At 49.0% G+C, this 243,793-nt stretch overlaps 1 protein-coding gene across 1 annotated transcript; it reads left to right on the top strand.

Annotated features, from left to right (window-relative positions):
- The first annotated feature begins 360 nt into the window (after positions 1-360).
- LOC138293768 (uncharacterized) lies at positions 361-112,838 on the top strand. Its single transcript, XM_069233109.1, has 4 exons — positions 361-395; positions 5,345-7,590; positions 9,682-9,762; positions 109,609-112,838. The coding sequence occupies exons 2-4, from the start codon at positions 5,376-5,378 to the stop codon at positions 111,078-111,080; spliced, it is 3,768 nt and encodes a 1,255-aa protein (XP_069089210.1). The 5' UTR covers positions 361-395; positions 5,345-5,375; the 3' UTR covers positions 111,081-112,838.
- Positions 112,839-243,793: the final 130,955 nt, after the last annotated feature.

Genomic DNA, 243,793 nt, shown 5'->3' with positions numbered 1-243,793 from the left:
TGACCCGGAAGTGATCCCACCGCCAGGCCTGAGGGGCGGGTCCGAGGCCTGTGAGGGTCTGAGGAGGAGGCGGGACTGGACAGGACCTGCTGCTGGTGCTGCCTCTGCCGCCGCTGACCCGGAAGTGATCCCACTGCCAGGCCTGAGGGGCGGGTCCGAGGCCTGTGAGGGTCTGAGGAGGAGGCGGGACTGGACAGGACCTGCTGCTGCCTCTGCCGCCGCTGACCCGGAAGTGATCCCACCGACAGGCCTGAGGGGCGGGTCCGAGGCCTGTGAGGGTCTGAAGAGGAGGAGGCGAGACTGGACCTGCTGCTGGTGCTGACTCTGCCGCCGCTGACCCGGAAGCTGAACCGTTTAACTCAATTTCCAGCAGAGCGGAGAGCAGGAGCCTCGCGGTAAGAGGGAGGGGGCAGGACCCGGTGCACTTTAAGGGGGGGTGAGTCTGAGGAGGGCAGAGGGAGGGGGCAGGACCCGGTGCACTTTGAGGGGGGAGTTGAGTCTGAGGAGGGCAGAGGGAGGGGGCAGGACCCGGTGCACTTTAAGGTGAGGGTGGTGAGTCTGAGGAGGGCAGAGGGAGGGGGCAGGACCCGGTGCACTTTAAGGGGGGGGTGAGTCTGAGGAGGGCAGAGGGAGGGGGCAGGACCCGGTGCACTTTAAGGGGAGGTGAGTCTGAGGAGGGGAGAGGGAGGGGGCAGGACCCGGTGCACTTTAAGGGGAGGTGTTTCACTAGGACAGCATCTCCTACCTGAATGGAGACTGCTCGGGCCCTCTGTCTCCGGGAAGCATAGGTGTTTGTTTGGGATCTTCGTTCCGCTGACTAGGTCTGGGGCGGCGGTTGGACTGCCCGTAATGGGGGATGGTGTCATTGTAGGAAGGTAGCCTCTTTCTAGCCTTGTTACCCCCACATTTGGCCTGTTTGTGAGTGTATGTCAGGGTGTTTTCACTGTCTCACTGGGATCCTGCTAGCCAGGGCCCAGTGCTCATAGTGAAAACCCTATGTTTTCAGTGGGTTTGTTATGTGTCACTGGGACCCTGCTAGCCAGGACCCCAGTGCTCGTAAGTTTGTGGCCTATATGTATGTGTTCCCTGTGTGATGCCTAACTGTCTCACTGAGGCTCTGCTATCCAGAACCTCAGTGTTTATGCTCTCTCTGCTTTAAAATTGTCACTACAGGCTAGTGACTAATTTTACCAATTCTCATTGGCACACTGGTACACCCTTATAATTCCCTTGTATATGGTACCTAGGTACCATATGGGTATTGGGGTTCCAGGAGATCCCTATGGGCTGCAGCATTTCTTTTGCCACCCATAGGGAACTCAGACAATTCTTACACAGGACTGCCACTGCAGCCTGAGTGAAATAACGTCCACGTTATTTTACAGCCATTTTTTCACTGCACATAAGTAACTTATAAGTCACCTATATGTCTAACCCTCACTTGGTGAAAGTTGGGTGCCAAGTTACTTAGTGTGTGGGCACCCTGGCACTAGCCAAGGTGCCCCCACATCGTTCAGGGCAAATTCGATGGACTTTGTGAGTGCAGAGACACCATTACACGCGTGTACTGCACATGAGTCACTACTTATGTGTAGCGTCACAATGGTAACTCCGAACATGGCCCTGTAACATGTCTAAGATCATGGAATTATCCCCCCAATACCATCCTGGTATTGGGGGGACAATTCCATGATCCCCTGGGTCTCTAGCACAGAACCCGGGTACTGCCAAACTGCCTTTCCGGGGTTTCCACTGCAGCTGCTGCCAACCCCTCAGTCAGGTTTCTGCCCCCCTGGGGTCTGGGCAGTCCAGTCCCAGGAAGGCAGAACAAAGGATTTCCTCTGAGACAGGGTGTTCCACCCTCTCCCTTTGGAAATAGGTGTGAAGGGCTGGGGAGGAGTAGCCTCCCCCAGCCTCTGGAAATTCTTTGATGGGCACAGATGGAGCCCATCTCTGCATAAGCCAGTCTACCCCAGTTCAGGGATCCCCCAGCCCTGCTCTGGCGCAAAACTGGACAAAGGAAAGGGGAGTGACCACTCCCCTGACCAGTACCTCCCAGGGGAGGTACCTAGAGCTCCCCCAGTGTGTCCCAGACCTCTGCCATCTTGGATTCAGAGTTGTTGGGGCACAATGGACTGCTCTTAGTGGCCAGTGCCAGCAGGTGACGTCAGAGACCCTTCCTGATAGGTGCTTACCTCTTTCAGTAGCCAAGCCTCCTTTCTTAGTAGCCAAACCTCCTTTTCTGGCTATTTAGGGACTCTCCTCTGGGCTATTCCACAGATAACGAATGCAAGAGCTCACCAGAGTTCCTCTGCACTTCCCTCTTTGACTTCTGCCAAGGATCGACCGCTGACTGCTCCAGGACGCCTGCAGAACCGCAACAAAGTAGCATGACGACTACCAGCAATATTGTAGCGCCTAATCCTGCCAGCTTTCTTGACTGTTTCCTGGTGGTGCATGCTCTGAGGGCTGTCTGCCTTCAACCTGCACTGGAAGCCAAGAAGAAATCTCCTTTGGGTCAACGGAATCTTCCCCCTGCTAACGCAGGCACCAAAAGACTGCATCTCCGGTCCTCTGGGTCCCCTCTCATCCTGATGTGCGTGGCCCCTAGAACACAGGAGCTGGATCCAAGTGTCTTCCACACTCCAGTGGCCCTTTGTCCAAATTTGGTGGAAGTAAGTCCTTGCCTCCCCACGCCAGACTGCAAACCTGTGTACTGTGTGATTTGCAGCTGCTCTGGCTTCTGTGCACTTCTCCAAGGATTCCTTTGTGCACAGCCTAGCCTGGGTCCCCAGCACTCCATCCTGCAGTGCTCAACCTGCTGAGTTGAACTCCGACATTGTGGGACCCTCCTTTTGTGACTCTGATTTCACAGATCTTCTAAGTGCCTGCTCCGGTGCTTCTGCGGGAGCTGCCTGCTTCTGCAGGGGCTCTCTGAGTTGCTGAGCGCCCCCCCTATCTTCTCCTCCAAGGGGCAACATCCTAGTCCTTCCTGGTCCCCAGCAGCACCCAAAAACCTCTACCGCGACCCTTGCAGCTAGCAAGGGTTGTTTGCGGTATTTCTGCGTGGAAACACTTCTGCAACATCCAGCACGCTGTGGGACATCTTCCATCCAAAGGGGAAGTTCCTAGCTCTTTTCGTTGTTTCAGAATCTTCGGCTTCTTCCACCCGGAGGCAGCCTTTTTTCACCTTCATCCGGGGTTTCCAGGGCTCCTGCCACCCCTGCATACTATTGCGACTCTAGGACTTGGCCCCCTTCCTTTTCAGGTCCTCAGGTCCAGGAATCCGTCTTCAGTGTTTTGCTGGTGCTTGTGGTTCTTGCAGAATTCCACTATCACAACTATTGTGTCTTTCTGGGGTAGTAGGGTAACTTTATTCCTACTCTCTAGGGTCTTGGGGTGGGGTATTTTGGACACCCTTACTGTTTTCTCTCACTCCCGGCGACCCTCTACAATCTCCCATAGGTCTGGGGTCCATTCGAGATTCGCATTCCATTTTTGGAGTATATGGTTTGTGTTGGCTCTAGACCTATGTTTACCTGTTGCTTACAATTATGATTCTACATTGTTTGCACTACTTTTCTTACTGTTACTTACCTGTTTTGTATTTGTGTACATATAACTTATGTATATTACTTACCTCCTAGTGAGGGTATTCTGAGATACTTTTGGTATATTGTCACTAAAATAAAGTACCTTTATTTTTAGTAAGTCTGAGTATTGTATTTTCTTACGATATTGTGCTATATGATATAAGTGGTATAGTAGGAGCTTTGCATGTCTCCTAGTTTAGCCTAAGCTGCTTTGCCATAGCTACCTTCCATGACAACCAATTGTTAGTGACAAATTTGGAAAGAAAGCAGAGAGAGCATAACCACTGAGGTTCTGGTTAGCAGAGCCTCAGTGAGACATTTAGGCATCACACAGGGAACACATACAGGGCACATACTTATGGATGTCCGCCCCCCACCCCAGATGGAGGAGTAGGGGCCTATTGTGCTCTGCTTGAATGTCCAAAGCCTCAAAATAGGTTTCGATGCGCTCTACCCACACCTTCCACCGTGCGGCCTGTGGGGGGTGGGGGCTCCTGTGACGGTGAACAGCTCCAGGAGGGTATGCCAGCCATGTTGGGGGAAGACTTGGGCTGTCTGTTCGATGTGGAGGGAAACGCTTCAATGTCTGTGCCCAGGGCAGTGACCTCCTCACCTCATGCAACGCAGGAGAGTCTTTCGCCATTTGCACACTTTACACACAGTGTTCTGCCAGGTAGGTGTGGTAACCTTAAGAGACTGGGACTGTCAGGTTCCTGAGGATGGGAAGTGGTAGGCTTCCATGTCATGGGCACCGTGGCAGAAGCGATGAACTCTGTCTTCCCAGTGTGGTTAGGTTGGGCCAACGACCAGAGGCTCAGCAGGGCGTGGCGCTGGGGTGCGGCGTTCCTGCCTCTCCACTTGCAGCAGTTTTGATGGGTCGTCCGGAGGCCCAGCAGGGTGTGGCACAAGGGTGGCAGGCGCTCTAATACCTGGAGCAGCCCCACCAAGGTCTGCCAGCAGTTTCAAGCCGGGCTGCACTGCACAGCGTGGAGTGCGGTGGGGAGAGTCAGCTGGGCGGGTTGGGCTGGAGAATGCTGGCCGAATGGCAGGATCTTCAGGCCTGCTGGAGGCGTGTCGTCGTGTGTGCGCTGAGGCAGGAAGCTGGGAGGAGCACGGCCTAGCTTCACTGAGGCACTGCGTTCAGGATCTCCGGTGGCGTAGAACAGGTGGGCCCTTCCGACCCTCGTCGCCAGTTGTCAGGTCGTATGCTGCGCAATGACAAATGACGCGGACACAGGTGGTGGCGGTACTGGGGTCTTTATTCACTCATGTCCTGCGTGCCAATACCCTTCCCGCTTCGCGCTCTCCTTCTTAAACCTTTTCCCACGTCACCGGGGCGCCCCCACTAATACTAGATCTAGTGGGGGTGGTCGGCATGACCCCTGTCGGATATCAGATAATGGGACGCCCCCCACCTGACGTCAAACACCACAGGTCCGTTGCACTTTGAGGGGGGGGGCGAGTCTGGGGAGGTGAGGGGGGCAGGACCCGGTGCACTTTAAGGGGGCAGTGAAGTCACAGAGCCCAGACTCCCCCCCCCCCCCTTTTGTTTATATTTTTTGATCTACAATGCCTTTCATAATATATTAACTATATACGAGTATTGTGCAATTTTAATGGTTCATATTTTTCTGGTTTATACAAATTAGGGGTTTTCTCTGATCACACCGGGCTTAGTGAGGCAGGAAGGAGTATTTTGACCTAATTGTCCTCTGATGACGTTCTCTTCTCTCTTTTTTTCCCCTCTGCAGACACTTGAGACTTAAACATCATTAAATCGGAATGGGGAGAACGCAGGCTCCAGGAAAGAAAGTGAAAGTGCAGCGGTCACCTCAATCCGTAAGAGCCACACTCCCATCTTCTCCTGTCCATGACGCCTCAGCTTCAAGATCCCGAAATAATGCTCAGATGGATCTTAAGCTGGAGTCCCCTTCGGAGAACCTGTCCCACATTATCCTCTTATCTATGCTGGAGCAGTTGGAAGACAAATTGGATAACTTGCAGAATACCCTAGAGGACGTACCGTCTAGAGTTGCTGGGCTTATGGAGCAAATCTTGACTGCAAAGAGTCAATATCCCCTTCCAAATGGTGGGAAGTCTTTGGAGATGGTTTGTCCAATAAGCATTAGAGATTGTGCTGTTAGCCAGTCTCCTGCGACACCTCAGCTGGACAGGCCATGTGAAGCAACCTTGTGTCTTCAGCCAGTGTTTGCTGATAGGCATGCACCAAAACAGGACTGTACGCTCTCCTCTCCAACCAATGTTAAAGTGCGCCCTGATGAGTCAAGTCTTTATCTACAGCCAGTGTTGCCAGATCGACGTGACCCACTGCAGGGCAGGAGCATGCAACCTGGGTTTCTAGATGTACAAGAGCCACAGGAGGACCAGTGCATGCAACCTGGGTTTCCAGATGTACACGAGTCACAGCAGGACCAGTGCATGCAACCTGGGTTTCCAGATGTACACGAGTCACAGCAGGACCAGTGCATGCAAGCTGGGTTTCTAGATGTACATGAGTTGCAGCAGGACCAGTGCATGCAACCTGGGTTTCCAGATGGAAATGAACTAAAACAGGATTGTACTGAATCCAGGTGCACTCAGATAGATCCTTCAGTGAGATCACTGGAGGGAAATCTGTGTCTTCAGCAGGAATTTGTTGATGAGCAGACACCACAGCAAGACCACAGCATACAACCAGCGATCCCAGAAGAGAAGGAACCAGATGAGCACCTGAAACAAGAGCCATCCCCTTTGTCTGCTAATAGTTGGAACCAGCAACAAAACGTCTGCCCAGGCCCACTATTTCCAGCTAGAGATGAACCACAGCAAGACCACTGTAAAGAACCTGTTTTACCAAATGCAAATAAACCAGATGAACAAGTGGGGGAAGAGTTGATGTGTTTTGATTGCCAAGATCCCCAGGGGAACCAGTGTGGAAAGGCACCATGTGAATACTTACAGTCTGAGTTATTCTCTCTTGATGGCTTCGGGTCACAACAAACCCAGTGCCTACCGTTAGCATTTCAAGATAACCAAAGTCAACAACAACACCTTTGCTTGAAACAGGAATTTCCTTATGCACAGGATCCAAATGTGGACTACGAGCTAGAGTCCCCGCATCGAGAGCTAGAATCAATGCGTCCTGAAGCACAGGAACCAAATCAGAACTACAAGGTGGAACCACTACACCCTGTGGAGCAGGATTCATATCAGAACGACAAGCTAGAACCACCCTGTACTGACGCACAAGGTTCATATCAGAAAGAGAAGCTAGAACCACCCTGTACTGATGCACAATGTTCATATCAGAATGACAAGCTAGAGCCACCCCGTACTGATGCACGAGGTTCATGTCAGAATGACAAGCTAGAGCCACCCCGTACTGATGCACAAGGTTCATATCAGAACGACAAGCTAGAACCACCCTGTACTGATGCACGAGGTTCATATCAGAAAGACAAGCTAGAACCACCCTGTACTGACGCACACGGTTCATATCAGAATGACAAGCTAGAATCACCCTGTACTGACGCACACGGTTCATATCAGAATGACAAGCTAGAACCACCCTGTACTGACGCACACGGTTCATATCAGAATGACAAGCTAGAACCACCCTGTGCTGATGCACGAGGTTCATATCAGAATGACAAGCTAGAACCACCCTCTACTGACGCACAATGTTCATATCAGAACGACAAGCTAGAACCACCCTGTACTGATGAACGAGGTTCATATCAGAACAACAAGCTACAGCCACCCTGTACTGATGCACGAGGTTTGGATTGGAACTCTGTACTCAAACCACTGCACCCTGAATCAAATGATCAGCATCAGAACTACAAGTTAGAAATGCTCTGTTCTGATGAGCGGGGTCCTTCTGTGCCCCCATCATGCCTAGAACTGGATACAAGTACTAGAGATCAGGGTACCCTCACAGACTCAATGGAGAGAGGAAATACAAAATCACATTTATTGCTATTCAAAGCCTTCACAGGTAAGTGTTTCTGTATAAATAGACACTCAGAATGCATACTAACTAGCTACTCAAAATGCATATTGGCAGATTTCAGTAAGTCTCAGAGTAGAGGAATATGGCTTTGTAGAACCCCCTGAGCGATACTGACCCCCCAGAGTACGAGTACACTGGGTTCAGATGTGTCCCTGCGTTCCCCCCCTTGTTTCTAAACAGCACTGCAGCCTTCCTGTGTAGAAACAGGCCTGGTAATGGGACTCTGCATGAGACAAGTAGGATAGTAGCTCTCATCCCTCCTTGTTGATCCCCTATCTAGGATGAAGAACTGGGGATATCGCTATTCATGGGAGGAATCACTGGCAGAAATCAAACTTCATTGTCAGATGCAAGTTATGTGATATTCATTGAGAATAGCCAACATGCACAATCTCGAGAGTGAATTGTGTTTCCTGTTGCACAGTTACTTTAGGTAAGACACAGCCCTGTCCAGTCCCTGATACAAAAATCAAAGTATGTACTCAGCCTCAACAGCAGAACAGTGATGTGCTTGCCTCTGCAGGGTTCTCCAAGAGTGCGCACCTCATTTTGAAACTCAGATACACTAAGTGATTTGTTATGTGTCACCTGTGAGTTCACCCATCCAGCTTCTAGCTCAGTCCTAACTGTGTTTTCAATTGCTTTATGGGCAGGACAAAAATAGCTGTGATCTTGCTTCATCTGCATCCTGCCTTTAGAGAACTCTTTTTACCAATGTAAATGTCATTGCATCATCACTTGTAACATGCCGAGTTAGGGTTTGCATGTCTGTAGTGTGAGTTACAGATTGTGGGTCTAACCATAGCTTGCAAATTTCAGTGGTTTGTCCAGTTTTAAGTCTTAACCATAAATAATTCCCCCCATTTTTTTAAGTGAATTTCTGAGGTTTATTTTAAAGACACATTAAGGTGTTATAACAAAACCAACTATAACTTCATGTTAACCTTTCTCAGTGAAAATATATTAGGGATAAAATACCCCCTGCTGTTCATTATAAGGATATTGCAAGTCAACAAGGAGTTCCATAACCATATAGAGGAAGGAGGCTGAATGCAGAGTTCCTTCATGAGGTTTTTGTCAGGCAGTCACCTGATATTCCTGCAAGAGTGAGCTGGAGTGCGAAGCTAGGTCCCCACTCTACCACCTGGCACAATCCACCCGACCTAGAAACAGTCAAGTCAACTCTAGCCCCATGGGGAAGAGGAGAATTAGAAAAGAAAATACTGTTTCTGATTTTAAGCTCTCTGGATTCTGTCCAGGAATTTTCGTTCTGCTGCTACATCCTGAGACAAGGTACTCTGGTTAGTCATATACGTACAGCTGTAGTCCCCCTCCCTAAACCCAGAGTGATGTATGGTACCTTTGTGATCTCTTTTCTCACTTGAACCTGCTTTCTCAGTAAGTGTTCTGTTGGGGAGTGCGTATATTGACAGAAACTCTGGAAGTGACAAACCTTGAGAAACATAGACAGGAGTTGTTATTTTACAGTGACACTGATATGCAAATATTTGTGCCACTTAATTGGGATAGGAACAGGATACATACCACAGTGCTATTGGACCATGCTGGAAACCTTGGAACCTAACATTCTAGATGGGGTAGACAGTTATCAGTTAAGGTATCGGAATAAGCAATCTTAATTCGTAAATCGTGTTTAAATTCAGGGTACACAAACCTTTTGTTTCGTCACAAAAGTTATAAAATATGTAGTGAGTTAACCCCCTCACATTTCTTTTCAGGCCTGACATATATATATCAACACTACATGCAAAATCATGATTGTATGCCAGGAAATATTAATAGATGTTCCCACATAGCATGCTTTCTCAATATTCAGGCTGATTTCTGTTTATAGAAACTGTTGAACGATTTTCACTGTTTCACAGGAATGCCCAATGAAAGTCATAGGCTTCCAGAAGATTCACAGAGGAAAATATTGGGCTTCAAAAAATAGCTCTATAACTAAATATGAACAAAAACAGGATTAGTAAAATAACAAAATTGCTACCATGCGCACATATTACCACCTCTAAATCTTCTTTTGTTGTGAAAATGTCTAACCTTTTTTTTCCACAGGAGGAGTGAGGCAGCGAGGAAGACGTGAAACCGATGAAAAGAAAACTCCTACCATGAGGATGCCAGAATGCCCGGAAACAGGTGAGTCGGAAACTGACACAGGATTACCTGCTAGAGGGCTGGGACGTCAAGCACCAGAAAGCGGGTAAACTTAAATAGCTGATCACTTTCACCTCACCTAACATGGCCCTCGCACGTCGCAAGACCGCTGCCTGCACATAACATTTCCCAGTCTTTGTTTCCTTCCCCGGAGGGCTGCAGAATTCACTGGATCGCAGGTACGGGGTATGGTCGGTACAAGCCCAACAGTACATCTCCCCCCCCAATAGTCCCGCCTGAAGGGTTTGGTTTGGAAGGGTATCTGTGATGAAAAAGTCATACAAGTCTAGCATCATGCACATGACCAGAGGGTTCCCATATATAATCCTCTGGTCTGTATCCTTTACAGTCAATCAGATAAGATAGTTTGTTACATGTCCTTTTGGAATATAGGGTGGCCGTAACTTCAAATTCTGGTTCTTTGTCAACAGGGCTAGTGGTTTCTGTGGGAGAACAGTTCCAGGGGCAACAGGCTTCAATAAATGAATGTGAAATACAGGATGAATGTGCATGGGCGTTTTCAGGTCCAATTTCATGGCCAAATTGTTTATCTTTTTTAAGCTCTTGCATGGTCCGATGTATCAAGACTGACATTTTCTTGGACCCGTCAAACAAATATTTTATGTGGAAAAGCAAATGTCTTGAACTGCCAGTAGTAGTAGACCTGGATCATGATGTTTATTTGCTGTCTCTTGGCAATAGACTGATTGTCTTGTGCCTTACAATGTATTCTTTTTAATTGGGCTATACACTCTACCACTATGGTTGTGGTTAAAGTTAGGTTCACATCAATTGCCAACATTTGAGGATGATAGCCGTAGTTGCAGTGAAAGGGAGTATGGCCAGTTGAATTGTTATTGACATTGTTGTACTCAAGCTGAGCCACCCAAAGTCAACCCATTCCACTTCACTTTGCATCAACTGACATCATAAATACTGTTCCAAATACTGGTTTAATCTCTCTGCCTGTCCATCAGTCTGGGGATGATGGCTGGAGGACAGCCAGACATCCATCTCCAAATAGACGACAAAAGGATATCCAGAACTTTGATAAGAACTGAAGGCCTCTATCTGAAATGAGTACAGATGGAAGTCTGTGTAACCGGATCATATCTTGAAGAAAGACTGAAGTTAGATCTTTGGATGTGGGTAGCATTTTTTAATTGAATGATATTCATAATTTTAGTAAGGTGGTCAATACCACCAATATAGTGGTATAGCCTTTCAAGGTTTTTGGTAATTCTTCTATGAAGTCTAAAGAGAACAGGCAAAGGAGTTAATAAGCCTACTAGGAATTTGAGCACAAATAGTGCAATTCTGGATGAAAATCCTTGTGTCTGTGGAGATGGTTGTCCACCTAAAGTTTAGTTTTGACAGTTCTAGAGTTCTCTTCTGACCCAGATGTCCTGCCATTTATTGTGTGTGGCACAATTGTAAATCATGTTTCTGTAACATGGCAGTATGAACATTTAATGCACCTTGTATCTAAATCATTGATAGACTGTCCTTTCTGTGTGTTACTAATGATCTTTAAAATCTTCCTTTCCTTGTTCTACTGATACTTGTTGTTGAACTTCTTTGCCTGTGATTCAGCTCCTTGAAACCATTCCCAGGTAACGATGTAAGGGCACTCGTAGAGCTAATCTATGTAATCATGGCCTAAACGTGGAAGAGCATCTGCCTTGCCATGACTGGAACCAGGCTGGAATGGTATTACAAAATCATAATTGTTAAAAAATTGAGTCCACTGTAACTGTTGTGTAGGCGAGGCACAAGTAGATTTGAGGAATTTTAGATTCCTGTGGTCTGTCAGAATAATAACAGTATGGAGGCTTCCTAATAGGTAATGCCTGTGCTCTTCTAAAGCCTTTTTTATTGCCAACAACTGTATCTCGTACTGAATAGTTTGCTTCTTCAGCTTTAGTTTGTGTGAAAATTAGGCAACTGGGTACAATTCCCCTGTAGCACTGTCTCTTTGTGAAAGCAGCCCTCCCACTTGTGAGCATCTGCCTGATGTAAGGTTGAGTAGGATCTGGATGTTGTAAGATGAGTGACTGTATGAAACATTTTTTTAAGACGTTGAAAAGCATTTTCGGCCTGCATGTCCCATTGAAACTTAACACCTTTTCTTAACAATTTAGTAATGGGGGAAACCAATGCTGAGAAATGATCAATGCATCTCTGATCAAAATTGGCAAAACCTTAAAAACTTTGAACTTCTTTCACACTTTCAGATGAACTCCACTGTACTATAGCTGTGACTTTTTGAGTGTCCATTTCAATCCATTGTGAGGAGATTACATATCCTAGAAAATTCATTTTGTGCACTTGAAACTCACATTTCTCCAATTCAAGGTATAAATTGTGTTCACACAATTTCTGGAGATCATTTTTTACATTCTGTACATGCTCAGTGTGTCACGGTCTGCATGTTGCTTCCCACCGTTGGCTGAAGAACTTGAAGGAGCACTTGAGCCCTCATTACAACGTTGGCGGTAAAAGCCGCTTACCGCCGTGCAGAAGACCGCCAACACACCGCTGCGGTCGCGGAATTCTGCCACAGCTATTATGACCCACATCTCGGAATCCGCCAAAATTCAGACACCCACACAAGTCCACAACACCAAAGGTCAGTGATAAACTGGCGATAACAAAACCTCCACCGTCACGCGAACAGAAATACACCCACACTATCACACACACAAATCCACACAGCGGTCTTTCAACCGCGGTATTTCATTGGCGGTACACACCGCCATGCTCAAAATACACACACTTCTACAAACATCCCCACATTGGATGATTCAAAATACACACACCTGAGACACATACACACACCACTCCCACTCACCCATTACAATATAAAACACACACCCACATCACCCACAAACCCCCACGAAAAAAAATACAGAAAGAAGGCCAGAGAGAGACACCACCAGCAAGTACAACAGCATCCACAGGCACATAACACCATCACCCACACAACTTCCACGCACCTCACACAACACACCACTACATATCACAACACTTATCACCACACACTCCACTTCACACATCACCTACACCACCCCATGGCACAGCAAAGACACCCAAGGTTCTCGGAGGAGGAGCTCAGGGTCATGGTGGAGGAAATCGTCCGGGTAGAGCCACAGCTATTCGGAGCACAGGTGCAGCACAACTCAATTGCAAGGAAGATGGAGCTATGGCGAAGAATAGTGGACAGGGTCAACGCAGTGGGACAACACCCAAGAAATCGGGAGGACATCAGAAAAAGATGGAACGACTTACGGGGGAAGGTGCGTTCCGTGGTCTCAAGACACCACCTGGCGGTTCAGCGGACTGGCGGCGGACCTCCACCTCCTCCCCCACAACTAACGACATGGGAGGAGCAGGTCTAGGCGATTCTGCAGCCTGAGTGCCTCGCAGGAGTAGCTGGAGGAATGGACTCTGGTAAGTCAAAGCTTTACTATTACATCCCCCACCCTACCTGCATGCTATCACATACCCCCACCCTCGCCCTCACCCCCATCACACCAACTCCTCACAAATGTACCAATATCACAAACCACCCATCCCAACACCAAGCCCTGCATGCAACAACAAAGCATGGACACCCATCACTAAAGCATGCACACTGCACATACCCATACACCCCCCTAAACCATCATCACACAAGCTCCCACACAGGAATGCCAGCACTGGGGTACACGGTCACCCACCCATTGCACACCATGGCACACACAGAGGCAATAATCATGCCTTTCCGCCCCTGCTGGACCACTACCCAATGTAACCAGACAGGAGGGTCCAGACATGTCCACTCCACCCACAGAAGAGGCCCACAGTGATGACAGCAGCTCTGTCCAACTGGATCTAGATAACCAGCCCGGACCATCGGGGACCTCTGGACAGTTCCCCTCACACAGGCACAGGCCACCACAGACCTTCCCCCCTCTGGAAACACCAGCACAGCACCCACCCAGCGGGCCCATACCCCTGTCCCCAGGACACGTCAATCAGCTGTGTGTCCACCACTACAGGGAATCCAGGATAACCCACCACCCCAACAACAACAGGGACCTGGGGGCAGTGGCAGTGGGCACACGGTCCAGGGGACGGAGGCCCAGGAACACAGGGGAACTGGGAGGGCTGCCGTGCGACAGGGGCGGACAGGCCAAGGGAACCCACGCTCCACGAGTCCCTCTCCTCCATCATGGGAGCATACCACCACTCCCAGGAGATGATGGCAACGGTACTGGCCAAGTTTCAGGAGACCCAGCGCATGCAGGAGGAACAGTATTTGGGCTTCAGGGAGGAACTCAGAACCATCAGCTCCACCCTGGGCACCATCGTAGGGGTGCTGAAGGAAGTACTCAACACCAGGAGGGACACTGTGGCACTACAAGGGGCCCCTGACACTAGCATGGACGATGAACTGCCCACCACCTCTGCCGCCGCTAGTGGACAGGACACCCCGCCACAGGACCACCACACCAACACCGCACCCCCTGCAGACGGAGAACCACCCCGAGATCCAGGAACAAGACAGAGAACGATGCCAAGACCCCCGCCAAGAAATAATACCACCCTGATTGTCATCCTACTGTCCCACTTTGTCACCCTGTCCATAATTAAACTGCCCCGGCTCCACTTCCTATGCCCATATGGGCAATGCACCTGTGTAGGAGGCTGGACTGGCTTGTAGTGAGTACTTACACCTTGCACCAGGCCCAGGTATCCCTTATTAGTGTATAGGGTGTCTAGCAGCTTAGGCTGATAGATAATGGTAGCTTAGCAGAGCAGCTTAGGCTGAACTAGGAGACGAGTGAAGCTCCTACAGTACCACTAGTGTCACTTGCACAATATCATAAGAAAACACAATACACAGATATACCAAAAATAAAGGTACTTTATTTTTATGACAATATGCCAAAGTATCTCCGTGAGTACCCTCAGTATGAGGATAGCAAATATACACAAGATATATGTACACAATACCAAAAATATGCAGTATAGTCTTAGAAAACAGTGCAAACAATGTATAGTTACAATAGGATGCAATGGGGACACATAGGGATAGGGGCAACACAAACCATATACTCCAAAAGTGGAATGCGAACCACGAATGGACCCCAAACCTAGGTGACCTTGTAGAGGGTCGCTGGGACTGTAAGAAAACAGTGAGGGTTAGAAAAATAGCCCACCCCAAGACCCTGAAAAGTGAGTGCAAAGTGCACTAAAGTTCCCCAAAGAGCACAGAAGTCGTGATAGGGGAATTCTGCAGGAAAGACACAAACCAGCAATGCAACAATGATGGATTTCCAAATGAGGGTACCTGTGGAACAAGGGGACCAAGTCCAAAAGTCACAACCAAGTCGAGAGTGGGCAGATGCCCAGGAAATGCCAGCTGTGGGTGCAAAGAAGCTGCTACTAGCCAGTAGAAGCTGAGGATTCTGCAGGAACGACAAGGGCTAGAAACTTCCCCTTTGGAGGATGGATGTCCCACGTTGTGAAGAGTCGTGCAGAAGTGTTTTCCCGCCGATAGACCGCAACAAGCCTTGCTAGCTGCAAATCGTGCGGTTAGGGTTTTTGGATGCTGCTGTGGCCCAGGAGGGACCAGGATGTCGCCAATTGCGTCAGGGGACAGAGGGGGCGCCCAGCAAAACAAGGAGCCCTCTCAGAAGCAGGCAGCACCCACAGAAGTGCCGGAACAGGCACTACGAAGAGGAGTGAAACAGTGCTCACCCGAAGTTGCACAAAGGAGTCCCACGCCGCCGGAGGACAACTTAGAAGGTCGTGCAATGCAGGTTAGAGTGCCGTGGACCCAGGCTTGGCTGTGCACAAAGGATTTCCGCCGGAAGTGCACAGAGGCCGGAGTAGCTGCAAAAGACGTGGTTCCCAGCAATGCAGTCTGGCGTGGGGAGGTATGGACTTACCACCACTAAACTTGGACTGAAGAGTCACTGGACTGTGGGAGTCACTTGGACAGAGTTGCTGGATTCAAGGGACCTCGCTCGTCGTGCTGAGAGGAGACCGAGGGGACCGGTGATGCAGTTCTTTGGTGCCTGCGGTAGCAGGGGGAAGATTCCGTCGACCCACGGGAGATTTCTTCGGAGCTTCTACTGCAGAGAGGAGGCAGACTACCCCCACAGCATGCACCACCAGGAAAACAGTCGAGAAGGCGTCAGGATCAGCGTTACAGAGTTGCAGTAGTCATCTTCGCTACTTTGTTGCAGTTTTGCAGGCTTCCAGCGCGGTCAGCAGTCGATTCCTTGGCAGAAGGTGAAGAGAGAGATGCAGAGGAACTCTGATGAGCTCTTGCATTCGTTATCTAAGGAATTCCCCAAAGCAGAGACCCTAAATAGCCAGAAAAGAGGGTTTGGCTACTTAGGAGAGAGGATAGGCTAGCAACACCTGAAGGAGCCTATCAGAAGGAGTCTCTGACGTCACCTGCTGGCCCTGGCCACTCAGAGCAGTCCAGTGTGACAGCAGCACCTCTGTTTCCAAGATGGCAGAGGTCTGGAGCACACTGGAGGAGCTCTGGACACCTCCCAGGGGAGGTGCAGGTCAGGGGAGTGGTCACTCCCCTTTCCTTTGTCCAGTTTCGCGCCAGAGCAGGGCTGAGGGGTCCCTGAACCGGTGTAGACTGGCTTATGTAGAAATGGGCACCATCTGTGCCCATGAAAGCTTTCCAGAGGCTGGGGGAGGTTACTCCTCCCTTGCCTTAACACCTTTTTCCAAAGGGAGAGGGTGTAACACCCTCTCTCTGAGGAAGTCCTTTGTTCTGCCATCCTGGGCCAAGCCTGGCTGGACCCCAGGAGGGCAGAAACCTGTCTGAGGGGTTGGCAGCAGCAGCAGCTGCAGTGAAACCCCTGAAAAGGCAGTTTGGCAGTACCAGGGTCTGTGCTACAGACCACTGGGATCATGGGATTGTGCCAACTATGCCAGGATGGCATAGAGGGGGCAATTCCATGATCATAGACATGTTACATGGCCATATTCAGAGTTACCATTGTGAAGCTACACATAGGTAGTGACCTATGTGTAGTGCACGCGTGTAATGGTGTCCCCGCACTCACAAAGTCCGGGGAATTTTCCCTGAACAATGTGGGGGCACCTTGGCTAGTGCCAGGGTGCCCACACACTAAGTAACTTTGCACCTAACCTTTACCAGGTAAAGGTTAGACATATAGGTGACTTATAAGTTACTTAAGTGCAGTGGTAAATGGCTGTGAAATAACGCGGACGTTATTTCACTCAGGCTGCAGTGGCAGGCCTGTGTAAGAATTGTCAGAGCTCCCTATGGGTGGCAAAAGAAATGCTGCAGCCCATAGGGATCTCCTGGAACCCCAATACCCTGGGTACCTTAGTACCATATACTAGGGAATTATGAGGGTGTTCCAGTATGCCAATGTGAATTGGTGAAATTGGTCACTAGCCTGTTAGTGACAATTTGGAAAGAAATGAGAGAGCATAACCACTGAGGTTCTGGATAGCAGAGCCTCAGTGAGACAGTTAGTCATAACACAGGTAACACATTCAGGCACACTTATGAGCACTGGGGCCCTGTCTGGCAGGGTCCCAGTGACACATACAACTAAAACAACATATATACAGTGAAAAATGGGGGTAACATGCCAGGCAAGATGGTACTTTCCTACAACCTGTGAGACTAATAGACCGGACTCTGCCATGGACACTCCTCCGCCATCACCCCTCACCATTTAACTTCCCCCTCCAATATTTTGCATTTAAATAAACACACCTAAAGCACAACATGATCTGGAGTCTGTCTGTGATTTAGTGTATTTGCAATAACAGTGACAAAATGTTTTTGAAATAGTAATGTCAACATACCTATGTCGCACAGCTCTAGTCCATGAGGAATTTAAGCAGATGACACACAGTGGGACCCACATCTGTGAAATCGTAAGGAAAAGTGACAACTCAGTGACCATACACTGGGTGAAAACGACAGACAGGATGGAGGTAGTAGTGTAAAAGTACATGTAGTAGGCAGGATTGTATTCTCACCTGTGTTTCACTGGAAATATTGCTGGATCACTGAGTCCCTGTTCTGCATGTCTTCTTCCTCTGCTTCATCCTCATCACTGTCCACAGGCTCCACAGCTGCCACAACACCGCCATCTGGACCATCCTCCTGCAGAAAAGGCACCTGTCGACGCAAAGCCAAGTTGTGAAGCATACAGCAGGCCACGATTATCTGGCACACCTTCTTTGGTGAGTAGAATAGGGATCCACCTTGTAGGAAAGTACCATCTTGCCTGGCATGTTACCCCCATTTTTCACTGTATATATGTTGTTTTAGTTGTATGTGTCACTGGGACCCTGGTAACCCAGGGCCCCAGTGCTCATAAGTGTGCCTGAATGTGTTACCTGTGTAGTGACTAACTGTCTCACTGAGGCTCTGCTAACCAGAACCTCAGTGGTTATACTCTCTCATTTCTTTCCAAATTATCACTGACAGGCTAGTGACCATTTTTACCAATTTACATTGGCTTACTGGAACACCCTTATAATTCCCTAGTATATGGTACTGAGGTACCCAGGGTATTGGGGTTCCAGGAGATCCCTATGGGCTGCAGCATTTCTTTTGCCACCCCTAGGGAGCTCTGACAATTCTTACACAGGCCTGCCACTGCAGCCTGAGTGAAATAACGTCCACGTTATTTCACAGCCATTTTACACTGCACTTAAGTAACTTATAAGTCACCTATATGTCTAACCTTTACCTGGTAAAGGTTAGGTGCAAAGTTACTTAGTGTGAGGGCACCCTGGCACTAGCCAAGGTGCCCCCACATTGTTCAGAGCCAATTCCCTGAACTTTGTGAGTGCGGGGACACCATTACACGTGTGCACTACATATAGGTCACTACCTATATGTAGCTTCACCATGGTAACTCCGAATATGGCCATGTAACATGTCTATGATCATGGAATTGCCCCCTCTATGCCATCCTGGCATTGTTGGTACAATTCCATGATCCCAGTGGTCTGTAGCACAGACCCTGGTACTGCCAAACTGCCCTTCCTGGGGTTTCACTGCAGCTGCTGCTGCTGCCAACCCCTCAGACAGGCATCTGCCCTCCTGGGGTCCAGCCAGGCCTGGCCCAGGATGGCAGAACAAAGAACTTCCTCTGAGAGAGGGTGTGACACCCTCTCCCTTTGGAAAATGGTGTGAAGGCAGGGGAGGAGTAGCCTCCCCCAGCCTCTGGAAATGCTTTCTTGGGCACAGATGTGCCCAATTCTGCATAAGCCAGTCTACACCGGTTCAGGGACCCCTTAGCCCCTGCTCTGGCGCGAAACTGGACAAAGGAAAGGGGAGTGACCACTCCCCTGACCTGCACCTCCCCTGGGAGGTGTCCAGAGCTCCTCCAGTGTGCTCCAGACCTCTGCCATCTTGGAAACAGAGGTGCTGCTGGCACACTGGACTGCTCTGAGTGGCCAGTGCCACCAGGTGACGTCAGAGACTCCTTGTGATAGGCTCCTTCAGGTGTTAGTAGCCTATCCTCTCTCCTAGGTAGCCAAACCCTCTTTTCTGGCTATTTAGGGTCTCTGTCTCTGGGGAAACTTCAGATAACGAATGCATGAGCTCAGACGAGTTCCTCTGCATCTCTCTCTTCACCTTCTGATAAGGAATCGACCGCTGACCGCGCTGGAAGCCTGCAAACCTGCAACATAGTAGCAAAGACGACTACTGCAACTCTGTAACGCTGATCCTGCCGCCTTCTCGACTGTTTTCCTGCTTGTGCATGCTGTGGGGGTAGCCTGCCTCCTCTCTGCACCAGAAGCTCCGAAGAAATCTCCCGTGGGTCGACGGAATCTTCCCCCTGCAACCGCAGGCACCAAAAAGCTGCATTACCGGTCCCTTGGGTCTCCTCTCAGCACGACGAGCGAGGTCCCTCGAATCCAGCGACTCTGTCCAAGTGACCCCCACAGTCCAGTGACTCTTCAGTCCAAGTTTGGTGGAGGTAAGTCCTTGCCTCACCTCGCTGGGCTGCATTGCTGGGAACCGCGACTTTGCAGCTACTCCGGCCCCTGTGCACTTCCGGCAGAAATCCTTTGTGCACAGCCAAGCCTGGGTCCACGGCACTCTAACCTGCATTGCACGACTTTCTAAGTTGGTCTCCGGCGACTCCTTTGTGCAACTTCGGCGAGCACCGTTTCACGCATCCTCGTAGTGCCTGTTTCTGGCACTTCTCCGGGTGCTACCTGCTTCAGTGAGGGCTCTTTGTCTTGCTCGACGTCCCCTCTCTCTTCAGGTCCAATTTGCGACCTCCTGGTCCCTCCTGGGCCCCAGCAGCGTCCAAAAACGCCAAACGCACGATTTGCACCTAGCAAGGCTTGTTGGCGTCCTTTCGGCGGGAAAACACTTCTGCACGACTCTCCACGGCGAGAGGGATCCGTCCACCAAAGGGGAAGTCTCTAGCCCTTTTCGTTCCTGCAGAAACCTCAGCTTCTTCTGTCCAGTAGAAGCTTCTTTGCACCCGCAGCTGGCATTTCCTGGGCATATGCCCATCTCCGACTTGCTTGTGACTTTTGGACTTGGTCCCCTTGTTCCACAGGTACCCTAGATTGGAAATCCACAGTTGTTGCATTGCTGGTTTGTGTCTTTCCTGCATTATTCCTCTAACACGACTACTTTGTCCTTAGGGGAACTTTAGTGCACTTTGCACTCACTTTTCAGGGTCTTGGGGAGGGTTATTTTTCTAACTCTCACTATTTTCTAATAGTCCCAGCGACCCTCTACAAGGTCACATAGGTTTGGGGTCCATTCGTGGTTCGCATTCCACTTTTGGAGTATATGGTTTGTGTTACCCCTATCCCTATGTTTCCCCATTGCATCCTATTGTAACTATACATTGTTTGCACTGTTTTCTAAGACTATACTGCATATTTTTGCTATTGTGTATATATATCTTGTGTATATTTCCTATCCTCTCACTGAGGGTACACTCTAAGATACTTTGGCATATTGTCATAAAAATAAAGTACCTTTATTTTTAGTATAACTGTGTATTGTGTTTTCTTATGATATTGTGCATATGACACTAAGTGGTACTGTAGTAGCTTCACACGTCTCCTAGTTCAGCCTAAGCTGCTCTGCTAAGCTACCATTATCTATCAGCCTAAGCTGCTAGACACCCTATACACTAATAAGTGATAACTGGGCCTGGTGCAAGGTGCAAGTACCCCTTGGTACTCACTACAAGCCAGTCCAGCCTCCTACATTGGTTGTGCAGTGGTGGGATAAGTGCTTGAGACTACTTACCACTCTTGTCATTGTACTTTTCATAAGAGAAAAATATACAAAACAAGGTCAGTGTATATACACATAGCCAAAAAGTTTTGCATTTCCTCTTTTCACTCTTTTCTAAGTGCTGAAAAGTACTCCTAAACTTTCAAAAAGTTCTTAAAAGTTTAAAAAGTTTTTTTTCTGTCTTTCCAAAAAGTTCTGAAAACTTTTTTCTCTTTTTCTATCACTTTAACTCTCTCTAAAAAAATGTCTGGCACAGGCCAAAGTGTTGATCTGTCCAAACTTGCATATGACAACCTTAGCTGGAAAAGAGCAAGGAGTCTCTGTATAGAGAGAGGTTTGAGTGTAGGGAAGAATCCTTCCTTGGAACTGTTACTTAACATGCTTAGAGAACAGGATAAGGCCATAGGTGCCCCATCTGTTGAAAAAGTACCTAATAGTTCTCAATCTGATTCAGGGACTCCCCCAGGAAAAGATTCAGGAAAGAAACTTCCCAGCCTGCCCATTACTAGACAGTCTAGCATAGATGGTAATGATGATGAGCCACACCATACAAATAGTGTTGTCTCACATCATAGCAAAAGCATATATTCTCACCATACTGGTAGTAATGTTTCTGTAAACCAAGCTGTTAGGGTGGCTCCTGTAAGGGACAGGTCTCCTTCTGTTCATTCCCATCATAGCTCTGTTTCTAGAAATGTCCCTCCCACCAACCCTGATGACAGAATGTTAGAGAGGGAACTCAATAAGTTGAGGGTGGAACAAACCAGACTGAAGCTTAAAAAGCAACAGCTGGATTTGGATAGACAGTCTTTTGAATTAGAGAAGGAAAGACAGAAGTTGGGTTTAGATACCCATGGTGGCAGCAGCAGTATTCCCCATAGTCATCCTGCAAAAGAGCATGATTCCAGGAATCTGCACAAGATAGTTCCCCCTTATAAGGAGGGGGATGACATTAACAAGTGGTTTGCTGCACTTGAGAGGGCCTGTGTTGTACAGGATGTCCCTCAAAGGCAGTGGGCTGCTATCCTATGACTATCATTTAGTGGAAAAGGTAGGGATAGGCTCCTTACTGTGAAAGAAAATGATGCTAATAATTTCCAAGTTCTTAAGAATGCACTCCTGGATGGTTATAGCTTAACCACTGAACAGTACAGGATAAAGTTCAGAGAGACCAAAAAGGAGTCTTCACAAGACTGGGTTGATTTCATTGACCATTCAGTGAAGGCCTTGGAGGGGTGGTTACATGGCAGTAAAGTTACTGATTATGACAGCCTGTATAACTTAATCCTGAGAGAGCATATTCTTAATAATTGTGTGTCTGATTTGTTGCACCAGTACTTGGTGGACTCTGATCTGACCTCTCCCCAAGAATTGGGAAAGAAGGCAGACAAATGGGTCAGAACAAGAGTGAACAGAAAAGTTCATACAGGGGGTGACAAAGATGGCAACAAAAAGAAGGATGGTAAGTCTTCAGACAAAGGTGGGGACAAATCTAAAAATGAGTCTTCATCAGGCCCACAAAAACACTCTGGTGGGGGGGGTGGGTCCAAATCCTCCTTTAATCAGAACAAGGAAAAGAAACCATGGTGCTATTTATGTAAAATAAAAGGCCATTGGACAACAGATCCCAGTTGTCCAAAGAAAGGCACCACAGCTCCTACCACTACAACCCCTACTGCTACACCTAGTGTCCCTACTAATAGCAGTGGTGGTGGGAGCAAACCTACTAATAGCCAATCCAAGGGAGTAGCTGGGCTCACTATTGGTAACTTAGTTGGGGTTGGTCTAATTAGGGAGACCACAGAGGCTACTTTAGTCTCTGAAGGGGCTATTGATTTAGCCACTTTGGTTGCTTGCCCCCATAACTTGGAGAAGTACAAGCAACTAACCCTAATAAATGGTGTTGAGGTCCAGGCCTACAGGGACACAGGTGCCAGTGTCACAATGGTGATTGAGAAACTGGTGCACCCTGAACAACACATACTTGGACACCAGTACCAAGTAACCGATGCTCACAACATAACACAAAGCCACCCCATGGCTGTTGTAAATCTCAACTGGGGGGGGTAACTGGTCCAAAGAAAGTTGTGGTAGCTTCAGAGTTACCTGTAGACTGTCTATTAGGGAATGATTTGGAGACATCAGCTTGGTCAGATGTGGAGTTGGAGGCCCATGCAGCAATGCTGGGCATCCCAGGGCATATTTTTGCTTTGACAAGGGCTCAGGCCAAAAAGCAAAAAGGACAGGGAAGCTTGGATCCTGGAACAATGGACCAAGTGCTCCCTAAAGCTAGGGCTAGTAGAAGCAAACCACTTCCTACTATCCCTCCCTCTACAGTGGATTCTACTTCTGAGGAAGAAGAATTCCCTCCCTGTGCAGAACCTACACCAGAGGAGCTGGAAGCAGACACTGCCGAGCTTTTGGGTGAAGGGGGGCCTGCCAGAGAGGAGCTGAGTGTGGCACAGCAAACCTGTCCCACATTAGAGGGTCTCAGACAGCAAGCTGTCAAACAGGCTAATGGGGATGTCAGTGACTCTCACAGAGTTTACTGGGAGGACAACCTCTTGTACACTGAGCATAGGGATCCTAAACCTGGAGCTGCCAGGAGATTAGTGATCCCTCAGGAGTACAGAAAGTTCCTCCTAACACTGGCACATGACATTCCCTTAGCTGGGCATCTAGGACAAATGAAAACTTGGGACAGGCTTGTTCCCCTGTTTCATTGGCCTAGGATGTCTGAGGACACAAAAGAATTTTGTAAGTCCTGTGAAACCTGTCAAGCCAGTGGCAAGACAGGTGGCACCCCAAAGGCACCCCTTATCCCACTGCCTGTGGTTGGGGTTCCCTTTGAAAGGGTAGGGGTTGACATAGTTGGCCCCCTTGACCCTCCTACTGCTTCAGGCAATAGATTTATCTTGGTGGTAGTGGACCATGCCACAAGATATCCTGAAGCTATCCCTTTAAGGACCACTACAGCTCCTGCAGTGGCAAAGGCCCTCCTGGGAATATTTTCCAGGGTGGGCTTCCCAAAGGAAGTAGTATCAGACAGAGGAAGCAATTTCATGTCTGCATACTTAAAGGCCATGTGGAAGGAGTGTGGTGTAACGTACAAGTTCACAACACCCTATCATCCACAAACAAATGGACTGGTGGAGAGATTTAATAAAACTCTCAAAGGCATGATTATGGGTCTCCCTGAAAAACTCCGCAGGAGATGGGATATCCTTCTACCATGCCTCCTTTTTGCCTACAGGGAGGTACCCCAGAAAGGAGTGGGCTTCAGCCCCTTTGAACTTCTTTTTGGACACCCTGTTAGGGGTCCACTCACACTTGTAAAGGAGGGTTGGGAACAACCTTTAAAAGCTCCTAAGCAGGATATTGTGGATTATGTACTTGGCCTCAGATCAAGGATGGCTGAGTACATGAAAAAGGCCAGTAAAAACCTTCAGGCCAGCCAAGAGCTCCAGAAGCAATGGCATGATCAGAAGGCTGTTTTGGTTCAGTACCAACCAGGGCAGAAAGTGTGGGTCTTGGAGCCTGTGGCCCCAAGAGCACTCCAAGATAAATGGAGTGGACCCCACACAGTTGTTGAAAAGAAGGGTGAAGTCACCTACTTGGTTGACTTAGGCACTGCCAGGAGTCCCCTTAGGGTGCTCCATGTCAACCGCCTGAAACCCTACTATGACAGGGCTGATCTCACCCTGCTCATGGCAACAGATGAGGGACAGGAAGAAGACAGTGATCCTCTACCTGATCTCTTCTCTTCCACAGAACAAGATGCTCTTGTGGAAGGTGTAGTTTTGGCTGATTGTCTTACTGCTGAGCAGAAAGACAATTGCATAAATCTCCTAGGACAATTTTCAGAACTCTTCTCTACTGTGCCAGGCACCACTTCTTGGTGTGAGCACACTATAGATACTGGAGACAGTTTACCTGTCAAAAGTAAGATCTATAGGCAGCCTGACCATGTCAGGGACTGCATAAAGCAAGAAGTTCAGAAAATGTTGGAACTAGGACTGGTTGAGCACTCTGACAGTCCATGGGCTTCTCCTGTGGTACTGGTACCAAAACCCAATTCTAAAGATGGAAAGAAGGAAATGCGGTTTTGTGTAGACTATAGAGGTCTCAACTTGGTAACCAAAACTGATGCTCACCCTATACCCAGGGCAGATGAGCTTATAGATACACTGGCATCTGCCAAGTATCTAAGCACTTTTGATTTGACTGCAGGGTATTGGCAGATCAAATTGTCAGAAGATGCTAAACCTAAGACTGCATTTTCTACCATTGGAGGACATTACCAGTTTACTGTAATGCCTTTTGGTTTGAAAAATGCACCTGCCACTTTTCAGAGGTTGGTGAACACAGTCCTGCAAGGGCTGGAAGCTTTCAGTGCAGCATATTTGGACGATATAGCTGTCTTTAGCTCCAGCTGGGATGATCACCTGGTCCACCTATGGAAAGTTTTGGAGGCCCTGCAAAAGGCAGGCCTCACTATCAAGGCTTCAAAGTGCCAGATAGGGCAGGGTAAGGTGGTTTATCTGGGACACCTTGTTGGTGGGGAACAGATTGCACCACTTCAGGGGAAAATCCAAACTATTATTGATTGGGTTCCCCCTACCACTCAGACTCAGGTGAGAGCCTTCCTAGGCCTCACCGGGTATTTCAGGAGGTTCATTAAGAACTATGGCTCCATTGCAGCCCCTCTTAATGACCTCACATCCAAGAAAATGCCTAAAAAGGTATTATGGACAGCAAACTGTCAGAAAGCTTTTGAGGAGCTGAAGCAGGCCATGTGCTCTGCACCTGTCCTGAAAAGCCCTTGTTACTCTAAAAAATTCTATGTCCAGACTGATGCATCTGAATTAGGAGTAGGGGCAGTCCTATCACAACTTAATTCTGAGGGCCAGGATCAACCTGTTGCTTTTATTAGTAGAAGGTTGACCCCTAGAGAAAAGCGTTGGTCTGCCATTGAGAGGGAGGCCTTTGCTGTGGTCTGGGCTCTGAAGAAGTTGAGGCCATACCTGTTTGGCACTCACTTCATTGTTCAGACAGACCACAAACCTCTACTTTGGCTAAAACAAATGAAAGGTGAAAATCCTAAATTGTTGAGGTGGTCCATATCCCTACAGGGAATGGACTATACAGTGGAACATAGACCTGGGAGTAGCCACTCCAATGCAGATGGACTCTCCAGATATTTCCACTTAGACAATGAAGACTCATCAGGTCATGGCTAGTCTTATTGTCCTTCGTTTGGGGGGGGGTTGTGTAGGAAAGTACCATTTTGCCTGGCATGTTACCCCCATTTTTCACTGTATATATGTTGTTTTAGTTGTATGTGTCACTGGGACCCTGGTAACCCAGGGCCCCAGTGCTCATAAGTGTGCCTGAATGTGTTACCTGTGTAGTGACTAACTGTCTCACTGAGGCTCTGCTAACCAGAACCTCAGTGGTTATGCTCTCTCATTTCTTTCCAAATTGTCACTGACAGGCTAGTGACCATTTTTACCAATTTACATTGGCTTACTGGAACACCCTTATAATTCCCTAGTATATGGTACTGAGGTACCCAGGGTATTGGGGTTCCAGGAGATCCCTATGGGCTGCAGCATTTCTTTTGCCACCCCTAGGGAGCTCTGACAATTCTTACACAGGCCTGCCACTGCAGCCTGAGTGAAATAACGTCCACGTTATTTCACAGCCATTTTACACTGCACTTAAGTAACTTATAAGTCACCTGTATGTCTAACCTTTACCTGGTAAAGGTTAGGTGCAAAGTTACTTAGTGTGAGGGCACCCTGGCACTAGCCAAGGTGCCCCCACATTGTTCAGAGCCAATTCCCTGAACTTTGTGAGTGCGGGGACACCATTACACGCGTGCACTACATATAGGTCACTACCTATATGTAGCTTCACCATGGTAACTCCGAATATGGCCATGTAACATGTCTATGATCATGGAATTGCCCCCTCTATGCCATCCTGGCATTGTTGGTACAATTCCATGATCCCAGTGGTCTGTAGCACAGACCCTGGTACTGCCAAACTGCCCTTCCTGGGGTTTCACTGCAGCTGCTGCTGCTGCCAACCCCTCAGACAGGCATCTGCCCTCCTGGGGTCCAGCCAGGCCTGGCCCAGGATGGCAGAACAAAGAACTTCCTCTGAGAGAGGGTGTGACACCCTCTCCCTTTGGAAAATGGTGTGAAGGCAGGGGAGGAGTAGCCTCCCCCAGCCTCTGGAAATGCTTTCTTGGGCACAGATGTGCCCAATTCTGCATAAGCCAGTCTACACCGGTTCAGGGACCCCTTAGCCCCTGCTCTGGCGCGAAACTGGACAAAGGAAAGGGGAGTGACCACTCCCCTGACCTGCACCTCCCCTGGGAGGTGTCCAGAGCTCCTCCAGTGTGCTCCAGACCTCTGCCATCTTGGAAACAGAGGTGCTGCTGGCACACTGGACTGCTCTGAGTGGCCAGTGCCACCAGGTGACGTCAGAGACTCCTTGTGATAGGCTCCTTCAGGTGTTAGTAGCCTATCCTCTCTCCTAGGTAGCCAAACCCTCTTTTCTGGCTATTTAGGGTCTCTGTCTCTGGGGAAACTTCAGATAACGAATGCATGAGCTCAGCCGAGTTCCTCTGCATCTCTCTCTTCACCTTCTGATAAGGAATCGACCGCTGACCGCGCTGGAAGCCTGCAAACCTGCAACATAGTAGCAAAGACGACTACTGCAACTCTGTAACGCTGATCCTGCCGCCTTCTCGACTGTTTTCCTGCTTGTGCATGCTGTGGGGGTAGCCTGCCTCCTCTCTGCACCAGAAGCTCCGAAGAAATCTCCCGTGGGTCGACGGAATCTTCCCCCTGCAACCGCAGGCACCAAAAAGCTGCATTACCGGTCCCTTGGGTCTCCTCTCAGCACGACGAGCGAGGTCCCTCGAATCCAGCGACTCTGTCCAAGTGACCCCCACAGTCCAGTGACTCTTCAGTCCAAGTTTGGTGGAGGTAAGTCCTTGCCTCACCTCGCTGGGCTGCATTGCTGGGAACCGCGACTTTGCAGCTACTCCGGCCCCTGTGCACTTCCGGCGGAAATCCTTTGTGCACAGCCAAGCCTGGGTCCACGGCACTCTAACCTGCATTGCACGACTTTCTAAGTTGGTCTCCGGCGACGTGGGACTCCTTTGTGCAACTTCGGCGAGCACCGTTTCACGCATCCTCGTAGTGCCTGTTTCTGGCACTTCTCCGGGTGCTACCTGCTTCAGTGAGGGCTCTTTGTCTTGCTGGACGTCCCCTCTCTCTTCAGGTCCAATTTGCGACCTCCTGGTCCCTCCTGGGCCCCAGCAGCGTCCAAAAACGCCAAACGCACGATTTGCGCCTAGCAAGGCTTGTTGGCGTCCTTTCGGCGGGAAAACACTTCTGCACGACTCTCCACGGCGAGAGGGATCCGTCCACCAAAGGGGAAGTCTCTAGCCCTTTTCGTTCCTGCAGAAACCTCAGCTTCTTCTGTCCAGTAGAAGCTTCTTTGCACCCGCAGCTGGCATTTCCTGGGCATCTGCCCATCTCCGACTTGCTTGTGACTTTTGGACTTGGTCCCCTTGTTCCACAGGTACCCTAGATTGGAAATCCACAGTTGTTGCATTGCTGGTTTGTGTCTTTCCTGCATTATTCCTCTAACACGACTACTTTGTCCTTAGGGGAACTTTAGTGCACTTTGCACTCACTTTTCAGGGTCTTGGGGAGGGTTATTTTTCTAACTCTCACTATTTTCTAATAGTCCCAGCGACCCTCTACAAGGTCACATAGGTTTGGGGTCCATTCGTGGTTCGCATTCCACTTTTGGAGTATATGGTTTGTGTTACCCCTATCCCTATGTTTCCCCATTGCATCCTATTGTAACTATACATTGTTTGCACTGTTTTCTAAGACTATACTGCATATTTTTGCTATTGTGTATATATATCTTGTGTATATTTCCTATCCTCTCACTGAGGGTACACTCTAAGATACTTTGGCATATTGTCATAAAAATAAAGTACCTTTATTTTTAGTATAACTGTGTATTGTGTTTTCTTATGATATTGTGCATATGACACTAAGTGGTACTGTAGTAGCTTCACACGTCTCCTAGTTCAGCCTAAGCTGCTCTGCTAAGCTACCATTATCTATCAGCCTAAGCTGCTAGACACCCTATACACTAATAAGGGATAACTGGGCCTGGTGCAAGGTGCAAGTACCCCTTGGTACTCACTACAAGCCAGTCCAGCCTCCTACACACCTGTCATATGGAGGCACCGGAACCTGGCCTTCAGGAGCCCGAAGGTCTGCTCAATCACCCTCCTCGTTCGCCCATGGGCCTCATTGTACCGTTCCTCTGCCCTTGTCCTGGGATTCCTCACTGGGGTCAGTAGCCATGACAGGTTGGGGTACCCAGAGTCACCTGCAAATGGCGAGGGACAACTGATAGACACACACTAACCTGTAGAGATGACCCCAGACAACCATTCCCACTGTCTTGCTTCCAGGGGCTCACCTAATAGCCACACATATTGCCTCTGGAGTTGACCCATCACATAAGGGATGCTGCTATTCCCCTGATGTAGGCGTCATGCACTGAGCCAGGGAACATGGCATTCACATGAGAGATGTACTGATCTGCCAAACATACCATCTGTACATTCATAGAATGATAACTCTTCCGGTTTCTGTACACCTGTTCACTCCTGTTGGGGGGGGCGGGGGGGGGCAAAGCCACATGGGTCCCATCAATGGCACCTATGATGTTGGGGATATGTCCCAGGGCATAGAAATCACCTTTCACTGTAGGCAAATCTTCCACCTGAGGGAAAAGGATGTAGCTCTGCATGTGTTTCAGAAGGGCAGACAACACTCTGGACAATACGTTGGAAAACATAGGCTGGGACATCCCTGATGGCATGGCCACAGTTGCAAGGAAATGGAGCACTGACAGCACCTGCACTTGAGGGGGGATTCCTGTGGGATGGCGGATTGCTGACTTCAGGTCTGGCTCCAACTTGGTACACAGTTCCTGGATTGTGGCACAGTCAAACCTCTAGGTGATTATCAAATGTCTTTCCTCCATTGTCGACAGGTCCACCAACGGTCGGTACACCGGAGGATGCCGCCATCTCCTCACATGTCCCAGCGGACGGTGCCTATGAAGGACAACAGCGAGCACAGAGTCAAACAACTCTGAGGGACGTACCCACAGTTTACACAGAACACCAATAATACACAAAAGGTGGCCTGTATGTGTGTTGAGACTAGGCCTAGGTAGGTGTGACGCAGTTAGAAATTAAGCCATGTGGGCCCCTGAAATGGCAGCTGCCTGACCTCTAAAGTGGGACAATGGGATGTGAGGTAACTGCACTGACGTTGTACAACGTCGCAGTAGGCGGCCGGAGACCACAGCGCAATGCTGCATTGGTTAACATTGGACCCCATGGGTCCCAGGAGCCAATGACGATGTACGCCGGCGGTGATACGCACCGCTGCAGACGTGACTGCCATTTTCTATCACTTCAATCACTCGATACCTGATCTTCGACAGGAGAGGACCTCAGTCTGGAAGAAACAATGGCTCGTGCGTCTGGGGAAAGGGCCCCTGGCTTCACATCAGAGGAGTTGGAGAAGCTTGTTGATGGGGTCCTCCCCCAGTACACGCTACTCTACGGTCCTCCAGACAAACAGGTAAGTACACAGGGAGCATGTGTGGAGAGGGCTGGATGTAAGAAGGAAGGGGGCAGAGTGCTGCATGCATGTAAGATGGTGAGTGCATGTGCCACATGGCAAGGGTAGGGATGGGGGCCACTCACTTTGACGGTGCAGTTGGTAATGACTTCTCTTCTTCCCCTGTACATTTCATGTGGTCAGCGCCCACTAGAAGAAAGATATTTGGCGTGCCATCGCCAAGGACCTCCAGACCCTGGGGGTCTACCACAGACGGAGCACCCACTGCCGGAAGAGATGGGAGTACATTCGCCACTGGAGCAAGAAGACGGCGGAGGCTCAGCTCGGGATGGCCTCCCAACGTGGGAGGGGTGCCTGTCGAACCATGACCCCTCCTGATGTTCAGCATCCTGGCGGTGGCTTACCCGGCGTTGGATGGGTGCTTGTGGGCATCACAGCAGACACAAGGGGGTGAGTACACTCTCATTCAGCTGACTTTGCGCGCAGTGGAGTTGTCTGGGTGGGGGAGGAGGGCTGTGGGTTTCCCTAGGCCAGGGCAAGTTCCATAGGCTAGGCCCCTCCATAAGGCATGGCCCTGTGGCCACCCACCCCACCTCTGTAGAGTGCCAAGTACAGCTATTCATGCCCCTGTGTTATCTATGTGTGCAGATGTCGTCCATAGCCTTGTAGGCCATTTCCCAGGAATTGCACTGTGGAGCCCAAGAACGCGGCGTAGTGCAGGGGGCCTCTGTGTTTGGCTTGTCCGCCAACGGCAGCGGTAATCCATGCACTCAACATGTCTTTCTTCTGTCTCCCCCCCCTTTATTTGGTCTTCCTGTTCTTGTGTGCATTAGCATCATCAGGCGGGAGACGGAGGGCGAGGGGAGCTCCACAGGAGCTGACACCAGCGACACAGACTCGTCCTCTGATGGGAGCTCCCTTGTGGTGGTGGCAACATCTGTGCCCCCGCATCTACAGGTACAGCCGCCACCCCCCCCCCTACCAGCATCGCCTTCCCAGAAGCCCCTCAGCCTTCGCCCCGTGCCCGCTCACCCAGGAGGGTGGGCATCACCTTCGCCCCAGGCACCTCAGGCCCTGCCCCAGTCACCCCTGCTGCCCTCAGTGAGCAGGCCATTCACCTCCTCAGGTCACTCACTGTTGGGCAGTCTACCATTTTGAATGCCATCAAGGGTGTAGAAAGGCAGTTGCAACAAACTAATGCATTCCTGGAGGGCATTCATTCTGGTCAGGCGGCCCTTCACCAAGCTTTTCAAACTCTGGCCTCAGCACTGATGGCAGCCATTGTCCCCGTCTTTAGCCTCCCCCCTCCAACTTCCTCCACCCAGACCCATTTCCCTGTACCTCTGCCTATCCCAAGCATCAGACCAGCCTGCACACACCTCACCACACAAGGGAAGCTCAGGCAAACATAAGCACCACACATCCCACTGGCACTCACGCAAGCAACACACACATGCAGACACACCAACATCCACCGCCTCCACTGTGTTCCCCCCCTCCTCGTCGTCTCCCTCCTCCCTCCCAGTCTCGTCTACACTCACACCTGCATGCACTACCTCTACAGCCACTATGTCCCTCACCAGCACACCCACCAGCACACCCCGCTCACCTGCAGTCATCACCCCCACTACCATTCACACGTCCCCTGTGTCCTCTCCCAGTGTGTCTGTGACGCCCCCTCAGAAGATACACAAACGCAGGCACACACCCACCCAACAGCCATCCACCTCACGACAGCCTCCAGCGCATGCACCTGCACCCAAAGTCACCAAACGTACACCTCCTACTACTACCACCTCTTCCTCCACTCTCGAACCCCCTCCAGCTACCCGTCCCAGTGTGTCCAAAAGAATTTTCCTGTCCAGCCTTGACCTTTTTCCCACACCTCCCCCACCCCGTCCATCTCATAGGTCCCGAAGTAGCACCTCAGCCACAACATCTACGGGACCAGTGGTGCCTGTTGTCATAGGTATGTAGAGTGCACCGGCCACCAGGACAGCCAGTGTGGCACGGAGCCACATCACAGCCAGTCTTCCCCCCCCCCCCCCCTTTGAAGCATCAGAAGTTGGCCAGTGCCCGGCGAGAGAGGGGGAAGACTCCAGCCACCAAAGCCGCTCCCAGGGGTCCCGGTGGGAGTGTGGAGTCAGCTGTTACACCTACCAAGGTGGGGAAGGGCCACAAGAAACCCGGCAAGTCTGGGAAGAGCTGCACGGCGGAGAAGACCGCCATCATCCCCGCTGCCCAGTAGGCCACCGCCAGCCCCAGCCCAGCTGCCCAGGAGGGCCCCGCCAGCCCCAGCCCAGCTGCCCAGGAGGGCCCCCCCAGCCCAGCTGCCCAGGAGGGCCCCCCCAGCCCAGCTGCCCAGGAGGCCACCGCCAGCCCCAGCCCAGCTTCCCAGGAGGCCAATGCCAGCCCCAGCCCAGCTGCCCAGGAGGCCACCGCCAGCACAAGTCCCGCTGGGCCATGAAGGACCATCAGCACAAGCCCCGCTGGGCCATGAAGGACCGCCAGCACAGGCACCGCTGGGCTGGGCACCGCCAAATCAAGCACCGCTGGGCCGGGCACCGCCAAATCAAGCACTGCTAGCCCATGAGCGGCAGGGGCACTGACGCAACTGGGTCCGTCACGGGGTGACTGATGCATTCTGGGCACCAGTTCCCCTCCAGAACCAGTGGAGAGATCCATCCACTACCTCTTTCCTTCACAGGATGAAGCACTCTGGGCACAGAGTCCCCTCCAGAACCAGTGGAGAGATCCATCCACTACATCTGTCCTTAGCAAGGTGAAGCACTCTGGGCACCATGCCCCCTCCAGAACCAGTGGAGACTGTCATCCACTACCTCTGTCCTTAGCAGGATGAAGCACTCTGGGCACCAGTCCCCCCCCAGAACCAGTGGAGACTGTTATCCACTTGAGAGACTGTGGCTTTGCACTCCCCAGGATTGAACAGTGGCCAATCCACCCACTGTAGAGACTTGAGAGACTGTGGCTTTGCACTCCCCAGGATAAAGCAGTGGGCAACCCACCCACTGTAGAGACTTGAGAGACTGTGGCTTTGCACTCCCCAGGATATGGCAGTGGGCAAACCACCCACTGTAGAGACTTGAGAGACTGTGGCTTTGCACTCCCCAGGATATGGCAGTGGGCAAACCACCCACTGTAGAGACCTGAGAGACTGTGGCTTTGCACTCCCCAGGATATGGCAGTGGGCAACCCACCCACTGTAGAGACTTGAGAGACTGTGGCTTTGCACTCCCCAGGGTATGGCAGTGGGCAAACCACCCACTGTAGAGACCTGAGAGACTGTGGCTTTGCACTCCCCAGGATATGGCAGTGGGCAAACCACCCACTGTAGAGTCTTGAGAGACTGTGGCTTTGCACTCCCCAGGATTGAACAGTGGGCATTGAGCCTCCTCGTGGATCTGTAGTCGTGCACCTATCCGGCTGAGGTGCCCCCCCTCCCTTCCCCCGAGGTGCCTGTTGTATTTCTATCTGATGCCCCTGCAGTGTCCTCTCTGTTTTGATCGGGTATCGAGTGTGGGCCTCACCCATGCATTTTGGGCCCAGTGGTCCACGGACTATAAATGGTTCAATACCTGGACTTGTATTATTGGTGTATATATTTGTTTATAGTGTATATATATTTTTGAGTACTGGATTTTAATAGATTACAATGGTTACACTCATTTCCTTTTGTCTTTGCATTCTTCCTGGGGGCTTTGGGGGTGTAACTGTAATGTATCAACATGTATTAGTCTGTGTGTTGTAGTGGGTGAGGGTGGGGGTGTTGCGTGTGTGTGTCCATGTTTTTTCCTTCCCCCCCGCCCCTGTGTCGTAGGTGCAGTACTCACCGTGGTCTTCGCCGCCGGCGTTCGTGCTCCTGGTAGAGGAGCAGGAAGACTATCACAGGTAAAATTTGGAGTTCCAGTTCCATGGTTTCCTCGTAGGGTATGTAGAGGTGAGCATTTTTCCTTCGGAATTCCTGTTTCCGCCGTGTTTTTATCCGTGGGGAATCCGCCCCGGAAAAGTTGGCGGATTGGCCTGTCATAATAGTGTGGGCGGTACATTGTCTCCCTCCTGTCTGTTGGCGGTCTTACCGCCGCTTTAACACCGTCCGCCAGGGTTGTAATGACCCCCTTCTGCTGGTTCTGGACTGACCAAGATAAGGGTGTCTCTTTCTAGTAGCCACAGTGCTGCTTGACTGGAAACGCCCAAAGATCCATACCCTCCAGAAGGAGTCCCAGAGGAAAAAAAAAATGTGGGAAAAACCTCTACACTGTAACTCCTGAAAAAGAGGGAAAAAGATAATTAAAAAAGGGAAAAAATTGAATAATCTCTACCAAGAGCAACAGGAACTAGAGAAAAACACGAAGAAATAGGAGCGAGGATCACTACCAAGCAGACGTGTTTGCAACGCAAGCAAGACCAGAACTGAAAGGCTTATATAACAGGAGACAGGAAGTGACAAACAGGAAGAAAGAGCAACACCATCTTGGATTGGGAAGGCCACATAGGAAAGAATAGGAAAAGCTTAGCAGTATAAAAGGAAAAAGAAAAAAGGCATGCTGGTAAGAAAGAACACCACGAAGAAGACAACATGGACAACAGAAAAAGGAAAGAAGTAAAGTGGAAAGGTAATAAGAAGAAAAAAGGAAGAAAGAAGAGGATTCCCCCCAGGTAAGGAAGGGAAAAATATCAAGAAGACAAGCTGGGAAAGCGGCGCGACCAGGAGCACGAAATATGCTTTCTGGGCCGCAAGAGAATACATGCAGAGACGTGGGCAGCGGCGATGGCGGAACTCTGATACTCGGAGCGGCAGCCCAACTGCGGCTCGAAGAAGGTAGGGCGCGGTTTCACACAGTGAGATTGTCAGAGGAGATAAAAATATCATCGTTGTAAGCCGCTGCACAGGAACCCAGAACTTTGTATTTCTGGGTTCCTGAAGGGCATGACCAAGTATTTATATAAACCAAACTTAGTATGGAAGGCAGTTTTCCACTTGTCCCCTCCTGACGCGCACCAGATGGTAAGCACCCTTTTAAGTCTAGCTTTGTAGATATTTTTTTTGTTTTAACCTGTCTTTAAGAGTAGTTATCAGTGGTTTATTGTTCAGTGTTAAAAAATGTATACATGATCTAACTTCATCCCCTTTCTTTGGGACAAAAATAATGGAGAAGAGGCAGGACACCGAGATGGTCTAATGAAACATACTTCTAGCATTTCATCAAAATATTGCCTTCGATGATAGTTTTCTTTTTCAGTCAAGGCATATATCCTACTACAAGGGATTTGTGCATTGGTTGAAGATCAATACAACAATTGTTGTTTCTTTTTCTCTACATCCACAAACTCCTGATAACAAGGAGGAAAGCTCCATAACTTATCTGCACTGGCCTCAATAGTACCTAACACCATGGTGTTTTCCACAACTGATGTATTACTGCTGGGAGGTGGGTCATTAGTTGTGTGGCCCGCACAAATAATAGGTCGGCACTCGACCACCGCTGGGAACCAAACGCCCCATTGCAGCGATTGACTCTCATAAGGTAGCGTTGAAGAGCAGTCCAGTGCTTACTTAAAGGGAGGTGGTGTGGGCTAATAATCAGCATTCACAAGCACACAAGAATAATACTCAATAAATGATTGTCCAATCTGTTCTTTTTCTTTTGATAAAGTAAAAGTACATTTATTACACACACTACTCAATACTATGCAACAATTTACAAAAATACACAGGTTAATGGAATTACTTTTGGTTGACATTGCGTCATTATTCTTGTCTCCCCCTCAAGGAAATATAATCCAAAGCCCACATGGCAAAACATTTACTTGTAACCCAGTGCAATATTTGACTGTAACTGTGCGGTGAGAGCACCTGATACATGCAATAAAGTACATCTACCTTGATCACTGGTGGCTCAGTCTCATTAATCAAATAAGAATGAACAAGAAACATGTATAGGCATGTCGAAATGATTTATGCTGTTAAGATTACTTCCAGATTGTAGGAGGCTGGACTGGCTTGTAGTGAGTACCAAGGGGTACTTACACCTTGCACCAGGCCCAGGTATCCCTTATTAGTGTATAGGGTGTCTAGCAGCTTAGGCTGATAGATAATGGTAGCTTAGCAGAGCAGCTTAGGCTGAACTAGGAGACGAGTGAAGCTCCTACAGTACCACTAGTGTCACTTGCACAATATCATAAGAAAACACAATACACAGATATACTAAAAATAAAGGTACTTTATTTTTATGACAATATGCCAAAGTATCTCAGTGAGTACCCTCAGTATGAGGATAGCAAATATACACAAGATATATGTACACAATACCAAAAATATGCAGTATAGTCTTAGAAAACAGTGCAAACAATGTATAGTTACAATAGGATGCAATGGGGACACATAGGGATAGGGGCATGTAGGAGGCTGGACTGGCTTGTAGTGAGTACCAAGGGGTACTTGCACCTTGCACCAGGCCCAGTTATCCCTTATTAGTGTATAGGGTGTCTAGCAGCTTAGGCTGATAGATAATGGTAGCTTAGCAGAGCAGCTTAGGCTGAACTAGGAGACGTGTGAAGCTACTACAGTACCACTTAGTGTCATATGCACAATATCATAAGAAAACACAATACACAGTTATACTAAAAATAAAGGTACTTTATTTTTATGACAATATGCCAAAGTATCTTAGAGTGTACCCTCAGTGAGAGGATAGGAAATATACACAAGATATATATACACAATAGCAAAAATATGCAGTATAGTCTTAGAAAACAGTGCAAACAATGTATAGTTACAATAGGATGCAATGGGGAAACATAGGGATAGGGGCAACACAAACCATATACTCCAAGAGTGGAATGCGAACCACGAATGGACCCCAAACCTATGTGACCTTGTAGAGGGTCGCTGGGACTATTAGACAATAGTGAGAGTTAGCAAAATAACCCTCCCCAAGACCCTGAAAAGTGAGTGCAAAGTGCACTAAAGTTCCCCTAAGGACAAAAGAGTCGTGTTAGAGGAATAATGCAGGAAAGACACAAACCAGCAATGCAACAACTGTGGATTTCCAATCTAGGGTACCTGTGGAACAAGGGGACCAAGTCCAAAAGTCACAAGCAAGTCGGAGATGGGCAGATGCCCAGGAAATGCCAGCTGCGGGTGCAAAGAAGCTTCGACTGGACAGAAGAAGCTGAGGTTTCTGCAGGAACGAAAAGGGCTAGAGACTTCCCCTTTGGTGGACGGATCCCTCTCGCCTTGGAGAGTCGTGCAGAAGTGTTTTCCCGCCGGAAGGACGCCAACAAGCCTTGCTAGACGCAAATCGTGCGTTTGGCGTTTTTGGACGCTGCTGGGGCCCAGGAGGGACCAGGAGGTCGCAAATTGGACCTGCAGAGAGAGGGGACGTCGAGCAAGACAAAGAGCCCTCACTGAAGCAGGTAGCACCCGGAGAAGTGCCAGAAACAGGCACTACGAGGATGCGTGAAACGGTGCTCGCCGAAGTTGCACAAAGGAGTCCCACGTCGCCGGAGACCAACTTAGAAAGTCGTGCAATGCAGGTTAGAGTGCCGTGGACCCAGGCTTGGCTGTGCACAAAGGATTTCCGCCGGAAGTGCACAGGGGCCGGAGTAGCTGCAAAGTCGCGGTTCCCAGCAATGCAGCCCAGCGAGGTGAGGCAAGGACTTACCTCCACCAAACTTGGGCTGAAGAGTCACTGGACTGTGGGGGTCACTTGGACAGCGTCGCTGGATTCGAGGGACCTCGCTCGTCGTGCTGAGAGGAGACCCAAGGGACCGGTAATGCAGCTTTTTGGTGCCTGCGGTTGCAGGGGGAAGATTCCGTCGACCCACGGGAGATTTCTTCGGAGCTTCTGGTGCAGAGAGGAGGCAGGCTACCCCCACAGCATGCACAAGCAGGAAAACAGTCGAGAAGGCGGCAGGATCAGCGTTACAGAGTTGCAGTAGTCGTCTTTGCTACTATGTTGCAGGTTTGCAGGCTTCCAGCGCGGTCAGCGGTCGTTTCCTTATCAGAAGGTGAAGAGAGAGATGCAGAGGAACTCGGCTGAGCTCATGCATTCGTTATCTAAAGTTTCCCCAGAGACAGAGACCCTAAATAGCCAGAAAAGAGGGTTTGGCTACCTAGGAGAGAGGAAAGGCTACTAACACCTGAAGGAGCCTATCAGCAGGAGTCTCTGACGTCACCTGGTGGCACTGGCCACTCAGAGCAGTCCAGTGTGCCAGCAGCACCTCTGTTTCCAAGATGGCAGAGGTCTGGAGCACACTGGAGGAGCTCTGGACACCTCCCAGGGGAGGTGCAGGTCAGGGGAGTGGTCACTCCCCTTTCCTTTGTCCAGTTTCGCGCCAGAGCAGGGGCTAAGGGGTCCCTGAACCGGTGTAGACTGGCTTATGCAGAATTGGGCACCTCTGTGCCCAACAAAGCATTTCCAGAGGCTGGGGGAGGCTACTCCTCCCCTGCCTTCACACCATTTTCCAAAGGGAGAGGGTGTCACACCCTCTCTCAGAGGAAGTTCTTTGTTCTGCCATCCTGGGCCAGGCCTGGCTGGACCCCAGGAGGGCAGATGCCTGTCTGAGGGGTTGGCAGCAGCAGCAGCTGCAGTGAAACCCCAGGAAGGGCAGTTTGGCAGTACCAGGGTCTGTGATACAGACCACTGGGATCATGGGATTGTGCCAACTATGCCAGGATGGCATAGAGGGGGCAATTCCATGATCATAGACATGTTACATGGCCATATTCGGAGTTACCATTGTGAAGCTACATATAGGTAGTGACCTATATGTAGTGCACGCGTGTAATGGTGTCCCCGCACTCACAAAGTTCAGGGAATTGTCTCTGAACAATGTGGGGGCACCTTGGCTAGTGCCAGGGTGCCCTCACACTAAGTAACTTTGCACCTAACCTTTACCAGGTAAAGGTTAGACATATAGGTGACTTATAAGTTACTTAAGTGCAGTGTAAAATGGCTGTGAAATAACGTGGACGTTATTTCACTCAGGCTGCAGTGGCAGGCATGTGTAAGAATTGTCAGAGCTCCCTATGGGTGGCAAAAGAAATGCTGCAGCCCATAGGGATCTCCTGGAACCCCAATACCCTGGGTACCTCAGTACCATATACTAGGGAATTATAAGGGTGTTCCAGTAAGCCAATGTAAATTGGTAAAAATGGTCACTAGCCTGTTAGTGACAATTTGAAAGTAATGAGAGAGCATAACCACTGAGGTTCTGGTTAGCAGAGCCTCAGTGAGACAGTTAGGCACCACACAGGGAACACATACATGCACACCTATGAGCACTGGGGTCCTGTGTGACAGGGTCCCAGTGACACATACATATAGGCCACAACCTTATGAGCACTGGGGTCCTGACTAGCAGGATCCCAGTGACACATAACAAACATACTGAAAACATAGTGTTTTCACTATGAGCACTGAGGCCTGGCTATCAGGATCCCAGTGAGACAGTGAAAACAGTGACAAACACCCTGACATACACTCACAAACAGGCCAAAAGTGGGGGTAACAAGGCTAGAAAGAGGCTACCTTCTCACACAACCCCCCCCCAAACGAAGGACAATAAGGCTAACCTTGGCCAGTTGAGACTTTATTGTCTAAGTGGTGATAAGTAGAGAGTAGCTCTGCAATAGACTGGTTACTCCCTTTATCATCCACTATATGGTTACTTCCCTGTGGGGATGTAAACCACCCTGTTTGAAGTTTTTTAGCTAAGCAACAATGTGAAGATGTATTTTCAGAGTTTCTATCAGTAAGTTTTAGTTTAGAGCAGTGGGAATTGTCCACTGAACCTATTTGTAGTGATGGAAATGCCAGACAGGGATGCTGTCTCAGAAAAGCCATAGCTGGGCAAAAACTTTGTCCATCTGGCTGGAAGAGGGAACAGGGATGCTGTTTCTCTTGAGTTGGAGCAGGGCAGGGATGCTGTCCTATGAGCTCCACACTAGGGCAGGGATGCTGTCCTAAGTGTTGTGAGGCAGTACAGGGTTTCTGCACTAAAGTTTCTCTGGGAGGGTTGGAGGGATGCTCCATGTTAACTAAAATGGTGCTCTTTTTGTCACCAATGTTAGTTATCCCACAGAGAGGTACTTCTACCTCAGGGAGTCCAGCTATGCCAGCTGATGATTCCCTTGGAACAGGTGCCACCCCAGGAGAGGTTTCTCCCACCACAGGAATGGTATCCTCAATGGTAGGGTGGTTAGGGGATACTGTGATACCCTTTTTACCTGTTGATGGAGAGGGATCCTGAGTTTTCAGGCCTTCTCTCCTTTGCTTTTTCATTTCAGTAGAAATGAGAGGGAACAATTCCTCAGGGATGCCCAGCATGGCTGCATGGGCATAAAACTCTACATCAGCCCAACCTGAGGCCTCTAGGTCATTACCTAAGAGACAGTCTACAGGTAAGCTAGGTGATACCACCACCTGCTTAGGGCCAGTAACTCCACCCCAACTAAACTGAATTATAGCTAAGGGAAGAAACTTAGTGGAGTTATGGACATCAATAATCTTATACTGTTGTCCAATGATGTGTTGTTCAGGAGGCACTAGGTTTTCAGTCACCAAAGTGAAACTGGCACCTGTGTCCCTGTAGGCCAAGGCCTCAACACCATTTATTGAAACTGTCTGCCTGTACTTATCCATTGTAAGGGGACAAGCAGCCAGTGTGGCAAGGCCAATGCCACTAGGTGTGACAGAAACTGTCTTGGGACTGATTACATCAGTTTCCACTATGGACCCATAAGTGAACCCAACTACACCCTTTGCTTGACTGTTGCCAGCAGTCCCACCACTAGTACCACTACTGCTAGGGGCACTAGAGCTTGATGTATTAGTGGTGGTAGGCTCAGGGGGTTTACCTGGACAGGACTTATCCCCTGGCCTATGGCCTCTGTTTTTACACACAAAGCACCAAGGCTTTTTAATGTGTGCAGGTTGGGAAGAAGAGGAAGAATTTGTTTTATCCCCACCCTCTGAAGAGTGTTTAAGATTTGAAGTGGGATCTTTGGTTTTACCCTTATCCCCATGCTTATCTTGAGATTTTTCACCATCTTTCTTCTTATTGCCATTTTTGTCACCCCCTGTATGAACTTTTCTGTTCACCCTTGTTCTGACCCATTTGTCTGCCTTCTTTCCCAATTCTTGGGGAGAGGTCAGATCAGAGTCTACCAGGTACTGGTGCAACAAATCAGACACACAATTATTAAGTATATGCTCTCTCAGGATTGTGTTATACAGGCTTTCATAATCAGTAACTTTACTGCCATGTAACCACCCCTCCAAGGCCTTCACTGAATGGTCAATGAAATCAACCCAGTCTTGTGAAGACTCCTTTTTGGTCTCTCTGAACTTTATCCTGTACTGTTCAGTGGTTAAGCCATAACCATCCAGGAGTGCATTCTTAAGAACTGTAAAATTATTGGCATCACTTTCTTTCACAGTAAGGAGTCTATCCCTACCCTTTCCACTAAATGATAGCCATAGGATAGCAGCCCACTGCTTTTGAGGGACATCCTGTACAGCACAGGCCCTCTCAAGTGCAGCAAACCACTTGTTAATGTCATCCCCCTCCTTATAAGGGGGAACTATCTTGTGCAGATTCCTGGAATCATGCTCTTTTGCAGGATGACTATGGGGAATACTGCTGCTGCCACCATGGGTATCTAAACCCAACTTCTGTCTTTCCTTCTCTTATTCTAAAGACTGTCTATCCAAATCCAGCTGTTGCTTCTTGAGCTTCAGTCTGGTTTGTTCCACTCTCAATCTATTGAGCTCCCTTTCTAACAATCTGTCATCAGGGTGGGTGGGAGGGACATTTCTAGATACAGAGGTATGATGGGAATGAACAGAAGGAGACCTGTCCCTTACAGAGGGCACCCTAACAGCTTGGCTACCAGTATAATGTGAGAGCACACCATCAGTATGGTGTGATTCAACCTCTGTACCAACTATGCTAGACTGTCTAGTAATGGGCAGGCTGAGAAGTTTCTTTCCTGAATCTTTTCCTGGGGGAGTCCCTGGATCAGATTGAGAACCATTAGCTACTTTTTCACCAGATTGGGCACTTATGGCCTTATCCTGTACTCTAAGCATGTTAATTAACAGTTCTAAGGAAGGATTCTTCCCTACACTCAAACCTCTCTCTATGCAGAGACTCCTTGCTCCTTTCCAGCTAAGGTGATCATATGCAAGTTTGGACAGTTCAACATTTTTTCCTGTGCCAGACATTTTTTAGAGAGAGTTAAAGTGATAGAAAAAGAGAAAAAAGTTTTCAGAACTTTTTGGAAAGACAGAAAAAACTTTTTAAACTTTTAAGAACTTTTTGAAAGTTTTAGAAGTACTTTTCAGCACTTAGAAAAGAGTGAAAAGAGGAAATGCAAAACTTTTTGGCTATGTGTATATACACTGACCTTGTTTTGTATATTTTTCTCTTATGAAAAGTACAATGACAAGAGTGGTAAGTAGTCTCAAGCACTTATCCCACCACTGCACAACCAATGTAGGAGGCTGGACTGGCTTGTAGTGAGTACCAAGGGGTACTTGCACCTTGCACCAGGCCCAGTTATCCCTTATTAGTGTATAGGGTGTCTAGCAGCTTAGGAGGATAGATAATGGTAGCTTAGCAGAGCAGCTTAGGCTGAACTAGGAGACGTGTGAAGCTACTACAGTACCACTTAGTGTCATATGCACAATATCATAAGAAAACACAATACACAGTTATACTAAAAATAAAGGTACTTTATTTTTATGACAATATGCCAAAGTATCTTAGAGTGTACCCTCAGTGAGAGGATAGGAAATATACACAAGATATATATACACAATAGCAAAAATATGCAGTATAGTCTTAGAAAACAGTGCAAACAATGTATAGTTACAATAGGATGCAATGGGGAAACATAGGGATAGGGGCAACACAAACCATATACTCCAAAAGTGGAATGCGAACCACGAATGGACCCCAAACCTATGTGACCTTGTAGAGGGTCGCTGGGACTATTAGACAATAGTGAGAGTTAGCAAAATAACCCTCCCCAAGACCCTGAAAAGTGAGTGCAAAGTGCACTAAAGTTCCCCTAAGGACAAAAGAGTCGTGTTAGAGGAATAATGCAGGAAAGACACAAACCAGCAATGCAACAACTGTGGATTTCCAATCTAGGGTACCTGTGGAACAAGGGGACCAAGTCCAAAAGTCACAAGCAAGTCGGAGATGGGCAGATGCCCAGGAAATGCCAGCTGCGGGTGCAAAGAAGCTTCGACTGGACAGAAGAAGCTGAGGTTTCTGCAGGAACGAAAAGGGCTAGAGACTTCCCCTTTGGTGGACGGATCCCTCTCGCCTTGGAGAGTCGTGCAGAAGTGTTTTCCCGCCGGAAGGACGCCAACAAGCCTTGCTAGACGCAAATCGTGCGTTTGGCTTTTTTGGACGCTGCTGGGGCCCAGGAGGGACCAGGAGGTCGCAAATTGGACCTGCAGAGAGAGGGGACGTCGAGCAAGACAAAGAGCTCTCACTGAAGCAGGTAGCACCCGGAGAAGTGCCAGAAACAGGCACTACAAGGATGCGTGAAACGGTGCTCGCCGAAGTTGCACAAAGGAGTCCCACGTCGCCGGAGACCAACTTAGAAAGTCGTGCAATGCAGGTTAGAGTGCCGTGGACCCAGGCTTGGCTGTGCACAAAGGATTTCCGCCGGAAGTGCACAGGGGCCGGAGTAGCTGCAAAGTCGCGGTTCCCAGCAATGCAGCCCAGCGAGGTGAGGCAAGGACTTACCTCCACCAAACTTGGGCTGAAGAGTCACTGGACTGTGGGGGTCACTTGGACAGCGTCGCTGGATTCGAGGGACCTCGCTCGTCGTGCTGAGAGGAGACCCAAGGGACCGGTAATGCAGCTTTTTGGTGCCTGCGGTTGCAGGGGGAAGATTCCGTCGACCCACGGGAGATTTCTTCGGAGCTTCTGGTGCAGAGAGGAGGCAGGCTACCCCCACAGCATGCACAAGCAGGAAAACAGTCGAGAAGGCGGCAGGATCAGCGTTACAGAGTTGCAGTAGTCGTCTTTGCTACTATGTTGCAGGTTTGCAGGCTTCCAGCGCGGTCAGCGGTCGTTTCCTTATCAGAAGGTGAAGAGAGAGATGCAGAGGAACTCGGCTGAGCTCATGCATTCGTTATCTAAAGTTTCCCCAGAGACAGAGACCCTAAATAGCCAGAAAAGAGGGTTTGGCTACCTAGGAGAGAGGAAAGGCTACTAACACCTGAAGGAGCCTATCAGCAGGAGTCTCTGACGTCACCTGGTGGCACTGGCCACTCAGAGCAGTCCAGTGTGCCAGCAGCACCTCTGTTTCCAAGATGGCAGAGGTCTGGAGCACACTGGAGGAGCTCTGGACACCTCCCAGGGGAGGTGCAGGTCAGGGGAGTGGTCACTCCCCTTTCCTTTGTCCAGTTTCACGCCAGAGCAGGGGCTAAGGGGTCCCTGAACCGGTGTAGACTGGCTTATGCAGAATTGGGCACCTCTGTGCCCAACAAAGCATTTCCAGAGGCTGGGGGAGGCTACTCCTCCCCTGCCTTCACACCATTTTCCAAAGGGAGAGGGTGTCACACCCTCTCTCAGAGGAAGTTCTTTGTTCTGCCATCCTGGGCCAGGCCTGGCTGGACCCCAGGAGGGCAGATGCCTGTCTGAGGGGTTGGCAGCAGCAGCAGCTGCAGTGAAACCCCAGGAAGGGCAGTTTGGCAGTACCAGGGTTTGTGATACAGACCACTGGGATCATGGGATTGTGCCAACTATGCCAGGATGGCATAGAGGGGGCAATTCCATGATCATAGACATGTTACATGGCCATATTCGGAGTTACCATTGTGAAGCTACATATAGGTAGTGACCTATATGTAGTGCACGCGTGTAATGGTGTCCCCGCACTCACAAAGTTCAGGGAATAGGCTCTGAACAATGTGGGGGCACCTTGGCTAGTGCCAGGGTGCCCTCACACTAAGTAACTTTGCACCTAACCTTTACCAGGTAAAGGTTAGACATATAGGTGACTTATAAGTTACTTAAGTGCAGTGTAAAATGGCTGTGAAATAACGTGGACGTTATTTCACTCAGGCTGCAGTGGCAGGCCTGTGTAAGAATTGTCAGAGCTCCCTATGGGTGGCAAAAGAAATGCTGCAGCCCATAGGGATCTCCTGGAACCCCAATACCCTGGGTACCTCAGTACCATATACTAGGGAATTATAAGGGTGTTCCAGTAAGCCAATGTAAATTGGTAAAAATTGTCACTAGCCTGTTAGTGACAATTTGAAAGTAATGAGAGAGCATAACCACTGAGGTTCTGGTTAGCAGAGCCTCAGTGAGACAGTTAGGCACCACACAGGGAACACATACATGCACACCTATGAGCACTGGGGTCCTGTGTGACAGGGTCCCAGTGACACATACATATAGGCCACAACCTTATGAGCACTGGGGTCCTGACTAGCAGGATCCCAGTGACACATAACAAACATACTGAAAACATAGTGTTTTCACTATGAGCACTGAGGCCTGGCTATCAGGATCCCAGTGAGACAGTGAAAACAGTGACAAACACCCTGACATACACTCACAAACAGGCCAAAAGTGGGGGTAACAAGGCTAGAAAGAGGCTACCTTCTCACAGGGCAACACAAACCATATACTCCAAAAGTGGAATGCGAACCACGAATGGACCCCAAACCTAGGTGACCTTGTAGATGGTCGCTGGGACTGTATGTGTAACTTATCCTCTTACTGAGGGTACTCACTGAGATACTTTTGGCATATTGTCATAAAAATAAAGTACCTTTATTTTTAGTAACTGTGTATTGTGTTTTCTTATGATATTGTGCATATGATATAAGTGGTATAGTAGGAGCTTTATATGTCTCCTAGTTCAGCCTAAGCTGCTTTGCCATAGCTACCTCCTATCAGTTTAAGCTGCTAGAAACACCTCTTCTACACTAATAAGGGATAACTTGACCTGGCACAAGGTGTAAGTACCTTTGGTACCCACTATAAGCCAGGCCAGCCTCCTACAGTACCTAGGTACCATATACTAGGGAATTATAAGGGTGTTCCAGTGTGCCAATGAGAATTGGTAAAATTAGTCACTAGCCTGCAGTGACAATTTTAAAAGCAGAGAGAGCATAAACACGGAGGTTCAGGTTAGCAAAGCCTCAGGGATACAGTTACGCACCACACAGGGAACACATATAGGGCATACTTTATGAGCACTGTGGTCCTGGCTAGCAGGATCCCAGTGACAGAGGCAAAAACAAACATACAGATGAGTAAAAATGGGGGTAACATGCCAGGCAAGATGGTACTTTCCTACACAACCCCCCCCCAAACGAACGACAATAAAGCTAACCTTGGCCAGATGAGTCTTCATTATATCTGGAGATTCCATCTGCATTGGAGAGGCTACTCCCAGGTCTTTGTTCCCCTCTAAAGTCCATTCCTTGTAGGGATATGAACCACCTCAACAATTCAGGGTTTTCACTTTTCATTTATTTTAGCCAAAGTAGAGGTTTGTGGTCTGTCTGAACAATGAAGTGAGTACCAAACAGTTATGGTCTCAACTTTTGCAGTGCCCAGACTGCAGCAAAGGCCTCCCTCTCTATGGGAGACCAACGCTTTTCTCTAGGGGTCAACCTTCTGCTGATAAAAGCAACTGGTTGATCGTGGCCCTCAGAATTCAGTTGTGATAGTACTGCCCCTACCCCTAATTCAGAAGCATCAGTTTGAACAATGAATTTCTTGGAGTAAGTTGAGCTTTTTAGGACAGGTGCAGAGCACATGGCCTGTTTGAGCTCCTCAAAAGCTTTCTGACAGGTAGCTGTCCATAACACCTTCTTAGGCATTTTCTTGCTTGTTAGATCATTAAGAGGGGCTGCTATGGAGCCATAATTCTTGATGAATCTCCTGTAGTACCCTGTGAGGCCTAAAAAGGCTCTCACCTGCGTCTGAGTTGTGGGGGGAACCAAATCCATGATTGTTTGGATTTTCCCCTGTAGTGGTGCAATCTGTTCTCCACCAACCAGGTGGCCCAGATAAACCACTTTCCCCTGCCCTATCTGGCACTTTAAGGCCTTGATAGTGAGCCCTGCCTTTTGCAGGGCCTCCAAAACTTTCCATAGTGGACCAGGTGATCATCCCAGGTTGACCTAAAAACAGCAATATCATCTAGATATGCTGCACTGAAAGACTCCAAACCTTGTAGGACTGTGTTCACCAACCTCTGAAAAGTGGCAGGTGCATTTTTCAAACCAAAGGGCATTACTGTGAATTGGTAGTGCCCTCCTATGGTAGAAAATGCAGTCTTTGATTTATCATCTTCTGCCAATCTAATCTGCCAGTACCCTGCAGTTAGATCAAAAGTGCTAAACTACTTGGCAGAAGCCAGTGTATCAATGAGCTCCTCTGCCCTGGGTATAGGGTGAGCATCAGTTTTGGTTACCTGATTGAGCCCTCTGTAATCTACACAAAACCTCATCTCCCTCTTTCCATCTTTGGTGTGAGGTTTTGGTACAAGCACCAATGGGCTTTCAGAAGGTTCACTCACCCCTAAATCCAACATTTTCTATTCCTCTTGTTTGATGCAGTCTCTGACATGGTCAGGCTGCCTATAAATCTTGCTTTTGACAGGCAGGCTGTCTCCAGTGTCAATTGTGTGTTCACACCAGGATGTTGTACCTAGTACAAGTGAAAAGAGGTCTGAAAATTGGCTTAGGAGATTGATGCAGTTGTCTTTCTGTTCTGCAGTCAGACAATCTGCTAAAACTACTCCCTCCACTAAGGCATCTGGTTCAGTGGTGGAAAAGAGATCAGGGAGAGGGTCACTCTCTGTAGGAGGCTGGCCTGGCTTGTAGTGGGTACCAAAGGTACTTAAACCTTGTGACAGGTCCAGTTATCCCTTAGTAGTAGAATAGAGATGTTTCTAGCAGCTTAGACTGATAGAAGGTAGCTATGGCAAAGCAGCTTAGGCTGAACTAGGAGACATGCAAAGCTCCTACTATACTGCTTATATCATATGCACAATATCATAAGAAAACACAATAGTCAGAGTTACTAAAAATAAAGGTACTTTATTTTTATGAAAATATGCCACAAGTATCTCAGTGAGTACCCTCAGTAAGAAGATAAGTAATATACACAAGTTATATGTACACAAACCAAAATCAGGTAAGTAAGAGTCAGAAAAGTAATGCAAACAGTGTATAATTACAATAGGTTGCAATAGGTGAACATAGGTCTAGGGGCAACACAAACCATATGCTCCAATAGTGGAATGCGAATCACGAATGGACCCTAGACCTATGGGAGCTTGTAGAGGGTCACTGAGACTGTAAGAAAACAGTCAGGGTGTCGAAGATACCCCACCCCAAGACCCTGAAAAGTAGGAGTAAAGTACACCTACTACCCCAAAAGAGCACAATAGTCATGATAGGGGGATTCCGCAAGAACAACAAACACCAGCAGTGCCCTGAAAACGGATTCCTGGACCTGAGGACCTGGAAAGCAAGGGGACCAAGCCCAATAGTCGCGACAGTGTCCAGGAGGGGCAGGAGCCCAGAAAACCCCAGATGAAGGTGTAAGGAAGCTGCCTCTGGATGGAAGAAGCTTGGAGTTCTGCAAGAAAGAAGAGGACTAGGAACTTCTCCTTTGGATGGAAGATGTCCCACGTCGCGATGAAGCTTGGAGAGGTGTTCCCATGCAGAAGTACCGCAAACAAGCCTTGCTAGCTGCAAGGGTCACGGTAGGTGTTTTTGGGTGCTGCTGAGGACCAGGAAGGACCAGGATCGCACTCCTTGGAGCAGGAGACATAGGGGGCGCTCAGCAACTCAGAGAGCCCTCACAGCAGGAGGCAGCACCCACAGAAGTACCTGAACAGGTACTTGGAAGATTTGTGAACCGGAGTCCACACAGAGTTACAAAAGAGGGTCCCACGACGTCGGAGGTCAACCCAGCGGGTTGAGCACTGCAGGACGGAGTGCTGGAGACCCAGGCTAGGCTGTGCACGAAGGAAATCCTCGAAGAGTGCACAGAAGTCAGAGCAGCTGCAAATCACGCAGTACACAGGTTTGCAGTTGAGCGTGAGGAGGCAAGGAATTACCTCCACCAAACTTGGACTGAGGGAGTCACTTGGATAGAGTTCCTGTGTTCCAGGGACCAAGCTCGTCAGGATGAGAGGGGACCCAGAGGACCAGTGATGCAGTCTTTTGGTGCCTGCATTAGCAGGGGGAAGATTTCGTCGACCCACAGGAGATTTCTTCTCTGCTTCTGGTGTAGGGTGAAGGCAGGTGACCCCCAGAGCATACACTGCCAGGAAACAGTTGAGAAACCTGGCAGGATTAGGTGCTACAATGTTGCTGGTAGTCGTCTTGCTACTTTGTTGCGGTTTTGCAGGCGTCCTGGAGCAGTCAGCGGTCGAGCCTTGGTAGAAGTCGAAGAGGGAGATGCAGAGGAACTCTGATGAGCTCTTGCATTCGTTATCTGAAGAATTCCCCAAAGCAGAGACCCTAAATAGCCAGAAAAGGAGGTTTGGCTACCAAGAAAGGTAAGAGCCTATCAGAGGGGTCTCTGACGTCACCTGCTGGCACTGGCCACTCAGAGCAGTCCAGTGTACCCCCAACACCTCTGTTTCCAAGATGGCAGAGGTCTGGGACTCACTGGAGGAGCTCTGGGCACCTCCCCTGGGAGGTACTGGTCAGGGGAGTGGTCACTCCCCTTTCCTTTGTCCAGTTTCGCGCCAGAGCAGGCTGGCGGATCCCTGAACCGGTGTAGACTGGCTTATGCAGAGATGGGCACCATCTGTGCCCATCAAAGCATTTCCAGAGGCTGGGGGAGGCTACTCCTCCCCAGCCCTTCACACCTAATTCCAAAGGGAGAGGGTGCAACACCCTCTCTCAGAGGAAATCCTTTGTTCTGCCTTCCTGGGCCAGGGCTGCCTGGACCCCAGGAGGGCAGAAACCTGTCTGAGGGGTTGGCAGCAGCAGCTGCAGTGGAAACCCCGGAAAGGCAGTTTGGCAGTACCTGGGTTCTGTGCTAGAGACCCGGGGGATCTTGGAATTGTCCCCCCAATTCCAGAATGGGACTGGGGTGACAACTCCATGTTCTTAGACATGTGACATTGCCATGTTCGGAGTTACCATTGTGACGCCATACATAGGTAGTGACCTATGTATAGTGCACGCGTGTAATGGTGTCCCCGCACTCACAAGGTCCGGGGAATTTGCCCTGAACGATGTGGGGGTACCTTGGCTAGTGCCAGGGTGCCCACACACTAAGGTGGTCATTCCAACCCTGGCGGTCCATGACCGCCGGGTTGGAGGACCGCGGGAGCACCGCCGACAGGCCGGCGGTGCTCCAATGGGCATTCCGACCGCGGCGGTAAAGCCGCGGTCGGACCGGCAACGCTGGCGGTCACCCGCCAGTGTACCGCCGCCCATTGGAATCCTCCAAGGCGGCGCAGCTAGCTGCGCCGCCGAGGGGATTCCGACCCCCCCTACCGCCATCCAGTTCCCGGCGGTCCGCCCGCCGGGAACCGGATGGCGGTAGGGGGGGTCGCGGGGCCCCTAGGGGCCCCTGCAGTGCCCATGCCACTGGCATGGGCACTGCAGGGGCCCCCGTAAGAGGGCCCCTAAATGTATTTCACTGTCTGCTGCGCAGACAGTGAAATACGCGACGGGTGCAACTGCACCCGTCGCACAGCTTTCACTCCGCCGGCTCGATTCCGAGCCGGCTTCATCGTGGAAGCCTCTTTCCCGCTGGGCTGGCGGGCGGCCTGAAGGCGGCCGCCCGCCAGCCCAGCGGGAATGTCAGAATTACCGCCGCGGTCTTTCGACCGCGGAACGGTAACCTGACGGCGGGACTTTGGCGGACGGCCTCCGCCGCCCGCCAAGGTCAGAATGAGGGCCTAAGTAACTTGTCACCCAACCTTCAATAAGTGAAGGTTAGACATACAGTTGACTTATAAGTTACTTATGTGCAGTGGTAAATGGCTTTGAAATAACGTGGACGTTATTTCACTCAGTGGCAGGCCTGTGTAAGAATTGTCAGAGCTCCCTATGGGTGGCAAAATAAATGCTGCAGCCCATAGGGATCTCCTGGAACCCCAATACCCTGGGTACCTCAGTACCATATACAAGGGAATTATATGGGTGTACCAGTGTGCCAATGAGAATTGGTAAATTTTAGTCACTAGCCTGCAGTGACAAATTTAGAGAGCAGAGAGAGCATAAACACTGAGGTTCTGGTTACAAGAGCCTCAGAGATACAGTTAGGCACCACACAGGGAACACATACAGGGCACATACTATGAGCGCTGGAGTCCTGCCTGGCACGTTCCCAGTGACACAGGGGCTAAAACAACATACATACAGTGAAATATGGGGGTAACATGCCAGGCAAGATGGTACTTTCCTACACAACCCCCCACCAAACGAAGGACAATAAGACTAGCCATGAACTGATGAGTCTTCATTGTCTAAGTGGAAATATCTGGAGAGTCCATCTGCATTGGGGTGGCTACTCCCAGGTCTATGTTCCACTGTATAGTCCATTCCCTGTAGAGATATGGACCACCTCAACAATTTAGGGGTTTCACCTTTCATTTGTTTTAGCCAAAGTAGAAGTTTCTGGTCTGTCTGAACAATAAAGTGAGTGCCAAACAGATATGGCCTCAACTTTTTCAGTGCCCAGACCACAGCAATGGCCTCCCTCTCTATGGCAGACCAATGCTTTTCTCTAGGGGTCAACCTTCTGCTTATAAAATCAACTGGTTGATCCTGGCCCTCAGAATTCAGTTGTGATAAGGCTGCCCCTACCCCTAATTAAGATGCATCAGTTTGAGTAATGAATTTCTTGGAGTAACATGGGCTTTTTAGGACAGGTGCAGAGCACATGGCCTGTTTGAGCTCCTCAAAAGCTTTCTGACAACTGGCTGTCCATAACACCTTCTTAGGCATTTTCTTGCTTGTGAGATCATTAAGAGGGGCTGCTATGGAACCATAATTTTTAATGAATCTCCTGTAGTACCCTGTGAGGCCTAAAAAGGCTCTCACTTGGGTCTGAGTTGTAGGGGGAACCCAATCCATGATTGTCTGGATTTTCCCCTGTAGTGGTGCAATCAGTTCTCCACCTACCAGGTGGCCCAGATAAACCACTTTCCCCTGCCCTATCTGGCACTTTGAGGCCTTGATAGTGAGGCCTGCTTTTTGCAGGGCCTCCAAAACGTTCCAAAGGTGGACCAGGTGCTCATCCCAGGTTGAGCTAAAGACAGCAATATCATCAAGATATGCTGCACTGAAATCTTCCAACCCTTGCAGGAGTGTGTTCACCAACCTCTGAAAAGTGGCAGGTGCATTTTTCAAATCAAAGGGCATTACTGTGAATTGGTAATGCCCTCCTATAGTAGAAAATGCAGTCTTTGGTTTAGCATTTTCTGCCAATCTGATCTGCCAATACCCTGCAGTCAGATCAAAAGTGCTAAGATGCTTGGCAGATGCCAGTGTATCAATGAGCTCATCTGCCTTGGGTATAGGGTGAGCATCAGTTTTTGTTACCTGATTGAGCCCTCTGTTGTGTACAGAAAACCTCATCTCCCTCTTTCCATCTTTGGTGTGAGGTTTTGGTACAAGCACCACAGGACTCGCCCATGGGCTTTTAGAAGGGTCAAACACTCCCAGATCCAACATTTTCTGCACCTCTTGTTTAATGCAGTCTCTGACATGGTCAGGTTGCCTATAAATTTTACTTTTGATAGTCAGGCTGTCTCCAGTGTCAATTGTGGGTTCACACCAGGATGTTGTACCTGGTACAATTGAAAAGAGGTCTGAAAATTGGCCTAGGAGATTGATGTAGTTGTCTTTCTGTTCTGCAGTTAGACAGTCTGCTAAAACTGCTCCCTCCACTAAGGCATCTGCTTCAGTGGTGGAGAAGAGATCAGGGAGAGGGTCACTCTCTTCTTCCTGTCCCTCATCTGTTGCCATGAGCAGGGTGAGATCAGCCCTGTCATAGTAGGGTTTCATGCGGTTGACATGAATCACCCGAAGGGGACCCCTGGCAGTGCCCAGGTCTACCAAATAGGTAACCTCACCCTTCTTCTCAACAATTAGATGGGGTCCACTCCATTTGTCTTGGAGTGCTTTTGGGGCCACAGGGTCCAAGACCCACACCTTCTGTCCTGGTTGGTACTGGATCAGAACAGCCTTCTGTTCATGCCATGGCTTTTGCAGCTCCTGGCTGGCCTGAAGGTTTTTACTGGCCTTTTTCATGTACTTAGCCATTCGGGATCTTAGGCCAAGTACATAATCCACTATGTCCTGTTTAGGAGCTTTTAAAGGGTGTTCCCAACCCTCCTTCACAAGAGTGAGTGGACCTCTTACAGAGTGTCCAAAGAGGAGTTCAAAGGGGCTGAAGCCCACTCCTTTCTGGTGTACCTCCCTGTAAGCAAAAAGGAGGCAAGGTAACAGGACATCCCATCTCCTCCTAAGTTTTTCAGGGAGTCCCATTATCATTCCTTTGAGAGTTTTATTAAACCTCTCAACCAGTCCATTTGTCTGTGGATGGAAAGGGGTGGTGAACTTGTAGGTAACACCACACTCCTTCCACATTGCTTTCAAGTATGCAGACATGAAGTTGCTACCTCTGTCTGATACTACCTCTTTAGGAAAACCCACCCTGGAAAAGATTCCCAGGAGGGCCTTTGCCACTGCAGGGGCTGTAGTGGTCATTAAAGGTATGGCTTCAGGATATCTTGTGGCATGGTCGACAACCACCAAGATAAATCTATTGCCTGAAGCAGTAGGAGGGTCTAGAGGGCCAACTATGTCAACCCCTACCCTTTCAAAGGTCATCCCAACCACTGGTAGTGGAATTAGAGGGGCCTTTGGAGTGCCACCAGTCCTTCCACTGGCTTGGCAGGTCACACAAGAGTTGCAAAAATCTTTGGTGTCCTTTGACATACGTGGCCAGTGAAACAAGGGGACACGCCTTTCCCAAGTTTGTATCTGGCCCAAATGCCCAGCCAAAGGAATGTCATGTGCTAGAGTGAGAAGAAACTATCTGTACTGCAGGAGAATGACCAATCTCCTGGCTGCTCCAGGTTTTGGGTCCCTTGCCTCGGTGTACAAGAGGTTATCTTCCCAGTATACTCTATGGCTGTCACTGACATCCCCATTTTGCTGTTTGACAGCTTGCTGGCTGAGACCTGCTAATGTGGGACAGGTTTGCTGTGCCACACTCAGCTCTTCCCTGGCAGGCCCCCTTCCACCCAAAAGCTCAGCAGTGTCTGCTGCCAGCTACTCTGGTGTAGGTTCTGCACAAGGAGGAAATTCCTCTTCCTCAGAAGGGGAATCATCTGTAGAGGGAGGAATAGAGGGTAGAGATTTACCCTTGCTACCCCTAGCTTTAGGGAGCACTTGGTCCACTGTTCCAGGATCCAAGTTACCCTGTCCTTCTTGCTTTTTGACCTGAGCCCTAGGTTAAAGCAAAAATATGCCCAGGAATTCCCAGCATTGCTGCATGAGCCTCCAACTCCACTTCTGCCCAAGCTTATGTCTCTAAATCATTCCCTGGTAGACAGTCTACAGGTAAATCTGAGGCAACCACAACTTTCTTTGGACCAGTAACCCCCCCCCCCTCCCCCAGTTGAGATTCACAACAGCCATGGGGTGGCTAAGAGTGTTGTTATGAGCGTCTGTTACTTGGTACTGCTGACCAAGTAGGTGTTGTTCAGGGTAGAACAGTTTTTTTATGACCATAGTTACACTGGCTCCTGTGTGCCTGTAGGCCTGAACCTCAACACCATATATTAGGGGAAGTTGCTTGTACTTATTCATATTAAGGGGACAAGCAACCAAGGTGGCCAAATCAATGGCACCTTCAGAGACTAAAACAGCCTCTGTGGTCTCCCTAAGAAGACCATCCCCAACTACATTGCCAGTAGTGAGCCCAGCTACACCCTTGGATTGGCTATTAGTAGTAGATTTCCCACCACCACTTTTATTACTAGGGGCACTAGAATATGCAGCATGGGTTGTGGTGGTGGGAGGTTTGGTGTTTTTCTTTGGACAACTGGAATGAGTTGCCCAATGGCCTTTGACTTTACACAAATAACACCAAGGCTTTTTAGGTTGATTATTGGAAGAGGATTTGGACCCACCACCCCCAGAGGATTTTTGTGGGCCTGATGAAGACTCAGTATGTTTACTTTTGTCCCCACCCTTGTCAGAATACTTACCATCCTTCTTCTTGCCATCCTTGTCACCCCCTTTATGAACCTTTCTGTTCACTCTTGTTCTGGCCCATTTGTCTGCCTTCTTTCCCAATTCTTGGGGAGAGGTCAGATGTGTTTTCCACTAGGTATTGATGCAACAAGTCAGACACACAGTTGTTCAGAATATGTTCTCTCAGAATAAGATTGTACAGGCTTTCATAGTCTGTTACCTTACTGCCATGTAACCACCCTTCCAAGGACTTCACTGAACAGTCCACAAAATCTGTCTAATCTTGAGAAGACTCTTTTCTGGTTTCTCTGAACATAATCCTATATTGTTCAGTGGTTAAGCCAAATCCATCCAAGAGTGCATCTTTCAATACTGTGTAGTTGTTAGCTTCACTTTCTCTAAAAGTAAGGAGCCTATCCCTACCCTTTTCCATTGAAAGATAGCCACAAAATAGCAGCCCACTTCCTTTGAGGGACCAACTGTACCATACAGGCCCTCTCAAGTGCAGCAAACCACTTGTTAATGTCATCCCCCTCCTTGTAAGGGGGAACTATCTTATGCAGGTTTTTGGAATCTTGTTCTCTATCAGGATTGCTATCAAAAATACTGCTGCTGCCACCATGGGGAACTAACCCCAACCTCTGCCTTTCCCTTTCCACATCTAGAGATTCCCTGTCTAAGTCCAGCTGCTGATGTTTAAGCTTCAGCCTGGCCTCTTCCAACCTCAGCTTTCTGAGTTCCCTTTCCATTAAGTTATCCTCAGGGTGGGAGGTTTGGGAATTGTGAGACAAAGAAGAAATGTGGGAATTGGCAGAGTTGGACCTGTCCCTAACTGACTGGACTCTAGTAACCTGGCCTTTAGGAGTGAAAGGTGCCCTACTAGTGTGTGACCCCCTCCCACTACCAGTGTCACTAGGTGGCCTGTTAGCTGGCAGGTCCTTGGAAGAACCCTCTCCAGCATCCTCAGGGGATTCCTCTGAGTCTTGATGGGTACCCCCCTCCTCTATCTCCTGATCCTGGGATGGGCCAGACTGGTTCTGGTCACTTTCTAAGAGAAGGCTAAGGAGAAGATCTTTGGTAGGGTTCTTACCAATGGCTAAACCTCTTTCAATGCAGAGACCCATCAAACATTTAAACTTTAAACTACCATATGTTGCCTGGACAACTGTGGTCGTAAGTTCTACTGCAGACATGATAGAAAGGGTTTAGAACAGAGAGAGAAGAAAAAAGTTTCAAAACATTTTAAAGATAAAACTTTTTCAAACTTTTTCAAACTTTTGAAACTTTTCAGAAACTTTTTAGAAAGCTGTAGAGAAGGAACGCTAAACTTGTTAGGTTAACTGTGTATATTCTGAACTATTTGGTATATGTTTTTCTTATGAAAAGCACCAATGAAAAAGGGGTAAAGCAGTTACAAGTACTTATCCCACTGCTGCACCACCAATATCGGAGGCTGGCCTGGCTTATAGTGGGTACCTGATGGTACTTACACCTTGTGCCAGGTCCAGTTATCCCTTATTAGTAGATTAGTAGTGCTCTGGCACCTTAGACTGATAGAGGTAGCTATAGCAGAGCAGCTTAGGCTGAAGTAAGAGACATGCAAAGCTCCTACTATACCACTTATATCATACAGCACAATATCATAAGAAAACACAATACTCAGAGTTACTAAAATAAAGGTACTTTATTTTAGTGACAATATGCCAAAAGTATCTCAAAGGATATACTCCCTTAGGAGGTAAGTAATATACACAAAGTATACACACAAACCAAAATCAGGTAAGTAAATAGTTAGGAAAATAGTGCAAACACTGTAGAACACAATAGGATGCAATAGGCCTGCAGTGAAAACCCCAGAGAGCTAGTTTGGCAGTACCCACGGGAATGTATGGGATTGGTACCCCAACACCAGATTTGGCATGGGAGGACAATTCCATGATCTTAGACATGTTACATGGCCATATTCGGAGTTACCATTGTGAAGCTACATATAGGTAGTGACCTATATGTAGTGCACGCGTGTAATGGTGTCCCCGCACTCACAAAGTCCGGGGAAATTGCCCTAAACAATGTGGGGGCACCTTGGCTAGTGCCAGGGTGCCCTCACACTTAGTAACTTTGCACCTAACCTTCACCAAGCGACGGTTAGACATATAGGTGACTTATAAATTACTTAAGTGCAGTGTGAAATGGCTGCGAAATAACGTGGACGTTATTTGATTCTGGCTGCAGTGGCAGGCCTGTGTAAGAATTGTCAGAGCTCCCTATGGGTGGCAAAAGAAATGCTGCAGCCCATAGAGATCTCCTGGAACCCCAATACCCTGGGTACCTAGTTGCCATATACTAGGGAATTATAAGGGTGTTCCAGTGTGCCAATTAGAATTAGTGAAAATGGTCACTAGCCTGCAGTGACAATTTTAAAAGCGGAGAGAGCATAAACACTGAGGTTCTGGTTAGCAGAGCCTCAGTGAGACAGTTAGGCACCACACAGGGAACACATATAGGCCACAAACTATGAGCACTGGGTCCTGGCTAGAAGGATCCCAGTGACACAGGCAAAAACAAACTGACACACAAGTAAAAATGGGGGTAACATGCCAGGCAAGATGGTAGTTTCCTACACTTACTGTGATTTACTCCAGCTTTCCTGGGCTCTGGAGTGGGTTCTATTACTTACCTTTGGTGTTTTCTTACACGCCAAGCGCGCCTCTACACACTACACTTGCCTATGTGGGAAACTGACTTCCGCATTCCACTATTTTAGTATATGGTTTGTGTTCCTCCTAGTCCCATTTCAATATAAAGTGATTTTCACTATTTGCACTGTTTTCTAATTGCTTTCACACCTACTCCTTCATTCTAGTGTATATACTGTGTATATTACTTACCTCGGAAGGGAGTACAGTTTCTAAGGAATTTTTGGCATTGTGTCACTAAAAATAAAGTACCTTTATTTCTGTAACACTGAGTATTTTCTTTCATGTGTGTGAGTACTGTGTGTAGGAAGGTAGCCTCTTTCTAGCCTTGTTACCCCAACTTTTGGCCTGTTTGTGAGTATACGTCAGGGTGTTTTTACTGTCTCACTAGGATCCTGCTAGCCAGGACCCAGTGCTCATAGTGAAAACCATATGTTGTCAGTGTGTGTGATATGTGACACTGGGATTCTGCTAGCCAGGACCCCAGTGCTCATAAGTTTGTGGCCTTTATGTGTTCCCTGTGTGATGCCTAACTGTATCATTGAGGCTCTGCTAACCAGAACCTCAGTGTTTATGCTCTCTCTGCTTTCTAAATTTGTCACTGCATGCTAGTGACTAAATTGACCAATTCTCATTGGCACACTGGTACACCCATATAATCCCCTTGTATATGGTACTTAGGTACCCAGGGTTGGGGTTCCAGGAGATCCCTATCAAATCAAATCATTAACATTTATAAAGCGCGCTACTCACCTGTGCGGGTCTCAAGGCGTGCTATGGGCTGCAGCATTTCTTTTGCCACCCATAGGGAGCTCTGACAATTCTTACACAGGCCTGCCACTGCAGCCTGAGTGAAATAACGTCCACGTTATTTCACAGCCATTTTACACTGCACTTAAGTAACTTATAAGTCACCTATATGTCTAACCTTTACCTGGTAAAGGTTAGGTGCAAAATTACCTAGTGTGAGGGCACCCTGGCACTAGCCAAGGTGCCCCCACATTGTTCAGAACCAATTCCCTGAACTTTGTGAGTGCGGGGACACCATTACACACGTGCACTACATATAGGTCACTACCTATATGTAGCTTCACAATGGTAACTCCGAATATGGCCATGTAACATGTCTATGATCATGGAATTGCCCCCTCTATGCCATCCTGGCATAGTTGGCACAATCCCATGATCCCAGTGGTCTGTAGCACAGACCCTGGTACTGCCAAACTGCCTTTCCTGGGGTTTCACTGCAGCTGCTGCTGCTGCTGCTGCTGCCAACCCCTCAGACAGGTTTCTGCCCTCCTGGGGTCAAGCCAGGCTTGTCCCAGGATGGCAGAACAAAGGACTTCCTCTGAGAGAGGGTGTTACACCCTCTCCCTTTGGAAAATGGTGTGAAGGCAGGGGAGGAGTAGCCTCCCCCAGCCTCTGGAAATGCTTTCTTGGGAACAGATGTGCCCAATTCTGCATAAGCCAGTCTACACCGGTTCAGGGGACCCCTTAGCCCTGCTCTGGCGCGAAACTGGACAAAGGAAAGGGGAGTGACCACTCCCCTGACCTGCACCTCCCCTGGGAGGTGTCCAGAGCTCCTCCAGTGTGCTCCAGACCTCTGCCATCTTGGAAACAGAGGTGCTGCTGGCACACTGGACTGCTCTGAGTGGCCAGTGCCACCAGGTGACGTCAGAGACTCCTTCTGATAGGCTCCTTCAGGTGTTACTAGCCTATCCTCTCTCCTAAGTAGCCAAACCCTCTTTTCTGGCTATTTAGGGTCTCTGTCTCTGGGGAAACTTTAGATAACGAATGCAAGAGCTCATCCGAGTTCCTCTGCATCTCTCTCTTCACCTTCTGCCAAGGAATCGACTGCTGACCGCGCTGGAAGCCTGCAAAACTGCAACATAGTAGCTAAGACGACTACTGCAACTCTGTAACGCTGATCCTGCCGCCTTCTCGACTGTTTTCCTGGTGGTGCATGCTGTGGGGGTAGTCTGCCTCCTCTCTGCACTAGAAGCTCTGAAGAAATCTCCTGTGGGTCGACGGAATCTTCCCCCTGCAACCGCAGGCACCAAAAAGCTGCATTACCGGTCCCTTGGGTCTCCTCTCAGCACGACGAGCGAGGTCCCTCGAATCCAGCAACTCTGTCCAAGTGACACAGTCCAGTGACTCTTCAGTCCAAGTTTGGTGGAGCTAAGTCCTTGCCTCACCTCGCTAGACTGCATTGCTGGGAACCGCGACTTTTGCAGCTACTCTGGCCCCTGTGCACTTCCGGCGGAAATCCTTTGTGCACAGCCAAGCCTGGGTCCACGGCACTCTAACCTGCATTACACGACTTTCTAAGTTGGTCTCCGGCGACGTGGGACTCCTTTGTGTAACTTCGGGTGAGCACCGTTTTACGCATCCTCGTAGTGCCTGTTTCTGGCACTTTTCCGGGTGCTACCTGCTGCTAAGAGGGCTCCTTGTCTTGCTCGACGTCCCCTCTACCTCCTGGTCCAATTTGCGACCTCCTGGTCCCTCCTGGGCCACAGCAGCATCCAAAAACGCTAACCGCACGATTTGCAGCTAGCAAAGCTTGTTGGCGTTCTTTCGGTGGGAAAACACTTCTGTCGCGCCGCGCGGTGCGGTGCGAGCCGAGAGCTCGACTTCGACCGGGCGTTCGGCTCGGGCCGCGCACCGCGTTATTAAGACGCGGCGCGCCCCAGCCTCTCCTGCGCGTTTCGAGGCCCCAGATTTGCTTGGGGCCTCGGTCTTCCTTCTGCCTTTCACTGTCCCAGGGGTCTCTGAACCCTCTTACCTGTTTTTCTTCGTTTCTTTGTCCTTTCTTCTGTTTGCAGTCTGTTGTGTGCCTTTCTTTATGTCTTCTCCTCCTTCCCAGATTCCTGTGCTTTCCCAGCATTCCTTGTTCCCTATTCTCTATGGTTCCTCTACTATTCTGTTCTATATATTGTTTCCCTATCTAAGATGGTGTCCTTTTTACTTCCTGTGGGTCACTTCCTGTTTGTTGGTATATAAGGGCTGTGTTTTTTCTCTTTCCTTGCGCTGCAACACTTTCTGCTCAGTTGGTGTCTTCGCTCCTGATTTCCTTGCCTTTTGGTTTTGGACTCAGCATTCTGTATTTTCTGATTTTTGCTCCTTTTGGATTCCTGTTTGTTGTTCTTGTTTTTCTCCAGGACTTTTTCCTGTTTGGAGGTTTTTCCCCTTGGAAGGGGTTTTTCCCTCTGGCGCTACTTTCTGAAGGGCACGGTCTGTTCTTGGTGTCTCCATTGCCTACAGCACCGTGGCTACCAGAAAGAGTCGCCCCTTTTTGGGCCAAAGCCGAACATTGAAGATTCACGCCACCAGATCTGCAAATTCCAGGCGCAAGCAGCACGTGAGTCGTGACAGATTGCAGCGCCTAACCATTCCGACGTCCTCAAACACCATGGATAATACAGTGGCGGCTGCTGCAGATCCGGAGCAATCTCTGTTAACCACGATTCAGCAACAAGCCCAGGAGTTGCAACAACTACGTAATGAAAATGCTGCGTTACGACAGGCTTTGGCCCTCCGCACCAGTGATGTTCCGACAATCTCCGCTTCTACCCCTTGTTTCTCTGGTGAACCAACCAAGCTTCGCGAGTTCTTGGATGCTTTAACGGTGTATTTCGCCTTCCGACCTACTCAATTCTCCCACGACAGGACCAAGGTGGGTTATCTTATCAGTGCCTTATCCGGCCCAGCCTTGGCCTGGGCAACCCCGATGGTGTCCTCCGACGACCCTGTATTGTCAGACTATTCCGCCTTTGTGAGTCGCTTCAAACAAATGTTTGGCCGTCCTGGATTGGAAGCCTCCGCTGAAGAAGCCTTGTGCGACATCCAACAAGGCTCCCAAGACGTCCTGCAATATATAACCCGTTTTCGTCAGCTGGCGGCAGAGACCACTTGGGTGGAACGTACTCTGGTAACATTATTTCGTAGAGGACTCAAAGAAGAAATAAAGGATGAACTAGTGCATTCTACCAGAGCGGAAGATCTTCGTGGCCTGATGGATCAAGCACTGTCCATCGAATATCGTCTTCAGGAACGGAGATCGGAAAAGAAAAGGAGTAGAGGGTTTACCCAACCAAGTAGCTCCCGTGCATACCTACAGCGTTCCGAGGAACCTCGCACTCCTGCTAGAGACATCGAAGGGGAACCCATGCAGGTGGATACTACCCGAGGTCCGCTCTCTGCTAGTGAACGAGAAGACAGACGCAAGAGAGGGTTGTGCCTGTATTGTGGTTCTGCTGGTCACATACTCCGTACCTGTCCAGTACGTCCGTCCAGACCTTCGGGAAACGCCACCTCCCGTCCCCTGTAAGAAGGGAGGGGACGGGATCTACAGCTATACCTTCCATCAGCTCCTTTAATGACAATACAACTGCCTTGTTCATCTTTCCTGTCCTGTTACAACTTCCTGACGGTCGTCAAGAAAAGACTATGGCATTACTAGACTGTGGTGCTAGTGGTATATACATGGACAAGACATGGGCTGCTGCTAACCTAGTTCCTACTCAAGCAAAAGAAGTACCCGAACAGGTACACACTGTGGATGGATCTTTGATATCCTCTGGTCCTGTAGACACCACTACCCTGATGTTAAGTCTACAGGTGGGAAACCATCAAGAACACATCTCCTTCGATCTTATTACGTCCCCTAACCATACCATCATTCTTGGAATTCCGTGGCTCATTAGACATAACCCATATATAAATTGGGTTACCCGGACAGTCTCTTTGTCTTCGCAATTTTGTCACGAGAACTGTTTTACTTCCGACAAGTATTGGTCTCCGAAAAGATCCTTAGCTACTGAAGGTGCCACTGGTATGTCCATTAATACGGTCCAAGGGGTCCCAGACCACTATTTGGAGTTTCAGGATATTTTCCAAAAACATTCAAAACCTGTGCTACCTCCACATCGAGAATATGATTGTGCAATTCCATTAGAACCCGGCACAATTGTTCCTTTTGGGAGGATGTACTCCCTCACGGAACCCGAAAGGGAAGTTCTAAAGGAGTATCTGGACGAAAATATACAGAGTGGTCTTATTGTTCCATCGTCGTCTCCGGCTGGGGCCCCTCTCTTTTTTGTGCCCAAGAAGACTAAGGATCTTCGTCCGTGCCTGGATTTTCGAGGTCTGAATAAAATCACCATTAAAGATCGTTATCCTTTGCCTCTCATCAGGGACATACTGGAAGCAATCAGAGGGGCCCAACGTTTTACTAAATTGGATTTACGAGGAGCCTACCACCTTTTACGCATAAGAGAAGGCGACGAATGGAAGACAGCATTCAGGACCCCATTTGGCCATTTTGAATATAGGGTTATGCCGTTTGGTCTTACTAACGCCCCGGCAATCTTCCAGAGATTTATGGACTCAGTGTTTTCAGACCTACTTAATCAGACAGTCGTGATCTACCTAGATGACATTCTTATTTATTCTAGAAATCCTGAACTCCATACTTCCCATGTGAAACAAGTTCTTCAAAGACTTCGTGATCACCAACTATTTTGCAAACCAGAGAAATGTGAGTTCGACATAACGGAAGTCAAATATCTGGGCTATCATTTAAGTCCCACCGGCATAGCTATGGACCAAGAAAAGGTACAAGCTATCCTAGAGTGGCCTTCTCCTTCTACCATAAAAGACACACAATGTTTCCTAGGTTTAGCAAACTTCTATCGACAATTCATTCTAGACTTTGCCAGTCAGACTAGCCACATAACTCACACCTTAAAGAAGGACAATTTAAAGAAGGGATTTGTCTGGACTGAGGCTGCTGAAGCAGCCTTTCAAAGCTTAAAGAGAGCCTTCACCCAAGCCCCCATCTTAAGACATCCAGATACCACCAAGCAATTTATAGTAGTAACTGATGCTTCTGAGAGAGCCATCGGAGCCGTCTTACTCCAACGACAAGAGGATGATGGCCTTGAACATCCTGTTTTCTATTTGTCTCATATCCTTTCCACAGCTGAACAACATTATTCTGTACTTGAAAGGGAATTATTGGCTCTGAAAACAGCCTGCCTTGAGTGGAGGCAGTTTCTGATGGGTTCCAAGGAACCATTTGAGGTGAGGACAGACCACCGTAATTTACAATGTTTAAGAAATTTTGTATGCCAGAATAGTCGTCAGGCCCGCTGGGCCTTTTTCTTCAGTCAGTACGATTTTTATATTACATATATTCCAGGATCCCAAAACATTCTGGCTGATGCTCTGTCTCGCCGATATCCAGAGTGTTCTCCTTCCTCATCCCAGTATCTTCTAGAACCCAGTAAGATCATTGGAGTGGCTCAGTCTTTCTTGGAAGAAGTACAACAAGAATACGCCAACCAATCGGACCATGACATAGAAGAACTAAGACCATTATTGTACAAGAAACAAGGATATTTTTATTACCAAGACCTGATATTCCTCCCTACAAACAAGGTGCAAAAGAAAGCATTACAAATGTGCCATGATTCCCCTGTAGCTGGTCACAGAGGCATCAAAGCCACACAAGAATTACTTTCACGATTTTTTTGGTGGCCTACCTGGAAACTGGATGTGGAAAGATACGTTCAGGCCTGTCCCATATGTGCCCAAGTCAAAATACCTCACACCAGACCGGCAGGATTACTACAACCTTTGCCTGTTCCATCGGCCCCATGGCATACTATCTCTACTGATTTTATGTGTTCGCTCCCACCATCAGCCGGAAACCGGGTTATCATGGTCACAGTGGATTCTTTCACAAAGATGGCTCATTTCACTGGCCTAAAAAAGCTGCCTACTTCCCAAGAACTAGGTCAAATATTCATAGATCATGTCTTCCGTCTCCATGGACTTCCACATACCATAATCTCTGATAGAGGACCTCAGTACATCTCCCGATTTTGGAAGCATTTTTGTAAAACACTGAATATGAATAGAGCCCTGTCTTCAGGGTTCCATCCTCAGACCAACGGACAGACTGAGCGTCTGAACCAAGGACTAGAGCAATATCTTCGATGCTTTTGCAATTCTACCCAAAGTAACTGGAGCACTTACCTCTCTTTAGCTGAATTTTCCTACAATAACTCAGTCCATAGTGCCTCCAAGGTCACTCCCTTTTTCTGTTCCTATGGTTTTCATCCTACCTCTTTCCCTACTTCTCCACAATCCAACTCTCCTCTACCTGCTATTAACTATTTCTCCAAACGCCTTCTCCAACTCCATAAACTAATTCGATCTAATTTGTTACATACCAAGAGGTATATGAAGAAGGCTGCAGACAAGAGACGTACAACCAATCCAAATTATCATCTGCAAGATAAAGTCTGGCTCTCCTCCAAATTCTTGCCCTCACGTCTCTCTCAAAACAAGTTCACACCTCGTTACTATGGGCCTTTCCGTATTCTCCAGTTGGTCAATCCTGTCACTGTCCGTCTTCACTTACCCCATACATGGAAGATCCATCCGGTTTTTCATGTTTCTCAGCTTAAACCTTATGTGCCTGATCCTTACTCACGTCAGTTTCCTTGTCCACCTCCTGTCCTTGTGAATGATGCTCCTGAATATGAAGTGCAGGAAATCTGTGACTCTCGTCTTTTTCATAAACGACTTCAGTATCTGATTCATTGGAAGGGTTATCCTCTCAGTGAATGTTCATGGGAAGATGCCTCTTCCGTTCACGCTCCTCTCCTGACTCAACGCTTTCACTGTTTATTCCCTCTTAAACCTGGGCCTTCGGGAGGGGGACCTACTGTCGCGCCGCGCGGTGCGGCGCGAGCCGAGAGCTCGACTTCGACCGGGCGTTCGGCTCGGGCCGCGCACCGCGTTATTAAGACGCGGCGCGCCCCCAGCCTCTCCTGCGCGTTTCGAGGCCCCAGATTTGCTTGGGGCCTCGGTCTTCCTTCTGCCTTTCACTGTCCCAGGGGTCTCTGAACCCTCTTACCTGTTTTTCTTCGTTTCTTTGTCCTTTCTTCTGTTTGCAGTCTGTTGTGTGCCTTTCTTTATGTCTTCTCCTCCTTCCCAGATTCCTGTGCTTTCCCAGCATTCCTTGTTCCCTATTCTCTATGGTTCCTCTACTATTCTGTTCTATATATTGTTTCCCTATCTAAGATGGTGTCCTTTTTACTTCCTGTGGGTCACTTCCTGTTTGTTGGTATATAAGGGCTGTATTTTTTCTCTTTCCTTGCGCTGCAACACTTTCTGCTCAGTTGGTGTCTTCGCTCCTGATTTCCTTGCCTTTTGGTTTTGGACTCAGCATTCTGTATTTTCTGATTTTTGCTCCTTTTGGATTCCTGTTTGTTGTTCTTGTTTTTCTCCAGGACTTTTTCCTGTTTGGAGGTTTTTCCCCTTGGAAGGGGTTTTTCCCTCTGGCGCTACTTTCTGAAGGGCACGGTCTGTTCTTGGTGTCTCCATTGCCTACAGCACTGTGGCTACCAGAAAGAGTCGCCCCTTTTTGGGCCAAAGCCGAACATTGAAGATTCACGCCACCAGATCTGCAAATTCCAGGCGCAAGCAGCACGTGAGTCGTGACAACTTCTGCACGACTCACCACGGCGAGAGGGATCCGTCCACCAAAGGGGAAGTCTCTAGCCCTTTTCGTTCCTGCAGAAACCTCAGCTTCTTCTGTCCAGTAGAAGCTTCTTTGCACCCACAGCTGGCATTTCCTGGGCATATGCCCATCTCCGACTTGCTTGTGACTTTTGGACTTGGTCCCCTTGTTCCACAGGTACCCTAGATTGGAAATCCATCGTTGTTGCATTGTTGGTTTGTGTCTTTCCTGCATTATTCCTCTAAAACGACTTCTTTATCCTTAGGGGAACTTTAGTGCACTTTGCACTCACTTTTCAGGGTCTTGGGGAGGGTTATTTTTACAACTCTCACTATTTTCTAATAGTCCCAGCGACCCTCTACAAGGCCACATAGGTTTGGGGTCCATTCGTGGTTCGCATTCCACTTTTGGAGTATATGGTTTGTGTTGCCCCTATCCCTATGTGTCCCCATTGCATCCTATTGTAACTATACATTGTTTGCACTGTTTTCTAAGAGTATACTGCATATTTTTGCTATTGTGTATATATATCTTGTGTATATTTCCTATCCTCTCACTGAGGGTACACTCTAAGATACTTTGGCATATTGTCATAAAAATAAAGTACCTTTATTTTTAGTATAACTGTGTATTGTGTTTTCTTATGATATTGTGCATATGACACTAAGTGGTACTGTAGTAGCTTCACACGTCTCCTAGTTCAGCCTAAGCTGCTCTGCTAAGCTACCATTATCTATCAGCCTAAGCTGCTAGACACCCTATACACTAATAAGGGATAACTGGGCCTGGTGCAAGGTGCAAGTACCCCTTGGTACTCACTACAAGCCAGTCCAGCCTCCTACATTGGTTGTGCAGCGGTGGGATAAGTGCTTTGAGACTACTTACCACTCTTGTCATTGTACTTTTCATAAGAGAAAAATATACAAAACAAGTTCAGTGTATATACACATAGCCAAAAAGTTTTGCATTTCCTCTTTTCACTCTTTTCTAAAGTGCTGAAAAGTACTTCTAAACTTTCAAAAAGTTCTTAAAAGTTTAAAAAGTTTTTTTCTCTGTCTTTCTAAAAGCTCTGACAAACTTTCTTCTCTTTTTCTATCACTTTAACTCCCTCTAAAAATGTCTGGCACTGGCCAAAATGTTAACCTGTCTAAGATTGCATATGGTCCATATCCCTACAGGGAATGGACTATACAGTGGAACATAGACCTGGGAGTAGCCACTCCAATGCAGATGGACTCTCCAGATATTTCCACTTAGACAATGAAGACTCATCAGGTCATGGCTAGTCTTATTGTCCTTCGTTTGGGGGGGGGTTTTTGTAGGAAAGTACCATCTTGCCTGGCATGTTACCCCCATTTTTCACTGTATATATGTTGTTTTAGTTATATGTGTCACTGGGACCCTGTTCACCAGGGCCCCAGTGCTCATAAGTGTGCCTGAATGCGTTACCTGTGTAGTGACTAACTGTCTCACTGAGGCTCTGCTAATCAGAACCTCAGTGGTTATGCTCTCTCATTTCTTTCTAAATTGTCACTAACAGGCTAGTGACCAATTTTACCAATTTACATTGGCTTACTGGAACACCCTTATCATTCCCTAGTATATGGTACTGAGGTACCCAGGGTATTGGGGTTCCAGGAGATCCCTATGGGCTTCAGCATTTCTTTTGCCACCCATAGGGAGCTCTGACAATTCTTACACAGGCCTGCCACTGCAGCCTGAGTGAAATAACGTCCACGTTATTTCACAGCCATTTTACACTGCACTTAAGTAACTTATAAGTCACCTATATGTCTAACCTTTACCTGGTAAAGGTTAGGTGCAAAGTTACTTAGTGTGAGGGCACCCTGGCACTAGCCAAGGTGCCCCCACATTGTTCAGAACCAATTCCCTGAACTTTGTAAGTGCGGGGACACCATTACACGCGTGCACTACATATAGGTCACTACCTATATGTAGCTTCACAATGGTAACTCTGAATATGGCCATGTAACATGTCTATGATCATGGAATTGCCCCCTCTATGCCATCCTGGCATAGTTGGCACAATCCCATGATCCCAGTGGTCTGTAGCACAGACCTTGGTACTGCCAAACTGCCTTTCCTGGGGTTTCACTGCAGCTGCTGCTGCTGCCAACCCCTCAGACAGGTTTCTGCCCTCCTGGGGTCAAGCCAGGCTTGTCCCAGGATGGCAGAACAAAGGACTTCCTCTGAGAGAGGGTGTTACACCCTCTCCCTTTGGAAAATTGTGTGAAGGCAGGGGAGGAGTAGCCTCCCCCAGCCTCTGGAAATGCTTTCTTGGGCACAGATGTGCCCAATTCTGCATAAGCCAGTCTACACCGGTTCAGGGGACCCCTTAGCCCTGCTCTGGCGCGAAACTGGACAAAGGAAAGGGGAGTGACCACTCCCCTGACCTGAACCTCCCCTGGGAGGTGTCCAGAGCTCCTCCAGTGTGCTCCAGACCTCTGCCATCTTGGAAACAGAGGTGCTGCTGGCACACTGGACTGCTCTGAGTGGCCAGTGCCACCAGGTGACGTCAGAGACTCCTTCTGATAGGCTCCTTCAGGTGTTGCTAGCCTATCCTCTCTCCTAAGTAGCCAAACCCTCTTTTCTGGCTATTTAGGGTCTCTGTCTCTGGGGAAACTTTAGATAACGAATGCAAGAGCTCATCCGAGTTCCTCTGCATCTCTCTCTTCACCTTCTGCCAAGAAATCGACTGCTGACCGCGCTGGAAGCCTGCAAAACTGCAACATAGTAGCTAAGACGACTACTGCAACTCTGTAACGCTGATCCTGCCGCCTTCTCGACTGTTTTCCTGGTGGTGCATGCTGTGGGGGTAGTCTGCCTCCTCTCTGCACTAGAAGCTCCGAAGAAATCTCCTGTGGGTCGACGGAATCTTCCCCCTGCAACCGCAGGCACCAAAAAGCTGCATTACCGGTCCCTTGGGTCTCCTCTCAGGACGACGAGCGAGGTCCCTCGAATCCAGCAACTCTGTCCAAGTGACCCCCACAGTCCAGTGACTCTTCAGTCCAAGTTTGGTGGAGGTAAGTCCTTGCCTCACCTCGCTTGACTGCATTGCTGGGAACCGCGACTTTTGCAGCTACTCCGGCCCCTGTGCACTTCCGGCGGAAATCCTTTGTGCACAGCCAAGCCTGGGTCCACGGCACTCTAACCTGCATTGCATGACTTTCTAAGTTGGTCTCCGGCGACGTGGGACTCCTTTGTGTAACTTCGGGTGAGCACCGTTTCACGCATCCTCGTAGTGCCTGTTTCTGGCACTTCTCCGGGTGCTACCTGCTGCTAAGAGGGCTCCTTGTCTTGCTCGACGTCCCCTCTACCTCCTGGTCCAATTTGCGACCTCCTGGTCCCTCCTGGGCCACAGCAGCATCCAAAAACGCTAACCGCATGATTTGCAGCTAGCAAAGCTTGTTGGCGTTCTTTCGGCGGGAAAACACTTCTGCACGACTCTCCATGGCGAGAGGGATCCGTCCACCAAAGGGGAAGTCTCTAGCCCTTTTCGTTCCTGCAGAAACCTCAGCTTCTTCTGTCCAGTAGAAGCTTCTTTGCACCCACAGCTGGCATTTCCTGGGCATATGCCCATCTCCGACTTGCTTGTGACTTTTGGACTTGGTCCCCTTGTTCCACAGGTACCCTAGATTGGAAATCCATCGTTGTTGCATTGTTGGTTTGTGTCTTTCCTGCATTATTCCTCTAACACGACTTCTTTATCCTTAGGGGAACTTTAGTGCACTTTGCACTCACTTTTCAGGGTCTTGGGGAGGGTTATTTTTACAACTCTCACTATTTTCTAATAGTCCCAGCAACCCTCTACAAGGTCACATAGGTTTGGGGTCCATTCGTGGTTCGCATTCCACTTTTGGAGTATTTGGTTTGTGTTGCCCCTATCCCTATGTGTCCCCATTGCATCCTATTGTAACTATACATTGTTTGCACTGTTTTCTAAGACTATACTGCATATTTTTGCTATTGTGTATATATACCTTGTGTATATTTCCTATCCTCTCACTGAGGGTACACTCTAAGATACTTTGGCATATTGTCATAAAAATAAAGTACCTTTATTTTTAGTATAACTGTGTATTGTGTTTTCTTATGATATTGTGCATATGACACTAAGTGGTACTGTAGTAGCTTCACACGTCTCCTAGTTCAGCCTAAGCTGCTCTGCTAAGCTACCATTATCTATCAGCCTAAGCTGCTAGACACCCTATACACTAATAAGGGATAACTGGGCCTGGTGCAAGGTGCAAGTACCCCTTGGTACTCACTACAAGCCAGTCCAGCCTCCTACATTGGTTGTGCAGCGGTGGGATAAGTGCTTTGAGACTACTTACCACTCTTGTCATTGTACTTTTCATAAGAGAAAAATATACAAAACAAGTTCAGTGTATATACACATAGCCAAAAAGTTTTGCATTTCCTCTTTTCACTCTTTTCTAAAGTGCTGAAAAGTACTTCTAAACTTTCAAAAAGTTCTTAAAAGTTTAAAAAGTTTTTTTCTCTGTCTTTCTAAAAGCTCTGACAAACTTTCTTCTCTTTTTCTATCACTTTAACTCTCTCTAAAAATGTCTGGCACAGGCCAAAATGTTGACCTGTCTAAGATTGCATATGGTCCATATCCCTACAGGGAATGGACTATACAGTGGAACATAGACCTGGGAGTAGCTACTCCAATGCAGATGGACTCTCCAGATATTTCCACTTAGACAATGAAGACTCATCAGGTCATGGCTAGTCTTATTGTCCTTCGTTTGGGGGGGGTTGTGTAGGAAAGTACCATCTTGCCTGGCATGTTACCCCCATTTTCACTGTATATATGTTGTTTTAGTTATATGTGTCACTGGGACCCTGTTCACCAGGGCCCCAGTGCTCATAAGTGTGCCTGAATGTGTTACCTGTGTAGTGACTAACTGTCTCACTGAGGCTCTGCTAATTAGAACCTCAGTGGTTATGCTCTCTCATTTCTTTCTAAATTGTCACTAACAGGCTAGTGACCAATTTTACCAATTTACATTGGCTTACTGGAACACCCTTATAATTCCCCAGTATATGGTACTGAGGTACCCAGGGTATTGGGGTTCCAGGAGATCCCTATGGGCTGCGGCATTTCTTTTGCCACCCATAGGGAGCTCTGACAATTCTTACACAGGCCTGCCACTGCAGCCTGAGTGAAATACCGTCCACATTATTTCACAGCCATTTTACACTGCACTTAAGTAACTTATAAGTCACCTATATGTCTAACCTTTACCTGGTAAAGGTTAGGTGCAAAGTTACTTAGTGTGAGGGCACCCTGGCACTAGCCAAGGTGCCCCCACATTGTTCAGAACCAATTCCCTGAACTTTGTGAGTGCGGGGACACCATTACACGCGTGCACTACATATAGGTCACTACCTATATGTAGCTTCACAATGGTAACTCCGAATATGGCCATGTAACATGTCTATGATCATGGAATTGCCCCCTCTATGCCATCCTGGCATAGTTGGCACAATCCCATGATCCCAGTGGTCTGTAGCACAGACCCTGGTACTGCCAAACTGCCTTTCCTGGGGTTTCACCGCAGCTGCTGCTGCTGCCAACCCCTCAGACAGGTTTCTGCCCTCCTGGGGTCAAGCCAGGCTTGTCCCAGGATGGCAGAACAAAGGACTTCCTCTGAGAGAGGGTGTTACACCCTCTCCCTTTGGAAAATGGTGTGAAGGCAGGGGAGGAGTAGCCTCCCCCAGCCTCTGGAAATGCTTTCTTGGGCACAGATGTGCCCAATTCTGCATAAGCCAGTCTACACCGGTTCAGGGGACCCCTTAGCCCTGCTCTGGCGCGAAACTGGACAAAGGAAAGGGGAGTGACCACTCCCCTGACCTGCACCTCCCCTGGGAGGTGTCCAGAGCTCCTCCAGTGTGCTCCAGACCTCTGCCGTCTTGGAAACAGAGGTGCTGCTGGCACACTGGACTGCTCTGAGTGCCCAGTGCCACCAGGTGACGTCAGAGACTCCTTCTGATAGGCTCCTTCAGGTGTTGCTAGCCTATCCTCTCTCCTAAGTAGCCAAACCCTCTTTTCTGGCTATTTAGGGTCTCTGTCTCTGGGGAAACTTTAGATGACGAATGCAAGAGCTCATCCGAGTTCCTCTGCATCTCTCTCTTCACCTTCTGCCAAGGAATCGACTGCTGACCGCGCTGGAAGCCTGCAAAACTGCAACATAGTAGCTAAGACGACTACTGCAACTCTGTAACGCTGATCCTGCCGCCTTCTCGACTGTTTTCCTGGTGGTGCATGCTGTGGGGGTAGTCTGCCTCCTCTCTGCACTAGAAGCTCTGAAGAAATCTCCCGTGGGTCGACGGAATCTTCCCCCTGCAACCGCAGGCACCAAAAGCTGCATTACCGGTCCCTTGGGTCTCCTCTCAGCACGACGAGCGAGGTCCCTCGAATCCAGCAACTCTGTCCAAGTCACCCCCACAGTCCAGTGACTCTTCAGTCCAAGTTTGGTGGAGGTAAGTCCTTGCCTCACCTCGCTAGACTGCATTGCTGGGAACCGCGACTTTTGCAGCTACTCCGGCCCCTGTGCACTTCCGGCGGAAATCCTTTGTGCACAGCCAAGCCTGGGTCCACGGCACTCTAACCTGCATTGCACGACTTTCTAAGTTGGTCTCTGGCGACGTGGGACTCCTTTGTGTAACTTCGGGTGAGCACCGTTTCACGCATCCTCGTAGTGCCTGTTTCTGGCACTTCTCCGGGTGCTACCTGCTGCTAAGAGGGCTCCTTGTCTTTGTCGACGTCCCCTCTACCTCCTGGTCCAATTTGCGACCTCCTGGTCCCTCCTGGGCCACAGCAGCATCCAAAAACGCTAACCGCACGATTTGCAGCTAGCAAAGCTTGTTGGCGATCTTTCGGCGGGAAAACACTTCTGCACGACTCTCCACGGCGAGAGGGATCCGTCCACCAAAGGGGAAGTCTCTAGCCCTTTTCGTTCCTGCAGAAACCTCAGCTTCTTCTGTCCAGTAGAAGCTTCTTTGCACCCACAGCTGGCATTTCCTGGGCATATGCCCATCTCCGACTTGCTTGTGACTTTTGGACTTGGTCCCCTTGTTCCACAGGTACCCTAGATTGGAAATCCATTGTTGTTGCATTGTTGGTTTGTGTCTTTCCTGCATTATTCCTCTAACACAACTTCTTTATCCTTAGGGGAACTTTAGTGCACTTTGCACTCACTTTTCAGGGTCTTGGGGAGGGTTATTTTTCTAACTCTCACTATTTTCTAATAGTCCAAGCGACCCTCTACAAGGTCACATAGGTTTGGGGTCCATTCGTGGTTCGCATTCCACTTTTGGAGTATATGGTTTGTGTTGCCCCTATCCCTATGTGTCCCCATTGCATCCTATTGTAACTATACATTGTTTGCACTGTTTTCTAAGACTATACTGCATATTTTTGCTATTGTGTATATATATCTTGTGTATCAAATCAAATCATTAACATTTATAAAGCGCGCTACTCACCCGTGCGGGTCTCAAGGCGCTAGAGGGGAAAGGGGGGGTTATCGCTGCTCGAACAGCCAAGTCTTTAGGAGTCTCCGGAAAGCGGAGTGGTCCTGGGTGGTCCTGAGGCTGGTGGGGAGGGAGTTCCAGGTCTTGGCCGCCAGGAAGGAGAAAGATCTCCCACCCGCCGTGGAGCGGCGGGTGCGAGGGACGGCAGCAAGTGCGAGGCCAGCGGAGCGGAGGGGGCGGGTGGGGACGTAGAAGCTGAGGCGTCTGTTGAGGTATTCCGGTCCCTTGTTGTGGAGGGCTTTGTGTGCGTGGGTGAGAAGACGGAAGGTGATCCTTTTGCTGACTGGGAGCCAATGCAGGTGTCTCAGGTGTGCGGAGATGTGGCTGTTGCGGGGTACGTCGAGGATGAGGCGGGCCGAGGCGTTTTGGATGCGTTGCAGGCGGTTTTGGAGTTTGGCGGTGGTCCCGGCGTAGAGGGTGTTGCCGTAGTCCAGGCGACTCGTGACAAGGGCGTGGGTCACGGTTTTTCTGGTGTCGGCGGGGATCCAGCGGAAGATCTTGCGGAGCATGCGGAGAGTGAGGAAGCAGGCGGAGGACACGGCGTTGACTTGCTTGGTCATGGTGAGAAGAGGGTCCAAGATGAAGCCGAGGTTGCGGGCGTGGTCTGCGGGGGTCGGTGCGGTGCCGAGGGCCGTGGGCCACCAGGAGTCGTTCCAGGCGGACGGGGTGTTGCCGAGGATGAGGACTTCCGTTTTTTCAGAGTTCAGCTTTAGGCGGCTGAGCCTCATCCAATCTGCGACGTCCTTCATACCCTCTTGTAGGTTGGTCTTGGCGCTGGCGGGGTCCTTGGTGAGGGAGAGTACAAGTTGGGTGTCGTCGGCGTAGGAGGTGATGATGATGTCGTGCTTGCGTACGATGTCGGCGAGGGGGCTCATGTAGACATTGAAGAGTGTCGGGCTGAGCGATGAGCCTTGAGGTACGCCGCAGATGATCTTGGTGGGTTCTGAGCGAAACGGAGGGAGGTAAACTCTTTGGGAGCGGTTAGCGAGGAAGGAGGCGATCCAGTCCAGGGCCTGGCCTTGGATCCCGGTGGAGCGTAGGCGGGTGATTAGGGTGCGGTGACAGACGGTGTCAAAGGCAGCCGAGAGGTCGAGGAGAATGAGGGCGACTGTTTCACCGTTGTCCATCAGGGTTCTGATGTCGTCTGTGACTGAGATGAGGGCGGTTTCCGTGCTGTGGTTGGTTCGGAATCCGGTTTGTGAAGGGTCGAGCAGGTTGTTGTCTTCCAGGAAGGTGGTCAGCTGTTTGTTGACGGTCTTTTCTATTACCTTGGCTGGGAAAGGTAGAAGAGAGATGGGGCGGAAGTTTTTCAGGTCGCTTGGGTCAGCCGTAGGTTTCTTTAGTAGGGCGTTGACTTCAGCGTGCTTCCAGCATTCGGGGAAGGTAGCAGAAGAAAAAGAAGAGTTGATGACGGTCTGGAGGTGCGGGGCGATGATGTCGTCGGCTTTGTTAAAGATGAAGTGCGGGCAGGGGTCCGAAGGGGCGCCGGAGTGGATAGAGTTCATGATGGATTTGGTTTCTTCCGTGTTGATGTGGGTCCAGTTGTTGAGGGTGATGTCCGGGGAAGCGGGTTCAGTGGTGTGTGGTTGGGTCTGGTGTCCGAAGCTGTCATGGAGGTCGCTGATCTTGCGATGGAAGAAAGTGGCGAGGGATTCGCACAAATCCTGTGAGGGCGTGACGGCGTTGGCGCTGGCGCTGGGGTTGGAGAACTCTTTGACGATGCTGAAGAGTTCTCTGCTGTTGTGGCTGTTTTTGTCTATTTTGTATATTTCCTATCCTCTCACTGAGGGTACACTCTAAGATACTTTGGCATATTGTCATAAAAATAAAGTACCTTTATTTTTAGTATAACTGTGTATTGTGTTTTCTTATGATATTGTGCATATGACACTAAGTGGTACTGTAGTAGCTTCACACGTCTCCTAGTTCAGCCTAAGCTGCTCTGCTAAGCTACCATTATCTATCAGCCTAAGCTGCTAGACACCCTATACACTAATAAGGGATAACTGGGCCTGGTGCAAGGTGCAAGTACCCCTTGGTACTCACTACAAGCCAGTCCAGCCTCCTACATTACCTGTGTTGCTAGCCTATCCTCCTTCCTAAGTAGCCAAACTTCCTTTTCTGGCTATTTAGGGTCTCTGCTTTGGGGAATTCTTGAGATAACGAATGCAAGAGCTCATCAGAGTTCCTCTGCATCTCTCTCTTCACCTTCTGCCAAGGAATCGACCGCTGACTGCTCTGGACGCCTGCCAAACCATAACAAAGTAGCAAAGACGACTACTGCAACCTTGCATCGCTGATCCTGTGGCCTTCTCGATTGTTTTCCTGGTGGTGCATGCTGTGGGGGTAGTCTGCCTCCTCTCTGCACTAGAAGCTCCAAAGAAATCTCCTGTGGGTCGACGGAATCGTACCCCTGCAACCGCAGGCACCAAAAGACTGCATCACCGGTCCTCTGGGTCCCCTCTCAGCATGACGAGCGTGGTCCCTGGAACTCAGCAACTCTGTCCAAGTGACTCCCACAGTCTAGTGACTCTTCAGTCCAAGTTTGGTGGAGGTAAGTCCTTGCCTCCCCACACTAGACTGCATTGCTGGGTACCGCGTGATTTGCAGCTGCTCCGGCTCCAGTGCACTCTTCCAGGATTTCCTTTGTGCACAGCCAAGCCTGGGTCCCCGACACTCTAACCTGCAGTGCACGACCTCCTGAGTTGTCCTCCGTCGTCGTGGGACCTTCTTTTGTGACTTCGGGTGAGCTCCGTTTCAGTCTTCTTCGTAGTGCCTGTTCCGGCACTTCTGCGGGTGCTGCTTGCTTCTGAGTGGGCTCCTTGTCTTGCTGGGCGCCCCCTCTGTCTCGTCACGCAATTGGCGTCATCCTGGTCCCTCCTGGGCCACAGCAGCATCCAAAAACCCTAACTGCGACCCTTGCAGCTAGCAAGGCTTGTTTGCGGTCTTTCTGTGTGGGAACACCTCTGCAAGCTTCTTCACGACATGCGACATCCATCCTCCAAAGGGGAAGTTCCTAGTCCTCTTCGTTCTTGCAGAATCCACAGCTTCTACCATCCGGTGGCATCTTCTTTTCACCCTCAGCTGGCATTTCCTGGGCATCTGCCCACTCCCGACTTGAGTGTGACTCTTGGACTTGGTCCCCTTGTTCCACAGGTACTCTCGTCCGGAAATCCATCGTTGTTGCATTGCTGGTGTTGGTCTTCCTTGCAGAATTCCCCTATCACGACTTCTGTGCTCGCTGGGGAACTTAGGTGCACTTTACACCTACTTTTCAGGGTCTTGGGGTGGGCTATTTTTCTAACCCTCACTGTTTTCTTACAGTTCCAGCGACCCTCTACAAGCTCACATAGGTTTGGGGTCCATTCGTGGTTCGCATTCCACTTCTAGAGTATATGGTTTGTGTTGCCCCTATCCCTATGTGCTCTCAGTGCAATCTATTGTGACTGTACATTGCTTGCATTGCTTTCTATTGCTATTACTGCATAGTTTTGGTATTGTGTACATATATCTTGTGTATATTTGCTATCCTCATACTGAGGGTACTCACTGAGATACTTTTGGCATATTGTCATAAAAATAAAGTACCTTTATTTTTAGTATATCTGTGTATTGTGTTTTCTTATGATATTGTGCATATGACACCAGTGGTATAGTAGGAGCTTTACACGTCTCCTAGTTCAGCCTAAGCTGCTCTGCTAAGCTACCTTTTCTATTAGCCTAAGCTGCTAGACACCTCTTCTACACTAATAAGGGATAACTGGACCTGGTGCAGAGTGTAAGTACCCCTTGGTACCATTACAAACCAGGCCACTTCCTACATTGGTTGTGCAGCGGTGGGATAAGTACTTGCAATTACTTACCACTTTGTCATTTTGTACTTTTCATAAGAGAAAAATATACAAAACAAGTTCAGTGTATGTACACGTAACCAAAAAGTTTTGCTTTTCTCCTCTTACTCTATTGCTAAGTGCTGAAAAGCACCTCTAAAACTTTCAAAAAGTTTCTTAAAAGTTTAAAACGTTTTTTTCTGTTCCTTAAAAAGGTCTGAAACTTTTTCTTTCTTTTTCTGTCCCTTAAACCTTTTTCTATCATGTCTGGTACAGGTCAAACTCTGGATCTGGCCAGCACAGCTTATGACCACCTTAACTGGAAAGGTGTACAGAGTCTCTGCATTGATAGAGGTTTAGGGGTAGGGAAGAATCCCTCTAGAGAACTGTTGGTTAATATGCTCATTGAGAATGATAAGGCCATAGCTGGCACATCAGGTGACAGATTAGCTGATGGTTCACACTCTGAGTCTGGGGCAGCCCCAGCAAAAGTGTTAGATGGGAACCTTCCCAACCTGCCCCTTAGCAGGCCACCTAGTATGGCTGGTACTGATGTGAGCTCTCATCACAGTAGGGATGTCACTCCTTTAGGCCAGGTAGTTAGAGTGCCAACTGTTAGGGACAGGTCTCCCTCTCTTCATTCACACCATTCTTCTGTGTCTAAGCATGCCCAACCCACCCACCCTGATGACAGAGTGTTAGTAAGGGAACTCAATAGACTGAGAGTGGAAGAGTCCAGGCTGAAGCTTAAAAAGCAACAGCTGGATCTAGACAGGGAAGCATTTGACTTAGAAAAAGAAAGGCAGAGGTTGGGGTTTGGACCCCATGGTGGCAGCAGCAGTATTACAGATAGTAATCCTGTAAAAGAGCATGATTCTAGGAATCTGCACAAGATAGGTCCCCCTTACAAGGAGGGGGATGACATTAACAAGTGGTTTGCTGCACTTGAGAGGGCCTGTGTTGTACAGGGGTCCCTCAAAGACAATGGGCTGCTATCCTATGGCTATCTTTCAGTGGAAAGGGTAGGGATAGGCTCCTTACTGTGAAGGAAAGTGATGCCAATAATTTTACAGTTTTAAAGAATGCACTCCTAGATGGTTATGTCTTAACCACTGTACAGTACAGGATCAAGTTCAGAGAAACCAAAAAGGAGTCCTCACAAGACTGGGTAGACTTTGTTGACCATTCAGTGAAGGCCTTGGAGGGGTGGTTACATGGCAGTAAAGTTTCTGACTATGAAAGCCTGTATAACTTAATCCTGAGAGAGCATATTCTTAATAACTGTGTGTCTGATTTGTTGCACCAATATCTAGTGGACTCAGATCTAACCTCTCCCCAAAAATTGGGAAAGAAGGCAGACAAATGGGTCAGAACAAGAGTGAACAGAAAAGTTCATACAGGGGTGACAAGGATGGCAAGAAGAAGGATGGTAAGTCTTCAGACAAGGGTGGGGACAAATCTAAAAATGAGTCTTCATCAGGCCCACAAAAACACTCTGGTGGGGGTGGTGGGTCCAAATCCTCTTCTAATCAAGTAAAGAAACCATGGTGCTATTTATGTAAAGTAAAAGGCCATTGGACAACTGATGCCAGTTGTCCAAAGAAAAGCACCAAGCCTCCCACTACCACAACCCCTACTGCAAATTCTAGTGCCCCTAGTAATAGCAGTGGTGGTGGGAGCAAACCTACTAATAGCCAATCAAAGGGAGTAGCTGGGCTCACTTTTGGTAATTTAGTTGGGGTTGGTCTTGTTAGGGATACCACAGAGGCTGTGTTAGTCTCTGAAGGTGCCATTGATTTGGCCACCTTGGTTGCTTGTCCCCTTAATATGGATAAGTACAAGCAACTTCCCCTAATAAATGGTGTTGAGGTTCAGGGACACAGGTGCCAGTGTTACCATGGTAATAGAGAAACTGGTCCACCTTGAACAACACCTACTTGGTCACCAGTACCAAGTGACTGATGCTCATAACAACACTCTTAGCCACCCCATGGCTGCTGTGAATCTCAACCGGGGGCTGGGGGGGTTTACTGGTCTAAAGAAAGTTGTGGTTGCCTCAGATTTACCTGTAGACTGTCTACTAAGGAACGATTTAGAGACATCAGCTTGGGCAGAAGTGGAGTTGGAGGCTCATGCAGCAATGCTGGGCATTCCTGGGCATATTTTTTCTTTGACAAGGGCTCAGGCCAAAAAGCAAAAAGAACAGGGTGACTTGGATCCTGGAACAATGGACCAAGTGCTCCCTAAAGCTAGGGTTAGTAAAGGTAAAACACTACCTACTATCCCTTGTAGGAGGCTGGACTGGCTTGTAGTGAGTACCAAGGGGTACTTGCACCTTGCACCAGGCCCAGTTATCCCTTATTAGTGTATAGGGTGTCTAGCAGCTTAGGCTGATAGATAATGGTAGCTTAGCAGAGCAGCTTAGGCTGAACTAGGAGACGTGTGAAGCTACTACAGTACCACTTAGTGCCATATGCACAATATCATAAGAAAACACAATACGCAGTTATACTAAAAATAAAGGTACTTTATTTTTATGACAATATGCCAAAGTATCTTAGAGTGTACCCTCAGTGAGAGGATAGGAAATATACACAAGATATATATACACAATAGCAAAAATATGCAGTATAGTCTTAGAAAACAGTGCAAACAATGTATAGTTACAATAGGATGCAATGGGGAAACATAGGGATAGGGGCAACACAAACCATATACTCCAAAAGTGGAATGCGAACCACGAATGGACCCCAAACCTATGTGACCTTGTAGAGGGTCGCTGGGACTATTAGAAAATAGTGAGAGTTAGGAAAATAACCCTCCCAAGACCCTGAAAAGTGAGTGCAAAGTGCACTAAAGTTCCCCTAAGGACAAAGAAGTCGTGTTAGAGGAATAATGCAGGAAAGACACAAACCAGCAATGCAACAACTGTGGATTTCCAATCTAGGGTACCTGTGGAACAAGGGGACCAAGTCCAAAAGTCACAAGCAAGTCGGAGATGGGCAAATGCCCAGGAAATGCCAGCTGCGGGTGCAAAGAAGCTTCTACTGGACAGAAGAAGCTGAGGTTTCTGCAGGAACGAAAAGGGCTAGAGACTTCCCCTTAGGTGGACGGATCCCTCTCGCCGTGGAGAGTCGTGCAGAAGTGTTTTCCTGCCGAAAGAACGCCAACAAGCCTTGCTAGCTGCAAATCGTGCGGTTAGCGTTTTTGGACGCTGCTGAGGCCCAGGAGGGGCCAGGAGGTTGCAAATTGGACCAGCAGAGAGAGGGGACGTCGAGCAAGACAAGGAGCCCTCTCTGAAGCCGGTAGCACCCAGAGAAGTGCCAGAAACAGGCACTACGAGGATGCGTGAAACGGTGCTCGCCGAAGTTGCACAAAGGAGTCCCACGTCGCCGGAGACCAACTTAGAAAGTCGTGCAATGCAGGTTAGAGTGCCGTGGACCCAGGCTTGGCTGTGCACAAAGGATTTCCGCCGGAAGTGCACAGGGGCCGGAGTAGCTGCAAAGTCGCGGTTCCCAGCAATGCAGCCCAGCGAGGTGAGGCAAGGACTTACCTCCACCAAACTTGGACTGAAGAGTCACTGGACTGTGGGGGTCACTTGGACAGAGTTGCTGGATTCGAGGGACCTCGCTCGTCGTGCTGAGAGGAGACCCAAGGGACCGGTAATGCAGCTTTTTGGTGCCTGCGGTTGCAGGGGGAAGATTCCGTCGACCCACGGGAGATTTCTTCGGAGCTTCTGGTGCAGAGAGGAGGCAGACTACCCCCACAGCATGCACAAGCAGGAAAACAGTCGAGAAGGCGGCAGGATCAGCGTTACAGAGTTGCAGTAGTCGTCTTTGCTACTATGTTGCAGGTTTGCAGGCTTCCAGCGCAGTCAGCAGTCGATTCCTTATCAGAAGGTGAAGAGAGAGATGCAGAGGAACTCGGCTGAGCTCATGCATTCGTTATCTGAAGTTTCCCCAGAGACAGAGACCCTAAATAGCCAGAAAAGAGGGTTTGGCTACCTAGGAGAGAGGATAGGCTACTAACACCTGAAGGAGCCTATCACAAGGAGTCTCTGACGTCACCAGCAGCACCTCTGTTTCCAAGATGGCAGAGGTCTGGAGCACACTGGAGGAGCTCTGGACACCTCCCAGGGGAGGTGCAGGTCAGGGGAGTGGTCACTCCCCTTTCCTTTGTCCAGTTTCGCGCCAGAGCAGGGGCTAAGGGGTCCCCTGAACCGGTGTAGACTGGCTTATGCAGAATTGGGCACCTCTGTGCCCAACAAAGCATTTCCAGAGGCTGGGGGAGGCTACTCCTCCCCTGCCTTCACACCATTTTCCAAAGGGAGAGGGTGTCACACCCTCTCTCAGAGGAAGTTCTTTGTTCTGCCATCCTGGGCCAGGCCTGGCTGGACCCCAGGAGGGCAGATGCCTGTCTGAGGGGTTGGCAGCAGCAGCAGCTGCAGTGAAACCCCAGGAAGGGCAGTTTGGCAGTACCAGGGTCTGTGCTACAGACCACTGGGATCATGGGATTGTGCCAACTATGCCAGGATGGCATAGAGGGGGCAATTCCATGATCATAGACATGTTACATGGCCATATTCGGAGTTACCATTGTGAAGCTACATATAGGTAGTGACCTATATGTAGTGCACGCGTGTAATGGTGTCCCCGCACTCACAAAGTTCAGGGAATTGGCTCTGAACAATGTGGGGGCACCTTGGCTAGTGCCAGGGTGCCCTCACACTAAGTAACTTTGCACCTAACCTTTACCAGGTAAAGGTTAGACATATAGGTGACTTATAAGTTACTTAAGTGCAGTGTAAAATGGCTGTGAAATAACGTGGACGTTATTTCACTCAGGCTGCAGTGGCAGGCCTGTGTAAGAATTGTCAGAGCTCCCTATGGGTGGCAAAAGAAATGCTGCAGCCCATAGGGATCTCCTGGAACCCCAATACCCTGGGTACCTCAGTACCATATACTAGGGAATTATAAGGGTGTTCCAGTAAGCCAATGTAAATTGGTAAAAATGGTCACTAGCCTGTTAGTGACAATTTGAAATAAATGAGAGAGCATAACCACTGAGGTTCTGGTTAGCAGAGCCTCAGTGAGACAGTTAGGCACCACACAGGGAACACATACACATAGGCCACAAACTTATGAGCACTGGGGTCCTGACTAGCAGGGTCCCAGTGACACATAACAAACATACTGAAAACATAGGGTTTTCACTATGAGCACTGGGCCCTGGCAAGCAGGATACCAGTGAGACAGTGAAAACACCCTGACATACACTCACAAACAGGCCCAAAGTGGGGGTAACAAGGCTAGAAAGAGGCTACTTTCTCACATCCCTCCCTCTACAGTGGATTCAACTTCTGAGGAAGAAGAATTTCCCCCCTGTGCAGAACCTTCACCAGAGGAGCTGGAAGCAGACACTGCTGAGCTTTTGGGTGGAGGGGGGCCTGCCAGGGAGGAGCTGAGTGTGGCACAGCAGACCTGTCCCACACTAGAGGGTCTAAGACAGCAAGCTGTCAAACAGCAAAATAGGGATGTCAGTGACTCTCACAGAGTTTACTGGGAGGACAACCTCTTGTATACAGAGGCAAGGGACCCAAAACCTGGGTCTGCTAGGAGATTGGTTATTCCCTTGCAATACATAGAGTTCCTCCTAACTCTAGCCCACGACATTCCATTGGCTGGACATTTGGGACAAATTAAAACATGGGACAGGCTTGTTCCCTTGTTTCATTGGCCTAGAATGTCAGAGGACACAAAGGAATTTTGTAAGTCCTGGGTCACCTGTCAAGCCAGTGTCAAAACAGGTGGCACCCCAAAGGCACCCCTTATTCCACTGCCTGTGGTTGGGGTTCCCTTTGAAAGGGTAGGGGTTGACATAGTTGGCCCCCTTGACCGTCCTACTGCTTCAGGCAATAGGTTTATTTTGTTGGTAGTGGACCATGCCACCAGATATCCTGAAGCAATTCCTCTAAGGACCACTACAGCTCCTGCAGTGGCAAAGGCCCTCCTGGGAATCTTTTCCAGGGTGGGCTTCCCAAAAGAGGTGGTATCAGACAGGGGTAGCAACTTTATGTCTGCTTACTTAAAGGCCATGTGGAAGGAATGTGGTGTAACATACAAATTCACCACACCCTATCATCCACAAACAAATGGACTGGTTGAGAGGTTTAACAGAACTCTCAAAGGAATGATAATGGGACTCCCTGAAAAACTCCGGATGAGATGGGATGTCCTGTTACCTTGCCTCCTTTTTGCTTACAGGGAGGTACCCCAAAAAGGAGTGGGCTTCAGCCCCTATGAACTCCTATTTGGACACCCTGTAAGAGGTCCTCTAACACTTGTAAAGGAGGGTTGGGAACAACCTTTAAAAGCTCCTAAACAAGATGTAGTAGACTATGTACTTGGCCTAAGATCCAGAATGGCTGAGTATATGAAAAAGGCCAGCAAAAACCTTCAGGCCAGCCAAGAGCTCCAAAAGCAATGGCATGACCAGAAGGCTGTTCAGATTCAGTACCAACCAGGGCAGAAAGTGTGGGTCTTGGAGTCTGTGGCCCCATGAGCACTCCAAGACAAATGGAGTGGACCCCACCTTATTGTTGAAAAGAAGGGAGAAGTCACCTACTTGGTTGACTTAGGCACTGCCAGGAGTCCCCTTAGGGTGCTTCATGTCAGTCGCCTGAAACCCTACTATGACAGGGCTGATCTCACCCTGCTCATGGCAACAGATGAAGGACAGGAAGAAGAGAGTGACCCTATCCCTGATCTCTTCTCTTCCACAGAAAAAGATGCTCTAGTGGAAGGTGTAGTTTTGGCAGATTGTCTTACTGCTGAGCAGAAAGACCACTGCATAAACCTCCTGGGTCAGTTTTCGGAACTCTTTTCTACTGTGCCAGGCACCACTTCTTGATGTGAGCAAACTATAGATACTGGAGACAGCTTGCCTGTCAAAAGTAAGATCTATAGGCAGCCTGACCATGTCAGGGACTGCATAAAGCAAGAAGTACAGAAAATGCTTGAACTGGGAGTGGTTGAGCACTCTGAAAGTCCATGGGCCTCTCCTGTGGTACTTGTACCAAAGCCTCATTCCAAAGATGGGAAAAGGGAAATTAGATTTTGTGTAGACTACAGAGGTCTCAACCAGGTAACTAAAACTGATGCGCACCCTATACCCAGGGCAGATGGGCTAATAGATACACTGGCATCTGCCAAGTATCTAAGCACCTTTGATTTGACTGCAGGGTATTGGCAGGTCAAGTTATCAGAGGATGCTAAAGCAAAAACTGCATTTATCTAGATGATATAGCTGTCTTTAGCTCCAGCTGGGATGATCACCTGGTCCACCTATGGAAAGTTTTAGAGGCCCTGCAAAAGGCAGGCCTCACTATCAAGGCTTCAAATTGCCAGATAGGGCAGGGGAAAGTGGTTTATCTGGGACACCTGGTAGGTGGAGAACAGATTGCACCACTTCAGGGGAAAATCCAAACTATCATAGATTGGGTTCCCCCTACAACTCAGACTCAGGTGAGAGCCTTCTTAGGCCACACTGGGTATTACTGGAGGTTCATAAAGAACTATGGCTCCATAGCAACCCCTCTTAATGAACTCACTTCAAAGAAAATGCCTAAAAAGGTATTGTGGACAGCTAACTGTCAAAAAGCTTTTGAGGAGCTGAAACAGGCCATGTGCTCTGCACCTGTCCTAAAAAGCCCCTGTTACTCCAAAAAAATCATTGTCCAAACTGATGCATCTGAATTAGGGGTAGGGGCAGTCTTATCACAACTTAATTCTGAGGGCCAGGATCAACCTGTTGCTTTTATCAGCAGGAGGTGGACCCCTAGAGAAAAGCGTTGGTCTGCCATAGAGAGGGAGGCCTTTGCTGTGGTCTGGGCACTGAAGAAGTTGAGGCCATACCTGTTTGGCACTCACTTCATTGTTCAGACAGACCACAAACCTCTACTTTGGCTAAAACAAATGAAAGGTGAAAACCCTAAATTGTTGAGGTGGTCCATACCTCTACAGGGAATGGACTATACAGTGGAACATAGACCTGGGAGTACCCACTCCAATGCAGATGGACTCTCCAGATATTTCCACTTAGACAATGAAGACTCATCAGGTCATGGCTAGTCTTATTGTCCTTCCTTTGGGGGGGGTTGTGTAGGAAAGTACCATCTTGCCTGGCATGTTACCCCCATATTTCACTGTATATATGTTGTTTTAGTTGTATGTGTCACTGGGACCCTGCCAGCCAGGGCCCCAGTGCTTATAAGTGTGCCCTGTATGTGTTCCCTGTGTGATGACTAACTGTCTCACTGAGGCTCTGCTAACCAGAACCTCAGTGGTTATGCTTTCTCTTTGCTTTCCAAATTGTCACTAACAGGCTAGTGACCAATTTCACCAATTCACATTGGCATACTGGAACACCCTTATAATTCCCTAGTATATGGTACTGAGGTACCCAAGGTATTGGGGTTCCAGGAGATCCCTATGGACTGCAGCATTTCTTTTGCCACCCATAGGGAGCTCTGACAATTCTTACACAGGCCTGCCAGTGCAGCCTGAGTGAAATAACATCCACGTTATTTCACAGCTATTTACCACTGCACTTAAGTAACTTATAAGTCACCTATATGTCTAACCTTTACCTGGTAAAGGTTGGGTGCTAAGTTACTTAGTGTGTGGGCACCCTGGCACTAGTCAAGGTGCACCCACATTGTTCAGGGCAAATTTCCTGGACTTTGTGAGTGCGGGGACACCATTACACACGTGCACTATACATAGGTCACTACCTATGTATAGCGTCACAATGGTAACTCCGAACATGGCCATGTAACATGTCTAAGATCATGGAATTGTGACCCCAATGCCATTCTGGCATTGGGGAGACAATTCCATGATCCCCGAGTCTCTAGCACAGACCCGGGTACTGCCAAACTACCATTCCCGGGGTTTCACTGCAGCTGCTGCTGCTGCCAACCCCTCAGACAGGTTTCTGCCCTCCTGGGGTCCAGCCAGGCTTGGCCCGGAAGGCAGAACAAAGGACTTCCTCAGAGAGAGGGTGTTCCTCCTTCCTAAGTAGCCAAACCTCCTTTGCTGGCTATTTAAGGTCTCTGCTTTGGGGAATTCTTGAGATAACGAATGCAAGAGCTCATCAGAGTTCCTCTGCATCTCTCTCTTCACCTTCTGCCAAAGGATCGACAGCTGACTGCTCAGGACGCCTGCAAAACCGCAACAAAGTAGCAAAGATGACTACTGCAACCTTGTATCGCTTCTCCTGCTGCCTTCTTGACTGTTTTCCTGGTGGTGCATGCTGTGGGGGTAGTCTGCCTCCTCTCTGCACTAGAAGCTCCGAAGAAATCTCCCGTGGGTCGACGGAATCGTCCCCCTGCAACCGCAGGCACCAAATGACTGTATCACCGGTCCTCTGGGTCCCCTCTCAGCACGACGAGCGTGGTCCCTGGAACTCAGCAACTCTGTCCAAGTGACTCCCACAGTCTAGTGACTCTTCAGTCCAAGTTTGGCGGAGGTAAGTCCTTGCCTCCCCACACTAGACTGCATTGCTGGGTACCGCATGATTTGCAGCTGCTCCGGCTCCTGTGCACTCTTCCAGGATTTCCTTTGTGCACAGCCAAGCCTGGGTCCCCGACACTCTAACCTGCAGTGCACAACCTCCTGAGTTGTCCTCCGGCGTCGTGGGACCTTCTTTTGTGACTTCGGGTGAGCTCCGGTTCACTCTTCTTCATAGTGCCTGTTCAACACTTCTGCGGGTGCTGCTTGCTTCTGAGTGGGCTCCTTGTCTTGCTGGCCGCCCCCTCTGTCTTCTCACGCAATTGGCGACATCCTGGTCCCTCCTGGGCCACAGCAGCATCCAAAAACCCTAACCGCGACCCTTGCAGCTAGCAAGGCTTGTTTGCGATCTTTCTGCGTGGGAACACCTCTGCAAGCTCCTTCACGACATTGGACATCCATCCTCCAAAGGGGAAGTTCCTAGTCCTCTTCGTTCTTGCAGAATCCACAGCTTCTACCATCCGGTGGCAGCTTCTTTGCACCCTCAGCTGGCATTTCCTGGGCATCTGCCCACTCCCGACTTGAGTGTGACTCTTGGACTTGGTACCCTTGTTCCACAAGTACTCTTGTCTGGAAATCCATTGTTGTTGCATTGCTGGTGTTGGTCTTCCTTGCAGAATTCCCCTATCACGACTTCTGTGCTCGCTGCGAAACTTAGGTGCACTTTACACCTACTTTTCAGGGTCTTGGGGTGGGCTATTTTTCTAACCCTCACTGTTTTCTTACAGTACCAGCGACCCTCTACAAGCTCACATAGGTTTGGGGTCCATTCGTGGTTCGCATTCCACTTTTGGAGTATATGGTTTGTGTTGCCCCTATACCTATGTGCTCCTATTGCAATCTACTGTAACTTTACATTGCTTGCATTACTTCCTTTTGCTATTACTGCATATTTTTGGTATTGTGTACATATATCTTGTGTATATTTGGCATCCTCATACTGACGGTACTCACTGAGATACTTTTGGCATATTGTCATAAAAATAAAGTACCTTTATTTTTAGTATATCTGTGTATTGTGTCTTCTTATGATACTGTGCATATGACACCAGTGATATAGTAGAAGCTTTCCATGTCTCCTAGTTCAGCCTAAGCTGCTCTGCTATAGCTACCTGCTATCAGCCTAAACTGCTAGAAACACCTCTTCTACACTAATAAGGGATAACTGGACCTGGTAAGTACCCCTTGGTACCCACTACAAGCCAGGCCAGCCTCCTACATTCAGTTTAAAATAAACAAAAATGTATTTATTATTGTAAATAAAATATTTTGTTTATTTTAACAAAAATAAATCAATATGGAAATTAATCCAGCTGGACTTGAACCCCCAAAGCTCATTGTGAAGGTCTGCCACCTTCACACTGAGCTATGGGATTGTGTTTTTTTTAAAGCCCTTTATAATCTTTCCTGACTGCAATGGGGCCCTCAAGAGCTCCCCTGCGGTCCCTATTTATTTATTTATTGTTCTATTTTTTTTTTTTTTAATATATCCTTTATTTGCTATAGTTACATTTGCCCCATTGCTTCAGCAAGCAGGGAGCTGCTTTGACAGCAGCTCCCTGCCTGCTGAAACATTTCATCTCTGTCCCCTGCACGGGTGCAGGAGACTAAGATGAAAGCTCTGCTGTTTGACAGCAGGACCTGCTTTAAAGGTCCCAGGGTCATCAGTGGCTCCAAGAGGGGGCCATGCGGCCCCCCTCCAATGAAGACATAGCTCAGGGAGTGGTGGTCCCCAGACCCCCTTTGAGTTGTTTTTTGTTTACCCTGGTTGGTGGTAGTCCCTGGGGCACGGTCGCCATGCCCCCCCCCCCCACATACCTATATAGAAGCCCCAGGAGCTGGTGGTCCCCGTGGATTGGGAGTCCCATTGGGACCTCCTTTTATTTAGGTTGAGCATAGCAGTGCATGCGCTGCTTTTCCAACGTGTTGGTATGTATTTGGCCTTTTAACCATGTCCACCTCACACCCTTCACTATCACTTGTTCATGGGCTCGCTCTTCAAAAATCTTTTGTTATCATTAATAAATGCTTTACTTTTGTCCCTCCTTGGGGCGGCTTGGCTGAGCTTTATTTCATTGTTACTTAGTAACAATAAATAAGTAATCTGTGTTTCCTGTGCCTTGGACTCTCTTTTCCTTCACTGGTGACGAGGATGGAAGCTCAGCCATACCACGGAGGAAAGAAGAGGAGCGCCGCCACCAACTACCACTCTCACTGCTCTCTTCTCTCGTTCCTCTGCATTACACAGCCACGTCAGGGTTGACATCACCCTGGAATACGGTTGTGTTACTAAAGCCTGATATTAAACCACGCGCCTATGGAGGTGAGCTTATACCATTACATGGTTATTTCATAGGCTTAATTGAATATAAGGATCTCCGGTGAGATTTATATGTCAAAGAAGGGCAATAGCATTATTAGTTGGTGGCACCAAAGGGATTTAGGAATTATGTTAGATCCCACTCTGGATAATCCCATTGTGTTGAAAGAATTAACCCCTGTCAACGCAGTTACACAGCAAACAGATTTGGACTTACAAAAAGCCCTACGTTCTGAATTCCCCAAGGTTTTCAAATGTGAACTGGGTTGCTTAAAGGGTTATAAACACAAAATTAAAATTTGCCCAGGTTCTGTGCCGGTTTGTAGCAAGGTAAGGAGTATTCCAGTGAACTTACGAGAGGAGGTTCAGAAGGAACTACACAAACTCAGAGATCAGGGTATCATTGAGGAAGTGGAAAGTACTGATTGGTTGGCCCCTGTGGTTACTGCTAGAAAACCCAATGGATCTCTTAGATTATGCATTGACCTTAGACAGCTCAATAAGTGCGTAGTGGTTGACAAGTACCCTTTACCCAATATTTCTCAACTGCTCATGATGTTGGGGAATGCCAAGGTATTCAGCACCATTGACTTGGCATCTGCCTATCATCAGATTCAACTTGATGAAGAGTCTATTGATAGCACTGCCTTCATCACCCCTTTTGGCACATTCAGATACACTCGCTTCTCTTTTGGCCTAAATTCAGCTGCCTCGGTTTTTCAAAGGGTCATGAAAAGAGTGTTGGCAACCCTAGAAGGGGTTTGTGTTTACCAAGATGACATTTTGGTACATGGCAGTAACAGGAATGAACACGATGCAAGAGTTCGGCAGGTTTTGAGGAGGTTATGTGACCACAATTTAACTGTTAAATTTGAGAAGTGCAAATTTGGCATGGAAACCATTGACTACCTTGGCCACACAATAACGGGTGAAGGGGTCATACCCAAAGCAGATTTGGTTGACACTATTCAAAACATGGTTTCCCCCACCTCCAAAGAAGAAATTATGCGTTTTCTGGGGATGGTGGAATACTATCATAAATTTGTTAAGAACTTTGCTGAGGTGACTTATAATATGAGGGGTTTATTGCAAAAGGGCACAAACTTTCTATGGAGTGAGGAGTGTGAGAAGGAATTTAAAGTAATCAAGAACAAGTTAGCCTTGGCTCCTAAACTTAAGAATTTTGATCCAAAGAAGAAATCCATAATTACTACGGATGCCAGCCTAAAGGGCCTGGGCGCGGTCTTACAGCAAGATGGGTGTGGTCAAGACAACACCATTATGTTTCTGTCTAGAAGTCTTAAAGGTGCTGAATCTAGATATTCAGTGATTGAAAGAGAAGCCCTTGCGGTACATTGGGCTGTTAAGAAACTCAAAACATTTCTATGGGGCACAAAATTCATAATTAAGACTGATCACAAACCTTTGTGTGAGGTTTTCAATAAGAGAGGCATTGATTCCATATCTTCTAGGATATCCAGATGGGTGATTGACTTGCAAGAGTATAACTTTGAAGTGAGATACATTCCTGGTGTGGAAAATGTGATTGCTGATACCTTGTCCAGGTTAGTGGATGAGAGCCAGAGCAATAACACTATTGAAAACCAGTTTGATATGTGTGAACTTGACCAGTTTGATGTGTGTGAACTGAACTGAAACTATTTCAAAGGATAGATGGCTCGTAGAGGTCCAAGGTGATGCCACTATACAAAAGGTCATTGATCTAATAAGTCACGGATGGTCGCACAAGGGTCAGGGAGGAGATCTGTGCAAGGATTATTGGATGGTTAAAGATCAACTGGCCTCCAGGGAGGGTCTTCTCCTTCGTGGTACGAGGCTGATTCCCCCGGTTAAGCTAAGATTAGACTTACTCAATATGGCACATGAGGGTAATTTGGGTATCTCTAAGACAAACGAGAGACTACAGGCTAGCTATTGGTGGCCAGGTATGGATGCCCAAATTGAACGCCTGGTAAGAGAATGTATGCAGTGTGCCATAAGTGAGAAGAGCCCAAAGTCCAACCAATGGTGATAAGAGATAGCCCAAACAAACCATGGCAAGATATTGCTTTGGACGCTTTAGGGCCCATACATACAGTAATGGCGAGCAAGAAATCTACGTCATTGTTGTAATTGACATGTTTTCACGTTGGCCAGAAATCTGTTTCTCTAGAGGAATTGAAACTGGACAAGTTGTAAAGTTTTTGAAAGATCTGTTCATGAGGGAGGGCATTCCTGAGACATTACTTACTGATAATGGGTGCAGCTAATCTCTAAAGATATGGAGTCGTTTCTTGCTGAGTGTGACATACGGCACAAGATGTGCACCCTATATTATCCAGAATCCAATGGAATGATTGAGAGGTTCAATAGAGTGCTGAAGGAGACAATTTCCTTGGCGAAGGGTAGTGGTAGGGGTTGGCAAGATGAGGTTATTAAAAGAGCAGGCGTATACAGATTCACCCCCCATACTACTACAGGTTTTTCACCGTTTGAGTTGTTTATGGGTGGACGCCCCAATACTTTACTTGAGCTATCGTGGGTTAACGTGTTCTTGGGAAATGAAAATTTAAGTGTTGATGATAATATCAGAAAGGCAAAAGAAAATGTCAAAGCGAATAATCGCAAGATTTATTTTGATCATAAACATTCTGTTAAAGTGACCAAGGTAAATGTGGGGGATTGGGTCATGATTAAGCATCCAGGTTTTCAGTCTGGTGGCAACAAGTTATCGAGACCAGTGAAAGTCATTAAATTCTTCAACAATGCCATTAGAACGGATGACCACTGCGTATGGAATCTTAACCGTGTGGTTCTATATAGAGGAAAGGAGATGCGTGATGCAGAAGATGCAGAAGAGAATGACAACTCAAGTTTGGGAAAAGACAATGGCTCCACTGATGACTTCTTAAGGAGATCTGATCGGAAAACGCAAAGACCTGCTTATCTAAAGGACTACATGTAACTTGTTTTTTTATTTACTTTGTACCCTCATTTGTCATCATCCTTATGTATATAATTTGTGTAGTATATAAGTCGGGGGGGGTGTTATTCTAATCCTCTGCATTCCAGGGTGATGTCAACCCTGACGTGGCTGTGGAATGCAGAGGACGGAGAGCAGAGAGCAGCGGGAGCGGTAGTTGGTGGCTGCGCTCCTCTACTTTCCTCTGTGGTATGGCTGAGCTTTATTTCATTGTTACTTAGTAACAATAAATAAGTAATCTGTGTTTCCCGTGCCTCAGACTCTCTTTTCCTTCAACATGGTTAAAAGCTCACAGAGAGATTACAACAAGCCAGAGCACTTGTGCATGTGATCCTAAAAAGGGCTCTTTCTGGACCAAAAGCTACCTTTCTGACAGATTGGGTGTAATTCCATCCAGTGGATTTTGCGCTATTGCTGTTCAATTCTTCCTATAAGAACATTGGAAAAGCTCTAAATTTCACCCTCCCTTTATCTCCATCCCCGCTTGACGGATCACCCTGAAATTTTCCAGACAGCAGCTCACGTGACCGTCAAATTTTGGGCAAACATTTTGTGAAGATTCGTCAAGCAGCTCCCACTTGCTGCGAGCGGAGGTTTCCTCTGTTTCCCTGCTCGCATGCATGCAAGCAAAAAGATCAGAAACTGTTGCTTGCTGAACAGGGAGCTGCATGTTCAGCAGCTCCCTGTGTGCAAAAGTAATGCTGGCTCCCGCAGGAGGCGGGGAGCTGCTGGGACCACGGGGGCATTTAGGCTCACCCTGTGGTCCCAAAAAAGACCAATCAGGGCAACAAAGGAGCAGAAAGGCAGAAACAGTAGGGAAAAACTAGCAGAAAGGCACAAATACAAGTCAAGAAAAAAGCATAAAGGCAAGAAAACCCAGAAGCAGATGGCAAAAGCATAAAACGAGCAGAAACGCACAAACAGAGGGAAACAAAACCACCAGAAAACAGACAGAGAGGCACAAGCAGAGGGAAGAAACAAGTAGAAAGGTACAAACAGAGGGCAACAAACGAGCAGAAAATGGAGAGAGAGGCACAAAGGCAAGGAATCAGAAAGGCACAAACAAGGCAAGAAACTAGCAGGAAACAGACAGAGTCGGAAACAGGGCAATAAACAGACAGAGAAACACAAACAAAGGGCAAGAAATAAGCAGAGAGGCACAAACAGAGGGCAGAAAAGGAGCAGTAACTGGTCACATAGGCACAAAAATGGCAAGAAATGAGCAGGAAGGCACAGAGGGTAAGAGACCAGCACAAAGGCACAAATGGGGCAAGGAACAAGCACGAAACGGGCAAGGAGGCAGAAACAAAAGGCAAGAAACAAGCTGAAAATGGGTAGAGGCACACACAGAGAGCAAGAAACGGGCAGAGAGGCACAAGAAGAAGGCAATAAATGGGTAGAAAGGCACAAACATAGAGACAAAACTGGAACGAGAGGCAGAAATAGAGGGCAAGAAACAAGCTGAAAATGGGCAGAGAGGCACAAACAGAGGGCAAGAAACAGGCTGAGAGGCATAAGCAGAGGGCAAGAAAGGGACAAACGGAGGAAATGAGCAAAAAACAGGCAGAGAGGCAGAAATAGAGGGCAAGAAACAAGCAGACAGAAAATGGGCAGTGAGGCACAAACAGAGAGCAAGATACGAGCAGAAAGGCAGAAACGGAGGCCAAGACACAAGCAAGAAATGAGCAGAAAGACACACACAAAGCGAAGAAACAAGCAGAAATGCAAAGACAGAGGACAAGAAGCTAGCATAAAAACGGCAGGGAGGTTGAAACAGAGGCCAAAAAAGGGCAGAGAGGCACAAAAGAAAGGCAAGAAACGATCAGAAGTTAGGCAGAGAGGCACAAGCAGAGGGCAAGAAACAAGCAGAAAACAGGCAGAGAGGCACAAACAGAGGGTAAGAAATGAGCAGAAAGGCACAGAGGGACAGAAACGAGTAGAAAACGGGCAGGCAGGCAGAAACAGGGCCCGAAATAGACAGCAAGGCACAAACAGGACAAGAAACTGTCGGAAAACGGGCAGAGAGACAAAAACAGAGGGAAGACATGAGCAGAGAGGCACAGAGGGACAGAAACGAGTAGAAAACGGGCAGGCAGGCAGAAACAGGGCACGAAACAGACAGCGAGGCACAAACAGGACAAGAAACTGTCGGAAAGCGGGCAGAGAGACTAAAACAGAGGGAAGAAATGAACAGAGAGGCACAGAGGAACAGAAAAGAGTAGAAAACGGGCAGGCAGGCAGAAACAGGGCATGAAACAGACAGCGAGGCACAAACAGGACAAGAAACTGTCGGAAAACGGGCAGAGAGGCAAAAACAGAGGGAAGAAATGAGCAGAGAGGCACAGAGGGCAAGAAACAAGCAGAAAATGGGCAAAGAGGCACAAACAGAGGGAAGAAACGACCAGAGAGGCACAAACAGAGAACAGGAAATGAGCAGAAAACGAGCAGAAAGGCACAGAGGGCAAGAAACGAGCAGAAGACGGGCAGAGAGGTAGAAACAGAGGCCAAGAAATGGGCAGAGAGGCACAAACATAGAGCAAGAAATGAGCAGAGAGGCACCAAAGGCAAGATATGAGCAGAACGGCAGAAACAGAGGGCAAGCAACAAGCATAAAATGAGCAGAAATGCACAAATAGAGGGAAGAAACAAACAGAAAGGCACAGAGGGCAAGAAACGAGCAGAAGACGGGCAGAGAGGCACAAACAGAGGGCAAGAAATCAGCAGAAAGGGACAGAGAGCAAGAAACAAGCAGAAAATGGGCAGAGAGGCAGAAACAGATGGCAAGAAATGGACAGAGAATCACAAACAGACGACAAGAAACAAGCGGAAAATGAGCAGCAAAGCACAGAGGGAAGAAATGAGCAGAGAGGCACAAACGTTGGGCAAGAATCAAGCAGAAAATGAGCATAGAGGCACAAAAAGAAAAAGAAAGTGCAGAGAGGTCGATACAGAGGACAAGAAATGGTCAGGCCCTGTGGCCAACCCCGCTGGCAAGGCCCTGTGGCCAAGCCCTGCCACACATGGCCAAAGGCCGAGCATGGTGCGGTCTTGGGTGGTTATAGAGGCTTGGCTGCAGGCCTTGCTGCCAACGCCGTGGCGCAGCAGTGGATGGATTAGGGTATAGTAATTAAAAGTACTTTTGTTAAAAAAAAGAAAAAAAAGATATTCATTGAAAAAACAAAAGTTACAGGGACGTTATAGTTAAGTTCTGAATTTACTCATTCTAAACCATAGAAATTCAGCAGCTATAGTTATTTCGCATCCTAAGGTAACTATAGCTTGTACCCTCGCCATGCACTGCCAATTACCCCGCAAATTTCAGCACTCATGGCAACTCCTATAACATCATTTGAAACATTGGCACTCAAATAATTGAAGGAAAAAACAGGGGTACGAGTTAGTTACCCTAGGGCGCATGTTATAGTTACTTGAAATAACTAACTATAACTCCTGAATTTCTGTGGTGTTGTACGAGTAAATTCAGAACCAAACTATAATGTCCCTGTAACCTATATTTTTTTGTGATATATACCCTAGTGGCCACCGCCATTAGGTAGTTATAGTTAGGACCATGTTTCAATGGAAAAATCATTTTTTGACTTGCCTACATCTTTGGTGCCGTTTGGCTACATTAAGGGGGTCGTTACGACCCTGGCGGCCGGCGGTATGTTGGCGGTAACACCGCCAACAGGCTGGCGGTGTTCCGCCAGCAATTATGACCGTGGCGGAATTGCCACGGCCATACCGCCGGCCCCTCCACTTTCCCGCCAGGATTCCGCCTGCCGGTCATAATTCCCAGGGCAGCGGTGCCAGCACCGCTGCCCTGGGGATTATGAGTCCCCGACCATGGCGGTGTGCCTGTTCGGGTACTTCTGCGGGTGCTGCCTGCTTCTCTGGGGGCTCTCTGAGTTGCTGAGCGCCCCCTCTGTCTCCTCCTCCAAGGGGCGACATCCTGGTCCTTCCTGGTCCCCAGCAGCACCCAAAAACCTCTACCGCGACTCTTATAGCTAGCAAGGCTTGTTTGCGGTATTTCTGCGTGGGAACACCTCTGCAATCTTCATCGCGACGTGGGGCATCTTCCATCCAAAGGAGAAGCTCCTAGTCCTCTTCGTTGTTGCAGAATTCCAAGCTTCTTCCATCCGGAGGCAGCTACCTTGCACATTCATATGGGGTTTTCTGGGCTCCTGCCCCACCTGGACACTATCGCGACTCTTGGACTTGGTCCCCTTGCCTTGTAGGTCCTCAGGTCCAGGAATCCGTCTTCAGTGCTTTGCTGGTGTTTGTGGTTCTTGCTGAATCCCCCTATCACGACTATTGTGTTCTTTTGGGGTAGTAGGTGTACTTTACTCCTACTTTTCAGGATCTTGGGGTGGGCTATCTTGGACACCCTAACTGTTTTCTTACAGTCCCAGCGACCCTCTACAAGCTCACATAGGTTTGGGGTCCATTCGTGGTTCGCATTCCACTTTTGGAGTATATTGTTTGTGTTGCCCCTAGACCTATGTTCACCTATTGCAACCTATTGTAATTCTACACTGTTTGCATTACTTTTCTGACTTACTTACCTGGTTGGGTTTGTGTACATATAACTTGTGTACATTACTTGTGTATATTACTTACCTTCTTACTGAGGGTACTCACTGAGATACTTGTGGCATATTCTCATAAAAATAAAGTACCTTTATTTTTAGTAACTCTGAGTATTGTGTTATCTTAGGATATTGTGCTATATGATATAAGTGGTATAGTAGGAGCTTTGCATGTCTCCTAGTTCAGCCTAAGCTGCTTTGCCATAGCTACCTTCTATCAGCCTAAGCTGCTAGAAACACTTCTATTCTACTAATAAGGGATAACTGGACCTGGCACAGGGTGTAAGTACCACAGGGTACCACTATAACCCAGGCCAGCCTCCTACAGGGGCGCTCAGGAACACGGAGAGCCCCCGCAGAAGCAGGCAGCACCCGCAGAAGAACCGGAACAGGCACTTAGAAGATCTGAGGACAGCGGTCAACTCAGAGTCACAAAGGAGGGTCCCATGACGTCGGAGTCCAACTCAGCGAGTTGGGCAATGCAGGACGGAGTGCTGGGGACCTGGGCTAGGCTGTGCACGAAGGAAGTCTTGCAAAAGTGCACAGAAGCCTGAGCAGCTGCAGTTAACGCAGTACACAGGATTACTGTCTGGCATGGGGAGGCAAGCACTTACCTCCACCAAATTTGGACAGAAGGGCCACTGGACTGTGGGAGACACTTGTACCCAGCTCCTGTGTTCCAGGGACCATGCTCGTCAGGATGAGAGGGGACCCAGAGGACCAGTGATGCAGAAGTTTGGTGCCTGCGTTAGCAGGGGGAAGATTCCGTCAGCCCAGGGGAGTTTTCTTCTTGGCTTCCAGTGCATGGTGAAGGCAGACAGCCCTCAGAGCATGCACCACCAGGAAACAGTCAAGAAAGCCGTCACGATGAGGCGCTACAATGTTGCTGGTATGCTTCTTGCTACTTTGTTGTGGTTATACAGGCGTCCTGGAGCAGTCAGCAGTCGATCCTTGGCAGAACCTGAAGAGGGAAGTGAAGAGGAACTCTGGTGAGCTCTTGCATTCGTTATCTTCGGAATAGCCCAGCGGAGAGACCCTAAAAAGCCCACAGAGGAGGATTGGCTACTGAGAAAGGTAAGCACCTATCAGGAGGGGTCTCTGAAGTCACCTGCTGGCACTGGCCACTCAGAGCTGTCCATTGTGCCCTCACACCTCTGCATCCAAGTGGTCACTCCCCTTTCCTTTGTCCAGTTTCTCGCCAGAGCAGGGCTAGAGGATCCCTGAACCGGTGTAGACTGGCTTATGCAGAGATGGGCACCATCTGTGCCCATCAAAGCATTTCCATAGGCTGGGGGAGGCTACACCTCCCCAGACCTTCACACCTATTTCCAAAGAGAGAGGGTGTAACACCCTCTCTCAGAGAAAATCCTTTGTTCTGCCTTCCTGGGCCAGGGCTGCCTGGACCCCAGGAGGGCAGAATCCTGTCTGAGGGGTTGGCAGCAGCAGCAGCTGCAGTGGAAACCCCAGAAAGGCAGTTTGGCAGCACCCGGGTACTGTGCTAGAGACCCGGGGATGCATGAAATTGTCTCCCCAATACCAGAATGGTATTGGGGTGACAATTCCATGATCCTAGACATGTTACATGACCATGTTCGGAGTTACCATTGTGACGCTACATATAGGTATTGACCTATTTGTAGTGCACAGGTGTAATGGTGTCCCCGCACTCACAAAGTCCGGGGAATTTGCCCTGAACGATGTGGGGGCACTTTAGCTAGTGCCAGGGTGCCCACACACTAAGTAACTTTGCACCCAACCTTCACCAGGTGAAGGTTAGACATATAGGTGACTTATAAGTTACTTAAGTGCAGTTTTAAATGGCTGTGAAATAACGTGCTCATTATTTCACTCAGGCTGCAGTGGCAGTCCTGTGTAAGAATTGTCAGAGCTCCCTATGGGTGGAAAAAGAAATGCTGCAGCCCATAGGGATCTCTTGGAACCCCAATACCCTGGGTACCTAGGTACCATATACAAGGGAATTATAAGTGTGTTCCAGTGTGCCAATGAGAATTGGTAAAATTAGTCACTAGCCTGTTAGTGACAAATTCGGAAAGCAGAGAGAGCATAACCACTGAGGTTCTGGTTAGCAGAGCCTCAGTGAGACAGTTCGTCATCACACAGGAACACATACAGGGCACATACTTATGAGCACTGGGGCCCAGTGACACATAGACTAAAACAACATATATACAGGGAAATATGGGGGTAACATGCTAGGCAAGATGGTACTTTGCTACACAACCGCCCCCCCCAAACGAAGGACAATAAGACTAGCCATGGCCTGATGATTCTTCATTGTCTAAGTGGAAATATCTGGAGAGTCCATCTGCATTAGGGTGGGTACTCCCAGGTCTATGTTCCACTGTATAGTCCATTCCATGTAGAGATATGGACCACTTCAACAATTTAGGATTTTCACCTTTCATTTGTTTTAGCCAAAGTAGAGGTTTGTGGTCTGTCTGAACAATAAAGTGAGTGCCAAACAGGTATGGCCTCAACTTTTTCAGTGCCCAGAGCACAGCAAAGGCCTCCCTCTCTATGGCAGACTAACGCTTTTCTCCAGGGGTCAACCTTCTGCTGATAAAAGCAACTGGTTGATCCTGGCCTCAGAATTCAGTTGTGATAAGACTACCCCTACCCCTAATTCAGTTGCATCAGTTTGAACAATTAATTTCTTGGAATAACATGGGCTTTTTAGGACAGGTGCGGAGCACATGACCTGTTTGAGCTCCTCAAAAGATTTCTGACAGCCAGCTGTGCATAACACCTTCTTAGGCATTTTCTTGCTTGTGAGATCATTAAGAGGGGCTGCTATGGAGCCATAATTCTTAATGAATCTCCTGTAATACCCTGTGAGGCCTAAAAAGGCTCTCACCTGGGTCTGCATTGTAGGGGGAACCCAATCCATGATAGTCTGGATTTTCCCCTGTAGTGGTGCAGTGTGTTCTCCCCCTACCAGGTGGCCCAGATAAACCACTTCCCCCTGCCCTATCTGGCACTTTGAGGCCTTGATAGTGATGCCTGCCTTTTGCAGGGCCTCCAAAACTTTACACAGGTGGACCAGGTGCTCATCCCAGGTTGAGCTAAAGACAGCATTATCATCAAGATATGCTGCACTGAAAGCTTCCAACCCTTGCAGGACTGTGTTCACCAACCTCTGAAAAGTGGCAGGTGCATTTTTCAAACCAAAGGGCATTACTGTGAATTGGTAGTGCCCTCCAATGGTAGAAAATGCAGTCTTTGGTTTAGCATCTTCTGCCAATCTGATCTGCCAATACCCTGCAGTCAGATCAAAAGTGCTACGATACTTGGCAGAAGCCAGCGTATCAATGAGCTCATCTGCCCTAGGTATAGAGTGAGCATCAGTTTTTGTTACCTGATTGAGCCCTCTGTAATCTACACAAAACCTCATCTCCCTCTTTTCATCTTTGGTGTGAGGTTTTGGTGCAAGCACCACTGGGCTAGCCCATGGGCTTTCAAAAGGTTCAATCAGCCCCAAATCCAACATTTTCTGCACCTCTTGTTTAATGCAGTCTCTGACATGGTCAGACTGCCTATAAATTTTATTTTTGACAAGCAGGCTGTCTCCAGTATCAATAGTGTGTTCACACCAGGATGTGGTACCTGGTACAAGTGAAAAGAGGTCTGAAAATTGGCTTAGGAAATTGATGCAGTTGTCTTTCTTTTCTGCAGTCAGACAGTCTGCTAAAATGACTCCCTCCACTAAGGCATCTGCTTCAGTGGTGGAGAAGAGATCAGGGAGAGGGTCACTCTCTTCTTCCTGTCCCTGATCTGTTGCTTAAGCAGGGTGAGATCAGCCCTGTCATAGTAGGGTTTTAGGCGGGTGACAAGAATCACCCTAAGGGGACTCCTGGCAGTGCCCCGGTCTACCAAATAGGTAACCTCACCCTTTTTCTCAACAATTAGATGGGGTCCACTCCGTTTGTTTTGGAGTGCTCTTGGGGCCGCAGGCTTCTGTCCTGGTTGGTACTGGATCAGAACAGCCTTCTGGTCATGCCATTGCTTTTGCAGCTCCTGGCTGGCCTGAAGGTTTTTACTAGCCTTTTTCATGTACTCAGCCATTCTGGATCTTAGGCCAAGTATATAATCCACTATGTCCTGTTTAGGAGCTTTTAAAGGTTGGTCCCAATCCTCCTTCACAAGAGTAAGTGGACCTCTTACAGGGTGCCCAAAGAGGAGTTCAAAGGGGCTGAAGCCCACTCCTTTTTGGGGTACCTCCCTCTAAGCAAAAAGGAGGCAAGGTAACAGGACATCCCATCACCTCCTGAGTTTTTCAGGGAGTCCTATCATCATTCCTTTGAGAGTTTTATTAAACCTCTCAACCAGACCATTTATTTGTGGATGGTAAGGGGTGGTGAACTTGTAGGTAACACCACACTCCTTCTACATTGCTTTTAGGTATGCAGACATGTAGTTGCTACCTCTGTCTGACACCACCTCTTTAGGAAAACCCACCCTGGAAAAGATTCCGAGGAGGGCCTTTGACACTGCAGGAGCTGTAGTGGTCCTTAAAGGTATGGCTTCAGGATATCTCGTGGCATGGTCCACTACCACCAAGATAAATCTATTGCCTGAAGCAGTAGGAGGGTCAAGGGGGCCAACTATGTCAACCCCTACCCTTTCGAAGGGCACCCCCACCACTGTAAGTGGAATTAGAGGGGCCTTTTGGAGTGCCGCCAGTCTTGCCACTGGCGTGGCAGGTCACACAATACTTGCAAAAATCATTGGTGTCCTCTGACAAATGGGGCCAGTGAAACAAGGGGACAAGTCTTTCCCAAGTTTTCGTCTTGCCCAAATGCCCAGCCAAAGGAATGTCATGTGCTAGAGTGAGAAGAAACTCTCTGTACTGCAGGGGAATGACCAATCTCCTGGCTGCTCCAGGTTTTGGGTCCCTTGCCTCGGTGTACAAGAGGTTGTCCTCCCAGTAAACTCTATGTGAGTCACTGACATCCCCATTTTGCTGCTTGACAGCTTGCTGTCTGAGACCCTCTAATGTGGGACAGGTTTGCTGTGCCACACTCATCTCTTTCCTGGCAGGCCCCCCTCCACCCAAAAGCTCAGCAGTTTCTGCGGCCAGCTCCTCTGGTGTAGTTTCTGCACAAGGAGCAAATTCCTCTTCCTCAGAAGGGGAATCATCTGTAGAGGGAGGAATAGTGGGTAGGGATTTACCCTTGCTACCCCTAGCTTTACGGAGCACTTGGTCCATTGTTCCAGGATCCAAGTTACTCTGTCCTTTTTTGCTTTTTGGCCTGTGCCCTGGTTGTAGGAGGCTGGCCTGACTTGTAGTGGGTACCAGAGGTACTTACACCGTGTGCCAGGTCCAGTTATCCCTTATTAGTGTAGAAGAGGTGTTTCTAGCAGCTTAGGCTGATAGAAGGTAGCTATGGCAAAGCAACTTAGGCTGAACTAGGAGACATATAAAGCTCCTACTATGCCACTGGTGTCATATGCACAATATCATAAGAAAACATAATACACAGAAGTACTAAAAATAAAGGTACTTTATTTTTATGACAATATGCCAAAAGTATCTCAGTGAGTACCCTCAGTATGAGGATAGGATATATACACAAGATATATGTACACAAACCAAAATTGTGCAGGTAATAGCAAAAAGGAAGTAATGCAAGCAATGCAAAATTACAGTAGATTGCAATAGGAGCACATAGGTATAGGGGCAACACAAACCATATATTCCAAAAGTGGAATGCGAACCACGAATGGACCCCAAACCTATGTGATCTTGTACAGGGTCGCTGGGACTGTAAGAAAACAGTGAGGGTTAGAAAAATAGCCCACCCCAAGACCCTGAAAGGTAGGTGTAAAGTGCACCTACTACCCCCAGAGAGCACAGAAGTCGTGATGGGGGATTCTGCAGGAAGAACAAATACCAGCAATGCAACAACAGTGGATTTCCGGACCTGAGTACCTGTAAGACAAGGGGACCAAGTCCAATAGTCGCGACAGTGTTGAGAGTGGGCAGGAGCCCAGGAAATGCAAGCTGAGGGTGCAAGGAAGCTGCCACCTGTTGGAAGAAGCTTGGAGTTCTGCAAGAAAGAAGAGGACTAGGAACTTCTCCTTCGGGGGATGGATGTCCCACGTCGTGAAGAACCTTGTAGAGGTGTTCCCACGCAGAAAGACTGCAAACAAGCCTTGCTAGCTGCAAGGGCCGCGGTTAGGGTTTTTGGGTGCTGGTGTGACCCAGGAGGGACCAGGATGTCGCCACTCAGGCGTGGAGACAGATGGGGCGCCCAGCAACTTAGGGAGCCCTCACAGAAGCAGGCAGCACCTGCAGAAGTACCTGAACAGGCACTTAGAAGAAAAGTGAACAGGAGTCCACCCGAAGTCACAAAAGGGAGTCTCATGACGCCGGAGGACAACTCAGAAGATTGTGCACTGCAGGTTAGAGTGTCGGGGACCCAGGCTTGGCTGTGCACGAAGGAAATCCTGGAAGAGTGCACAGGAGCTGGAGCAGCTGCAAATCACGCGGTACCCAGCAATGCAGTTTAGCGTGGGGAGGCAAGGACTTACCTCCACCAAACTGGTCTGTGGGAGTCACTTGGACAGAGTTGCTGTGTTCCGGGGACCACACTCGTGAGGATGAGAGGGGACCCAGAGGACCAGTGTTGCAGTCTTTTGGTGCCTGCGTAAGCAGGGGGAAGATTCCGTCGACCCACAGGAGATTTCTTCGGAGCTTCTGGTGCAGGGTGAAGGCAGGCTACCCCCAGAGCATGCACCACCTCGAAACAGTCAAGAAAGCCGGCAGGATGGAGCGATACAAGATTGCTAGTAGTCGCCTTTCTACTTTGTTGCAGTTTTGCAGACGTCCTGAGCAGTCAGCGGTCGATCCTTTGGTAGAAGGTGAAGAGGGAGATGCAGAGGAACTCTGGTGAGCTCTTGCATTCGTTATCTGAAGAATTCCCCAAAGCAGAGACCCTAAATAGCCAGAAAAGGAGGTTTGGCTACCAGGTTAGGAAGATTGGCTACCAAGAGAGGTAAGAGCCTATCAGAAGGAGCCTCTGGCGTCACCTGCTGGCACTGGCCACTCAGAGCAGTCCAGTGTGCCCCCAACACCTCTGTTTCGAAGATGGCAGAGGTCTGGGACACACTGGAGGAGCTCTGGGAGGTACTGGTCAGGGAAGTGGTCACTCCCCTTTCCTTTGTCCAGTTTTGCGCCAGATCAGGGCTGGGGGATCCCTGAACCGGTGTAGACTGGCTTATGCAGAGATGGGCACCATCTGTGCCCATCATAGCATTTCCAGAGGCTGGGGGAGGCTACGCCTCCCCATCCCTTCACACCTATTTCCATTGGGAGAGGGTGTAACACCCTCTCTTAGAGGAAATACTTTGTTCTGCCTTCCTGGGTTGGGGCTGCCCAGACCCCACAAGGGCAGAATCCTGTCTGAGGGGTTGGCAGCAGCAGAAGCTGCAGTGGAAACCCTGGAAAGGCAGTTGGGCAGTACCCGGGTTCTGTGCTAGAGACCCGGGGGATCATGGAATTGTCCCCCCAATACCAGAATTTTATTGGTGTGACAGTTCCATGATCTTAGACATGTTACATGGCCATGTTCGGAGTTACCATTGTGACGCTATACATAGGTAGTGACCTATGTGCAATGCACGGGTGTAATGGTGTCCCCACACGCACAAAGTTCGGGGAATTTGCCCTGAACAATGTGGGGGCACCTTGGCTAGTGCCAGGGTGCCCACACACTAAGTAACTTGGCACCTAACCTTCACCAAGTGAGGGTGAGACATATAGGTGACTTATAAGTTACTTATGTGCAGTGAAAAATGGCTGTGAAATAACGTGGACGTTATTTCACTCAGGCTGCAGTGGCAGGCCTGTGTAAGAATTGTCTGAGCTCCCTATGAGTGGCGAAAGAAATGCTGCAGGATCCCCTGGAACCCCAATACCCTGGGTACCTAAGTACCATATACAAGGGAATTATATGGATGTACCAGTGTACCAATGAAAATTGGTAAAATTAGTCATTAGCCTGCAGTGACAATTTTAAAGAGAGAGCATAAACACTGAGGTTCTGGTTAGCGGAGCCTCAGTGATACAGTTAGGCACCACACAGGGAACACATGAAGGCCACAAACCTATGAGCACTGGTGTCCTGGCTAGCAGGACCCCAGTGACACATATCAAACACACTGACAACATAGGGTTTTCACTATGAGTACTGGGCCCTGGCTAGCAGGATCCCAGTGAGACAGTAAAAACGCCCTGACATATACTCACAGACAGGTCAAAAGTGGGGGTAACAAGGCTAGAAAGAGGCTACCTTCCTACATCAGCTGAGGGTAAAAAGTGTGAATTTACCCTGAAGCCCGGAACACCTCTCCCCAGTGCAAAGATGTTTTAAAAGGGGAATCAAATATATATAAATATATAATTAAATATATAATTAGATATATAGATATAAAAATATTTGCCTGGGAGTGTGTCCCTAAGGGGCAGAAATGCCCAAATACCGACCCTGCAGGGCGTATAAAAAAGTAAAAATAGTACAGACCCCTGTGAATATGGGGCTTTCAAATAGCCCAAGTTACAGACCCTTTAGAAAGGGCGTCACCCTACAGGCTTATAGCTGAGAGCGACACACACAGCTGGAAGGGGGCACGCAACTTCGTTCCCGTTATCTGGCAGGAATCGAAGCCGCGTGTTCACCTCTGCACGTCTCCTCAACGCGAGTGTTCGAATGGGTGCCACCTGGTGGCCTTCAAACACTGCATGCATTGCACAACTCGAAAAACAATTGCGAAGGAGCGATAACATTCCCGCGATGTTAAACATTAACAAAATAAAAAGGTCAATGAAATTAGCATAGTGAACATGAAAAAAAAAATCTTGAAAACACTGAGCAATTAATCAAGCAACAAAACAGAGTAAAGGAAGTAAACTTATCTCGGCTGCGAGCAGCGAAGAAAGAGGAATGCTGGAAACAGACAATGGACTGTATTATGGACTGCCTGTTCCTGATTGGTTTTCCTTATATATTTTGATTGGTTCTTTATTGTACCCCCATCCCCATGCTTTCATGGGAATAGTAGTTCTTGTTTTAATGTTCTGCTGCTATTTAATAAAGTGGAGAAAGAAGGCATAATCCTCACCTCTGGTCCTGCCCCAGAATTTGCCAGAAATATGTTCTCCTTTTAGCTTCTGGGGCACCTTCGATAACCTCTGTGGGAAAATCATGAGAAAACTGTTTTCTCTCAAACATGATTCATGAAATCCCAGGAGGGTAAAATCATCTTAGAACACACCACAATTCCTAAAATTAGAATAGTAGCTTTAATAAATGACTTATATTGTAACTAAAATCTGTTATCACCTTTTATATGTTCTCCTTTTTGCGATCCTTAAGACCTGCCATTCAATACAATGTATTTCATCGGGGCTATCATGCATATTGGTCCCAAGATGGCTGTCATCACTTTCTGGTTGAAGTGCTGACAGCCAATCAGATCTCACAGTGAGATTTGTGCTTAGGCTCCGCCCAGATATATAATTCGGGATTCCCTTTAATATCTCAGACTACTGAACAGATTTACACCAAATAAGAACGGGCATTGGCAAAGCCAATAGGGCTCGCCTTTGTGAGAGGTAGTTGTTTTTTAGTGTAGCTATTTATTTGTGAGTCAGTTTTGTAATTTGTAATTGTTTTATTGCAAATACAAATGTTCACTGGAAAGTTATGTGTGACCAGTATTTTAATATTGCTTGCATTAACCTGATAATGAGTGTTCTCATAATATGCCATTCATAGGAAGTGTAAATAACCAGTGTTACTAATGCCAAATTTAGCAGCACTCTATTTATCGACTTCAGAAGGCTAAACCCTTGTGTTTACCTTGCTGACAGCACTATTGTCAATATGAGCCCTTAACTCACTGAGCCGAGATTGCTGTACGGCTACTGTTATATGGCGAGGGATTGCTAAACTGGAGATCTGCGCCTGATGGCCTTACAGTCTTATGACAAAGCCCACACATTCTTCACTCCAGAAATTTCCTGTTGGCAGAGTGCGAGGAGGGTGAAAGCTGGAGTGTACAAACAGCTAGCTGCTTCAATATCACTTGCGTTAAATGAACAGCCACGCAGGCACTGTTCTCCTCAATATATAGGTTCATTGGTGCTCTTGCTTCTGTTTGCGCTTTACGAGTGCTGATGCAGTTCAGTCGCCATTCCATTTTGGGCCTCGTGTCTCCAGCACACCGCTGGCTACTCATCGTCTGCACGTACGAGCTCACAAACTACAGGACAGGCACCTGATGTGCTGAGGAATGAAATGCCACATTGTGCAGTTTTTTAAACCTTGACTCGAATGAGAAGAGACTGCAACAAAGATCTGCTGTTGTTCGCAGGAATGCATTGGACACTTCACCAAACTGCGCAGGTGAACAGTATTAAAAAATAAGTAATAAAAAAACAGAGTAACGCTGGGCTGCTTGACCATTACTGTATGGCCCTGTGAAGTCTGCACTCTCCAAATGAGGACACTTTAAGGAACCGAGCAACAATGTGAATTTTAATCAAAGTCGAGGCGAGAGAGCAACGCTCTGTAGAGGAGCACACAAGGGACTCACCTGGAGAACACATGCACTTGCGGAGTGCTTTAAACAATGAACAGCTTAGCTGCGAGAGGGGCAGTAACATTCTTCATGAGTGAAATCCAAGGTTTGTCATCGGTAAGGCTGTTGATGTTCATGTGAAGCTTAAAAACCCAATGTTGTTGCAGCAGTAGACTGATGTATGGTGAGTCCATCCTGTAACTTCTATAAACAGAGCACTTCATGTCATTTGGAGTTTGCTGCTTAGAAGTGTTATGACTGGTAAGTTTTGTTGATTTTCTTTGCATCTAATTGTGCTGTGATGCTCATTAATTCTTATCTTTCCCGACCTTGTGGTCATGGCTGCATAGAACATTTGACATGGACAGTGAATTAAGTATACGCGGTTGTTCGTATTGTAATTTGTATGGCCCCGTATATCCCACGTACGGAGTAGGCCTAAGTCAAGCTCCTTGGTCGCTTCTGTCAGCCAGTAAATGTTGCAGTCGCCACAGCAATAATGTCCCCTTATCTTGGGAAAGCCCCTTAATAGCGCGCATCACTGAGTCGGGGTAGACTTCAGTCCCCATTTAGAATGATCCAGTTCTTATTAATGATCCTTTTATGTCATTGGGTCTTGGGGTGAAGTTTCCCTATAAGTACACAGACTAGAGCTAGCGTATCCCAGGTCCCTGCTGTGGTTCAATCTCTGCAGTGAGTGCTTATTGTGAAGCACTTGACTCACTACGTCACTGCACTTCCTGTGAGCGGCCTAGCCACCATTTGTGTCTCAAAGTGAACTGTGACTCTTCTTGTTGGAATGTACATATTTTCCTGAATTCTACCTGTCCACTTTTCCATATTATAACTGCAGCTTTTTCAGGAAATATTTCCCATGTGTAATTTTCCGTCTTCTTTTCATTCTGCAGCTCAACAATCACACTTAGAAAGTATGGATGGGGAAGAGAGCTATAAAAGTTCTGGAGGCAAGAAGAACTTTACTCAAAATATCTACCTAAGAAAATGCCGCAGAATGCACATGAGGGGGAGACACTTTGCTTGCAATGTGTGTGAAAAAAGATTTATCAGTAAAACACTTCTTGTGATCCACAAAAAAGTACACACCAACCTCAGGCCATATCCCTGCACCAAGTGTAAAAAGTGTTTTACTCAAAAGGCAACTTTTTTACAGCATCAAAGAACACACACAGGAGAAAAGCCTTATATCTGCACTGCATGTGAGAAGAGCTTCAATCATAAGTCTGATCTTCTACAGCACCAAAGAGTACACACAGGAGAGAAGCCTTATCGCTGCACTGTGTGTGAGAAGAGATTCAATCAAAAGGCACATCTTGTACGGCACCAAAGAATACACATAGGAGAGAGGGCTTATACCTGCACTGTGTGTGAGAAGAGCTTCAATCAAAAGTCATATCTTCTACAGCACCAAAGAATACACACAGGAGAGAGGCCTTATTGCTGCACTGTTTGTGAGAAGAGATTCAATCAAAAGGCACATCTTCTACAGCACCAAAGAATACACACAGGAGAGAAACCTTATCACTGCACTGTGTGTGCCAAGAGCTTCACTCAGAAGAAAATTCTTCATGATCACCAACTCATACACACAGGAGAAAAGCCTTATAGCTGCACTGTGTGTGAGAAGAGCTTTACTCATAAGAGAACCTTTGTACAGCATCAAAACGTACACACAGGAGAGAGAACTTATCACTGCACTGTGTGTGCCAAGAGCTTCACTCAGAAGAAAACTCTTCATGAGCACCAACTCATACACACAGGAGAAAAGCCTTATAGCTGCACTGTGTGTGAGAAAAGCTTTAAATGTAAGCAAAGTCTTTATCGGCATCAACGCATACACACAGGAGAAAAGCCATATGGCTGCACTGTATGTGAGAAGAGCTTTGCATGTAAGCAAAGCCTTTATCAGCATCAACGCATACACACAGGAGAAAAGCCTTATACCTGCACTGTGTGTGAGCAGCGCTTCAATCGAAAGTCAACTCTTCTACAGCACCAAAGAACACACACAGGAGAGAGGCCATATCACTGCACTGTGTGTGCCAAGAGCTTCACTCGAAAGAAAATTCTTCATGAGCACCAATTCATACACACAGGAGAAAAGCCTTATGGCTGCACTGTGTGTGAGAAGAGCTTCAGTCACAAGGCAAATCTTCTACAGCACCAAATTATACACACAGGAGAGAGACCCTATCACTGTGCTGTGTGTGCCAAGAGCTTCACTCGAAAGAACATTCTTCATCAACATAAATGCATGCACACAGGAGAACATGCTTATGGCTGCACTGTGTGTGAGAAGAGCTTCAATCGAAAGGCAAATCTTCTGCGGCACCAAAGAATACACACAGGAGAGAGGCCTTAACTCTGCACTGTGTGTGAGAAGAACTTTGCTCAGAAGGGAACCCTTGTACGGCACCAAAGAATACACACAGGAGAGAGGCCTTATCACTGCACTGTGTGTTCCAAGCACTTTGCTCAGAAGAGAAACCTTGTTCGGCATCAAAGCTTACACACGAGAGAGGCCTTACCACTGTGCCAAGTGTAAGAAGAGCTTTGCTCAAAAGGCACATCTTCAACTGCATCAATGTTAACACACCGGAGAGAGGATTTATAGCTGCACTGGGTGTGAGAAGAGCTTTACTTGAAAGGCACATCTTCTGCGGCACCGAACAATGCACACGGAGTACCTTAACACTGCACAGTGTATGCCAAGAGCTTTACTCTAAAGGACATTTTCTGCCACATCGAGTGGTACAAACAAGATAGATCCCTTTTTCGCTGTAACAAGTTTTTGTCAGGTTTACCCCATAAATCACTGCAGCTCTGTATTTTGTCCTTTTGACCTGATAATTCACTGTAACTACATTTTCACCTACTAGTCCTATAAACCAAAAGAACTCTAGATTGTATACTGTTGATCCTGTAATGCACAGTTTTACTGGTATGTTGTAACTTATCGGTACCTGTGGTGAAAGAGGCTTAATGAGTAGTTCAGTTGTTAGATGAGTATTTAATGAGTCACACATGTTTTTCTGTGTACCTTAGCAGATTAGCAGGTTCCACTTGTCCTCCACCTTTCTACAGCAGATAGCTGGGAGCTTCCATTTATTAAAGGCAATTTCTGGAATATCAATCAATCAATCAGTTTTTATAAAGTGCAACTACTCACCTGTGAGAGTCTCAGGGCGCTGCTCTCATAAAGGGTGTTTAAATCAGAATAATCTTGCACACTCTCAGAAGTTTCTTTTCCCGCAGAACCCTCCCTGCTGTATCTTTCCTAAACACCCTCTGCTGGCCCTGCTGATTCTCTACTGTGTGCAAAAATGCATGAGAAATGTGCTCAGTTAGAACAAGAAAGCAAGCAAATGGGGAGGCAGCTAGTTGAAGCCAAAAATAACGTAACCATGCTGTCTTGTTAGAATAAATTACTGCAGGATTAAGGGGATACTTATCAGGCTGTTGCAGAAAAGGCAGCTGTTTGCGTTTGTAGGAGGCTGTCCTGGTTTATAGTGGGTACCTAAGCTACTTACAACTTATACCAGATCCAGTTATCCCTTATTAGTGAAATGTAGGCAGTGTCTAGCAGCTTAGGCTGTCTAGGGGTAGCTGTAGCTGAGCAGCCAAGGCTGAACTAGGAGACATGCATAGCTCATGCAATACCACTGTAGTCACACAGCACTTACACACAAGAAAGACAATAATCAGTGTTACCAAAATTAAAGGTACTTTATTTTAGTGACACAATGCCAAAAAATATCTTAGATGCTATACTCCCTTAGGAGGTGTGAGAAAGTAGCCTCTTTCTAGTCTTGTTACCCCCACTTTTGGCCTGTTTGTGAGTATATGTCAGGGTGTTTTCACTGTCTCACTTGGATCCTGCTAGCCAGGGCCCAGTGCTCATAGTGAAAACCCTATGTTATCAGTATGTTTGTTATGTGTCACTGGGACCCTGCTAGCCAGGACCCCAGTGCTCATAGGTTTGTGACCTATATGTAAGTGTTCCCTCTATGATGCCTAACTGTCTCACTGAGGCTCCGCTAACCAGAACCTCAGTGGTTATGCTCTCTCTGCTTTCCATATTTGTCACTAACAGGCTAGTGACTAAATTTACCAATTCACATTGGCATACTGGTACACCCATATAATTCCCTAGTATATGGTACTGAGGTAACCAGGGTATTGGGGTTCCAGGAGATCCCTATGGGCTGCAGCATTTCTTTTGCCACCCATAGGGAGCTCTGACATATCTTACACAGGCCTGCCAGTGCAGCCTGAGTGAAATAACGTCCACGTTATTTCACAGCCATTTACCACTGCACTTAAGTAACTTATAAGTCACCTATATGTCTAACCTTCACCTGGTGATGGTTGGGTGCAAAGTTACTTAGTGTGTGGGCACCCTGGCACTAGCCAAGGTGCCCCGACATAGTTCAGGGCAAATTCCCCGGACTTTGTGAGTGCGGGGACACCATTACACGCGTGCACTATACATAGGTCACTACCTATGTACAGCGTCACAATTGTAACTCCGAACATGGCCATGTAACATGTCTAAGATCATGGAATTGTCACCCCAATGCCATTCTGACATTGGGGGGACAATTCCATGATCCCCCGGGTCTCTAGCATAGTACCCGGGTACTGCCAAACTGCCTTTCCGGGGTCTCCACTGCAGCTGCTGCCAACCCCTCAGACAGGTTTCTGCCCTCCTGGGGTCCAGGCAGCCCTGACCCAGGAAGGCAGAACAAAGGACTTCCTCTGAGAGAGGGTGTAACACCCTCTCCCTTTGGAAATAGGTGTGAGGGCTGGGGAGGAGTAGCCTCCCCCAGCCTCTGGAAATGCTTTGATGGGCACAGATGGTGCCCCTCTCTGAATAAACCAGTCTACACTGGTTCAGGGATCCCCCAGCCCTGCTCTGGCGTGAAACTGCACAAAGGAAAGAGGAGTGACCACTCCCCTGACCTACACCTCCCAGGGAGGTGCCCAGAGCTCCTCCAGTGTGTCCCAGACCTCTGCCATCTTGGAAACAGAGGCGTTGGGGGCACACTGGACTGCTCTCAGTGGCCCGTGCCAGCAGGTGACGTCAGATGCTCCTTCTGATAGGCTCTTACCTCTCTTGGTAGCCAATCCTCCTTCCTAGGTAGCCAAACCTCCTTTTCTGGCTATTTAGGGTCTCTGCTTTGGGGAATTCTTCAGATAACGAATACAAGAGCTCACCAGAGTTCCTCTGCATCTCCCTCTTCACCTTCTACCAAAGGATCGACCGCTGACTGCTCAGGACACCTGCAAAACCGCAACAAAGTAGCAAGACGACTACTAGCAACCTTGTATCGCCTCATCCTGCCGGCTTTCTCAACTGTTTCCAGGTGGTGCATGATCTGGGGGTAGCCTGCCTCCACCTTGCACCAGGAGCTCTGAAGAAATCTCCTGTAGGTCGACGTAATCTTTCCCCTGTTAATGCAGGCACCAAAAGACTGCATCACTCGTCCTCTGGCTCCCCTCTCAGCCTGACGAGCGTGGTCCCTGGAACTCAGCAACTCTGTCCAAGTGACTCCCACAGTCCAGTGACTCTTCAGTCCAAGTTTGGTGGAGGTAAGTCCTTGCCTCCTCACGCTATACTACATTGTTGGGTACTGCGTGATTTGCAGCTGCTCCGGCTCCTGTGCACTCTTCCAGGATTTCCTTTATGCACAGCCAAGCCTGGGTCCCCGACACTCTATCTTGCAGTGCATAACCTTCTGAGTTGTCCTCCGGCGTCGTGGGACTCCCTTTTGTGACTTCGCGTGGACTCCTGTTCACTTTCCTTCCAAGTGCCTGTTCAGGTACTTTTGCGGGTGCTGTCTGCTCCTGTGAGGGCTCCCTGAGTTGCTGGGCATCCCCTCTGTCTCCTCCTCCACGTGGCGACATCCTGGTCCCTCCTGGGCCACAGCAGCAGCCAAAAACCTCTACCGTGAACCTTGCAGCTAGCAAGGCTTGTTTGCGGCCTTTCTGCGTGGGAACACCTCTACAAGCTTCATCGCGACGTGGGACATCTGTCTTCCAAAGGAAAAGTCCCTAGCTCTCTTCTTTCTTGCAGAACTCCAAGCTTCTTCCAACGGGTGGCAGCTTCCTTGCACCCTCAGCTGGCATTTCCTGGGCTCCTGCCCACTCTCGACACTGTCGCAACTATTGGACTTGGTCCCCTTGTCTTACAGGTACTCAGGTCCAGAAATCCACTGTTGCATTGCTGGTGTTTGTTCTTCCTGCATAATCCCCCTATCACGACTTCTGTGCTCTCTGGGGGTAGTAGGTGCACTTTACACCTACCTTTCAGGGTCTTGGGGTGGGCTATTTTTCTAACCCTCACTGTTTTCTTACAGTCCCAGTGACCCTCTACAAGCTCACATAGGGTTGGGGTCCCTTCGTGGTTCGCATTCCACTTTTGGAGTATATGGTTTGTGTTGCCCCTATCCCTATGTGCCCCCATTGCATCCTATTGTGACTATACATTGCTTGCACTGTTTTCTATTGCTATTACTGCATATTTTGGTATTGTGTACATATATCTTGTGTATATTTGCTATCCTCATACTGAGGGTACTCACTGAGATACTTTTGGCATATTGGTACAAAAATAAAGTACCTTTATTTTTAGTAATTCTGTGTATTGTGTTTTCTTATGATATTGTGCATATGACACCAGTGGTATAGTAAGAGCTTTGCATGTCTCCTAGTTTAGCTTAAGCAGCTTTGCCATAGCTACCTTCTATCAGCCTAAGCTGCTAGAAACACCTCTTCTACACTAATAAGGGTTAACTGGGCCTGGCACAAGGTGTAAGTACCTCTGTGTTACGGGCTAGATGTGGATTGCCCACACATCGGACTGACTGGTGCTGGCGCTCCCTTTGTTGCTCCGGACCTCCCCGGCTTCCCTTCCCGTGATTGGCTGAAGGGACCGTCGGCGCGGGAAGCTGGAAGGTCAAATACCCCAGTATCAGCACAAGCAGGCGTCGCAGGAGACGGAAGGAAAGGCGGAGACAGAGACGGAACCGGTGTTGATGAAGAAGACGGTGAGGACAACGAGAAGGAGGACAAAGAGAGTTGTAGACGCGAGAGCATCCGGGAGACGGCAGAGCGGTGCTCATCCCTGCGATGCGACCGGATATCACAGACGGGACCCCAACAGCAGGAATCCGGGAAGACGGAACGCTGCACCCTGCCACGCTTCTGGAGAAGCATGGCATTTCCAGGTGTGTGAGGACCCTGCCCTGAGGGTGTGGGAAGGGGAGAAAAGTAGGGAATTGCCTGGTCAAGAGGATTCCGAAACCCAGGTCCTAATCGCATGTGTGCATGGCGATCATCGGTATTATCCACTGGCTACCATACGGTTGAAGTGGAGGGATAGGACCGAGACCCTACGGGTTGGGGTGCTTCCCCGATTGGACAAGGATATAATCCTCGGAACTGATTATGAGGACTTCCCCTCTCTGTTGGATAAAGCCGGGCAAGAACATCTCTTGAGAACCTGGTGGGAGGAGGCACCCAGTGGACTGGATAAGGAAGAACCCAAAGAAGCCCGGGTTACCTCAGTAGGAGACAGAAACAGGAGCAGCGTCATTATTATGCACAGAAATCCCTACCACGAGACGGACCCGAGGTTGCTAGAAAAGTTTGTACGGTCACAGGAGACTTTCGGCGGAATCAAAACGAGGACCCCTCTTTGAAACACGCATGGCAGCAAGCATTATCTCCAGAAGAACAAGGGGTAGGTCCCAGATTCCTGATTCATAATAACCTACTGTACAGGAGACCCACCACAAACGGGGGAAAAGAACTTCAGTTGGTTGTACCTAGGAGTCACCGTCAGCAGGTGTTACACTTAGCCCTTGGGGATAACGGGGAAGGTCATTTGTGAAGGGAAAAGACAGAGGAAGCAGTGCTCAGACGGTTCTATTGGCCTGGGGTTTTCAGGGAAATTCGTAAACATTGTGCAGAGTGTCCCAAATATCAACTGTATAACCCCTCTCCACATAAACCCGTTCCCCTCCAACCCCTTCCTGTTATAGACAACCTGTTTTCCCGAGTTGGGATGGATATTATTGGACCTCTCACACCCTCAGTTCGGGGCCAGCAATATGTCTTAGTATTGGTGGATTATGCCACCCGGTATCCGGAAGCAATTCCCATACCCAGTATGCACACAAAAGCCATTTCACAGGCAATGATAGAGTTCTTTTCGAGGGTGGGTTTCCCAAAAGAAATATTGACTGACCAAGGGACCCCCTTCATGTCCAGACTAATGACTGAGGTATGCCAATCTCTAGGGGTGAAACAAATCCGTACCTCTGTATATCACCCACAAACAGACGGGCTAGTAGAGAGGTACAATAGGACCATTACAACCCTTCTAAAAAGAAGCATATCAGAGGCTGGTAAAGACTGGGAGAAAAAACGACCTCTGGTATTATACGCAATCCGTACCCACGTACAGACCTCCCTAGGACATAGCCCCTTTGAAATGTTGTTTGGCCGACAGCCCCGTACCCTGCTTGATATGTTAGCCGAACAATGGGAAGACACTGAAGAGGAAATAAAGGACCTCTTAACCTATACACAAGATTTGAGAGAAAATCTTCATACAGTGTGGGAAGAAGCCCACACAACTTTACGTGAAGCTCAGACCAAGCAGAAGCAAGTGTATGATGCTAGAAGTGTAGTTCGTTGTTTAACTGTAGGAGACAAAGCATTGGTCCTACTCCCTAGCACTGAAAACAAATTGTTGGCCCGATGGCAGGGACCATTTGATGTTATTGCACTAATTAACCCCACCACATATAAACTGGCCATTCCCCAAGGCAGCGGAAGGGAATAGATATATCATATCACTCTCCGTTAAAAATGGTTAGAACCCACCCATGGGCAGCCCGTCCGTTACATCACCCATGATGTTACCGAAGATATCCTGTATCCCTCCCTCCTTACCCAAGATCTTTCTGACATAGCCAGACCCTGGATCAATCCCGCTCTCACAGGATCCTGTCATAGGCAACTTGTCCAGTTGATAGATGTAAATCAGGACGTCTTCTCTAAGTTCCCGGGAAGAACCACCCTAGTCCAACATCCCATTCGGCTCAAAATAGATAAAGTTTCCCGGCAGAGGCCATATCGCATCCAAGAGGCAAAACAAAGGATTATAGAACAGGAAGTCCAGTCCATGTTAGCAGCTGATATTATTGAGCCATCAACCAGTCCTTGGTGCTCTCCGGTTGTACTGGTTCCTAAGCCAGACGGAAGTACCAGGTTTTGTGTGGACTATAGAGGGGTCAACAACCTAACCCACTTTAATGCATATCCCATGCCACAAATTGACAAACTTATTGAGAGATTGGGCAAAGCCAGATACTTATCCACCCTGGATCATATGAAGGGATATTGGCAAACACCCTTGAGAATAGAGGACAAAGAAAAAACAGCCTTTGCCACCCCTTCCGGACTATATCATTTCACGGTCCTCCCCTTTGGGCTCAATGGGGCCCCTGCCACCTTCCAAAGACTCATGGATAAAATCTTACGGCCATATAGTCAATAAGCAGTGGCATATCTTGATGATATTATTATATATAGCAAAACGTGGGGTGATCACATGTCCCATTTAGATGACGTTCTGCAGGCCCTAAGGGAAGCCCAGCTAGCCGCAAATCCAGAGAAATATCGATTAGGCCAAACTAGTATCAAATACTTGGGTTACATAGTGGGGGGTGGCCAGATTAGCCCGCATGTGGAGAAAATAGAAGCCATCAAGAAAATGACTTTCCCAAAGAAAAAGAAAGATATTAGGGCTTTTCTGGGATTAATAGGCTATTATAGACGGTTTATTCCTCAATTCTCCACTATGGCGGAACCCCTTACTAACCTGTTACAGAAATCATGTCCTAATACCCTTTTCCCTCCTTCGTTGTCTGAGTTACATCGTTTTGACAGACTAAAGGCTGCACTCACTTCAGGACCAGTGTTATGTTGCCCAGACTTCCATAAGCCTTTTGTTTTACTGACCGATGCCTCCGATGTGGGACTTGGGGCTGTACTTTCTCAGATATTATCTGTCTGGCAGGACCTTTACCCTGGTTACCGATCACGTTCCTCTCACCTGGCTCGCTCATAATAAGGACACAAATTCCGGTATTCTGCTCTGGTTCCTTTCCTTACAGCCTTTTTCATTTCAGATTCAGCATCTCCCGGGAAAACGAATGGTGACTGCCAATTTCCTCTCCCGTTACCCTGTTTCCGAGCGTCCCGACCGGCCGCTCTCTAGTGGGAGTGTATGTGACGGGCTATATGTGGATCGCCCGCACATCGGACTGACTGGTGCTGGCGCTGCCTGTGTTGCTCCGGACCTCCCCGGCTTCCCTTCCCGTGATTGGCTGAAGGGACCGTCGGCGCGGGAAGCCGGAAGGTCAGATACCCCAGTATCAGCACAAGCAGGCGTCGGAGGAGATGGAAGGAAAGGCGGAGACAGAGACGGAACCGGTGTTGAAGAAGAAGACTGCGAGGACAACGAGGAGGAGGACAAAGAGAGTTGGAGACGCGAGAGGAGCCGGGAGACGGAAGAGCGGTGCTCATCCCAGCAACGCGACCGGATATCACAGACGGGACACCTAACAGCAGGAATCCGGGAAGACAGAACGCTGCACCTCGCCACGCTTCTGGAGAAGCGTGGCATTTCCAGGTGTGTGAGGGCCCTGCCCTGAGGGAGTGGGAAGTGGGGGAGGGGAGAGAGTAGGGAAGGGAAGAAACAAGGGGAAGGGAGGGGAAGAAGGAAAAGGGCAACAGAAGGGGAAAAGGGTGGGAGAGCGCTATCGCACGAAATCACTAAATATCAAGCACAAGCCTAGAGGCAACACCAAGGCACCGCGCACAGGGTATCACCAGCCAAGTAGGCTAATAGGAGACTAATAGATTGATACCATTCTTAAAAGAAAAGGAAGAAAAGGGAGAAGAATAGACCTAGGAAGAATCCCAGTTAAAGGAGATAGAACAGAGAACGAGTACAAGGAAGAAAAGATACCAAAGTGGAGAGGAAACAAAAGAAGGAAAAATAAGAAAGGAGACAGAAAAGATAATAACAAAATCCCAGAGTATCTTAAAATAAATCACTTACCTCTGTTCCTCTTTTTCTCTCCACATACGCTTCCCGGGGAACCTGTGAGATGAGGAGACAAAGGAGAAGTGTGAAGAACATACTCCGATATCTAAAACATCCATAACCAAGCCAGATGAAAGAAAACACCAACAGAAGAAAGACCTAAATCTACCATGGACTCTAACCCTCAAAATCTAATAATAAACACCTTGTACATAGAACAGCCAGTTCATGTGTGATTCCTACGCGCTGATACGGTTACACTCTGGTACCCACTACAAGCTAGGCCAGCCTCCTACAGGAGGTAAGTATTATACACAATATATACACTAGTAACCAAATCAGGTAAGTAAACAGTCATAAAATAGTGCCAACAGTGAAAAACACAATAGATTGCAACGGGCCAGGGGGAACACAAACCATATACTAAAATAGTGGAATGTGAATGTCTGTTTCCCACCTAGGTAAGTGTAGTGTGTGGAGGAGCGCTGGGAGTGTAATAAAACAACAAAGGTAAGTAAAATACCCCACCCCAGAGCCCAGGAAAGTAGAAGTGCGTACAGCAAGTTTCCTCAGAACACACTATAAGTTGTGATAAAGAATAATGCAAAACCCAAGCAAAACTGCAAGACACCAATGATGGATTCCTGGACCTGAAGACCTGTGGAGACAGGAGACCAAGCCCAAGAGTCGATTTAGAGTCCAGGAAGAATAAGAGCTCCTGCTAACGCGGATGAAGGTGCAAAAGTGAAACCTCCGGTTGGAAGAAAAAGTCAGAGATGCACCAAAGAAGACAGCTGCAGGTTCCTGCATGGTGCAGGAGAGGTCCCATGTCGAGTAGAAGAATGCAGGCTGGTTTTTGTCTTTGGATTCCACCAACAAACCTTGGCTCACGCAAGAAATGCGGTTGGCGGGAAAAGGCACTGCCCGGGCCCAGGACTGACCTAGGGGTCTCAACTCAGGATGAGGAGAAAGAGGGGGATGTCAGCACTTCAGAGAGCCCTCAGAAAGACCAGGCAGCACCCACAGGAGTCCCAGAACACGGGGACAAAGGAGTTGCAAATGGCGGTCATCGCAGCACTACACAAAGGGGTCCCACGCCGCTGGAGAACAACTCAGGGAGCTGAGCGTAGCAGGATAGAGTGCTGGGGACTTGGGCTACGCTGTGCACAAAGGATTTCTAGAAGAAGTGCACAGAAACCCTAGGAGCTGCAAAACACACAGTGCACAGGGGTACTGTCTGGCATGAGGAGGAAAGCTCTTACCTCCACCAAATTTGGACAGCTGGACCTTTGGACAGTCAGGGTCAATTTGATCCACCACGTGTGTTCCAGAGATCACACTCATCGAGATGAGAGGGGACCCAGAGTACTGGTTGTGGCTGCAGAAGGGTGCCTGCTGAAGCAGGGAAGTGACTCCGTCACTCCACAGTAGATTCCTTCAATTCTTCCAGTGCAGGCTGAAGACAGGGAGCCTTCTGAGGATGCACAACCTGGAAACTGTTGCAGTTGCTGGCAGTAGCTGAAGTTACAGAGTCGCAGTAGCCTTCTTGGATTCTTTGTTGCAGTTACAGTGTTCCTTGACCAGTTCTGCAGTTGATCTAATGGTAGAAGCTGAAGCAGAGGAGTCCTGTTTGAGTCTTGCAATCCAAATCTGAGGAAACACCAAGAAGAGAGACCCTAAATAGGCCAGAGAGGAGGATTGGCTACCTTATCAGAAGAGGACCTATCAGGAGGGGTCTCTGACGTCACCTGCTGGCACTGGCCACTCAGATGCTTCCCACAGTATCCCAAAACCAAGATGGCTAACACCAGGGACACTCTGGAGGAGCTCTGGGCACCACCCCTGAGGTGGTGGTGGACAGGGGAGTGGTCACTCCCCTTTCCTTTGTCCAGTTTCACGCCACAGCAGTTCCTGGGGGTCCCTGAACCAGTGTAGATTGGATTATGCAAAGAGGGCACCATCTGTGCCCTTCAAAGCACTTCCAGAGGCTCTAGGATGATACTCCTACCATGCCTGTAACACCTATTTCCAAAGGGAGAGGGAGAGGGAGTAACACCCCTCTCCTAAACAAAATGCATTGTTCTGCCTTGCTGGGACTGAGCTGCTCAATCCCCAGGAGGGAAGAAACCTGTCTGTGAGGTGGCAGCAGCTGGGGCTGCAGTGGAAACCTCAGAGAGCTGGTTTGGCAGCACTGGGGGTCCATGGTGGAGGCCCCAGGGTGCATGGAAGTGGCCCCCCAATACCAGATTTGGATTTGTCGTAGTTTGGACTCTTGCTCTGAGCAAGACTGCTGGTCTCAGGATGACAGTACTTTAGTTTGTAGGTGACTAAGGGGGTGATTCTAACATTGGCGGGCGGCGGAGGCCGCCCGCCAATGTTCCCCCGTCAAAATACCGCTCCGCGGTCACAAGACCGCTGAGGGTATTTTGAGATTTGCCCTGGGCTGGCGGGCGGCCGCCAAAAGGCCGCCCGCCAGCCCAGGGCAAATCTACCTTCCCACGAGGACGCCGGCTCCGAATGGAGCCGGCGTAGTGGGAAGGTGCAACGGGTGCAGTTGCACCCGTCGCGTATTTCAGTGTCTGCTTTGCAGACACTGAAATACTTTGTGGGGCCCTCTTACGGGGGCCCCTGCAGTGCCCATGCCACTGGCATGGGCACTGCAGGGGCCCCCAGGGGCCCCGCGGCACCCCCTACCGCCATCCTGTTCCTGGCGGGAGACCCGCCAGGAACAGGATGGCGGTAGGGGGTGTCAGAATCCCCATGACGGCGGAGCGCGCTCCGCCGCCATGGAGAATTCACAAGGGCAGTGGTAAACCGGCGGGAGACCGCCGGTTTACCCTTTCTGGCCGCGGCTGAACCGCCGCGGTCAGAATGCCCTTGGGAGCACCGCCAGCCTGTTGGTGGTGCTCCCGTGGTCGGTGACCCTGGCGGTCACCGGCCGCCAGGGTCAGAATGACCCCCTAAGTCTTTTCCTACAACTATTTGTAACTGTTGTCCAAACCTTACCGGCTCACTAGCAGTACCTCACCAGAAACACAATAGTAAAAGGTGATTTGTAGCAGTCGCTTACGCATGGACTCAAAGTAAGATTTCCCAGGGTTGTCGTGGTTAAACGGAAATTACCTTTTTCTCACAGATATATTATGTATCATACAAACAAAGGCAATAACACAGATGCAGTGAAGTTATAATAGTTTTTATTTAACATAACTGCAATTTGCAATAAGTTGCATGAACTGCAATGATTAGGATAATGAATATACCAAGAAACAGTATTGTGAAGAAGAGAGTCATTGTTATGAAGACCCCCACCATTTTGCGATATATGAATGAAATATATATGTATGTATAAAATGGAATATGCCCTAATACCCTAATGAGAATAGGTCTAACCTCCTACCTAAAGGAGAGCTGGGTTTGTTAACCCTAATCTGCCAAAGCCGTGTCCATGAGAGGAGCCCCCAACCCTCGTTACCTTGGAATGAGGTCTCTATCTCAGACTCCGCAGGGACACGGAGACTGGGTCAGCGTCAAGATGACTGCAGCATCGGTATCAGCGATGGTGGCGATGCCCTCTGGTCGGAATCCCTCTGATTATCTGTCTAAAGTGTGATGTATTTATACAGATCTACAAGGTCCCCTGACGTAGGTGTAATTCAAAACAATAGATAACAGGCATGCTTGGGACGGCAATTAATATCAACAATCCCTCGAAAGTATAGAGAGGGAAAATCCCTAAGTGTGAACATCTACTGTTGGTTTGTCTTTCGTGCTTGATCTTGACGCCTTGGCACAGTTACACTGATAATAAAACTCATAACAAGTGGCCTAACTATAAACAAGGCCACCATCTTAAAGGAAATAAATAAATAAATGAACTAAGACAGAGCAAGCTAAGTAGGTTAAAAGTCACTAGGTGACGGGGGCACGAGTTTACAAGCCTACGGCTAAACTAACTCCTGTTATCCCGTTAAAACAAACTAGGATTTACTACACCCTCCCCATTGCCGTAACAGGTATGATGAAGGTACAGGAACCCAAACGCTAAAAAAGATGTGTCTGAACTAAAAAAAAAAAAACAGAAACAAGCTAATAAATGACGCTTATAATAAAACAACTGCTGTGTGTAAAAAATATGTTAAAACAAATTTGTCTAAAATACATATAGAGATGTTAATATCAACTATGACAAGTACAGCAAACGTTTAGTATAATTGCATATTTTGGAACCGGGAAATGGTAGGCAAATTCATCAAATTATGTGTTATACGCAGGATCTTGAAGAATGTCATCGAAGCCACCAGTCAAGGAGCTCAAAAACGAGTCAACATCGTCTGAAGTGAAATCTATTGCTGGACGGACAAACGTATCCACAGAGCAGAAGTGAGCCACATTCATCGGTGCATCGATACTCGCTGCAGTGTCCTCATCCATGTTAGATCTTATAACGGAAGGCTCATAGGTGGCCTCGCGGAGCAACCTCAGTCTCAAGGGGCATGACCGTGAATGAACCCTCATCGGGGACATCAGCAGTTCGCGGTCCACAGGAGATGTCGGTGTAACAGCAAGACAGACCATAGGCAGATGTTCAAAGAGGCACCATATGCAGCGGAAGACCGGCTGTACACACCAGAGTAGAGGCCGGAATGACAACGACCAGTCAAACTCCAGTTCCACCAGCAAAGGTGTACCGAAGATCCGAACCATGCGTTCACGGCACAGTGGGGTTGACGGGAGCGGCTCCATTGCTCTGTGGTGCTGGAAAGAAACAACCACCGCGAATCAGAAGAAATAGCAGTAGTAGTCCACCAATTAAAGCCAAAATAATTGGAAAGCCACCAAACACACTGGAAAAGAGAGAATGGATGGCTGATGGGATGACTCCGAAGACAGTCTGGAAGATGGACATGAAACCAGACCCGACAGCCTTAAAGAAATGAACAATCCCAGTTGTGCTTGAAGCATTGAATATTCTGGATACCAGCTCTCCAAAGTGTTTGGGGAAATCGGTATTTAAAAGGGATTGTATCTCAGCTGATGATCTCGCAATCTGGAGACCATACGTCTCTTTTGCGGATGTCAAGGCGACCTGTTTCTGAAACAATTGCGCCTTTAGTCTACTCAACTTGTCATAGTTCACATTAATAGTATCTATGTGGGGCCACATTTCAGATACTTTTATCTCTCGTGCGGGGGGGAAACAAAACATGTCCACAACACGTAACGACCTTCGTGACTGAGATTGCGTAGGCAATTCCAGGTCGCAAGCCGCAACAGCTTTCATCATTCAGTAGAACATAACTTCCATTGGAAAGTACATGAAACACCGGACGAATCAAGGGGACGGGAGTACCCTTCAGAAAACAGGCCAAATTTGCGACCCCCACATTGCAAAGACCGTGAAGAGACACCTGTTTGCATATCATAGAATGACGAACAGCAGTCTCACATTCACTTCCGCTAAGAAAGACCTCCTGTTCACCGTTCAGACATTTATAGTCAAAGAGCAACTCCCACTCTTCCTTAATAAAGCTATCTCTTAGCTGCTCATATCGTCCCACCGCAAGATGTTTCAGGCAGCTCGAGAAACGAAAGGTCGAAATTGGTAAATTAATAATGCCGTGTAAGAGCCAGATAGTTGAAGGACTCTCTGCTACCATGAAGGGCAACTTATCTAACTTTTCCACTTGAAGCAGGGTGAAACAAGCCTCCCTTTTAGCCATTGTCTCTTGTTCCCTGGAAAAATTAAAAGCAGTGAATAGTTCACTCCCATTAATGTACTTCCATGGAATGTGGCCACTTTTTAGTGTCTGTAATGTCCAACCCAGCTGCATGATGGAACATAGCTGTGTTTGCCCATGATATAACCGGGACAAGTCAGTCTGAGTGATATCAATAGCAGACGACACTATATTCGATAGTGAATAAATCCTGTTAGACAGCGTGTTCATGCCATTGTCGACAACAGCTAAGGTTTTTTCCAAATTCTCCTTATCTAGTTGCCTTAAACGTGCAGCAGCTTCAATCTGGGAAAGTTTCCAAATTTCATTGTAAATAGCTTATAAAAACCGCTTTGAGCGTTGTTTCCTAGGACCTAATAGGAAATCCTGTAAGTCTACACTGTCAGAAAGAGTGTTCAGGTGTTGCTTAACCGCTGTTAAAGTGTTTGTCTGCACCCATTGCTGGCACAGCTTACCCACACTGTATGTTGTAATTATACCTGTATGTTGACCTGATAGAAAGCGAGGGTCAGGCCTGTGAATGGAAAAACCCCCTGAAGAGTTCAAAAAACGCTTTTGACACTCATCAGTGTCGGTGGGCCATACCAACCATCCGCCGGGACGGGAAAGTGAAGAATTATAGGCACCAGCCTTAACCATTGCATCTAGCCTGTCTTCTGAGACATTAAGAAAGTGTTGCCAATCTCTAAATTTTGCCGGAGTAGGGATACTGGGCGTGTTTAGATATTTAATTTTTGCTAACCCTAGACATGAATTCTGCTCAATAGTGTCGTTTAAGAAAATCATTTGCACAGGAATCAGGCATGCTCAAAACAAAGCCTCCCTACCCTGTATCTGCCAATCCTTTGTCCCCCATACACTTTTCAAATCAATAGTGTTTTTCCAATATTCGTAACCCTCAATCGAGAGCCAGGAAACGAAGGGATCTGAATAAATCAGTTTCGTATTTGTTAGCAAAAGTTTTCTAATTTGTGCCGGAGGTATTCTAAAATAATACGGTTCTGCTTTCTTTGTATCATGCCCAGAAAAGTATGTAAATTTTTTACTATAATACTTTGGACTCCCCACCTGTGGTGTTGAACAGTGTTCCCATTGTGTGTAGTTCAAAAGAGGCCTATGTCTAGTTGCACGGTGTAGGTAGTGATGTCCCCAATTGTTATAGCAGAACATTTCCCCATAATTCATTGTATAGTGATATTCATCATCACTTCCAAAAGTGGAGTAGTCCTTCATTTCAGTTAGCATGGAATCAACTGTTTGGACATCCCAATCATCAGAGACAACATTTGGTGTAATAACATCAGACATTGAAATTTTGAACACCTATGGTATCTGAATAATCTCAGTAGGCCCATATATATCGAATGCAACTTTGTCCCACACAATCCCATCAGAAATTAGTATAGCTGTAATATTTACATGGGACAAATCTCGTCGACCTTATGGGAAGAATGATGTGGTGTTAAAATTTCATCAACAGGCTCCACAGAGGAGCGATCAGCAATATAATGACCATTAATCAGCAAAAAGAAAACAGCCACAAAACCAATCCATAAAAATAATGCAATAAATGTCAAACAGAACCATAGATAGTTCCATGGGTAGATCAAATAGTTCTTTTTAAGCCATCAATACAGTTTGCTACTTCTCGAAAGTTTGTCAGTCTCAGTCGAGGACGAATCCGAAGACAAATCATCAATGTCTACGAAATAGCCAGAGGAAGTTTCTGCAAACACAGGACCTGCTGCATTCTGATCCACCGCTCGTGGAGGGTCTTGATAGACAACATCATTAGTCGTGGAAGTGTTTGTGTAAAATACAGCCAAATCTTGAAGCGGGGTGGTCACTGAAGTTATGACTGGAACTAACAAAAGTTCATGTTCCGCCCTCCCCATGGTCGAGGAAGTGTCTGGAACAGCAGAGGACATAGTTGCATAGTGAGTAGCAGAGATGTTCATCCTACTATGTAGAGGGATGTCCTGTTGGGTAGTGAGAGGGGATCGGGAACCACCCAAGGGACCTCCTGGTCTACTGTGAAGAATCGGCCCCATGGTGTAATTTGATGTCATCAATGGAGATGAATCTATTCGATTTAGAACCAGACAATCGTGGAAGGATGACAGTCCTGGTGCCTTTTATTCCCAAGACCGGTACAGGTGCTCTCTGTATGATGGACCGAACTCTTTTTTCACAGCGATCTTCTCACGAACCAGATCCCCAACGTTAGGAATCCAGCCAGTCGAAGTTTTCGCCAATCCCCTTATTCCTAAGGTGGCAGCACTTGCAGATGATTTATCATCACAAAATTGTTGAAGCTCCTGTAAAACAGTGAAACGTTCTTTTATGTCAAATGGTGTTTCTGCTGCCACCATACCAGGGGCATCAAGATCGGGGACATACATAGGTATCCCAAAGAGAACCTCATATGGAGACTTTCCCCCCAAGGACCGTCTTGGCAGATTATTCAGTGCTCTCTGGACCCCATATAGGTGATGTAACCAACTGCGGCCTGAACCTAATACTCGAGCTGTTAAGGACTGCTTTAGATCACGATTCCGCCTCTCCACGACCGAATTTCCCTCAGGATGGTATGGTGAGGAGTAATGGAGTTCAACACCCATCGTTCTCATGGTGTCCCTGAAAGCTTTAGAGGCAAATGCAGGGCCCTGGTCCGATTGGAATGCTGCAACCGCATACGTACCGATAAAGATCAGCAGATCTTTTATAACAGTCCGGGCGTCAGCCGACCGCTGTGGCCATACCCACAGGAATCTAGAACAGGAATCCACAGCCACTAAAATGTATTTGTATGCACCATCAGGCTGTAAGGGACCACAATGGTCCAGGTACACACATTGGAGTGGCTTGTCTGACGCTAAGAGGGATGTCTGCGGAGGGCGTTTGATATTCGAGCCCTTAATCTGCTGGCAAATGTCACAGCAAAGGACATACTGTTTAGTCCGTCTACATAGACCAGGCCACCAGTATTGTTGTTGTAGAATTGTTATAGTGGCCTGTATACCAGCATGTGCAGAAGCAACACCCTCGTGTGCGGCTGTAATCAGCTCTAATCTCTGGTCTTCATTGGGGATTACTCAATCACCTACCCCAGGAATTGTCGCATAAGCAACATTCTGTGCACTGATATGGTAAGTATAGTTCGTAGGGTATCCTTTCAGAAGGGTCTTGCCTGCAGCCGAAGCTTTAACGGCAACCAGTATTTCATTATCCAACCTCGTCCGAGAACGAGTCACTGCAGCCACAGAAGCCGTAGCTACTGATGCTTTGGCTGCTGCATCAGCCAATGTATTGCCGGCAACGTGTATTCCTACACGTTGGTGTCCTAATGTATGAACTACATGGACACTTGGTATCCTTAAGATCAGACACCCTTCCCCACAACATTTTGTGTTTAATGGTGTCCCCTTTAGAATCTCTAAACCCGTTCACTTTCCAATGATTGAGATAATCATTGTATGACTGGACTCAGTAATATGAATCACAGATGATCAAAGTCTGGGTTCCTGGCTCAGTATGTTCGAGCGCTAGAAGAAGAGCCTTAAGCTCGGCCAACTGGGCTGTGCAGTCCCCTAAGGTCTCGTGTAGGTATTGTGAGGATGGAAAACTCCGTCTTCCATTATCTCGCACACGGCTGCGCAAGCTGCCAAGTATTGATGTTTAGTACCTACAGCCGGTTGTGCTGACCCGTCAGTATAAATAATGGTATCATAACTGTCTATTGGCAAGATATGTAGAGGAGCGGGGTACTCCTGTTCATACTGGAGAAATTCTTGTGTCTGAAGTCTTGGGTCAAACACATAATCAACATCAGTGGCGGTCAGAGACGTTGCCCATTGAATCCAGCGTGGATGTAATGCCTTAGCGTTTGGAACGCTCGCTTTAGTGACAGCCTCTAGTGCCGGTACCGGTGAGACAACATTAATGCGTTTCCCCTGGGCAAGTGGTCTCTCCTTTATGACGGCCATCTGGACTGCTGTCAGAATCTTTTCCGTATGTGCAAAACGTTTTTCAGCATTTGAGTATAAGTGTGATTTATATGCTATCGGCACTGTGTCACCCTCATTAAAGGTGACATAAGTAAATCCAAGGGCACCAGCAATTATTCTGATGACTAGATTTCTTTTATTGTCACGCGTGTATAAGTGTCTAGCTTCTAACATGTCCCGTTGTATGTCCCTAAGGATGTGTGTGTGTTCAATCGTCCATCGTCTGCTAGAAAAATTGGGCTGAATTAAGTCATAAAGTGGTTTGATGCGTTCTGCATAATCTGGAATGTATGTTCTGCCAAAATTAAAGAAACCCAGTAATTACTGTAATTTCTTAAGTGTGTTCGGAGGCTGTAGTTGAGCACACTTTTCTAGGAAGTGCAGGCCAGGCTCTTCCCCTCATTTGATAGCTCATATCCCAGGAACAACACACTAATAAAGGCTATCTTGCTTTTCTTAAAATTACATTAATAACCGAGGTCTGCAAATCCCAAAATGATCCGATTGACCCTCGCAAGATGAATGTCGAGGGCGTCGTCAGTGAGATAGATATCATCCACATAGGAGAATGCATCGGAATCAAGCTTGTGCAAAATTGATTTCACACGGGCTGAAAACAGTCCCGGGCTATTTTTATAGCCTTGAGGTAAACGACAAAAGCGTTCTGAGAACCAAATGAAAATGCACTTAGGTCTCTACTTTCATGTGCTAAATTCTGGCAGAAAAACCCATTAGATATATCCAATGTAGTTTTATATTTTTTACGCACTATATTGTTTATCAGTGCTGTGCTGTGTGAATTTTGTATAGCATATGTGCGAGTATGACTATTTAAGTGTCAATAATCAACCACTATTCTACATGAATGATCTGGTTTTGCAACGGGAAATAATGGATTATTCATTGCCGATGTACAAGGCTCAATCACTCCCTGGTACTCAAGTTGTGACAGTATCTACATCACCGGAGCTTTTGCTTCATGCTTAACAGGGTATTGTGGTTGCGGGTGGGGTGTAGACCTAACGGGAATAACATGACAAGGAGAGTCCTTGTCCCAACCTACATGATTACGGTACAATGCAGGTGCCTGCGCTAAAGCCCATTCAACAGCATAGGCTTTTTTATCTGCCTCTGGAACAAGATCGGAGAAAGAAGGCAAAATGACATCTTCCCCATGCGGGAGCTTGCGGATGTGTTCAGGGGGCCAGTCTCTCTCAGCCAATTGGATATCACTAGTAAGTTCATCCCAAAATATTACACGAATAATTCGTTCCACGTCTCCCTCTATCTGAATTGTTAAATCATAAACCCTATCAGGTGGGAGGACGCAGCCATCCGCCGTCTCAACTGCGATGAAGTCGCTAGTTGCTGTTGTGAGAAGGTAGCCTCTTTCTAGCCTTGTTACCCCCACTTTTGGCCTGTTTGTGAGTGTATGTCAGGGTGTTTGTCACTGTTTTCACTGTCTCACTGGGATCCTGATAGCCAGGCCTCAGTGCTCACAGTGAAAACACTATGTTTTCAGTATGTTTGTTATGTGTCACTGGGATCCTGCTGGTCAGGACCCCAGTGCTCATAAGTTTGTGGCCTATATGTATGTGTCACTGGGACCCTGACACACAGGGCCCCAGTGCTCATAGGTGTGCATGTATATGTTCCCTGTGTGGTGCCTAACTGTCTCACTGAGGCTCTGCTAACCAGAACCTCAGTGGTTATGCTCTCTCATTACTTTCAAATTGTCACTAACAGGCTAGTGACCAATTTTACCAATTCACATTGGCTTACTGGAACACCCTTATAATTCCCTAGTATATGGTACTGAGGTACCCAGGGTATTGGGGTTCCAGGAGATCCCTATGGGCTGCAGCATTTCTTTTGCCACCCATAGGGAGCTCTGACAATTCTTACACAGGCCTGCCACTGCAGCCTGAGTGAAATAACGTCCACGTTATTTCACAGCCATTTTACACTGCACTTAAGTAACTTATAAGTCACCTATATGTCTAACCTTTACCTGGTAAAGGTTAGGTGCAAAGTTACTTAGTGTGAGGGCACCCTGGCACTAGCCAAGGTGCCCCCGCATTGTTCAGAGCCAATTCCCTGAACTTTGTGAGTGCGGGGACACCATTACACGCGTGCACTACATATAGGTCACTACCTATATGTAGCTTCACCATGGTAACTCCGAATATGGCCATGTAACATGTCTATGATCATGGAATTGCCCCCTCTATGCCATCCTGGCATTGTTGGTACAATTCCATGATCCCAGTGGTCTGTAGCACAGACCCTGGTACTGCCAGACTGCCCTTCCTGGGGTTTCACTGCAGCTGCTGCTGCTGCCAACCCCTCAGACAGGCATCTGCCCTCCTGGGGTCCAGCCAGGCCTGGCCCAGGATGGCAGAACAAAGAACTTCCTCTGAGAGAGGGTGTAACACCCTCTCCCTTTGGAAAATGGTGTGAAGGCAGGGGAGGAGTAGCCTCCCCCAGCCTCTGGAAATGCTTTGTTGGGCACAGATGTGCCCAATTCTGCATAAGCCAGTCTACACCGGTTCAGGGACCCCTTAGCCCCTGCTCTGGCGCGAAACTGGACAAAGGAAAGGGGAGTGACCACTCCCCTGACCTGCACCTCCCCTGGGAGGTGTCCAGAGCTCCTCCAGTGTGCTCCAGACCTCTGCCATCTTGGAAACAGAGGTGCTGCTGGCACACTGGACTGCTCTGAGTGGCCAGTGCCACCAGGTGACGTCAGAGACTCCTTGTGATAGGCTCCTTCAGGTGTTAGTAGCCTTTCCTCTCTCCTAGGTAGCCAAACCCTCTTTTCTGGCTATTTAGGGTCTCTGTCTCTGGGGAAACTTCAGATAACGAATGCATGAGCTCAGCCGAGTTCCTCTGCATCTCCCTCTTCACCTTCTGATAAGGAATCGACCGCTGACCGCGCTGGAAGCCTGCAAACCTGCAACATAGTAGCAAAGACGACTACTGCAACTCTGTAACGCTGATCCTGCCGCCTTCTCGACTGTTTTCCTGCTTGTGCATGCTGTGGGGGTAGTCTGCCTCCTCTCTGCACCAGAAGCTCCGAAGAAATCTCCCGTGGGTCGACGGAATCGTCCCCCTGCAACCGCAGGCACCAAAAAGCTGCATTACTGGTCCCTTGGGTCTCCTCTCAGCACGACGAGCGAGGTCCCTCGAATCCAGCGACACCGTCCAAGTGACCCCCACAGTCCAGTGACTCTTCAGCCCAAGTTTGGTGGAGGTAAGTCCTTGCCTCACCTCGCTGGGCTGCATTGCTGGGAACCGCGACTTTGCAAGCTACTCCGGCCCCTGTGCACTTCCGGCGGAAATCCTTCGTGCACAGCCAAGCCTGGGTCCACGGCACTCTAACCTGCATTGCACGACTTTCTAAGTTGGTCTCTGGCGACGTGGGACTCCTTTGTGCAACTTCGGCGAGCACCGTTTCACGCATCCTCGTAGTGCCTGTTTCTGGCACTTCTCCGGGTACTACCTGCTTCAGTGAGGGCTCTTTGTCTTGCTCGACGTCCCCTCTCTCTGCAGGTCCAATTTGCGACCTCCTGGTCCCTCCTGGGCCCCAGCAGCGTCCAAAAACGCCAAACGAACGATTTGCGTGTAGCAAGGCTTGTTGGCGTCCATCCGGCGGGAAAACACTTCTGCACGACTCTCCAAGGCGTGGGGAATCCATCCTCCAAAGGGGAAGTCTCTAGCCCTTGTCGTTCCTGCAGTATTCACAGTTCTTCAGCCTAGTAAGAGCTTCTTTGCACCAACCGCTGGCATTTCTTGGGCATCTGCCCATCTCCGAGCTGCTTGTGACTTTTGGACTTGGTCCCCTTGTTCCACAGGTACCCTCAGTCAGGAATCCATCGTTGTTGCATTGCTGATTTGTGTTTTCCTTGCATTTTTCCTCTAACACGACTATTTTGTCCTTAGGGGAACTTTAGTGCACTTTGCACTCACTTTTCAGGGTCTTGGGGAGGGTTATTTTGCTAACTCTCACTATTTTCTAATAGTCCCAGCGACCCTCTACAAGGTCACATAGGTTTGGGGTCCATTCGTGGTTCGCATTCCACTTCTGGAGTATATGGTTTGTGTTGCCCCTATCCCTATGTTTCCCCATTGCATCCTATTGTAACTATACATTGTTTGCACTGTTTTCTAAGACTATACTGCATATTTTTGCTATTGTGTATATATATCTTGTGTATATTTCCTATCCTCTCACTGAGGGTACACTCTAAGATACTTTGGCATATTGTCATAAAAATAAAGTACCTTTATTTTTAGTATAACTGTGTATTGTGTTTTCTTATGATATTGTGCATATGACACTAAGTGGTACTGTAGTAGCTTCACACGTCTCCTAGTTCAGCCTAAGCTGCTCTGCTAAGCTACCATTATCTATCAGCCTAAGCTGCTTGACACCCTATACACTAATAAGGGATAACTGGGCCTGGTGCAAGGTGCAAGTACCCCTTGGTACTCACTACAAGCCAGTCCAGCCTCCTACATTGGTTGTGCAGCGGTGGGATAAGTGCTTTGAGACTACTTACCACTCTTGTCATTGTACTTGTCATAAGAGAAAAATATACAAAACAAGGTCAGTGTATATACACATAGCCAAAAAGTTTTGCATTTCCTCTTTTCACTCTTTTCTAAGTGCTGAAAAGTACTTCTAAACTTTCAAAAAGTTCTTAAAAGTTTAAAAAGTTTTTTCTGTCTTTCCAAAAAGTTCTGAAAACTTTTTTCTCTTTGTCTATCACTTTAACTCTCTCTAAAAATGTCTGGCACAGGCCAAAAAATTGAACTGTCCAAACTTGCATATGATCACCTTAGCTGGAAAGGAGCAAGGAGTCTCTGCATAGAGAGAGGTTTGAGTGTAGGGAAGAATCCTTCCTTAGAACTGTTAATTAATATGCTTAGAGTACAGGATAAGGCCATAAGTGCCCAATCTGTAGAAAAAGTAGCTAATGGTTCTCAATCTGATCCAGGGACTCCCCCAGGAAAAGGTTCAGGAAAGAAACTTCTCAGCCTGCCCATTACTAGACAGTCTAGCATAGTTGGTACAGAGGTTGAATCACATCATACTGATGGTGTGCTCTCACATTATACTGTTAGCCAAGCTGTTAGGGTGCCCTCTGTAAGAGACAGGTCTCCTTCTGTTCATTCCCATCATACCTCTGTATCTATAAATGTCCCTCCCACACACCCTGATGACAGATTGTTAGAAAGGGAGCTCAATAGATTGAGAGTGGAACAAACCAGACTGAAGCTCAAGAAGCAACAGCTGGATTTGGATAGACAGTCTTTAGAAATAGAGAAGGAAAGACAGAAGTTGGGTTTAGATACCCATGGTGGCAGCAGCAGTATTCCCCATAGTCATCCTGCAAAAGAGCATGATTCCAGGAATCTGCACAAGATAGTTCCCCCTTATAAGGAGGGGGATGACATTAACAAGTGGTTTGCTGCACTTGAGAGGGCCTGTGTTGTACAGGATGTCCCTCAAAGGCAGTGGGCTGCTATCCTATGGCTATCATTTAGTGGAAAGGGTAGGGATAGACTCCTTACTGTGAAAGAAAGTGATGCCAATAATTTTACAGTTCTTAAGAATGCACTCCTGGATGGTTATGGCTTAACCACTGAACAGTACAGGATAAAGTTCAGAGAGACCAAAAAGGAGTCTTCACAAGACTGGGTTGATTTCATTGACCATTCAGTGAAGGCCTTGGAGGGGTGGTTACATGGCAGTAAAGTTACTGATTATGAAAGCCTGTATAACACAATCCTGAGAGAGCATATACTTAATAATTGTGTGTCTGATTTGTTGCACCAGTACCTGGTAGACTCTGATCTGACCTCTCCCCAAGAATTGGGAAAGAAGGCAGACAAATGGGTCAGAACAAGGGTGAACAGAAAAGTTCATACAGGGGGTGACAAAGATGGCAATAAGAAGAAAGATGGTGAAAAATCTCAAGATAAGCATGGGGATAAGGGTAAAACCAAAGATCCCACTTCAAATCTTAAACACTCTTCAGAGGGTGGGGATAAAACAAATTCTTCCTCTTCTTCCCAACCTGCACACATTAAAAAGCCTTGGTGCTTTGTGTGTAAAAACAGAGGCCATAGGCCAGGGGATAAGTCCTGTCCAGGTAAACCCCCTGAGCCTACCACCACTAATACATCAAGCTCTAGTGCCCCTAGCAGTAGTGGTACTAGTGGTGGGACTGCTGGCAACAGTCAAGCAAAGGGTGTAGTTGGGTTCACTTATGGGTCCATAGTGGAAACTGATGTAATCAGTCCCAAGACAGTTTCTGTCACACCTAGTGGCATTGGCCTTGCCACACTGGCTGCTTGTCCCCTTACAATGGATAAGTACAGGCAGACAGTTTCAATAAATGGTGTTGAGGCCTTGGCCTACAGGGACACAGGTGCCAGTTTCACTTTGGTGACTGAAAACCTAGTGCCTCCTGAACAACACATCATTGGACAACAGTATAAGATTATTGATGTCCATAACTCCACTAAGTTTCTTCCCTTAGCTATAATTCAGTTTAGTTGGGGTGGAGTTACTGGCCCTAAGCAGGTGGTGGTATCACCTAGCTTACCTGTAGACTGTCTCTTAGGTAATGACCTAGAGGCCTCAGGTTGGGCTGATGTAGAGTTTTATGCCCATGCAGAAATGCTGGGCATCCCTGAGGAATTGTTCCCTCTCATTTCAAGTGAAATGAAAAAGCAAAGGAGAGAAGGCCTGAAAACTCAGGATCCCTCTCCATCAACAGGTAAAAAGGGTATCACAGTATCCCCTAACCACCCTACCATTCAGGATACTATTCCTGTGGTGGGAGAAACCTCTCCTGGGGTGGCACCTGTTCCAAGGGAATCATCAGCTGGCAAAGCTGGACTCCCTGAGGTGGAAGTACCTCTCTGTGGGATAACTAACATTGGTGAGAAAAACAGCACCATTTTAGTTAACATGGAGCATCCCTCCAACCCTCCCAGAGAAACTTTAGTGCAGAAACTCTGCACTGCCTCACAACACTTAGGACAGCATCCCTGCCCTAGTGTGGAGCTGATAGGACAGCATCCCTGCCCTGCTCCAACCCAAGAGAAACAGCATCCCTGTTCTCTCTTCCAGCCATATGGACAAAGTTTTTGCCCAGCTATGGCTTTACTGAGACAGCATCCCTGTCTGGCATTTCCATCACTACAAATAGGTTCAGTGGACAATTCCCACTGCTCTAAACTAAAACTTACTGATAGAAACTCTGAAAATACATCTTCACATTGTTGCTTAGCTAAAAAACTTCAAACAGGATGGTTTACATCCCCACAGGGAAGTAACCATATAGTGGATGATAAAGGGAGTAACCAGTCTATTGCAGAGCTACTCTCTACTTATCACCACTTAGACAATAAAGTCTCAACTGGCCAAGGTTAGCCTTATTGTCCTTCGTTTGGGGGGGGGTTGTGTGAGAAGGTAGCCTCTTTCTAGCCTTGTTACCCCCACTTTTGGCCTGTTTGTGAGTGTATGTCAGGGTGTTTGTCACTGTTTTCACTGTCTCACTGGGATCCTGATAGCCAGGCCTCAGTGCTCACAGTGAAAACACTATGTTTTCAGTATGTTTGTTATGTGTCACTGGGATCCTGCTGGTCAGGACCCCAGTGCTCATAAGTTTGTGGCCTATATGTATGTGTCACTGGGACCCTGACACACAGGGCCCCAGTGCTCATAGGTGTGCATGTATATGTTCCCTGTGTGGTGCCTAACTGTCTCACTGAGGCTCTGCTAACCAGAACCTCAGTGGTTATGCTCTCTCATTACTTTCAAATTGTCACTAACAGGCTAGTGACCAATTTTACCAATTCACATTGGCTTACTGGAACACCCTTATAATTCCCTAGTATATGGTTCTGAGGTACCCAGGGTATTGGGGTTCCAGGAGATCCCTATGGGCTGCAGCATTTCTTTTGCGACCCATAGGGAGCTCTGACAATTCTTACACAGGCCTGCCACTGCAGCCTGAGTGAAATAACGTCCACGTTATTTCACAGCCATTTTACACTGCACTTAAGTAACTTATAAGTCACCTATATGTCTAACCTTTACCTGGTAAAGGTTAGGTGCAAAGTTACTTAGTGTGAGGGCACCCTGGCACTAGCCAAGGTGCCCCCGCATTGTTCAGAGCCAATTCCCTGAACTTTGTGAGTGCGGGGACACCATTACACGCGTGCACTACATATAGGTCATTACCTATATGTAGCTTCACCATGGTAACTCCGAATATGGCCATGTAACATGTCTATGATCATGGAATTGCCCCCTCTATGCCATCCTGGCATTGTTGGTACAATTCCATGATCCCAGTGGTCTGTAGCACAGACCCTGGTACTGCCAGACTGCCCTTCCTGGGGTTTCACTGCAGCTGCTGCTGCTGCCAACCCCTCAGACAGGCATCTGCCCTCCTGGGGTCCAGCCAGGCCTGGCCCAGGATGGCAGAACAAAGAACTTCCTCTGAGAGAGGGTGTAACACCCTCTCCCTTTGGAAAATGGTGTGAAGGCAGGGGAGGAGTAGCCTCCCCCAGCCTCTGGAAATGCTTTGTTGGGCACAGATGTGCCCAATTCTGCATAAGCCAGTCTACACCGGTTCAGGGACCCCTTAGCCCCTGCTCTGGCGCGAAACTGGACAAAGGAAAGGGGAGTGACCACTCCCCTGACCTGCACCTCCCCTGGGAGGTGTCCAGAGCTCCTCCAGTGTGCTCCAGACCTCTGCCATCTTGGAAACAGAGGTGCTGCTGGCACACTGGACTGCTCTGAGTGGCCAGTGCCACCAGGTGACGTCAGAGACTCCTTGTGATAGGCTCCTTCAGGTGTTAGTAGCCTTTCCTCTCTCCTAGGTAGCCAAACCCTCTTTTCTGGCTATTTAGGGTCTCTGTCTCTGGGGAAACTTCAGATAACGAATGCATGAGCTCAGCCGAGTTCCTCTGCATCTCCCTCTTCACCTTCTGATAAGGAATCGACCGCTGACCGCGCTGGAAGCCTGCAAACCTGCAACATAGTAGCAAAGACGACTACTGCAACTCTGTAACGCTGATCCTGCCGCCTTCTCGACTGTTTTCCTGCTTGTGCATGCTGTGGGGGTAGTCTGCCTCCTCTCTGCACCAGAAGCTCCGAAGAAATCTCCCGTGGGTCGACGGAATCGTCCCCCTGCAACCGCAGGCACCAAAAAGCTGCATTACCGGTCCCTTGGGTCTCCTCTCAGCACGACGAGCGAGGTCCCTCGAATCCAGTGACACCGTCCAAGTGACCCCCACAGTCCAGTGACTCTTCAGCCCAAGTTTGGTGGAGGTAAGTCCTTGCCTCACCTCGCTGGGCTGCATTGCTGGGAACCGCGACTTTGCCAGCTACTCCGGCCCCTGTGCACTTCCGGCGGAAATCCTTCGTGCACAGCCAAGCCTGGGTCCACGGCACTCTAACCTGCATTGCACGACTTTCTAAGTTGGTCTCCGGCGACGTGGGACTTCTTTGTGCAACTTCGGCGAGCACCGTTTCACGCATCCTCGTAGTGCCTGTTTCTGGCACTTCTCCGGGTGCTACCTGCTTCAGTGAGGGCTCTTTGTCTTGCTCGACGTCCCCTCTCTCTGCAGGTCCAATTTGCGACCTCCTGGTCCCTCCTGGGCCCCAGCAGCGTCCAAAAACGCCAAACGCACGATTTGCGTGTAGCAAGGCTTGTTGGCGTCCATCCGGCGGGAAAACACTTCTGCACGACTCTCCAAGGCGTGGGGAATCCATCCTCCAAAGGGGAAGTCTCTAGCCCTTGTCGTTCCTGCAGTATTCACAGTTCTTCAGCCTAGTAAGAGCTTCTTTGCACCAACCGCTGGCATTTCTTGGGCATCTGCCCATCTCCGAGCTGCTTGTGACTTTTGGACTTGGTCCCCTTGTTCCACAGGTACCCTCAGTCAGGAATCCATCGTTGTTGCATTGCTGATTTGTGTTTTCCTTGCATTTTTCCTCTAACACGACTATTTTGTCCTTAGGGGAACTTTAGTGCACTTTGCACTCACTTTTCAGGGTCTTGGGGAGGGTTATTTTGCTAACTCTCACTATTTTCTAATAGTCCCAGCGACCCTCTACAAGGTCACATAGGTTTGGGGTCCATTCGTGGTTCGCATTCCACTTCTGGAGTATATGGTTTGTGTTGCCCCTATCCCTATGTTTCCCCATTGCATCCTATTGTAACTATACATTGTTTGCACTGTTTTCTAAGACTATACTGCATATTTTTGCTATTGTGTATATATATCTTGTGTATATTTCCTATCCTCTCACTGAGGGTACACTCTAAGATACTTTGGCATATTGTCATAAAAATAAAGTACCTTTATTTTTAGTATAACTGTGTATTGTGTTTTCTTATGATATTGTGCATATGACACTAAGTGGTACTGTAGTAGCTTCACACGTCTCCTAGTTCAGCCTAAGCTGCTCTGCTAAGCTACCATTATCTATCAGCCTAAGCTGCTAGACACCCTATACACTAATAAGGGATAACTGGGCCTGGTGCAAGGTGCAAGTACCCCTTGGTACTCACTACAAGCCAGTCCAGCCTCCTACAGCTGTCGCATCCAGATGATCTTTCAGACTCTGGCGACATATCGTGACCTCTGCTGCGCTGTCCAACAGAGTCACGGCCCACTTCTTGTTCCTCAACAGTGTTCTCAATACTACTGGCATTTTTAACTGTCAGTGCTGCCACTTTCTTCTTTTTAAACTTTTGCTGAGGAGTCTTTTCTTCTTTTTTAATGGTAGACTGTGGCAAGTCTTTCTTTTCTTTCACGTATTCTGGACGTCGATCTTGACGGCCCCCTCTCTCGCTACGTTTATCCGGTGCGTCCTGAAAGGAACGAGAAGGACGTGAATCAGTGTATCTGTCTGGAGTTCTAATGTTTTCCCTATTTCTGAGATTATACCTCCTTTCGGAGTGCTCCAGATGTGGAGAATCAGCTCTTCTATTTCTCCTCTCTTTGAAATCTTTTTGTTTATCCCAGCGCTTTTTAGAGCCCTCTTGTGCCTGCTTTGTACCTTCCTTATAGGTGGTACTTGGAAATTCAATTTTTTTAGGTTTGGCTCCCAAACCATCCCGTCCTATACTAGTATAGGTATCGGAAATTATTTTCGGTAGCTGTCTCTCTTGTTCTACATTTGGAGTTTCCCGGAGATGCTGGCGTATTGCCAGTGCTACCGCTTCCCCTTTAATATTACTCAGTATTATCGAGGAGACGGCGTTAAAGTTACGCATCAATTTCATCCCCAGATCCAGGGCCGGTGCAGCCCCATGTTCATTTTGTATTTGTTTTAACACTTCCGGTAAATTGGCAAGTGTCGGGGTACCATGTGTGGTAGTATAAACGGCAGCGAAGACCGTACCCCATGGGGCACAGTCATCTACCGAGGGAACCATCCCAAACGGCAAGCACATAGTGAGCAGTCTATGTTTTTCCTGCAGCCCCGTATGGGGGAACACAGCTTCCAGCTGATTTGTTTTCTGGGCAATCCAGAACGGTATTTTTTCCCGTTCCGTGTGCACTTTACCCATAATAGTATGCACTGTTTGTGGATTAATCCCAGTAGCCAATTGATAAACACCAGCTACTGGCGGTGCTGGACGCGCTGGTGTAGTGTTCAATGTTCGCATTACGAACTGAACCAATCGTCTATATAATGCTACTAATTCATTATATAATACCCGTAAATCTGCGATCGGCATGGTCTGTCTGCCCGGGTGAGGTGTATATGTGGCAAACATAGGCCGTGTAGGTCACATTACTCAAAGGACCTAGCCTCACCCGTCTTAGTACATGTGGTAGGGCGCCTTCAAACCAGTTCTGATGCTCTTGATATGTGAGCGATATTTCATGATACTGGTATGCTTCGTATCTTATAGGTACGTTCACAATTTCATATGTGTGAAATGTACGTGTTCTTTGGTCAGCCTCAGGAAAGGTGACCTGTTAGAAATGGGGTTTTTGGTTGGCAGTCAGGTTACCCTCTGTCCAAGCAAAAGCCCTCACTCTAGTCAGGGTATGTCACACACTATCCAAGATTATCCTGTGCCCACCCTCTGGTAGCTTGGCACGAGCAGTCAGGCTTAACTTAGAAGGCAATGTGTAAAGTATTTGTGCAATAAATCATACAATACCACCATATAGCACCACAAAAATACACCACACAGTGTTAAGAAAAATATATAATATTTATCAGGATAATTGTAGGTCAAAAAGAATAAAGTTGCAATGGAAAATTGTAGAAATATCACAGGGAAGTGATATAAAGTGTCTTAAGTCTTTAGAAGATAAACAAAGTATCTTTCAAGCACAAGTACCTGGTTGGGAGTGGAAAAATCTCCTCAGAGGGCCACAAGAGAAGAGGTGCGTGGAAAAAGGGTGTGTGCGTCGATTTCTCCCCAGCACACACAGACTTGCGTCGTTATTTTCCACGCGGGGAAGTTGGCGTCGTTTTCCGGCGCTTGGACAGTCTCTTTCTGTGGATCGCGGGGATTACCAGATGTCCCGGGTCTGTGCGTGGAGTTTCCTGCTTGTTCTCCGGCTGCGCGTCGGTCTGCGGGGCGGTGCGTCGAAATTACGATCTCACGGCAGGCGTCGCGTCGATTTCTCCTCTGGATGTCGATCTGCGGGGCTGCGCGTCGAAATTACGATCTCACGGCAGGCGTCGCGTCGATTTCTCCTCTAGAGGTCAGGCGCCGTTGTCCTTGCGAGGCCGTGCGTCGGATTTTCGATCGTCCCAAGAGCGTTGGGTCGATCAGTGTCGGTGTGCGGCGTTTCTCTCGCCACGGAACAAGCTGTGCGTCGAAATTTTCGGCGTACGGAGCGTCCAAGTAAAAGAGAGAAGTCTTTTTGGTCCTGAGACTTCAGGGAACAGGAGGCAAGCTCTATCCAAGCCCTTGGAGAGCACTTTCACAGCCAGACAAGAGTTCAGCAAGGCAGCAGGGCAACAGCAAGGCAGCAGTCCTTTGTAGAAAGCAGACAGGGGAGTCCTTTGAGCAGCCAGGCAGTTCTTCTTGGCAGGATGTAGTTTCTGGTTCAGGTTTCTTCTCCAGCAAGTGTCTGATGAGGTAGGGCAGAGGCCCTGTTTTATACCCAAATGTGCCTTTGAAGTGGGGGAGACTTCAAAGAGTGGTTAAGAAGTGCACCAGGTCCCCTTTCAGTTCAATCCTGTCTGCCAGGGTCCCAGTAGGGGGTGTGGCAGTCCTTTGTGTGAGAGCAGGCCCTCCACCCTCCCAGCCCAGGAAGACCCATTCAAAATGCAGATGTATGCAAGTGAGGCTGAGTACCCTGTGTTTGGGGTGTGTCTGAGTGAATGCACAAGGAGCTGTCAACCAAGCCCAGCCAGACGTGGATTGTAAGGCACAGAAGGATTTAAGTGCAAAGAAATGCTCACTTTCTAAAAGTGGCATTTCTAGAATAGTAATATTAAATCCGACTTCACCAGTCAGCAGGATTTTGTATTACCATTCTGGCCATACTAAATATGACCTTCCTGCTCCTTTCAGATCAGTAGCTGTCACTTCAACAGTGTATGAGGGCAGCCCCAATGTTAGCCTATGAAGGGAGCAGGCTTCACAGCAGTGTAAAAACGAATTTACGAGTTTTACACTACCAGGACATATAACTACACAGGTACATGTCCTGCCTTTTACCTACACAGCACCCTGCTCTAGGGGTTACCTAGGGCACACATTAGAGGTGACTTATATGTAGAAAAAGGGGAGTTCTTGGCTTGGCAAGTACTTTTAAATGCCAAGTCGAAGTGGCAGTGAAACTGCACACACAGGCCTTGCAATGGCAAGCCTGAGACAAGGTTAAGGTAGCTACTTGAGTGGGTGGCACAACCAGTGCTGCAGGTCCACTAGTAGCATTTAATCTACAGGCCCTAGGCACAGGTAGTGCACATTATCAGGGACTTATAAGTAAATTAAATAGTCCAATCAGGTATGATTCCAGGTTACCATGTTTTAGGGGAGAGAGCATATGCACTTTAACCCTGGTTAGCAGGGGTAAAGTGCGCAGGGTCTATAAACCAGCAAAAACAGTGTCCAAAAAGTGGAGGGAGGCAGGCAAAAAGTTAGGGGTGACTACCCTAAGGCTGTCAGGTCTAACATGTGTCCCCCCCAGCTGAAAGTGGGGAGAGCTACCCGACCTCCTGGGAGCTCTCATCGCTAAGGCGGAAGTACCTGGAGAGACCATCAGCATTGGCGTGGTCAACCCCTGGGCGATGTTCCACCGTAAAGTCCATCCCCTGTAGGGAAATGGACCACCTCAAGAGTTTTGGATTCTCACCCCTCATCTGCATGAGCCATCTGAGGGGCCTGTGGTCTGTCTGAACCCGGAAGTGAGTCCCAAACAGGTAGGGTCTTAGCTTCTTCAGTGCCCAGACCACAGCAAAAGCTTCTCTCTCAATAGCACTCTACCTCTGTTCCCGTGGTAATAGCCTTCTGCTAATAAAGACTACCGGTTGATCTCTGCCCTCCTCATTCAGCTGTGCTAGGACTGCCCCTATGCCATGCTCTGAAGCGTCTGTCTGCACGATAAATTCCTGGGAGTAGTCAGGGGCCATGAGTACGGGGGCCGTGCACATGGCTTCCTTCAGGGCGTCAAAGGCTTTCTGACAAGCCTCTGTCCAATTCACCAACCTAGGTTGTTTCTTGGAAGTGAGTTCTGTCAAGGGTGTTACAATGGTACCATAGCCCTTGACAAACCTGCGGTAGTATCCTGTGAGGCCTAGAAAGGCTCTCACCTCAGTCTGTGTTCGTGGGGGTTGCCAGGCCTTGATAGTTTCAATCTTGGCCTGGAGTGGCTGCACCTTGCCACCACCCACTAGGTGTCCCAAGTACACCACGGAACCCTGCCCAATCTGGCACTTACTGGCCTTGATGGTCAGACCTGCCTGTTGCAGGGCCTGAAGCACCTCCTTGAGGTGAAGCAGGTGTTCCTCCCAGCTGGAACTGTAGACAGCTATGTCATCCAGGTAGGCTGCACAGAAGGCATCCTTGCCAGCTAGGACCCCGTTAACCAATCGTTGGAAGGTAGCGGGGGCATTTTTCAACCCAAACGGCATCACCCGGAACTGGTAATGGCCATCAGGGGTTGAGAATGCGGATCTTTCCTTGGCCCCCTCAGTCAGGGCGATCTGCCAGTACCCTGAAGTAAGATCAAACGTACTCAGGAACTTGGCAGCGCCTAGTCTGTCCACGAGCTCATCAGCTCGGGGGATGGGGTGAGCATCAGTCCGTGTGACTGAGTTGAGACCCCAGTAGTCCACACAGAACCGGAGTTCTGGCTTCGCACCTGGGGCAGTAGCCTTAGGGACCAACACCACTGGGCTGGCCCAGGGACTACTGGATTTCTCAATAACCCCTAGAGTCAACATCTTGGAGACCTCCTCCTTGATGCTGGCCTTCACCTTATCCGACAACCTGTAAATTTTGTTTTTCACAGGGAGACTGTCACCAGTGTCAATATCATGAACACAGAGGTGGGTCAGTCCAGGAGTAAGGGAGAACAGGGGGGAGAACTGCTCCAACAGCTCATAGCAGTCTCCTTTCTGATTTAGAGTCAGGGAGTCAGACAGAATGACCCCGCTTACTGACCCATCACCTTCTTGGGCAGAGAGGAGGTCGGGGAGAGGTTCACTCTCCTCTTCCGTTCCTTCATCTGTGACCAGAAGCATGTTGATCTCCGACCTCTCAAAATGAGCTTTTAGTCGGTTCACATGGAGCACCCTTAGGGGATTCCTAGGGGTTTGGAGGTCCACTAGGTAAGTGGCCTCCCCTTTCCGCTCCTTTACTTCAAATGGGCCAGACCAGCGGTCCTGGAGAGCTCTGGGCTCTACTGGCTCCATTACCCACACTTTGTCTCCAGGTTGAAACTCTACCAGGGTGGCCTTCTGGTCATACCATTGTTTCATCACCTCTTGACTGGCCTCAAGGTTATCTTGGGCTTCTTTCCAGAAGCAGGTCATCTGGTTGCGGAGGGCCAACATATAGCTGACCACATCCTGAGGGGGTGTCTTTGGAGCTTTCTCCAATCCCTCCTGGACAATGCTTAAGGGTCCCCTGACAGGGTACCCGTAGAGAAGTTCAAAGGGACTGAACCCTACCCCCCTCTGGGGGACCTCTCTGTAAGCAAAGAGAAGGCATGGTAAGAGGACGTCCCACTTATGCCTCATGGCCTCAGGGAGGCCACCAATCATGCCTTTCAGGGTCTTGTTGAATCTCTCCACAAGACCATTAGACTGGGGGTGATAGGGTGTGGTGAACTTGTAAGTTACACCACACGCATCCCACAGAGACTTCATGTATGCAGACATGAAGTTAGTGCCTCTGTCAGACACTATTTCCTTGGGGAATCCCACACGGGTAAATATCCCCATCAGGGTTCTGGCCACCACCTGTGCAGTTACGGTCCTCAGAGGGATTGCCTCTGGGTAACGGGTGGCATGGTCCACCAAAACCAGGATGAACCTGTTGCCTAAGGCAGTTTTGGGGTCCAAGGGACCAACAATGTCGATGCCCACCCTTTCAAAGGGGGTGCCAACGACAGGAAGTGGAATCAGGGGGGTTTTAACCCTTTTTCCTGCTTTACCACTGGCCTGGCAGGTAGGACAGGATCTGCAGAACTTATCTGAGTGTGCCCTCATTTTGGGCCAATAAAAGTGGGTGCCAAGACTGTTAAAGGTCTTGCCCTGCCCCAAATGTCCTGCCAGGGGAATGTCGTGAGCCAGACCCAGTAGGAAGGTTCGGTAACATTGGGGGACCACCAGCATACGTGCTGCCCCAAAGCCCGGAACCTTAGGCTCACTGTAGAGGAGATCATTCTCCCAATATAGGTGGTGATCGCCAGAGGCGTCGCCTGCTGCCTGGTTTGAGGCTTGCTTCCTCAGACCTTCCAGAGTGGGACATTCTTTCTGCGCCTTGCAGAATTCCTCCCTGGTGGGTCCATGTGAGAAAGTAGCCTCTTTCTAGCCTTGTTACCCCCACTTTTGGCCTGTTTGTGAGTGTATGTCAGGGTGTTTTCACTGTCTCACTGGGATCCTGCTAGCCAGGGCCCAGTGCTCATAGTGAAAACCCTATGTTTTCAGTATGTTTGTTATGTGTCACTGGGACCCTGCTAGTCAGGACCCCAGTGCGCATAAGGTTGTGGCCTATATGTATGTGTTCCCTGTGTGGTGCCTAACTGTCTCACTGAGGCTCTGCTAACCAGAACCTCAGTGGTTATGCTCTCTCATTTCTTTCCAAATTGTCACTAACAGGCTAGTGACCATTTTTACCAATTTACATTGGCTTACTGGAACACCCTTATAATTCCCTAGTATATGGTACTGAGGTACCCAGGGTATTGGGGTTCCAGGAGATCCCTATGGGCTGCAGCATTTCTTTTGCCACCCATAGGGAGCTCTGACAATTCTTACACAGGCCTGCCACTGCAGCCTGAGTGAAATAACGTCCACGTTATTTCACAGCCATTTTACACTGCACTTAAGTAACTTATAAGTCACCTATATGTCTAACCTTTACCTGGTAAAGGTTAGGTGCAAAGTTACTTAGTGTGAGGGCACCCTGGCACTAGCCAAGGTGCCCCCACATTGTTCAGAGCCAATTCACTGAACTTTGTGAGTGCGGGGACACCATTACACGCGTGCACTACATATAGGTCACTACCTATATGTAGCTTCACCATGGTAACTCCGAATATGGCCATGTAACATGTCTATGATTATGGAATTGCCCCCTCTATGCCATCCTGGCATAGTTGGCACAATCCCATGATCCCAGTGGTCTGTAGCACAGACCCTGGTACTGCCAAACTGCCCTTCCTGGGGTTTCACTGCAGCTGCTGCTGCTGCCAACCCCTCAGACAGGCATCTGCCCTCCTGGGGTCCAGCCAGGCCTGGCCCAGGATGGCAGAACAAAGAACTTCCTCTGAGAGAGGGTGTGACACCCTCTCCCTTTGGAAAATGGTGTGAAGGCAGGGGAGGAGTAGCCTCCCCCAGCCTCTGGAAATGCTTTGTTGGGCACAGGTGTGCCCAATTCTGCATAAGCCAGTCTACACCGGTTCAGGGACCCCTTAGCCCTGCTCTGGCGCGAAACTGGACAAAGGAAAGGGGAGTGACCACTCCCCTGACCTGCACCTCCCCTGGGAGGTGTCCAGAGCTCCTCCAGTGTGCTCCAGACCTCTGCCATCTTGGAAACAGAGGTGCTGCTGGCACACTGGACTGCTCTGAGTGGCCAGTGCCACCAGGTGACGTCAGAGACTCCTTGTGATAGGCTCCTTCAGGTGTTGCTAGCCTATCCTCTCTCCTAGGTAGCCAAACCCTCTTTTCTGGCTATTTAGGGTCTCTGTCTCTGGGGAAACTTTAGATAACGAATGCATGAGCTCAGCCGAGTTCCTCTGCATCTCCCTCTTCACCTTCTGATAAGGAATCGACCGCTGACCGCGCTGGAAGCCTGCAAACCTGCAACATAGTAGCAAAGACGACTACTGCAACTCTGTAACGCTGATCCTGCCGCCTTCTCGACTGTTTTCCTGCTTGTGCATGCTGTGGGGGTAGTCTGCCTCCTCTCTGCACCAGAAGCTCCGAAGAAATCTCCCGTGGGTCGACGGAATCTTCCCCCTGCAACCGCAGGCACCAAAAAGCTGCATTACCGGTCCCTTGGGTCTCCTCTCAGCACGACGAGCGAGGTCCCTCGAATCCAGCGACACCGTCCAAGTGACCCCCACAGTCCAGTGACTCTTCAGCCCAAGTTTGGTGGAGGTAAGTCCTTGCCTCACCTCGCTGGGCTGCATTGCTGGGAACCGCGACTTTGCAAGCTTCTCCGGCCCCTGTGCACTTCCGGCGGAAATCCTGTGTGCACAGCCAAGCCTGGGTCCACGGCACTCTAACCTGCATTGCACGACTTTCTAAGTTGGTCTCCGGCGACGTGGGACTCCTTTGTGCAACTTCGGCGAGCACCGTTTCACGCATCCTCATAGTGCCTGTTTCTGGCACTTCTCCGGGTGCTACCTGCTTCAGTGAGGGCTCTTTGTCTTGCTCGACGTCCCTTCTCTCTGCAGGTCCAATTTGCGACCTTCTGGTCCCTCCTGGGCCCCAGCAGCGTCCAAAAACGCCAAACGCACGATTTGCGTGTAGCAAGGCTTGTTGGCGTCCATCCGGCGGGAAAACACTTCTGCACGACTCTCCAAGGCGTGGGGGATCCATCCTCCAAAGGGGAAGTCTCTAGCCCTTGTCGTTCCTGCAGTATTCACAGTTCTTCAGCCTAGTAAGAGCTTCTTTGCACCAACCGCTGGCATTTCTTGGGCATCTGCCCATCTCCGAGCTGCTTGTGACTTTTGGACTTGGTCCCCTTGTTCCACAGGTACCCTCAGTCAGGAATCCATCGTTGTTGCATTGCTGATTTGTGTTTTCCTTGCATTTTTCCTCTAACACGACTATTTTGTCCTTAGGGGAACTTTAGTGCACTTTGCACTCACTTTTCAGGGTCTTGGGGAGGGTTATTTTTCTAACTCTCACTATTTTCTAATAGTCCCAGCGACCCTCTACAAGGTCACATAGGTTTGGGGTCCATTCGTGGTTCGCATTCCACTTCTGGAGTATATGGTTTGTGTTGCCCCTACCCCTATGTTTCCCCATTGCATCCTATTGTAACTATACATTGTTTGCACTGTTTTCTAAGACTATACTGCATATTTTTGCTATTGTGTATATATATCTTGTGTATATTTCGTATCCTCTCACTGAGGGTACACTCTAAGATACTTTGGCATATTGTCATAAAAATAAAGTACCTTTATTTTTAGTATAACTGTGTATTGTGTTTTCTTATGATATTGTGCATATGACACTAAGTGGTACTGTAGTAGCTTCACACGTCTCCTAGTTCAGCCTAAGCTGCTCTGCTAAGCTACCATTATCTATCAGCCTAAGCTGCTAGACACCCTATACACTAATAAGGGATAACTGGGCCTGGTGCAAGGTGCAAGTACCCCTTGGTACTCACTACAAGCCAGTCCAGCCTCCTACAGCTGTCGCATCCAGATGATCTTTCAGACTCTGGCGACATATCGTGACCTCTGCTGCGCTGTCCAACAGAGTCACGGCCCACTTCTTGTTCCTCAACAGTGTTCTCAATACTACTGGCATTTTTAACTGTCAGTGCTGCCACTTTCTTCTTTTTAAACTTTTGCTGAGGAGTCTTTTCTTCTTTTTTAATGGTAGACTGTGGCAAGTCTTTCTTTTCTTTCACGTATTCTGGACGTCGATCTTGACGGCCCCCTCTCTCGCTACGTTTATCCGGTGCGTCCTGAAAGGAACGAGAAGGACGTGAATCAGTGTATCTGTCTGGAGTTCTAATGTTTTCCCTATTTCTGAGATTATACCTCCTTTCGGAGTGCTCCAGATGTGGAGAATCAGCTCTTCTATTTCTCCTCTCTTTGAAATCTTTTTGTTTATCCCAGCGCTTTTTAGAGCCCTCTTGTGCCTGCTTTGTACCTTCCTTATAGGTGGTACTTGGAAATTCAATTTTTTTAGGTTTGGCTCCCAAACCATCCCGTCCTATACTAGTATAGGTATCGGAAATTATTTTCGGTAGCTGTCTCTCTTGTTCTACATTTGGAGTTTCCCGGAGATGCTGGCGTATTGCCAGTGCTACCGCTTCCCCTTTAATATTACTCAGTATTATCGAGGAGACGGCGTTAAAGTTACGCATCAATTTCATCCCCAGATCCAGGGCCGGTGCAGCCCCATGTTCATTTTGTATTTGTTTTAACACTTCCGGTAAATTGGCAAGTGTCGGGGTACCATGTGTGGTAGTATAAACGGCAGCGAAGACCGTACCCCATGGGGCACAGTCATCTACTGAGGGAACCATCCCAAACGGCAAGCACATAGTGAGCAGTCTATGTTTTTCCTGCAGCCCCGTATGGGGGAACACAGCTTCCAGCTGATTTGTTTTCTGGGCAATCCAGAACGGTATTTTTTCCCGTTCCGTGTGCACTTTACCCATAATAGTATGCACTGTTTGTGGATTAATCCCAGTAGCCAATTGATAAACACCAGCTACTGGCGGTGCTGGACGCGCTGGTGTAGTGTTCAATGTTCGCATTACGAACTGAACCAATCGTCTATATAATGCTACTAATTCATTATATAATACCCGTAAATCTGCGATCGGCATGGTCTGTCTGCCCGGGTGAGGTGTATATGTGGCAAACATAGGCCGTGTAGGTCACATTACTCAAAGGACCTAGCCTCACCCGTCTTAGTACATGTGGTAGGGCGCCTTCAAACCAGTTCTGATGCTCTTGATATGTGAGCGATATTTCATGATACTGGTATGCTTCGTATCTTATAGGTACGTTCACAATTTCATATGTGTGAAATGTACGTGTTCTTTGGTCAGCCTCAGGAAAGGTGACCTGTTAGAAATGGGGTTTTTGGTTGGCAGTCAGGTTACCCTCTGTCCAAGCAAAAGCCCTCACTCTAGTCAGGGTATGTCACACACTATCCAAGATTATCCTGTGCCCACCCTCTGGTAGCTTGGCACGAGCAGTCAGGCTTAACTTAGAAGGCAATGTGTAAAGTATTTGTGCAATAAATCATACAAAACCACCATATAGCACCACAAAAATACACCACACAGTGTTTAGAAAAATATATAATATTTATCAGGATAATTGTAGGTCAAAAAGAATAAAGTTGCAATGGAAAATTGTAGAAATATCACAGGGAAGTGATATAAAGTGTCTTAAGTCTTTAGAAGATAAACAAAGTATCTTTCAAGCACAAGTACCTGGTTGGGAGTGGAAAAATCTCCTCAGAGGGCCACAAGAGAAGAGGTGCGTGGAAAAAGGGTGTGTGCGTCGATTTCTCCCCAGCACACACAGACTTGCGTCGTTATTTTCCACGCGGGGAAGTCGGCGTCGTTTTCCGGCGCTTGGACAGTCTCTTTCTGTGGATCGCGGGGATTACCAGATGTCCCGGGTCTGTGCGTGGAGTTTCCTGCTTGTTCTCCGGCTGCGCGTCGGTCTGCGGGGCGGTGCGTCGAAATTACGATCTCACAGCAGGCGTCGCGTCGATTTCTCCTCTGGATGTCGATCTGCGGGGCTGCGCGTCGAAATTACGATCTCACGGCAGGCGTCGCGTCGATTTCTCCTCTAGAGGTCAGGCGCCGTTGTCCTTGCGAGGCCGTGCGTCGGATTTTCGATCGTCCCAAGAGCGTTGGGTCGATCAGTGTCGGTGTGCGGCGTTTCTCTCGCCACGGAACAAGCTGTGCGTCTAAATTTTCGGCGTACGGAGCGTCCAAGTAAAAGAGAGAAGTCTTTTTGGTCCTGAGACTTCAGGGAACAGGAGGCAAGCTCTATCCAAGCCCTTGGAGAGCACTTTCACAGCCAGACAAGAGTTCAGCAAGGCAGCAGGGCAACAGCAAGGCAGCAGTCCTTTGTAGAAAGCAGACAGGGGAGTCCTTTGAGCAGCCAGGCAGTTCTTCTTGGCAGGATGTAGTTTCTGGTTCAGGTTTCTTCTCCAGCAAGTGTCTGATGAGGTAGGGCAGAGGCCCTGTTTTATACCCAAATGTGCCTTTGAAGTGGGGGAGACTTCAAAGAGTGGTTAAGAAGTGCACCAGGTCCCCTTTCAGTTCAATCCTGTCTGCCAGGGTCCCAGTAGGGGGTGTGGCAGTCCTTTGTGTGAGAGCAGGCCCTCCACCCTCCCAGCCCAGGAAGACCCATTCAAAATGCAGATGTATGCAAGTGAGGCTGAGTACCCTGTGTTTGGGGTGTGTCTGAGTGAATGCACAAGGAGCTGTCAACCAAGCCCAGCCAGACGTGGATTGTAAGGCACAGAAGGATTTAAGTGCAAAGAAATGCTCACTTTCTAAAAGTGGCATTTCTAGAATAGTAATATTAAATCCGACTTCACCAGTCAGCAGGATTTTGTATTACCATTCTGGCCATACTAAATATGACCTTCCTGCTCCTTTCAGATCAGTAGCTGTCACTTCAACAGTGTATGAGGGCAGCCCCAATGTTAGCCTATGAAGGGAGCAGGCTTCACAGCAGTGTAAAAACGAATTTACGAGTTTTACACTACCAGGACATATAACTACACAGGTACATGTCCTGCCTTTTACCTACACAGCACCCTGCTCTAGGGGTTACCTAGGGCACACATTAGAGGTGACTTATATGTAGAAAAAGGGGAGTTCTTGGCTTGGCAAGTACTTTTAAATGCCAAGTCGAAGTGGCAGTGAAACTGCACACACAGGCCTTGCAATGGCAAGCCTGAGACAAGGTTAAGGTAGCTACTTGAGTGGGTGGCACAACCAGTGCTGCAGGTCCACTAGTAGCATTTAATCTACAGGCCCTAGGCACAGGTAGTGCACATTATCAGGGACTTATAAGTAAATTAAATAGTCCAATCAGGTATGATTCCAGGTTACCATGTTTTAGGGGAGAGAGCATATGCACTTTAACCCTGGTTAGCAGGGGTAAAGTGCGCAGGGTCTATAAACCAGCAAAAACAGTGTCCAAAAAGTGGAGGGAGGCAGGCAAAAAGTTAGGGGTGACTACCCTAAGGCTGTCAGGTCTAACATGTGTCCCCCCCAGCTGAAAGTGGGGAGAGCTACCCGACCTCCTGGGAGCTCTCATCGCTAAGGCGGAAGTACCTGGAGAGACCATCAGCATTGGCGTGGTCAACCCCTGGGCGATGTTCCTCCGTAAAGTCCATCCCCTGTAGGGAAATGGACCACCTCAAGAGTTTTGGATTCTCACCCCTCATCTGCATGAGCCATCTGAGGGGCCTGTGGTCTGTCTGAACCCGGAAGTGAGTCCCAAACAGGTAGGGTCTTAGCTTCTTCAGTGCCCAGACCACAGCAAAAGCTTCTCTCTCAATAGCACTCCACCTCTGTTCCCGTGGTAATAGCCTTCTGCTAATAAAGACTACCGGTTGATCTCTGCCCTCCTCATTCAGCTGTGCTAGGACTGCCCCTATGCCATGCTCTGAAGCGTCTGTCTGCACGATAAATTCCTGGGAGTAGTCAGGGGCCATGAGTACGGGGGCCGTGCACATGGCTTCCTTCAGGGCGTCAAAGGCTTTCTGACAAGCCTCTGTCCAATTCACCAACCTAGGTTGTTTCTTGGAAGTGAGTTCTGTCAAGGGTGTTACAATGGTACCATAGCCCTTGACAAACCTGCGGTAGTATCCTGTGAGGCCTAGAAAGGTTCTCACCTCAGTCTGTGTTCGTGGGGGTTGCCAGGCCTTGATAGTTTCAATCTTGGCCTGGAGTGGCTGCACCTTGCCACCACCCACTAGGTGTCCCAAGTACACCACGGAACCCTGCCCAATCTGGCACTTACTGGCCTTGATGGTCAGACCTGCCTGTTGCAGGGCCTGAAGCACCTCCTTGAGGTGAAGCAGGTGTTCCTCCCAGCTGGAACTGTAGACAGCTATGTCATCCAGGTAGGCTGCACAGAAGGCATCCTTGCCAGCTAGGACCCCGTTAACCAATCGTTGGAAGGTAGCGGGGGCATTTTTCAACCCAAACGGCATCACCCGGAACTGGTAATGGCCATCAGGGGTTGAGAATGCGGATCTTTCCTTGGCCCCCTCAGTCAGGGCGATCTGCCAGTACCCTGAAGTAAGATCAAACGTACTCAGGAACTTGGCAGCGCCTAGTCTGTCCACGAGCTCATCAGCTCGGGGGATGGGGTGAGCATCAGTCCGTGTGACTGAGTTGAGACCCCAGTAGTCCACACAGAACCGGAGTTCTGGCTTCGCACCTGGGGCAGTAGCCTTAGGGACCAACACCACTGGGCTGGCCCAGGGACTACTGGATTTCTCAATAACCCCTAGAGTCAACATCTTGGAGACCTCCTCCTTGATGCTGGCCTTCACCTTATCCGACAACCTGTAAATTTTGTTTTTCACAGGGAGACTGTCACCAGTGTCAATATCATGAACACAGAGGTGGGTCAGTCCAGGAGTAAGGGAGAACAGGGGGGAGAACTGCTCCAACAGCTCATAGCAGTCTCCTTTCTGATTTAGAGTCAGGGAGTCAGACAGAATGACCCCGCTTACTGACCCATCACCTTCTTGGGCAGAGAGGAGGTCGGGGAGAGGTTCACTCTCCTCTTCCGTTCCTTCATCTGTGACCAGAAGCATGTTGATCTCCGACCTCTCAAAATGAGCTTTTAGTCGGTTCACATGGAGCACCCTTAGGGGATTCCTAGGGGTTTGGAGGTCCACTAGGTAAGTGGCCTCCCCTTTCCGCTCCTTTACTTCAAATGGGCCAGACCAGCGGTCCTGGAGAGCTCTGGGCTCTACTGGCTCCATTACCCACACTTTGTCTCCAGGTTGAAACTCTACCAGGGTGGCCTTCTGGTCATACCATTGTTTCATCACCTCTTGACTGGCCTCAAGGTTATCTTGGGCTTCTTTCCAGAAGCAGGTCATCTGGTTGCGGAGGGCCAACATATAGCTGACCACATCCTGAGGGGGTGTCTTTGGAGCTTTCTCCAATCCCTCCTGGACAATGCTTAAGGGTCCCCTGACAGGGTACCCGTAGAGAAGTTCAAAGGGACTGAACCCTACCCCCCTCTGGGGGACCTCTCTGTAAGCAAAGAGAAGGCATGGTAAGAGGACGTCACTTACGCCTCATGGCCTCAGGGAGGCCACCAATCATGCCTTTCAGGGTCTTGTTGAATCTCTCCACAAGACCATTAGACTGGGGGTGATAGGGTGTGGTGAACTTGTAAGTTACACCACACGCATCCCACAGAGACTTCATGTATGCAGACATGAAGTTAGTGCCTCTGTCAGACACTATTTCCTTGGGGAATCCCACACGGGTAAATATCCCCATCAGGGTTCTGGCCACCACCTGTGCAGTTACGGTCCTCAGAGGGATTGCCTCTGGGTAACGGGTGGCATGGTCCACCAAAACCAGGATGAACCTGTTGCCTAAGGCAGTTTTGGGGTCCAAGGGACCAACAATGTCGATGCCCACCCTTTCAAAGGGGGTGCCAACGACAGGAAGTGGAATCAGGGGGGTTTTAACCCTTTTTCCTGCTTTACCACTGGCCTGGCAGGTAGGACAGGATCTGCAGAACTTATCTGAGTGTGCCCTCATTTTGGGCCAATAAAAGTGGGTGCCAAGACTGTTAAAGGTCTTGCCCTGCCCCAAATGTCCTGCCAGGGGAATGTCGTGAGCCAGACCCAGTAGGAAGGTTCGGTAACATTGGGGGACCACCAGCATACGTGCTGCCCCAAAGCCCGGAACCTTAGGCTCACTGTAGAGGAGATCATTCTCCCAATATAGGTGGTGATCGCCAGAGGCGTCGCCTGCTGCCTGGTTTGAGGCTTGCTTCCTCAGACCTTCCAGAGTGGGACATTCTTTCTGCGCCTTGCAGAATTCCTCCCTGGTGGGTCCATGTGAGAAAGTAGCCTCTTTCTAGCCTTGTTACCCCCACTTTTGGCCTGTTTGTGAGTGTATGTCAGGGTGTTTTCACTGTCTCACTGGGATCCTGCTAGCCAGGGCCCAGTGCTCATAGTGAAAACCCTATGTTTTCAGTATGTTTGTTATGTGTCACTGGGACCCTGCTAGTCAGGACCCCAGTGCGCATAAGGTTGTGGCCTATATGTATGTGTTCCCTGTGTGGTGCCTAACTGTCTCACTGAGGCTCTGCTAACCAGAACCTCAGTGGTTATGCTCTCTCATTTCTTTCCAAATTGTCACTAACAGGCTAGTGACCATTTTTACCAATTTACATTGGCTTACTGGAACACCCTTATAATTCCCTAGTATATGGTACTGAGGTACCCAGGGTATTGGGGTTCCAGGAGATCCCTATGGGCTGCAGCATTTCTTTTGCCACCCATAGGGAGCTCTGACAATTCTTACACAGGCCTGCCACTGCAGCCTGAGTGAAATAACGTCCACGTTATTTCACAGCCATTTTACACTGCACTTAAGTAACTTATAAGTCACCTATATGTCTAACCTTTACCTGGTAAAGGTTAGGTGCAAAGTTACTTAGTGTGAGGGCACCCTGGCACTAGCCAAGGTGCCCCCACATTGTTCAGAGCCAATTCACTGAACTTTGTGAGTGCGGGGACACCATTACACGCGTGCACTACATATAGGTCACTACCTATATGTAGCTTCACCATGGTAACTCCGAATATGGCCATGTAACATGTCTATGATCATGGAATTGCCCCCTCTATGCCATCCTGGCATAGTTGGCACAATCCCATGATCCCAGTGGTCTGTAGCACAGACCCTGGTACTGCCAAACTGCCCTTCCTGGGGTTTCACTGCAGCTGCTGCTGCTGCCAACCCCTCAGACAGGCATCTGCCCTCCTGGGGTCCAGCCAGGCCTGGCCCAGGATGGCAGAACAAAGAACTTCCTCTGAGAGAGGGTGTGACACCCTCTCCCTTTGGAAAATGGTGTGAAGGCAGGGGAGGAGTAGCCTCCCCCAGCCTCTGGAAATGCTTTGTTGGGCACAGGTGTGCCCAATTCTGCATAAGCCAGTCTACACCGGTTCAGGGACCCCTTAGCCCTGCTCTGGCGCGAAACTGGACAAAGGAAAGGGGAGTGACCACTCCCCTGACCTGCACCTCCCCTGGGAGGTGTCCAGAGCTCCTCCAGTGTGCTCCAGACCTCTGCCATCTTGGAAACAGAGGTGCTGCTGGCACACTGGACTGCTCTGAGTGGCCAGTGCCACCAGGTGACGTCAGAGACTCCTTGTGATAGGCTCCTTCAGGTGTTGCTAGCCTATCCTCTCTCCTAGGTAGCCAAACCCTCTTTTCTGGCTATTTAGGGTCTCTGTCTCTGGGGAAACTTTAGATAACGAATGCATGAGCTCAGCCGAGTTCCTCTGCATCTCCCTCTTCACCTTCTGATAAGGAATCGACCGCTGACCGCGCTGGAAGCCTGCAAACCTGCAACATAGTAGCAAAGACGACTACTGCAACTCTGTAACGCTGATCCTGCCGCCTTCTCGACTGTTTTCCTGCTTGTGCATGCTGTGGGGGTAGTCTGCCTCCTCTCTGCACCAGAAGCTCCGAAGAAATCTCCCGTGGGTCGACGGAATCGTCCCCCTGCAACCGCAGGCACCAAAAAGCTGCATTACTGGTCCCTTGGGTCTCCTCTCAGCACGACGAGCGAGGTCCCTCGAATCCAGCGACACCGTCCAAGTGACCCCCACAGTCCAGTGACTCTTCAGCCCAAGTTTGGTGGAGGTAAGTCCTTGCCTCACCTCGCTGGGCTGCATTGCTGGGAACCGCGACTTTGCAAGCTACTCCGGCCCCTGTGCACTTCCGGCGGAAATCCTTCGTGCACAGCCAAGCCTGGGTCCACGGCACTCTAACCTGCATTGCACGACTTTCTAAGTTGGTCTCTGGCGACGTGGGACTCCTTTGTGCAACTTCGGCGAGCACCGTTTCACGCATCCTCGTAGTGCCTGTTTCTGGCACTTCTCCGGGTACTACCTGCTTCAGTGAGGGCTCTTTGTCTTGCTCGACGTCCCCTCTCTCTGCAGGTCCAATTTGCGACCTCCTGGTCCCTCCTGGGCCCCAGCAGCGTCCAAAAACGCCAAACGAACGATTTGCGTGTAGCAAGGCTTGTTGGCGTCCATCCGGCGGGAAAACACTTCTGCACGACTCTCCAAGGCGTGGGGAATCCATCCTCCAAAGGGGAAGTCTCTAGCCCTTGTCGTTCCTGCAGTATTCACAGTTCTTCAGCCTAGTAAGAGCTTCTTTGCACCAACCGCTGGCATTTCTTGGGCATCTGCCCATCTCCGAGCTGCTTGTGACTTTTGGACTTGGTCCCCTTGTTCCACAGGTACCCTCAGTCAGGAATCCATCGTTGTTGCATTGCTGATTTGTGTTTTCCTTGCATTTTTCCTCTAACACGACTATTTTGTCCTTAGGGGAACTTTAGTGCACTTTGCACTCACTTTTCAGGGTCTTGGGGAGGGTTATTTTGCTAACTCTCACTATTTTCTAATAGTCCCAGCGACCCTCTACAAGGTCACATAGGTTTGGGGTCCATTCGTGGTTCGCATTCCACTTCTGGAGTATATGGTTTGTGTTGCCCCTATCCCTATGTTTCCCCATTGCATCCTATTGTAACTATACATTGTTTGCACTGTTTTCTAAGACTATACTGCATATTTTTGCTATTGTGTATATATATCTTGTGTATATTTCCTATCCTCTCACTGAGGGTACACTCTAAGATACTTTGGCATATTGTCATAAAAATAAAGTACCTTTATTTTTAGTATAACTGTGTATTGTGTTTTCTTATGATATTGTGCATATGACACTAAGTGGTACTGTAGTAGCTTCACACGTCTCCTAGTTCAGCCTAAGCTGCTCTGCTAAGCTACCATTATCTATCAGCCTAAGCTGCTTGACACCCTATACACTAATAAGGGATAACTGGGCCTGGTGCAAGGTGCAAGTACCCCTTGGTACTCACTACAAGCCAGTCCAGCCTCCTACATTGGTTGTGCAGCGGTGGGATAAGTGCTTTGAGACTACTTACCACTCTTGTCATTGTACTTGTCATAAGAGAAAAATATACAAAACAAGGTCAGTGTATATACACATAGCCAAAAAGTTTTGCATTTCCTCTTTTCACTCTTTTCTAAGTGCTGAAAAGTACTTCTAAACTTTCAAAAAGTTCTTAAAAGTTTAAAAAGTTTTTTCTGTCTTTCCAAAAAGTTCTGAAAACTTTTTTCTCTTTGTCTATCACTTTAACTCTCTCTAAAAATGTCTGGCACAGGCCAAAAAATTGAACTGTCCAAACTTGCATATGATCACCTTAGCTGGAAAGGAGCAAGGAGTCTCTGCATAGAGAGAGGTTTGAGTGTAGGGAAGAATCCTTCCTTAGAACTGTTAATTAATATGCTTAGAGTACAGGATAAGGCCATAAGTGCCCAATCTGTAGAAAAAGTAGCTAATGGTTCTCAATCTGATCCAGGGACTCCCCCAGGAAAAGGTTCAGGAAAGAAACTTCTCAGCCTGCCCATTACTAGACAGTCTAGCATAGTTGGTACAGAGGTTGAATCACATCATACTGATGGTGTGCTCTCACATTATACTGTTAGCCAAGCTGTTAGGGTGCCCTCTGTAAGAGACAGGTCTCCTTCTGTTCATTCCCATCATACCTCTGTATCTATAAATGTCCCTCCCACACACCCTGATGACAGATTGTTAGAAAGGGAGCTCAATAGATTGAGAGTGGAACAAACCAGACTGAAGCTCAAGAAGCAACAGCTGGATTTGGATAGACAGTCTTTAGAAATAGAGAAGGAAAGACAGAAGTTGGGTTTAGATACCCATGGTGGCAGCAGCAGTATTCCCCATAGTCATCCTGCAAAAGAGCATGATTCCAGGAATCTGCACAAGATAGTTCCCCCTTATAAGGAGGGGGATGACATTAACAAGTGGTTTGCTGCACTTGAGAGGGCCTGTGTTGTACAGGATGTCCCTCAAAGGCAGTGGGCTGCTATCCTATGGCTATCATTTAGTGGAAAGGGTAGGGATAGACTCCTTACTGTGAAAGAAAGTGATGCCAATAATTTTACAGTTCTTAAGAATGCACTCCTGGATGGTTATGGCTTAACCACTGAACAGTACAGGATAAAGTTCAGAGAGACCAAAAAGGAGTCTTCACAAGACTGGGTTGATTTCATTGACCATTCAGTGAAGGCCTTGGAGGGGTGGTTACATGGCAGTAAAGTTACTGATTATGAAAGCCTGTATAACACAATCCTGAGAGAGCATATACTTAATAATTGTGTGTCTGATTTGTTGCACCAGTACCTGGTAGACTCTGATCTGACCTCTCCCCAAGAATTGGGAAAGAAGGCAGACAAATGGGTCAGAACAAGGGTGAACAGAAAAGTTCATACAGGGGGTGACAAAGATGGCAATAAGAAGAAAGATGGTGAAAAATCTCAAGATAAGCATGGGGATAAGGGTAAAACCAAAGATCCCACTTCAAATCTTAAACACTCTTCAGAGGGTGGGGATAAAACAAATTCTTCCTCTTCTTCCCAACCTGCACACATTAAAAAGCCTTGGTGCTTTGTGTGTAAAAACAGAGGCCATAGGCCAGGGGATAAGTCCTGTCCAGGTAAACCCCCTGAGCCTACCACCACTAATACATCAAGCTCTAGTGCCCCTAGCAGTAGTGGTACTAGTGGTGGGACTGCTGGCAACAGTCAAGCAAAGGGTGTAGTTGGGTTCACTTATGGGTCCATAGTGGAAACTGATGTAATCAGTCCCAAGACAGTTTCTGTCACACCTAGTGGCATTGGCCTTGCCACACTGGCTGCTTGTCCCCTTACAATGGATAAGTACAGGCAGACAGTTTCAATAAATGGTGTTGAGGCCTTGGCCTACAGGGACACAGGTGCCAGTTTCACTTTGGTGACTGAAAACCTAGTGCCTCCTGAACAACACATCATTGGACAACAGTATAAGATTATTGATGTCCATAACTCCACTAAGTTTCTTCCCTTAGCTATAATTCAGTTTAGTTGGGGTGGAGTTACTGGCCCTAAGCAGGTGGTGGTATCACCTAGCTTACCTGTAGACTGTCTCTTAGGTAATGACCTAGAGGCCTCAGGTTGGGCTGATGTAGAGTTTTATGCCCATGCAGAAATGCTGGGCATCCCTGAGGAATTGTTCCCTCTCATTTCAAGTGAAATGAAAAAGCAAAGGAGAGAAGGCCTGAAAACTCAGGATCCCTCTCCATCAACAGGTAAAAAGGGTATCACAGTATCCCCTAACCACCCTACCATTCAGGATACTATTCCTGTGGTGGGAGAAACCTCTCCTGGGGTGGCACCTGTTCCAAGGGAATCATCAGCTGGCAAAGCTGGACTCCCTGAGGTGGAAGTACCTCTCTGTGGGATAACTAACATTGGTGAGAAAAACAGCACCATTTTAGTTAACATGGAGCATCCCTCCAACCCTCCCAGAGAAACTTTAGTGCAGAAACTCTGCACTGCCTCACAACACTTAGGACAGCATCCCTGCCCTAGTGTGGAGCTGATAGGACAGCATCCCTGCCCTGCTCCAACCCAAGAGAAACAGCATCCCTGTTCTCTCTTCCAGCCATATGGACAAAGTTTTTGCCCAGCTATGGCTTTACTGAGACAGCATCCCTGTCTGGCATTTCCATCACTACAAATAGGTTCAGTGGACAATTCCCACTGCTCTAAACTAAAACTTACTGATAGAAACTCTGAAAATACATCTTCACATTGTTGCTTAGCTAAAAAACTTCAAACAGGATGGTTTACATCCCCACAGGGAAGTAACCATATAGTGGATGATAAAGGGAGTAACCAGTCTATTGCAGAGCTACTCTCTACTTATCACCACTTAGACAATAAAGTCTCAACTGGCCAAGGTTAGCCTTATTGTCCTTCGTTTGGGGGGGGGTTGTGTGAGAAGGTAGCCTCTTTCTAGCCTTGTTACCCCCACTTTTGGCCTGTTTGTGAGTGTATGTCAGGGTGTTTGTCACTGTTTTCACTGTCTCACTGGGATCCTGATAGCCAGGCCTCAGTGCTCACAGTGAAAACACTATGTTTTCAGTATGTTTGTTATGTGTCACTGGGATCCTGCTGGTCAGGACCCCAGTGCTCATAAGTTTGTGGCCTATATGTATGTGTCACTGGGACCCTGACACACAGGGCCCCAGTGCTCATAGGTGTGCATGTATATGTTCCCTGTGTGGTGCCTAACTGTCTCACTGAGGCTCTGCTAACCAGAACCTCAGTGGTTATGCTCTCTCATTACTTTCAAATTGTCACTAACAGGCTAGTGACCAATTTTACCAATTCACATTGGCTTACTGGAACACCCTTATAATTCCCTAGTATATGGTTCTGAGGTACCCAGGGTATTGGGGTTCCAGGAGATCCCTATGGGCTGCAGCATTTCTTTTGCGACCCATAGGGAGCTCTGACAATTCTTACACAGGCCTGCCACTGCAGCCTGAGTGAAATAACGTCCACGTTATTTCACAGCCATTTTACACTGCACTTAAGTAACTTATAAGTCACCTATATGTCTAACCTTTACCTGGTAAAGGTTAGGTGCAAAGTTACTTAGTGTGAGGGCACCCTGGCACTAGCCAAGGTGCCCCCGCATTGTTCAGAGCCAATTCCCTGAACTTTGTGAGTGCGGGGACACCATTACACGCGTGCACTACATATAGGTCATTACCTATATGTAGCTTCACCATGGTAACTCCGAATATGGCCATGTAACATGTCTATGATCATGGAATTGCCCCCTCTATGCCATCCTGGCATTGTTGGTACAATTCCATGATCCCAGTGGTCTGTAGCACAGACCCTGGTACTGCCAGACTGCCCTTCCTGGGGTTTCACTGCAGCTGCTGCTGCTGCCAACCCCTCAGACAGGCATCTGCCCTCCTGGGGTCCAGCCAGGCCTGGCCCAGGATGGCAGAACAAAGAACTTCCTCTGAGAGAGGGTGTAACACCCTCTCCCTTTGGAAAATGGTGTGAAGGCAGGGGAGGAGTAGCCTCCCCCAGCCTCTGGAAATGCTTTGTTGGGCACAGATGTGCCCAATTCTGCATAAGCCAGTCTACACCGGTTCAGGGACCCCTTAGCCCCTGCTCTGGCGCGAAACTGGACAAAGGAAAGGGGAGTGACCACTCCCCTGACCTGCACCTCCCCTGGGAGGTGTCCAGAGCTCCTCCAGTGTGCTCCAGACCTCTGCCATCTTGGAAACAGAGGTGCTGCTGGCACACTGGACTGCTCTGAGTGGCCAGTGCCACCAGGTGACGTCAGAGACTCCTTGTGATAGGCTCCTTCAGGTGTTAGTAGCCTTTCCTCTCTCCTAGGTAGCCAAACCCTCTTTTCTGGCTATTTAGGGTCTCTGTCTCTGGGGAAACTTCAGATAACGAATGCATGAGCTCAGCCGAGTTCCTCTGCATCTCCCTCTTCACCTTCTGATAAGGAATCGACCGCTGACCGCGCTGGAAGCCTGCAAACCTGCAACATAGTAGCAAAGACGACTACTGCAACTCTGTAACGCTGATCCTGCCGCCTTCTCGACTGTTTTCCTGCTTGTGCATGCTGTGGGGGTAGTCTGCCTCCTCTCTGCACCAGAAGCTCCGAAGAAATCTCCCGTGGGTCGACGGAATCGTCCCCCTGCAACCGCAGGCACCAAAAAGCTGCATTACCGGTCCCTTGGGTCTCCTCTCAGCACGACGAGCGAGGTCCCTCGAATCCAGTGACACCGTCCAAGTGACCCCCACAGTCCAGTGACTCTTCAGCCCAAGTTTGGTGGAGGTAAGTCCTTGCCTCACCTCGCTGGGCTGCATTGCTGGGAACCGCGACTTTGCCAGCTACTCCGGCCCCTGTGCACTTCCGGCGGAAATCCTTCGTGCACAGCCAAGCCTGGGTCCACGGCACTCTAACCTGCATTGCACGACTTTCTAAGTTGGTCTCCGGCGACGTGGGACTTCTTTGTGCAACTTCGGCGAGCACCGTTTCACGCATCCTCGTAGTGCCTGTTTCTGGCACTTCTCCGGGTGCTACCTGCTTCAGTGAGGGCTCTTTGTCTTGCTCGACGTCCCCTCTCTCTGCAGGTCCAATTTGCGACCTCCTGGTCCCTCCTGGGCCCCAGCAGCGTCCAAAAACGCCAAACGCACGATTTGCGTGTAGCAAGGCTTGTTGGCGTCCATCCGGCGGGAAAACACTTCTGCACGACTCTCCAAGGCGTGGGGAATCCATCCTCCAAAGGGGAAGTCTCTAGCCCTTGTCGTTCCTGCAGTATTCACAGTTCTTCAGCCTAGTAAGAGCTTCTTTGCACCAACCGCTGGCATTTCTTGGGCATCTGCCCATCTCCGAGCTGCTTGTGACTTTTGGACTTGGTCCCCTTGTTCCACAGGTACCCTCAGTCAGGAATCCATCGTTGTTGCATTGCTGATTTGTGTTTTCCTTGCATTTTTCCTCTAACACGACTATTTTGTCCTTAGGGGAACTTTAGTGCACTTTGCACTCACTTTTCAGGGTCTTGGGGAGGGTTATTTTGCTAACTCTCACTATTTTCTAATAGTCCCAGCGACCCTCTACAAGGTCACATAGGTTTGGGGTCCATTCGTGGTTCGCATTCCACTTCTGGAGTATATGGTTTGTGTTGCCCCTATCCCTATGTTTCCCCATTGCATCCTATTGTAACTATACATTGTTTGCACTGTTTTCTAAGACTATACTGCATATTTTTGCTATTGTGTATATATATCTTGTGTATATTTCCTATCCTCTCACTGAGGGTACACTCTAAGATACTTTGGCATATTGTCATAAAAATAAAGTACCTTTATTTTTAGTATAACTGTGTATTGTGTTTTCTTATGATATTGTGCATATGACACTAAGTGGTACTGTAGTAGCTTCACACGTCTCCTAGTTCAGCCTAAGCTGCTCTGCTAAGCTACCATTATCTATCAGCCTAAGCTGCTAGACACCCTATACACTAATAAGGGATAACTGGGCCTGGTGCAAGGTGCAAGTACCCCTTGGTACTCACTACAAGCCAGTCCAGCCTCCTACAGCTGTCGCATCCAGATGATCTTTCAGACTCTGGCGACATATCGTGACCTCTGCTGCGCTGTCCAACAGAGTCACGGCCCACTTCTTGTTCCTCAACAGTGTTCTCAATACTACTGGCATTTTTAACTGTCAGTGCTGCCACTTTCTTCTTTTTAAACTTTTGCTGAGGAGTCTTTTCTTCTTTTTTAATGGTAGACTGTGGCAAGTCTTTCTTTTCTTTCACGTATTCTGGACGTCGATCTTGACGGCCCCCTCTCTCGCTACGTTTATCCGGTGCGTCCTGAAAGGAACGAGAAGGACGTGAATCAGTGTATCTGTCTGGAGTTCTAATGTTTTCCCCATTTCTGAGATTATACCTCCTTTCGGAGTGCTCCAGATGTGGAGAATCAGCTCTTCTATTTCTCCTCTCTTTGAAATCTTTTTGTTTATCCCAGCGCTTTTTAGAGCCCTCTTGTGCCTGCTTTGTACCTTCCTTATAGGTGGTACTTGGAAATTCAATTTTTTTAGGTTTGGCTCCCAAACCATCCCGTCCTATACTAGTATAGGTATCGGAAATTATTTTCGGTAGCTGTCTCTCTTGTTCTACATTTGGAGTTTCCCGGAGATGCTGGCGTATTGCCAGTGCTACCGCTTCCCCTTTAATATTACTCAGTATTATCGAGGAGACGGCGTTAAAGTTACGCATCAATTTCATCCCCAGATCCAGGGCCGGTGCAGCCCCATGTTCATTTTGTATTTGTTTTAACACTTCCGGTAAATTGGCAAGTGTCGGGGTACCATGTGTGGTAGTATAAACGGCAGCGAAGACCGTACCCCATGGGGCACAGTCATCTACCGAGGGAACCATCCCAAACGGCAAGCACATAGTGAGCAGTCTATGTTTTTCCTGCAGCCCCGTATGGGGGAACACAGCTTCCAGCTGATTTGTTTTCTGGGCAATCCAGAACGGTATTTTTTCCCGTTCCGTGTGCACTTTACCCATAATAGTATGCACTGTTTGTGGATTAATCCCAGTAGCCAATTGATAAACACCAGCTACTGGCGGTGCTGGACGCGCTGGTGTAGTGTTCAATGTTCGCATTACGAACTGAACCAATCGTCTATATAATGCTACTAATTCATTATATAATACCCGTAAATCTGCGATCGGCATGGTCTGTCTGCCCGGGTGAGGTGTATATGTGGCAAACATAGGCCGTGTAGGTCACATTACTCAAAGGACCTAGCCTCACCCGTCTTAGTACATGTGGTAGGGCGCCTTCAAACCAGTTCTGATGCTCTTGATATGTGAGCGATATTTCATGATACTGGTATGCTTCGTATCTTATAGGTACGTTCACAATTTCATATGTGTGAAATGTACGTGTTCTTTGGTCAGCCTCAGGAAAGGTGACCTGTTAGAAATGGGGTTTTTGGTTGGCAGTCAGGTTACCCTCTGTCCAAGCAAAAGCCCTCACTCTAGTCAGGGTATGTCACACACTATCCAAGATTATCCTGTGCCCACCCTCTGGTAGCTTGGCACGAGCAGTCAGGCTTAACTTAGAAGGCAATGTGTAAAGTATTTGTGCAATAAATCATACAATACCACCATATAGCACCACAAAAATACACCACACAGTGTTAAGAAAAATATATAATATTTATCAGGATAATTGTAGGTCAAAAAGAATAAAGTTGCAATGGAAAATTGTAGAAATATCACAGGGAAGTGATATAAAGTGTCTTAAGTCTTTAGAAGATAAACAAAGTATCTTTCAAGCACAAGTACCTGGTTGGGAGTGGAAAAATCTCCTCAGAGGGCCACAAGAGAAGAGGTGCGTGGAAAAAGGGTGTGTGCGTCGATTTCTCCCCAGCACACACAGACTTGCGTCGTTATTTTCCACGCGGGGAAGTTGGCGTCGTTTTCCGGCGCTTGGACAGTCTCTTTCTGTGGATCGCGGGGATTACCAGATGTCCCGGGTCTGTGCGTGGAGTTTCCTGCTTGTTCTCCGGCTGCGCGTCGGTCTGCGGGGCGGTGCGTCGAAATTACGATCTCACGGCAGGCGTCGCGTCGATTTCTCCTCTGGATGTCGATCTGCGGGGCTGCGCGTCGAAATTACGATCTCACGGCAGGCGTCGCGTCGATTTCTCCTCTAGAGGTCAGGCGCCGTTGTCCTTGCGAGGCCGTGCGTCGGATTTTCGATCGTCCCAAGAGCGTTGGGTCGATCAGTGTCGGTGTGCGGCGTTTCTCTCGCCACGGAACAAGCTGTGCGTCGAAATTTTCGGCGTACGGAGCGTCCAAGTAAAAGAGAGAAGTCTTTTTGGTCCTGAGACTTCAGGGAACAGGAGGCAAGCTCTATCCAAGCCCTTGGAGAGCACTTTCACAGCCAGACAAGAGTTCAGCAAGGCAGCAGGGCAACAGCAAGGCAGCAGTCCTTTGTAGAAAGCAGACAGGGGAGTCCTTTGAGCAGCCAGGCAGTTCTTCTTGGCAGGATGTAGTTTCTGGTTCAGGTTTCTTCTCCAGCAAGTGTCTGATGAGGTAGGGCAGAGGCCCTGTTTTATACCCAAATGTGCCTTTGAAGTGGGGGAGACTTCAAAGAGTGGTTAAGAAGTGCACCAGGTCCCCTTTCAGTTCAATCCTGTCTGCCAGGGTCCCAGTAGGGGGTGTGGCAGTCCTTTGTGTGAGAGCAGGCCCTCCACCCTCCCAGCCCAGGAAGACCCATTCAAAATGCAGATGTATGCAAGTGAGGCTGAGTACCCTGTGTTTGGGGTGTGTCTGAGTGAATGCACAAGGAGCTGTCAACCAAGCCCAGCCAGACGTGGATTGTAAGGCACAGAAGGATTTAAGTGCAAAGAAATGCTCACTTTCTAAAAGTGGCATTTCTAGAATAGTAATATTAAATCCGACTTCACCAGTCAGCAGGATTTTGTATTACCATTCTGGCCATACTAAATATGACCTTCCTGCTCCTTTCAGATCAGTAGCTGTCACTTCAACAGTGTATGAGGGCAGCCCCAATGTTAGCCTATGAAGGGAGCAGGCTTCACAGCAGTGTAAAAACGAATTTACGAGTTTTACACTACCAGGACATATAACTACACAGGTACATGTCCTGCCTTTTACCTACACAGCACCCTGCTCTAGGGGTTACCTAGGGCACACATTAGAGGTGACTTATATGTAGAAAAAGGGGAGTTCTTGGCTTGGCAAGTACTTTTAAATGCCAAGTCGAAGTGGCAGTGAAACTGCACACACAGGCCTTGCAATGGCAAGCCTGAGACAAGGTTAAGGTAGTTACTTGAGTGGGTGGCACAACCAGTGCTGCAGGTCCACTAGTAGCATTTAATCTACAGGCCCTAGGCACAGGTAGTGCACATTATCAGGGACTTATAAGTAAATTAAATAGTCCAATCAGGTATGATTCCAGGTTACCATGTTTTAGGGGAGAGAGCATATGCACTTTAACCCTGGTTAGCAGGGGTAAAGTGCGCAGGGTCTATAAACCAGCAAAAACAGTGTCCAAAAAGTGGAGGGAGGCAGGCAAAAAGTTAGGGGTGACTACCCTAAGGCTGTCAGGTCTAACATGTGTCCCCCCCAGCTGAAAGTGGGGAGAGCTACCCGACCTCCTGGGAGCTCTCATCGCTAAGGCGGAAGTACCTGGAGAGACCATCAGCATTGGCGTGGTCAACCCCTGGGCGATGTTCCACCGTAAAGTCCATCCCCTGTAGGGAAATGGACCACCTCAAGAGTTTTGGATTCTCACCCCTCATCTGCATGAGCCATCTGAGGGGCCTGTGGTCTGTCTGAACCCGGAAGTGAGTCCCAAACAGGTAGGGTCTTAGCTTCTTCAGTGCCCAGACCACAGCAAAAGCTTCTCTCTCAATAGCACTCTACCTCTGTTCCCGTGGTAATAGCCTTCTGCTAATAAAGACTACCGGTTGATCTCTGCCCTCCTCATTCAGCTGTGCTAGGACTGCCCCTATGCCATGCTCTGAAGCGTCTGTCTGCACGATAAATTCCTGGGAGTAGTCAGGGGCCATGAGTACGGGGGCCGTGCACATGGCTTCCTTCAGGGCGTCAAAGGCTTTCTGACAAGCCTCTGTCCAATTCACCAACCTAGGTTGTTTCTTGGAAGTGAGTTCTGTCAAGGGTGTTACAATGGTACCATAGCCCTTGACAAACCTGCGGTAGTATCCTGTGAGGCCTAGAAAGGCTCTCACCTCAGTCTGTGTTCGTGGGGGTTGCCAGGCCTTGATAGTTTCAATCTTGGCCTGGAGTGGCTGCACCTTGCCACCACCCACTAGGTGTCCCAAGTACACCACGGAACCCTGCCCAATCTGGCACTTACTGGCCTTGATGGTCAGACCTGCCTGTTGCAGGGCCTGAAGCACCTCCTTGAGGTGAAGCAGGTGTTCCTCCCAGCTGGAACTGTAGACAGCTATGTCATCCAGGTAGGCTGCACAGAAGGCATCCTTGCCAGCTAGGACCCCGTTAACCAATCGTTGGAAGGTAGCGGGGGCATTTTTCAACCCAAACGGCATCACCCGGAACTGGTAATGGCCATCAGGGGTTGAGAATGCGGATCTTTCCTTGGCCCCCTCAGTCAGGGCGATCTGCCAGTACCCTGAAGTAAGATCAAACGTACTCAGGAACTTGGCAGCGCCTAGTCTGTCCACGAGCTCATCAGCTCGGGGGATGGGGTGAGCATCAGTCCGTGTGACTGAGTTGAGACCCCAGTAGTCCACACAGAACCGGAGTTCTGGCTTCGCACCTGGGGCAGTAGCCTTAGGGACCAACACCACTGGGCTGGCCCAGGGACTACTGGATTTCTCAATAACCCCTAGAGTCAACATCTTGGAGACCTCCTCCTTGATGCTGGCCTTCACCTTATCCGACAACCTGTAAATTTTGTTTTTCACAGGGAGACTGTCACCAGTGTCAATATCATGAACACAGAGGTGGGTCAGTCCAGGAGTAAGGGAGAACAGGGGGGAGAACTGCTCCAACAGCTCATAGCAGTCTCCTTTCTGATTTAGAGTCAGGGAGTCAGACAGAATGACCCCGCTTACTGACCCATCACCTTCTTGGGCAGAGAGGAGGTCGGGGAGAGGTTCACTCTCCTCTTCCGTTCCTTCATCTGTGACCAGAAGCATGTTGATCTCCGACCTCTCAAAATGAGCTTTTAGTCGGTTCACATGGAGCACCCTTAGGGGATTCCTAGGGGTTTGGAGGTCCACTAGGTAAGTGGCCTCCCCTTTCCGCTCCTTTACTTCAAATGGGCCAGACCAGCGGTCCTGGAGAGCTCTGGGCTCTACTGGCTCCATTACCCACACTTTGTCTCCAGGTTGAAACTCTACCAGGGTGGCCTTCTGGTCATACCATTGTTTCATCACCTCTTGACTGGCCTCAAGGTTATCTTGGGCTTCTTTCCAGAAGCAGGTCATCTGGTTGCGGAGGGCCAACATATAGCTGACCACATCCTGAGGGGGTGTCTTTGGAGCTTTCTCCAATCCCTCCTGGACAATGCTTAAGGGTCCCCTGACAGGGTACCCGTAGAGAAGTTCAAAGGGACTGAACCCTACCCCCCTCTGGGGGACCTCTCTGTAAGCAAAGAGAAGGCATGGTAAGAGGACGTCCCACTTATGCCTCATGGCCTCAGGGAGGCCACCAATCATGCCTTTCAGGGTCTTGTTGAATCTCTCCACAAGACCATTAGACTGGGGGTGATAGGGTGTGGTGAACTTGTAAGTTACACCACACGCATCCCACAGAGACTTCATGTATGCAGACATGAAGTTAGTGCCTCTGTCAGACACTATTTCCTTGGGGAATCCCACACGGGTAAATATCCCCATCAGGGTTCTGGCCACCACCTGTGCAGTTACGGTCCTCAGAGGGATTGCCTCTGGGTAACGGGTGGCATGGTCCACCAAAACCAGGATGAACCTGTTGCCTAAGGCAGTTTTGGGGTCCAAGGGACCAACAATGTCGATGCCCACCCTTTCAAAGGGGGTGCCAACGACAGGAAGTGGAATCAGGGGGGTTTTAACCCTTTTTCCTGCTTTACCACTGGCCTGGCAGGTAGGACAGGATCTGCAGAACTTATCTGAGTGTGCCCTCATTTTGGGCCAATAAAAGTGGGTGCCAAGACTGTTAAAGGTCTTGCCCTGCCCCAAATGTCCTGCCAGGGGAATGTCGTGAGCCAGACCCAGTAGGAAGGTTCGGTAACATTGGGGGACCACCAGCATACGTGCTGCCCCAAAGCCCGGAACCTTAGGCTCACTGTAGAGGAGATCATTCTCCCAATATAGGTGGTGATCGCCAGAGGCGTCGCCTGCTGCCTGGTTTGAGGCTTGCTTCCTCAGACCTTCCAGAGTGGGACATTCTTTCTGCGCCTTGCAGAATTCCTCCCTGGTGGGTCCATGTGAGAAAGTAGCCTCTTTCTAGCCTTGTTACCCCCACTTTTGGCCTGTTTGTGAGTGTATGTCAGGGTGTTTTCACTGTCTCACTGGGATCCTGCTAGCCAGGGCCCAGTGCTCATAGTGAAAACCCTATGTTTTCAGTATGTTTGTTATGTGTCACTGGGACCCTGCTAGTCAGGACCCCAGTGCGCATAAGGTTGTGGCCTATATGTATGTGTTCCCTGTGTGGTGCCTAACTGTCTCACTGAGGCTCTGCTAACCAGAACCTCAGTGGTTATGCTCTCTCATTTCTTTCCAAATTGTCACTAACAGGCTAGTGACCATTTTTACCAATTTACATTGGCTTACTGGAACACCCTTATAATTCCCTAGTATATGGTACTGAGGTACCCAGGGTATTGGGGTTCCAGGAGATCCCTATGGGCTGCAGCATTTCTTTTGCCACCCATAGGGAGCTCTGACAATTCTTACACAGGCCTGCCACTGCAGCCTGAGTGAAATAACGTCCACGTTATTTCACAGCCATTTTACACTGCACTTAAGTAACTTATAAGTCACCTATATGTCTAACCTTTACCTGGTAAAGGTTAGGTGCAAAGTTACTTAGTGTGAGGGCACCCTGGCACTAGCCAAGGTGCCCCCACATTGTTCAGAGCCAATTCACTGAACTTTGTGAGTGCGGGGACACCATTACACGCGTGCACTACATATAGGTCACTACCTATATGTAGCTTCACCATGGTAACTCCGAATATGGCCATGTAACATGTCTATGATTATGGAATTGCCCCCTCTATGCCATCCTGGCATAGTTGGCACAATCCCATGATCCCAGTGGTCTGTAGCACAGACCCTGGTACTGCCAAACTGCCCTTCCTGGGGTTTCACTGCAGCTGCTGCTGCTGCCAACCCCTCAGACAGGCATCTGCCCTCCTGGGGTCCAGCCAGGCCTGGCCCAGGATGGCAGAACAAAGAACTTCCTCTGAGAGAGGGTGTGACACCCTCTCCCTTTGGAAAATGGTGTGAAGGCAGGGGAGGAGTAGCCTCCCCCAGCCTCTGGAAATGCTTTGTTGGGCACAGGTGTGCCCAATTCTGCATAAGCCAGTCTACACCGGTTCAGGGACCCCTTAGCCCTGCTCTGGCGCGAAACTGGACAAAGGAAAGGGGAGTGACCACTCCCCTGACCTGCACCTCCCCTGGGAGGTGTCCAGAGCTCCTCCAGTGTGCTCCAGACCTCTGCCATCTTGGAAACAGAGGTGCTGCTGGCACACTGGACTGCTCTGAGTGGCCAGTGCCACCAGGTGACGTCAGAGACTCCTTGTGATAGGCTCCTTCAGGTGTTGCTAGCCTATCCTCTCTCCTAGGTAGCCAAACCCTCTTTTCTGGCTATTTAGGGTCTCTGTCTCTGGGGAAACTTTAGATAACGAATGCATGAGCTCAGCCGAGTTCCTCTGCATCTCCCTCTTCACCTTCTGATAAGGAATCGACCGCTGACCGCGCTGGAAGCCTGCAAACCTGCAACATAGTAGCAAAGACGACTACTGCAACTCTGTAACGCTGATCCTGCCGCCTTCTCGACTGTTTTCCTGCTTGTGCATGCTGTGGGGGTAGTCTGCCTCCTCTCTGCACCAGAAGCTCCGAAGAAATCTCCCGTGGGTCGACGGAATCTTCCCCCTGCAACCGCAGGCACCAAAAAGCTGCATTACCGGTCCCTTGGGTCTCCTCTCAGCACGACGAGCGAGGTCCCTCGAATCCAGCGACACCGTCCAAGTGACCCCCACAGTCCAGTGACTCTTCAGCCCAAGTTTGGTGGAGGTAAGTCCTTGCCTCACCTCGCTGGGCTGCATTGCTGGGAACCGCGACTTTGCAAGCTTCTCCGGCCCCTGTGCACTTCCGGCGGAAATCCTGTGTGCACAGCCAAGCCTGGGTCCACGGCACTCTAACCTGCATTGCACGACTTTCTAAGTTGGTCTCCGGCGACGTGGGACTCCTTTGTGCAACTTCGGCGAGCACCGTTTCACGCATCCTCATAGTGCCTGTTTCTGGCACTTCTCCGGGTGCTACCTGCTTCAGTGAGGGCTCTTTGTCTTGCTCGACGTCCCCTCTCTCTGCAGGTCCAATTTGCGACCTTCTGGTCCCTCCTGGGCCCCAGCAGCGTCCAAAAACGCCAAACGCACGATTTGCGTGTAGCAAGGCTTGTTGGCGTCCATCCGGCGGGAAAACACTTCTGCACGACTCTCCAAGGCGTGGGGGATCCATCCTCCAAAGGGGAAGTCTCTAGCCCTTGTCGTTCCTGCAGTATTCACAGTTCTTCAGCCTAGTAAGAGCTTCTTTGCACCAACCGCTGGCATTTCTTGGGCATCTGCCCATCTCCGAGCTGCTTGTGACTTTTGGACTTGGTCCCCTTGTTCCACAGGTACCCTCAGTCAGGAATCCATCGTTGTTGCATTGCTGATTTGTGTTTTCCTTGCATTTTTCCTCTAACACGACTATTTTGTCCTTAGGGGAACTTTAGTGCACTTTGCACTCACTTTTCAGGGTCTTGGGGAGGGTTATTTTTCTAACTCTCACTATTTTCTAATAGTCCCAGCGACCCTCTACAAGGTCACATAGGTTTGGGGTCCATTCGTGGTTCGCATTCCACTTCTGGAGTATATGGTTTGTGTTGCCCCTACCCCTATGTTTCCCCATTGCATCCTATTGTAACTATACATTGTTTGCACTGTTTTCTAAGACTATACTGCATATTTTTGCTATTGTGTATATATATCTTGTGTATATTTCGTATCCTCTCACTGAGGGTACACTCTAAGATACTTTGGCATATTGTCATAAAAATAAAGTACCTTTATTTTTAGTATAACTGTGTATTGTGTTTTCTTATGATATTGTGCATATGACACTAAGTGGTACTGTAGTAGCTTCACACGTCTCCTAGTTCAGCCTAAGCTGCTCTGCTAAGCTACCATTATCTATCAGCCTAAGCTGCTAGACACCCTATACACTAATAAGGGATAACTGGGCCTGGTGCAAGGTGCAAGTACCCCTTGGTACTCACTACAAGCCAGTCCAGCCTCCTACAGCTGTCGCATCCAGATGATCTTTCAGACTCTGGCGACATATCGTGACCTCTGCTGCGCTGTCCAACAGAGTCACGGCCCACTTCTTGTTCCTCAACAGTGTTCTCAATACTACTGGCATTTTTAACTGTCAGTGCTGCCACTTTCTTCTTTTTAAACTTTTGCTGAGGAGTCTTTTCTTCTTTTTTAATGGTAGACTGTGGCAAGTCTTTCTTTTCTTTCACGTATTCTGGACGTCGATCTTGACGGCCCCCTCTCTCGCTACGTTTATCCGGTGCGTCCTGAAAGGAACGAGAAGGACGTGAATCAGTGTATCTGTCTGGAGTTCTAATGTTTTCCCTATTTCTGAGATTATACCTCCTTTCGGAGTGCTCCAGATGTGGAGAATCAGCTCTTCTATTTCTCCTCTCTTTGAAATCTTTTTGTTTATCCCAGCGCTTTTTAGAGCCCTCTTGTGCCTGCTTTGTACCTTCCTTATAGGTGGTACTTGGAAATTCAATTTTTTTAGGTTTGGCTCCCAAACCATCCCGTCCTATACTAGTATAGGTATCGGAAATTATTTTCGGTAGCTGTCTCTCTTGTTCTACATTTGGAGTTTCCCGGAGATGCTGGCGTATTGCCAGTGCTACCGCTTCCCCTTTAATATTACTCAGTATTATCGAGGAGACGGCGTTAAAGTTACGCATCAATTTCATCCCCAGATCCAGGGCCGGTGCAGCCCCATGTTCATTTTGTATTTGTTTTAACACTTCCGGTAAATTGGCAAGTGTCGGGGTACCATGTGTGGTAGTATAAACGGCAGCGAAGACCGTACCCCATGGGGCACAGTCATCTACTGAGGGAACCATCCCAAACGGCAAGCACATAGTGAGCAGTCTATGTTTTTCCTGCAGCCCCGTATGGGGGAACACAGCTTCCAGCTGATTTGTTTTCTGGGCAATCCAGAACGGTATTTTTTCCCGTTCCGTGTGCACTTTACCCATAATAGTATGCACTGTTTGTGGATTAATCCCAGTAGCCAATTGATAAACACCAGCTACTGGCGGTGCTGGACGCGCTGGTGTAGTGTTCAATGTTCGCATTACGAACTGAACCAATCGTCTATATAATGCTACTAATTCATTATATAATACCCGTAAATCTGCGATCGGCATGGTCTGTCTGCCCGGGTGAGGTGTATATGTGGCAAACATAGGCCGTGTAGGTCACATTACTCAAAGGACCTAGCCTCACCCGTCTTAGTACATGTGGTAGGGCGCCTTCAAACCAGTTCTGATGCTCTTGATATGTGAGCGATATTTCATGATACTGGTATGCTTCGTATCTTATAGGTACGTTCACAATTTCATATGTGTGAAATGTACGTGTTCTTTGGTCAGCCTCAGGAAAGGTGACCTGTTAGAAATGGGGTTTTTGGTTGGCAGTCAGGTTACCCTCTGTCCAAGCAAAAGCCCTCACTCTAGTCAGGGTATGTCACACACTATCCAAGATTATCCTGTGCCCACCCTCTGGTAGCTTGGCACGAGCAGTCAGGCTTAACTTAGAAGGCAATGTGTAAAGTATTTGTGCAATAAATCATACAAAACCACCATATAGCACCACAAAAATACACCACACAGTGTTTAGAAAAATATATAATATTTATCAGGATAATTGTAGGTCAAAAAGAATAAAGTTGCAATGGAAAATTGTAGAAATATCACAGGGAAGTGATATAAAGTGTCTTAAGTCTTTAGAAGATAAACAAAGTATCTTTCAAGCACAAGTACCTGGTTGGGAGTGGAAAAATCTCCTCAGAGGGCCACAAGAGAAGAGGTGCGTGGAAAAAGGGTGTGTGCGTCGATTTCTCCCCAGCACACACAGACTTGCGTCGTTATTTTCCACGCGGGGAAGTCGGCGTCGTTTTCCGGCGCTTGGACAGTCTCTTTCTGTGGATCGCGGGGATTACCAGATGTCCCGGGTCTGTGCGTGGAGTTTCCTGCTTGTTCTCCGGCTGCGCGTCGGTCTGCGGGGCGGTGCGTCGAAATTACGATCTCACAGCAGGCGTCGCGTCGATTTCTCCTCTGGATGTCGATCTGCGGGGCTGCGCGTCGAAATTACGATCTCACGGCAGGCGTCGCGTCGATTTCTCCTCTAGAGGTCAGGCGCCGTTGTCCTTGCGAGGCCGTGCGTCGGATTTTCGATCGTCCCAAGAGCGTTGGGTCGATCAGTGTCGGTGTGCGGCGTTTCTCTCGCCACGGAACAAGCTGTGCGTCTAAATTTTCGGCGTACGGAGCGTCCAAGTAAAAGAGAGAAGTCTTTTTGGTCCTGAGACTTCAGGGAACAGGAGGCAAGCTCTATCCAAGCCCTTGGAGAGCACTTTCACAGCCAGACAAGAGTTCAGCAAGGCAGCAGGGCAACAGCAAGGCAGCAGTCCTTTGTAGAAAGCAGACAGGGGAGTCCTTTGAGCAGCCAGGCAGTTCTTCTTGGCAGGATGTAGTTTCTGGTTCAGGTTTCTTCTCCAGCAAGTGTCTGATGAGGTAGGGCAGAGGCCCTGTTTTATACCCAAATGTGCCTTTGAAGTGGGGGAGACTTCAAAGAGTGGTTAAGAAGTGCACCAGGTCCCCTTTCAGTTCAATCCTGTCTGCCAGGGTCCCAGTAGGGGGTGTGGCAGTCCTTTGTGTGAGAGCAGGCCCTCCACCCTCCCAGCCCAGGAAGACCCATTCAAAATGCAGATGTATGCAAGTGAGGCTGAGTACCCTGTGTTTGGGGTGTGTCTGAGTGAATGCACAAGGAGCTGTCAACCAAGCCCAGCCAGACGTGGATTGTAAGGCACAGAAGGATTTAAGTGCAAAGAAATGCTCACTTTCTAAAAGTGGCATTTCTAGAATAGTAATATTAAATCCGACTTCACCAGTCAGCAGGATTTTGTATTACCATTCTGGCCATACTAAATATGACCTTCCTGCTCCTTTCAGATCAGTAGCTGTCACTTCAACAGTGTATGAGGGCAGCCCCAATGTTAGCCTATGAAGGGAGCAGGCTTCACAGCAGTGTAAAAACGAATTTACGAGTTTTACACTACCAGGACATATAACTACACAGGTACATGTCCTGCCTTTTACCTACACAGCACCCTGCTCTAGGGGTTACCTAGGGCACACATTAGAGGTGACTTATATGTAGAAAAAGGGGAGTTCTTGGCTTGGCAAGTACTTTTAAATGCCAAGTCGAAGTGGCAGTGAAACTGCACACACAGGCCTTGCAATGGCAAGCCTGAGACAAGGTTAAGGTAGCTACTTGAGTGGGTGGCACAACCAGTGCTGCAGGTCCACTAGTAGCATTTAATCTACAGGCCCTAGGCACAGGTAGTGCACATTATCAGGGACTTATAAGTAAATTAAATAGTCCAATCAGGTATGATTCCAGGTTACCATGTTTTAGGGGAGAGAGCATATGCACTTTAACCCTGGTTAGCAGGGGTAAAGTGCGCAGGGTCTATAAACCAGCAAAAACAGTGTCCAAAAAGTGGAGGGAGGCAGGCAAAAAGTTAGGGGTGACTACCCTAAGGCTGTCAGGTCTAACATGTGTCCCCCCCAGCTGAAAGTGGGGAGAGCTACCCGACCTCCTGGGAGCTCTCATCGCTAAGGCGGAAGTACCTGGAGAGACCATCAGCATTGGCGTGGTCAACCCCTGGGCGATGTTCCTCCGTAAAGTCCATCCCCTGTAGGGAAATGGACCACCTCAAGAGTTTTGGATTCTCACCCCTCATCTGCATGAGCCATCTGAGGGGCCTGTGGTCTGTCTGAACCCGGAAGTGAGTCCCAAACAGGTAGGGTCTTAGCTTCTTCAGTGCCCAGACCACAGCAAAAGCTTCTCTCTCAATAGCACTCCACCTCTGTTCCCGTGGTAATAGCCTTCTGCTAATAAAGACTACCGGTTGATCTCTGCCCTCCTCATTCAGCTGTGCTAGGACTGCCCCTATGCCATGCTCTGAAGCGTCTGTCTGCACGATAAATTCCTGGGAGTAGTCAGGGGCCATGAGTACGGGGGCCGTGCACATGGCTTCCTTCAGGGCGTCAAAGGCTTTCTGACAAGCCTCTGTCCAATTCACCAACCTAGGTTGTTTCTTGGAAGTGAGTTCTGTCAAGGGTGTTACAATGGTACCATAGCCCTTGACAAACCTGCGGTAGTATCCTGTGAGGCCTAGAAAGGTTCTCACCTCAGTCTGTGTTCGTGGGGGTTGCCAGGCCTTGATAGTTTCAATCTTGGCCTGGAGTGGCTGCACCTTGCCACCACCCACTAGGTGTCCCAAGTACACCACGGAACCCTGCCCAATCTGGCACTTACTGGCCTTGATGGTCAGACCTGCCTGTTGCAGGGCCTGAAGCACCTCCTTGAGGTGAAGCAGGTGTTCCTCCCAGCTGGAACTGTAGACAGCTATGTCATCCAGGTAGGCTGCACAGAAGGCATCCTTGCCAGCTAGGACCCCGTTAACCAATCGTTGGAAGGTAGCGGGGGCATTTTTCAACCCAAACGGCATCACCCGGAACTGGTAATGGCCATCAGGGGTTGAGAATGCGGATCTTTCCTTGGCCCCCTCAGTCAGGGCGATCTGCCAGTACCCTGAAGTAAGATCAAACGTACTCAGGAACTTGGCAGCGCCTAGTCTGTCCACGAGCTCATCAGCTCGGGGGATGGGGTGAGCATCAGTCCGTGTGACTGAGTTGAGACCCCAGTAGTCCACACAGAACCGGAGTTCTGGCTTCGCACCTGGGGCAGTAGCCTTAGGGACCAACACCACTGGGCTGGCCCAGGGACTACTGGATTTCTCAATAACCCCTAGAGTCAACATCTTGGAGACCTCCTCCTTGATGCTGGCCTTCACCTTATCCGACAACCTGTAAATTTTGTTTTTCACAGGGAGACTGTCACCAGTGTCAATATCATGAACACAGAGGTGGGTCAGTCCAGGAGTAAGGGAGAACAGGGGGGAGAACTGCTCCAACAGCTCATAGCAGTCTCCTTTCTGATTTAGAGTCAGGGAGTCAGACAGAATGACCCCGCTTACTGACCCATCACCTTCTTGGGCAGAGAGGAGGTCGGGGAGAGGTTCACTCTCCTCTTCCGTTCCTTCATCTGTGACCAGAAGCATGTTGATCTCCGACCTCTCAAAATGAGCTTTTAGTCGGTTCACATGGAGCACCCTTAGGGGATTCCTAGGGGTTTGGAGGTCCACTAGGTAAGTGGCCTCCCCTTTCCGCTCCTTTACTTCAAATGGGCCAGACCAGCGGTCCTGGAGAGCTCTGGGCTCTACTGGCTCCATTACCCACACTTTGTCTCCAGGTTGAAACTCTACCAGGGTGGCCTTCTGGTCATACCATTGTTTCATCACCTCTTGACTGGCCTCAAGGTTATCTTGGGCTTCTTTCCAGAAGCAGGTCATCTGGTTGCGGAGGGCCAACATATAGCTGACCACATCCTGAGGGGGTGTCTTTGGAGCTTTCTCCAATCCCTCCTGGACAATGCTTAAGGGTCCCCTGACAGGGTACCCGTAGAGAAGTTCAAAGGGACTGAACCCTACCCCCCTCTGGGGGACCTCTCTGTAAGCAAAGAGAAGGCATGGTAAGAGGACGTCACTTACGCCTCATGGCCTCAGGGAGGCCACCAATCATGCCTTTCAGGGTCTTGTTGAATCTCTCCACAAGACCATTAGACTGGGGGTGATAGGGTGTGGTGAACTTGTAAGTTACACCACACGCATCCCACAGAGACTTCATGTATGCAGACATGAAGTTAGTGCCTCTGTCAGACACTATTTCCTTGGGGAATCCCACACGGGTAAATATCCCCATCAGGGTTCTGGCCACCACCTGTGCAGTTACGGTCCTCAGAGGGATTGCCTCTGGGTAACGGGTGGCATGGTCCACCAAAACCAGGATGAACCTGTTGCCTAAGGCAGTTTTGGGGTCCAAGGGACCAACAATGTCGATGCCCACCCTTTCAAAGGGGGTGCCAACGACAGGAAGTGGAATCAGGGGGGTTTTAACCCTTTTTCCTGCTTTACCACTGGCCTGGCAGGTAGGACAGGATCTGCAGAACTTATCTGAGTGTGCCCTCATTTTGGGCCAATAAAAGTGGGTGCCAAGACTGTTAAAGGTCTTGCCCTGCCCCAAATGTCCTGCCAGGGGAATGTCGTGAGCCAGACCCAGTAGGAAGGTTCGGTAACATTGGGGGACCACCAGCATACGTGCTGCCCCAAAGCCCGGAACCTTAGGCTCACTGTAGAGGAGATCATTCTCCCAATATAGGTGGTGATCGCCAGAGGCGTCGCCTGCTGCCTGGTTTGAGGCTTGCTTCCTCAGACCTTCCAGAGTGGGACATTCTTTCTGCGCCTTGCAGAATTCCTCCCTGGTGGGTCCATGTGAGAAAGTAGCCTCTTTCTAGCCTTGTTACCCCCACTTTTGGCCTGTTTGTGAGTGTATGTCAGGGTGTTTTCACTGTCTCACTGGGATCCTGCTAGCCAGGGCCCAGTGCTCATAGTGAAAACCCTATGTTTTCAGTATGTTTGTTATGTGTCACTGGGACCCTGCTAGTCAGGACCCCAGTGCGCATAAGGTTGTGGCCTATATGTATGTGTTCCCTGTGTGGTGCCTAACTGTCTCACTGAGGCTCTGCTAACCAGAACCTCAGTGGTTATGCTCTCTCATTTCTTTCCAAATTGTCACTAACAGGCTAGTGACCATTTTTACCAATTTACATTGGCTTACTGGAACACCCTTATAATTCCCTAGTATATGGTACTGAGGTACCCAGGGTATTGGGGTTCCAGGAGATCCCTATGGGCTGCAGCATTTCTTTTGCCACCCATAGGGAGCTCTGACAATTCTTACACAGGCCTGCCACTGCAGCCTGAGTGAAATAACGTCCACGTTATTTCACAGCCATTTTACACTGCACTTAAGTAACTTATAAGTCACCTATATGTCTAACCTTTACCTGGTAAAGGTTAGGTGCAAAGTTACTTAGTGTGAGGGCACCCTGGCACTAGCCAAGGTGCCCCCACATTGTTCAGAGCCAATTCACTGAACTTTGTGAGTGCGGGGACACCATTACACGCGTGCACTACATATAGGTCACTACCTATATGTAGCTTCACCATGGTAACTCCGAATATGGCCATGTAACATGTCTATGATCATGGAATTGCCCCCTCTATGCCATCCTGGCATAGTTGGCACAATCCCATGATCCCAGTGGTCTGTAGCACAGACCCTGGTACTGCCAAACTGCCCTTCCTGGGGTTTCACTGCAGCTGCTGCTGCTGCCAACCCCTCAGACAGGCATCTGCCCTCCTGGGGTCCAGCCAGGCCTGGCCCAGGATGGCAGAACAAAGAACTTCCTCTGAGAGAGGGTGTGACACCCTCTCCCTTTGGAAAATGGTGTGAAGGCAGGGGAGGAGTAGCCTCCCCCAGCCTCTGGAAATGCTTTGTTGGGCACAGGTGTGCCCAATTCTGCATAAGCCAGTCTACACCGGTTCAGGGACCCCTTAGCCCTGCTCTGGCGCGAAACTGGACAAAGGAAAGGGGAGTGACCACTCCCCTGACCTGCACCTCCCCTGGGAGGTGTCCAGAGCTCCTCCAGTGTGCTCCAGACCTCTGCCATCTTGGAAACAGAGGTGCTGCTGGCACACTGGACTGCTCTGAGTGGCCAGTGCCACCAGGTGACGTCAGAGACTCCTTGTGATAGGCTCCTTCAGGTGTTGCTAGCCTATCCTCTCTCCTAGGTAGCCAAACCCTCTTTTCTGGCTATTTAGGGTCTCTGTCTCTGGGGAAACTTTAGATAACGAATGCATGAGCTCAGCCGAGTTCCTCTGCATCTCCCTCTTCACCTTCTGATAAGGAATCGACCGCTGACCGCGCTGGAAGCCTGCAAACCTGCAACATAGTAGCAAAGACGACTACTGCAACTCTGTAACGCTGATCCTGCCGCCTTCTCGACTGTTTTCCTGCTTGTGCATGCTGTGGGGGTAGTCTGCCTCCTCTCTGCACCAGAAGCTCCGAAGAAATCTCCCGTGGGTCGACGGAATCTTCCCCCTGCAACCGCAGGCACCAAAAAGCTGCATTACCGGTCCCTTGGGTCTCCTCTCAGCACGACGAGCGAGGTCCCTCGAATCCAGCGACACCGTCCAAGTGACCCCCACAGTCCAGTGACTCTTCAGCCCAAGTTTTGTGGAGGTAAGTCCTTGCCTCACCTCGCTGGGCTGCATTGCTGGGAACCGCGACTTTGCAAGCTTCTCCGGCCCCTGTGCACTTCCGGCGGAAATCCTGTGTGCACAGCCAAGCCTGGGTCCACGGCACTCTAACCTGCATTGCACGACTTTCTAAGTTGGTCTCCGGCGACGTGGGACTCCTTTGTGCAACTTCGGCGAGCACCGTTTCACGCATCCTCGTAGTGCCTGTTTCTGGCACTTCTCCGGATGCTACCTGCTTCAGTGAGGGCTCTTTGTCTTGCGCGACGTCCCCTCTCTCTGCAGGTCCAATTTGCGACCTTCTGGTCCCTCCTGGGCCCCAGCAGCGTCCAAAAACGCCAAACGCACGATTTGCGTGTAGCAAGGCTTGTTGGCGTCCATCCGGCGGGAAAACACTTCTGCACGACTCTCCAAGGCGTGGGGGATCCATCCTCCAAAGGGGAAGTCTCTAGCCCTTGTCGTTCCTGCAGTATTCACAGTTCTTCAGCCTAGTAAGAGCTTCTTTGCACCAACCGCTGGCATTTCTTGGGCATCTGCCCATCTCCGAGCTGCTTGTGACTTTTGGACTTGGTCCCCTTGTTCCACAGGTACCCTCAGTCAGGAATCCATCGTTGTTGCATTGCTGATTTGTGTTTTCCTTGCATTTTTCCTCTAACACGACTATTTTGTCCTTAGGGGAACTTTAGTGCACTTTGCACTCACTTTTCAGGGTCTTGGGGAGGGTTATTTTTCTAACTCTCACTATTTTCTAATAGTCCCAGCGACCCTCTACAAGGTCACATAGGTTTGGGGTCCATTCGTGGTTCGCATTCCACTTCTGGAGTATATGGTTTGTGTTGCCTCTATCCCTATGTTTCCCCATTGCATCCTATTGTAACTATACATTGTTTGCACTGTTTTCTAAGACTATACTGCATATTTTTGCTATTGTGTATATATATCTTGTGTATATTTCCTATCCTCTCACTGAGGGTACACTCTAAGATACTTTGGCATATTGTCATAAAAATAAAGTACCTTTATTTTTAGTATAACTGTGTATTGTGTTTTCTTATGATATTGTGCATATGACACTAAGTGGTACTGTAGTAGCTTCACACGTCTCCTAGTTCAGCCTAAGCTGCTCTGCTAAGCTACCATTATCTATCAGCCTAAGCTGCTAGACACCCTATACACTAATAAGGGATAACTGGGCCTGGTGCAAGGTGCAAGTACCCCTTGGTACTCACTACAAGCCAGTCCAGCCTCCTACATTGGTTGTGCAGCGGTGGGATAAGTGCTTTGAGACTACTTACCACTCTTGTCATTGTACTTTTCATAAGAGAAAAATATACAAAACAAGGTCAGTGTATATACACATAGCCAAAAAGTTTTGCATTTCCTCTTTTCACTCTTTTCTAAGTGCTGAAAAATACTTCTAAACTTTCAAAAAGTTCCTAAAAGTTAAAAAAGTTTTTTCTGTCTTTCCAAAAAGTTCTGAAAACTTTTTTCTCTTTTCCTATCACTTTAACTCTCTCTAAAAATGTCTGGCACAGGCCAAAAAGTTGAACTGTCCAAACTTGCATATGATCATCTTAGCTGGAAAGGAGCAAGGAGTCTCTGCATAGAGAGAGGTTTGAGTGTAGGGAAGAATCCTTCTTTAGAACTGTTAATTAATATGCTTAGAGTACAGGATAAGGCCATAAGTGCCCAATCTGTAGAAAAAGTAGCTAATGGTTCTCAATCTGATCCAGGGACTCCCCCAGGAAAAGGTTCAGGAAAGAAACTTCTCAGCCTGCCCATTACTAGACAGTCTAGCATAGTTGGTACAGAGGTTGAATCACACCATACTAATGGTGTGCTCTCACATTATACTGGTAGCCAAGCTGTTAGGGTGCCCTCTGTAAGGGACAGGTCTCCTTCTGTTCATTCCCATCATACCTCTGTATCTAGAAATGTCCCTCCCACCCACCCTGATGACAGATTGTTAGAAAGGGAGCTCAATAGATTGAGAGTGGAACAAACCAGACTGAAGCTCAAGAAGCAACAGCTGGATTTGGATAGACAGTCTTTAGAAGTAGAGAGGGAAAGACAGAAGTTGGGTTTAGATACCCATGGTGGCAGCAGCAGTATTCCCCATAGTCATCCTGCAAAAGAGCATGATTCCAGGAATCTGCACAAGATAGTTCCCCCTTATAAGGAGGGGGATGACATTAACAAGTGGTTTGCTGCACTTGAGAGGGCCTGTGTTGTACAGGATGTCCCTCAAAGGCAGTGGGCTGCTATCCTATGGCTATCATTTAGTGGAAAAGGTAGGGATAGGCTCCTTACTGTGAAAGAAAATGATGCCAATAATTTTACAGTTCTTAAGAATGCACTCCTGGATGGTTATGGCTTAACCACTGAACAGTACAGGATAAAGTTCAGAGAGACCAAAAAGGAGTCTTCACAAGACTGGGTTGATTTCATTGACCATTCAGTGAAGGCCTTGGAGGGGTGGTTACATGGCAGTAAAGTTACTGATTATGAAAGCCTGTATAACACAATCCTGAGAGAGCATATACTTAATAATTGTGTGTCTGATTTGTTGCACCAGTACCTGGTAGACTCTGATCTGACCTCTCCCCAAGAATTGGGAAAGAAGGCAGACAAATGGGTCAGAACAAGGGTGAACAGAAAAGTTCATACAGGGGGTGACAAAGATGGCAATAAGAAGAAAGATGGTGAAAAATCTCAAGATAAGCATGGGGATAAGGGTAAAACCAAAGATCCCACTTCAAATCTTAAACACTCTTCAGAGGGTGGGGATAAAACTAATTCTTCCTCTTCTTCCCAACCTGCACACATTAAAAAGCCTTGGTGCTTTGTGTGTAAAAACAGAGGCCATAGGCCAGGGGATAAGTCCTGTCCAGGTAAACCCCCTGAGCCTACCACCACTAATACATCAAGCTCTAGTGCCCCTAGCAGTAGTGGTACTAGTGGTGGGACTGCTGGCAACAGTCAAGCAAAGGGTGTAGTTGGGTTCACTTATGGGTCCATAGTGGAAACTGATGTAATCAGTCCCAAGACAGTTTCTGTCACACCTAGTGGCATTGGCCTTGCCACACTGGCTGCTTGTCCCCTTACAATGGATAAGTACAGGCAGACAGTTTCAATAAATGGTGTTGAGGCCTTGGCCTACAGGGACACAGGTGCCAGTTTCACTTTGGTGACTGAAAACCTAGTGCCTCCTGAACAACACATCATTGGACAACAGTATAAGATTATTGATGTCCATAACTCCACTAAGTTTCTTCCCTTAGCTATAATTCAGTTTAGTTGGGGTGGAGTTACTGGCCCTAAGCAGGGGGTGGTATCACCTAGCTTACCTGTAACCTGTCTCTTAGGTAATGACCTAGAGACCTCAGGTTGGGCTGATGTAGAGTTTTATGCCCATGCAGCCATGCTGGGCATCCCTGAGGAATTGTTCCCTCTCATTTCAAGTGAAATGAAAAAGCAAAGGAGAGAAGGCCTGAAAACTCAGGATCCCTCTCCATCAACAGGTAAAAAGGGTATCACAGTATCCCCTAACCACCCTACCATTCAGGATACTATTCCTGTGGTGGGAGAAACCTCTCCTGGGGTGGCACCTGTTCCAAGGGAATCATCAGCTGGCAAAGCTGGACTCCCTGAGGTGGAAGTTCCTCTCTGTGGGATAACTAACATTGGTGAGAAAAACAGCACCATTTTAGTTAACATGGAGTATCCCTCCAGCCCTCCCAGAGAAACTTTAGGGCAGAAACCCTGCACTACCTCACAACACTTAGGACAGCATCCCTGCCCTAGTGTGGAGCTCATAGGACAGCATCCCTGCCCTGCTCCAACTCAAGAGAAACAGCATCCCTGTTCTCTCTTCCAGCCAGATGGACAAAGTTTTTGCCCAGCTATGGCTTTTCTGAGACAGCATCCCTGTCTGGCATTTCCATCACTACAAATAGGTTCAGTGGACAATTCCCACTGCTCTAAACTAAAACTTACTGATAGAAACTCTGAAAATACATCTTCACATTGTTGCTTAGCTAAAAAACTTCAAACAGGGTGGTTTACATCCCCACAGGGAAGTAACCATATAGTGGATGATAAAGGGAGTAACCAGTCTATTGCAGAGCTACTCTCTACTTATCACCACTTAGACAATAAAGTCTCAACTGGCCAAGGTTAGCCTTATTGTCCTTCGTTTGGGGGGGGGGTTGTGTGAGAAGGTAGCCTCTTTCTAGCCTTGTTACCCCCACTTTTGGCATGTTTGTGAGTGTATGTCAGGGTGTTTGTCACTGTTTTCACTGTCTCACTGGGATCCTGATAGCCAGGCCTCAGTGCTCATAGTGAAAACACTATGTTTTCAGTATGTTTGTTATGTGTCACTGAGATCCTGCTGGTCAGGACCCCAGTGCTCATAGGTTTGTGGCCTATATGTATGTGTCACTGGGACCCTGTCACACAGGGCCCCAGTGCTCATAGGTGTGCATGTATATGTTCCCTGTGTGGTGCCTAACTGTCTCACTGAGGCTCTGCTAACCAGAACCTCAGTGGTTATGCTCTCTCGTTACTTTCAAATTGTCACTAACAGGCTAGTGACCAATTTTACCAATTTACATTGGCTTACTGGAACACCCTTATAATTCCCTAGTATATGGTACTGAGGTACCCAGGGTATTGGGGTTCCAGGAGATCCCTATGGGCTGCAGCAATTCTTTTGCCACCCATAGGGAGCTCTGACAATTCTTACACAGGCCTGCCACTGCAGCCTGAGTGAAATAACGTCCACGTTATTTCACAGCCATTTTACACTGCACTTAAGTAACTTATAAGTCACCTATATGTCTAACCTTTACCTGGTAAAGGTTAGGTGCAAAGTTACTTAGTGTGAGGGCACCCTGGCACTAGCCAAGGTGCCCCCACATTGTTCAGAGCCAATTCACTGAACTTTGTGAGTGCGGGGACACCATTACACGTGTGCACTACATATAGGTCACTACCTATATGTAGCTTCACCATGGTAACTCCGAATATGGCCATGTAACATGTCTATGATCATGGAATTGCCCCCTCTATGCCATCCTGGCATTGTTGGTACAATTCCATGATCCCAGTGGTCTGTAGCACAGACCCTGGTACTGCCAGACTGCCCTTCCTGGGGTTTCACTGCAGCTGCTGCTGCTGCCAACCCCTCAGACAGGCAGCTGCCCTCCTGGGGTCCAGCCAGGCCTGGCCCAGGATGGCAGAACAAAGAACTTCCTCTGAGAGAGGGTGTGACACCCTCTCCCTTTGGAAACTGGTGTGAAGGCAGGGGAGGAGTAGCCTCCCCCAGCCTCTGGAAATGCTTTGTTGGGCACAGATGTGCCCAATTCTGCATAAGCCAGTCTACACCGGTTCAGGGACCCCTTAGCCCCTGCTCTGGCGCGAAACTGGACAAAGGAAAGGGGAGTGACCACTCCCCTGACCTGCACCTCCCCTGGGAGGTGTCCAGAGCTCCTCCAGTGTGCTCCAGACCTCTGCCATCTTGGAAACAGAGGTGCTGCTGGCACACTGGACTGCTCTGAGTGGCCAGTGCCACCAGGTGACGTCAGAGACTCCTGCTGATAGGCTCCTTCAGGTGTTAGTAGCCTTTCCTCTCTCCTAGGTAGCCAAACCCTCTTTTCTGGCTATTTAGGGTCTCTGTCTCTGGGGAAACTTTAGATAACGAATGCATGAGCTCAGCCGAGTTCCTCTGCATCTCCCTCTTCACCTTCTGATAAGGAATCGACCGCTGACCGCGCTGGAAGCCTGCAAACCTGCAACATAGTAGCAAAGACGACTACTGCAACTCTGTAACGCTGATCCTGCCGCCTTCTCGACTGTTTTCCTGCTTGTGCATGCTGTGGGGGTAGTCTGCCTCCTCTCTGCACCAGAAGCTCCGAAGAAATCTCCCGTGGGTCGACGGAATCTTCCCCCTGCAACCGCAGGCACCAAAAAGCTGCATTACCGGTCCCTTGGGTCTCCTCTCAGCACGACGAGCGAGGTCCCTCGAATCCAGCGACACCGTCCAAGTGACCCCCACAGTCCAGTGACTCTTCAGCCCAAGTTTGGTGGAGGTAAGTCCTTGCCTCACCTCGCTGGGCTGCATTGCTGGGAACCGCGACTTTGCAAGCTTCTCCGGCCCCTGTGCACTTCCGGCGGAAATCCTGTGTGCACAGCCAAGCCTGGGTCCACGGCACTCTAACCTGCATTGCACGACTTTCTAAGTTGGTCTCCGGCGACGTGGGACTCCTTTGTGCAACTTCGGCGAGCACCGTTTCACGCATCCTCGTAGTGCCTGTTTCTGGCACTTCTCCGGGTGCTACCTGCTTCAGTGAGGGCTCTTTGTCTTGCTCGACGTCCCCTCTCTCTGCAGGTCCAATTTGCGACCTTCTGGTCCCTCTTGGGCCCCAGCAGCGTCCAAAAACGCCAAACGCACGATTTGCGTGTAGCAAGGCTTGTTGGCGTCCATCCGGCGGGAAAACACTTCTGCACGACTCTCCAAGGCGTGCGGGATCCATCCTCCAAAGGGGAAGTCTCTAGCCCTTGTCGTTCCTGCAGTATTCACAGTTCTTCAGCCTAGTAAGAGCTTCTTTGCACCAACCGCTGGCATTTCTTGGGCATCTGCCCATCTCCGAGCTGCTTGTAACTTTTGGACTTGGTCCCCTTGTTCCACAGGTACCCTCAGTCAGGAATCCATCGTTGTTGCATTGCTGATTTGTGTTTTCCTTGCATTTTTCCTCTAACACGACTCTTTTGTCCTTAGGGGAACTTTAGTGCACTTTGCACTCACTTTTCAGGGTCTTGGGGAGGGTTATTTTTCTAACTCTCACTATTTTCTAATAGTCCCAGCGACCCTCTACAAGGTCACATAGGTTTGGGGTCCATTCGTGGTTCGCATTCCACTTCTGGAGTATATGGTTTGTGTTGCCTCTATCCCTATGTTTCCCCATTGCATCCTATTGTAACTATACATTGTTTGCACTGTTTTCTAAGACTATACTGCATATTTTTGCTATTGTGTATATATATCTTGTGTATATTTCCTATCCTCTCACTGAGGGTACACTCTAAGATACTTTGGCATATTGTCATAAAAATAAAGTACCTTTATTTTTAGTATAACTGTGTATTGTGTTTTCTTATGATATTGTGCATATGACACTAAGTGGTACTGTAGTAGCTTCACACGTCTCCTAGTTCAGCCTAAGCTGCTCTGCTAAGCTACCATTATCTATCAGCCTAAGCTGCTAGACACCCTATACACTAATAAGGGATAACTGGGCCTGGTGCAAGGTGCAAGTACCCCTTGGTACTCACTACAAGCCAGTCCAGCCTCCTACACCTGGTGGCACTGGCCACTCAGAGCAGTCCAGTGTGCCAGCAGCACCTCTGTTTCCAAGATGGCAGAGGTCTGGAGCACACTGGAGGAGCTCTGGACACCTCCCAGGGGAGGTGCAGGTCAGGGGAGTGGTCACTCCCCTTTCCTTTGTCCAGTTTTGCGCCAGAGCAGGGGCTAAGGGGTCCCTGAACCGGTGTAGACTGGCTTATGCAGAATTGGGCACATCTGTGCCCAACAAAGCATTTCCAGAGGCTGGGGGAGGCTACTCCTCCCCTGCCTTCACACCATTTTCCAAAGGGAGAGGGTGTCACACCCTCTCTCAGAGGAAGTTCTTTGTTCTGCCATCCTGGGCCAGGCCTGGCTGGACCCCAGGAGGGCAGCTGCCTGTCTGAGGGGTTGGCAGCAGCAGCAGCTGCAGAGAAACCCCAGGAAGGGCAGTCTGGCAGTACCAGGGTCTGTGCTACAGGCCACTGGGATCATGGAATTGTACCAACAATGCCAGGATGGCATAGAGGGGGCAATTCCATGATCATAGACATGTTACATGGCCATATTCGGAGTTACCATGGTGAAGCTACATATAGGTAGTGACCTATATGTAGTGCACGCGTGTAATGGTGTCCCCGCACTCACAAAGTTCAGTGAATTGGCTCTGAACAATGTGGGGGCACCTTGGCTAGTGCCAGGGTGCCCTCACACTAAGTAACTTTGCACCTAACCTTTACCAGGTAAAGGTTAGACATATAGGTGACTTATAAGTTACTTAAGTGCAGTGTAAAATGGCTGTGAAATAACGTGGACGTTATTTCACTCAGGCTGCAGTGGCAGGCCTGTGTAAGAATTGTCAGAGCTCCCTATGGGTGGCAAAAGAAATGCTGCAGCCCATAGGGATCTCCTGGAACCCCAATACCCTGGGTACCTCAGTACCATATACTAGGGAATTATAAGGGTGTTCCAGTAAGCCAATGTAAATTGGTAAAAATGGTCACTAGCCTGTCAGTGACAATTTGAAAGTAATGAGAGAGCATAACCACTGAGGTTCTGGTTAGCAGAGCCTCAGTGAGACAGTTAGGCACCACACAGGGAACATATACATGCACACCTATGAGCACTGGGGCCCTGTGTGACAGGGTCCCAGTGACACATACATATAGGCCACAACCTTATGAGCACTGGGGCCCTGATTAGCAGGGTCCCAGTGACACATAACAAACATACTGAAAACATAGTTTTTTCACTATGAGCACTGGGGCCTAGCCATCAGGATCCCAGTGAGACAGTGAAAACAGTGACAAACATCCTGACATACACTCACAAACAGGCCAAAAGTGGGGGTAACAAGGCTTGAAAGAGGCTACCTTCTCACACAACCCCCCCCCCAAACGAAGGACAATAAGGCTAACCTTGGCCAGTTGAGACTTTATTGTCTAAGTGGTGATAAGTAGAGAGTAGCTCTGCAATAGACTGGTTACTCCCTTTATCATCCACTATATGGTTACTTCCCTGTGGGGATGTAAACCACCCTGTTTGAAGTTTTTTAGCTAAGCAACAATGTGAAGATGTATTTTCAGAGTTTCTATCAGTAAGTTTTAGTTTAGAGCAGTGGGAATTGTCCACTGAACCTATTTGTAGTGATGGAAATGCCAGACAGGGATGCTGTCTCAGAAAAGCCATAGCTGGGCAAAAACTTTGTCCATATGGCTGGAAGAGAGAACAGGGATGCTGTTTCTCTTGGGTTGGAGCAGGGCAGGGATGCTGTCCTATCATCTCCACACTAGGGCAGGGATGCTGTCCTAAGTGTTGTGAGGCAGTGCAGAGTTTCTGCACTAAAGTTTCTCTGGGAGGGTTGGAGGGATGCTCCATGTTAACTAAAATGGTGCTCTTTTTCTCACCAATGTTAGTTATCCCACAGAGAGGTACTTCCACCTCAGGGAGTTCAGTTTTGCCAACTGATGATTCCCTTGGAACAGGTGCCACCCCAGGAGAGGTTTCTCCCACCACAGGAATAGTATCCTGAATGGTAGGGTGGTTAGGGGATACTGTGATACCCTTTTTACCTGTTGATGGAGAGGGATCCTGAGTTTTCAGGCCTTCTCTCCTTTGCTTTTTCATTTCACTTGAAATGAGAGGGAACAATTCCTCAGGGATGCCCAGCATGGCTGCATGGGCATAAAACTCTACATCAGCCCAACCTGAGGCCTCTAGGTCATTACCTAAGAGACAGTCTACAGGTAAGCTAGGTGATACCACCACCTGCTTAGGGCCAGTAACTCCACCCCAACTAAGCTGAATTATAGCTAAGGGAAGAAACTTAGTGGAGTTATGGACATCAATAATCTTATACTGTTGTCCAATGATGTGTTGTTCAGGAGGCACTAGGTTTTCAGTCACCAAAGTGAAACTGGCACCTGTGTCCCTGTAGGCCAAGGCCTCAACACCATTTATTGAAACTGTCTGCCTGTACTTATCCATTGTAAGGGGACAAGCAGCCAGTGTGGCAAGGCCAATGCCACTAGGTGTGACAGAAACTGTCTTGGGACTGATTACATCAGTTTCCACTATGGACCCATAAGTGAACCCAACTACACCCTTTGCTTGACTGTTGCCAGCAGTCCCACCACTAGTACCACTACTGCTAGGGGCACTAGAGCTTGATGTATTAGTGGTGGTAGGCTCAGGGGGTTTACCTGGACAGGACTTATCCCCTGGCCTATGGCCTCTGTTTTTACACACAAAGCACCAAGGCTTTTTAATGTGTGCAGGTTGGGAAGAAGAGGAAGAATTAGTTTTATCCCCACCCTCTGAAGAGTGTTTAAGATTTGAAGTGGGATCTTTGGTTTTACCCTTATCCCCATGCTTATCTTGAGATTTTTCACCATCTTTCTTCTTATTGCCATCTTTGTCACCCCCTGTATGAACTTTTCTGTTCACCCTTGTTCTGACCCATTTGTCTGCCTTCTTTCCCAATTCTTGGGGAGAGGTCAGATCAGAGTCTACCAGGTACTGGTGCAACAAATCAGACACACAATTATTAAGTATATGCTCTCTCAGGATTGTGTTATACAGGCTTTCATAATCAGTAACTTTACTGCCATGTAACCACCCCTCCAAGGCCTTCACTGAATGGTCAATGAAATCAACCCAGTCTTGTGAAGACTCCTTTTTGGTCTCTCTGAACTTTATCCTGTACTGTTCAGTGGTTAAGCCATAACCATCCAGGAGTGCATTCTTAAGAACTGTAAAATTATTGGCATCACTTTCTTTCACAGTAAGGAGTCTATCCCTACCCTTTCCACTAAATGATAGCCATAGGATAGCAGCCCACTGCCTTTGAGGGACATCCTGTACAACACAGGCCCTCTCAAGTGCAGCAAACCACTTGTTAATGTCATCCCCCTCCTTATAAGGGGGAACTATCTTGTGCAGATTCCTTGAATCATGCTCTTTTGCAGGATGACTATGGGGAATACTGCTGCTGCCACCATGGGTATCTAAACCCAACTTCTGTCTTTCCTTCTCTAATTCTAAAGACTGTCTATCCAAATCCAGCTGTTGCTTCTTGAGCTTCAGTCTGGTTTGTTCCACTCTCAATCTATTGAGCTCCCTTTCTAACAATCTGTCATCAGGGTGGGTGGGAGGGACATTTCTAGATACAGAGGTATGATGGGAATGAACAGAAGGAGACCTGTCCCTTACAGAGGGCACCCTAACAGCTTGGCTACCAGCATAATGTGAGATCACATCATCAGTATGGTGTGATTCAACCTCTGTACCAACTATGCTAGACTGTCTAGTAATGGGCAGGCTGAGAAGTTTCTTTCCTGAACCTTTTCCTGGGGGAGTCCCTGGATCAGATTGAGAACCATTAGCTACTTTTTCTACAGATTGGGCACTTATGGCCTTATCCTGTACTCTAAGCATATTAATTAACAGTTCTAAGGATGGATTCTTCCCTACACTCAAACCTCTCTCTATGCAGAGACTCCTTGCTCCTTTCCAGCTAAGGTGATCATATGCAAGTTTGGACAGTTCAACATTTTTTCCTGTGCCAGACATTTTTTTTTAGAGAGAGTTAAAGTGATAGAAAAAGAGAAAAAAAGTTTTCAGAACTTTTTGGAAAGACAGAAAAAACTTTTTAAACTTTTAAGAACTTTTTGAAAGTTTTAGAAGTACTTTTCAGCACTTAGAAAAGAGTGAAAAGAGGAAATGCAAAACTTTTTGGCTATGTGTATATACACTGACCTTGTTTTGTATATTTTTCTCTTATGAAAAGTACAATGACAAGAGTGGTAAGTAGTCTCAAGCACTTATCCCACCACTGCACAACCAATGTAGGAGGCTGGACTGGCTTGTAGTGAGTACCAAGGGGTACTTGCACCTTGCACCAGGCCCAGTTATCCCTTATTAGTGTATAGGGTGTCTAGCAGCTTAGGCTGATAGATAATGGTAGCTTAGCAGAGCAGCTTAGGCTGAACTAGGAGACGTGTGAAGCTACTACAGTACCACTTAGTGTCATATGCACAATATCATAAGAAAACACAATACACAGTTATACTAAAAATAAAGGTACTTTATTTTTATGACAATATGCCAAAGTATCTTAGAGTGTACCCTCAGTGAGAGGATAGGAAATATACACAAGATATATATACACAATAGCAAAAATATGCAGTATAGTCTTAGAAAACAGTGCAAACAATGTATAGTTACAATAGGATGCAATGGGGAAACATAGGGATAGGGGCAACACAAACCATATACTCCAGAAGTGGAATGCGAACCACGAATGGACCCCAAACCTATGTGACCTTGTAGAGGGTCGCTGGGACTATTAGAAAATAGTGAGAGTTAGCAAAATAACCCTCCCCAAGACCCTGAAAAGTGAGTGCAAAGTGCACTAAAGTTCCCCTAAGGACAAAATAGTCGTGTTAGAGGGAAAATGCAAGGAAAACACAAATCAGCAATGCAACAACGATGGATTCCTGACTGAGGGTACCTGTGGAACAAGGGGACCAAGTCCAAAAGTCACAAGCAGCTCGGAGATGGGCAGATGCCCAAGAAATGCCAGCGGTTGGTGCAAAGAAGCTCTTACTAGGCTGAAGAACTGTGAATACTGCAGGAACGACAAGGGCTAGAGACTTCCCCTTTGGAGGATGGATCCCCCACGCCTTGGAGAGTCGTGCAGAAGTGTTTTCCCGCCGGATGGACGCCAACAAGCCTTGCTACACGCAAATCGTGCGTTGGGCGTTTTTGGACGCTGCTGGGGCCCAGGAGGGACCAGGAGGTCGCAAATTGGACCTGCAGAGAGAGGGGACGTCGAGCAAGACAAAGAGCCCTCACTGAAGCAGGTAGCACCCGGAGAAGTGCCAGAAACAGGCACTACGAGGATGCGTGAAACGGTGCTCGCCGAAGTTGCACAAAGGAGTCCTACGTCGCCGGAGACCAACTTAGAAAGTCGTGCAATGCAGGTTAGAGTGCCGTGGACCCAGGCTTGGCTGTGCACGAAGGATTTCCGCCGGAAGTGCACAGGGGCTGGAGTAGCTTGCAAAGTCGCGGTTCCCAGCAATGCAGCCCAGCGAGGTGAGGGAAGGACTTACCTCCACCAAACTTGGGCTGAAGAGTCACTGGACTGTGGGGGTCACTTGGACGGTGTCGCTGGATTCGAGGGACCTCGCTCGTCGTGCTGAGAGGAGACCCAAGGGACCGGTAATGCAGCTTTTTGGTGCCTGCGGTTGCAGGGGGAAGATTCCGTCGACCCACGGGAGATTTCTTCGGAGCTTCTGGTGCAGAGAGGAGGCAGACTACCCCCACAGCATGCACAAGCAGGAAAACAGTCGAGAAGGCGGCAGGATCAGCGTTACAGAGTTGCAGTAGTCGTCTTTGCTACTATGTTGCAGGTTTGCAGGCTTCCAGCGCGGTCAGCGGTCGATTCCTTATCAGAAGGTGAAGAGGGAGATGCAGAGGAACTCGGCTGAGCTCATGCATTCGTTATCTAAAGTTTCCCCAGAGACAGAGACCCTAAATAGCCAGAAAAGAGGGTTTGGCTACCTAGGAGAGAGGAAAGGCTACTAACACCTGAAGGAGCCTATCACAAGGAGTCTCTGACGTCACCTGGTGGCACTGGCCACTCAGAGCAGTCCAGTGTGCCAGCAGCACCTCTGTTTCCAAGATGGCAGAGGTCTGGAGCACACTGGAGGAGCTCTGGACACCTCCCAGGGGAGGTGCAGGTCAGGGGAGTGGTCACTCCCCTTTCCTTTGTCCAGTTTCGCGCCAGAGCAGGGGCTAAGGGGTCCCTGAACCGGTGTAGACTGGCTTATGCAGAATTTGGCACATCTGTGCCCAACAAAGCATTTCCAGAGGCTGGGGGAGGCTACTCCTCCCCTGCCTTCACACCATTTTCCAAAGGGAGAGGGTGTCACACCCTCTCTCAGAGGAAGTTCTTTGTTCTGCCATCCTGGGCCAGGCCTGGCTGGACCCCAGGAGGGCAGCTGCCTGTCTGAGGGGTTGGCAGCAGCAGCAGCTGCAGAGAAACCCCAGGAAGGGCAGTCTGGCAGTACCAGGGTCTGTGCTACAGGCCACTGGGATCATGGAATTGTACCAACAATGCCAGGATGGCATAGAGGGGGCAATTCCATGATCATAGACATGTTACATGGCCATATTCGGAGTTACCATGGTGAAGCTACATATAGGTAGTGACCTATATGTAGTGCACGCGTGTAATGGTGTCCCCGCACTCACAAAGTTCAGTGAATTGGCTCTGAACAATGTGGGGGCACCTTGGCTAGTGCCAGGGTGCCCTCACACTAAGTAACTTTGCACCTAACCTTTACCAGGTAAAGGTTAGACATATAGGTGACTTATAAGTTACTTAAGTGCAGTGTAAAATGGCTGTGAAATAACGTGGACGTTATTTCACTCAGGCTGCAGTGGCAGGCCTGTGTAAGAATTGTCAGAGCTCCCTATGGGTGGCAAAAGAAATGCTGCAGCCCATAGGGATCTCCTGGAACCCCAATACCCTGGGTACCTCAGTACCATATACTAGGGAATTATAAGGGTGTTCCAGTAAGCCAATGTAAATTGGTAAAAATGGTCACTAGCCTGTCAGTGATAATTTGAAAGTAATGAGAGAGCATAACCACTGAGGTTCTGGTTAGCAGAGCCTCAGTCAGACAGTTAGGCACCACACAGGGAACATATACATGCACACCTATGAGCACTGGGGCCCTGTGTGACAGGGTCCCAGTGACACATACATATAGGCCACAACCTTATGAGCACTGGGGCCCTGACTAGCAGGGTCCCAGTGACACATAACAAACATACTGAAAACATAGTGTTTTCACTATGAGCACTGGGGCCTAGCCATCAGGATCCCAGTGAGACAGTGAAAACAGTGACAAACATCCTGACATACACTCACAAACAGGCCAAAAGTGGGGGTAACAAGGCTAGAAAGAGGCTACCTTCTCACAGATAGCATACAAATATTGACCTGTAACTGTCTGTAGTGACCACTTCAGGACATTGTTGTCATATCACCAACATCTGGGAAATGAGAAGCCATAGTTGACAGTAAGTTGAGATGCATTATTTCTGCCCCATAAGTGAGGGTTGGCAGTCATTTTTTTCTCATTATGGCTGTCAGTGGGTTCAGAGTGTGGCCACAGATTGAATTTGAGAGCTTGCCAAAGGCATGAGCAAGTGCCAGCACCTTATTTTGTATTGCTTCTTTTTGTAGCGCATAGTTACATCTGGCATCGACCACGACTCCTAGGTATCTGTATGAGCTTACTTCCTCTAAGGTCTTGCCAGACAAGTACCATTTACACTGGCTAGTGGGTCTGCGATTTAGAGTAATCATTTTAGATGTGTTCTGGTTGATTTCTAATTTGTTTGTTCTTGCATACTCTTCTAATTTGTTTAGCAGCTTTTGCATGCCTATTCTGGTGTTGCTAATTAGTAATAGGTCATCTGCATATAACATATTAGATAGTTGTCGTCCGCCCAGAGAGGGAGAATGGGATGATTGATCGTTTAACTTGGCAGAAAGATCTGCTAAGTACAAGTTAAATAGTGTTGGGGCCAATACACAGCCTTGTTGAACACCGACTGTTGTTTTAACTGCCCTAGATAGGTGTGAGCCTCCCCTCAGTTTAACCTTCACCCATGTATCAGAGTAAATCATTTTGATGGCATTTAAAATAGTAGCTGGTAACACCCAAAGCTGTAGTTTGGCCCACAGTTTGCCACGTCGGACACTATCAAAGGCAGCTTTAAAGTCAACAAAGCACCAATAGGTGGGAGTCCCGGTTGCTTTTTCTCTGTTGGTGATCAGTCCCAGTGCCATAAGGTTTGTTAGCGTTTCTTGATGCTTGGTGAAGCCGCTTTGATTTAAAGGCAGTATGTTTTTATCTGCAATCCAAGTCTCTAAGGTGGTCATTCTTACTTTGGCGGGCGGCGGAGGCCGCCCGCCAAAGTAACCCCGTCAGAACACCGCACCGCGGTCGAAAGACCGCTGCGGTGATTCTGAGATTTGCCCTGGGCTGGCGGGCGGCCGCCAAAAGGCCGCCTGCCAGCCCAGGGCAAATCAACCTTCCCACGAGGACGCCGGCTCAGAATTGAGCCGGCGTAGTGGGAAGGTGCGACGGGTGCAGTGGCACCCGTCGCGTATTTCAGTGTCTGCATAGCAGACACTGAAATACTTTGCGGGGCCCTCTTACGGGGGCCCCTGCAGTGCCCATGCCATTGGCATGGGCACTGCAGTGGCCCCCAGGGGCCCCGCGGCACCTCCTACCGCCATCCTGTTCATGGCGGGTTTCCCGCCATGAACAGGATGGCGGTAGGGGGTGTCTGAATCCCCATGGCGGTGGAGCGCGCTCCGCCGCCATGGAGGATTCAGAAGGGCAGCGGTAAACCGGCGGGTGACCGCCGGTTTACCCTTTCTGACCGCGGCTGAACCGCCGCGGTCAGAATGCCCTTCGGAGCACCGCCGGTCTGTTGGCGGTGCTCCCGTGGCCGGTGACCCTGGCGGTCACCGGCCGCCAGGGTCAGAATCAGGCCCTAAGTGTTTTAGCACACAAGATGAGAAATACTTGAGGTCAACGTCTAAAAGAGCGATTCATCTGTAATTGCTTGGGGAAGCCGCATTTCCTCCCTTCTGTGGGGTGGATTATTGAGCCTCTCCAGGTTGCCGGAACAATTCATGTTGTGAGCACACACTTGAACATTGCAGCCAGGAAATTGGTCCATCTTTCTGTTTCCTGTTTAAACAGTGCCTGCGGTAAACCGTTTGGGCTAGGTGCACAGTCAGTTCGCGACTTCCCGATGATTTTAATTAATTCTGATGCCGTGATCTTCAAACTCTTCCGAAATATTGTGTTCCCGATTTTCAGTGAACCCCTGGCTTTGCGGTCCTTCTTTGGTGGGCAACTCTTTTAGATGAGACTTTAAGTGGCACATCCATGCTTGCTCTGTTATGTTTGCATTATTAGCTGCCTTTGGACCCTTATCCATTGTATTCATGATTTTCCAGAATCTTTTGGAGTCAGATATTTTAGACGCAAAGTATAGTTTGGCCCAAAGCGTGTCACTGTGTTTTACTGTGTCACTGGGATCCTGCTAACCAGGACCCCAGTGCTCATAGATAAAAACCCATATGTCAGTGTGTTTTGCCTGTCTCATTTAGCTCCTGCTAGCCAGGACCCCAGTGCTCATAGTTTGTGGCCTAATGTGTGTGTTGTCAATAGTGCTTAACTGTGTCACTGAACCTCAGTGCTTATGCTCTCTCTGCTTTTAAATTTGTCACTATAGGCCAGTGACTTCATTTATGAATTTCAATTGGCACACTGGACCCCCCTTATAAGTCCCTAGTATATGGTACCTCGGTACCCAGGGCATTGGGGTTCCAGGAGATCCTTTTGGGCTGTAACATTTCTTTTGCCACCCATAAGGAGCTCAGACAAACCCTTCCACAGGCCTGCCATTGCAGCCTATGCGAAATAGTGCACACACTATTTCACAGCCATTTTCACTGCTCTTAAGTAACTTATAAGTCACCACTATGTCTAACCTTTATTTACTGAAGGTTAGCTGCAAAGTTACTAAGTGTGAGGGCACCCTTGCACTAGCAAAGGCACCCCCACACAGTCCAGGGCCAATTTCCCAGACTTTGTGAGTGCGCGGATACCATTACACGCGTGCACTACATATAGGTCAATACCTATATGTAGCTTCAAAATGGTAACTCCGAATATGGCCAGAAAGTGTCTAAGATCATGGAATTCTCCCCCCATTCCAAATCTGGTATTGAGGTGCCAATTCCATGCATCCTGGGGGCTCCACCATGCGCCCCCAGTACTGCCAAACCAGCTCTCTGAGGCTTGCAATGCAGCTACAGCCGCTGCAACCTCACAGACAGGGTTCTGCCCTCCTGGGGTCTGAGCAGCTCAGTCCTAAGAAGGCAGAACAAAGCATTTCCTTGGGAGGAGGGTGTTACACCCTCTCCCTTTGGAAATGGGTATAACAGGCTGGGGAGGGGTAGCCTCCCCCAGCCTCTGGAAATGCTTTTGAGGGCACAAATGGTGCCCTCCTTGCATAAGTCTACACCGGTTCAGGGACCCTCAGTCCCTGCTCTGGCGCGAAACTGGACAAAGGAAAGGGGAGTGACCACTCCCCTGTCTATCATCACCCCAGGGGTGGTGCCCCGAGCTCCTCCAATGTGTACCAGACTTCAGCCATCTTCTTTTCCAAGGTGTGGGGACACTCTGGAGGGCTCTGAGTAGCCAGTGCCAGCAGGTGACGTCAGAGACCCCTCCTGATAGGTCCATACCTGATAAGGTAGCCAATCCCCCTCTCAGGGCTATTTAGGGTCTGTCCTGTGGGTTTCTCTTCAGATTCTGCTTGCAAGTTTCCATCAGGAATCCTCTGCAACTACTACTTCATCTTCTGACCTCGGCTCAACCGCAGACTACTCCAAGAACCTATGTAACAGCAACAAAGTATCCAGAAGGACTAGTTTTCCTCTGCAACTTCAGCTCAAGCCAGCAACTGCAGCAGTTTCCCCGGTGTGTACGCTGTGGGGACTCTCTGTCTTCACCCTGCACCAGAAGGCCTGAAGAAATCTCCTGTGGAGTGACAGAGTCACTTCCCTGCTCACGCAGGCACCTTCTAAATCGACGGCTTGTTCTCTTGGACTCCTCTTCTGGCGACGAGCTTGCTCCTTGGAACACAGGTGGTGGAACCCTTCGACACAGACTGTCCTGAGGTCCTGATGTCCCAATTTGGAGGAGGTAAGACTTTGCCTTCCCGAGCACGGCAGTACCCCTATGCACTGCATCTTCACCTCCTGAGGCCTCTGTTCACTATTTGCAAAATGCCTTTATGCACAGCCTGGTCCAGGTCCCCAGCCCTCTATCCCGCGACGCTCAACTCGCTGAGTTGACCTCCGGTGGCGTGGGACCTTCCTTTGTAGCGCTACACCAACCTCATTTTGCACCTCCTTTGTCCCGTGTCCTGGGACTCCTGTAAGTTCTGTCTGGTGTTCTGAGGGCTCTCTAAAGTGCCGAGAGCCCCCTCTTCCTCCTCATGCAGAGTTGAGGCCCCAAGGTCCCTCCTGGGTCCAGGAAGCGCCATTTTGATGCAAAATGCGACTTTGCCGGAACCAAGGCTTGTTGGAGGAATCCAGCACCAAAACTCGCCTGCATCCAACATCTCTTCGTGGGACATCCATTGCATCATGCAGGAACCCGCTGACATCTTCCTTGGGTGCATTTCTGCAGTCTTCGTCTGACAGTCTTCTCTTGAAGTCTCTTCTGGGTTGGCAGGGGCTCCCGTCCTTCCTGGAACTTGTTCCGACTTCTGGTCTTGGTCTCCTTCCTTTGCAGGCCTTCAGGTTCAGGAATCCACCTTTTGTTGTTTGCAGTCTTGCTTGGTTCTTGCAACAACTGTAATCAAGACTTGTAGTGTGTCCTAAGGAAACTTGCAGTACTTTACTCCTACTTTCCTGGGCTCTGGGGTGGGTAATTTACTTACCTTTACTGTATTCTTACTCTCCCAGCCATTCCTTACACACTACATTTGTCTAGGGGGGAATATGTGGTTCACATTCCACTTTCTTAGTGTAGGAGGCTGGCCTGGCTTATAGTGGGTACCTTGTGGTACTTACACCCTGTGCCAGGTCCACTTATCCCTTATTAGTAGAATAGAGGTATTTCTAGCAGCTTAGGCTGATAGAAGGTAGCTATGGCAAAGCAGCTTAGGCTGAACTAGGAGACATGCAAAGCTCCTACTATACCACTTATATCATATAGCACAATATCATAAGAAAACACAATACTCGGAGTTACTAAAAATAAAGGTACTTTTTTTTAGTGACAATATGCCAAAAGTATCTCAGAGGATACCCTCACTTAGGAGGTAAGTAATATACACAAATTATATGTACACAAACCCAAAACAGGTAAGTAACAGTAAGAAAAGTAGTGCAAACAATGTAGAATCACAATAGGATGCAATAGGCAAACATAGTTCTAGGGGCAACACAAACCATATACTCCAAAAGTGGAATGCGAATCACAAATGGACCCCAGACATATGGGAATTTGTAGAGGGTCGCTGGGACTGTAAGAAAACAGTAAGGGTGTCCAAAATACCCCACCCCAAGACCCTAGAAAGTAGGAGTAAAGTTACCCTACTACCCCAAAAGGACACAATAGTCGTGATAGGGGGATTCTGCAAGAACCACAAGCACCAGCAAAGCACTGAAGACGGATTCCTTGACCGGAGGACCTGCAAGGCAAGCGGACCAAGTCCAAGAGTCACAATAGTGTCCAGGGGGGCAGGAGCCAAGGAAACACGCGATGAAGGTGCAAAAGGGCTGCCTCCGGGTGGAAGAAGCTGAAGATTCTGCAACAACGAAAAGGGCTAGGAACTTTTCTTTTGGATGGCAGGTGTCGCACGGCATGCTGGAGGTTGCAGAAATGTTTCCACGCAGAAATACCGCAAACAAGCCTTGCTAGCTGCAAGGGTCGTGCTAGAGGTTTTTGGGTGCTGCTGGGGACCAGAAAGGACCAGGATGTCGCCCCTTGGAGGAGGAGACAGAGGGGGCGCTCAGCAACTCAGAGAGCCCCCACAGAAGCAGGCAGCACCCAGAGAAGTACCCTAACAGGCACTAAGAAGATTTGTGAAACCGGAGTCACAAAAGGACGACCGGTGATGCAGTCTTTTGGTGCCTGTGTTAGCAGGGGGAAGATTCCGTCGACCCACGGGAGATTTCTTCTTGGCTTCCAGTGCAGGGTGAATGCAGACAGCCCTCAGATCATTCACCACCAGGAAACAGTCGAGAAAGCCGCAGGATGAGGTGCTGCAATGTTGCTGGTAGTCTTCTTGCTACTTTGTTGCGGTTTTGCAGGCATCCTGGAGCAGTCAGCGGTCGATCCTTGGCAGAAGTCGAAGAGGGAAGTGCAGAGGAACTCTGGTGAGCTCTTGCATTCGTTATCTCAAGAATACCCCAGAGGAGAGACCCTAAATAGCCAGAAAAGGAGGTTTGGATACCAAAAGAGGTAAGAACCTATCATACGGGGTCTCTGACGTCACCTGCTGCCACTGGCCACTCATAGCAGTCCACTGTGCCCCCAACACCTCTGAATCCAAGATGGCAGAGGTCTGGGACACACTGGAGGAGCTCTGGGCACCTCCCCTGGGAGGTACTGGTCAGGGGAGTAGTCACTCCCCTTACCTTTGTCCAGTTCCATGCCAGAGAAGGGCTGGGGGATCCCTGAACTGGTGTAGACTGGTTTATGCAGAGATGGGCACCATCTGTGCCCTTCAAAGCATTTCCGGAGGGTGGTGGAGGCTACTCCTCTGCAGCCCTTCACACCTATTTCCAACGGGAGAGGGTGTAACACCCTCTCTCAGAGGAAATCCTTTGTTCTGCCTTCCTGGTCCGGGGCTGCCCAGACCCCAGGAGGGCAGAATCCTGTCTGAGGGGTTGGCAGCAGCTGCAGTGGAAACCCCGGAAAGGCAGTTTGGCAGTACCCGGGCTCTATGCAGGAGACCCGGGGAATCATGGAATTGTTCCCCCAATACCAGAATGGTATTGGGGTGACAATTCCATGATCTTAGACATGTTACATGGCCATGTTCGGAGTTACCATTGTGACGCTAGACATAGGTAGTGACATATATGCAGTGAACGCGTGTAATGGTGTCCCCGCACTCATAAAGTTCGGGGAATTTGCCCTGAATGCTGGTGGGGCACCTTGGCTAGTGCCAGGGTGCCTACACACTAAGGCCCAGATGTAGCAACCAGTTTGCGACTCGCAAACGGCAAAAATTGCCGTTTGCGAGTCGCAAACCGGAGTTTGCTATGCAGAAATGCATTTTGCGAGTCGGGACCGACTCGCAAAATGCATTTCTGACTCGCAAATAGGAAGGGGTGTTCCCTTCCTATTTGCGACTCGCAGTGGTATGCAATTCCGTACACGGTCGCAAATGGAGTCGCAGTTACCATCCGCTTGAAGTGGATGGTAACCCACTCGCAAATTGGAAGGGGTCCCCATGGGACCCCTTCCCCTTTGTGAATGGACCCCAAAATATTTTTTCAGGGCAGGTAGTGGTCCAAGGGACCACTACCTGCCCTGAAAAAATTCCGAAACAAAAGGTTTCGGATTTTTTTTAAAGTGCAGCTCGTTTTCCTTTAAGGAAAACGGGCTACACTTGAAAAAAAAAAACTGCTTTATTAACAAGCAGTCACGGACATGGAGGTCTGCTGACTACAGCAGGCCTCCATGTCAGTGAGTGCCCATAGTCGCTTTGGGGCCGCAATTTGTGACCCACCTCATTAATGTTAATGAGGTGGGTCTTTGCGACCCCATAGCGACTCGCAGACGGTGTCTGAGACACCGTTCTGCATTGCAAATTGCGAGTTGCAATTTGCGAGTCGCTCGGACTCGCAAATTGCAACTTGCAATTTGCAAAGTACCTACATCTGTCCCTAAGTAACTTGGCCAACCTTCACCAAGTGAGGGTTAGACATATAGGTGACTTATAAGTTACTTATGTGCAGTGAAAAATGGCTGTCAAATAACGTGGACATTATTTCACTCAGGCTGCAGTGGCAGTAATGTATAAGAATTGTCTGAGCTCTCTATGGGTGGCAAAAGAAATGCTGCAGCCCATAGGGATGTCCTGGAACCCCAATACCCTGGGTACCTAAGTACCATATACAAGGGAATTATATGGGTGTACCAATGTGCCAGTGAGAATTGGTAAAATTAGTCACTAGCCTGAAGTGACAGTTTTAGAAAGCAGAGAGAGCATAAACACTGAGGTTCTGGTTAGCAGAGCCTCAGTGATACAGTTAGGCACCACACAGGGAACACATACAGGGCATACATTATGAGCACTGGGGTTCTGCCTAGCAGGATCCCAGTGACACAAGGGCAAAAACAAACATACACGCAGTGAAAATGGGGGTAACATGCCAGGCAAGATGGTACTTTCCTACACTTAGTATATGGTTTGTTTACCCCAGACCTATTTTCTTCCATTGCATTCTACAGCATTTCCTATTGTTTGCACTATCCCATGCCTAATTACTTACCTTATTTTGGTGTCTTGGGTATATATTGTGTATAATACTTAACTCCAGAAGGAGTATTGTCTCTAAGGTATTTTTGGCCTTGTGTCACTCAAATAAACTACCTTTATTTTTGGTAACACTGAGTATTGTTTTTAGTTGTGTATATGTACTGTGTAACTCTAGGTGGTATTGCAGGAGCTTTGCATGTCTCCTAGTTCAGCCTAAGCTGCTCTGCTATAGCTACCTCTATCAGCCTAAGCTGCTAGAACACTACTAAATTTCACTAATAAGGGATAACTGAACCTGGTGTAAGGTGTAAGTACCCGAGGTACCCACTACAAACCAGGCCAGCCTCCTACACTCTGTAGTTGAGCCACCACATTTGGGTGCTGCTATTCCCCAGGACAAAGGTGTCATGCATCGACCCAGGATACTTGGAAGTGACGTGGGAGATGTACTGGTCCGCCAGGCTCACCATTTGCACATTCAATGAGTGGAAACTCTTACGATTCCTGAACACCTGTTCATTCTGGCAGGGTGAAGGGGGAGGAACAAATGCTAAATGTGTCCCGTCAGTCGCCCCAATAATATTGGGGATATGGCCCATTGCATAGAATCCTGCCTTCACAGTGGCCACTTGGGGGAAAGCTATGTAGCTGCAAATGTGTTTCGCCAGGGCAGACAAAACCCTTGCCAGCACGATTGAAAACATTGGCTGTGACATTCCTGCTGCCAAGCACACTGTCACATGGAAAGAACCAGTTGCCATGAAATGGAGCACTGATAGCACTTGCACAAGAGGGGGGATCCCAGTGGGATGACGGATAGCTGGTATCCGGTCAGGCTCCAATTGGGCACACAGCTCTGTGATTGTGGCCCTGTCCAGTCTATAAGTCAGTATAATCTGCCTTTCTGCCAGTGTAGCCAAGTCCACAAGGGGTCTGTACACGGGGGTTTGTCTTCGTCCATTCATCCGCAGTGGTAGGTATCTAAGAGACACAAGAGTGAGTAGGCTGTCACAATTTGAACAATGGAACCACCACCTCAGTGTACATAGTGCATTTATGTGATGGGACAGTTGGAATGGCAAGGTATGTGCAAATCTAGGCAGTGGCGCAGTTAAGGTTAATATGATCGTTGTCCACCACTGTTAAATGGCGACCGCTTGTCCTGTATGTAGGGACAGGTAGATGTGAGGTTACTCCATCGACGTTTGGTGTTTTGGCGTAAGGCAGTCTTGCACAGCCGTGCAGTTCCTCATTGGATAATATGGGGCTCTATGGAGTACAGTGGCCAATGGGGATCAGCGCCGGGGGTGACTGTGTACACCGCCGCGGACGTGACCGCCATTTTCTATCTGATTCCTCACTTGTTTCCTGACCTTCAACAGGAGAACACCTACACTGCTTATGCTGCTGTGACCTGTGTCTGGAAACTACCATGGCCCGTGTGACTGGGGAAAGGGCCCCTGTCTTCACTGCGGAGGAGTTGGAGCGATTGGTGGATGGGGTCCTACCCCAGTACGGACTGCTGTATGGCCTCCAGACCAAGAGGTGAGTACACCTTGGGCACAATGCATGTGGGAAGGATACATGGAGATGTGTGTGCAAGCATTGTGTCATCCGGGGGGGTATGTCTTGTGGTGGTGTACATGGTGTGTGCCAGGCGATGTGTGTGCCAAAGTTGATGGAAACGGGATTAGTGGGCCATATGTGTGACAGGCTGTATTGTATGTGTAATGGTGTCCTCCCTTCTGTATCGCCTCTGCAGGTCAGCACCCATGGAAAGAAGGGATTATGGCATGCCATCGCCAAGGACGTGCAGACCCTGGTGGTCTATGGCAGGCAGGACCTGAGACGCTAAAGGCCCAGCTGGGGATGGCATCCCAACGAGGAAGGGGTGCCCGTCGGAACCTGACTCCCATGATGGCCTGCATACTGGTGGTGGCCTACCCAGAGCTGGATGGGTGCTTGAGGGCATCACAGCAGCCACAAGGGGGTGAGTACAGTGGCAATTTCACAAATAATTTGTAGGTGGCATGGGATCTGGGTGATTGGTACCAGTTAGCAGGTGCATGTAGAAAAATATATAATATTTATCTGGTAAGATGCAGGTCAAAACGGTAAAGATGCAATAAGTATATGTTGAAATATCACTGTAGAAATGATATAAAGTGTCTTTTAGTCTCTTAAAAACAACATATCTCTTTTCCAGCACAAATTACCTGGTTTGTGTTCAAATTCTCCGCAAGGGACTGCAGAGGAGCAGATGCGTGGAAAATCGGGAGGTGTGCGTCAATTTTTCTGGCGCACACAGGAGATGCGTTGTTGAGTTTTCACTCAGGGTAGGCTTTGCATCGATTTCCGGTGCATCGACTGGGATCCTCTTCGGGTTGCGGGGTTTTCGGATGCTCTGGGGATTATGTGTTGAAATCTAGCGCTGACAGGACAAAGTCACAGGGGCTGCGTCGATCCAGTGGGCGTTGCGTGGAAATTTGTACCGCACTGCAGGCACTGCGTTGATTCCTCTCAGGAAGTCGAGCTGCGTCGTTCTGGCTCGGCTTTGCGTCGATCCAGTGGTCCGGGTCTCTATGCTGGTGCTGCGTCGATCTTCTCCTTGCGAAGTTGGGCTGTGTCATTCCGGTTCGGCGTGCAGTGATTTTCTCATTGCGATGCAGGCTGTGCATCATTTCTGGTGGGCTGTGCATCAATGTTTGCCTCACAGGGAGTTCTTCTTGCAGGAATGAAGTCTTTTCAGGCCTGAGACTTCAGGGAAAAGGCGGCAAGCTCTATCCAAGCCCTTGGAGACCACTTATCAGCACAGCCAGAGAGCAGCAAGGCAGCAGGGCAACAGCAAGGCAGCAGTCCTTCTTAGAAAGCAGTCAGCCGAGTCCTTTGGGCAGCCAGGCAGTTCTTCTTGGCAGGTTGCAGGTTCTTGTTCAGCGTTTCTTCTCCAGGAAGTGTCTGATGAAGTAGAAGTGTCTACCACAGAAGTGTCTAAGTTGGTAAGGGCAAAAGCCCTGTGTAAATACCCAAATGTGCCTTTTAGAGTGGGGGAGACTTCAAAGAGTGGCTTAGAAGTGCACAAGGTCCCCTTTCAGTTCTATCCTGTCTGCCAGGGTCCCAGTAGGGGGTGTGGCAGTCCTTTGTGTGAGGGCAGGCTACTGTCCTTTGACATGTGAGTGTCTGGCCCTCCACCCTCCCAGCCCAGGAAGACCCATTTAATATGCAGATGTATGCAAGTGTGGCTGAGCATCCTGTGTTTGGGGTTGTTTGAGTGAATGCACAAGGGAACTGTCCACTAAACCTAGCCAGACGTGGATTGTAAGGCACAGAAGGATTTAAGTGCAGAGAAACTTTCTAAAAGTGGCATTTCTAAAATAGTAATATTAAATCCAACTTCACCAGTCAGCAGGATTTTGTATTACCATTCTGGCCATACTAAATATGACCTTGTTACTCCTTTCAGATCAGGAGCTGATGAGGGTAGCCCTAATTTTAGCCTATGAAAGGAGCAGGCCTCACAGCAGTGTAAAATGAATTTAGGAGTTTTACACTACCAGGACATGTAAACCACACAGGTACATGTCCTGCCTTTTGTCTACACATCACCCTGTCCTATGGTTTACCTAGGGCCCACTTTAGGGGTGACTTATATGTAGAAAAGGGGGAGTTTTAGGCTTGGCAAGTACTTTTAATGCTAAGTCAAATAGGCAGTGAAACTGCACACACAGGCCTTGCAATGGCAGGCCTGAGACAGGGTTAAGGGGCTACTTAAGTGGATGGCACAATCAGTGCTGCAGGCCCACTACTAGCACTTAATCTACAGGTCCTGGCAATATATAAAGCACTTTACTAGGGACTTATTAGTAAATTAAATAAGCCAATTGGGTATGATCCAATGTCATGATGCTTTAAGGAAGAGAGCATATGCACTTTAGCTGTCAGACTCACCAGATCCTCGGGTCTGTGGACGTTCCCAACACTTCCACCACAAGATAGCTCCAATACTCTGATTAGAATGGTCACAGAGTCTAAGAGATTCCAGGTGGGGAAAAGGGGATTAGGAAGGTAACATCTGGGAAGGAGACCTGTAGGAAGCAAAAAGGTTAAAACACACAATATCAAGATTATATCATATTAATCATTACTAAGCTATGACTCTAAGCATTGTCATTCTGAAAACATGGACAACCTAAGCATAGACTTAAAATGACTAGGCTTCAAGATGACTGGAATACCTGTGAGGGAATCAAGAAAAGTTAAATGCAACTTTCAAATTCAAGTATTATCTTTTGCATGAGGATCAGGAAATAATCTGAATGATTTCTAAACCATAATATGAATCGTGTTTGAGAAACTTATTATGTACACACAAAATTACATCTAGAACTCTAGCTTTCTTGTTCTCTCAAAATTGCCAGAACATGAATTTGCACACATTGCAGATTTGTACAAAGGTTGTAAATACCATAGAATGATTGTGCACCATGAATAACCTGAATTAGACTTGAGAAATAAATCATGCGTCTTGCCAACTCGAAAGCCACCAAGTAAATACCTTAAAATGGTAGCGCATAATGAACACCGTGATTTTAAACACAGAAAAGGAATCGGGCATACTGCCGATTCGAATGTCAGCCAATAAATGCCATGAAATGGTAACACACAATGAAAATCATGAATTAGACACAAGAAAAGGAATCGCGTGACTTTGCCGATTCGAATGTCACCATATGAATGTCAGGAAATGGTAATGTACAATGAATAACATGAATTACACACGAGAGATGAATTGCGCGTCTTGCCGATTCGAATGCCACCATGTAACTGCCAAGAAATTGTAGCGTACAATGAATATCAAGGGTTAAAGCATGAGAAACGAATCGTGCATCTTGCTGATTAGAATGCCACTATGTAACTGCCAAGAAATGGTAGCGGACAATGAATATCAGGTTTAAAGCACGAGAAACGAATCGCACGTCTTGCTGATTCGAATGCCACCATGAAAATGCCAAGAAATGGTAGCGCACAATAAATATCAAGGGTTAAAGCACGAGGAACGAATTGCGCGTCTTGCCGATTCGAATGCCACCATGAAACTGGCAAGAAATGGTAGCGCACAATGAATATCAAAAGTTAAAGCACAAGAAACAAATCGCGCATCTTTCTGATTCAAATGTTAGCATGTAAATGCCAGAAAAAAACAGAGCACATTCACACACGCAAGGTAAAATCTCTCAACATGGAAATTAGGCCCAAGAACTCGGATGCCTAAGAAAACGGGATTGGGGGCCCATTCCGACCTCCGTCTTACCGCCCTGATCAAGGATCACTAATGTAAATGAAGGGCAGAGGCCTGGAAGATTAAAGTAGGCCACCGGAACAGGAGCTCAGGAAGTTGCTGCTGCTCTGCCCCGGGACCTCTGAATAGTGAGCACGTGGAGCTGGGCTGGCTCCCTTTTATAGAGTCTTAGCCCAGCCCACCAACCACACCCAGGCATGCTGCAGGGAAAGCTTCTAGAAGGCCCTGGAAGGGAATCACACACTGAAACAGTCTGAAAGCCTGCAGCAGTACATTACAAGTGAACAGTATTTAAATGTATGCTGAACCTAAGTCTTCAGGATTAAACTCTGCAATGCAAAAGGTTAAACAACATCATATCAGCACAATGCATGAATTATGTTACCTTGAAAGGTTTTTGCATTCTAGTCGCCCGTAGAGCGCGTACTGCCCTGATGTTGACAGTACTCCCCTCTCCCAGACGCGCTCTAGGGCCGGGTTTGTTTGGGTTGAGACGATGAAAACGCCTCACAAGTGCTGGAGCATGGATATCAGATGCGGAAACCCATGAGTTACTTTCAGGGCAATAACCTTTCCATGAGATTAGGTACCATAGGTTACGTCCTCTCAGTTTAGAATCCAACACTTTCTTGACTTCGTATTCTTCTTCCCCCTGTACTAGAACTGGAGCTGGATGAGGGCGGACCTTCTGGACTGCCTTTTTCAAGAGGGAGGTGTGGAACACAGGATGAATCCGTAATGATCTTGGCAATTGTAGTTTATAGGTCACATGATTCATTTGCTGAAGGACAGTGTAAGGACCTATGAATTTGGGGTTGAACATGTGTTTCTTCTTGAAGTCTATATTTTTTGTGGAAAGCCACACTTTGTCACCTGGTTGATACTGTGGTCCCTCACAATGTTTCATGTCATAGTACTTTTTATATTTTTGTTTGGCCTTTTCTTAATGCTGTTGAATCAATTTCTGGGTTTGATGCAAATGTTGAATGGTTTCTGACACAGCTGGAGTAAGAGAACTTTCTTGAGGGATTGTGATGGGCGAGGTGTCAGGGTGATAGCCAAATAAGCCAAAAAAAGGTGTAACGCCAGTAGAAGTGTGGAATGAGTTATTGTAGGTTAATTCAGCTAACCAGAGCATTGAGGTCTAAGAATGAAATGCTTTTTCAGCATAAGCACGCAGGTATTGCTTCAACGTCTGATTTAGTCTCTCTGTTTGACCATCTGTTTGAGGATGGTGACTAGTAGATAGTGTGGATGTCACTTGGAGTGTTTTACACCATGTTTTCCAGAAATTGGAAGCAAATTGCGACCCCCGATCGGAGAGGATCATCTTTGGCAGTCCATGATAACGAACCACTCTGTTCAGTAAAATAGTTGCTAGTTCACTAGAGGTGGGAAATGTCCATATTTCGTGAGACTATCTACTACCCCTAGAATTACTGAATGCTGTTGAACCACTGGTAGACCGGTAATAAAGTCTAAAGAAATGTGCTCCCATGGACGACTTGGAGTTGGAAGTGGATGCAACAACCCTTTTGGTTTTAAATGACTTGTTTTAGTAGGAGCACAGTTTTTTACCATTGCTTTTACATCTTTTGTTAGGGTAGGCCACCAAAAATAGCGTTGGATTAATTCAAGAGTTTTTGGTGTACCTGGATGACCTGCCGTAGGTATAACATGCAACCAATGAAACACAATCTTGCGAAGTTTGGTAGTGAGCACAATCAAACGAGCGTCATGAAAAGGTAAACCTTGCTTGATTGACCTTTTGGGATCTGCTTGGGCCCAAGTCTGCCATTTTTCAATAGTGAAAGAGTTGTCTTCAAAGAAATCTTCAGTTTTGATGATACATAGGACTTTGTTGGGAGCAATGATAGCTTTGGAGGTTTGAACTGCAGGCAACGTGGTAGACTATTGGCGGGACAAGGCGTCAGCTTTGCAATTGTCTTTACCAGGCCGGAACGTTACCACAAAATCAAATTCAGCAAAAAACAACATCCAGCGTAATTGCCGAGGAGTCACAAGTCTGGCAGAACTCATGAACTGAAGATTGCGATGATCAGTATATACCGTGACAGTGTATTTGGCACCTAACAAATGATGTCTCCATTCTTTAAAGGCATCACGAATCGCCAGAAGCTCCTTTTCAGCAATGACATAGTTCTTTTCGGCTTCATTCAACTTCCGAGACATGTAAGCTACAGGATGAAGCTGACCAGTATCCTTGTTTCGTTGTGACAAGACTGCTCCTATTGCCACATCTGAAGCATCAGCTTCCACTATGAAGGGTCGATCTGCGTCAGGATGAGTCAAGACTGGGGCAGTGGAGAAAGCTTCTTTCAAAGTTGAAAAGGCTTGGTCAGCTTCTGGGGACCATACAAATTTCTCCTTCTTTCTTAATAACTTCGTGATTGGAGCCACTGTCTGGGAGAAATGATTTATGAACCTCCGGTAAAATAATTAGCAAACCCCAAGAAACATTGTACATCATGAACAGTCTTTGGGTTGGGCCAATCGGATACAGCCTTCACTTTCTTTTCTGCCATCACCATACCTTGAGGGGTAAGGATAGCCCCCAAAAACTCAACTGTGGTAACATGAAACTCACACTTAGTTAGTTTGCAATATAAATGATGCTTTCGAAGGGCTGCAAGGATTTTCTTGACATGTTGGACATGTTCATCTTCATTGTCTGAGTAGATCAAAATGTCATCAATGTAGACTATGGCAAATATGTTGAGGTACTCTCTAAGAACGTAATTCAAGAAAAATTGAAATGCTGCTGGAGCATTACACAGACCAAACGGCATGACGGTGTATTCAAAAAGGCCATATCTTGTCTTGAACGCTGTTTTCCATTCGTCACCCTATCTCATTCTGACCAAATGATAAGCACCTCAGAGATCAAGCTTCGTGTAGATTTTTGCTTTCTTTACTTGCTCCAGTAAGACCGGAATCAGGGGCAAAGGATATTTATTCTTGATGGTGACTTTGGTCAGTCCTCTATAGTCGATACAGGTTCGAAGTTCTCCATTCGCCTTCGGAACAAAAAACAAAGGAGAAGCTGCAGGAAAGTTAGAGGGGCGAATGAAACCATTCTCCAAGAATTGATCTAGATATTTTCGTAAATGTTGATTTTTATGTTCTGACAGGGCATATACTCGACAATTGGGAAGTATCGCACCTGGGACTAGATCAATTTGACAGTCTTAAGATCTATGAGGAGGTAGGTTCTCTGCTTCTTTTTCATCAAATACATCCTCGTAAGATGAATACTGCTTGGAAGGTGAATTTCTTTCTCTGCAGCAGTGGCTATGTAAGAGTTGCAAACGTTTGATACTGGAATGTTTTGGAGGCATTGTTCTTTACATAGCACAGATGAGAATACGACCTTTCGTTCTGCCCAATTAATTTCTGGATTGTGATGAGTTAACCATGGTAAGCCAAGGATTATTCCATATTGGGGAACATGGATCACGTCAAGGATAAGTTTCTCTTTATGTTTCTTTCTTTGATTCTTATCCTCACAAATCACCACCAAGGGAATAGTCTGAAGAGTTACTGGTCCTCCAGTCAAGAGTTTTCCATCGACTGCCTGGATGATTTCTGGGGTCTTCTTTTCACTAGATGGGATCCCCCATGCACGAACCAATTGGGCATCAACAAAGTTCCCGGTAGCCCCAGAATCGACTAGAGCCTTCTTGAAGTAGTTCTTTTTCTTAACCTGAACTCTTATTCACAGTTTGAGATGTCTGGATTGTGAAGGGTCCACAGTGACACCCAAGAGCAACCCTTCTCTGCATCTTGGGTGCTTTAGTTTTTCCGACTCGACTTGTGCATTGGCTGCAACCTTCTGAACTAGACCTCGTTTGCTCTTTGGTTTTATTGGACAATCTTTGGTAAAATTACCCTTGCATCCACAATAGAGACATTGTCCATTCTTTCTGCGTAGGTCTTTTTCATCTTTGGTCAATGGTCTTCTGATGGTTCCAATTTCCATCGGTTCCAGCGTTCTTTCTTTTGGAGTTCTTGAATCTCTATTATCGTGAACACGCCAGAAATATTTTTCAGCCTTTTTTCGTGTTCCTTTTCGTTCTGATAAATGATGATCAAGTCTCAAGACAAGGTTTATCAATTATTGACAGTCCGTAGGTTGCAGGTCAATTTGAGCTACGATATCTTTCAGCTCCTCCTTGAGTCCCTTATAGAACAAGGCTGCTTGTTTTTCTTCAGCCCAGGATGTCTCAGCGACCAGCCGATTAAAGTTGGCTAGATATGACACTAAGGGGGTCATTATGATCCTGGCAGAAGGCGGAGAAGCGGCGGTAAGACCGCCAACAGGCTGGCGGTCTTTTTTTTTTGTATTATGACCATGGCAGTTACCGCCATGGTCATCCGCCGGTTCTCCGTTCCGCCCTCCAGGGCAGAGACGACTGCCGGGCTGGAGACCTGGGTAGCACACAATGAATATCAAAAGTTAAAGAAAGAGAAACGAATCGCGCGTCTTGCCGATTTGAATGTTAACATGGAAATGCCAGAAAAAACCAGAGCACATTCACACACGCAAGGTAAAATCTCTCAACATGGAAATTAGGCCCCAGAACTCGGATGTCTCCGAAAACGGGATCGGGGGCCCAGCCCGACCTCCATCCTACCGCCCTCATCAAGGATCACCAATTTAAATGAAGGGCAGAGGCCTGGAAGATCAAAGTAGGCCACCGGAACAGGAGCTCAGGAAGTTGCTACTGCTCTGCACCGGTACCTCTAAATAGTAAGCACGTGGAGCTGGGCTGGCTCCCTTTTTTAGAGTCTTAGCCCAGCCCACCAACCACACACAGGCATGCTGCATGGAAAGCTTCTAGAAGGCCCTGGAAGGGGACCACACCCTGACAGTCTGAAAGCCTGCAGCAATACATTACATGTGAACAGTATTTAAATGTATGCTGAACCTAAGTCTTCAGGATTAAACTCTGCAATGCAAAAGTGTTGGACCTGGCTTTTTGACAGGGTCATCCCCAAACTTTTTGCCTCCTTCCTCCTATTTTTTCTGACCTGTTGTTGTTGGCTTTTGACCTCTGGGCACTTTACCACTGCTAACCAGTGCTAAAGTGCATATGCTCTCTGTGTAAATTGTACTATTGATTGGTTTATCCATGATTGGCTATTTAATTTACTTATAAGTCCCTAGTAGAGTGCACTATATGTGCCCAGGGCCCGTAGATTAAATGCTACTAGTGGGCCTGCAGCACTGGTTGTGCCACCCACTTCAGTAGCCTCTTAACCTTGTCTCAGGCCTGCCACTGCAAGGCCTGTGTGTGCAGTTTCACTGCCACTTCGACTTGGCATTTAAAAGTACTTGCCAAGCCTAGAACTCCCCTTTTTCTACATATAAGTCACCCCTAATGTGTGCCCTAGGCAACCCCTAGAGCAGGGTGCTGTGCGGGTAAAAGGCAGGACATGTACCTGTGTAGTTATATGTCCTGGTAGTGTAATTCTCCTAAATTCGTTTTTACACTACTGCGAGGCCTGCTCCCTTCATAGGCTAACATTGGGGCTGCCCTCATACATTGTTGAAGTGGCAGCTGCTGATCTCAGAGGAGCAGGAAGGTCATATTTAGTATGGCCAGAATGGTAATACAAAATCCTGCTGACTGATGAAGTCGGATTTAATATTACTATTCTAGAAATGCCACTTTTAGAAAGTGAGCATTTCTTTGCACTTAAATCTTTCTGTGCCCTTCAATCCACGTCTGGCTAGGTTTAGTTGACAGCTCCTTGTGCATTCACTCAGACACACCCCAAACACAGGGTACTCAGCCTCACTTGCATACATCTGCATTTTGAATGGGTCTTCCTGGGCTGGGAGGGTGGAGGGCCTGCCCTCACACAATGGACTGCCACACCCCCTACTGGGACCCTGGCAGACAGGATTGAACTGAAAGGGGACCTGGTGCATTTCTTAGACACTCTTTGAAGTCACCCCCACTTCAAAGGCACAATTTAGTATAAAACAGAGCCTCTGCCCTACCTCATCAGACACTTGCTAGAGAAGAAACCTGAACCAGAAACTACATCCTGCCAAGAAGAACTGCCTGGCTGCTCAAAGGACTCACCTGTCTGCTTTCTCCAAAGGATTGCTGCCTTGCTGTTGGCCTGCTGCCTTGCAGAACTCTTGTCTGGCTGTAAAAGTGCTCTCCAAGGGCTTGGATAGAGCTTGCCTCCTGTTCCCTGAAGTCTCAGGACAAAAAAGACTTATCTTTTTCATTTGGACTCTTCGTGCGCCGAAAATACCGACGCACAGCTTGTTCCTGGGCGAGAAAAACGCCGCACACTGACGCTGATCGACCCAACGCCTTTGGGGTAACCGGAACTTCGACGCACGGCCTCGCAAGGACAATGCCGCCCGACTTCCGGAGGAGAAATCGATGCAACGCCTGCTGTGAGAGCGAAACTTTGACGCACAGCCCCGCGGAAAGACGCGCAGCCGGAAAACAAGCAGGAGAATCCACACACTGACCCCGGGACATCTGGTAATCCCCGCGACCACAGAAAGAGACTGTACGCATGCCGGAAAACGACACCCGACTTCCCCGCATGAAAAATAACGACGCAAGTCCGTGTGTGCAGGGGAGAAATCGACGCACACACTATTTTTCCACGTATCTCTTCTTCTGCGGCCCTTTGTGGAGCTTTTCCACCAGAAACCAGGTACTTTGTGCTTGAAAGAGACTTTGTCTGCTTTTTAAAGACTTAAGACACTTTGGCCCATATTTATACTTTTTGACGCAAAACTGCGCCAGTGCAGTTTTGCGTCAAAAATATTACCGCCGGCTAACGCCATTTTGGTGCGCCGTGCGGGCGTCATATTTATACTTTGGGAGTCATTATTTTTTACGCACACCGCGGCGTCAAGTCGTAAAGGAAAACGACGTTAACGCAGCGGAAATGACTGTGGGTCGATTTACAACACCGCAAACCGGATATGCGCCATTTTTTGGACGCAATAGCGTCAAAAAACACAGCGAACACAGCCATTTCACCAGAGGAGAGCCAAAATGGATCCCAGATCCCACTACAGACCCCAGGAAGATGACAGCAGAGCAGGAACCAGCCAGGAGGACCCACACAAGAACCAGGACACTTTTAAGAAGAAAAGAAAGTGTCGCTTCAGTGCAGAGGAGCAGGAAATTCTGGTTAAAGAGGTGACGGAACACCAGCACCAACTGTTTGTCACATCAAAGTTGCCAATCAGTAGGAGAGAGGCTATATGGCAACAAATTGTTGATTAATGGCAGGTTTGCTAACGCAAGTATGGTACATATGTAGACACAGGGATACTTTAGTGTGACGCACAGACATTTGCCAGTCAGGCTGACAGAATGCAAGATGATTCAGGAGCCAGCTACTAGACAAGTTACATAATCAGTGGTCTGACTGAGACTGTTTGGAGTACAAACTAGACAGTTGACATGTCAATCTGTGTACGTCCTGTGCTTTTGAAGGTGACAAATGAACCCAAGGGCTGTGTTACACGGCTTAATTACTATCAATGGTTGACAATGTATTTGACATAATGGCAACTCCTATGCTGTTCCAGGCATCATCTGGGGCAGTGCTTTTTGTAGTGGGTGGTGTGCATGGAGGTGATCACAGGTGTGGGCTGCATCTGTTTCTCAGCAGTCCTGTAGGTGAGACTTGCATTCTAAGGGCCAACAGACATTTTCACAAGGGGAAGCAATCTACATTTGCTAACAGGCCTTTGAAACTAGAAGACAGTGTATAAATTGACCTGACGTCCATGCAGTCAGATGTTCTTTGACAATGGTGTACCTTAGGAAAGGGTGTAGCACACTGGTTTGCTAATGTTGGTCTGTGTTTGTAGAGGAGGTATTATCAGGGTACACATCTTAGTATTCCAGGGACCTCTTCCGACAGGTGGGTTGTGACCAGGTGCATGGGTGTGTCAGGAGTTAGGAAATGGGCTGACATGTGCATGGAATGTCATGTGCGCAATGCATGTCATATGTGTGGCACTTGTGCTGTCTATGTTCTCCTTCTATGGAACTCTAGTCACAGATATTCCTTGCAAATATTGGATGCAGTTGGACTAACTGCTGTCAAGGGTCTTGTCAGACATTCCTGTTAGTGATGCCAAAGCACATTGACTGCCTCATGTATGAGGCTTGTTTTCCCCTTATTGAGTGATGGTATCATAGTTTTGTGCCATATGCTGCGTTGGACCTTGCTTTCAACATGTATGTGTGAAATAGTTGTGGTCCTCTGCTATAGGCCTTCAAAGGAGATATGTACATGATATATGTCATTAAGAGTGTGTGTGTATGTGACCATTGTATGTTAGGCATCACATAAGCTCTGGGATGTTCCGTGTCCTACTCAGTATCTCAGCAATGCTCCATGAGGCAACACTCTTATTCTGATAAGTAGAGATGAAGGTGTGTAAAAAGGAATAGCCAGACCATGATATGGTGATTATAATAGGTGTTTATTTAAATTAGTTAACTAAAGTGGTGAAGGTGATCATATTCAGAAGAAATTATTTACAATCTGTTGCCGCCTGCGTATACCAGCAGCTGTGTTCTGTAGTTCCCCCTCCTGTTGCAGGCCAGCATTCTCCTCTTCCTCCTCTTCAGGCATGTGTGGCTCTGGTTCCAGGAGGGGAATGTTTCTTCTGATTCAAATGTTGTGCAATATTGCACATGTGAGGATGATCCCACAGACCATCTCGGGGGAATATAGGAGGCTACCACCAGTGATGTCGAGGCAGCGGAACCTTGACTTGAGTATGCCGAAGGTCCGCTCGACAATGCTGCGTGTCCTATGGGCCTCGTTGTATGCACGCTCTGCAGCTGTACTCGGGTTGCCAAATGGTGTCATAATCCATGGCTGGATGCCACCATACCCCTGATCAGCTGCAAGAGAAAATGAATGGGATCATGTTAATGTAGATGGCACTATTGAAAAGACCTTTAATGGCAGTAGTTGTCTTGTGTTGTCTGTGACTCTTTTGTGTACTAATGTGGCATCCTATGCTTGTAGGCTATACCATCTGCATTGTGTTGTTTCCTTGGCTGAACAAGTGTTTGTCTGCTAACCGTTTGTCAGCAGTATGTTTTGGGATTTGCAGTACAGTGTGCCCTCCCTAGCATTGTGACTTGTGATACAGGTGTCCGTGTGTCTTCACTGGGGGTGAGATGATAGTTCCATGCACAGTTAAAATTGAAAGTGTTGTTAACACGTTCATATGAAAGTACCCTGGACATGCCATACCTTTAGACTTAGGCAATGTATTAATGTAAAGGTCATTGTGACACTTACAATTTGCAAGGTGACATTTAGGCAACCACACTCATTGACGTTTTCACATTAGGCTGTACAGTAAATTCCGATGTGTGACAGGTTCAATGGTGACTTAAGAAACATGGCTAGCGATGTCACGACCTCAGTGTGTTCCTGTCGACATGTTGCTGTTGTGGTGTATGTGATGTGTGTCCTAGAGGGTTGCTGTGAAGTGTGTAAATAAGTAGGTTTTTGTACTTACCAACAAGTAGTCCATTGCCATACCGTCCACCCTGGAAGTGTTCATTGATGGTGCAGTGACGGCAGATGAATGAGTCATGTACACTCCCAGGATATTTAGCCACGGAGTTGGTGATCAATCCCTGGTGATCGACAATGGCCTGCACGTTGATGGAATGTGTGTGTTTCCTGTTGCGGTAGAGGTGTTCAGTTGCAGCAGGTGGCACAAGGCGTACATGTGTGCAGTCGACTGCACCAAGGACGTGTGGGAAGCCACTGATTGCGTAGAACCCCTGTTTAGTTTCCTGCTGCTCTGCAGTGTGTTAGGGAAGCTGATGTGGCGGGGTGTCAGTCGAATGATGGCATCCAGTACTTTGGGCAAAAAGGCGGAGAATGATGGTTGTGATATTCCGCCAACCAGGGCACCAGTTGTTTGAAAAGAGCCACTTGCCAGCATATGAAGTATGGCAAGCAGCTTTGTTTCTGATGGGATGGTGTGGGGTGTCACCAAAGTGGGGGCCAACTGCTGTTCAATGTTTCGCAGCAGCTGCTGAATGGCCTGCCAGTTCAACCGGTATCTCTGTATGATGTTGTGTTCCCTGAGGCCCTGAAGGGTTGTTCTTGGGCGGAATATCCTCTCCTGCCTTCTGCGCTGCCTTTGGGGTCCCTGCTGGTGTTGTTGTAGCTGCTGTTCTTGCTGCTGGGCTCTGCGTCTGCGTGCATGCTGGATTAGAATCACCTCCATGGCTCCCTGTTGCTGCTCTGCTGCTCTGCTGCTCTGCTGTTTGTTCTGTGTGTTCTGATTAAATACAGGTGTGTTTGCCCCATTCTAACACCTGCCCTGACCCAGGCATTAATTTTTGACGCAAATTGGGCTGTGCGTCATTTTCTGGCTCTGCCTCCCGGCCGTGCATAATTTTTGCCCGAAAGCATAAATACGACGCATGGCCCTTTAAGCCATTTTTGGGACGGGAACGCCTACCTTGCATATAATTAACGCAAGGCGGGTTGCCGCATCCAAAAACTGACGCACACGGCGGAATTTTGTCGTCTGCGGGCGTCAAAGTTTAAATACGGGGCAACGTTTGCGCTGATTGTGTGTCAAAAATTGTGATGCACAATCGGCACAGAGGGAGTATAAATATGCCCCTTTATATCACTTTTCAGTGATATCTTTACAAATTCATATTGCATCTTTGATCGTTTTGACCTGCAAATACCCAGATAAATATTATATATTTTTCTAAACACTGTGTGATGTATTTTTGTGGTGCTATATTATGGTATTGTATGATTTATTGCACAAATGCTTTTGTCATGATCACACAAACTTGCCAAGTCAAATCAAAGAAGTGCATGAGAAAAGCAAAGAGATATCCTCAGTGGAGACAGCAAAGCCCAAACTGGAAGAAGGTTTGCAGAGTAATACTGCGCTTATTTCAAAGGAAGAATCAAGAAGAGAAGATCCAAGATGGGTGCTGTGAGTCCTGAAGGTTAGTTACAGTTCTAGTCTTGCAATCGGTTGGTTGCTAGGTTACGAGCTCTCCAGCTGGAAGCCTTGCACTTCAACTGAGGTCTGACAGGAATCAGCTGTGTGGAGAGAGAGCGCGCTTCAGAACAGAAACTCCCGTGAGGTAAAATTACATTTGAAGATTATATTACAGAAAACGGATAAATATTGTCAAGGTTTATTAGAAGAGTTTGATAGTAGACCGTTCCCGTGGAAGTCGGCAAGGCTACAGAGTTAATGTATGAATTAACCTTATGTTTACAAGGTTCTTGTTTAAGATATTAAAGTCAAAGAAAAAACGAACTTTAAAAGAGCAAGTATCTACAAATGTCAAGGTTATAAACGAAGGCCAAGTTTAAAGGAGAAACGAACTGTTAACAAATAAGCATTTACAAATTCGATGATAATAAACCAAAATAGAGTTTAAAAGAGAAACGAACTTAAATAAACAAGCATTTACAACTACAAGTTATCGACAGATGTCGAAGTAAGGAAGGAGAAACTAACTGTAATAAACAAGCATTTACAAATACAAGTTATCAACAAATGTCGAAGTAAGAAAGGAGAAACAAACTTTAATAAACAAGCATTTACAAATACAAGTATTGACAGAAGTCACAATAAAACAGGAGAAATTAAATAACATCAGCTGATTTGAAGAACGCATTATCACCAACTATATATATATATATATATAGCAACATAAAACCAATCTCTAACAAAGGTTGAAAAGTTCTTCCAGAATCAGTAATAAGCATTTGTTTAAGAAGAACTATCATTTATAGAGAGAAGCAAGGCTACAGAGAACTCAGGGTGAGTGAAGAAATAATAGAATTAAAGAGAATTAAGTGTTGAGAGTAGAAAGTGAGAAACTGATGTTGTATGTCCCTAGTAATTGCGACTGTGACTCTTGCAGGTGCTGTATCCAATCTTAGATGTGAAGAGGCAGACTGAGTACTGGCGTTCCTCATCTCTGTGGCAGTCTCTCTACAATCCCATTCCCCTTTCCCCCTCCGGGGTACTCAGCACGAAGGATTAATATTCATTGTGAGTAGCTCGGGTCGGGACTGAGGAGTTATCTTCTGCTTCTGAGGAAATCGAATTGAAGTATCCTGACAGCTTTACACATTGCCTTTTAAGTTAAGCCTGACTGCTCGTGCCAAGCTACCAGAGGGTGGGCACAGGCTAATTTTGGATTGTGTGTGACTTACCCTGACTAGAGTGAGGGTTGTTGTTTGGACAGAGGGTAACCTGACTGCCAACCAAAAACCCAATTTCTAATACTGGTGATCAGCGGTGAGGATAGGACTTGTGTTTGTGCAGTGACATACAGTAGCTAAGTATTTCACTACCTACCCACAGTTGAAGGTCAACTTGATTTTTCATCTTTTTGCTTTTGGTTCTCTGATGTCCTCCTGGATATACTATTGATATTTTGGACTTTGGATTTTGGTTTTTGCCTATGATACCTTATCAGATTGAGAATGGGTATCTACTGTGTGTCATTCTTTGTGCCTACTGACCACCTCACTAAGGCTGACCTAAGGAGGCTTTGCAGAAAATGGGGCCTTCCTGTATCAAGGAGATCTACTAAGATGGAACTGCTAGATACCTACATAACCTGGGGGGAAGAAAGATGGGCAGAGGAAGAGGCAGCAAAAACACAAATGACTAAGTACTCCTCAGGTGAGGAGGAGGACTGCTCAGATGAGGAGGAAGACTACTCAGATGAGGAAAGAGAACCAGTGAGAGATGAATGGCACCTAGCTCAAGAGCGGTGGATGAGGAGCTAGATGAATTTATTGAAAGGGCTGAGGCAGCAAGTCTCTTAGCCCTGGAAAAAGAAAGGATTGCAGCTCAGGAGCTGAGCTGTGAAGAGCTGAAACTGGAGGCCGGAAGGGCTGAGTCCAGTTCAGATGGTGGCAGCAAAAATCTTGCATCTAGTACTGCTGAAGAAGGGCACAAGCCCAAAGATGTGGTGCCCAACTTGAAGAAGGGAGTTGACACACCCCAGGCGGTTCAAGGGTATGAGGCAGTTCCCGTTATGCACAGGGTCCCTGAGAAGGATTGGGGAACTGGCAGAGGGAGTCATATTCCTACTGGGGGGAGGGACACTTTACTGGCTCTAGAAGAGAGTGACAGGGAAAAGGGTTCCCCCCTGGTGGACATCCTGGATATAGAGTGTAGAGACATCCCAGAAGAGTATGGGTTGAGTGTCAGGGACAATCAGATACTGTCTCACCAGTCTCAGGAGGGTGATGTAGAGTGCTTTTCCAAGGCTGAGTCACTGGATGGTTGGGTGAAGGGTACTGTGGTTAATACATACGAAGGGCAGAGTGATGTAATTGCTGGAGAGCATATGTCTGGTCCTTATTTTCCAGAGCTATGCCAACACCAGGTGGAGTGTGAGTTCTCTGACCCCAGGGAGCTTACAACGGAGGCAGACTTCTGGGTGAGTACCATAGAGTCTGAAGAGGAATTTGGGGGTGCTCCTGAAGGCAGTGGTCAAGGTCAGTGGTTCCCAAACTTTTGACTTCTGTGGACCCCCACTTTACTATTACTGGAGCCCGGGGACCCCCACTGAATCTTTATTGGAATCCGGGGACCCCCCACTGAGTGATTACTGAAAGCTGGGGACCTAATATGTTAATATTATTTATTTTTCTAAGCTGTCGCGGACACCCTGAAGAGGCTTTGCGGACCCCCAGGGGTCCCCGGACCACAGGTTGGGAACCACTAGCCTAGGTGTTTCCCAACCAAGTGTGGTGGGAGAGGATTGTAGTGTCCCAGGTAGGTCCCAGAGCCTAGCCTGTACCGTAGGCCACCTGTTGAGGGAAGCCCCGCAGTGTCAGAAGAACTTGGGGGGGTGACTGTAGCCAGCATCCCAACAGTTCTGGTGTCTGGCAGTACCACTCCTAGTGAAGGGGTGCAGAAGTCCAGACAGAGGGTTGAGAGGGGGTTGCGGACCCCAGTGGAGGACCTGGAGAGTCAGAGGTCAGCTCTGAGAGCAGAGCCCCCCAGGAATGACCCAGGTGAAACCGTTTCTGGTTTGGGGGAGATCCAGACTCTGCCGTATGGGCAGAGGTCAGGAGACATGCGCAAACCAGACTCTTGTGTGGCCCTTGGGGACAGTGTGTCGCTTGTGGGAGGTGAGTGTGCCCCCCAGGAAGTCCTGGCATGCCAGGCAATGGTTCAACCTCAGGGTGGTGACTCTGGGTTGGATAACCAGGCTCAGAGGTTAAACTCTGACCTGGTGGGGGGTAGGTGTGCCCCCCAGAAAGTCCTGGTGTGCCAGGCAATTGTTCAACCTCAGGGTGGTGACTCTGGGTTGGATGGCCAGGTTCAGAGGTTAAACTCTGACCTGGTGGGGGGTCAGTGTGCCCCCCAGGAAGTCCTGGCGTGCCAGGCAATTGTTCAACCTCAGGGTGGTGACTCTGAGTTGGATGGCCAGGTTCAGAGGTTAAACTCTGACCTGGTGGGGGGTAGGCGTGCCCCCCAGAAAGTCCTGGTTTGCCAGGCAGTGATCCAGTCTGAGGGTACAGACCCTGGGCTGGAAGACCAGGTACAGGGTGTCCCCCCAGACCTGGAGGGAGGGGCTACTGATAACAGTGTCCCTACCATGTTGTCTTCTGAGGAGGCCACTCCTAGTTGGAGGGTGCTGGACCCCAGAAGGGAGGGCAGGGGGAGGGAAGCCTCACCCAGTGCCCTAGTCCAACCTGAAGGTACAGACCCCAGGTTGGAGGGCCAGTTGCAGGTTAACAGCCCTGCACTGGTGGAGGAATGGTGCAGGGCGGCTTCTATAAGCACCCTGACCATGTTGGACTCTGGGGGTACCGCTCCAGGAGGGAGGGTACGGAGCCCCAGAGGGGAGGACCAGGTTCAGGCTGTCATCCCTGACCTGGTGGAAGGGAAAGTGGTTAAAGGGTGCCCAGCACCTGGGGCTGCCGCCCCCCACTCTCCACAGCCCCAGTGGTGGGAGAGCCGAGAGGCCTGGGGCCTGGCTCTCATCCCTGACAGCTGTCAGTAACCGCTGTGGCTTGCTGTCCAGGTGGACAGAGATATCCCTGGGGAGGGGACAAAAGTCACACCCCGGGGGTAGAGTGGGCAACACCACTGTGTTGGTCCTGGTGGTACTATCCTGCTCCTGGGATACCTCTGTGAGCAAAGTAAGGTTAGGTGCTGCACAGATGGGATCCACAGGTAAGGAGAAAGGTTCCCCATGGGTTGGCTTAGTGGGCCCTGAGAGTATGGACAGAGGGATCCAATTGGAGTCAGGAAGGTGAAGAACTGGAGCATGCCCCTGCTGTTTTGGGCCTGGGTCCTTGTTCTGTCGCCTCAAACAGGGAAGTACATCAGGATAGTGATTGTTCTCCCCTGGCTTTAGGCTGGTAGGGGGTCATGTTGGACCTGGCTTTTTGACAGGGTCATCCCCAAACTTTTTGCCTCCTTCCTCCTATTTTTTCTGACCTGTTGTTGTTGGCTTTTGACCTCTGGGCACTTTATCACTGATAACCAGTGCTAAAGTACATATGCTCTCTGTGTAAATTGTACTATTGATTGGTTTATCCATGATTGGCTATTTAATTTACTTATAAGTCCCTAGTAGAGTGCACTATATGTGCCTAGGACCTGTAGATTAAATGCTACTAGTGGGCCTGCAACACTGGTTGTGCCGCCCACTTCAATAGCCCCTTAACCTTGTCTCAGGCCTGCCATTGCAAGGTCCCAAACACAGGGCACTCAGCCTCACTTGCATACATCTGCATTTTGAATGGGTCTTCCTGGGCTGGGAGGGTGGAAGGCCTGCCCTCACACAAAGGACTGCCACACCCTCTACTGGGACCCTGGCAGACAGGATTGAACTGAAAGGGGACCTGGTGCATTTCTTAGACACTCTTTGAAGTCACCCCCACTTCAAAGGCACAATTTAGTATAAATGTGTACCCTACCTCATCAGACACTTGCTGGAGAAGAAACCTGACCCGGAAACTACATCCTGCCAAGAAGAACTGCCTGGAGAAAGGACTCACCTGTCTGCTTTCTCCAAAGGACCGCTGCCTTGCTGTTGGCCTGCTGCCTTGCTGAACTCTTGTCTGGCTGTAAAAGTGCTCTCCAAGGGCTTGGATAGAGCTTGCCTTCTGTTCCCTGAAGTCTCAGTACCAAAAAGACTTTTCTTTTTCATTTGGACTCTTCGTGCGCCAAAAATTTCGACGCACAGCTTGTTCCATGGCGAGAAAAACGCTGCACACCGATGCTGATCGACGCAACGCCTTCGGGGCAACCGGAACTTCGACGCACGGCCTCGCAAGGACAACGGCGCCCGACTTCCAGAGGAGAAATCTACACAATGCCTGCTGTGAGAGCGAAACTTCGACGCATAGCCCCGCGGAACGACACGCAGCCGGAAAACAAGAAGGAGAATCCACGCACAGACCCTGGGACATCTGGTAATCCCCGCGACCACAGAAAGAGACTGTCCGCGTGCCGGAAAACGACGCCCGACTTCCCCGCATGAAAAATAACGACGCAAGTCCGTGTGTGCAGGGGAGAAATCGACGCACACACCATTTTTCCGCGTATCTCTTCTTCTGCGGCCCTTTGCAGAGATTTTCCACCAGAAACCAGGTACTTTGTGCTTGAAAGAGACTTTGGGGGTCATTCCGACCCTGGCGGTAAAAACCGCCAGGGCCGTGAATGACGGAAGCACAGCCAACAGGCTGGCGGTGCTTCCCAGCCCATTCTGACCGCGGCGGTAAAGCCGCGGTCAGAAAACCGGGGCCGGCGGTTTCCCGCCGGTTTACCCCCGGCTGGGCGAATCCGCCAGGGCAGCGCTGCAAGCAGCGCTGCCTTGGGGATTCTGACCCCCTTCCCGCCAGCCTGTTTCTGGCGGTTTTCACTGCCAGGAAGAGGCTAGCGGGAACGGGTGTCCTGGGGCCCCCTAACAGGGCCCCGGCCGGCTTTTCACTGTCTGCCTGTCTGAAAAGCGCGACGGGTGCAACTGCACCCGTCGCACAGCCGCAACACCACCGGCTCCATTCAGAGCCGGCTTCTGTGTTGCAGCCCTCCTTCCCGCTGGGCCGGCGGGCGCTAACATGGTTAGCGCCCGCCGGCCCAGCGGGAAGGTTGGAATGGGGGAAGCGCTATTTTGGCCGCGTAGCAACCGCCACCCGCCAGTGTTAGAATGAGGGCCTTTGTCTGCTTTTTAAAGACTTAAGACACTTTATATCACTTTTCAGTGATATCTTTACAAATTCATATTGCATCTTTGCATCTTTGATCGTTTTGACCTGCAAATACCCAGATAAATATTATATATTTTTCTAAACACTGTGGGGGTCATTCTGAGCCGACAGGCCGGTGGTGCCCCGCAGGGCATTCTGACCGCGGCGGTAAAGCCGCGGTCAGACCGGCAACACTGGCGGTCTCCCGCCAGTGTACCGCCGCCCTTTTGAATCCTCCAAGGCGGCGCAGCTAGCTGCGCCGCCGAGGGGATTACGACCCCCCCTACCGCCATCCAGTTCCCGGCGGTCCGCCCGCCGGGAACCGGATGGCGGTAGGGGGGGTCGCGGGGCCCCTGGGGGCCCCTGCAGTGCCCATGCCACTGGCATGGGCACTGCAGGGGCCCCCGTAAGAGGGCCCCTACGAGTATTTCACTGTCTGCTTGGCAGACAGTGAAATACGCGACGGGTGCAACAGCACCCGTCGCACCTTCCCACTCCGCCGGCTCGATTACGAGCCGGCATCCTCGTGGGAAGGGAGTTTTTCCCTGGGCTGGCGGGCGGTCTTTTGGCGACCGCCGCCTGCCCAGGGAAAAACTTAGAATACCCTCCGCGGTCTTTCGACCGCGGAGCGGTATTTCGGAGGGGGGAACTCTGGCGGGCGGCCTCCGCCGTCCGTCAGGGTCAGAATGACCCCCTGTGTGGTGTATTTTTGTGGTGCTATATTATGGTATTGTATGATTTATTGCACAAATGCTTTACACATTGCCTTCTAAGTTAAGCCTGACTGGGGGGCGTGGCCAAGATGGCGGCCGGAGCGGACGCCTGATTCAGAAGCTCCGCTCTCGGCCCACCGTTTAATTAAATATCCTGACCCCTGATGTGCAACACCTCAGGGAGGCTTCCTCCTGTCTTCTAGGGGAAGCCCAGCACTCGCCGCACGCGAACGCGTCGGCTCGGCGGAAGCCTGGATGCGGGGAGTGGAGCGGGACGGGTGCGAAGCTCCCGGCACCGAGGAGTGGTCGCCCCAGAGGAGGTGAGAGGAGGAGAACGCCGGCCGTAGATCACGTCGCACCCATTGGTGCTGTTGTGGCTTCGGTGCCTGACGGATCCAGGGGGGGCGCGTGCCGCCTCCCAGCTCGCATTGATCGCGTCCTGTGCCCTCTGTCCCGGTCCCGGTCGGCTGGGGCGGCTTCGGCCCGGGGTGTGGGGGCGGACGGGCTGGCACCCAGACGAGGAGCCGCGGCCCGCCGGACTGACTGTTTTCGCGTGGGGGCGGCGCTCGAGTCCTTGGATTAGCCCGGAGCTGCGCTGAACCATCTGCTGGGGACCCGGGCCCCCGGGGACTCAACGGCACGCCCCATGCGGATCGGGGCGGCCTGAACTTTGTTTCTGGGCCCGCTGCGGCGCGGGGATTGAGTTGGGGCTAGGCCGGAGAGTGTGGCCTACTTGCAGTGACTGCCCCTCCCCCCACACCTAGGAAAACAAGAAGGCCTGTCCACGGCCTTGGATCGAAACAAGGAATGAGCAACAACGATCTGGCACCGAGGTGGAGATCGTGTGAGCACCAGGGCTAAACGCAAAAGCCACATTGGAGAAACCCAAAGAAAAGAAAGGCACAAAAGGATTAAAAAAAAAAAAAATTGAAAAATAAAATTCTTTGTGAAGAAAGTTAATTATTTCAACAAACACCATTGTCGCACGATAAAACCTTTACTCTCCAACATGCGGATGCTGTGGCTCTCGGGGCTGTGCCAATGAGGACACCGGGGATTGCGCAGGTGAGGCAAAAAAAAAAAAAACTAAACCCGCACCAATAACACAGTCTCACACAACCTCTGGCTCCACAACAATACTAAACTTCTCACTCCCACTCATTGAACCCCACCACAGTGGCGCCAAACACTGCATCTCCATATCATATATGAGTTGTCTCGCCTAACCTTCCTGGAACCCCCTCTGGATTCTACCTAACTCATCTTATCCCGGCTAAGAAGAGGGCGCTATGGTCAAGCCAAAACACCCCAAACCGGGAGCCCCCACAGATGGGGATCCCCTCCATGACACCGGACACTCTGATACGCAAGCTGCAACATTGCTCCAACTGAGCGAAACTCTACGAACACATTCCCTACAGTTCGACAAAATCATGCAAGCAATAATGGAGACCAAGACCTCGCTGGAAGGGAAAATTGATGCCGCGGCATTGGAAGTCTTGTTGCTCCGCGCTGATCACCGCAAAACACAGAATTATCATTAAAAACGGTCCAACCAGAGATAGCAGACATGAAGAACAAAATCCAACAAATGGAAACGGAACTTGCGCAATTGCACCGCAGGACCGAGGAAGCGGAAGGGCGCTCCAGACGCAATAACATCAGATTTATTGGCATCCCGGAGTGCCTGGAATTACCTATAGCCGAAGATTTCATTGAGAAATGGCTGAAAAACATAATGGACATACAATTCACCGCCAAAGCCCCAGCAATAGAAAGAGCCCACAGAATTCCGGGCAAACCCCCCTGACCCGGAGCACCGCCACACCCACTGATAGCCCGGTTCCTTAACCATAGGGAGAGAGATTCTGTCCCCCAGCAGTTCAGAAACGCTAACCCAATCATTTTGGAAAACAGCACGGTTTCCGCTCACCCGGACTACACAATGGAAGTGCAACGTAAAAGAGCGGCATATGTCAAGATAAAACAACTTTTGCGGGAACATAACATCATCTACTCACTCGTGTTTCCAGCCCACCTGCGTATAGTTACAGACGAGAAAACACTCATGTTCCCCACCCCGGAGGACGCATGGACATGGACCACGCAAAGGGCCTGGTCAACTCGTCCAAAGGAAAAGAAGCAGCTGAAGAATGGGTCACCCCCAATACCAGAAGGAAAAAGAAAACCAAAACAATATCTCGACCAACAAAATCACAGATGGAAGCCGATCAAGCGCAAAGCTTAAGGGAAACTAACACATTCACCCGATCCCAAATCGATACCAGGAGCGAGGTGGACAACACCGACAGTGGCTCTCCCGGAGGGGAATCCAGTCCATCCCTCTCCCCTCTTCTGGCCGGCCCCGACCTCACCCCATTGCTCGGCGGACGAACTCTAATGTCTCTACACGCGCCAGTGCCGCGCTCACTCCAGATGCCATGCGAGGGGGGCTGGACCCCCCTTCCCACGTAACCACGAATGGAGCCGCACGGCCGCACTGGATTGGGGCCAGAATTGTTGCCGCCCCGCTGGCTCCTCGCTGGACTGCCGCCGAGGGACGTGACCACAACTTAACGCACACAGGGAAAGAACTATCCTGGAGGTGGGCCAACCCACGCTCCCCACCAACCTCATACCCGTATGGAACTTAACTTTCTGGACTGCTGTTTAGGCACCGGTTGTGCCACTTTGTTTCAAATCGGGCCTTTCCCGAAATATCCTTTAGTGTGGTATTTTGTTTTTCCTCTCTATTTTTCTTATCCCACCTCTGCACTATCCCCCCTTTTCGGGGCTGGGGTGGCTTCCGTGCCGGTGTGGGGCGGGTGGGGGGCTCGGGCTGGGGGTGTGCGCGCCGGGCTGACAGCGTTACATAGATGACACTGGGGATGGGACCCTGGGATCACTACGCTGACATGTAAAACCTCAAATTAGCATAATGAATAAGGAACCAATATACAATATAATGACTTGGAATGTAAAAGGCATGGCGGGAATAAAAAAGCGCAACAGAATAAATGCACATCTAAAAAGACATCGCATCCACATAGCCATTCTCCAAGAAACACATATCCCCTCAGATGAGATCCCGCGGTTGGCGAAATGTTGGGCGGGACAAGTCTACGGCTCTGGCAATTGATCTTTCGCTAGGGGGGGTCTTGATCTGGATAGCTCCAGGGGTTCCCTACGTGGTACAACGCAGCGTAACAGACAGGGACGGCAGGTACATACAACTAGTAGGCCATCACGACGGAGAGATGTTGGGGATTAATGGACTATGGTGGTCATTCTGACCTCGGCGGTAAAAGGCACCTACCGCCGGTCAGAAATCCTCCATAATCCCGCCGCGGTCGCGGTAATCCGCCACGGTCATTCTGACCCGCAGCAGCCAAACCTCCGAAAATCCGACAGCCACAACAGACCGCCAGACCAGCGGTCGGCGGAAAAGTGGAGGTGACCAAACCTCCACCGTCACGCCAACAGAAATACGCCCATGCCATTACGACCCACGAATCCACGCGGCGGTCTTTCAAACGCGGTTTTCCATTGGCGGTACACACCGCCGCGGTCAGAATACACACAAACGAACAAAACTCAGCCACATTGGACGATTTGAATTCCACACACCTGATACACATACACACACCACTCCCACACACACAATACAATATAAAACACACACCCACATCACCCACAAACCCCTTCGACCAAAATCCAAAAAGAAGCACTGAGAGACACAGCAGCGATCACAGAACACCATCACACAGAGGCACACTACACCATCACCCACACAATATCCACACACAAAACAACACACACCACCACACTCAACACACTTAACTACACATACTCCACCCCACACATCATACACACCACTCCATGGCACCCCAAAGACACCCCCGCTTCTCAGACGAAGAACTCAGGGTCATGGTGGAGGAAATCGTTCGGGTAGAGCCCCAGCTCTTCAGCACACAGGTCCAATACACCAGCATTGCCCGGAGGACGGAGCTATGGCAGAGGATTGTCGACAGGGTCAACGCTGTGGGACAGCACCCCAGAAATCGGGAAGACATCAGGAAGCGATGGAACGACCTACGGGGGAAGGTGCGTTCCATGGTATCCAGGCACAACATCGCCGTGCAGAAGACTGGCGGAGGACCCCCACCTCAACCCCCACAATTTACAACATGGGAGGAGGAAGTCTTGAACATCCTGCATCCTGACGGCCTCGCAGGAGTCGGCGGAGGAATGGATTCTGGTAAGTTGAAGCTTCAATACTGCTTCCCCCCCACCTGCATGCCAAATCATACCCCAACCCTCACCCCCATCCTCGAACCCCACCCTCACCCCCACCACCATCCTCACCCCCACCCTCACCCCCACCACCATCCTCACCCCCACCACCATCCTCACCCCCACCCCCAGCACACCTATTCCCTGCCAATGTCTCACCATCACAACCCACACATCCCAAAACCTAGGCCTGCATGCGTCCACTAAGCATGGACACCCATCACCAAAGCATGCCCAATGCATATACACATCCCCCCCACAAGCCACCCTCACCAAAGCCCCCACACACGAATGCCAGCACTTGGGGACACGGGAACCCACAGATACACCCATATGGCACACATTGAAACTATAACCATACCTCTATACCCCTGCAGGACCCGACCGCCAACACACCGCCACGGAGGGCCCAGAATTCTCCACACCCCCCACCCAAGAGGCCGTCAGCGATGACAGCAGCTCTGTTGACCTGGACACTGATGACCAGCCCGGACCATCGGGGACCTCTGGACAGTCGGTTCCCCTCACACAGGCACAGGCCACTACAGACCCAAACCCCTCTGGGAACACCAGCACAGCTCCCACCCAGCGGGCCCATGCCTCTGTCTCCAGGGCGCGTCAATCTGCGGTGTGTCTACCACTACAGGGCACCCAGGATAACCCACCACCCCAACAACAACAGGGACCTGGGGGCAGTGGTAGTGGGCACACCGGCCAGGGGGCAGAGGCCCAGGGAAACAGGGCAACTCGGAGGGCAGCTGTGCGACAGGGGGGGGACGGGCCCAGGGAACCCACTCTCCACGAGGCCCTCACCACCATCATGGGAGCATACAACCGCTCCCAGGAGACAATGGCGACGGTACTGGCCAGGTTCCAGGAGATCCAGGTACTGCAGGAGGAACACTATTGGGGGTACAGGGAGGACATCAGAGCCCTCACCTCCACCCTGGTTACCATGGTAGGGCTGCTGCAGGAACTCATCAACACCAGGACGGACACTCAACAACAACAAAGGGCCCCTGCCACTAGCCTGGACCAAGAACAGCCAACCACCTCCGCCGGCGCTAGTGGACAGGAGGCCCCCGCACAACAGCAGCCCACCAGACCCCCACCTCCTGCAGGAGAAGAACCACCCCGCAAGAGGGCCCTGAGATCTCACAAGAAGACAGAGTAGGATGTCAAGACCCCCGCCAGCAAAGGATACCACCTGATGTCATCCCACTGTCCCACATTGTCACCCTGTCCATCCTTGAACTGCCCATGCTCCATCTCTCCACAGGCCTATGGACAATGCACCTGTGTGACTGTTACTCTGGACTCTGCCATGGACATTCCTTCACCATAGCCCCCACCCACTTGAAACCACCCATCCCATTTTGAGCACTGAAATAAACACCTATTTTGCACAAACTATCTGGAGTCTGGCTGTGATTTCAAAATATTGTAATTGACATGACAGTGCAAATATGTCCTTGTACATAGTGAAGTCAACAAACAGCTGCCACAAAGCTGTAGTCCATGGGGAAACGAAGCACAGGACTCGTAGTGGGGACCCCAGATCTGAAATAGGGAGGGAAAAGCCACAACTCAGTCATCATACACTGGGGCAAATAGACAGGCAGCAGAGATGCAGGAGAGTATTTTACATTTACAAAATTATGTTTGAATTGTTACCTGTGTCCTATTGGAAGTACTGTGCAATGATTCTGTCCCTGTTGTCTGTTTCATCCCCGTCGTCTTCCTCCTCTTCACTCTCCACAGGTTCCACAGCTGCCACAACACCACCATCTGGACCATCCTCCTGCAGGAAAGGCACCTGGCGGCGCAAAGCCAGGTTGTGAAGCATGCAGCAGGCCACGATGATGTGACACACCTTCTTAGGTGAGTACATTAGGGATCCACCTGTCATATGCAGGCACCGAAACCTGGCCTTTAGGAGGCCGAAGGTGCGTTCGATCACCCTCCTAGTACGCCCATGGGCCTCATTGTACTGTTCCTCTGCCCTGGTCCGGGGATTCCTTACTGGGGTCAGTAGCCACGACAGGTTGGGGTACCCAGAGTCCCCCAATAGCCATACACGGTGTCTCTCTAGCTGTTCCATCACGTAAGGGATGCTGCTATTCCTTAGGATGTAGGCGTCATGCACTGACCCAGGGAATTTGGCATTTACATGCGAGATGTACTGGTCAGCCAAACACACCACCTGGATGTTCATGGAATGGTAACTTTTTCTGTTCCTGTACACCTGCTCCCTGTCTCTTGGGGGAACCAAAGCCACATGGGTCCCATCAATGGCACCAATGACGTTGGGAATATGTCCAAGGGCATAGAAATCACCCTTCACTGTAGCCAATTCGCCCACCTCAGGGAAAAGGATGTAGCTCCTCATGTATTTCATCAGGGCAGACAACACTCTGGATAACACCTTCGAAAACATGGGCTGAGACATCCCAGAAGCAATTCCCACTGTTGTCTGAAATGACCCACTTGCCAAGAAATGGAGTACTGACAGGACCTGCACCAGAGGGGGAATCCCTGTGGGTTGGCGGATGGGGGACATCAGGTCGGGCTCCAGCTGGGCACACAGTTCATGTATAGTGGCACGGTCAAGCCGGTAGGTCAGGATAATGTGGCGTGCTTCCATTGTCAACAGGTCCACCAGCGGCCTGTACACGGGAGGATTCATCCGTCTCCTCGCCAAACCCAGCGGACGGTGCCTAGGAAGGACAACATGGAGCACACAGTCAAGCAACCCACAGGTACGTACTCACAGCTTGCACAGTAAACGATTCTCTATGCAGTGAATGGCGTGTATGAGTGGCTATGCAAGGCCTAGGCCTGTGTGACGCAGTTGAAATTGAGCCATGTGGACCCTCGAAATGGCGGCTGCCTGACCTGTGAAGTGTGACAATGGGATGTGAGGTCAATGCGCTGGCGTGGCACATCGCGGCGGTCGGCGGTCGAAGACCGCGGCGCGCGGCCGCATTGGTTAACATTGAAGCCTATGGGTTTCAGGAGCCAATGGCGAAGGGCGCCGGCGGTGGCGGTACGCACCGCCGCGGTATGCACCGCCGCGGGCGTGACCGCCATTTTCTATCTACTTATTCACTCGCGACTTGAACTTTCACAGGAGAGGACCTATACTGCAAGTGTTGCTGTGACCTCGGTCTGGAAGGGACAATGGCTGCTGCGCCTGGGGAAAGGGCCCCTGCCTTCACTGGAGAAGAGTTGGAGAAACTTGTGGATGGGGTCCTCACCCAGTATGCGCTACTCTACGGTCCTCCAGACCAACAAGTGAGTTTAATTCAATATGGATTTGGGGCCACTGGCTGGCTTGGGGGCCTGGCGGGGGGCCTGGCGGGGATGGGGGGCATGTTGGGCCTGGCGGGGGGCCTGGCGGGGGGCATGGCGGGGGGCCTGGCGGGGATGGGGGGCATGTTGGGCCTGGCGGGGGGCCTGGCGGGGGGCCTGGCAGAGATGGGGGGCATGTTGGGCCTGGCGGGGGGCCTGGCGGGGGGCCTGGCGGGGATGGGGGGCATGTTGGGCCTGGCGGGGGGCATGGCGGGGGGCCTGGCAGGGATGGGGGGCATGTTGGGCCTGGCGGGGGGCCTGGCGGGGGGCCTGGCGGGGATGGGGGGCATGTTGGGCCTGGCGGGGGGCATGGCGGGGGGCCTGGCGGGGATGGGGGGCATGTTGGGCCTGGCGGGGGGCCTGGCGGGGGGCCTGGCGGGGATGGGGGGCATGTTGGGCCTGGCGGGGGGCCTGGCGGGGATGGGGGGCATGTTGGGCCTGGCGGGGGGCCTGGCGGGGTTGGGGGGCATGTTGGGCCTGGCGGGGGGCCTGGCGGGGATGGGGGGCATGTTGGGCCTGGCGGGGGGCATTGCGGGGGGCCTGGCGGGGATGGGGGGCATGTTGGGCCTGGCGGGGGCATGGCGGGGGCCTGGCGGGGATGGGGGGCGTTGGGCCACTGGCAACGAAAATGCAGACAAACTTGAACGTGGTATTTCTCCCTCCCTGTACGTGTCACATAGGTCCGCGCCCATGAGAAGATCGGGATTTGGCGTGCCATCGCCAAGGAAGTCCGGACCCTGGGGGTCCACCATCGACGGGGCACCCACTGCCGCAAGAGGTGGGAGGACATCCGCCGCAGGACCAAGAAGACCGCCGAGTCTCTTCTGGGGATGGCCTCCTAACGTAGGCGGGGTGCCTGCCGTCAACTGACCCCCCTGATGTTCCGGATCCTGGCGGTGGCCTACCCTGATTTGGATAGGCGCGTGAGGGCAGCACAGCAGACACAAGGGGGTGAGTACAAGCATAATCTACTCTGTTGTCGCGCAGTGGAGGTGTCTGGGTGGGGGAGGAGGGCTGTGGGTCCCCCTAGGCCAGGGCGATATCTGTAGGCTGGGCACCCCCGTAAGCCCCTGTGACCCCAGCCACCACCCTCAGTAGTGTGCCAGTACAGCCATCCCTGGGCAGTGTCATCCATGGGTGCAGTTGTCAACTCTAGGCATGTAGGGCATGTTCCACGGAATGCGTAGCGGACCCCAAGTGCGCAACTTAGTGCAGGGGGCATCTGTGTCTGTCATGTCCGCTAACTGTACCGGTGATCCATGTACTCAAAATCTCTTTATTTCTCTCTCCCCCCCCCTTTTTGTTTGTCTTTCTGTGCTTGTGTGCATCAGCATCATCAGGCGGAGGAGAAGTGGCATCGGGGCAGGAGGGAGCTGCATCTCACATGGCCCAGGAGGGCCATGCCACAGAGTCTGACTGGACCAGTGAGACGGAGGGCGAGGGGAGCTCCACAACGGTGACGACTGGACCCTGCAGCGACACGGACACGTCCTCGGAAGGGAGCTCCCTTGCGGGGGTGGCACCATCCGTGCCCCCCGCCATTACAGGTACAGCCGCCACCCAGCGCACCATCTCCGCCCTCCCAGCAGCCCCTCAGCGTTCGCCCCGTACCCGCTCTGCCAGGAAGCCGGGCATCTCCTTCGCCCCAGGCACCTCAGGCCCTGGCCCTGTTACCCCCGCTGCCCTCAGTGAGGAGGTCATTGACCTCCTCCGAACGCTCATTGTTGGGCAGACTACCCTTTTGAATGCCATCCAGGGGGTGGAGAGGGAGGTTCATCGCAGCAATGCGTACCTGGAGGGCATTCATTCGGGTCAGGCTGCCCATCAGCGATCGTTCCAGGCTCTGGCCTCAGCACTGACGGCAGCCATTGTCCCTGTCTCCTGCCTCCCTCTACTAACTCCCTCCTCCCAGTCTCCTGTTCCTCTGCCTGTCCCACCCACACCATCAGACCAGCCTGCGCACACCTCAACACCCAAGAGCAGCTCATCCAAACATAAGCACCACAGATCACGCAGACATTCACACAAGCAACATTCCGATGCAGACATGCCAACAGTCACTACCACCTCTGTGACCCCCACCTCCTCGTCTCCCTCCTCCCTCCCTGTGACGTCTACACTCACACCTTCATTCACCTCACCATCAGCCAGTGTTTCTATCACCAGCACACCCTCCAGTACAGTCCGCACACGTGCAGTCACCACCCCCACTGCCATTTACACGTCCCCTGTGTCCTCTCCCACTGTGTCTGTCACCCCCTCTTCCACACCACACAAACGCAGCCACCAACCCACCCAACAGCCATCCACCTCACGACAGCCTCCCGCTCCTGCACCTGCACCCTAAGACAGCAAACTTGTCTCGCCTACAACCACATCCTCTCCCTCCACTCCCATACCCACTGTACCTACCACTATCCATTGTCCCAGAAAAATCTATCTCTCTACTGCTACCTTCTTTCCTGACCCTGAGCCCCCCCCTCCTTCTCGTCGGGGTAAGAAGAGCACCTCAGCCACCACCAGCCCTGCAGCCCCCTTGACAAGGGTGCAGGGGTATTGGAGCCCACCAGCCCGCAGGTCTGGATCTTCGCCCAGCAGCAAGGGGACAGCCAGCCCACCCCCTGGGAAGAGGAGCAGAAGGCGGAAGGGCCGCCGCAGGAGCCCGGGTTCTATATCCCCCCAGAACACTAGCCAGCCACCGTCAACAGCCACAGCTCCAAAGGGAGGAAAGGGCCACAGACTCCCGACTAAGGAGGGCAAGGGCAGCAAGGCGGAGAAGTCAGGCAGCAGGCCTGCTGCCCATGGAGGACCCGTCACAGCTGCCCAGGAGGAGCCCGCAACCCCCATAGCCGTTGCCCAGGGAGGAACCGTCACAGCTGCCCAGGGAGAGCCCACCACCCCCATAGCCGCTGCCCAGGGAGGACCCAGCCCAGCTGGCCAGGAGGGCCCCACCACCCACAGCCCAGGTGGGCATTGAAGGAGCACCATCCCCGCTGCCCAGGAGGGCACCACCAGGCAATGAGCAGTTGGCCATAGAATGGCCGCCGTCTCCAGCACCGCTCCGCTGGGGACCGCCGTCTCAAGAACCGCTGAACTGGGCCCTTCAAGGCAAGAACCGCTGAACTGGGCCCTTCAAGGCAAGAACCGCTGAACTGGGCCCTTCAAGGCAAGATCCGCTGAACTGGGCCCTTCAAGGCAAGAACCGCTGAACTGGGCCCTTCAAGGCAAGATCCGCTGAACTGGGCCCCGCCGTCTCCAGCACCGCTCCGCTGGGGACCGCCGTCTCAAGAACCGCTGAACTGGGCCCTTCAAGGCAAGATCCGCTGAACTGGGCCCCGCCGTCTCCAGCACCGCTCCGCTGGGGACCGCCGTCTCAAGAACCGCTGAACTGGGCCCTTCAAGGCAAGATCCGCTGAACTGGGCCCTTCAAGGCAAGAACCGCTGAACTGGGCCCCGCCGTCTCCAGCACCGCTCCGCTGGGGACCGCCGTCTCAAGAACCGCTGAACTGGGCCCTTCAAGGCAAGAACCGCTGAACTGGGCCCTTCAAGGCAAGAACCGCTGAACTGGGCCCTTCAAGGCAAGAACCGCTGAACTGGGCCCCGCCGTCTCCAGCACCGCTCCGCTGGGGACCGCCGTCTCAAGAACCCCTGAACTGGGCCCTTCAAGGCAAGAACCGCTGAACTGGGCCCTTCAAGGCAAGAACCGCTGAACTGGGCCCTTCAAGGCAAGAACCGCTGAACTGGGCCCGCCGTCTCCAGCACCGCTCCGCTGGGGACCGCCGTCTCAAGAACCGCTGAACTGGGCCCTTCCAGGCAAGAACCGCTGGCCCTTTGGCAGACGTGGCAGGGCAGGATCTGTCTCGGGCAGGGCTGCAGGATGTCCTCTGGCCAACATGCCTCCTCCAGTGGCAGTGGAGTCTGTTATGGACTGTTTGGACTGTGGCTTTGCACTCCCCAGGATGGCCCAGTGGGCAGGCCACCCACTGTATGGACTGTATGGACTGTGGCTTTGCACTCCCCAGGATGGCCCAGTGGGCAGGCCACCCACTGTATGGACTGTATGGACTGTGGCTTTGCACTCCCCAGGATGGCCCAGTGGGCAGGCCACCCACTGTATGGACTGTATGGACTGTGGCTTTGCTCTCCCCAGGATGGGCCAGTGGTCATGGAGTCCCCTCGTAGATCTGGCGTCGTGTACTCAAGTGGCTGAGGTGCCCCCCCTTCCTTTCCCCCTGAGGTGCCTGTCCTTTTTTCTTTCTGATGCCCCTGCAGTGTTCTCTCCGTGGAGTTCTTGTCGTGGGACTGGGCCTTGCCCCTTTGCTCAGGACCCCTGTGGTCCACGGACAGTGATTGGACTACATATAGTAGATGTATATATTTTGTACATAGTTTATTTATTTATTTGGATTACTGCTGTCCATTTTTCAATATATCTGCCCGTTTAAGATCTCTTCTTTTGGTCTTTGCATTATTTCGGAGGGGGGGGTTTGTGGGTTGTGACAGTGATCTGTGGGAATGCATTGATGTGTGTGTTGTAGTGGGTGTGGGTGGGTGGGTGTGTGCCGGTAATCTTTTCCCTCCCCTGTGTCGTAGGTGCAGTACTCACCGATGTCTTCCGCGCCGCCGGGCGTGCTCCTGGTACAGGAGCAGGTATAGGAGTGCGGGGATGACCTGTAACTCGAGTTCCATACTGCCGGAATCTCGCGTGGAGTATGTGGAGGTGAGCGTTTTCCCGTTCGTAGTCTGTTTCCGCCGTGTTTTTATCGGCGGTGCTCCCGGAAAAGGTGGCGGATTGGTGGGTCGTGATAGGGTGGGCGGTACATTGTCTGCCGCCTGGCTGTTGGCGGTGACCGCCGCGCTGTTTGTTTGTTCCGCCGTGGCGGTCGGAGTGTTAATGCGGCGGGCTGTGTTGGCGGTTCCCGCCAGGGTCAGAATTGCATATTTTGGACCGCCGGCCTGTTGGCGGGTTGGCCGCCGCTTTATCACCGACCGCCAGGGTCAGAATGAGGGCCTACATGTCCCGAACGCTGGTCAGGGCGACTTCCTACAAAGAACGATATTGCACATATGAAACGACTCACTCTCAACATGCATCTGGGGTGGGGATATGAACTGCGTCCCACACATAGACATGGAGAGATCACACCCCCCCATAGCGGCCACCCCTGTAACTAAAAACTCTCAGACGCTGCAACTATGGATGTCGGATCACCGTTTGATAGATTCTTGGAGACATTTACACCCTCAAGACAGGACCTACCCCTATTATTCCCCAGTACATCTCCTGCATACCCGCATAGATCTCATCCTCACCACACAAGACTTGATACACAGAATTACAAGCGCCGAATACACTGCCAGGGTAATCTCAGATCATTCCCCACTTATTGCACATATCAGGTGGGGCAGGCCACGCGCTTGTATTACAACTTGGCGCCTACAAACACAGTTACTACAGGACCCGCCATTCAGAAAAGAACTAGCCACACACATTTCCTCCTATTTCACTCAAAATGACAGATCAACGAGCACTAGAGCAAATGAATGGGACGCTCACAAAGCAGTTATAAGAGGTGCTTGCATATCAACGACGGTAGGAGTACGCCAAACATTGGTACGCGAGCTCCGCAAGCTTGAGGATGAAGTCCACTCCTCGGAATGTAAATTTGCTTGTGGCACAATCACCCAGGCCGAGCTCACCGGAACGCGTGCACAATGGCACGAAACAGATAAGCGACTAAGGCTTTTCGATTTCCGACACCACACGACCGAGCGCATGCGGAGGGAGATAGGTCAGGCAAACTTCTGTCATGGCTCACACGCTCCGAGCCACGGAATTCTCCTATTGGGGCCATCCGCCTCGACACAGGACTAATAGTAAATACCCAAGCCGATATAAACTGTGCCTTCAGGGAGTATTATAGCACACTATACAAAGCCCACCCACCACCTTCCACAGCATCACTGAATGAGTTTTTTAATGATATCACTTTGAACTGCCTGACCGCCACGCAAACAGCTGACCTAGATAGGCCAATAGACATTACGGAAATACAACATGCTTTACAACAACTATCACAAGGCAAGGCCCCCGGCAGCGATAGGCTACCCCTGGAATATTATAGCACGTTCCCGACTCAAACATTAACCCCATATCTCGCTATGCTATCTGAAGCCCTGAAGCGCAGCCAACTGCCTGACACTTGCCGGGAGGCTCTAATAGCGATATTCCCTAAAACGGGCCGTGACCCACTAGATGTACGCTCATACAGACCACTTTCGTTACTAAACACCAATTGTAAATTATTAGATAAACTTTTAGCCAATCGATTACTCCCACATATGACACATTTGGTCCACCAAGACCAATCCGGCTTCATACCAGGTCGCAGCACCTTCAGCAACATCCGGAATTTACTGCGCCTAATGGCAAACTCCCCAGAGGGTGACTACCACCGTGTTGCCGTGTCACTAGACCTAGAGAAAGCATTCGACACGTTGGGATGGCCCTTCCTGATGGAAACACTCCGACGTATGGGCTTCGGACGGATATACATAGATTGGGTGGGGGTGCTCTGCTCTAACCCTACTGCGCGAGTCAAAACTGGCAAAACGATCTTCCAACCATTTAACATAGAAAGGGGAACCAGACAGGGATGTCCACTGTCCCCGCTCCTGTTCGCACTTGCTATCGAACCACTAGCAGCCCGTTTACGAGCGGTCGCCCCTTTATGGGGCGTCCGCGACAATCACACATACCGCATAGTATCTCAATACGCAGACAATGCCCTTATTTTTCTTCATAATCATAATGAAACTCTGCCTGACTTATTGAAACTATTGCGTGAATTCGGCGCACTAGGCAGTTTAAAGGTGAACTGGACAAAGTCGTGTATATTCCCTATGCGCCCAGTCCCTGAAGCACTCAGGATGCTTTCCAGCC

Source organism: Pleurodeles waltl, chromosome 4_2, assembly GCF_031143425.1.
Source record: "Pleurodeles waltl isolate 20211129_DDA chromosome 4_2, aPleWal1.hap1.20221129, whole genome shotgun sequence".
Lineage (NCBI taxonomy): Eukaryota > Metazoa > Chordata > Amphibia > Caudata > Salamandridae > Pleurodeles > Pleurodeles waltl.
Note: the sequence above shows the minus strand (reverse complement) of the source record. Positions and strands in the feature narration are given on the sequence as shown.

Coding starts and splice junctions, on each gene's coding strand:
- LOC138293768 (XM_069233109.1), top strand. CDS start 5,376: ATGGGGAGAACGCAGGCTCCAGGAAAGAAAGTGAAAGTGCAGCGGTCA. Junction 7,591..9,681: donor GCTATTCAAAGCCTTCACAG/GTAAGTGTTTCT, acceptor TTTTTTCCACAG/GAGGAGTGAGGCAGCGAGGA. Junction 9,763..109,608: donor GCCAGAATGCCCGGAAACAG/GTGAGTCGGAAA, acceptor TTCATTCTGCAG/CTCAACAATCACACTTAGAA.